General features: G+C 38.8%; 1 protein-coding gene and 1 pseudogene across 10 annotated transcripts; one reads left to right on the plus strand and one right to left on the minus strand.

Moving 5' to 3' along the window:
- The first annotated feature begins 1,014 nt into the window (after positions 1–1,014).
- NEBL (nebulette) lies at positions 1,015–242,654 on the plus strand. 10 transcript variants are annotated; one of them, XM_039331489.1, is made up of 27 exons: positions 138,051–138,692; positions 138,777–138,848; positions 141,739–141,843; positions 143,185–143,295; positions 162,785–162,895; positions 168,194–168,295; positions 169,521–169,622; positions 171,301–171,408; positions 171,743–171,850; positions 177,738–177,842; positions 187,004–187,111; positions 190,718–190,828; positions 195,431–195,541; positions 195,689–195,799; positions 205,642–205,752; positions 206,437–206,547; positions 206,810–206,920; positions 207,240–207,344; positions 210,740–210,832; positions 211,729–211,821; positions 212,235–212,339; positions 213,830–214,001; positions 218,394–218,486; positions 219,591–219,716; positions 230,519–230,634; positions 231,103–231,214; positions 238,717–242,654. In XM_039331489.1, exons 1-27 carry the CDS (start codon positions 138,615–138,617, stop codon positions 238,812–238,814), a joined length of 2,889 nt encoding a protein of 962 aa, XP_039187423.1. In that variant the 5' UTR covers positions 138,051–138,614; the 3' UTR covers positions 238,815–242,654. The 10 variants fall into 10 exon arrangements, with proteins under 10 accessions (XP_039187433.1, XP_039187432.1, XP_039187430.1 ...); XM_039331492.1 differs by lacking the exon at positions 195,431–195,541 and adding an exon at positions 207,739–207,783 and having other exon boundaries at positions 190,721–190,828; XM_039331490.1 differs by lacking the exon at positions 195,431–195,541 and adding an exon at positions 207,739–207,783 and having other exon boundaries at positions 138,052–138,692.
- A 38,311-nt stretch (positions 242,655–280,965) lies between these two features.
- LOC120302643 lies at positions 280,966–283,747 on the minus strand (annotated as a pseudogene).
- Positions 283,748–288,358: the final 4,611 nt, after the last annotated feature.

The following is a 288,358-nucleotide window of genomic DNA, read 5'->3' on the forward strand; positions in this document are numbered from 1 at the left end:
TGAAGCTGCACAGGAGCTACAGTAGTGCCTTAACAGGGAGTGGGTTGGACAAAGACCATAAATCCTAATCAGAATAGAATGGCAGAGGTATTGAAAATATAGCTGTTTCTCATGTCTATGAATTGGGTGAATATGAACTTTATGTAGAATTGCAGGCTACTTGAAAAAATACTTAGCTTTTGGAGATTAATCAATGCCATTTATTTCTTCCAATTCTGCCACAGATTGAACATCAGTTTAAGGCTTATGATTTATTTGCCCAGTCATTTTGAACTATTTGCTGGATTGCTCATTCTGATGCCTCTGTAGTTTTGGCTAGATTTATATCCAATCTTTCACTCATGAACTCAAGATGGCATTTGTAGTCCTCCCATTTTTCTTCACACCACTGCCCTCTGAAGTGGGTTGAGCTGAGAGAGAAGAACTTGCCCCAAATCATCATGAACTTCCATGGCTGAAGGAGCTCTTAAAGCTGATTTTTCTGGCCCAATCCAATCCCTTCACCACTACATATTTGTTTTTTTACTTCACTGTACTATACAATGCCTTATTTGGGACTTATTTCTATTGACTTATGATTATGTCCAATGTAAGCAATTATCCCAATACTTTTCATGCTTCTAGCATGAAGTGCGGACTGATGATCATATTTTTATAAAGAGTGAATGGCTTACTTTGCCTTTTGGAGACTTTCACAATCTAATTGTTTGGCCCCCTCCCCCCCAGAACAAAACTTTATTTAAAAAAGCATATGTTTCTCTTGCTGGCACCTCGGAAAGGTGGCCCTCCAGCGCCTTCTCCTCGCTTACCTGTCAGGTTAGGCCCCGTGACTCCTCACTTAGAGGCCTGGAGAAGGAAGGCGCCCGACTTCAACGCCCGACCCTTCAGTGCGGAACTCACTTTGCGGGGGAACCGAGCGCGCAGGCACAAGGCGGAGGCTGGCGCAGGCGGCTCCAGGCTGAAGTTCCCCTCCCACTCGCTAGCACATGCTGCCGAGGCACCACCACCGCCGCCGCCAGCTGGAAGAGCCGCGCATTCTCGGCGCTGACCTTCCACTTAGTCCGCAGGCTGCCCCCGGCAAGTCACCTTCGTTTGCGGCGGGCAAGGCATGCCCCTGACCTCCTTGGCGGCCCTTTCCGCCTGGACGCTTAGCGGGGAGGCTGACCATGAACCCTCAATGCGCCCGCTGTGGCAAAGTCGTCTACCCGACCGAGAAAGTCAACTGCCTGGATAAGGTGCGCGCGCGCCAGGTGGCCGAGCCAGCTGCTGCTTGGGGCGAGGGGCGGCCGGGAAAGGTAGAAGGGGATCCAGCGGGCATGCGGGGGGAGGGATGGGCGAGGAACTGCTTCGCGATGGCTTCATTCCTTTACCTCTGTCTCCGGCATCATCTCAGATTTTACCTGTGGAGAAGTAGAACGACTCCAAACTGGGACATTTTAGAGGCCCTCGTTTCCTTTTGCGGGGGAGCATTCGAGATTCTTTGGGGTGGGTGAGATTGAATTTAAAAGGAATGTCATTTGCTATTATGTGTGGAGGCTAGTTAGAGCCTTTCCTACCGGACACCTGTCACCTGTCTTGGATGGCAGCTCCCGCCCCTGCCATTTCATCTTTTCCCCTCCCTTCCCCCTCCCCTCTCTCCCGATCTTAGCCGTGCAATTTACACGCGGGCAAAAGTATTGGTTTTGAGCTTCATAAGAAAACCGTAGAGTGGGGAGGGAAGAGATGGTTCAGCCTCGTGCTTGCACGGCGGTTCCGGAAAGGGCGGATGGAAAGAAAGAAAAGCCTGCGCGCCTTTCGGTCCAGGCGGCTCGAGAGGATGTCCGTGCTGAACAGTACTGCGCGGGCTCGGTTTTTCTCTCTTGCTTTTGGGCACTGGGCTGCGGCGGGAGTGGGGATGAGCGGAAGCGCTGAAGGCGGCAAAGCAAGCCGACGAGCAAGTCGCCTGAGCAGCCCCTGCGCCTCCTCTCACCCCCCCCCCCAGTATCGCAGTGGCGCTGGTTTCAGTAATGAACTTGTCACCCTGCAGCTAATGCATTGCTCGCCCTGCCTGCGGGAGGAGGCGAAGGACTGTAGCGAGCTTGATCTTCTTTGTCAGGTTCCAAAGGGTCTCCTTCAGGCCCCTCATCCTCCAAACCTGCTCGTCTGGATAGGCTTCAGAAGGAGCGAAGAGACTAGGCCTCCTTCCTTTCTTCCATATGAAAGCTGAGGGACTGCTCCCTTCGACCTCCCCAAGTCCTAAAGGTGAGTCCCTTATCTGGGACTCGAACTGCCTTCTCGCCTCCAGCGCTGCAATGCAGAAGGGGCTTCTTCGGCAGCAGCTGTTACGTAACGCCGCCCGCCCGCCGGCTTCTGTGAGCAAAGCTTCGCGAGGGGACAAGGAGTACCTCACCGCCAGAGCCTGCCCTTCTCGGGGAAATGATTTCTGTCTAGCCAGCTGGGGATCACAAAAGGGCGATTGTATGAAGGAAACCGCAAATAGTGATGCTGTGACAAAAATGCCTCCGCCCCCCCCCCCCAAAAGAAGGAATAAACAAATTTTTGGTCGACATTAGGATAGTTTTCTATGAATAAGTGGGTGGTATTGATGTTTTCTGTTTGGGGATCTGCCTTGACAAATTATGTATTTTAATACCATGTCCTTCTATTACTCAAATAACAGGAACCATGTTTTCTGGAGTGAGGGAGAAAAACAACCCTATAAAGTCAAACTACATATAGTAATGATGTGGGATAGACTAGAAAAGAAGGATGTGATGTAGTAAAGGGCCTGATAATGTGATGTTTTTAAAATTCTTTAAAACATTATCACAACCTATATCAGTAACAGCATGAATGAAAATGCTCCAGGAGAATGAGTGGCATTTGTAAATTGTAAATCAGCAGCTTTTGATTTAAGCCAGTGGTTCTCAACCTGTGGGTCGGGACCCCACTTGGGGTCGAACAACCATTTCACGGGGGTCGCCAAACAACGCAGTCCGCCATTTTTTTCCCCTTTTCCTTAGCTGTGCTGCTCCCTTTTATTCTATTGGCTTTTCAAAGCCAATAGAATAGACTCTCTTGAATAGAGTCTAATTCTATTGGCTTTCAAAAGCCAATAGGAATTGTCCAGGCTGTCTCTGCCCTGCTGAGCCCGCCAAAAGTCCCATTCTGCAAATGCTGCAAGTTGTCTGCAGCGAAGGCGAGCTATCTGGAAGTTTCCACCCCTCCCTGCTGAGCAACTACTAAAAAAGTAAGTAAAAGAGGGCCAGGGGTGGGAGGCCGGCGGGCGCAGGGAGGGTTGCTGGCACGCGTGGGGCCCGGCGGGTGCCTTACCTCCCTTGGGCTGGGCCAGCTGGTGGCCCAGCCGGTGGTTAGCCTCTGCCGCTTGCCAGCTACGCCTCGGCCAGCGCAGGGGGTGGCACCACGCATGCGCGGTGCTCCCAGGCAGGGAAAGTCCTCGACTTACGACCGGTTGGGTAGTCCTCGACTTATGACCGGTTGGGGGTCATGGCATTAAAAAGGTTGAGAACCACTGATTTAAGCAATGAAGTAAATTCTCTATAGCAAGAATACTTTTAGAACCCTGTCCAAGCAGAATGAGTGGGTGACCCATTAAATGGAATAGAATGTTTGCCACTTTTTGAAATCATATACCTTTAAAGGCCCTACTTTGTAAGACCATTAAATCTAGAGTCCAAAATTACTCATAGCCCTGAAAGCTAATAGATCTTAAAAGGACCATCTCCACTCATTACATAAATACTATACGTTGGCAATGATACCACTTATAACCATACATATTTTTTTCAGTATTGGCACAAGGGATGTTTTCATTGTGAGGTCTGCAAAATGGCTCTTAATATGAACAACTATAAAGGATATGAAAAGAAGCCTTACTGCAATGCGTAAGTGTTAAAATGTTAACTTAAAGGAATGTATTCATACATTTGTATTCATAAATGTACTCATACATACTCATTAGCTCAGGTGGCAAAACCTAGATGATTTGGATGATCTTGGAAAAAAAGAGAAGCAAGGTGAAGCCTGATTATTTCTTGGATGAGATGTAATCAGAAATCTCAGGACTATAGGCTAGATGGGAAAGTAAAAACAATATTCCAGTAAATGGGCACGACAAACCACTTCCTTATTGTTGCCAAGATCTATGCATGTATTAATGAAGTCATCAGCAGTCAAACCTGACTCAATGAAGATTTTACTTTACATGTACTGACAAGATGGATATTGGCTTCGACAGATATATTACCAAAAGGTAACTTCTCAAATTAGTACATTCAATCTCTGTGAAGTTCTTTAGCGTGAAGTCTTTATAGCGTACAGAAAAGCCTATTTTTCATTTAAGCAGAAAAACTTTGTTTTACAATGATGATCTCCAAACTCAAGAAGGCTTGACTGTAGTTTGTACAAAAATTTATACAAGATCATTCTCAAGAGTTTTTATGGCTCTATTAGAATGAAATCGTATAAAATTTCTTAATCAGTGAAGAATACCAATATAGTTTCTACTCATGGTTTTGGAGCCAACACCATGAAAGGATTGGTAGATATGTTTTATGAAATATCTTTATCAAAATTGAGTATATACCAAATATATATACTGTATTTTCTGGCGTATAAGGCGACCCAACGTATAAGACAACCCCAGACTTTGGCGCCGATTTCCATGCCTAGAAAGTCGACTTATCCATCAGAAACTACCGTAATTTCCAGCGTATAAGACGACTCGGCGTATAAGACGACCCCCGACTTTGGTGCCGATTTCCACACTTTAGAAAGTCGTCTTATACGCCGGAAAATACGGTATGTGTATGTGTATATGTATGTGTATATATCTATCTATCTATATCTATATATCTATATCTATATCTATCTATCTATCTATCTATCTATCTATCTATCTATCTATCTATCTATCTATCTACCATATATATAAATATAGAGATTAAAACAAAATTTTGAAAAATTCTTTGCTTTCTATATTGCTATATTGTTAGTAATTCCAGGATGATCTTGTTTAAAGGTAATTTTTTTTGGGAAAACTAATTTTCCTTTCAGGTGGGTAAAAAAGGGAAAGGAGTCCTTGTAGAGTTTTATTCTGCTAGTCATAACTGACTATAGGGAGCGGGAGTGCTCATCTTCATTTCAAGGCCATTGAGCCAGTGCTGTAAGAAGACATTTCCATGATCATGTGGCTAGTATGATGTTACAGAGTGCTGTTACCTTCCCAACAAAGTGGCATCTATTTATCTACTCACATTTGCATGCTTTTGAATGCTAGGTGGCGGCAGTTAGGGCAAGGACAGGAACTCACCCCATTGTGTGGTGCTTGGGTCCTGAACATGGGCTGCCAACTTTCCAGCCAACAAGTCTAATAACTGGTGAGCCATTGTGCCCCCCCTTCTTAGGTAGACACACATATTTATTAGATTATATGTTACAGCATTAGTGTTATGAGGTGAATCTATTAATTCCATAAAATGGCACTGGGAAACACATATTAATATTTATCTTTATTTTCAGCCATTCATATCATATTTGTAGAGTCTGGATTTACCTATCTATATTTTCACTAGTGGAAATGCAGAAAGAATGGAAACTTTATTGGATTCTAATTATTCATTTGAAGAAATAAGTGAAATATTCTAGTTTTTGGAAAGGATATGAAAATGCAATAAGACATAATTCCTTTTGAAGGATTCATATCCCTATTTAAAATCAGCTTCAGTTATGTCGGTTTTTGTCATGTTCCTGTAATCATTTGGGGCTTGATAATTTGTGTGCAATAGTGATTATAGTTTTACAGAAAAATATTGTTTCATAGTATTTTCTTTTTCACAGAGGGTATTGGCTTCTATTTTCAATGTGATATTTCTTATTATGAAAATGATTTGGACTAAGATCAATAAAAAATTGAATCCCAATGAGCCCTACATGCAATGAATATTTGGTTTGTATGAGTGAAAAGAGTTAACAGCTCCTTTGGCTAGGATTATATCTTACATGAAGAAACAGGGACTTTGCTTGCAGATACCGATAGTTGTACTTCAGGCCACATAACTTCCACATACTTTTTACTAGCTATGGTAGATGTGCCAGCTGCAACTATCCTTAAACAAGACAGACAGACACACACAGAGAGTATATACCAGGGGTAGAGAACCTTAACTCTTTTATGACTTATGGACTTCAACTCCCAGAATTCCTAAGTCAGCATGGCTGTTCAAGAATTCTGGGTATTGAAGTCCACAAGTCATAAAAGAGCCAAGGTTCCCTACCCCTGGTATATACAGATAAACACACGTGCGCGCGTGCGCGCGCGCGCACACACACACACAGAGAGAGAGAGAGAGAGAGAGAGAGAGAGAGAGAGAGAGAGAGAGAGAGGTATACATATATTTGCATTTATATCCCACTTTTTTCTGAGTGTTTAAGTTTGTTTACTTGAAGATCTCTACTAATATTTATGCTGCCTGTTTTCTCCAGGAACAAAGGCAGTCATTTTCTTCTTAAGCAATAACCGTGTGAAGAATGTTAGGCAAAACTTCACTTAGGGAATTTTGAGTTTAAAGAAAGACTTAAACCTGAATCTCCTTTGTCCAAGTTCAACATCTTACTTACTAGGTTACTTTATATCCTAGTTAGCAGCCTCAAAGTTTAAAGAATTCACCCATTCACTGCTGTTGCTTTGATGCTTCATTTCAAAACAGAACTGCTAGCTAGACTGTTAGCTGGAAATAGTACTTGTTCTAGCTAAATATTTAGTGTTATTTTTCTCATTTTTGCCAAATCACTTTTGTGTGCTATTTATGCATTGTGAACTGCTGTAGTGTATATATTGTGAGCAGTTTTTGAAGGAAGCATCTATATGTACAAAAACACACAATTATTTTAACTTCTTGAATGTATGAGGTCTAGCTTAATCCAAAGGACCAATATGCTGAGGAACTGGAAACATCTGCCTAGAACAGTGATGGTGAACCTTTTAGAGACCGAGTGCCCAAACTGCAACCCCAAACCCACTTATGCATTGTCGGGTGCTGGGTGGGTATGACCCATTGGGTGGGTGTGGCCAAATGGGTGGGTGTAGCCCATTGGGTGGGCGTGGCTGCAGTGGTAACAGCAGACTGGGTGATACTAACAAGTTCAATCAATCAATTCCAACTTTGCAAGATCTTTTTTTTTCCGTGAGAAGTTGAAATTGACTCATTGATTGAACCTTTTTTTTTTTTTTGCACACGTCGGCAGAGGCCTAAAGTGAAAAGGTTTTATAAAATCCAGCTGAAGGCCTAGGACTGGGGCGACAGTGAGCGTGCCCACAGAGACGGCTCTGAGTGCCGCCTCTGGCACCCGTGCCATAGGTTCGCCACCACTGGCCTAGAAGATGGTAAGGAGCTTGGAGACTAAATATGAAGAGTAGTTAAAGAAGAAGTTAACATAAAGAAGAAGAGGGAGGAATGTCAGAATGGTATCACAGGGAAGAGGGAGTAGATTCATATACTTAGCATCTGAAAGTTACATAAGAACAGGGGTGCAAACTTTACAGTGAGAAGTCCAAATGTGAACTAAGGACAAATTTTCTGACTGTGAGAGCTGTTAAGCAATGGAACAGCTTATCTCCTGAAGTTGTGGCTGCTCATCATTGCTGGATTTCAAAAGAAAAAGAAAAAGAAAGAAAGAAAAAAGACTGGACAACCATTTGTCCAGAATGGTATAAGGATTCCTGCCCTAGGGTTTGACTTGAAGACATCTAAGGTACTTTAAACCCTATGATTCTATATGACTGTGTGAATTGCAATATTTTTTTAGGCATTGTATATACAATAAAATGTCCAATCATTAAGATAACTTAAATTCCAGAATAATTAATCATAATTGGATTCAATGCAATATATCTGTATTTAATGCAAAATATCTATGCAATCAAGTTAGGAGCAATTCTAATATACTGCCCACATAGATTAAAAATAAGTACTCTCCAGGAATAAATTGTGGATTTTTCCAGTGAACATTTTATTTCTTTCAGTATAACCTAAATGCTTTCAGTTTGATAATAGACTCCTTAATTGGATGTTGGATATTTTTTAAAATCCACTTTTGAATACTGGTAATGGAACACTTTCATTTAAATCTATTCCTTGTGGTTTCCCAAAGCTCCTTTTGGAACACATGGAATATTAAAATGTTTGACTTGGGATGTGTGCCCAATATGTCTAGTTTAGTATGCATAGTATTTGTTTGCCTTTCAGAAAACAGAGTTCTCTTTTGATTCCTGAGAAGGGCAAGTTGTCTTTTGCTGCTTGTAATTTATTTACTTGCTTTTGTTTTTCATCAAGTTGGTCAAACAAAAGTAGGTTGCTTTTCATAGTTTATTTTTTTTAAAAAAATATTCCTTTTAATGTTAGCAGGACACTAGAACTCCTATTGAGGCAAAAGGCAGCTGAGTTATTGGGAATGAATGTTGAATAGCAGAATAACAAAGTTAGAAGGAACCTTGCTGAAGCAGGAAACTACCCACCATTTCAGACAAATGGTTGCCAATCTCTTCTTAAAAACCTCCAGTGTTGGAGGACCCACAACTTCTGGAGACAGTGAATGCCTTTCCATATCTGGCCTGCTCTTTGGTAAAATAATATTAATAAAAATCTGCATGAAATTTCATTTGCCTGCAAGCAAGAACTGGTGGGACCATAAAATATAGAAAGCAAAGAATGAAAAAAACTAAATTGCTCTGGACTTTAGAATTCAAACAGACAGGCACCTGCCACATAATACCCCAGACTTAACAGTTGTCGATAAGACAAACAAGTCTAGATGTGGACAAGGCAGTATTTAGAGGCAGCAGAAAAGAAGATAAAGTTTGGGTGCAATCCCAAAACAACTGGAATAGCAGTTGAATACCATCAGCATTAATAACATCACCACCAGTCAATTGCAAAAGACAGCTTTACTTGGAACAGCTTGCATCCTGCAATCATACCTCTAATACCATCAATTATATACATCTGGCTATCCCAGGCCTTAGGGAAGAACTCAGTTAGTGGATAAAAATGCCAAATCCATTGTAAACATTCAAACCTGGCTCAAAAGCAGTAAATTGTGAGAGGGACCTTGGAGTCCTAGTGGAGGATCAATTAAACACGAGTCAGCAGTGTGTGGCAGCAGCCAAGAAAGGTAATACAATCCTTGGTTGTATAAACTGAGGCATAGAATCAAAATCACGTGAAGTATTAGTACTGCTTTATAAATCCTCAGTAAGACCATACCTGGAATACTGTATCTCGGGCTGCCACAAAGAAGGAGTCAAGCTATTTTCCAAAGCGCCTGAAGGCAGGACAAGAAGCAACGGATGGCAACTAATCAAGGATAGAAGCAACCTAGAACTAAGGAGAAACTTCCTGACAGAACAATTAGTCAGTGGAACAACCTGCCTCCAGAAGTGGTGAATGCTCCAACACTGGAAGATTTTAAGAAGAGACTGGACAGCCATTTGTCCGAAATGGTATAAGGTTTCCTGCCTGAGCCGGGGGTTGGACTAGATGACCTCCAAGGTCCCTTCCAACTTTATTATTACTATTACTATTATTATTATTATTATTATTATTATTAACATCTGCCTTGGGACAACATCAACATCTCAGATCCTTGGGAAGGACTCAATAGGTGGATAAAAATGCCAAATCCAGTCTGAACATTTGGCTGACTGTATGATGAACTATAATAACAACAGATGCATCTTTAGGCATTGAAATATTAACTACTATTTGAGAAAGTTTTACAATTGTTTACCAAAGCAAAGGCTAAATGATTAATTTTCACGTAGCAACTTGAATTTCTTATTCTTAATTGGACTTGATTTTAATATTCCTTATACTTTAAAATTTTAAGACTCTAATTATTGCAGAGAGCAAAGTATCCTCTAGCTTGAAGAGTGATTTTAATACATATGTTACTTACATATTTAATACTGAATGCTTTACTTATTCTTATGGCTGATATGAGCCTCTTAAAAAATTGCTGTTTCAAATACGAGCATTTTCAGAAATGTGTCTTTAGAATCTGAATTATCCAGGGGATGTTTGCTGTCCTGTTCCTGTGAGTAAATCAGACTGTAAAACTTGTATTGTTATTCACTGGTTGCTCTATTAAGGGTATCCTTAAGGCTCTTCTCCTGGTGTGTACGTGTGCATTGATATTAACCATGTTAGAAAAAGGTGAATGGTATTTCTGAATGCTTAAATACCACCACCTTGAACAGCATGATCATCAAATAGGAAACTAAAATTCAGTCAATATGTCTTCTGAACATAATCCTCATTAAAAATCAGTCCTTATCCTGCACTGAGGTGTGATTCAGGAAGAGGATCAATATGGAAAAGAATGTTTTCACCATTTTATTTCATCCCATGGAGTGCAGCTTTGTGAACTTCAATTTCTGCTAACTTTGTCAGATTTGTAAATACACCTTCGTAAGTTTAATTTCATTTTTGGCACTTACTCTAAGCTATTGTAAATCAATATTAGAGTTGTAGATTAAAATTTGAAATTGAGCATAAACAACAAATTTCTGCAAAGGCTTATGTAAAGAAGTCTCATATAGTTCAAAAGTAAGTAATTTAATAGTTCATGTACTTAATCTACATAACAAAAATAAGAGTTCAATTTAGTAGATTATTGTTTATCATTTTTTACTTGAGGACAGTCATTTCGTAGATTATTGTTTATCATTTTTTACTTGAGGACAGTCATTAGCTGAGGAATTCTGGGATTTGAAGTCCACAAGTCATAAAAGGGCCAAGTTTGAAGACCTCTGTTCAAGAGCTTAAATATTTCTGGTAAAAAACAAAAATGTACAGTATAAATCTGTAAAACTATGATTGGACCTAGAAATGTTTAGAGCAGATTTGTTGATACTCGTGGACTAAATTAAATCTTGTAGATGTTATAAAAATCTGATTCTATAGTACATTACATTAGCTTTTAAACTAATATATTGCTCAAAATATACCAGATAACAAGAGAGAAACAATTTACTGATTAAGATTGAATGAGGGAAACCAATCCCAAAACATCCTGAGCGTGACATAACCATTAAAATGAATTGTTATGGCAAGGCTGTTAACAATGATACGTATGTTATCCCAGCAATCTATGTTTGCTGCACTTTACCAAAACTATTTTCATTTCCCCTTTTGAATTCAATTTCTGTTATATTTTCATACCTTTATTATCCTTTATATGATTTTAATACTTTTAAATCAACTTTTAATACCTGGTTCAGATCTGATTTCTAGGTGCAAAACTCCAGTTTTGTTTTGTTTAAAATCTCTCTATGTGCTGGTCACTTGGAATTTTGCAGCCGGATATGGTGAGCCTAACTCAAGATTATTCTCCCATTTCTATTTGCGTAATAGGATAAAATGCTGCAAAAAGATGTAAGAATACAAACACATTAACATCTAGATATGGCTTTAAATTAAATGGAACTTAAGGTTGGAAAGATAAGATTATAAACAAAAGCCCTAAGTTAATTCTGAAAACTTTAAAGTAGCAGAAGTAAAATGATTTAATGAAGCATGGGAATAAGGACAGCTTTTTATGAACAAAATAGTGGTAACTATGAAGCCGCACAAAAATCCCAACCTGGTGTGATGTGGGGGAGATTTTTGTTGTGCTTGTTCTGTGAAGTAAAATAAAAAAAATTGTTCATTTCAAAAAGCCCCACAAATGTGTTTCTCAGTGGTTAGAGGATTCATGGGAGATGAAGTCCACACATCTTAAAATTGCTAAAGTTGAGGAACACTGAGCTAAATAACACTACAACAAAAATACATAATTTCTTCCTATAAGTTATGTGATGAGATGCAATTTGTTTTTGTGGATCTGTATATGTGAAGCCAAGGAAACATACTGGTGCACATGAAGGCTGCACCAGTTGCAATTACTGTAAAGAAAAAGAGGAGATATAATATAAACAACATAGGCTCACTAATTTCATACCTGCATACCCTCATTGCCAAGAGTGATGGTTTTTAATTCTGACTCTACAGACTTTTGTATAAGTTTTGTTATGTAAATATATTGAATAAATTATGAATATTAATAAAAATGTTTTTGTGAGGTGCTAGTAGAATTTGGCATAAGAGCTCCTTACTGTATATGCTGCAGCAGCCCAGAAGAAGAAAAATTCTAAATATATTTTAATCATACCAGAATTTTTAAGGATCAGATTGAATGTAATAAATTCTGCACCAGAAACAAACTTGTGTTGTTCATAGAGGACTGAGATTTGATGGTAAACTGATGTCTTTGCTTGTACTTCAGCCGGCAGGAATCTGTAATCATCCGAAGTTGGTTTTATATTTCATTACCAACTTCGATTTTTATTCTGATATGAATGAATTGTTAAGTGAGAATGAATGAACGAAAATATGAGTGTGTTTATGTATGTGTGTATTGTGTGCCGAGAAGAATCAGAAAATTGTTATAGTGTTAAAGTGTTATTTTGTGGTTAAGATGAGGTCACATATCCATATATTACCATTTTGGACAGAGGGAATAGAATCCCTATATATCTTAATAAGATTCCTAGTTAAGCCTTTTCCTAATATATAAACTAATCACAAGTATGTTAGTATATTTTTAGACTTCAGTTACCCACCTGAAAGATGGGGTTAGTTAATGCCTTGATCATAATCCAAGCTTCAATATGTTCATTAATGGATAGGCTTCCTGGACTTTCTAACGAGTGATTGAAAGTACATTTGTAATGCTACTATTAGAAGTCTGCCTTCCTTTTATTTGAATTATATTACCTTAAGATCTTCCTGCTTGACTTACGACCACAAATGAACCCAAACATTTTGTTGCTAATCTGGACAGTTGTTAAGTGAGTTTTGCCCCATTTTATGACCTTTCTGGCCACCGTTGTTAAGTAAATCACTGCAGTTGTTAAGTTAGTAACATGATTGTTAAATGAATTTAGCTTTACAATTGATTTTGCTTGTCAGAAGGTCACAAAAGATGATACCATGATCCCGGGACACTGCAATTGTCATAAACAAGAGCCAGTTGCCAAGCATCTGAATTTTGATCATGTGAGCATGGGGATGCTGCAACGGTCATCAGTCACTTTTTTCACTGCCATTGTAACTGAATAGTCACTAAACAAATGGTTGTAAGTCAAGGACTACCTCTGTATGTTTTCAATAAATACAATCTTAGCATTATTTGTGTAACTTTATTGTTTATTCTTATCAAAATCTATATAAGTGCATTGTTGACTGGCTTTTAATTTTGGGGTAAATGCTATGGATTTGGGGAATAAAAACATGTTAAGATTTATGCTAGGTCAAGATAGAATAAGCTAAAAATAGGCAAGATCTGAAAACATGATTCTTAAGTAAAAGTTTTCCTGAGAATATTTGACATTCTGAGTGAAGGGACTAAAAGATAAAAATGTATATTCTGTAATTTCTATGGTCTGCTCATAATCTTTGGAAAATCTTTGCTTGAATGGCATTAAACTTTTTTTAAAAGTATATGCCTGCTTGTGTACAAATAGTCTTGTAAGTTGGACTCTGGAGAGAATATCATAACTTTGATAATTGAGTGATTGATCATAAGTCAAGGACTAACTGTATCTACACAAAATAGGGTCTCAAATTGATTTTTGATTTGTAAGGATTATTAGTGACTGTCTTAGACCTTCAAGGTTATAGTTTTCTGGGCATCTGATAATTTTCTGAATGTTTTCTGTGTCACTAAGACACTAAGACAAAACAAAACAGCAGAGTAAACATTTTCTGTTAACAAGCAGTTTTACAAAATTATAGAGTCCAGTTTCTTTAAGCTTTCAGTTGTTTTTCATTTAATGTAGCAAAAAGTAGAATGGTCTATTCACTACATGTGCAAGCTGTGCTATTTTCTGTACATGCAAATAAAGTCTTTTTTGAGTTATGTGTTTATAAATAAAGTGTCCTTTGAGCTTGACTTTTGCTGACTTCATAGACACATTAGTTTAGTTTTCCGGACAACAGTATTGAAGTCATTTGCCACTGCTTTCTGCCAGAAAATTTTTTCAGCTTCCTGGTCCTATTTACAACTTGGCTGTTCCCTTACATGATCTCCCATCAAATTGTTAACCAAACCTTTCTTCCATATATACAACTAGGTATTGTGAACTGCTGAGTTGTATATAAGGTAACAGTATAACCCCCAGTTTCATTTGATTGCAGGAAGTTCCCCACTTAATGGCTCTCATTGGTATCAGCAATTCTGTTGCTAAGCAATGTCATGTGAAATGTCATGTGATTGCTCTGCCTCGTGATGGCAGCTTTGGCAATCCAAATTAGTGTTATTGTGCAAATCCCCCACTGTCATTATGTGAGGGCCCAGTTGGATCCAATTCATTCTTGGAAGAGGTAAGGGACTAAGTCACTTCAAATTTCCCTATCCTCCTATCTTCCTCCATCTTTTTTTTTTTTTTTTGCCCCCTGCCTACTTACCATCACCAGCTGTGCCTCCTGGCTTGGCCCAATCTCTCTTTTGACCATTGTACCATGCAGCACTATTGGCCAAGATTTTCTTTCATACTGGCCTTCTTTTGCATATTGGCTGGGGCATCCTTTTGCCCTGATACAGCCAATATCTTCTTTCTCATTGGTGTTCTTTCACCTGCTGGCTAGGTCCTTTTTTTGTGAAAGGAAGCTTCGGCTGGTGCATGAAACAATTCTCTGGCTGGTGCAAAAAAGAAGGATCTGGCCAAGAATGGTGCAGAGGGCAGTACACATCCACTTATCTGTAGCATTCATTTGCTACTTCCCTCACAAATGGTCAGGCTAGTGAATCCTGGGGAGAGTTGACAACAAAAATCAGTTGGGAGGGACAGCGTTGGGGTGTTTGTAAATGTTGATGGGCCAGAGGTTGCTCACATGATTGTGGGAGCACTTCAAGAGCCAGAACTTGAAGGACCAGTTGTAAATTTCTTTATTCAGTGCTATCATAATTTTGAACAGTCCCTGAATGAATGGTTATTAAGTAAGGATTACCTATATATATTTAATGTAAACAAATGAATAAATAAATATTTAACCCCACCTCCTCTTTCCAATGTAGTTACTCATTCTTTTTACTCCATTCTTTTCTTCTTGTTTTTGGCTCTTTCTGAAAGGGGATACTAGGTATACTTGTAAATACCTGTGTGTTTTTGTATGTACAGTATACAGGTTTTTATCTATGTTATGCAAAGCTCTTTTACATGACTTTCCCAACTTGTTCTGGCAAGCAAATCAATGGGGGAAGTTTTGCTTAACAATCACATGGTAAAAAGTTATAAAATCAGGTGCAACACACTTAGCAAATGCTTTGCTTAGCAACAGAAATTCTGATTCCAATTATGGTTGTAAGTTGAGGACTAACATAAAATATTTGTCAAAAGTTATGAAATGTTTGGGTTTTCATTCTATAAAAGTGCTTTGGAGCATGCAGAATGCGAGGAAAGCACTTGTTTGCCATTCTATAAAGAAGGCTCAGAAAGTAGGACAAGAAGAATTGATCTCTCTGCTGAAGTCAGTAACTTAGTAAATAGAATGCCTTGGGCTCCTGGAGCTCTGAAGGGACTGTTGTTCCTGGAAATGCATTCTAACTGACAAGTATTATTACCTTGAAAAGAATCTTCTGAATATTTCAAATACTGAAATGTAATAGAGTTCATTACTGCTACTGATGTACTTCTTTATTGAAGGCATGAAGCAAATGTTCCCTTTGCCCCGTTGGACATGGCCCGAGAGGCCTTGAACATCAGGACTATGAATTGAATCTGAGTCTCTTTGATTTAAGTTCATTTCTGTGTTTCATGAAGCTTTATATTCTCTCTGTCTCAATTGCTAGTCTGCCCATCTTTCAATACCCTTTTGTTCTTCAAAAGCTTGCAGATTCATAATTGCTTTGCTATGCTTGGTTGCTATGGGCCGTAACATTAAGTATGGATGTTGGTAGCTGTGTGTTGAAAGACTAAATCCTGGCTGCTAGCCTGGAAATTTCTTAGTATTTTCAATCAAGTGCTGTTTTGTTTTATAATTCAGAGACAGGAGGAGGAACAAAGTTACCACTAGTCTAATTTGTTGGATGATTGGTACTGGATAAGCACAGTATCTTGACCAATAAAACATTAGCCTGTTAATTCTGAGTCCTTTGTGCTCCATTGCAATGAGTCTTAGGCTAGCATTTCAAAGGAATGGAAGAGGGGTGTTTAATTTTCTGTTCTTTTTCCGAGTCCTTCAGAGAACCAGTGTCTGTGAGAATGGTAATGCTAGCGGTGGTCTAATTGATAGGTTATTTCAATAACTGTACTGTTGTATTATTGTGCCAATAGAACTTCCTATTTCTTATAAGCATTTTGACATTGCACATATTCCAAATAGAGTGGGCCTGTGGCATGATGTTTTTTTGTCATTTTGATAAAAAACAGCCAGAGGCTATAAATGACAATGCCTCAGACTAATAGGGAGTTCCACATTTTGGATTAGAAAGGAAGACATCAAATTGTCAAATAGAAACATATACAGTATTTCTATTCCCATGAATTAAAAAAAAAGTAGAGTGCCAGAGACAGATTTCAAAGTGTTTCATGGCAGCTTAAAACCTAACATATGTTTTATGACGTAAACCTTCATGGATAATTTCATTTTCAACAATAAGTTTATCTCTTAATATATTTGCTAGTGCACTGTTTTGTTCCAACAGGGTAACATAGCCAACCTGTGGAAAAAGATAAATTAATTATATATTCTTGAGAAATGTGTATGTTGTTGTTGTTGTTAATTGCGAAGTCGTGTCCGACCCATCGCAACCCCATGGACAACGTTCCTCTACCATTTTCTGGAGTCCATTTAAGATCACACCTACTGCTTCAGTGACTCCATCCAGCCATCTCATTCTCTGTCGTCCCCTTCTTCTATTGCTCTCAATCTTTCCCAGCATCAGGCTCTTCTCCAGTGAGTCCTTCCTTCTCATTAGGTGGCCAAAGTATTTGAGTTTCAACTTCAGGATCTGGCCTTCTAAAGAGCAATCGGGGTTGATCTCTTCTAGGACTGACCGGTTTGAACGCCTTGCAGTCCAAGGGACTCGTATGTTATGAGAAGGTAACTGTAATAAAGAATTAAGTCCATTTTTTATTTTCTAGTTGAAGCCACAAAATAAATAATTGATAAAAGACATCGATAGATGTCTGAACATTTTACTAATAGATTCATTTCCTCAGTCAGTCAATTACAGTTTTTTATGTGTTTAAATAAAAACACAAGAAAAAAATAGCTTTTTAAAATAATTGCCAAATTCTTATCTACTTTGCCTTAATGGAGATAATATCTGAGAACAGGGTGTTATACTTTTAAGCTTTCAGTGATTCCATTTTCCTCATAACTATGCTGGTTTGATACCAGTTCTGCAGAGTAGTTTTAATACTTGTCTGGATTAAATTGTAAAGTTACAGCTATCTGTTGTTTGAAAGCAGAAACATTAGTAGAAATAAAACTAATAAAACGAGAGTAAACTGGATGTGCATTGCCCTAACGGTGCCAATTATTGAAATATAAATAGAAACATTTGGAAGTAAGATTTTCTGCCTCTTTTTGTAAGCAGAAAACACTGTCAAACGTTTTCTCCTTCTCAAAATAAAATTTGGACAGTCCTCTGTAAACTTGGAAATACATGCTGCTACATGAATACTGGCCTTTATTACATTTAAAAGCAAGGTTAATAGAATAATTAAATGTTAGACCATGCCAAGGATATGTTTTAATGGAATTACTGCCAACAACATTTTGCAAGATACACAGATTTCTTTCATATCTGTATTATCTAGTATTCATGTGAAGCTCAGTGGGAAATAATTTTTTGTGAAGAAATAGTGTTTTTTCTTCTAAAGATTTTTTTCTTATTTTGTCCCTCTAAACATTTTCATACAGAATTACTGTCAGTTACTGAGAATTATTGCCTTAGAGCAGTGTTTCTCAGTATTAGCAACTTTGAGGTGTATGAACTTTAATATATGCAGTTGAAATCCATACATCTTAAAATTGCGAAGGTTGAAAAATACTTGGTTAGGGTATAAAGACTTTGGTTAGGATGGAAAAATGGTTGCTGATAAAATTTGTACATTAGTCTCTAGAGATTGCCAACTTTTTTTTTCTAATGGAAGACTTCCTTATTGGCTATTCCTTGGAAGTTTGCTTTTTGAGAATATGCTCAGGCCTCTCTAAAGAAGATTAAAACCTTTGCAGATATTATTGAGGGTAGAGATAATTCTTTTCCTTTTCAAATTGTAATCTGAGAATTCTTATATTGGAAAGTCTGAAAAAATCTATCTGCCCAGTTTTTAGATTCCCACAAATGTTATTGCTAATTATCATTTACAATTCCTAAGGAAATATATAAAACAAGGACATGGTAAAATACATTCAGAATATTTTTAATAACTTTTAACTCTAAGAAAACTACCACAGATTTTGGGGTTCGGGGATGCAGTATCTCTACTTTTGAAACTTTAACTGACAATGCTAAGAATTGGTGCTGGGAGTAAATATTATTCCTTTTTCTTACTTTTCTTTCCCTATGCCTGTTGGTTCTGAATTGCTTCAAAAACAGTTTCTCTTATTTAAAAATGGGGAACAATGATTTCATTCATATTTATTAAAATTTAAAATGTGCCCTAATAATGCCAGTATAGGGGCCTCTTAGATCTTCATGACTCTGCATAGAAAGTGATGACCATGTGTCATGAGATTTTTCCCTATCTAGAGATAACATACTAATTTCATTATACATTTGTGATGTCATTTAGGCTTATTATAACCAGCTAGTTATTATAATAATGGTTCAGTTATAATATTACAACTTAAATTCATATTTTGGGTAATATTGGTGTTTAAAGTTCAATGTAAATTATAATGGAAATAAGTAAACTTTGTTTATTGAACTTTGAACTCTGTTGACACAGTTTTAGTAATGAGCTGCAAATATTATTTTAGGATCAGGAGCCATCTATACCTACATGTAAGAAAAAATAATGAATATTCTGTGTCTAAAGATTTCCTGACATATACAGTATCTTCTTTTTTAAACTAACCTAATTGGATCAACAATAATCAGATATAATTTAGCTTTAAAATATGTTTCTGATCATTTTCATTAAAATCATTAAATCTCTAAAGTTTGGATAATATTATTTTGGGGTTTTAATTTCAGTTACAGGAGCTCTTGGAAACAGTTGCTTGGTAACTCATACACCTTTTTTTGAAGCAAGTTAATTTGTGATGATAAAGTATGTCACCAAAGCGTTAGTGTTAGAGCTCCGAGATAAGCAAATTTTTGAAAGGTAAACTGTAAATGGAGTCCATCACTTTTCCTTTTAAGATGGAGCTGTTGTAATGTTCCATGCTATCTTGGTGTAGGCATGTTGTACATGTAGCCATCAGGATGAAATTTAATCAAGGTGTCCATCTTTCTCCCTCTGCTTGATTTACATGCATATAGTGCTATATAATCAAATACAGCCTTTTCTTTGTCTCTGGGGAATTTAATTGAACCTGTGAACATCAATATGAATATTTTGCAGTAAATCTAAGGGGTATAGATGCTTTAGCTATCTACTAGAACAGTGTTTCTCAACCTTGACAATTTTAAGGCATGTGGACTTCAACTTCCACATGTTGAATGCTGGCTGTGGAATTCTGGAAGTTGAAGTCCACATGCCTTAAAATTGTCAAGGTTGAGAAACACTGTACTAGAACATGTAAAGAAAAGGGGCTGGGGCTTTCATCACATAATTGTTGCCTTCATCTTGATTTTTATGACTTTTCTGCAGACACTCCTCTTCCTCTTCCTCCTCCTCCTAAATTGTTTCCTGCCTTTTATCTGAGAGTTTAAAGCAGTTTATATGGCAATGCTACCAGGTAGATTAGATTAAAAGACAATGGCTGACCCAAGACCACTCAGTAAGCTTCTGTGGCTGTGAAGGGATTTCAACATGGATTTCCCTGCTGTTAATCTCTTAACCACCGTATTGCATAGGATCTTATTGCTTTTCTTGTTTCCAGCTACTCACAATGGTTTAACCTATAGTATTGCATATTCATATTGATATTTTGTTTTTTAGCTTGTTGTATCCTTCTTTGGGATTATCTATTAATAAAAAGCAATAGAGTGATGGATTTAATAAAAGAAAAAAAATATGGGAGTCCTATATATAGGTACTTCTTGGCTTACAACCATTCATTTAGCAATCATTCAAAGTTACCACAGCACTGAAAAAAGGTGACTTATGACCAGTCCCTGCACTTAAAACTGTCGCAGGATTCTTAGGATCATATGGTCAAAATTTGGCACTTGGCAACTGGCATATATTTACAATGGTTGCAGGATCCTAAAGTCATGTGGCTTTGCCAACTGGCTTCTAATGAGCAAAGTCAATGGGGGAGCCAGATATGCTTAATGATTGCATTATTTATTTAACAACTGCAGTGATTCACTTAATAGCGATAAAAAGGATGTAAAATCAGACACGACTTACTTTAAGAATCACCTTGTTTAGCAATGGAAATTCTAGTCCCAACTGTGGTAATACAGTAAGTCAAGGATTACTTGTAGACTTTCTAGTTCCCATTACAGTCAAGCATATTGTGCATGTACAGTACATTAAAGAGGGGGGAAAAAAATCATCCAACCAAATGATCTCAGTAGGATTCCTGAAATGCAGTCACCTTGTGTGAATGAAAAGAATTTATGATTGCAATTTGCATGGCTGTTTTTATTGTAGTAAAGTATATTAAAATAGATTTTGCCCACTTATTTAAACACACTTTTATTCAAGGGTTCAAGTAGACCCCCAACTGACTAAAAGGTTTGAGTATTGAAATTCTTTCAAAAACTTGCTGTGAAATTAAAATTTTAAAATTAAATGAGTTTGGATTATATCCTCCCTTCTAGTTTTAAGGCTCATAGTCTCTAGCAAGTTGCTCAGACTCAATGCAGCATTTAGTTAATTTGTTGGTAAGGAACCCATCCCACCTGTAAGTTAGAAATTGAAGGGGCAATGAAAGAAGTTATTTGAATCTCTAAGGTTTAGAAAATTCCTAACTTTTAGGTTTGCAGTGAAAATAATTTCACTTTCTCTTGGTTATCATCATCAATTGTCCAGGGTATTTTTCAAAACATTTTATACCCAAGATGTTATGTTCTGAGAACTTCCTGAAAACTACTGAAACACTCCTGAACAGCTCAATCAGTGTTGCCAGGAGGAAGAGGACAATGTTCTGGAATTTTCTAGGGAAGAGAGAGGCGGGAGAGCAAGCAACAATAATTTAAATTTATGTTTTTTTATTTTGTTTGTAAATTGTTTTGACAGGATTTTAATCCTGAAAGTGAGTTATACATAATTGCAATAAGTAAATAATAACTTGAAGAGTTTAAGAAAAAAAATCTAGTGATTCCTTCTATCCCACAGCTAGCTATCCTACTGAGGTATTTTTAATAATTTTAATTTTATCCCATGGGTAGTCCAATTCCATCTTTCATTTTTGTTTAAATCCTGCTTTCTTCTGTTAAGCTTACTTTTGCTTTGAAGTGAAAGATTGAATGCACCATGGGAAGTTGGCACTTACACTTTTGGAAAAGCAAGAAACACAAACAGTTATTGTCTGTTTAGAATTGCTCTTTGCTTGGGGCAACAATGAATAATAGCTTCAGAAAACTGGATAACTGCCATTTTTAGGTAGAATATATTTGATGCATTTATTTCATGTTTGGGAAATGAGGATCTTGAAGTTGTCTAAAGCAATGAAGGTTCCCTGTGGATTAGTCCCCCCACCCCCTTAAAAAAAAACTCTCTTAGGAAATGAATAACTTAACAAGAAAAAGGCAGGAGATCTGTGCATGTATTTTTGTTTCTGAGATTAATGTTCAGTTAATTACCTGCCAAACTCACCACTGGATTCAAAAGATTAAAAGACTGTTTCTACTAGAAGTAGGTAGGAAATGTAGGCGTTTTCAGGACTGCATGCTCTGTTGCTTCACTGCAGTTTTTTAAAAAATAAAATATTCAGAAATGCACTTTTCTAAAGAACAAACTCATCTTTATAGCACAGCCTACATTCTGTTTGATTTATAAATTTAGTATAAGGGGAGAAAAAAGATACAAAGTTCGAAGTTCAGATTTTGAGTATATTTCTCACATTGTGTGATTTTATATGCATTAGAAAAGAAACTAATCTCAGTAAAGAAGCATTTCCTATTTTTGTGTTTTCATGCATTTCATTATATTTTGTTTACCAGAACTTGCTCAAGGCAAGCCTAATTAATTTCCTTCAGATTTTGGATGGGAACGCTCTGTAATGACTACTGTTTAGTATTTATTGAAAAATATTCAGATTAAAATTATTTTTAATATGTAAATATAGACTATCCTAGTTGTGACAGAAGTATTTCAATCTTGGGCTGGACTCCTTTATTGTATTTTTCAATAACATTTTTAAATAGAACTACTGACTTTCCAGGTACTTTTATATATATTCTGTTTCTTAATATAATGCAGTGTTTATTTTAGAACTGCACTGAAGCTTTTGTTTACTTATAATATCCCAAACATGTTTTCAGTATAAACATTCCTAAATTAATTTACATTAAATTTTGAACCAGAATAAAATCCCACATTTTTCTCCACAACATCAGCTACATCCTTATAAATATTACGACATTTCTCTCTGAATTTGTTATGAATTGTTTAATACGTACCAAAAACTCAGAACACCTAACATTGAGTAGCCCAATGTCCAAGCTATTCAACTTTGGTGACTGATGACCCTCAGTGTGCAGTGTGAAAATGAGTCAGGAATGTCTTTTGCTCTTTCTGTCTGTTTAGAAATGTAAATACTGAGAGCAAGGAGTGATATTTACTACCCTGCTGTGAGCTGCCATGGATCCCTCAATCACTAAAATTATCTTGCTTTCTCTACACAAAAGTGAAGTGAAAGAAATATTTAAAGAATGAGTTGCATGAACTTAGTTTCCCTTCTCTTGAGCAGAAAATAAACAGAATGTTACCAGTTTCAATCCTGGCTTACTTACGATTTCTGAAAAAGATTGATGAGGCTTGATCTTTTTTCAATGGGAAAATGGCTTGCATCCAGACACCATAGGAGCTTAACAATGTGAACTGAAGCCTGCTTCAGAGTGTTTCCTGTTGCAAGGAGTTGTCTAGTCTGGAAAGGGGGGGATTCATTTGGTTGGGATGGAGGTTTGGGGCATAAAGATTGTTAGCTGCTCCCAGAAAGTGGGGGCTGAAAGTTTCATCTCTGGAGTATTAGGCCAGGGGAGATATGGCAGGGAGTGCTAGGTAAGTCATCCCAAGGGGAAAAAACCTCCAGTTTATTGGACATAGCCACTTCTGGCTGGCTAAGTCTATTCTAGGAGTTCATATTCTCCATGACCACTATAGGCTTGTCACAGTTATCTCAGATCCAGTGCAGATGAATGGTTATATTTTGGATGTTGTTTTGTCTCCGAGAAGTTGTTGAATGTTCTGGAGATGGAGGACATTTCCATCATCCTGTTGTCATGGTCAGATCATCCCCAGTCTAAATGCAGTTAGTAGAAAGTAGCCTGAGGTTGTCAATGTTATATTGCATGGGGAAGTGGGAAGGTGGAAAAATACTGATTGTCTAACTGATTGTCTAACAGAAATTGTGGGTGAAAGGGAGGTTTCCTGCCTCCCAGACATAAATTTAGAAGTGCCAGATCAGCCCAATATCCTGTTTTTAACTTTGCACATGATATATTGCAAACTGTCTAAATAGCTTTTCTATGTTAGAATAAGGAACTACAGAATATAACCATGTATGGAATATTCCATGATCAGGAAATAATTACGTATTAAGGAGTATAAGAATGTTCATCCATGCCCCTGTTCGGGGTTCAGACCATTTTTGCTGTGATTAGCTCTCTGAACCTGCGCAATAAACCTTCCCTTTCTCAAAAGAGCTGACTCAAATCTCTCACTTCTACAACAGTTTCTGGTGCATTGGCCGGGAAACTTGAGTGAGGTGATGTTTCGCTGAGGGCAGCTTGACCCTTCGGACCTGCTGGGAAGCCATCTCTGAACAATTCTCCAGGCACCACGGGGGTGTTTTCCTCCGGGAGACAGCTGTGGCTTGTCAGCAGAGCCGACAGTGCTGAGAGTCAGTCCAAGAACCCTTGGGGAAAGGAAAGGAGGTCTGAACCAGCTCCTGACCAGGACGAATATAACAACACTGCAGGCGAGTATGTGTTAAACTAATTGTACCTATCTCACTTGCAGATAGAAGAGGGGGCCTGATCAACCCCCTGGACTCGGGACGTTGCTCCTGAAGAAGTCTGTGTCAGGTTGTGTGGGTGGTTAAGCCATTGGATTTCCTATTGGTGACCATTGGAACGTCTGGCACCGTAGGTCAGTGGCAGTATTGTTAGGATGGGGGGGCATAGCAGTGTTCCCAGCACACCGCTGGAATGCATGTTAAAAAGGATTTGATAAGTATTTTAACCATACTGAGTATAAGGTGCCCTACCCAAAGGTAACTAGGGATAGGTTGCAGTTTTTATGTGAGCACCAATGGCCTCACATGGATGTTGGATGGCCCCCGGAGGGAATTTTTAAGAATCAAATCATTGATGATCTCACTTCTCTGATAGCAGCCAATGAGGAAAATTACCCTAACCAATGTCAATATATAGATCAGTGGGGGCATGCAGTAGCAGAGCAAGCAGATGAGTTATTGCAATGTCAGGCTGAAATGGTTCGCTTGTGTGTGGCTAGACCTAAAGGGAAAAAAGCTGCAGGTCGAGTCAAAGAGGTTCAAGGATGTGAAGATTTTAGAGACTAAGGTATCAGATGTAAAGAAAGAGATAAAGGTGGAAGTAGAGGAAGTAATCCTTAGACCCCCTCCCTATGTGCCGCGCCTTTCTCCCATGCCCCAAGTGCCGGCAGCGGCAGCAGCTGTGCCTGGAGATATGCTGTCAGCTGCCTCTGCTGTGCCCGGGGACATGCAACCAGCTGTGAGACAGAAACAAAGGGGGAAGCTGTCGGCTCCCAAGGAGGAAGGGGATTTGGAAGGTCTCTCTGTAAATGTTAGGGGAGAAGTAAGTGAAGAGGACGTGGCAGGATGTACAGCAATTGTTGAATACTTTGTTGACTTCCGAGGAAAGGGAAAAGTGGAAGGCTGCTGTTAGGCAGAGCTTGAGAGATAGATTGCCAGCTGTACAGGATATACAGCCAGAGGTGGATACAAGGGCACCAGAGAAGGATCCAGAATGAAATGCACAGGATCCACCACAGATGAGATTGCTGAAGGAATATCAGAATTTAGTAGTAGAGGCTCTTCGCAAGGCTGGAAAGCCTCCAGTGAACATGTCAAAGCCGTCTTTTGTGATGCAGGAAGCAGATTAAAGTCCGGAGAGTTTCCTGCAGAGATTGATTGAGGCTTATAAGCTCTATACTCAGGGTGATCCAAGGAGTGCTGATAACGTGAGGATGTTGAATGGGAGGTTCATAGCACAGAGCTATGATGACATAAGGAAGAAGTTGCAGAGGTTGGAGGGAGCATTAGGGAAAAATACTACTGAGTTGTTGGAAGTAGCAAGGAAAGTGTTTGTTAATAGGGATAAGGTGGAAAAGAAGGAGAGAGAAGCGAGGATGCATAAAAAGACAGAGTTGTTGGCCATGGCGTTGCAAGGAGGGACCGTGCTGGGACCTAATCAGTGTGCTAATTGCAGAGAGGATGGTCATTGGCAAAGGGAATGTCCTAAACAGCAGATGAGAGGAAGAGGTTGGAGAGGAAGAATAGGTAGAAGACGTGGGGGTGTTGAAGGTGGACCCACCACTAGGCTTCCCTTTAGGGGAAGGGGACAGAGAGGAACCCGAGGGTATAAAGGAGATTGGGATACAGAGAGGGAAGTTGAAGGGATTGGATTGGCAGGGACCGGATGGATGGATTGAGCAAGGACATAGGGCTTTAGGTTGGGAAAGGAAGCAAGCAGTATTAGCTATTGCTGAACCCCTAAATAGGCGACAGTTAAGGGATTTTTTAGGTTTGGCAGGATTTTGTCGAATATGGATACCAAATTATGTCTTATTAGCAGCACCTCTTTATTTGGCTACAAAAGGGGGTGATACAGAGCCCTTTAATTGGGAGGGAGAACAAAGGAGAGCTTTTAGGGAAGTGAAGCAAGCCCTCACATCGGCACCAGCCTTGGCTTTGCCTAACTTAGAAAAGCCTTTCAACCTATATGTAGACATTAAAAAGAATATTGCATTGGGGGTGTTGACACAACAATTGGGGCAGTGGCAGCGCCTGGTGGCATTCTTAACTAAGCAATTGGATGGGGTGGCCACATTGTTTGAAGATTCTTGCTGCTATAGCAGTCCTTTTACAGGATTGCAATAAATTGACCTTCTCATGTCCCATAAGTGTCCACACTCCTCATGCAGTCCATTCTATTTTGGACAGATAGTAAATATGCTTTTTTGACTTTACATGCTCATGGTGCTGTGTACAAAGAGAGAGGATTTAGGGATTCTGCGGGCAAATATGTGTTACATGGACACTTGATAAAGCATCTTCTCGATGCAGTACAAAAGCCAGCAAAGGTTTCAGTTATGCATCGTAAAGGGCATCAGCGGGGGGGTGGGGGGTGGATAAGGTGGCCTAGGGAAATTGGAAAGCCAATGGCCTGATTTGGGCCATCAGGGGGGAGTGTAGACTCTGGAAATGGTGCAGGAACTGAATAAACAGGTGGAAAAACTCAGAAACTACATTATTGAACAAACACCAACTAAGTTGATAACTAAATGTCATCCTTTTAAAGCTGGAGATAAAGTGTGGGTGAAACATTGGAAGCGTGAGCAACTGGAAGGGAGATGGAGAGGGCCTTATGAGGTAATAATGGCCTCTCCTTTAGCTATAAAAATTGCAGAATCTAAGTCCTGGATCCACTGGACCAGAGTCAAGGCAGCAGCAGTTCCCCTATGGACAGTGACCAGGGACCCAAAGGTCTCTACAAAGCTTAAACGTGTTTAATGAATGTTTTATTATTTGTATAACAAATAGTATAGTAGTGCAAGTATATCCTGCATATATATCTACGGCTGTTCGATTGGATTCAACACCCCTGCTAAGCCACTCTGGAAGCTGGCTTTCTACGCACGGGAGAAGAAAGGATGGAAGGATTATTATTGCTTTCATATAGTACTATTGTTGCATGTAATAATGTTTGTCTCTTTAATCTAGGCCAATGGAGCAAGCCAGAAGAGGCTCCTGGTATTGTTCAATCTTATGTTATAGGAACTGGTAATTGTGATGGTTACCCCCCATTGGTTTCTCACCGGCATGCTGGAATGGTATCTTGCCTCATCCTTGTCAATTCCCACTAGTGTTTGATAGGATAGTTAAAAAAACCTGCCTCACTAGACAATCTGTCAACCCTGAAGCCTGTCAATATGCTGGATATATCCTTAGGAAAGGCATATGTGTTAGGGCCCCTTATAAGAAGCCTCCTCCTCCTGTCACCTTGGAATGTGGGCCTCCTTTATTTTGGGGTTGGGAACAAGTCACCCTAGTCTCGCAGTTGAAAACGGGATGGAAGGGGACTTGCATTGTACGTGTAATTCCAGTGGAGTTTGGAACCACTATCCGGAAACCGCAAAGGAAGCGGCCTGAGAGAAAAAGAAGTAAAAGGTCCAATCAGAATAAGGATGTGCCCTATCCATTGGAGTCAAGGATGCAATATAATTTGTGGGTCCAGTTGGCTAAAATAGCCAACACAACAGATTTTTGCCTTTCTGAAGCATATGATATGGAGAATCTGCTGTCCACTTGTTTAATACCAGTGTGTGTTCCAGTCACAGTGGCCAGGGAATTTGAAAATGCAGTGGCAGACTAACTTCACAGCAGCCTAGAAAAGTGAATTATCTGGTCCCTTTTCAGTCAGAATTCAGGCCTAGTTTGGGAATAGAGGCAGCACTGGTTTTTCTCCTGGATGATCTGCATCATGGATAGGGAATCATGGTCCTTCTGATTAATTAAATCTCTTGATATCTTTTGATACCATCACCCTGTATTCTTTTGGATCACTGATGAAGATTGGGGGTTGGAAGTTTTATTTTGCAGTGGTTTTATATCTCTTTTTAGAGGATAGTTCTAATATATGTTGATGAGAGAGAATAAATTGGCATGATGGTCACTGACCTGTGGGTACTGCAGACATTAGTTTTGTCTCTCATCTAAATGAAGCCAGTGGGAGAGGTCATTAGATGTGGGGTCATCAATATGCTGATGATATCCAATTTTACATTGCCAGGATGCTATCAATTCCCTTTCTTGATGCCTGGAGCTTGCAGGGTCTGTTGGTAAGAGAGAGCAGACTGAAGTTGAATCCTGATGATTCAGAGTTGGTGATACATTGGAGTTCTTGGGCACCTCCTTATGAGCATAAACTACTCATCAGACAGCAGGTTCGCAGCATGGCGATCCTTCTGAATTTATGATTCCTGTTGGATAGCAAGTAGAAGCCATAGGAATTATGCCCTGCTCGAAAAGTTCAGTCAGATCTTCCAACTTTGTGAGATTTTTTTTTTTGCAAGAAGTTAGAACTTTTTTTAGTCCCACAAACTTCGTTTCTCTGCAGCAGGAGAGAAAAGCTTCAGAGCTGGAAAGCAGGTTAGTGAAGAAATGCTTTCGGGAAGAGAGAGGAGCTGGGCGGTGGTGTGCCAAACTCTACAGCAGCTCCGGGAGGCAGAAAACGGGGCTGCAATTTCCAGAACGGAGAAGGGAGATGTGGGGTGATACAGGGTGGCAAGCAAGTGCTTTGCTCTGTATCACTGTGCAGAGTTGCTCCCCTCCCCGTTCTCTGTTCTGTCCAGTGGAGGTGACGGAGGGTTGGCTGGGGAGGCTTGCGCCGCCCGGTCACAGTGCAAGCCACAGTAGAATTGGAGGAGAAGGAGACGGCAACTGCCGCTAGGCAGGTGATCTGTGGGACAAAGCTCAAAGAAAGCCCCTGCAGAGGCACACAATGGCAGTGGAGTCTTTCACCATCGTTCCCCCGGCTCTGAAACGGCAGAGAGGGACCAGGTCTACCCTGCCCATCTTCAGTAGCATGGCAGTCTAGCTTGGGAGGGGAATGAAAGGGAAGGTCGCCGAGCAAGGAATGGCCTGGCTGGCAGGGCCGTGAAGCTCCACCCCCTCTCCCACCTGCCTTGCCTCGTTGTGGCAGCAGCACTATGACATGCGCTCTCCTGCCCCATTGCGGCAGCAAGGTGGGACGGAGTGGGCAGGGTCTTAAGTAGAACTTATGTTTGAAGTAGGGTTTATATTAGGCCCACCTCCAAAAGGGTAGGTCTTATTTTCAGGATAGGTCTTAATTTTGGGGGAACACGGTATTAAGAAAAAGTAAAAAGTTGAGGTTTAATGTTAATGCTTCATTCTAATGCAACAGAGGAAGTTGAAAATCAATGCCTTTTCTTTTCTTTTTCCCTTCTCCCCCTCACTTTTCTTTCCCCTTTCCCTCCCCACCGTGTCCTATTATTTGCTTTTGTATTTTTGTATTTTATTCTATAATCTCATAAAATGTTACAAACCGTAAAAAAAGGAAAAAAAGTACCAGTTTTACTCCTCCTTTTATATCCTCTTTTCTTTCCCCCTCCTCCTTCTATATCTCCTCCTCTCTCCCCCTTCTTCCTTTTCCCTTCTGGGTGCACTGGAAGTGCCGATCAGCTGTAGCCACGCATGCGGATCCTGGGCTCTCAGCAGAGACCCAGCAACACTGCTGCTCCAGCTGACTGTCTGTCTGAAGACTGTGTGCGGCTGCCAGCCACCCCCCCCGGCCGCTGGAAGCGCTGATCAGCTGTAGCCGTGCCCGCTGATCCTCGGCTCTCAGCAGAGCCCCAGCAACACTGCAGCTCCAGCTGACTCTCTCCCAGGCCTTCTGGCACTGCCACTGCTTCACCTCATCTACTTTTACACTTTTTTTTTTAGAAAAGTTTTTATTTTTCAATTATCAATTACATAAACAAAAAAGAAGAAATTTCACATTTGACAAAGTAAAATAAATACACCTAGATGTCGCTTGCCCACCCCCCCAAACTGCATCCGCCCTCTCTTACACTCTCCCTTACTTCCCTCCTCCTTCTCCTTCTCCCTCCCCTCACCTCTCTCTCCCCTCCCCCTCTCCTCTCACCATCCTACTTCCTCCCTAACCTTTCTCCTCCTCTCTCATCCCTCTTTGGATACAGTACCGGGGAAATGCCCAAGCAACATCTCTCTCATAAGTTATCCCTTATTATCTTACTTTAATCCTATCATCTAACCTACTTAACCCCCCACCCCAACACCCCTCCCTCCCACTCCCAAAGACCCACCCACCCTCAACCTCCCCTCCTCCCCACTTCCCAGAGCTTGGCACAGGGTTTTCAAACATATTAAACAAAATCTGCTTAGCTTTAACTAATGCAAACTAAATCTAACTAAACCTATCCAACTATACAAATAATAAAATCAGTAAGTTACTTTAACTCAGATACAAAACAAATTTAAACAAATTAAAAAAAATCAACTATCAAAATCAAATAATTCCAAATTTAAAACAAAAATTATTCATGATCAGGACAATACTTTTAATCATATCTACTCTAATCATAATTTACCCATTAAATCCCATATTTATTTTAACTTTAACTAATACAAACTAAATCTCAATAAGTACTTTAACTCAAATACAAAACAATTTTTTTTAAAAAAAAAACAAATTTAAACAAATTAAAGAAAATCAACTATAAAAATCAAATAAACAATTCCAAATTTAAAACAAAAATTATTCATAATCCAAACAATACTTTTAATCATATCTGCTCTAATTATAATTTACCCGTTAAATCCTATATTTATTCTTCATATAATTTATCCACCTTCTCCACACCGAGATGTGTATTTCTTTTAAACAATATAAACTTGGCTCTTAACTCTTTCCCCCCCCAAATCCAAATAAATTTTGTTAATAACCTTTTCTCCCAAATCAAAACCTTACAGCTTCTTATCCACTTTTAATATATCATAATGTATCATAGGTACTCTCAAATATTAAATCACTAAATTAAAACCTATCAAGTCTTCTCCCAAGCAGAGATCATAATTTTAAACTTTCCCCTAAATAACAAAGATTTAACAAAACTCTTTATAACTAGCCGGCTGGTATTCCAACTTCTCCTTCTATTATCTATTGCTTAGAAAATGACGAAGAACCTTCTGCTGTTCCTTTATTTTACTTCTAAAAGCTGCACGAGTCATGCCCAATTTCTTTGATGAATCTTCTGTTAAGGAGGACTGCTGCAAAGGTTCAACCTGCATATTTTCTTCAATCAGCTGCTCTTCCAGCTTTTCTTCCACCTTTATTTTACTTCTAAAAGCTCCGCAAGTACTCAATTTCATTAATGAATCTTCTGTCAAGAGAGATTGTTGCAAAAGTTTAACCTCCATATCTTCTATCGGTTGCTCTTCCAACTTTTCTTCTAATATCTCAGCTGTAGGTAATAAAGAGCCCGCCTTCAAAACAGAAGTGTAAAAATCTTTCGCTTTTAAAATTGTATCAAGTCTATAACGTATCCCCGCATAATTCACCACTATTCCAGCCGGTATCTCCCATCTGAAACAAATCTGTCGCCTCTTAAGCTCATCAGCCAGAAAAGCAAAATGCTTTCTTACTTTGAGAATTCTTGAAGGTAGTTCTTTCAGAAGTATAACATCTTGGGCTGCAATTTGAAACCTCTGCTTGTAAAAGGCTTGTAAAATTTTATTACGAAGTGATCTACTAAAAAAAATAAATAATCACATCTTGTGGCAGATTTCTCTGTCTTGCAACCCTTGAATTAACCCTAAAAACTTTTTCTGTCTCTCTCAATATTTCTTCAGGCTTGGATTCCAAAATAAGAGCTATATCCTTTGCAACCACTTATCTCAAATCTTCTTGATTATTTTCCTGCATTCCCCTTATTCTTAAAGCAAACTCCATACTTCTGTATTGTAACATAGTAATTTCATCCTGAATTATTTCCACCTTATTTTCTATTTTATCTTCCAATTTTTCAGAATTTTCTACAGCAACATCAATACGCTGATCCAAACGATCTATGTGATCAGAAACTTCTGAAACACAGACGCTATATCTTCTCTCAATTTCCTAAATTTATTTTCAATAATTTCACTTATCTCTTTTTCAATCCGTCGTACACTATCTTCCAAAGCGTCCTGTAAGTCTTTAGGTAAAACTGCTGGTAAAGCTGAGAAAAATGGTGGAAATTTAGACTCAACTTGCTGAGCTGTCTGCATTACCGAAGGGAGATTGAGGCTTTAGAAACAAAAGCTCCAAAATACTTTGAAGCCATCTTAAAAAAGAAAAAGCTCTTAAATCTTATAAAACCTTTAACAAAGAGAGAGAGAGAAAAAGGAAACAAAAGGAGGGGAAAAAAGACAAAAGCCCCCTGTATATATGAAAAAAAAGAAAGCTGTTACATTGTTTCAAATTGAAGTTCCGGTCCTTTCACTCTTAAAAACAACATCTCAGCGCCATTTTTCACCCCTCTCAAATAAGAAAAGAGAGAAGATGAAATCTTTTCCAGAGTTAAAGTCTCAAAATAATCACAGATATAATCTCCCTGGTCAGCTCTGTCTGCTTTAAATTTTACTCACAAATTCATTTTAAAAGCAGATGTGTAAGCAGCGTCTAGCTTTGCCCCCCCAAAAAATTAAAGCAAAGGCATCCTGGAATGTGGACAACACCTCAGACTCCGTGGGAGCTCTCACCCTCCAACCACCAAAGAAAAAAAACTTTGGGGTCTCTCGGATAGAGCCCTGCCACTATCCGAGGGAAACTCATCTCCTCCCCTTCGCCCAGGGAGAGAGATTCCAAGCCGCGAGATGGCTGTTGCTCGCTGTCTCAGCTGGCTTTGACACATTCCAGGGCGGACGGCTGAAAACAGCCGCCATCGGCGCCGCCGTCACCGGAAGCTCTCTACTTTTACACTTTTTAAACACTTTTTTTTGCAGTGTTTTTCAACCTGTGGTATGCTGAAGTACCACCAGTGGTACGTATACTACAGGTTGAAAAGCCTGGTCTAGACTACTATAAGTTGCTTTATTTGGGGCTGCTCTTAAAGAATATTCAAAAACTTCAGTTAATTCGAAATGTAGTGGCCTGCATATTTTGGGGATCCCAGCCTTAGGAGCACATTATCCTGTTGACCTTTCCTTGGTAATTCCTTGATGATATTATCCTTATCCTTTGGGATTTTTATTGGAATGTGGGAAACAAGAGATGTTAGCAACTGCTAGAGAGCAATGGTTGTATTATAAAAAGACAAGGCTCTAATATACTTAAATGCAAGAAGCCCACAAACCATCATAAGAATACAGTAACGTTTTCTTCTCAGTTGATTATTTTCCCTCAAACACAATTTCTTTTCTATTAGTTTGAAAGTGAAGTAGATAAAAAAGTGAAGATATAAATGAACACACTTAAAGGCAGCTGAACCTGAGTGTATCTTGAATGGCAATAAGGTTATGGGGAAATCACTAAATACAAAGGAACCCTCTCTTTGGTTTGAAAATAGCTAAAATTTGAAGCAAGACTTTTGTTAGCCCTCATGCCATACACAACAATATATGTTGACTCTCTAGACACATAATTCTATATTCAGGAACTAGTTAATTGACTAAAATCTTGCAGATGTGGCAGGGCTACAATAGTTTCTTTATTACAGATAAGAATAAAACCATATGCACAGAAGATCTACTTATTTGAAGTACAGTACACTGATATATAATACAGCTTTAAAAAGTATAGTACAGTTTAAAAATGATTTTGCTTTAGAATGGATTGTGAATTTTCAACTTCCCTTATTCTGCTTAACATCAGGTATTGGTTTTATTTTTTCATAACTGTAGACCAGGGGTGTCAAAGTGCTGGCCCACAGACCGGATGCGTCACATGGAAGCCGCGCCCACCTCATTGCCGGCAATGGCAAAACTGTCCTGATACGTTGTGCGATGTCACGTGACGTCGCGAGTTTGTCATGTCTGCTGTAGATTTATTGGAAGCTCACCATTATTGAACATTTCATTTTCTGGTGGAAAAAATGGATTTTTATTTTTTATTCTGTTTTTAATGGTACATATTAAAGAGCTCTGGGATGTGCATCAGGCTATTTATTGTGTGTTCTGAGTCATAGTATAGTCAGTGGCATTTATAATAAAGCATAAGGGGATCAAAATAAAATGTGTATCATGTTATAATCAGACAAATGCCATCCATGCTTACTTGTAGCCTGACATCATCAGGGTCTTTGCATAAGATAACAACAAATCTTTTAAAATGTTATGATTCTGAAGAGAGAAATCAATGTGCTATAACAGTTGATCCTAAGGAGAACAAGTTAATAGGGCTAAATTTGGTCTGGAGGAATCCAGATTCTAGTTGATTCTTATCCATGGGATTTAATGACTTTGGGACTGCTTCTGTTTATCAGCTTGATCTATCTCACAAGTGCATTTGGGAAACATGAAAAAGGATTAGTACAGGTAGTACTTGATTTGGGATGCCAACTGAGCCCAAAATTTTCATTGTTAAGCAAGACAGTTGTGAATTTTACCCCATTTTACAATCTTTGTTAAGTGAATCACTACAGTTGTTAAGTTAGTAACATGGTTGTTAAGTGAATCTGGCTTATCCATCAACTTTGCTTGTCAGAAGATCACATGACCCCAAGACACTGCAGCTATTATTAGTACATGCCAGTTGCCAAGCATCTGAACTTTTGATCACATGACCAGGGTGTTATTACAACAGTCATAAGTATGAAAAACAGAAGTTACTTATTTCGGTGCTGTTATAACTTTGAACAGTCATTAAATGAATGTTTGTAAGTCGAACACTACCTGTATGTACAGTACACTCTCTTGATCTCCTGGAGGAAGGGCAGGATATAAACCTTCCCAACCTATAATAAAACGCCTAATCCCAGTCCCCCAGTTTACTTGTCACAACAATCACATTCTGAGCATTTACCAGATTTGAAGGCTTACAATTTTGTGGTTATTCATATTGTTTTAATGATTTCTGTCTTTGGACAATTTGGTTAGCTATTGGTTAATTCGGTTGATTGACTCTGAAACTATATAGGTTTGGGTCTAGTTTATACTTGAATGGAGTATCTCCAGGAAATCTAGAATGGGAGAAGCCTTCAAAAATTATAAAAAACCCAAATCTATCCAGACATCCAACATTTACCTCAAAAATTACCTCTGTACTACTGTACTACTGCCTCAAAAATTCCATGTTCATAAAATCTCCAAGGGTCTCCATGCTTGATTTTGTCTAGTACTGAAAGTATTTTTATATGCCTGTAACTAGGCACACTATAATATAATAAAATGTAACATTAGGAAATTAATACAGTAGCACACTATAATTCAATTTAAGATTACTCAGTAATTAAAATATAGAGCCTATGTAATCTGAATGGCCTATAACATTTATAACAGTAATTATTAGTTATATTCTGGTGGCAGTTGGATCTATATTGTTAAATGGAAAAAAGCTCTCAACTGTGTGATGGCTTCTTAAGGATAATGAAGTTCCATCAGCCCTGGCTAGACAATTGAGTCAAATACACAGACATGGACTACAAGCAGATTGTCCAAATATCCAGGTTTGTCCATGTGAGCTCAGTTCAATGAGCTTGCACAACATATTTAGAGTGAAAAATGGAGCACTTAAGCCACTCAATAAAAAATAAATGCATAAAAACATAGCTGATATAGTCCACATCTTCCTTTCACTTTATATTAATACTCAGATTCTGGATATCAACAAGATGAGCTTCAGATTTTTTGTTTAGAAGGGCAAAGATGATCTAGCATACATCTAATAGAATGACACTCAAGATTAAAACAGCAACTGAAGGATACCATTTATTCAAAAGAAAGAGGAGCAGTAGAAAGACAGGAGGAGTTGCATTGTATATAAAGAATAAACATTTCTGTTTGAAAATCCAAATTGGCAGTGCTGTGATGAGCAACTGGATTAAAATAAATAGAAGAGCTCTTAAAAGTAATACTGATATTGGTGTTTTTTATTACTTCTTCAGTCAAGGAGAAATGAGGATCGGGTTTTTTGAAACCAAGATACAGATCTATCAAATAAGCACATAGCTATAGTAATGGGATGTTTTAATTACATCACTGTTGGTTGAGAAATAGACTCTGCCAAGAATAGTCCTTCTTGATTTGTTTTGCTGATAGTTTATCTTTTTCACAATTGCTAAAGAAAGGGACGTTCAAGAAAATTGGCTATCCTTGACTAAACAATAGCAGTGTCAATTAATGGAAGATTTAGATGAGGAAGAAGTAGCATGAATTTTGAGGGAAAATGTATATATTAAGGAAAGCACTAAAGTCATATGCAATTGAATGTACATTTTTGGCTTGATTTTAATAAGAGAAGGAATAGAGGAGATGGAAATTCTTAAGAAATAGATATTAAAAATATAATCAGTTTACATATAGTGTATAGAGCAGTGATGGCGAACCTTTTAGAGACCGAGTGCCCAAACTGCAACCCAAAACCCACTTATGCATTGTCGAGTGCCGGGTGGGTGTGACCCATTGGCTGGATATGGCCCATTGGGTGGGTGTGGCCCACTGGGTGGGCATGGTTATGGTGGTAACGGCAGACTAGGTGGGATTAAAACTTTCAATCAATCAATTCCAACTTTACAAGACCTTTTCTTTTCCTGCGAGAAATTGAAATTGACTGATTGAACCTTTTTTTTTTTTTTTGCACACGGCGTCGGAGGCCTAAAGCAAAAAAGTTTTATAAAACCCAGCTGAAGGCCTAGGACTGGGGCGACAGTACGTGTGCCCACAGAGAGGGCTCTGAGTGCCGCCTGTGGCACCCGTGCCATAGGTTCGCCACCATTGGTATAGAGCATTTATAGCCAATAATTCCTTCAGTGTAGAATTAATTATCAAACTTTCCTGTAAAAATATAAGCATACATTGGATGACAGACTGGTATATAAATCTATCATCTCAAAGAATATGCAAAGATCAACATTTAGATGGGATGATCTGATCCTTGTAACTTCATAATGAGAAAAACACTGTGTGTAGCCTTCTACACACGCAAGTTGTGAGGAGATTGACAGAGTCACTGTTTGCTATAAAGATATCTCAAAGGATAAAGGCATTTCTCAGGTATGTTGATTGTATAGAATGCAGTAATTGATTGATGCAATTCAGTCAGCTTATAGATAGTGGCTTTGTATGATCAAAAGATATAAAAGTAAATTCCTGTATGACAGTTCCCTCAGGCCAAGGAGGAATTTCCATGCTGGCTGTTGCACTTAAGCCACCAGTCAAGCTATAAGTGATGGTGGGTGGGGGCAGCACTACAAGTTGAATTTTATCTGTGGCTCTTTGTGAACTATCTAAGAAGAAGGTGAAACTACAGTAACAAGCATGGTGTTATCCAAGGCAAAATTTACACGATATGATAAATGGAAGGCAGACAGGTTGTGCAGGTTTTTCTTTGAAAACTAAACAGAATAAATAGAAGCCCAATAGAAATCCTTTGCTTCTCTTGTCAATAGAACTTTTCTATGATGGCATAAGAAGGTTGGATGCTGCTTAATTCAATATGTAGGGTTGTTGTGTCAGAGAAGACATGTTCTTTTTTTCTGCATTAGATGCTAACTGATTGCTTAGCAACTAATTCTGCCTGCTTTAATTATTGCCTTAACTCTGTGAAACTGATAGAGAGAACTGACTTTTGAAGATAATTTTTTGAAGTGGCCTTTTCCTATAGTACTAAGAGTAAGAAACAGCACAAAGCTGTCTAGATTTGCTTCATAATAAGATAGCAGTGAAAATATTTCAAAATCCATGTTGGGCAATATCATTATTAAGCCATTCAAAATGAAATAATGGTATGCATGATTTTGAATTTTTTAGAAACTTTTGTCCATATTCCATGTTTGTTTCTTTATTTCAGCATCATCTGGATAAATGAAAATAAGTGTTTATGACATGAAATTCTTATTTTATCTTGTTGTTCTCAGAAATACAAATACAACTTTAGCTGGGGAGAGTAATGGAAATTGTTAAGATATGAGCATCCAATCCAAGTAATCTAGCCATGTGTTGCATATTTGTATTCTCCAGCATGAAGATGGAGAATCCACAAATGGGTTTACTCTGTTTTCCTGCCCAATTAGATTAAGTCTATCAAACTTGCTACACCTTCTCCTGGACTAGAGTACCACACAGTCATGACTTAGTCTCATGCCCAGAAGGACGTAAGATTTTGGCTCCAGTTTTTCAGGCTTATTCTGTATTATTTCAGGTTGTATGGTTCTTACTCATTCGTGGATCCTCTATCTCATTGCAGCGCTGGGATCAGCACTGCGACAAACCGCAAAACGATTTTCTTTCCCCTTCTCCCATTCGGCTTCAGTTGCTTTTAAGACCCTAAATTGGCAAACAAGCTAAATTCAGATCCTCCCTTTAGTCTAATTGCTGGGACCAGTGCAGCGCGCAGCCAGTTTGTCAGCCTGACGACTGAACTGCAGGCTCAGAAAAGCTCCTGGCAACCACCCCGTTCTTCAGCATGCTCGTCATGGCTGCCATTTTAAAAGCCGCGTGGGGAGCCGTTTCCACAGATAATTCTTCTATTGGCTCAATTACTGTTTTGAATACCCAGCGGACCAAATTGGTGCCCCCAACAGAAGCTAACTGGCCTCATTACTGCCTGGCTCCCCTGATTGGCGCTCCCTCTCCCCAAGCGATTTATACAGTGGCCGCCATTTTGGGCATCGCGAATATTGATTGGAATCCTCAGGGAGAGAAACGGTCCGGATCAAATCCCAATTTAGACAGGAGCTTATCACAGGGTCACCCAACGGCACAGACCCCACAACACGCGGAGGGGAGGGTCCTTCTATCTCTTCTCCTGCAACTGTCTTTCCGCAGGACTCATCCCATCACCTACATAGGGAATGGGGATCTGAGGCCTTTTTTCTGTGTTAACAATTCTCAGGCTACGCAGTACTCACAGCCTATTGAGATCAGGCCTCATACATACAAGGACATTCAATATCCTGGACAAAGAAAGCACAAATCCTCCAAGTTGGAGGCTGCGGGAAAACTCAAGGCCAAGGCCAAAGCCATTTCAGGCAAGAGGTCCTCTAAGGCAGCCGAGAAGGCGGCCAGCAAGAGGCACCAGGCCTTGGAAAAGCACTTTTCCAAAGCTCAGAAATTGAGAACAAGTGGGATGGGCATTCCTCCCCGGTTCCAGCTGAGGATTCAGTTTTTAGGCCACAACTCGCCCCCTCCAGTTCAATGGTACAATGGGCCTGGTCTCCGGAAAGGGAGGCTGGACAGGAGATGATTCCCCTCAGCCAGGGACCATGCTCTCGATGGGTCCCTCCCTCGCCCAGGGCTCAGTCGGGTCCAGAGACTACATTCACGCCCACAGCAGCTGGGCTTTGACCCACAGAACATCAAGGGGCATGGCCAGAACAATTTCATGTACTAATTGCCAGGTGTTTGCCCAGGGTATGGCCTCCTCATTCTACCAGAGGCCCAGGCCGAATCTGTGGCATCAATGACTCCATCTTACTCCCAGGCAGGAGACCCAGAATATCTGGGTTCTATTTCTTCCGACCGGTCCTCTCAAGACAGAGTCATGCTCCGAAGAATACAGGCCAAGGGGCATATAGTTATCGGAGAATGAGGGATCTTCTCCAAACCCTCCCCCCTTTGTAGGCCTATTTGACCCAGTGTTATTCAAATCGCTGCTCCACAAGGCAAGTACCTCTGCCAAGATTGGTCCTGATCAGGAGCCTCAACTGGATTCATCCACCAGCCAAGACACAAATCCGCTGTTCTCCGAGCCTATTGTTACACAAAGGCATATCCCCTGTCCTCCTTTCTTTCTTAATACTATTCAAAAGCAGTGGGGAACACCTGGCACCCTCCCCACATCAGGGGGAAACAGACAGGAGGCTATTCAATGTCACCCCTGCCTTGTCTGAATTGCTGGGGGTCCCGGTTATTGATGAACCTCTAACGCCACTCTTTTCCTCTTCCACGGTGTCAGGTGACTTGGCTGAAACCTTGAAGGCGGAGGACAGAAAATCTGAGCTCTCTTTCCACAGGACTCACCAGGCCTTGGTATGGGTGGTAAGAGCGGCTACATCCACCTCCTTCTTCGCCAGAACCTTTCTTATCTGGCTTCACGAGCTTCAGGCCATGATTCCTCCGGAAGAGGTACGTGCACACCAGAACTTGGATAAGTTAGTAGCTGCATCGGAGTACATGGTGGACTCGTCCCTACATGCTGCCAGATTCTCATACAGAGCCATAGCTTCAAATGTTACAGCTTGCAGCCTTCTGTGGCTCTAACAATGGCGGGCAGATGCAAAATCAAAGTGGTGTTTAGCTGCTGCTCCTTACCATGGTGGTCACCTATTCGGAGAGGCCCTCAATCCATACCTAGTGGAGAACAAAGACAAACGTAAGGTGTGTCCTGGTAAGGTGATGTCCCACCTTACTAGACGGGCAGACGGCCTAACCCATATACCCGCAGGCAGCCTTTTCGATCAGGATCAGGATCGGAGTTGGCTCAGCCTCCCCGCTCCTCCCAAAACTGATCGCCAATCTGAACGTTCTACTGCCAAGCCCAGACAGCAATTCCAGGCTAAGCGGCCCTTTCGGGGCACGGGAGGCCGTCCCTTCAGAAAAACGAAGTGACTTTAGGGAGGCCTCCCCCATGGGTGGCAAATTAACTGTTCACAAATGGGAGGTTACCACCACAGACACCTGGGTGCTCAACACCATCAGGTACGGCTGTCCCTGGAATTTGTATCCTGTCCTTGTTCAACGTCAAAAAATCCGGTCAAGACGAGCCTCATGAATGAGGCCATTCAACACCTATTGGCAATAAGGGCCATAGAACCAGTACCGGCTGAACAATGGGGAATGGGGTTCTACTCCATCCTCTTTATCGTTCCAAAGGCCTCGGGAGATGGAGAGCAATACTTGATCTAAAGGGATTGAACTCTCATCTTGCCTACAAAAAATTCAAAATGTAAACGCTCCAGTCTATTATGGCCAGCATCAGAAGGGACGACTTCCTGATGTCTATCGACCTCACGGAAGCATACCTACATATCCCCATCCTTCCCAGCCATCGGACGATCCTCAGGTTCTGTTACACAAACCACCATTATCAATACAGAGCCCTACCGTTCAGTCTCTCATCAGCTCCAAGAGTATTTACAAAGATCTTGGCAGCACTGGCCGCTCATCTGAGGCTAGTCCCGGTACGTATCCAATTTTACCTGGACGACATCCTCATCCAGTCCCCCTCGATTCAGTCGGCACAGTCGGACCTGGCCTTGTCCATCAGGACTCTCCAAGACTACGGGTTCTCAGTGAATTTCCAAAAGAGCCAGACAGCTCTTATTCCTAAAGTGAATACCTTGTTCCACAGGATGCAGGAGGTGATCCTACCAGATTTTTGTCCTCGTCCATCTCATGACTTAGAATGTAAGCGGCACACTTGGATGTTCACAGGGCATTACGCCATTACATCAAGCAGACTTCAGCTTTTCACAAGTTGAAAGCACTTTTTATCTCCTTTCAACCCTCTTCCATGGGGCAGAAGGTTTCATCATGAACTATAGGCAGGTGGATCAAAGCTTGCATTGCAAGAGCGTACTAGACGCATTCCCTGTCAGTTCCAAGCCATACCACTGCTCACTCCACCCACATTGTCACAACATCCACGGCGTGGGCAACACAAGCATCAATTGGGGATATCTGTAGGGTGGCGACTTGGTCCTTGCCTTCCCTGTTCATGAGGCATTACAAGCTAGATAGATTTGCCTCCGCAGATACCTCATTTGGCCGGAGAGTGCTCCCGCAAGTAGTGTCATCAAGTGGGATACAGGCCCAGACTGATTCCCTCCAATAGGACAGGGCAGCTTTGGTATGTCCCATTCGTGGATTCTCCATCTTCATGCTGGAGAAGAAGCGTTGTCTTACCTGAACACCTTTTCTCAGCATGATGATGGAGAATCCACACCCATCCCTTAGTGTCCATCAGGTCCTGTGTCAGGGGTAGGAGAGCCAACACATCGGACTGTCGTCAATAGCTTCGTCTTCGTCGTGACTGGGTGCTACTCTAGCCCAGGAGGAGGCGTGGCAAGTTTGACAGACTTAGTCTAATTGGGCAGTAAGACAGAGTAAACCCATTTGTGGATTCTCCATCATCATGCTGAGAAAAGGCGTTCAGGTAAGACATTGCCCCATTCAATCAGAATAGAGCTGGAAGGACCTTGGAGGTCTTCTAGTGCAGCCCTCTGCTCAAGCAGGACAAGTGGCTGTCCAGTCTCTTCTTAAAAACCTCGAGTGATGAAGCACCCACAACATCTGAAGGCAATCTGTTCCATTAATTAATTGTCCTCACTGTTAGGAAGTTTCTCTCCTTGATTAGTTTCAATCCATTGTTTCTTATCTTGCCTTCTAGTACTTTGGAAAATAAGTTGACCTGCTCTTCTTTGTGGCAGCCCCTCAAATACTGGAATACTGCTATCTTGTCACCTCTAGTCCTTTTCTTTAAACTGGCCATACCAATTCTTGCAACTGTTCTTCATATGTTTTTATCTCCAGCCCTTAATCATCTTAGTTGCTCTTCTTTGCACTTTTTCCAAAGTCTCAACATCTTTTTTTGTAATGTGATGATGAAAAGTGGATGCAGTATTTCAGGTGTGGTGTTACTAAGGATTTATAAAGCAGTACTAATACTTTATATGATTTTGATTCTATGCCTCTGTTTATATAACCAAGGATTGTATTAGCTTTTTTGGCTACCGTCGCACATTGCTGACTCGTGTTTAAGTGATTGTCCACTACGACTCCAAGGTCCCTCCCACAGTTATGTTTTTGAGCCAGTTTTTGCCTAATATGTACTTGTACCTTTGGTTTTTCCGGCCCAGGTATAAAACCTTGCTTTTCTCCACATTAAATATCATTTTGTTGAATAAGGCCCATTGTTCAAGTCTGTCAAGATTTTTGGGGATTCTGAGCTTGAGCTTATTTTCTGGGATGTTGGCTATTCCTGCCAGCTTAGTGTCACATGCAAATTTGATGAATTCTCTTCTATTCCCTCATCTAAGTCATTTATGAAGATATTGAAGAGTATTGGGCCTAAGACAGAACCTTACTGCTTACTTGACAAGATAGAAAAATGTGGGGTAGACAGCACTACCACCAGATGGCTGACTGGACGTACTCAGCGTGTGGTCCTCAATGGAACCACATCTACATGGAGGGAAGTGTATAGTGGGGTGCCCCAGGGCTCTGTTCTGGGCCCAGTGCTCTTCAACATCTTTATCAACGATTTGGACGAGGGGATAGATGGGGAACTCATCACATTTGCAGATGACACCAAGCTGGCAGGAATAGCCAACACTCCAGAAGATAAGCTTAAGATACAGAAGGATCTGGAAAGACTTGAACACCTCAAGGAAACGTGTAAGTAAATTTTGCTGTGGTCTACCCTCTGGCTCCCAGTGGCTTCTGAGGCAAACTTGCAAAATTTCAGTCTGGATTGCAATGGGTCGGTCATGTGGCTGGGCTGGTGCTCAATCTAAACTATGGAACTCCAGGATTGGTTGTCTTCATGCTTCTTGCCCATCCCAAACGTGCAGGGAACACAAGATCACTCACTGGCTCCAATGTGTTTTGGTCTATTTCCTTTGTTCCTTTTCAAGTCTTTTCCTTCATTCCTTTCTTTACTGGCCCAGAGGTTTGCGTATGTAGGAGTTCTCACCTCCCTTTCCCACATTATTCTATATCCTTTGTAGTAATCCAGACCTTTTTGTTCTGACTTCCTCAGTACATCTTTAGAAACTTTATAGAGGAAGACAGATAGTTCAGCTTCATTGAAGCAAAATAGAATATTCTTACACTGTAACTTAATGATGTTTAAAAAACACTTTTGTGAGCAGTGTGGGTGGGAAAGTAGTCTGGAAAGTCCATTGAGCTCTTGAAGCAATGCCCATTGTTGCAAGGAGTCAGTTTGGTCTAGTGGTTAATGTGTGGGCTAAACCATGAGTTCTAGTTCCCCCCCCTTAAGCACAGAAGCCAAATAGATAAATAATCTCTCTTCCTTCCTCCCTCCCTCCCTCCCTCCCTCCCCCCCTCTCTTTATATACTTAATACAATTCTATTCTGCTACAATCCAGAAAAGATTCTTTCTATCCAAGTCTAATTGACTTGTTTCCAAGTCCTCCAAGAAAAAGAGCTGTCAAGAAAGAATGGCTGAAAAAGCTGGCCTCCCCATTATAGAGCTCACTGTCAAGGCAGAACAGACCGCCCAAGCAGATGGACTCCAAACCACCCTTTCTGCAGTCGTCCTAACCAATAGGGAAATAGGGAAATAGTGAATTCTTTCCAGTAGTTTTCTAAGGGTTCATGGATTGTTAGACACTTTCTAGAGAAAGTGGGTAGGGAGTTTGTATTCTTGAAACCCTCATTTGTGTCTCAATAATGATCTCATTGATAAGGAGATTTAGTAGGATAGTATCTAAGTATCATAAGCCTGGTACATAAGCATGGATTTCATGTATTAATATCAGAAATAATAATATCAAAATATTTAAAATGGTATTTTCAGTTCAGAATGATATAAATTTGAAATTTAGTATACTACTTAAAATTGTTTATATAAATAGTATTAGGCAGCTAACCATAGACTGGTAATTGGAGAATCAGATCTTGTAGAGGGAGTCCTCAACCTTCTCCAGCATGATGAATGTTGAATCCACCGGTGGGTAATCTCAGCCTTCCTGCTCAGAAGAGACTAAGTCAGAACTTTAGCCACGCCTCCCTCTGGGAGTGTCCTCCAGTTTTTTGACTTAGTCTCGCTCAGTAGGACGCAATTACTTTGGCTCCTCAATTAGACTAGGTTAATTAATTTGGTTTATTCTTAATTGCATTTCAATTTATTCAAAAGATCACTAAATTTATTTGTTTTATTCTTACTTGATATTTGGACTCAAATTGGCAAGAATTTGGCAGTAATCCTCCTGGATATTACTCAGGCCTTTGGGCCTCAAGAGCCTAATAGGTTCCTACAGGGCAGGCTACAAGCTGATCGCTAGTGGAGTTTCTTGCTCCCATCGAACTGATCAGTGGGACTGCTGATCAGCCGGACAGCTGGTTTGCGGCTTTTTGGAGTTCCTCAGAGCTTACACAGACCGGAGGGCTTCCCTTTCCTTGCTGTTGCCAACGCAGGAGTTTTCTCCATTGGAAGTAGGTGACTTCGGATCGCAGCGGAGCTGCGTGACCAAACCGCAAGTGCCTTTTTCAGAGTGGGGGGAAGGGAGCCTATTTAGACTGCTGATTCTTAAGGCTTCTTTCCAAGCGGGCTTGTAGCTCCAATTTCTTCTGTTTTTTGGTGTGTTTGCCATTGTTCAGAGGCACGAAAAGATGCTGCCGCCATTTTGAGCGCATGCTCAGGGCACGGTTGCCATTTTGGAACAGATTTAGGCACAGACGCCATTTTGTAGGGACCTCGTGTTCCTTTATGATTTATTGGGGCCTGCTTGATTGATTGCACTGGGCTGCTGTGTCAGGCCTTCACCGGGGGGAAGCATTTGAGGATTTTTTTCTAGATAATTCGGTGCGTTATTAAGAGAATCACACCAGTGATCGCCTCGTTGCATCTGCATTATTATTCTGACTACTCATTGAAATTAAGGTTGTATACCTTCTTTACTAGTGTGTGTTGAGTGAAGGGGAATTTATTTTAGAATCTACCTTTTTCTGTTTAGTCTGTGGCTTTGTTCCACAAGGCCTTGACAGACAGTTCTAGTGACCTATCTGGCTGTTTTTGCCATTGCTGTGGTTCAGAGCGAGGGTTGGTTTCCCATCTCTGACTACTAGATCTGTGTGTTTGGGTTCCCCCCACTTCTAGATATCTCTTTCCTGGATTATCTAGATTGCAATGGCAGACAGTTCCTTGCCCCAGGCATCACAACGCTCTGGTATCCCCCCCCCGCACAGACAAAGCGCAGATCAACTGATTTGGACGCGGGGGGGGGGAGAAAAAGGCCAAGACAAAGCATTTATCTACCAAGGAGCCCTCCAAGGCAGCTGAGCGAGAGGCCACAAGGAGACACCAGGCGCTGGAGAGGGAATTCTCCAAAGCCCAGAGGCTCATGTCCAGTGAAGCTGAAGTGGTTCCCCCTGTTCCATTGGACACTTCTCCATTTGAGCCTTCCCATGATGCCCCTAGTTCATGGTCTCCTTAGGGGGAAGCTGAACAGGTTGATCCTCCTCACTCATTATCGTCACCTACACAACAGGGTCCTGAAGCCACGTATGCCTCAACTGAGGCTGGGGTCAGTTCTAGGAACCAACAGAAAGTGTGGTCGGCACAATTTCAGGCATTTAAGCAACATGCATTTACTCAGTTTATGTCCTCCTCTAGAAGTCAACTACCTTTGCAACCTCTATTGCCTCTATCCATACCACCTTCTCAAGTGGGACGTGCCACAGTCCCTGGTTCTGGCGTCTCTTGAGACTTCCTCCCAGTTGGGAGAAGAGGGGTCAGTGGACCTAGAGATAGCCGACATGCCTATGTCTGAGGATAAGGAGGCAGCACCTGAACAGGCGCCAACTTCGGGTCTTTTTGATCCATCTCTTTTCAGGTCTCTACTTATCAAGGCCTGTACCATGGCCAACCTCACTTCGGCACAGGAAGACAAACCTTCCACCTCCACTAGCCAAGAGTCTAACCCTTTGTTTGCAGAACAGGTTGTGGAAGAGAAACAGATTCCTTGTCCGCATGTCTTTCGTACTATGGTGGAGAAACAGTGGTCATCTCTGGCTACTTTGTCTTCTCCCAATAGTACAGAGAAGAAACTGTTCAATGTTTCTTCCTTATTCGCTTCCCTCTTAGACGTGCCTTCTGTGGATATTCCTTTAACTTCTTTGTTTTTCACCTCTGCTATTCCAGGGGATATGGCTGAGGCCCTGAAGGCGGAGGACAAGAAGTTTGAGTTCTCTCTTCATTGAGCTCACCAATCCTCGGCTTGGGCAATCAGACCTGTGACTTCATCTTCCTTTTTCGCAAGAGCATCAATCATGTGGCTCCGCAAACTTCAGGCACTCGTTCCCCCTGATCAGGTTAGGACACATCAGACACTAGGGAAACTAGTGGCGGTGTCAGAGTACTTGGCAGATGCTTTTCTTCATTCGGCCAGGTATTCTGCAAGATCCATTGCAGCTACTGTCGCTTCTCGCAGACTACTGTGGTGAAACAGTGGCAGACTGACTTAAGGTCAAAGTGGCGTCTGTCGACGTCCAAGTACAGTGGTACACACCTATTCGGTTCAATCCTCGAACCACACATAATTGAGGGCAAGGACAAACGTAAGATCCTGGCACACCCATCCAAAAGGTCGGATAGGCAGCCCCAGCAGGAGTTTCGTAGGCAGGCCTTCCGTCCCAGTGGTTCCTAGGAGTGGAGGCAGCTTTTTCGGCCGGGCAGTCCTGGGATTGGCCCAGAGGCTCGCGATCTTTTTCCCCTAGGCAGAATCGCCAACAGGACCACCAGAACATTGCAGCCAAGGGCCAGTTCCAGTCTAAGCATCCCTTCAGGGGCTCTTGGGGCCATCCCTGTAGGCGGTCCAAGTGACGCCAAGGAGGACTCTCCCATAGGGGGTCGCTTGGCACTGTTCAGCGACGTTTGGGAGGTCACCACCACTGACTCTTGGGTCAGAGAGACCATAAAACACAGACTCGCTCTAGAGTTTTATTCACCTCCTCCAAATCGTTTCATCCAGTGCCCAGTATCACAAAACACAACCAAGGCAAAGTTAGTAGCCACGGCCACCTACCATTTGGTAGAAATCAAGGCAATAGAGCCCGTAACATAGGAACAGGAAGGAGAGGGGTTTCTATCCTGTTTATGGTTCCCAAAGCCTCAGGAGGGTGATACTGGACTTAAAGGGTCTAAATTACTTCTTGACCTAGAGAAGGTTCAAGATGCAGTCCCTAAAGTCCATTCTGGCCAGCATCAGGAAAGGGGACTTTCTCTCCTGATGACAGAGGTATACTTACACATTCCGATACTTTCTCTCCTGATGACAGAGGTATACTTACACATTCCGATACTTCTGGACCATCGCAGATTCCTTCGGTTTTGTTACGCACACCGGCATTACCAATACACGGCCCTTCCCTTTGGTCTCTCTTCAGCTCCAAGGGTCTTCACGAAAGTTTTGGCAGTATTGGCGGCCCACCTCAGGATGATGTTGGTGCGCGTGCAATGCTACCTGGACAATATCTTAGTACAGTCCAGTTCCTTCCAATCGGCTCTGTCAGACCTGGAAATCACGATACATACCCTTCAGGTTCACATGTTCTCTGTGAACTTCAAAAAGAGCCACACGATCCCCACAAAGTGCCTCCTTCATCTAGGGGCAATTATAGATTCAGATCTTTGCAAGGTTTATCTTTCGCAGGAGCGTCGGATCAGCATCCGAAAGCTCGTGCACCAGGTTCGGAGAGAGAGAACAGTGCCTTTGGTCTAGCTGTCTCAGCTCCTGGGAAAGATGGTTTCTTGCATGGGGATCATTCCGTGGGCCAGACTTCACTCCAGAAGCCTTCAATGGTTCCTCCTTCCCTTCCAGAAAAGGAACCTCAGTTCATTCACACGAAAGGGCAAGGTCCATTGGTACCGCCTGCCCATTCACCCCAGGCTGCGTCCACCCTCTCTAATCCTTCCCTACTTCCCACCTCTTTCTCTCCTCCCCTCCTACTCTCTTCCCCTCCCCTTCTCCTCTAACCATCCTACTTCCTCCCTACTCCTTCCTCCCCTCTCATCCCTCTCACACACATGAACGCAGCATAGGGGAAGTGCCCAAGCATTTACCATGACTATATTATCATTACCTACCCACTCACCCACCCACCCACCCTCAACCCTCCCCCCCTCGCTTCCCAGAGCAGAATACAGGGTTATTAATAAGAAAGTTAACAATAATAAAAAAAGAAAAGAAGAAAGAAAAAAGAAAAAAAAGAAAAAAAGAAAAAAATCATACTTACCTTTAACTCCCCTTAAATTAAGTAATATAAACAAATCTCTACAACAGTTACTATAAAATTTACTCATAAAATAAATGAAACTTTGTAGTCCCATATTTTTTCTGAATATAATCTATCCATCTTCTCCATACAATAATATATCTTTCTTGTGTATGATCCTTCAAATAAGCAGAAATTTTTGCCATTTCTGCAAAGTTAGAAACTTTAAATATCCATTCTTCTAAAGTAGGCAACGAGTCCTTCTTCCAATACGAGCCTACTAATAACCTTGCTGCAGTTAATAAATTCAACATTAAAGTAGTTTCTTTGTCATTTAAATCCACAAAGATACCCAATAGGAATAATTGAGGGGTGAACTTTATCTTCCTTTTAAAAATCTTTTGAATGTTCCACCAAATCATAATCCAAAAAGCCTTTACCTTTTTACAATTCCACCAAACATGAAAATATGTCGCATCCATATTACCACATCTCCAACATTTGGGTTGTAAATTTGGATACATACAAGATAATTTTTTAGGATCTAAATGCCATCTGTAAAACATTTTATAAAAATTTTCCCTCAAATTTTGAGTTTGTGTAAATTTAACATTTCTAATCCAAATTGTCTCCCATAAGTCCAATTGAGATAGATGGAAAATTGCCATTAAGAGAAATGATAAAGTACTTTTGAATTATATTTTAATTAACAGAGGTGATGTTTTGAAAGCATTAACTAATACTATAAACTGGCTGAGTGTGATGACCTGTGTGCAATTCTATGAAGAAACATTTTTACAAGAAGTGCCAACCGAAAGTCACAAATGGTGTAAGATATTACACGTGTAGGGGAGTGTGATTTTCTGCACATTGGATAAACTTCCCTTTTTCCTATGTGTGTTGTCTCAAGATATGAACTTCTCTCTTTTAGTGTGTTAAAGGTAGATAAGAAGTCATCTATTAGGTTAAGAGTGGGTGGCAAGCTGTATAAAAATGACACCCTCAGAGTAACTCAGGGTTCAGAATCTGTCATGCGAATGTTCTGAACCATTGTGCACAAATAAAGCCTGTTTTCTCCAACCCTTCGTGGTCTTGTCTTCTGATGTAAGTCTCATGGTTTTTTCCACAACACAATGGGATCGGATCCTGGATATTCTGAGCCCGTTTAATCATACAGTCTTTAACCAATTCTGTTTCAGAGTCTAATTCTATTAAAGCATTGTAAATTCTTTTTATATGGGCCTGACTCTGATCTTTAATCTGAATAACCAGATTTCCATCTTCTAGTGTTATTCCTTCTTTCATATCTACAGTCCACCTGTCCACTATTTGTAAATATTTAAATCATGACTGTAGAATATTTTCTTGCCTTAATACATCTAGAGATTTTAAATGCCAATCCGAACCTGACCAAGTTAATAATTCTTTATACGAAATTTTATCAAAATTCATCCCCTTAGAAATCCCCTCAATTGCATGTCTAGGAATCCCCCAGATAGGTATTTTATAGTTTAACCTATAATAATACTTTTTCCAAACTCGAAGTAAGGCACTCCTCAAAATATGTGATTTGAAAACCCGGTCCACTTTCTTATTAAAAATTAAATATGCATGCCAACCATACATTAAATCCCACCCTTCAAGAACAAGAATATCCTTATTTGTTAAATTAAGCCAATCACTTATCCAAGTTAAGGCGGCTGCATCATAGTATAATTTCAAGTTAGATGCTTTAAGTCCTCCTCTTTCTCGGGCATCTTGCAAAATCTTAAACTTAACCCTTGGTTTTTTCCCAGCCCAAATGAATTTATTGATACCCTTCTGCCATTCCTCCAAATTTACATCTTTTTTTAAAATAGGTATCATCTGAAACAAGAAAAGAAACTTTGGTAGAACATTCATTTTTACAGCTGAAATTCTCCCCATCAGTGACACTTGCAGTTTTTTCCAGTCATTTAAATCCTTTTGCACTTTTGCCCATAGTAATTGATAATTATTTTTATACAATTTTCCATTTGAGGCAGTTAAATATACTCCCAGATATTTAACCTTTTTCACCATCTGAAAACCTGTGGCTTTAACCAAACTTTCCTTGTCATTGGTTAACATATTCTTAGATAATATCTTAGTCTTATGGTTATTGACATTAAAACCAGAAACTTTTCCATACTGTGTTATAAGTTCTAATAGACAATCAACCACTCTAATCGGTTGTTCCAAAATCAAAACCAAATCATCCGCAAAAGCCCGTAATTTATACTCATTTTTTCTTATCTTTATGCCCTTGATTACCGTTGATTCTCGAATCTGGATCAACAAAATCTCCAATGTTAAAACAAATAACAATGGAGATAATAGACATCCTTGTCTTGTCCCTTTTTCAATATTAAAAGTCTCAGCCCCCATTAACAACAATTTGAGCAGATTGTTGCTGCTATATAGCTTTAAGTGCATGCAAAAAATATCCCAAAATCCATTTTCTCTACCAGTGAGAATAAGAATTGCCAATCTAATTGATCAAAGGCTTTTTCAGCATCCAAAAATATAAAAGCCACAGGAATCTGATTGTTCTTATCCAAATACTCAATTAAGTTAATAATTTGTCTAACATTATATTTCATGTATCGCCCTGTTATGAATCCTGATTGATCACTGTGAATCAAATCCTTCATAACCTGCATTAATCTATTTGCCAAAATTTTTGTAAAAATCTTGTAATCTACATTTAATAATGATATCGGCCTATAATTCTTAGGCTCTGTAAGATCTTGATCCTCCTTTGGAATCAATGATATAAACGCTCTTTTCCAAGAAGGAGGAACTTGTGCTCCCAGCAAGATATTATTAAAAAGCTCCTTTAATGGCTCCAACATTTCTTCATATAAATTTTTATAATACGTCGACGTCAATCCATCTGTTCCTGGAGACTTTCCCACCTTTAACTGCTTGATAGCTAAGCCAATTTCCTCCACAGTAATTAAACAATTCATCCCATTTTGCTGTTCCTCAGAAAGTTTAGGAAAATGTACTGATTATAAATATTTATCTATATCCATTCCCTTTATATTATCACTTGAGTATAGTTTTGTGTAAAAATCTAAAAAACTCTTTTTAATCAAATTTTGCTGAAAAACCTCAGTACCTTTATATTTTATTTTCTCTATAATCCTAGCCTTCTGTTTCTTTTGTAACTGATAAGCCAACCACCTCCCAGGCTTATTTGCATTACAAAAAGTATTATGTCTCATATAACACAAATTGGTAGCCACCTGATCTGCCATCAACATATTAAATTGTTCCCTAAGCATCTTTATAGAAACCTTTAAGTTATTATCAGTTGGGTTAAGAGCAAGCGCTTCTTCTTTTATTTTAATCTCATCCTCTATTTCTCTACGTCTTTGTATCTTTTTATCCCTAGAAACTTTATTTAAATGAATTAAAATTCCCCTCATATATGCCTTACTTATTTATTTTATTTTGTATGAATAAATGGAAAATAAAAACTTTTTAATAAAAAAAAAGAAAGGTCAAGGTCCCTCATCACACTCTGTTGTCTCTCCTATGGTGGGCTTCATCCGCAACGTCCAAGGGGACCATTTTCAAGGAGCCTCTCAGGCTCACCTTGACTATAGACGCTAGTCTGTTCGGTTGGGGTGCCCATCTTCAGACTCATCTTGCTCAGGGTCAGTGGTCCCAATCGGATCTAGTCCACAACATAAATTGGCTCAAACTCAGAGCCATACACTTAGCTCTTCATTGGTTTTCCTCCCTAGTGAGGGGACAACACGTCCTGGTCCTGACAGACAATGTGGCGGCCAAGGCTCACGTCAACAAACAGGGAGGAACCCGATCCTGGTCTCTCATGCAGGAGGCCTTGGAGCTGGGTCTATGGGCAGAGTCCACTCTGGGTTCCATCAGGGCGGAACACATTTTGGGGGAAGCAAATTGGCAAGCAGATTCCCTGAGCAGGGTCACAGTAGACCACACAGAGTGGGGACGGGGGACAGGACCCAGCACTGTTCAGGGAAATCTCGGACAGGTTTGACCATCCGCATCTGGAACTTTTTGCCTCCCCAATGAATGCCCATCTTCCCAGGTTCTTCTCCAGGTTTCCAACAAGGGGGGCGGAGGGACTGGATGCCCTCCAGTGCAAGTGGCTGGGGGGGGGCCTGCTCTATGCCTTCCCCCCCGTTGTTACAGGCAACCATTCGCAAACTGATTCAGGAAGGGGCGGAGATAATATTAATTGCTCCTCATTGGCCAAGGCGTCCATGGTTTGCAGACCTTGTGGATCTATCGCTTTCGCCACCGTGGAGAATTCCCCCGGACCGAGTGTCTCTCAGCCAGGGGAATCTTTAGCATCCAGATCCACAGTGGCTCCAGTTGGCCGCCTGGCACTTGAGTGGGAAAGTTTAGCTAGGCAGTCCTATTCGTCTGGGGTGATCTCGATGATCCAAGCCTCAAGACGCTCCTCGACCAATAGAATTTATGACGCCATGTGGAAGAACTTCTGCACGTGGTGCACTAAACAGCAGCTCAGGCCATTATCAGTCACCATTCCTAACATATTGAGTATCTTTTGGAAGTTATGAATAAGGGGCTATCACCTAGTACCATCCGCAGATAGGTTGCGGCCTTGCAAACGGTCCTTATCTGTGACAACCTGGTCCCTTTGTCACAGCATCCAGCTGTAAGTGCCTTTCTGAAAGGAGCGGTTAACTCCAGACCACCTGTAGTCCATCGTTATCCTTCTTGGGACTTAACTAGGGTGTTACAAGCCCTGACTTCTCTGCCGTTCGAGCCCCTTAGGTCTTGTTCCCTTCATTTCCTTTCCTTAAAGGTAGCATTCTTGGTGGCTATCACATCGGCCAGACAGATTTCGGAATTGGCCGCACTCTCAGTTCGGAGTGACTTGTGTACCTTTTTTGAGGATAGGGTGGTCCTTCGTTTGGACTTTTCCTTTGTTCCAAAAGTTAACACTTGGTTTCATAGGTCACAGGACTAGTTCTTCCAGATTTTTGTCCTAATCCGTCACATCGTCTGGAGAGACAATGGCATAAGTTAGACGTGCACAAGGCTCTGCGTCATTATGTTAAGCGGACCTCGGCCTTCCGTAAATCAGAGGCCTTGTTCGTGTCTTTTCAGCCCTCTGCCATTGGTCAGAGGGTATCCTCTTTGACCATTGGTAGATGGATCAGGGGAAGTATTGCTTGGGCTTATCTTCTCAGTCACTTCCAGTTCCTACGCATATCACTGCTCACTCAACGTGCAGTGCAGCTGCGTCTGCGGCCTGGTCCACTCAGGCATCGGTCGAAGAGATTTGTAGAGCAGCGACCTGGTCTTCCCCTTCTTCCTTTGTGAAACATTACAAGATTGATAGGTTTGCTGCGGTGGATGCCTCATTTGGTAGGAGAGTTCTACAGCAAGTAGTTTCTTCTCAGGACACACAAGCCTAGGCTTTGGTATGTCCCACCGGTGGATTCTACATTCATCATGCTGGAGAAGGGACGTTGTCTTACCTGAACGCCTTTTCTTAGCATGATGATGTAGGATCCACACCCTCCCTTAAGGCAGTCTAGGCAGGTGTCATGTTAATTGGAGCCATTGCGTCAGACTTCGTCATGGATGCTTCGCCTTGTCAAAAACTGGAGGACACTCCCAGAGGGAGGCGTGGCTAAAGTTCTGACTTAGTCTCTTCTGAGTAGGAAGGCTGAGATTATCCACTGGTGGATTCTACATCATTATGCTGAGAAAAGGCGTTCAGTAAGACAATGCCCATTTGTTTAGTGACTGTTAAAAGTTACAATATCATTGAAAAACTGACTTATAACTGGTTCTTGCACTTACAACTACCAGCATTCCCACAGTTACATGATTGAAATTCAGATGATTGGCAACTGACATGAATTTGCAGCATTCCAGAGTCACGCGATCACCATTTATGATAGTCCCAGCTGACTTCCAGAGAATCCAGATTCACTTAACTGCAATGATTTCTTAACAGTTATGACAAAAATGATGAGTATTGAGGTACCCCTATATAAGTTGCATGTAAAGCACATTGCAGTAGTCCATTTGATCAAGGTGAGTTGATATGAGCAGATCCTTCCAATCCAAGAATAAGCACAACTGGCACAGAACATGAAGTTGTCTAATAGACAACCTCAAGAACAAGCTAAAGTAGCTAATCTGCCATCCGAATAACAGATAGCAATCAAATATTCCCAGTTTCTGCAATTTTGCATTTAGTACAGGAATCATCTGTTAAACAATGTGTTTAAATCTTTATTTGAATTATAATAGATAAGGGAGTCCAACAGTCTTTATTTGGGAAAGAATATGTTGCTACCTTTAAATAGAAATGGGAAGTTTTTGCAGGAAAACAAATACTTGTCAATATACTTTAATATCCTTTTTGATTATCTTAGCTATAAAATGCAAGTTATGTATTATAAATTCATCATACCTCAAATTGTAGTAGCTTTCATTCAAGCATTTTAATTTGTTTGGAAATAGACAAAATTATGTTTACCTATGACTAAGTAGTTGACTAGAGCCTGAAAACACTTTCTTTAAAAGCCATTGTTTTAATTTTCAAATATCCTGATAATCCTATCTTCGCCAAGTTTTTCAAAATTATAAACTCACCATTATCATTAAGATTAAACACCACAATGCTCAGAGTTGGAGAACAAAATCAAATTAAATTGTTTCCTGTTAATTGAGGAAAAGGATATCAATAACTCTTGTGTTCAATTAACAGATTATATAATTTTTTTTAACAACTGTACAATTCTAAATCATTATATGTAGTTGCCTCATATAATATGTACAAACACTTCATGGATTTCCAAAATTTGGATGTCATATCTCAGAAGTGACAGTGAAGGATAGATAGTAGAAGAAAGGAATGAGATATCTCAAATGGATTGGTTAGTCTTAGTTCAGAGCACCTTTTAATCAGAGGGTGCCAATTTTTTTTTTCCGGGAATAATCATCTTCAGACATGATAAATAATACACAACTCTATTCGTGTGCTTAGTTTGACTGGCTAATGAGATCTGTTCCAAACTTTTCTTTCTTGAGCATGACTTTTTCATATGAAACTGCTGGAATCTCTTTAATGCAGTAGTTGTCTCTTTTAAAATTATGTTTCCTGAAATGGCAGAGGCTCAGTGATATAAGGAAGGTATGTGTGAATCAGCATTGCACTCACAGCAAGAAATTCCATCTCAGGTCTGATAACAGGCTGTAAAGGGAGGGAGGAAAACCATCTGGTTCTCATGAAATTCTGAAAACCTCTGAAAAAGGAAGGTATTCTGTTCATTTCCCCACACTCCCAGTCCACCCCTCCCCAATATCCACAGCAGTCTTTGGCATTGCCAATTGACACTTGCAGAGAAACATAAAGCTTCATTTCCTAATCCAATGAGAAAATGGAGAAAATGACCTGGAGGTTAGGAAGAAAATGAGTCTCTCTAGTAGTTGCCCTTGCTGAAAATATGTCTTCTACTTAAAGAATTATAGCCCTAAAGAATTTTGAAGTAGAGAGTGCTGAAATTCTTAGCCTCCTTGCAATTCCTAGCAAGCCATTAAATTAGTACATTTATAACAATGAAGGTTCAAAGCTGTCCTGCTTAAAAGAAAAGCAGTAGGAATGTAAGTTTCATTCTCCTTAACTATAGGGAGGATCTTACAAAATAATGATTCAGTTTTATTTTAGAAGTAATTACATTTGGGAAGAACAAAAAGGAAAACTTTGTTTTTAAAATAAATACATTGAGTTAATGCCATTATTGCAATCTGTAACCTAAATTGTTTTGCTGAGGAAGAAACACCTTTCCAGCAGGAAAGATTACAGCTGCTTATCAAACTGCGCTTGACCATCTCCTTACAAAATAAGGAATCAATACGTCTTTTCAAAAGGGTTTAAGTGGAGAAAAAACAATGTTTTAGTATAGCATAGATTTTTTTTATATCCAGAATGTGGCAATATTTTATTAATAAGAATGATGATGATGGTAAAATTCAGGCATAAGTTTAGATATTCATTTAAGAAGATAGATTTGTCACTATCTTCTAAAGTAAATATTAGAAGAAAACTTTCTAGTGTTAAATAGATTGTAGTTCACAAATTTTTCTTGTGCAGTAGGAAGGTCTTTAAGTATCCATTACTGGTTTATACCACAAGTAGACAATTTTGGAAAACAACTCAATAGTTTTGGAGCTAAGAACATATTGTGTTTTCTATCTCAAAAAGACTGCGTCTGGGAGTGTGGCTAAAAACAATGCATAATTTATCAGGAAGCAAGCTATTTAGGAAATTCCCTGCAATCATGGGATATTTTACCATCCAGTTTTTGCCTTTCTTTCCTAAGCAGGTGGACTCCCTTCTAAACAAAACTTTGGTTTAAAACAGGGGTGTCAAACTCAATTTCATTGAAGGCCACATCAGCATTGCGGTTGCCCTCAGGGGGATGGGTGGGTGTGGCTAGGGTGGATGCGACCTACTGGGTGGGTGTGGGTGGAGTGGGTGTGGCCTACTGGGTGGGCATGGCCAGCTCTACATTGTTTGCGTCAAGGGGGCCTGTGGGGGCCTGGGCAGGAATGAAATAGATCTTAGGATCTCTGGCAGAAGGGGATGGGACCAGGACAAGTGCCAAGGCATGGTCCACTGGAGGAGCCTCACCGTTCCTCTCAGGCCATGCGGGGGGGGGGCTTATGGAGCTAAGACTGAATGTGTTTCAGCATAGATTGTACATTTGTTCCCAGCTGGCCTGGGCCAGAGCCAAGGCAGAGTGGGCCATTTCCCTCACTGTTTCCAGGATGGCTTCGCGGGCCACATGAAACCACTTCACGGGCCGCATCTGGCCCGCAGGTCTAGTGTTTGACATGTCTGGTCTAGAACCATACTTGAAGAATTTTTCCAAAGTCTACACAGGTATCCTTGTAATTAAAGCTAGAGCTGGCACAGTGCTTTATGTCACGCCAGTTTTGTGTGGAGGTTTTTTTAAAATAAAAAATTAATTAAAGTTAGATAAGGCAGAGGACCTCAGGTATCCTACAGGTGCTACATTCCTTGTTCCTAGTTTATAACATTTGTCCTTTTAGTATTCCTATGTAGAAGACAGGAATGGTTGAAATCAAGGAGTACTTATGAAATGCATGGTGAAATAGTCACCATATGGATGGCTTTTATGATTTTTTTCTGTTCCTTAATATCATGTTTTTGTTTGTTAACTGGTCAATTGAAGAAGGCATGATAAAAACAAATAAAAAAATTATGAGACAACAGATTAATATTAAGATCTTGAAAAATCTTAAAGATAGATTTGCAGTACTCCGAATAATTTTAGCACTTTGATATTGGGATTACTTTGGAAAGAACAGAGAGAATGAACAGGTAGAAGTGATTGATACTCTAGATAGAAGAAGACTCAGCCTATTAATTGGTTACTTATGGAGAGTAATGGCCTGGGTTGCCTATTTTTGGATTTATAGAGACCTTTCAACTGCCTGGAAGAAATTGACCAGATTTCTTCTTGACTGTTTATCAGAAGCATGAACTATTCTTAAGATTTGTAAAAGGCTTTCATGCAAAGTATTTTTTTTCCAGTATTTCTAGAACATTTAATTGCATAAATGCTATGTAGGCAGTAGGATCTTTTGGAACTCTACCTATTTGTCATAATCACTATCAAAGATTTTTACCTTACACTTCTATTAAAATCATTGAAATGTAATTACTGTGGAAACAAAATACTTATCAGAGCTGATGACATTTTTGAAGTGTATAGATTGGAACGTCTATGGATGATTTCTTAGTCATTTCTGTAGGATTTTTAATAGGCCAGAGTAAAGTGAAAGATATGGTATGTTTAGGTAATTATCAGCTTGGTAAAGGATTGGATCTCTAAAGCAGGGGTGTCAAACTGCCAGTCCGTAGACCAGTTGCATTATGTCAGAAGAGTCAAACTCAATTTCATTGAGGGCCGCATCAGCATTGCGGTTGCCCTTGGGGGGCTGGGTGGGTGTGGCCAGGGTGGATGCGGCCTACTGGGTGGGTGTGGATGGAATGGGTGTGGCCAACTTGGTGGGCATGGCCCGCTCTTCATCGTTTGCGTCAAGGGTGCCTCTGGGCGCCTGGGCAGGAATGGGACATATCTGAGGGTCTCTGGCAGAAGGGGGTGGGACTGGGGCAAGCGCCAAGGCATGGTGCATTTTTTCATTTCTCACAAAGGGTGGCATCTCCCAGCATGCACCCAGGGGGTGGGGCCAACGTGGCAGGGGTTGGTTGCTTACTGTTTCCAGACGGCCTTGTGGAGCTAAGACTGAATGCATTTCAGAATAGATGGCCACCACAAAATTGTACATTGGCTCCCGCCAGCATGGGCCAGGGCCAAGACAATGAGGGCTATTCCCTCACTGTTTCCAGGATGGCTTCGCAGGCCACATGAAACCACTTCACGGGCCGCATCTGGCCCCCGGGCCTTGTGTTTGATATGTCTGCATTGTGTGGAAGTTGCGCCCACCCCAGCTCCGGCAGTGTGAAAAAAGTCATGATATATCATGACACATCGTGTGATGTGGTGAGTTTGACACCTGTGCTGTGAAGCATATTTTAGCATATAGATTTAAATTATCAGTTAAACAACAACAACAATAATAATAGAGTTGGAAGGGACTTTGGAGGTCTTCTAGTCCAACCCCATGCTCATGCAGGAAACCCTATACCATTTCAAACAAATGGTTGTCCAGTCTTTCTTTATAATACATAGTAAAAATTGATTAGTTATCAAAATAAAATAGGATGCTATGTTATGACTGCATATGATTGTTTGTCAAAAAGTTTTACAAAATGGAATTATTCCAGGACAAATCTGATTACATTGGTTTCAATGTTCGATAACTAAACATAAAATGATCCAACATTTATCAAACAAATTCTTCTCTGCCCTCTCATATGTAAGGACCTCATTTTACAGAAAACCATATGTCTTTTTTAACCCTTGTTCATTAAATAAATTACAACTGGCTAGAGTAGATACAATATACTTAGGCATGGACATTGGTTTACAAACAGCATTGGGCTGACACACCATTAGGTTATGAGTCAGCACAATGGATCAATGGAGTCAGTGAAAAGAGATGCTATTGCTGAAAGCAGAATTCATTGATTAGATTTAGGTTATCCATATGTTGGACCACCTTGCATTTTATTGCCTGCTTAGATAAATTCTATTTTAAAAGCTTAACAAATTTTATTAGCATTGTGAAAAGTATTTCAGTTTTTGTCATTGTGAACTGGAATTTCCTTTACTAAAACAGCTAACAGCATTTTTAATAGTAAAACCAATGGTCATCTGTTCTGCTACATTCCTTGTGTTTTTAGAAAATTAAATATGATATTGTATTTTACATGATAAAGTTGCAAAGAAACTGCATGTCCACTTATTATTTATAATGCAGCTTTTGTTTTATAAATAGTAGCACATTCCATATAATGTAGCTTTCAATATAATTAAATTTTTAAAAAGATCTTCTCATTTAAATTACCAGTTTCTTTACTTTCTTTATAATCAAATAATGGTACATAGTTTAAATTTAGGAGAGTTAGCAGTAGAAGTAGTGTATACCTTTTTTTAATGAAAATTATCAGCATTTTTGATCAATGATGTCATCAAAGTAAACAAGCCCACGTGCTGATTACGTCAGCAGGGCACGGCCCTAAAAGGAAGTGACGTGCTCAGCCCCCCCACCCTCCGGATGTGACGTTTTGCCTAATCCCATCAAGATTGGCAGTCAATCCTCTGGGTACATGATTAGGTTAATCCTAGACTAATTCTATGGACGTTCAAAACAAAAAAAGAGCTATGTAAAAGTGAATAATTAGCAGAGGCCTGTGTTTTTGGGAAACAAGCCCTACTTTGGGGAGCAGTTAACCCTAGACTAATTCTATGGACATTCAAAACCAAAAAGAGCTAAGTGAATAATTAGCAGAGGCCTGTGTTTTTGGGAACCAAGCCCTACTTTGGGGAGCTGTTTGTGTTTTTGGGAAACAAGCCCTACTTTGGGGAGCTGTGAAATAAAAAATAAAAAAGGCTTTTTATTTCTAATCATTCTAGCCTAACGATGCTTTTAATTTTTGTGGAGTTTTAAAAATCAGTGCCTCAAAAGCTGGGGAAAAAGAATCCCCTGAAAGGCAGCCAGAGCCTGCATTTAACCCCCTTTTTCTAAAAGATATTTTTTCTGAAAGGTATTTATTTCTAGGTGGCTTTAAAAGCATTTCCTCGAACGCAGGGGGAAAAACAAACAAACACAGCCCCTTTTAAAACCCACAGCTGGTTTTTACCTTTGTAAAAAATCTAAAGACACATATTTTGCCATTTGCACCCTGAATAAAATTTATTCTGCCCCCCTCCCCACTATAGCAAAAGACAAGGAATATTAACAGGAATTAAAATGCTCACAAGAGGCAAGCAGCCAACCAGGCTCACAAGAAGCAAGCAGCAAGCAGCCATGCCTGTCTGTCTGCTAGTAAAAAAAGGGGGGTTAGGCCTTGTTTGGGACGTGCCCGGGCATGTCATGCTCCCCGTGATCTGGGCATGCGCAATGCTCAAGGGCGTGTCATTGCAAGGGGGCAGGGGAGTTTGTGTGGGCAGGGACATGCCCGGGCATGTCATGCTCCCCGTGATCTGGGCATGCGCAATGCTCAAGGGCGTGTCATTGCAAGGGGCAGGGGAGTTTGTGTGGGCAGGCCTGAACAGCTAGCGATTTAACCCCAGCAGTCTTTTGAAGATGGCAGCCTCTGATGGAGATTTGTTTGATGTAAATTTGACCCCCAAACCACCCAAGCGTGGGCGCAGAATAAGAAAAGGACCTGAGTTATACAGTTTCATTGAAGAGAACAAACTTATAAAACCTTGTTATTGCAGATTCTGCAAAACATCAAATGGTAAGTAAATATATATATATAAAATTAAGAAAACAGTATTTTGATTGGTTGAAACAGCTAGCCTAAATCTACTTTATTTCCTGCTTTAGAAACGGCGGAGCCTCAAAATGTCACCATGCCTCAGATTCTGAAAGCGTGTATTATTAAAATATTACACCACTGCTTAATGGTTTGTGTACAATCAGATGAAGACCACGTGGATGGTACCAGTGAAACAGAACATATTAAAAGCTTATGCTTTAGACTTTCTATGCCTCATGTTCTCTGGATCATCATCAGTATTTCTGACAAAATGAATAACTTATATTTTACCCAGGGTTCCCTTGATGAGGTCAAGACATTCATACAGCGTATCGAAAAGAGCCGTAAACCACTGTCATTAATGTCAAAGATTGAATCTGAATTGCCATTGTCTCTGAAGAGGCTCATATGCCAAAATGTAACAGAAATTAATTACAAGAATCTCTTAATGCTATGAAATTTATAATAAAATGGGTTTTACAAATCACATGAAATATGTATTATGTTTTTCTTTTGCTGACCCCTGTTTAACTTTGGCAGATGTTAAACACAATTTAATCAAAACTCAAGAGGTATTATTCAATTGGGTTTTCCTGATGAGGCAGGGCTGGCCAGATTTGCAAAAATTGTGAAAAACACACCTCCTCTGATGTGATTAAGTTGTGACATCACCAGCGTATACAAAAGCAGGGTCCATACTGGTCTAGTCACATTTGCTGGTTTCTGGCATATCTGTACTTCCGGAGCCATTTGATCTGCTAAGAAGACCCTTTTCAGAATGGAAGCCACTATTGTAAGTAGTTTTATGGCTAATTTTTGAAACACTTAGATGCAAAATGGAGTTTTAGAATATTCTTGTCTGCTTGCTTGTTTGACTGATTGATTGTTTTATTTCACTAGAATGAATTGACAGACTCAGAATGTTTGAGGGCTTATGAAGGTATTTGTCTTTCATACTTTCACACATTTAGATTCTGGTAAACATTTCTGCAACAAATCTGACCATAGGATTTCTCTTTTCCTTCAGAATGGGAGGATGACCAGCTATTTACTGGTGTAGCTATTGCTATTGAGAACCAATTGACAGACTCAGAATGTTTGAGGGCGTATGAAGGTATTTGTCTTTCATATTTTCATAACATTTTAGATTCTGGTAAACATTTCTGCAACAATTCTGAACATTGGGGGGCTTTTTTTCCTTCAGAATGGGAGAATGACCAGCCCTATGTAGACCTTACATTACCCCAGGAGCCCCAAGAGGCCCAGCCATGCACAAGCTACACAACACGAATGCTGTTAGGAGGTATAATATCTAGCATTTTATCCAACTACAAAATCATTAGTATTATTTTTTTAGAAACTAAAGGGAGGGGAGGGGTATTACATTATTAGGAATGTTGGTGATAGCCTTTTGTTTGTTTGTTTAACCAGAGCCGGCCTGCAAAAAAGCAAAAATGCATGGAGGTGGACTTCCCGCATCCTCAGCAGACAGTCATAAATGTGATTCCATGCCAGCATCTCAACCAGAAGGGGAGATATGTCATTCTACACCACAGCTACAAGCCCCTAACTTTGCAAACTCTCAGAATATGAACAATGTTTATTTGGATATGGTACAGGAATGGGAGAAGCCTATCAGGAATTTCAGGGCTGTGGAATATTATCAACTCTATAGATTTATTAATCTTGACCGAATCCGGTCTTTTGTAGATGCTATAGAGGCTGTTCATAATGTGATACAGCCTCTTTTGAATAATGTTGCTAGGGACATAGGTCCAAACGATTTTGTTCAACTCTGGCTGGATGCAGAGGGGTTAAATCATCCTCTCTTTTCTCTTAGGAGGAATATCAATGATTTAAATGCTGAGGATTTTCTGACCGGTATTGAAAATCTGCTGCAAAGTAAGGCCGAGATATTGTGTGGGGGGTAATTTGCAATTAGTGGTTACCGTCGTGAAGAACAAGGAGGGGGGAGGTCTTAGGAAGTTAAGCACTGTGCTGCTCACCAGAGTGCTGGAGAAAAAAAGACAGCACCTAGTAGATTTCAATGTGGGAGGTGAATTTCTATGTTTTGCTAGCTGTTTGCTCTGGCTGATTGGCGGGGATGTTAGAAATCAAGAAATTATTACCAGGGCCAGGGAACTTCACAATAGACTGGGTGTTTCCACAGAAAACAGAATTGACTTTTCTCAGATACACCTCTTTGAAGAAGCTTTAAGGGTCACTATAAAGATCTTGTTTTATATGCAGGACGGTTGGCGGTTTTTTTGTCACAGGTAGCCCCCAGCAAGAAAAAATAGTGTTTATATTGTTACACGACAAGCATTATTATGGCATCAAAAATATCAAGGGCTTCCTCGGTGAACGCTATTTCTGTAAATTCTGCCACACACCCTACCACCACAAATTTAGTCATGGCTGTCAACATATCTGCAGAGCCTGCCTCACCCAAGAATGCCAGCAGGTGGTGGAGGAGAAGGCGCGCTGCTGTAGGTGCAAAGAGTTTTGCCGGTCTAAGGTGTGTCTTGAAAGACACACACAGCTTGCTGTGGAGGGAAAAGTTGACTGTAAGAATAAAGAATATTGTGAAACGTTTGGGGTTTACATCTTTAGCCCCCACAAAAAGTGCAAGGAAACCAAGTGTGGACAGTGCTTTGAGAAGGTTGAAAGCTTGGAAGGGCATTTATGCTTTCTAAATTCGTTGGACCGGCCGCGAATTGGCAAAAGATACATCATTTATGATTTTGAATGCTGTCAAGAGACAGGCATCCATATACCTAATTATGCCTGCGCCAGGGATATGTTGAAGGATGAGGATGATAAAGATGTTGTGAGGTGGGATTGTTATGGTGTTAGATACCTGGAGCAGTTTGTAAAGAATTTTATAAATCATAAGTTTAAAGGATGTACTTTTATCGCTCACAACTCCAGAGGTTATGACGGGTACCTAGTACTGAAGCAGTTGATCCGGAAAAGGTTAGGGTTCAGCTTATAAGTCGGGGGAAACTTTTGTGTATCACCCTGCCAGATTATAAGATCCGGTTTATTTTTGCCCCTTAAATTAAGCAAATTACCCAAAGCTATGGGGTTTCAAGGCTGCAAAGGATATTTCCCCCACTTGTTCAATACAATGGCCAATCAAGACTACGTGGGGCCACTCCCTGAAACCAAGTATTACAGCCCTGAAACCATGATGCCCGGGGAGAGAAAAGAATTCATGAAATGGTACTCTGCTAATACAGGTACTGTGTTTAAACTAAAGAAGGCTCTGGCTTACTATTGCAGACAAGATGTAGATATATTAAGAGAGGCCTGTATTCGATTTAGGGAACAGGTGATGGAAATGACTGAGCGAGAGTGTTTCAGGGGGGTCGGGGGGGATATTGTTGAGGAGATAGCGATTCGATGCATTGACCCCTTCCAACATATCACACTGGCATCTGTCTGTATGGCCCAGTACCGGTTCATGTATTTGAAGAGCTATACCATTGCATTAGCTCCTTTGGACAATTATCACAAGACACAGAAAAGGTATTCAGCTCCGGCAATTCAATGGTTGTTGCATATAGAGCACACTGAGAATCTCAATATCCAGTATGCTCTGAAGGGGGGTGAAAAGCAAGTAGGCAAATATTTTTTGGATGGTTTTGCTGTCATAAATGGAACTCCCACAGCTTTTGAATTTCACAGTTGTTTTTTTCATGGGTGCCCTGTCTGCTACTCTGAAAAAGACTTCAACAAATTACTTGATTCAACATATGGAGGCCTGCACAACCGTACTAAGATTAAAGAAGAGTACCTCAGGGACCAGGGGTGTGCTGTGCGCTGCATCTGGGAACATGAATGGAGGGCCATGGTGGAGGATGACACCTCTTTGAAGCAGTTTCTAATTGAGAATAAGCTCCCAACTCCTTTGAATCCTCGAGATGCTTTTTTTGGTGGTAGAACAAATGCTACATGCCTGTACTACAAACCAAAACCCGGTGAACAAATCTTATACTATGATTTCACCAGTTTGTACCCGTTTGTGAATAAGACTAAGGAGTACCCAATTGGCCATCCGCAAATCATCTACCAAAATTTTGGGGACATAAAGCAATATTTTGGGTTGGCCAAAGTCAAAGTGTACCCACCAAGGAATCTCTATTTCCCAATCCTACCCCACAAATCAGGGGGCAAATTAATGTTTAGTTTGTGTGCAACCTGCACAGAAAAACTGCAAACCACCCCCTGTAAACATAGTGATGAGGAAAGAGCTCTGACTGGGACATGGTGTACCATTGAATTGAATGTAGCTTTAGAAAAAGGTTACAGAATTGTTGAAATCTATGAGATCTGGCATTTTGAAAGAACATCAAATGAGCTATATTCAGGTTATATGAACACGCATCTCAGACAGAAACAGGAGGCCAGTGGTTACCCTGACTGGTGCAAAACAGAACAGGATGAAGAGCAATATATTCAGGATTATGAAAAGATGGAAGGTGTCCGCTTACGATGTGATCACATTGAAGTAAATCCTGCTAAAAGACAGATTGCCAAGCTGTTTTTAAATTTGCTGTGGGGCAAGTTTGGTCAGAGCACCAATCACCTGACCACATCCGTGGTGACAAACGCTGAGGATTTATTCAAATACCTTTTTGTGCCCTATTATGATGTTTCCTCATGTGAGTTTGTGGATACAGAGACAGCTGTTGTGACATGGAAAACAGCCAAGAACCACCCCACCAAATCGACATGCACTAATGTATTTATCGCCAGCTTTACTACTGCTTATGCCCGGCTGGAATTATACAGACTACTGGATGGGCTGGGCGATAGGTGCCTGTACCATGACACCATTCAGTCATTTTTGTAAGTAGAGAGGGGGCGTGGACACCTCCTTTGGGTGATTATTTAGGACAGCTGACAAGTGAGATTCCGCCAAACACTACGATAACAGAGTTTGTTGCAGCTGGTCCCAAAACGTATGCTTATGCTTTGTCCAACGGGGAAAGGTGCTAAAAGTGAAGGGGATCACGCTAAACTGTGGTAATAGCAACAAGGTTAATTTTGACAGCTTGAAAGATTTGGTAGATGATTATTGTGTGTCTGGTGCAGAGAGAAAAAAGGAGATCGGGGTAGAGCAGTTGGGGATTGTTAGGGTTAAGAAAAATTGGACCCTAGAAACGCGGGTCCTCCGAAAAACTCTAAAAGTAGTGTATAATAAAAGGTTATTAAAGAGTGAGGATTACTGTACGCTGCCTTACGGTTATTAAGGATGGCGGAAAACATTGCACAATTTGTACATCCTTTCTCCTGTATTATAAGCAGCCCGTCCAATTCTGGCAAATCTTTTTTTATCAAACAAATGTTAGAACATGGTAATGTTGTGTTGTCTCAAATGCCTCAAAATATTGTATGGTTTTATAGTTGTTGGCAACCTCTGTATAAAGAACTGCTTAATAAAATTCCTTATATTAAGTTTATGGAGGGGCTTCCGTCTTCTTTTGAAGATGATGATTTGTTTCCACCAAAACAAATCACTCTAGCTGTGATAGATGATCTCATGGCATCGGCTGGTGACAGCGATCAAATAGAGAAGGCTTTTACACAGTACATCCATCACAGAAACCTGAGCATTATTCTCATACTACAAAACCTGTTCTTTCAAGGTAAGAAAATGAGAACAATAGCTCTGAATTCCAAATATTTGGTTTTGTTCAGCAGCCCCCGTGATCAGATGCAAATTGTCACACTGGCCAGGCAAATGTATCCCACTAACACAAAGTATTTTTTAGAAGTATTCCAAGATGCCACTCGCAAACCACATGGGTACCTTTTGGTAGATTTGGCAGCCACCACTCCAGAATCCTACAGGTTGAGAACAGGCCTCTTCCCGCCTGATTGGCCTACTGTTTACACAATGAAAAAGAAGTGTAAAAAGCAGTAGCTCAGTTACCCTAGCGCTAGTTCATTTAAGATGTCAGAGAGGGTACGTAGAAATTGGGGGCTTTTAAAAATCTTAGTAAAGGCTGGACCAAGACAGAGAAAAGCCATCTTATGCAATGCTAACAATGACCTGGTGGGGGCAATAGCAGAAATAGCTCTGAACACCCTAAAAGGAAACCTTCCTCTGAAACCTTCACAATTCCGGTCTCTAAAGAGAAAGAAAGGTGTCATTAAAAAGTTGAGTGATAGAAAGGTCTCACTCAAAAAGAAGAAGATCATACTTCAGTCCGGTGGTTTTATTGGGCCCTTACTAGGGACAGCTATTCTGCTGTTGACTAGCCTGTTAGCTGGTTAAACCATGGATCATGCCGAGAAAATGTACCTGGTGTCGCGTCATCAGATGGAGCAACTACAGGGTAGGCCACCTACTATGGGGGCTATAGCCACTAACCGGTTGGATGATGAGATGCGTACCATTCTTCAGAGAGCTGATTTGTCTGAGGATGACAAGATTAAGCTCTACAATTCTACACTGCAGAGGTATCTAAGACTGACCAGGCAAAATGAATCTGAAAAGGGCAGACTGAATCTCATTTATCCACCGGAAGAGCCTCGACCACTTCCAATTTTACCAGAACAGCCGCCACAGCCATCTCCGCAGGACACAGCAATGGATGAGATCCTAAGGGGTGTGAGCACCCGTTACAGGAAAAATGCAGAACTTTTACTGAACAAAATGAAGCAGCATCAGAACGTCTCAACCTGGGATGATCGTGGTACCTTTTTATACAAAGGGGTCCCTATTCCTGGTACTAATATTTTAGACTTGGTAAAAGGAGCCTCACAACACCGAGCTCCTACTGAGAAGCGGAAACCTAAAGGCTGGGATGACTTTATGAATGCTATGGCTGAGGTGAATGTTCCAACCTCTGTGTTGGGATCTACAACTGTTAAACAGCAAATAGAAAAGTTGAAAGATTCTCTGGTTGTTAAGGATGAAGCTGCTACTAACCCCGTCTCTGTTATGACACCCCCTTTTGGAACTCAGAAGCCTCTGATTGCCGGTACCCCCTCTAGCCCTTGGACATTAAATCCTAGAAGTTTGGTGACTGGCTCAATTTGTAAAATGAATAAAAACACAGTGAAACAAGTAAAAACGTTTAAGTCTTTTTCTTTATTTTACAATAAGGCATGCATGTCTGCATGCATTGGTGACGGTTACAGGTTCCAAGCCCCCTTCCCACCTTTATAGTTTTTACAAACAGCTTTACCATTTGATCATTTTTAATATCGGCATTGGAGTACATCTTTAAAATATTTTCATAGTCCACTCCTTTAGTCCGGTTCAGTAGAAAAAACGCACAGTGTTGCCCGCAGGTCACAGCGCTGGGGTGTTGCAGTTGATGTTGGTGAAATGTGTACTTCTCAGCTTGCTGCTCTAAAAACATCACTATAGAGCCAGGAAAGTCAGGGCTATCCGGCGGTCTTCCATAAGAATCAAAAAATTCACCATATCCAGGAGATGGGAAGTAGAGGGCCAGCCAGTGTTCACCAGGCAGAGTGTGAGGGTGAGTATTTACAATTAATCCAAAAGGTCTTTTGGAGATATGTCTCTGGGGTAGCAGATCACAAGGGTAGACCCCTAGAAAGGCAGTATTTCCAGAGAACAATTGGAGGAGCTGCAGTGTGTCCATACTCACATATAATCAAAAAGCACATTCCTTGTGTGACTTATTTCAATAAGGTTTTCAAAAATTGCATAGAGAATCATGTTGACGGTGTTGGGGAGGGGTTGTGCAAATCTAATTTCGGCTCTGAGGTTACCATTCTTGATCAAAGAATAGTGCTCAGAGCATCCCTGATCAGGACTCAAGTCAAAACAATACAAAGTATACCCTCGGTTAAACTCTTCCCGGCTGATTATCAGTGGCCTGTCTTTCATGCCTTTGCCTGTGGCTTGCACCATCTGCATGTACTCTCTCACAAAAAGACCGTGTTCATAATCAGGCTGAAGAGGCTTTGCAGGGATCTGCTCGCCATCACAATACAGGGCGCAAAAATTGACATTGCAGTGTTGAAAATTGAACGGGTTTCTTTCATAATCCCCACTAAAAGATGCATTGTCCACAAACCCAATCACTAATTGTTTAGGTAGCTGCCCCAGAAATAGATTTTCCTGATTACACACAAGGCTCCCTGCAGGAATGCTGTAAACCTTCATCCCCACTCGATCAATGGGGTATTTGGCATTGGAGGTGAGCAAAGCTTCTGCATGGCCAAGGCGCACTCCCGGGGCTATTTTTACACGTTTTACAAAGAGAGAAGCTGCCAGGAGTTGCACTTTATAATTCTCATTGCCGTCCTTCATCACACAAAATTCATTTCTGCTTCTTGTGAGTTTGACTTTCACATCAACGCCGTTAATCAGCAGTCTGTCTTGAAAAAACAGATCGCTATGCAGAGGCCCTAGCAAATCCCATTTACGACTACCGGCTGTGTGTCTTGCTCTCGCTTTGAAACCGGAGTTCCCAGCAGCTGTCAGTAGAGTACTCTCCATGAGTTCTGAGTCATCTTTGTAAAAAACCCCAGCTGTAAATTGGGTACCCAGTGCATCACTACCAAAGTTCAGAATCAGTTCAATCATGGCCCGATAAGAATAGCAATGATGGCTCTATGTAATGAGCCGATCTCCCAAAGTAACATCCAGCTGGTTAAATAGTGATGATATAGGGTAGTTGGTCAGGCCCACCCTTGCCCCATCATCAATATCCGTTCCATCCGCCTTTACAATCTTGCAACTCACATACAGCAGGGTGTTGTTTAAATCCGTGTAATGCTCACCATGCCCCGTGATAAAAAATTCCAGGGGAGCGTTGGGTGTTAGCGCTGATAAAGGAGGGATCTTGACACAGGTACTGTTTTCAATACTGGTCTGTGTAGGCGCCAGTTGAAAAAGATCCAGTTCTGATTTAACACATTCCTCTGAAGCAGAATGAATAAATGACATATTGTATTAGAATATGTCTTCCTTGTCACAGAGCTTCCTCTTCTGCGCACGTCTCCTCTTGGTATGACGGGCCTTTTTCACAAGTCTTCTCTTTTTAAGCGGAATAGGCGGGCCCGATGCATAATTCTTCCTGGCTATGAACAACCCTGATCCATCCTGCCCCCTTTCAACAACTTGGGATACAAGATTCCCCGCAACATCTCTGACAATGTTTTTGGCAGCAGATTTCACATGCGGCTTAATGATTTCTAATCCACGCCTCAAAAAAGGCATTGCTTTTCGAAAAAGCCCACGGAACAGACCCCCTAACCCTGTCCCGTACATAATGGGGGCTCCTCAGAAGCCTGGAAGGCCTCCACCGGCTTGTGCCCTGTAGTAAGCCACGTAGTCTTGAGGGTTCCCGTGCTCCTTGATTACAATCATCCTTCACTTTTCCGAGGCCTAAAATGAAGTTTGACAATCACCTTCCCGTTATAAAAACGCACGTTTTTGTCCTGGTCGGTTTTGATTTCTATAGTAACGGTATCGATGTGATGTTTGCTGACTGGTACATAATGTGGACGGTCATAGGTTATTGTGATGAAATCGTTGTCTTGCCCTTGCACAGGCACACAGCACAGTAATGGCACATAGTAGTCACCCACTATCTGGAGCTCTACAATGTCTGTGTAAACATATAAGGTGTTGAATCCAGGGAACGTACTTAACAGATGTCCAAGTTCTCCGCTAACTAGAATGGTATGCGGTTCATCACCTTTAAGGTTAATTTTTCGACCCACTGCATCATACTGTAGGGTTGTCTTAGGGCCGTCCTTGGCACTTGATATAAGCTTGTTCATATTTTCTAACAGTTGTCGGATGCTACTATAGTATCCGCTTCTCAAAGAAAAATGCCATCTCTTTCTCTCATTAGCAATTTCAAAATATCCAGGAGAAGTTAATGTGTGCCAACTATGCGGATACTGTATCTCTGCTAGCCCTACTTCCCATGACCCTGGAAGATCCAACGATCTTGCTAATTGTATAGTAAAATTAGAATTTCTGTTTTGGGGGAAAATTGCTGCTGACGCATTGCTGGGAAGGGTGATGTTAAACTCTGCCATATCAAAGATGTTGTACTTCAGTCTCCTTAACCCAACTGTTGAACTTCTCTGGCCATCCAGTCCATTTGACTAGAAATTCTCTGTGTCTCCCCCGCCCTCTTTTTTGGATAATTTTCTCTATTCTGTATATGCACTGTTGGTCAGCAGGAACCTTTTGGAGCTCCTCAAAGTAAAAAGTCCCCTTTACAGGGTCATCAGTGTAATCATTTAATCTATACACCGCTCTTTCCCCCCTTATCTGCAGTTCTTTGACGATGAATATCTCATCCGTATAGGTTTGCTGATAGCCCTTTTCAAACTTACCCTTCAGTCTGGATACCCTGACATGATCTCCCATCTTAAGGCATTTTTCCTTTCTTTTTCTTTTTAAAGTTGCCTCATAAAGTCTCATCCACACACCCCTTTCGTTAGACAAATTTACGGTGTTAGGAGCAGTACCGATGCTACGATGGTAAGAGCTATTGTACCCCTGAATAGTATCTGCTAAAATGTCCACATACCGGTGGGTATTTCTAGCTGTGAAATATCTCCAGAGTTTGTTTTTTAGGGTTCTATTAAAACTCTCTATAATGGCTGCTTTAGTTTCGCTATGAGTGACAAAATGATGAATGCTGTAACGTGCTAAAAGTTTCTTCAGTGGAATATTCAAGAACTCTTTACCTGCATCTGTCTGTAATTTTCAGGGTGCCCGTCCTGTTTGAAAGATATTCTGGAAGGCGGATGTAACTTCCCTCCCTGATTTATCAGATAAAGGGGAGGCCCAGGCATATTTAGATAACACATCGATAACTGCTAAGATGTACTTTTTTCCATGATTCTCCTTAGAAAATTTGGAGACATCTATGAGGTCAGCCTGCCATTGATGATCTAAGCCAGACACTACTGTTTTATTTCTAGGAAAATTAATTCTTGCAGGCTTATGAAGCGTATAAGCGTCTTCCCTGACAGCCACGTCTTGACTTGCTTCATGGTCAGGTTTTTATCATGTTTTCTAGCTTCCTGAAAAAGGGCATTCACACCTCCATAACTCCCTACACACCCCGGTGTATAATAAATACGACTTAAAAGCTTTTCATGCATCGTTATACTGAAAGACCACTGACAAATGTTCAAGTGTTGACATTAACACAGTCTTTTATTGGTTATACAGAATTCAGAGGGTGCACGGCTCCGCCATCAGAAAAATATCCCTCATCACCACTATCAGAATCAGAAGATAAAGGACTATAACATACTATTTTATAATACTCTGACCCGCCTGTGTCCCACAAATCACATCCGTAGTCACAAGCAAACCAGTCTTTACACAAATTGCAGCTCTTTAACTCACAAGGTAGATAGCGTGGTCTCTGGGATAGCTCATAATCCCTGTTATAGTCTGGATCAGAAAAATCTGCAGAAGCTTTCTGACCACGGCGATTACCACAGGAATCTAAAAGCGGGGTGTCTTGAAGTGTTTGCTGTCTAGGTATTATTAATTCAGAGTCTGCAAAATATAAAGCACATCCTGTTAGCGGTGTATCCGCTCCAGCATCATTTACATTATCATAAATAAAAACATATTTACTTACCATTGCTGGGAGATAATGTAGTATTATTCACCATTTCACAGGCTGTCCAGTAAGTACTCTGCATCTCATCGTTAAAGTTACAACACACCATGCTACAGTCATGCAACACAGGTCTGAATAAAAAATTTTCTTTATCATAACCCACGCAACAGATTTTGTTGCATTCTGTTGGCTGGGGCCTTGTATCAGAGTGTCCGACGCTATCTTTTGCTGTTGTTGTAAAAACAGCTTTGGAATCAGAGGTTGACATCTTCAAAAGACTGCTGGGGTTAAATCGCTAGCTGTTCAGGCCTGCCCACACAAACTCCCCTGCCCCTTGCAATGACACCCCCTTGAGCACTGCGCATGCCCAGATCACGGGGAGCATGACATGCCCGGGCATGTCCCTGCCCGCACAAACTCCCCTGTCCCCTTGCAATGACACGCCCTTGAGCATTGCGCATGCCCAGATCACGGGGAGCAAACTCCCCTGCCCCTTGCGATGACACGCCCTTGAGCATTGCGCATGCCCAGATCACAGGGAGCATGACATGCTCGGGCACATCCCAAACAAGGCCTACCCTCCCCCCTTTTTTACTAGCAGACAGACAGGCATGGCTGCTTGCTGCTTGCCTCTTGTGAGCCTGGTTGGCTGCTTGCCTCTTGTGAGCATTTTAATTCCTGTTAATATTCCTTGTCTTTTGCTATAGTGGGGAGGGGGGGGCAGAATAAATTTTATTCAGGGTGCAAATGGCAAAATATGTGTCTTTAGATTTTTTACAAAGGTAAAAAACCAGCTGTGGGTTTTAAAAGGGGCTGTGTTTGTTTGTTTTTCCCCCTGCGTTCGAGGAAATGCTTTTAAAGCCACCTAGAAATAAATACCTTTCAGAAAAAATATCTTTTAGAAAAAGGGGGTTAAATGCAGGCTCTGGCTGCCTTTCAGGGGATTCTTTTTCCCCAGCTTTTGAGGCACTGATTTTTAAAACTCCACAAAAATTAAAAGCATCGTTAGGCTAGAATGATTAGAAATAAAAAGCCTTTTTTATTTTTTATTTCACAGCTCCCCAAAGTAGGGCTTGTTTCCCAAAAATACAAACAGCTCCCCAAAGTAGGGCTTGGTTCCCAAAAACACAGACCTCTGCTAATTATTTACTTAGCTCTTTTTGGTTTTGAATGTCCATAGAATTAATCTAGGGTTAACAGCTCCCCAAAGTAGGGCTTGTTTCCCAAAAACACAGGCCTCTGTTAATTATTCACTTTTATATAGCTCTTTTTTGGTTTTGAACGTCCATAGAATTAGTCTAGGGTTAACCTAATCATGTACCCAGAGGATTGACTGCCAATCTTGATGGGATTAGGCCAAAACGTCACATCCGGAGGGTGGGGGGCTGAGCACGTCACTTCCTTTTAGGGCCGTGCCCTGCTGACGTAATCAGCACGTGGGCTTGTTTACTTTGATGACGTCACTGATCAAAAGTGCTGATAATTTTCATTAAAAAAAGGTATACACTACTTCAACTGTTAGCAAACAAATGTTATTGGCTTTCAGCAAGAAAGATAGCTAACAATACAGGTAGTCCTTGAGTTACAACAGTTCATTTAGTGTCCATTCAAAGTTACAATGGCAAAATTACTTATGACCATTTTTCATACTTAGAACTATTGCAGCATGATTATGATCACAGGATCATAAGAAAGATTGTAAAATGGGGCAAAACTCACTTAATAACTGTCTTGATTAGCAATGGAAATTTTGGGCTCAATTGTAGTCATAAATTTATTTTTATTTAGATTATCTGTAGTCACTGGAGCAAATTTATTTGGCTATACGAATTATCCATATATTTTTTGTGCATGTATCCATGTGGGAAGAGGAAATCAAATTAGGTTTTTAAGCATTGGCCTGCAGGATTATCAATACTCTCTTGATGCCAGGTACTATTTCCTATTTTCATTGAAATTTAAGTGGCAAAATGCAGTTATCATCTGCAAAAGATAGTGTTAGAGAAAAAAATAATTCCTTCAAGCTTATTAGTGCTAGTACTTTTTATCAACTGCCAGTTATATTGTTTAAAGCGGTGTCCTCAACAGTTTGTTAGTTGAAGTTTCTTATGTGACTTATAGTTGCAATGTTGTGACTTGCTGAAGTATGATATATCTAACTCTTTTCAATTCAGGTGAGAAGGTTTATAGATCTGTTTCTTTCATAAAGCACTATTCAAGAATTAGCTTCCTTTTTTTACCTCCTACTATCACGTATCCACCAGTCATTGCCAACTAGCACACTTTTAGTATTACATCTTACAGGTTTTCCACCTACCAGATTTTTTTTAAGTGAAGGTTTTTTGTGCAATCACCATGCCTTATTTATGAAATTTTATGAAATTTTTAATGCTATTTCCATCTGCTTTTTCTGTCTTTTTTTTTTACCATAGAAAATCTATCAATGGGGAAAGATGTTTGGTAGTCCAAGAAGCAATCATATTAAAAAAAAATCCTTGTTCCTAGGAGGTCTGTATCCTTTAGCATTAAGATAAACTCATTCATGTAAGTTCTTGGCCAAGCTAGATTGAGAATCTACTGTCAGAAAGATTATGCAGTAATGTGAATTTCTTTTGAATATAAAAAAATTAGTTCTTCTGAATGTCTTTCAGATAAATGCTTCCAGCAAGATTCTTTCCACTTGCCAATTTAGGATTTTCTAATACTGCATTTGAGTATGAGTTATGCTATACCCTCTTTCCAAAAGATTCCCCTGCTGAATCTTCCCCAACAGTACTGTAATTTACAATTGAGCTAGAGGACCTAGATTGTAATCCTTGAAACCTCTAAAAATAGTTACGAAATAATAATTGTTAATAAGATGAGGGAAATCATTAATTACTGATCAATCCATAATTAAACATAGGCATGTCAGCAGGCAGATGATACTGTCGGGTTTTGAAAAAAACATCAGATGGCTGTTGAATTTTGATGGAAAACTGGGAGATTGTGGTATTGCTAGAACTCTTTTGAAGGGCCTGATATTCACTGTCTCTCATTCAAATGCTTGAGAGTATCAGGTTGTTAATATCTGGTTCAGAAATACTAGTGTATCTAAAATATCATATTCTCCAGCACTGGAGATGGAGAATCCACCTATGGGTTTAGACTGTGTTCCTGTCTAATCAGATCAAGTCAGCCAAACTTGCCATGCCTATCCTGGGTTAGGAGTCCCAGTCTCGACTTGATCTTGCCCAAGACAGACATAACAAGTTGGCTCTTAGGTAGGTACAGTTTCCATTGGTGAATTCTTTATTCTTTATTCTCTTCAGTCCTCTGAGCAGTGCTGTATTCAGCACTGTTTTTCCCTTTCAGTTGGCTGAAGAACTATTTGCCTTTAACTAGGAATGGAGGCTTTCATTCCTCCCCCCCCACTCCCAACCCATAAAGGCTTGAGGGGACTTGCTTCTCCTCTGCAACACAGCCTACCTTCTCCTCTTGGGCAGCATTGGGTTCAGTGCTGCTCCTCAGCCCTCCATGGTTCCCCATTGCCTGGACAAGCCTCTGAACACGCGCAAAGGCTAAAAACGGCCATTTGCAGCTGGCGTGTGTTCGGAAGGCTGATTACCTTTATCCAGCCTTTCTTCGTGATTGGAGCTTGTGGCTGCAGCTGCGGGGGGGGGGCAGAATGCGCGCGCAGGCCCCAGATGGCTGTTTGGAGCCAGAGCGTGTTCAAAAGCTCCGTTTTTCATCTTGGAGGGCTGCTTTGTTCACCGGGGTTTGCGTCTGCTTCCCCGGCGTCCGGACGCGTGTGCTTCTAGCCTGCACGCATTCGCAGAGGGCTGTCTTCAGCGTTTTGGCCCTCTGTTCATTAATTGCTTCTCTCCTGAGTTGCGGCTGCAACTCGGTCAGACAGGTGCACGCATGCAAGCCACATTGGCTGGCGGAGGCCAGCGCGCGTCTAGGACATGCCCCAGCCTTCCCCGACCTACAAGATCGTCGGAGCTCAAAGGTGGAAGAGGGTGCCGTTAGCAATACCCCCAGACTTTGTGTGGCCACCATTTTGAGTGTGGTGGCCATTTTGAGTGTGGCAGCCATTTTTTAGTATGGCCGCCATTTTGAGCTGCCATTTTGAGTATGGCAGCCTTTTTGGGTGTGGCCACCTTTTTGTGTCCCTTATTGGGACTGGATCTTTCTTGAGGCCGCCATCTTGGGGCCTGCTCTGAGCCCTTTTCTCCCCTGCGGCCACCAGTTTGCACAGGGAACCTGTACAGCCGCTGTTCCCTCAGAACAGGCCTGCGAGACTCCACAGGCCTACTTCCTTCAACTGCTCTAAATACAACCTTATCTGGCTAATCAGTGGTGTCTCCACACCTGGTCACCTAAAGGCAGCGGCTGTGTATTACACAGGAGACTTTGCCGTCCCACAAGCACAGGCTCTGTGCTCATTGAATTGCCACTCCTCACAGCTGGCCGGCAACAGCACAATGCTGACCATGTGTCCGGTCTGTCAATTTACGGCCTGGTGACTGTGTACCTCCTGCCCTTCTCTTTTTCCTCCACAAGGTCTGGATACCAGGGGTACCCTATCGTGCACCTGAGTCTATCTATTCCTTCCTCCCGCATCCGTGGTGTCTGGATACCAGGGGTACCCTATCGTGCACCTGAGTTTATCCATGAGTATGGAAGATACAAGGAATCCCACAAGGAACATGTCACCGTCTTCGTTGGCTCCAAAACGGCGCAAATCCTCCAATCAGGAAGCCGCTGGCAAGATCTCAGCCAAGGCCAAGACTAGATCTGCGGCTAAAGTCTCTAAAAGTGTGGAGAAGCAGGCCAGCAGGAGACACCAGGCCCTAGAGAAGGAGTTCTCTAAGGCTCAAAAGCAAGCCAGAATCGAGGCTACTCAAGCCCAAGGGCCCCCCTTCGATTTGCCCCTGGGTTCCTCAACCTCTACCCAGGGAGTCTGGTCAACAGGGGAACTTATTTCATCTTCGATGCCTTGTGACCCAGTCTGTGCAATTCTGGTCCTCAGCCTTCCGCTTCTCGGTCCCAGCTCTTGGCCCCGGAAGCCACCTTCACTCCTACGGCGGCTGGGCTCAGGGAAGCTGAGCCTGTTGTAGGCAGTCTTCCCATGGAAGACTGCCTACTCAATTGATTGCACAGGCAGTAGAGTGGGCCCTTGGGGCCAGGGCACAAACACCCAGGGCGGATTCGCTCATTTCCCCCCGACCCATCAGTTGGATTCTGCGGCTTACCACGCGCCTTCCTCGCCATCTCAGTCATCATATTCAGATGCCTCATCTTTGCGTGAGTATGATGCTGAACTGGAGGTCCCTTGGTCGGATGAGGAGGAACCTTCCCCAGAAGTACTGTCGTCTGGCGGTCTGTTTAACCTTTCCTTTTTTGTTCCCCTGCTCTGCAAGGCGAGCTCTACAGCTCACATGGGACCTGATTGCTCAGCCCCGGCAACCACTCCCACACCTGACTCGGAGGCGGACCTGGTCTTCACCGAACCGGTAACGACCCAGCACTGTATACCCTGTCCGCCCATGTTCTTAAACGTGGTCTGGAAACAGTGGGCCTCCCCAGGCACATTCCCTCTCCCCAGCGCAATGAGAAAAGGCTATTCAACATAGTCCAGGATCTCTCTGATGCCCTGGAGGTGCCCGCGGTGGACGAGCCCTTAGGTCCCCTAGTATCCCCCACTGCCATTTCTGGCGATATATCTGAGGCTTTCAAGGCAGAGGATCGTAGATGGGAGCTCATGTTCCGCAGAACCCATCAAGCTGCGGCGTGGGCTATCAGAGCATGTACCTCTGCATCCTTCTTCAATAGGTCTGCTCTCCTCTGGCTTAGACAGCTTCAGACCAGGATTCCGGCGGAGGATATCTACACACATCAGGATTTGAGCAAGCTGGTGGCGGCTACGGAATATTCTTCCGATGCCACACTGTAGGCTGCCAGATTCTCCTCCAGGGCCATGGCATCCAACATCACTGCATGCCATATGCTTTGGTTGAAGCACTGGCAGGCTGATGCTAAATCCAAATGGCGCTTATCAGCAGCTCCTTATCAGGGAGGGAAGCTGTTCGGGAAAGCTCTTGATCCCTTTCTCATTGAGAACAAGGACAAGCGTAAGGTCCTTAACCATCTCATTAAGCGCCCTGACAGATGGGCCACCCCTTTCACTCGGAGACAGTCCTTTCAGACATGAGCTAGGTCCAACTATTCCAATCCCAACTGCCCCTTTGCCATCAGGCAGGACAGCCTGACAGACTGTTTTCTAGACCCAGGCAGCAATTTCAGAGCAAGCAGCCCTTTCGATGGAGCGGCCGCCCATTCCGGTGGTCCAAATGACTCTCGGGTGGATCCTCCCATCGGTGGCAGACTTTCCCTCTTTGCCAGCCAGTGAGAGACCACCACCCACGGATGCCTGGGTCCTGAACACCATTTGTTTGGGGCTGTCCCTGAAACTCATCTCCAATCCTCTGAATCATTTCATCTCTTGTCCTCATCTAAGAAATCCCACAAAGAAAAAACTGATGCAAGAGGCCATTTGTCATCTCTTAAGCATAAGGGCCATAGAACTGGTGCCATTAGATCAGAGAGGTCAGGGATTTTATTCTATTCTCTTCATCGTCCCCAAGAGTTCAGGGGTTATGGAGAGCTATACTAGATCTAAAAGAGTTAAACTATCATCTTGCATACCAAAGGTTCAAGATGCAAACGCTCCAGTCCATCTTGGGACGCGTAAGAAAGGGAGACTTCCTGACGTCCATCGACCTCATGGAAGCGTATCTCCGCATCCCCATCTCTCTCAGCCACCGCCGGTTTCTAAGGTTTGCCAACAAAGGCCACCATTTCCAATACCGGGCACTCCCGTTCAACCTGTCTTCGGCCCCAAGGGTCTTTACCAAGATCCTGGTGGTTCTAGCCCAGTGTTTCTCAACCTTGACAATTTTAAGGCATGTGGACTTCAACTCTCAGAATTCCACAGCCAGCAATGCTGGCTGTGGAATTCTGGGAGTTGAAGTCCACATGCCTTAAAATTGTCAAGGTTGAGAAACACTGTTCTAGCTGCTCACCTGAGACTGGTGCCTGTCAGAGTCCAGTGTTACCTGGACGACATCCTAATCCACTCATCATCGTTCCAGGCTGCTGAAGCGGACCTCGACTTGGTGACAGGACTACTCCAAAGTCATGGGTTCTCTCTAAACCTTTGAAAAAGCCATATGGTTCCCACAACCAGGCTACTACACCTAGGGGCCATTATCGACATGGTGGAATGCCAGGTCTATCTGTCCCAGGAATGCAGGGACAGCATATGGGACTTGATTCTTCAGACATGCAGAGGTTGAGCAGTAACGTTGGCCAGCCTCTCTTGTTTGCTAGGGAGGATGATTTCGGCCATAGCAATCGTACCCTGGGCCAGGCTCCACTCCGGGATCCTCCAGTGGTTCCTCCTCCCCTTCCAGAGACTGAACATCAGTTCATCCAATCGAAGAGTGAGAGTCCCGCTACAAGTCTTATGCTCCCTCCAGTGGTGGCTCTCTTCGGCCATGCTCAAGGGGTCCTACTTCAAGGAACCCGACTGCCACACCCTGATGACCAACGCCAGCCTGTTCGGCTGGGGAGTGCATCTTCGCTCACAGTGGGTTCAAGGCTGATGGTCCCGCTCCAACCTTCGGAACAATATCAACTGGCTAGAGTTCAGGGCCGTACACCTGGCTCTCCGCACTTCCGCAGCACGCTGACGAGATGTCATGTATTGATCCTCACAGACAACATTGCTGCAAAGGCCCATGTGAACCGGCAAGGGGGCACCCGATCCCATGCACTCTTGACCGAGGCCCTTCTGCTGGGCTCTTGGGCAGAGATCAACCTTGCCTCCCTCAAGGCCGACCACATTTCAGGGGAGGCAAACACACAAGTAGATCTCCTGAGCAGGTCGACTGTGGACCATTCGGAATGGCATCTACATCCGAGCATATTCAAGGAGATCTCCCAATGCTTCAGATTGCCAGTGCTGGACCTCTTTGTCTCCCCAACCAACACTCACTTACCGAGGTTCTTCTCCCGTTTCCCATCTCTGGGGGGCAGAACGGACAGATGCTCTTCAGAGCCTGTGGCTGGAGGGACTACTCTATGCCTTTCCCCCTCTCCCTCTGTTGCTGGTGGTCATCCGCAAGCTCCTGCGGGAGAGGACGGAGATTCTTCTAGTGGCCCCATACTGGCCACGAAGACCATTGTTCGCTGACCTGATGAACCTTTCCACAGTGGCTCCATGGAGAATTCCCACGGACCAGGTCTCACTCAGCCAGGGGACCCTGCTTCATCTGGATCCCCAATGACTCCAGTTAGCCGTCTGGCATTTGAGTGCAGAGTCCTTTCCTAGGAGTCCTGCTTGCTAGGCATCATTGCCGTGATCCAGGCCTCCTGTCAGCCCTCTACCAACCTTATTTACGAGGCCACGTGGAGGAATTTCTGTTTGTGGTGCGCATCCCATCACTTAGCTATTTCGGCCTTAACAGTTCCTAAGATACTAGATTATCTTCTGGAGGGTCTGCAGAAGGGCTTGGCTCTGAATACATTACGCAGGCAAGTGGTGGCTCTTTCCACTCTTCTTGCCTGTGACAATGTGGTATCCCTTAGTCAACATCCATTGATTTGCTTATTCATTAAGGGTGCCACAAACACCAAGCTTCCTGTAATGCATAGGTACCCCTCTTGGGAACTGCCGCAGGTTCTCCGGACTCTCACCAAACTGCCCTTTGAACCTCTCAGGACGTGTGATATGCGATATGTATCACACAAGGTCGCCTTTCGGTGGCAATTACTTCTGCATGGTGGATATTAGAATTAGCGGCACTTTCTACCAGGGATGACCTATGCATCTTTCACCGGGACCGTGTGGTCTTTCATCTAGAACCTTCCTTTCTTCCTAAAGTCAATTCTCTATTCCACAGGGCTGAGGAAATTGTGCTTCCAGATTTCTGCTCTAATCCATCGCATGCTCTGGAACAGCAATGGCACCTTCTGGACATGCGCAGATCACTCCGGTACTACTTTTCACGGACTGCAGTCTTTCGCAATTTGGAAGCCCTCTTCGTTTCTTTCCATCCTTCTTCCAAGGGTCAGAAGGTGTCCTCCTCCACAATCGGCAGGTGGATCAGGGCATGTATTACGGAGGTGTACCAGTTTGAGTCATTGCTGGTTCCATGACATGTCACGGCCCACTCAACCCGCAGTGCGGCTACTTCTGCGGCTTAGGCCACTCAGGCATCCATCGAGGACGTTTGTAGGATGGCCACGTGGTCTTCACCATCGTCCTTTATACGCCATTATAAGATTGACAGGTTTGCCTCGGCGGAGGCCTCCTTTGGCAGGAGGGTTCTCCAACAGTGTTCTCCAAGTATCACACTGGACCGGCCTGCTTCCCTCCCTCAGGGACAGTAGGCTTTAGTATGTCCCATTGGTGGATTCTCCATATCCAGTGCTGGAGAAGGGGCGTTGTCCTACCTGAATGCCTTTTCTCAGCATAGAGATGGAGAATCCACTCCCACCCTCGCAGGTCCTTTAGGCCTAGGGTTAGCTTCATGAGCCAACACCTCTTGCTGTCAGTCAATGGCTTCGGCTGTGTCGAGACTGGGACTCTTAACCCCGGGATAGGCGTGGCAAGTTTGGCTGACTTGATCTGATTGGGCAGAAACACAATCTAAACCCATTGGTAGATTCTCTATCTCCGTGCTGAGAAAAGGCATTCAGGTAAAACAACGCCCCTTCTCTTTCTTTTTAACAGTTTGCCTCTAAGAAGCCAGATTATTAGTTCATAACAACTGGAACATGAGAATATTTGTCCTGTTGTATCATCAGAAAGAGAAATGCTAGAATGAATTACCTGGCATTACATTAAAAAGAAATGTCTGATAAAATTGAGTTGTAACCCTATGTAAAAAGCTTAAGCACATATGCAAGCCAAATACTTAAATATCAAAAGATTAAGAAGCCTTAATCTGGGCTTCTTATGATGCATAAATTGATAAAAAGACTTATGTTTACTGTTGCCCATTTCTGAAATGGGTATTGTTATTATGTTATGTTATGTTATGTTATGTTATATCAAATTGTATTTGATGTAATTAACTGGTTTTTAGGCATAGCATACCAAATAATGGTTTTGTGCGGAATAGAGGTTGATGTTTCATTGTGTAGGAATTGACATTTAGAAGCAATTGCAACCTAACAAAATAATCTGCTCTTTTCTTCTTTACATAGCGAAAGATGTGTTTTTTAAAAAATGTGTCAGGTTACAGCATATCATTATATAATACCAGGTCTTCAGATAAAGAAGATACCATGCTGGTTTTTTTCATTGAATTAATATTTTGCCCTTTGATTATTTTATTATTTATAGCAGTTACACATGACAAATTTATCTTGTTTAACCAATTTGGAATACTGATCTTATCTCCAAATGTCTTCAATTCCTCCAAGTAGAATGAATGCAGTGAAAATATAAAAACAGCCTACTTTAGAAAAGGAATGGAGTCAGAGAGAGCCATGAATAGTAGAATGAGTTATAAGACTGCCAAGTTTGACAAGGTCACACTTCTTCACATTCCATCATTGTCAGATTTCCAAGCCCGTGGTGCTGAGAATAGCAACAAGCAAAACAGATATTTTTCTCTCCAGAGAATTACCCCAAACATCTAAATTAAGGAAACATGGTGGAAATTGGTGAAAACTGTGATCTACTTGATATTCAACTCTGTGTTGAAAGAAAAAGAGTTAACTTTTTATTTTCTAATAATCATCTATGCCTTGTTGATCCTAATTTTTGCAGTTTATTAAACAAAGCTTTTCTCTACCTAAAAAAACAGCTCCAAAATAACCAGCCAAGTAATTAGAGAAGATTTTAAATATAAGTAGATTGTTTATTAAATCCTAAGCAGTAATAAATGCTTCAAGAGCTCATCAAATTGACCTCATATAATAAACATTCTTCAGTTTTGGCTGCAACAAACTTGCTCTGCCGTTTTATACAAATGCTTTTGAAGTATCTTAATATTTGGAGCCCAGCAAGTGGCAACTATTGATCTGACTAATTTTGAGAAGCTAAACAGGGCGAGACAGTGTTAGTATTTAGATAGAAAACATCCTGGGAGAAGGCAGCAACAAATCGCTTACGAATTATGCCAAAAATATCTACAAGGAGGTGTCTATGTAGTCACTATGTGTTAAGCTTGACTCCAGGAGTCTTTATCTTAATATTTGGAATTTCAAGCTGGCTCTTCTTGATCTGCAAAGAGGCCTGTGAAGTTTCATGGTTAGGTGATTGATGGTCTGGGTGTTCCTGCCTCTCCCTCTCCTTTCATATTCCTTTTTTTTTTTTTTCATTTCATTTCCTCTGTGGGTGACTGCCTTTGTAGAATAAATAAAAGCTTCACTTAGTGAAATGTGAAGCAGTCAAGTTACTAACTGGTACACCAGGATTTTCTTATTCTATACTGCAAATTCTGAACTTTTTCCCAGTATATTTTCTGGGTTCTGTTCAGAACATTGTTTCTAACACAGAATGAGGGAACTATTTGGATCCATGAGACTATTTGGGCTTGAGAAGTCAAAAAAATCAGCCATGGAGTTGGATGATCTCATGAATCAGCCTTTCATAAAACATCTGCTTACTGGAAGACAAGATAGTGAGGCTGCTTTCAGCCTTGCCCATAAACCCCAGGGATGTTTTCTTCAATTAATCTTTCTTTTATCTTTTTCTTTTAAGCTGATGAATGTACTTTTAAGCAAAACTGTAGTCACTTATTATTTTTTATTTTTTGAGAGCACTTCCACACAGCATCTTCATACCAGATCAGAATCAGCTCTGAAATGGATAGATCTTGTAATGTCAGTTAAGTTTGAAACCTGACTTGCTGTTTTGCTATAGTGTGTTGAAGTCAAAACAATGCTGGTGTTCAACTATACAGTTCTGCAGGTACTGAGTACCCCATTCTGTCATTGGTAGAAACTTATCTCATTCAACTTCTTGGCTTATTTCTCTGCCATCTGTCCATGGAAGGTAAGCTGCCAGGGTTGGCAGTATTTTGAGGATGGTGAAAATAAAAATGACAGCAGATTTTTTTTTTAAAAAAAAGCCTTTTCCAGGAAGTGGAAATTGCAATGTGTAGAAATAGAATTCCTATGAATGCCTTTAGTTGAACTCTAAATTGGACCTAGAAGTACTCTTGAAAATAAAGATGATACTATAAGTTTATTACTTTGCAGGTTCCTATACTTCTAGGAATGGATCTCTGCAGATCTTAAGGGAAATGATTGCCTGCTATATTCTTCAAAGCTCTGCATGGTTGTTGTTTTGCTATAAGCATGTATTGATTCAACATCTGCAGGAAAAGATGCTGTGTGGATAGTTGTCTGTCTGCATTTTCAGCTTGAGCATTTGCTTGAGAGAATATATGAAATGCCAGTAAAATACAACCAATTGTCTACAACTGTGGTACTAGCTTTGGATATTGGGATGGGGCACAATACCACATTGGTCTGGTGCATTTATAATACTAAGCCATAAGTAGGTTTATTTATATTAGTTCAGCATTGTGGGGAAATCCATCCAAAATGGCTTAGAGTTATGTCTATCCAAATCAGTTATGACTTTTCAATCCCATGGTTTTTTAAAAATGTAATTTGGAAGAAAGGGGAATCAGGTGTCCATAAATCAGGAGCTGCATTGGAAAGTAGGAAATTCATTCTGTCTTTTTTGCCATTTCTCAGCACAATGCTTGGTTTACAGTTAGTGGTATGGAAAGTACAATAAATCATCTTTTCAAATCACCAGCTAATAAATCCACCCTATGCTATTTTGTGGGCACCACTCCTTTGATATATGTTCCCAATAAATTAATTTTTCACATTCCTTTGTCTGTAAATACACTTTTTATGATTGTAATAAAAACAAAGGAAAACAACTGTCTAGCTTGCCACAAATCCATATGTTCACAGTGTAATTTTTAATGTAATTCAATCTCTTATTTCTAAAAACATTTCATAACTTTATATTGTTACTCTCTTGGGAACTGAAGAGGTGCCATAGTAAGTGGGTGGGCTATTGTAAGCATTCTGAGACCACATGATGAAGTGGAATATAGGTAAAATAAACATCATTGCCGGAGTGTGCGAACTGTCCAAGAAACCACTATTGAAATGTAAAGGTTCTTAATATAAAAGAAAATCTATATTTTTCTGGCAGCCATGTCTTGAAAGTAGGAAGCTGTAAGATGACCTTTTGAAAGGTCTTATGAGAATAGAATAATGTTTAATGGAATGTTGATATTAATTCCATTCTGGGTTGTGAAGTTTCAAGAAATGTGATCCTTTTTTGAAAAGGCTATGGCTAGGCTAGAGTGTGAGTGTGTACCACTCTAATGTAACTGTGCTGCTATTTTTATAAACTCTTTCTGTGCCCGTGGGCAGGAAAACTGGTTCAGAACAACAGTGCTATTTTCAAAAACTAAGTCATAGTCTACAATAAATGTTGAGTGGAGGATGACTTTGTCTAAACTTTGAAATAATCTAATGGTTAACATGTGCTGCTTCTCTAAATCTAGGGTTTCACTCTCTTTTCTGTAAAGCCTTTGGCATAGCCCTTTAACTTTAACTCTTTCTTAAACCTTAGACCTATGTTACATGTGATGTCAAATTCTTTATTAGAAAGCACATCAGCATATTTGCCATTCGTAAAATTATTTTTAAGGCTAATTGCAATGAGGGAAAAGCAGATTTCATGAAGCCCATGACTGGGAAAAAAACAGTTAAGCTAATATTCCTGTAAGCCAGGGGTCCCCAACTTCTGGGCTGTGGCCCACTAGTGGGCCATGAGCTGTTTGCAACTGGGCCACGGAAATGGTGGACGCATGCACCTGTGTGAACGCGCATGTGCATCCCCACTTGCATAAGCAGCAGCCTGGCTAGCTGGCTGGATGGGTAGGTGCGTGTATAAGTATGTGTGTGAGTGTGTGTATGTCTATATACATATGTATATCCTAAATCTGATACTTTCCCGATGTGTCAGTTTGCAACACCTGGAAATTCCTTTTGATCAGCTCCACTTAATTTTTAACTCTTTGGATTGTGGATTTCTGTGAAGTTTATGGGATAACCTCATTCTATAATGGCTTTTAAAATCTTGTCTCCTTCAATTGACTGACATTGTTGCATCAATATAGAATTAAGTTCTGCAGTGCATGTTCCGGTTCTCAGAATGCATAAAGCAGACATTTTGGAAAAATTGTACCTAAGGTCACATGTTGCTGTCAGGCTTATTATGGGTTTATTTTGATTTTCCTTACAGTTTCTGTGTTAGAACAGTTATTAAATTTTTGAATCATGATTTATGGCTTACAAAGACATATTGCAACTACAAACTTAGACAATATTCAGAGCCAAATCTGCATTGTTCTGGTTTTATTCTGTAAACTATCATATTATTACTCTTTATTGTTATTTGCAGGCTAATAAATTAGATAGAACAAAGTCAGGAATTCTCCCCCCCCCCATTTTTGGGAGAGTAATCTGTTAGTGACTGCCTGCTAAGCAGGGTTCAAACAAGCCATATTGGTTGGCAGAGGGAGGAAGCAGAACACACTTCTTTCTCCCCCTCTTTCTGACACCCTTTTGTTTCTTTTCCACCAGCAGCCAGTAGGAATAATTTTCTTCTTATACTGCTGAAGATTGCATGAAATTAGCTGCAAGTCCATAGACTTCCTTCCCCTACATTAGAAGGAGATATTTTTTCTAGCATGCCATAAGAATATGGCAACAGTTACTTCTCCATTTTGTTGTGTGGCATAATGAACAGGATTAGGTCGTGCTTTCATGAAAAAAACTAATGCACATAAAAAAGCATTATCGGAAAGGTACGAAATATCTTTCATGAACCCTTACAAGTGCTGTTGATACCTTCCCTTCTGCGTTTTTGCATTTTTGTGTTTGTGTATAGCAGCAATGATATGAAACACTGATGCTTTTTATACTTAAGTTAGAACCTAGTTTTTGCTGGAAAATTATCCATTATGATTCTTAATTTGTGAATAAATCAATGATTCAAGATGTTGTCCCTAAAGTGAAGTAAAAGGGCTGCAAGACATAGGGGAGGGGGAATGAAAAGATTTTTCCCAGTCTCATCAATGGCAATTTTTCATATACATGGAACAGCAGCACAGATCATAATGTTTCAATGTTGGTTTATACTTGAAATAAAGTAGAAACTATCACTGAAATATTAGGATTTGTGTAGCTGTTCCATGTATATGAAAAGTTGCTATTTGATGAGATTGGGAAAAATCTTTTAATCTCCCCTCCCTCCAATGTTCTTGCAGCTCTCTTACTTCACTTTATATCAATTTTCCGTGCATTTTCTTTGCTTTTCTCTTTTTTATGAAGTTCTAAGTAATTATTTTCTTCCTTAGCCAGATCTCTTTTGTACTATAGCCAGTTCTTTCATCTTTTTCAGAGTTGAACTCACTCTTTTAATTAACTAAAGGGAAACTGCTATACTAGTGCAGTGTTTGAATTTTCAGTTTAGTTAAAAAGCCACATTTGCTTACTTAATTTTACAGAATTGTACCTTCCTCACTGGTTTTCTAGGATCTGAATTAAATATTTATTTTATGATCCATTGTTTTTACAGTGTTAGCATTATGCACAAAGCATCATATATATTTTTGTCCTGTTTCCAAACTAATTTTACAGATTTTCTATCTGATGTACTCTGATGATGAACTTCAAAGTACAGGAGAAAGGTAATCTCAAACTGGAACTTCAAAGTGAAATTCTGACTTTAAAACACTTTATGTCCAGTATAAATTTTCATCAAGCTTTTCTTTTTTTTAGGTTTATGTCTCATAAATGTTTAACATCCATGTCAGAATTGTATTATTCTCTCAAATGATCAGGAACCAAACATCTGTACTTCAGATTTTAGCTTCCATCCAAGTTTTGTTCTTTTTTTACTACCATATCAAAGCATTAGTGTTAATATAACATTAATTTCTAGAAGAAGACAAAGATTATTATGGATGCTCTTAGGCTGACATTTGAAATCTAAATCCTTACATTTTTTCCTGAATTGTATGACTATATTGAACATTAGAGATAAAATTGGCATTCTAAAAAGTAACAATTGTTGGCAGCTGTATTTCTATATTGCTTTATTTCTGTATTTCTTTATTATATATATATGTCACACAAAGGTCTTAAATACTGAAGAGGTGTAACTTTTGTTTATCTAAATGCCATAGGGTGAGATTGAGATTCTATTGAAAAAGATTTGGATTGCAAATGTTTATTTTAAACATTTAAACCTACAGTATACATCAAATTCAACAATATAAGATTTACAGAAGAATTCTGAATTGTCAATTATAAATCAATCAAATGTTCAGCAGAAGATACTGAAAAGTTCACTGAGTGCTCTATAACAAGGTCAGTTCCAGTTTTCTGACCTTATAGAGCAGCGGTTCTTAACCTGTGGGTCGAGAACCCATTTGGGGTCGAATGACCATTTCACGGGGTCATTCGACCCCAAAGCCAATAGAATAGACTCTCTTGAATAGAATCTAATTCTATTGGCTTTCAAAAGCCAATAGGAATTGTTCAGGCTGTCTCTGCCCTGCTGAGCCCGCCAAAAGTCCCATTCTGCAAACAGTGCTGCAAGTTGTCTGCAGCAAAGGCGAGTTGTCTGGAAGTTTCCACCCCTCCCTGCTGAGCAACTACTAAAAATGTAAGTAAAAGAGGGCCAGGGGTGGGAGGTGGGAGGCCGGCGGGCGTAGGGAGGGTCGCTGGTGCACATGGGGCCCAGTGGGTGCCTTACCTCCCTTGGGCTGGGCCAGCTGGTAGCCCAGCCGGTAGTCAGCCTGCGCTGTCTCTGCTGCTTGCCAGCTACGCCTCGGCTGGCGCAGGGGGCGGCACCACGCATGTGCGGCACTCCCGGGCAGGGAAAGTCCTCGACTTATGACCGGTTGGGTAGTCCTCAACTTACGACCGATTGAGTAGTCCTCGGCTTACGACCGGTTGGGGTCGCGGCATTAAAAAGGTTGAGAACCACTGTTATAGAGCAATTAGTGAATGCAACCCAGTCACATCATTTCTAAGTTTTGGTTGCGAAAATGCAGTTGCATATAATTTATTTAATAAATGTTAATTAGTCAAATTAAAGTTGGTTATTGTGTGAACATTACCAGAAAAATATTTCTCATCCTCTTCTAACCCATTCAATTCATGCTGGGTTGACACATTATATATAATAATCAACTTCTCAGTAGATTGTACCAAACTTTTCCCCCCTCCAAACTTCTCTTTTAACCATGAACCAGTAGTTCATAGGTATTTTAATGGCCCTACTTGTGGATATAATCATACCTAGCCACTGCTTGCTTGATACCACAGAAGAATTGCTTATGCCATAGAGTGCCTGTGAGTGAAAATCTTCCCCAAAATCTTCCCTCTTCCTCATGTCTACAGTATTTCTTCTCTTATTGCTACATCTTTCTCCTTGTTACTTTCGGGCCACTATAAAAATTGTTATGCCCTCCAGATTGAAATTATAGCTACATGAATGCCCATATTTATCCAAGTTGTGAGCTGCTAATTGGTTTGGTTCATAATTTACATAATTTACACAATTTAATCCCGAAAGTGTGAAAAAGAAGCTCCAAATAACACCATCTAAATTTTGCTTGGCACAAGAGGGAGAAATTTCAAATTTCAGTTATGATATATTATTACATTTTGGCTATTATAACCTACATAAATAACATTGTACTCCTGAAATCTCTGCTTAGCCTACTATTTTATCTCGCCTGCTTTAAAGGGCTTACAGAGGTAGTCTGTTGCTACTTGTTGAGAGAAAGCAAGATTTTGCGCTTTCCTAAATTGAGAACTAATCTTGGCATTGGCTGTTCTGAGTAGATGTATGGTGGTTATAAATGTAAATTAATCAACGCTTCAATTCAAATGCATTGTTTCACTATACAGGTACTGCTCAATTTAGAACCACAATTGAGTCCAAAATTTCTGTTGTTAATGAGACATTTAATAGGTGAGTTTCCCCCCATTTTACGATCTTTCTTGCCTCAATTGTTAAATGAATCACTGCAGTTGATAAGTTAATAACCCAGTTGTTAAGTGAACCTTGTTTCCCCATTGACTTTGTTTGTCAGAAGGACACAGCAGCGGTCATAAATATGAACCAGTTGCCAAGCCTCTGAATTTTGATCATCTGATCATGGGGATGCTTCAAAGGTCATAACTGAAAAATGCTCATAAATCACTTTTTTAGGTGCCATTGTAACTTTGAATGGTCATTAAATGAATTGTTTTAAGTCAAGGTCTCCCTGTATTATACCTAATACTTGGAATACATTAGGAAGAAGAAACCCTTTGGAATGTGGACTATTTATGTTTCTTAGATTTATTTTTGACACACATAGAAAACTCTCAGATCATACTATTAGAGTTATATACTATGATTTTTGTCACTAACATATCAAAATAATTTCATTAGGTCTCTGTGATAATTAACAAAATTTTGAATCTTAAAAATACTTAATGTTGCCCAGAAGTGCCTGACCGCAGAAAGAATGTCCAACCTTCTATTAAACAGAGTGATTTTTTGTGGTAAATAATTCTATTATTAGTCTGTATAGAGAGTGCATTTCTCTTGTGTTAATATGGTATAGATGGAGTTATTTGCTTGCAAGAAATATGTGATAATTAATTGAGAAAGCTTGGAGACAAAAATGAAAAAAAAGACTTAGCGTATACATGTCCCATAGAGTTACATCAGCAAATTGCAGTTGCTACAAGATATAAAACCCCGAGAAGATTTATTACATATCCTTTAGTCTTCTCGTCAGCAAACAGGCCTGACAACAGATAATGGTAATTCTGGATATTTTTAAGTAGAACAAATCATAGTATTTTGATTTCTATATAGCATTGAACTATTTAAAAGTGGAAGGAAACTTGTGTTCCATAAATTATATCTCAGCCTAGGGAACTTATCTCTCTGTCTCACTTTGAGTTAGCATTGCATATTAACCTGAGGATTGTTTAAGCATCTGGTATGAATATATTCTATAGCAGGGGTGTCAAACTCAATTTCATTGAGGGCTGCATCAGCATTGTGGTTGCCCTCAGGGGGGCCGGGTGCATTGGCCAGGGTGGGTGTGGCCTACTGGGTGGGTGTGGATGGAGTGGGTGTGGCCTATTGGGTGGGCAATAGGGTCTCTGGCAGAAGGGGATGGGACTGGGGCAAGTGCCAAGGCATGGTCCATTGTAGGAGCCTCACTGCCTGCTGAAACCCCTCCCCCAGAGCCCATCAAGCCAGATATGTGAAGTAGGCAAGGGCCATTTGCTGGCCACTTCCAGGAAAGGGTGCATTTCTTTACCTGGGTGAGGTGGGGAGGTGTCACCTGGGTGCATGCTGGGTGACACCTCCCCAGCATGCACCCAGGGGGCAGGGCTGACACGGCAGGGGCTGGTTCCTCGCTGTTTCCAGACGGCCTTGTAGAGCTAAGACTGAATGTGTTTCAGCATAGATGGTCACCACAAAATTTTACATTGGCTCCTGGCTGGCCTGGGCCAGGGCCAAGACAGTGGGGGCCGTTCTCCAGCACAGGAGATAGAGAATCCACCAATGGGTTTGCTCTGTCTTCCTGCCCTTCAGACCAAGTCAGCCAAACTTGCCACGCCCCTTGCTGGGCTAAGACCCAGTTTTGACTTGTTCTCAGCCCTTCAAGACATATCAGGTTTGGCTCTCTGATTTGACAGGTAGATTTACCCATTAGCGAATTCTCCCTCTCCCACTTTCCAGGAGAAACTTATTCCCTGGAAATTAATGAAACTTTCACTCTCCTTTCACCTCCACAGCCTTCTCAGCAGTGCTGGAGTCAGCACTGTTTTAGATCGGCTTCTGAAGGCTGGGGGGAGGGTGTAAACCTTTGAATCCGTTCGCCTTTCCCCAGGGCTCTGGGGAAATTCCCTTCCTAGCTGCCTCAGGGCTATGCTCCCTTCTTAGCTGACTTACCATGACAGCTTCATTGACTGATCTGCACAAGGGAGAGTCACAAGGCTTTTCTGGCCTCCAACGAATTTTGGAACGTCGGGCAGTTGCGGCCGCCATTTGGAGGCCGCAAATGCTGCAGCTCTTCAACACAGCTGCACAGGCAAAGCTTACGAGGCCCTTTGGCCTCCGACATTTTTTTGAGCTTCGGCAAATCGCGGCTGCCATTTTGGTTGCCGCAAACAAGCCGTGGCTTTCAGAAAAACTCTTGTTCGAGTGGGAGGGTTCCTCTTGGGCTGTCTTCCCCACTCGCTGCCTGTATTTCTCTCCTGAGTGAAGAGAAAGGCTCTAGTAATAACGCGGAGCCGTTTGTGAATGCCCTTTCGGCTGCGAAGTTCGGGGCAGCCACCATCTTGTTCGCGCCCACTTTGCCTCAGAGGACAGTTGGGCTTTCAGGCCCTCTAGCCGCATGGTGCCTAGGCCCCATTCTCAGTGCGGCAGCCATTTTGTGGTGACAGTTAGGCACATTTCGCTGTTCAGAAATCGGATTAGGCCCCTCTGCTCCCAATTTTGGGCCATACTGGTGCATTTGCCTGGCCACCTCAGGCCCACTGGGAGGCACCAGGTATCTGGTGCCAAACTGTGTTTAGGCCTCAATCACAACAGGAGAACATGAACGAACTACAGACTGAATTATTGGTCAGGTGGCCAGGGGAGCAGCGCATAGTCCCTGCTCCAATTTCTCTTCCCGCCAAATAATCACTGCCAGAACAGTGATGGCGAACCTTTTAGAGTCTAAGTGCCCAAACTGCAACCCAAAACCCACTTATGCATCGTCGGGTGCCGGGCGGGCGTGGCCCATTGGGTGGGTGTGGCCCAGTGGGTGGGCATGGCCCATTGGGTAGGCATGGCTGCAGTGGTAACAGCAGACTGGGTGGGACTAAAATGTTCAATCAATCAATTCCAACTTTGCAAGATCTTTTTTTTTCCCGCGAGAAGTTGAAATTGACTGACTGATTGATTTTTTTTTTTTTTGCACACGGCAGTGGAGGCCTAAAGTGAAAAGATTTTATAAAACCCAGCTGAAGGCCTAGGACTGGGGTGACGGTGCGCGTGTCCACAGAGAGGGCTCTGAGTGCCGCCTCTGGCACCCATGCCATAGGTTCGCTACCACTGTGCCAGAGCTTCCTCTCAGTATTCCTGAGTTAGCTCAACCCAGGATGGAGGATTCCACGGTGCCACAACACATGACCACCATCTCCCCATCCACAAGCCACGAAAGGGTCCACTCCTGCAACCAAGACACGGCAGGCATAATTAAGGATAAGGCCACTTACAAAAGCTTTCTATATTGGTGGAGAAGCAAGCCAGCAGGAGGCACCAAGCTCTGGAGAAGGAGTTCTCCAAAGCACAGAGGCAGGCCAGGACAGAGGCGGAACAGGCAGGGGCCCCAGACCTTGATTTCCCTCTGGGACCTTTGTCCTCTGCCCAGGGAGTGTGGTCAATGGAAGAGGCCTCCACCTCATTTCCTCCTCTTTCCGTGGTGGCCCAGGACGTAAGTACACATCCAACTGCACATTCCTCATGGGTATCATATTCAGGTCCAGAGGCCACCTTTACACCCTACAAATGCTGGACTCAGGGAGGCGGAATCCAATGAGCTTCCTTTTGAGAGCCGACTTGAGGCTCTGATTTCTCAGGCGGTGGACAGGGCACTCGCTGTTTGGTCCCACTGTACGCCCAGACCAGAAGCCATGCCACCGTACCGCCACCCTATTTTTCCCAGTCAGGTGCTTCCGGATATCGGGATCCCCCCTCGCCTTCTCATTCTTCACATAGTGGGGTCTCTTCCCCAATGGATTATGAACAGCCGGACTTCCCATTGTCAGAGGAAGACCAGCCCCCTCCAGATCCTTTTCTACCTGGGGGGTCTCTTCAATCTGGTCCTCTTTTTATCGCTGTTACGCAAGGCTAGTATGACGGCCAATATAGGGCCAGATCGGGTAGCTCAGCCAGAGCCCTCGCCCTGTTCAGGTACAAATCCGGTGTTCTTCAAAACAGTTGTGGCTCAGCATCATGTCCCTTGCCCATCTCTTTTCCTCAATGCTGTACGGAACCAGTGAGCTTCACCAGGTACCTTTCCTTCTCTGGGAGGAACAGACAAAAAGCTATACAGTACAGTACCACTCCAGATTTAACTGATGCACTGGAGATACCAAAGGTGGATGAAGCCTGGGCCCCCCTCCTGTCCTCGTCCACAGTGTCAGGTGATATGGCTGAGATGCTAATGACAGAAGACAGGAGATGGGAATTGGCCTTTCGTAGAACTCACCAGGCAGCAGCGTGGGCGATAAAACGCCCACTTGCGCCTCGTTCTTTGTCAGGACTTCTCTTCTATGGCTCCGCCAACTTCAGGCCGGGCTTCCCCTGGAGGACATACGTACTCATCAATTTGAGTAAACTGGTGGCAGCAACAAAATATGCCTCTGATGCAACCTTGCAGTCGGCCAGGTTCTCTTCCAAGTCCCTAGCATCCAATGTCACAACACGTCAGATGCTATGGTTGAAACATTGGCAAGCCGATGCCAAATCCAAGTGGCGTCTGGCCACGGCTCCTTATCAGGAAGGACGCTATTTGGACAGGCCCTGGATCCTTATTTGGTTGAGAATAAGGAGAAGCGAAAGGTCATGGCCCATCTTAACAGGCGGACGGACAAACATGTTAACCTGTACACCCGCAGGCAGTCCTTTCGTCCAGGAACAGGCTCGGGAGCTTCACAGCCTCCCCGCCCCTTCTTGGTCAGAGAGGACCGTCCATATGATAAATCAGGTTTTAGACCCAGACAACAATAACAGGGCCCTTTTGATGGGGAGGGCGCCCCTTTAGGAGATCTAAGTGACTCTCGGGCCGCCTCTCCCATAGGTGGAAGGCTATCCCTCTTCTTCCATCAGTGGGAGCTCACCACCACGGACTCCTGGGTCCTACAAACCATCCAATTCGGCCTGTTCCTGGAGTTTGTGTCCAGCCCTCCAGGACACTTTATCCCTTATCTGCAGTCACGGAACTTAGCCAAACGGGGTCTCATGCAAGAGGCCATTCACCATCTTCTAGACATCAGGGCCATAGAACAAGTGCCGACTGGTCAGCAGGGACAGGGATTCTACTCCATCTGCTTTGTGATCCCCAAAACCTCGGGAGGATGGAGAGCAATTCTAGACCTCAAAGGTCTGAATTCCCACATTGCATATCGGAAATTCAAAATGCAAATGCTCCGATCCATCTTAGGGAGCATCAGGAAAGGAAACTTCCTGATGTCAATAGATCTCACGGAGGCATATCTCCACATCCCCATCCTTCCCGACAACAGGCGGTTTCTCCAGTTCTGTTACATGGCCATCACTTTCAATACAGGGCCCTTCCGTTTGGCCTCTCCTGGCTCCCAGGGTGTTCACTAAGTTCCTGGCAGTGCTCGCTGCACACCTAAGACGGGTGCTGGTATGCATTCTATGCTACCTGGACGACATCCTTATCCAGTCGTCATCCCTTCGGGTGGCCCAGTCGGATCTGGAATTGTCCATCCAGGTCCTTCAACAGCACGTGTTCTCGGTGAACTTCCTAAAGAGTCAAACAACTCCCTCGACCCGGCTCTCACACTTGGGTGCCCTTATAGACACAAGTCGATTGCCTGGTCTATCTTTCCCAGGATTGTCGAGATAGTATCCGGGACCTGACACTCAAAGTGTGCAAGGACCACGTGGTGCCGCTGGCTCTACTTTCACAGCTCCTGGGGAAGATGATTTCTTGCATCGACATAATCCCTTGGGCCAGACTCCATTCAAGGAGTCTTCAATGGTTTCTCCTCTCCTTCCAGAAGTTGGGCATCAGCTCATCCAACCAAAGGGTAAGAGTTCCTATTCAAACCTGGAGATCCCTCCGTTGGTGGTTATCTCCAGCGGTAGCCAGAGGGTCACTACACAAGGAGCCCGTCCATCTTACGCTTACAACGGATGCCAGTATGTTCGGCTGGGGAGCCCACTTCAGGTCTCAGTTCGCGCAGGACCGTTGGTCCCACGTGGATCTGAGACACCACATCAATTGGTTGGAGCTCAGAGCCATACATCTGGCTTTCTGCCACTTGTGCAACGAGATTGCAGGGCAGCATGTGCTAGTCCTTACGGACAATGTGGCGGCAAAGACCCACGTGAACTGGCAAGGGGGTACCTGGTCCAGGTCCCTCATGGCCGAGGCCCAGTTACTGGGCTCCTGGGCAGAGACCAACCTTTCCTCCCTCAGGGCGGAACACATCTCGGGGAAGGCGAACCAGTAAGTGGACTTTCTCAGCAGGTCAACCATGGATCCCTCAAAATGGCACCTGCACCTGAATCTCTTTGCAGAGATAAGACAATGATTCAGGCAACCGGTCCTCGATTTGTTCACTTCTCCAGCGAACGCCCAGCTCCTGAGGTTCTTCTCCCGATTTCCATCCCCATGGGCAGAGGGAGCAGATCCCCTTCGAGTCCCATGGCCGGGGGGGTCTGCTCTACGCATTTCCCCCTCATCCTCTGATTCCAGCGGCCATTCGGAAGCTGCTGCAGGAACAAGTGGAGGTGATCTTCGTGGCCCTGTACTGGCCCCAGAGACCCTGGTTCGCTGACCTTGTGAACCTCTCCTGCTTTCCCCCATGGAAAATCCCACCGGATCGCGTGTCTCTCCACCAGGGGGTTCTATGACACCTGGAATCCCAGTGGCTACAGTTAGCCGCCTGGTACTTGAGTGCCAGATCATGACCCAGGAGTCGTTCTCGGCTAGAGCAATTTCCATGATTCAGGCATCTTGCCAGCCGGCAACCAATCACATCTATGACTCCACATGGAGGAATTTTTGCCATTGGTGCGAAAGGCAGCAACTGGATATCTTGGACTTAACAGTTCCACAGATCTTGGAATACTTCCTAGATGACCTTGATAGAGGCCTAGCCCCTAATACCATCCATAGGCAGTTGCGGCCTTGCTTACCTGTGCCAATTCGGTCCCTTTGACCCAGCATCCCAGGATACATGCCTTTCTCAAGGGCGCCACCAACACTAAGCCACCCGTGGTACACAGGTATCCCTTTTGGGAATTACCTCAGGTCTTACTGGCCCTCACCAGACCACCGTTTGAGCCTCTCACAACTTGTGCTCTGCGGTTCTTGTCCCACAAGGTCGCCTTCCTGGTCTCTATCATGTCGGCCAGGCGCATCTCTGAACTGGTGGCACTGTCAGTCGGGGATGACCTCTGTATCTTCCACTGGGACTGGGTGGTCCTTCGATTGGATCCCACATTCGTGCCCAAGGTCAGCTCTCTTTTTCATAGGGCCCAGGAAATTGTTTTGCCAAACTTTTGTCCTAATCCTTCCCATGTCTTGGAGCGGCAGTGGCACACACTGGACGTCCGCAGGGCTCTACGCTGATACATCAAGCGAACGGCATCCTTTCGCAAGTCCGAGGCCCTCTTCGTTTCCTTCCATCCTTCCTCTCTGGGCGAGAGGGTGTCTGCCTCCACTATAGGCAGGTGGATTAGGGTTTGCATTGCGGAGGCATACCAATCCCTTTCCCTGCCAGCTCCAAGTCGTATCACGGCTCATTTCACTCGCAGCGCTGCGACCTCTAGAGCATGGGCCACTCAGGTGTCCATCAAGGAGATTTGCAGGGCTGTGACAGGGTCTTCGCCTTCCCCATTTGTTCGTCATTATAAAATAGACCGCTTTGCTTCTGCGGATGCCTCCTTTGGTCGGAGGGTCCTTCAACAAGTGGTGTCTGGGGAGGTGGACACGGCCGTATCTGTTTCCCTTCCATTGGGACAGTGAGGCTTTGGTATGTCCCGTTGGTGGATTCTCCATCTCCTGTGCTGGAGAAGGGGCATTGTCTTACCTGAATGCCTTGTCTCAGCATGGAGATGGAGAATCCACTCCCACCCTTAGGTCCGCACAGCCAGGGTTAGGGCTATGAGAGCCAACACCTCTTCAGCTGCTTTCGCCCTTGTCAAGACTTGGTCCTAGCCCAGCAAGGGGCATGGCAAGTTTGGCTGACTTGGTCTGAAGGGCAGGAAGACAGAACAAACCCATTGGTGGATTCTCCATCTCCGTGCTGAGAAAAGGCGTTAAGGTAAGACAACGCCCCTTCCCTCACTGTTTCCAGGATGGCTTCACGGGCCGCATCCGGCCCCTGGGCCTTGTGTTTGACATGTGTGTTCTATAGCATTAATTTCCCATGTTTTTATCTCCTTTAAAATTAGGGAAATTGACTAACTGCACATTACTGCTCATTGTATGAACATATATATAGGACTAATAGAATTGTTGAATATTCATATAACTCCTAGAAAATAAGCAACAATAAATGTCAGAATAGAGTAGAAATAAGCAAACCACATTGTGGCTTAGCATTACAATGGACTTATACTATTACCTAAATGGTAACTCTTTCTAAACATATTTTTAATATAGATATAGATAACTCATAAAATAAAATTTGCTGGTTACAAACTTTGTAAAAATAAAGATCTGTGTGGCATCCCTGGGTTATTAAATTAAATGTAGTAATAAATAGTATTTGAGAGGAAATTAGTATTTCAAACTGAAGATAATATTCTAAAGGTGTGATTTACTTTATGGTGCATTATTGTTAAGCACATTTTTATTGATGTAAGGTAAAGGTGCTGACCTTATTAACATTAAAAGGATGACCTTTGAAAAGGTGAAATATGAACGAACCCTTTGTGCACAGCTCATAAAGGGGCTGAGTTGGCATTTAAAAGAAGACAGTTATCAAGATAGTAAAAGGCAGAACTGTATATACTCAACCAGACATTAAAAATCACTTGATGCAGACTTTTCCAGGCTGTACTACATATTCTATTTAGCAGCAGTACTGATTAGTGAAGGCAAATTGCTTCTTAGATTTTCATGTATATGGACATATAATTCTCTCTCTCTCTCTCTCTCTCTCTCTCTCTCTCTCTCTCTCTCTCTCTCTCTCTCTCTCTCTCTCTCTCTCTCTCTCTCTCTCTCTCTCTCGCTGTCTACCTACTTACCTATCTACCTTTTGGTTTCAGAGCTAGTTTGGTGAAATGGTTAAAGCATTAGTCTAGAGATCATGAGATCATGCATTCTAGACCTGCCTTAGGCACAAAGCCAGCTAAATAAACTTGGGAGAGTCACTTTTTCTAGGAAGGAAGCAATGGCAAACCATTTCTGAAAAAAACCTTGCCAGGAAAACTGCAGGGATTTGTCCAGGTAGTCTCGAAGAACTGGAAACAATTGAATGGGAAAAAACCCACTTTGGTTTTGTTTCTCATTAATTTTGCTTTTGATTATTTATTTTTCATTTTAATGATGTTTTTGTTTTCTTCTTCTTACACTGTCAAGTTTAATGTATATGTAATATTTTGCTGTGTGAGCCAATATTTTATTTATTTACTTTAATTCTTCTGCTTCTAAATGCCATAGGCTTGAAGTAGCTTACAGAATGTCACAGGAAAGATTGAAATAAAAATAAAATAAAAACAACCATAGACATAAACTTTCCACAAACTATGATTATATCATCCAGTGGGGATAAGCTAAACATCTTCTGAAAGCGCTAAAACTTTGCCTAGTAAGACACAGGATTGTGTCTTCTCTCTTGTTTAAAAAAGTCTAGAATAAGCACTGGGGGTCTACTGAACTGGTCTGTACTAAGGTTTCAGTTTGAGAGTGTAGAGGGACTTCAATCTAGGCTATGTTTGCAACACAGATCATGGCCACTATTTATTTACTCCCTAGGGACATATATATTTAGAAAAATGGGAGAATGGACGTTAGAGTGGGGGCCAAAGTGTCAAACTAATCCCTATCATTGTGACTGAGTTCCCTGCACTTACCTAAAAGTAAAAGCTTAATTTTAAAATAGTAAAATAAAAGCCATAATATCACCTGCTTTTTTGATGCAACATATAGGTTAGCCTTAACATTAGCAAATAAACTCCCAAAATAAAATAGTTTGAGTGCATATTACAGTGCAACTCTTATTTGATATTTTAAAGTGATTTAAGTGAATAATATCATAATTGTTTTCAAAAATTGCTCATTTATAAAACTGAGTGATGACGGTATCTTAAAAAATTATGGTGGGCTACCATGTGTAAGAGACTGAGAGTCCTTTGGATATTTATTCCTAAAAATTGATCGTTAATTGATTAGTCAAGAGTTTTTAGATATAGTGGTGCCTCAGTACTCATCATTATTTGGCTTTGGGAAATGTGCTGAGTACCAGAATTTTTTATCCCATAAGGAATAATGTAGTGAGTCAGAGTCACAATCCAGCTGACACGGACAAGTTCTAGCTTGTGCTTCAAGTACAAACAAAGGATGAGTACTGGGACAAAATTTTCACATCAAAATGCATTGAGTACCAAATTTGATGAGTTTCAAAGCAGTTATGTACCAAGGTATCACTGTAATTGGTAAAAATGCTATATATGAAATTATTACATCCACAAAAACCATGCAAGATACTTATACTTCAGGAAGCTCTTATGAACAGGTCAAACATATATGTTTTGGAATAATTTTGAGAAGAAAATGTACCTAAAAAGAATTTAAACAAAAATAGTGTGATAAGAGGAATTTAGAAATAAAGAAGAGAAACACTAATAGTATCACAAACGCTTTCTAACAAAGAAACACTATTCTCTGCTTTCATTTTTTATTTTTTGGTTTGAAAGAAGAATTTATTAAAGAAAAAGAATAATACAACTGTGAATAAATAAGGGTATTTTGGTTGTGAAGATGCTAGGCTTTAGAATTTGAAAATAAGTACAATCACTAATCTCGTTAAATTATTATAATGAGCCAGAACCAGGCTAGTAACAAATAAGTTATCAGTCAGTTATAAATTACTACTACTACTACTACTACTACTACTACTACTACTACTACTACTGTTGTTGTTATTATTATTATTATTGTTGTTGTTGTTATTATTATTTTGTTCCAGACACTACCCAAAACAGTCCTTTACTACAGTGGCAGATACACCTGAAAATATTCGACTAAAACAGCAAAGTGAATTACAAAGTCAGGTAATCTTTGCATTATTTTTTGTACATTAAGACTAATCAAAGATAATTTTTAAAATGATCCCTGATTACTTATTTAATTAATAATTAAATTATTACTGATTATTAATTTCCATTGGCATGAAGGGTTATTTGAAGATGATGGTTCTTTTTTAAAAAAAATCTCAAATACAAGCTTTAATTGTTCCTATTTTCTTATCTTAAAATGTCCCCTAACAACTCAAAGATATGATCACCTCTATATTTTGTTTGTTATATTTTGTTTATTATTTATTAATAAGAATACTTATTGAATTCCTGGTTCTCATTACTGATTGCAGATAGAACTCCCTTGACCAAGACTTAACAATTTAAATCAGCTGATAGCTAATTCCAAGAAACATTAATCTTCCTGATCAGTAAGGCTAATAACATCTTGAATTACTGAAATTACCATTTTTTTGTTTCCATGTGTTAACTAATGCTATTGGATCAAAGAAAAAAGAAACCTTCAATAACTTATCTAAATATTTAATTTTCTTCTCAGATGTTCTAGCTACGGTAATTGTGGGGATACTACACCATTCCAATCACTCATCAAACACAATTTTCATATGAAAGGTTTAGAATCCCAGAAATTATGGGAGACAATAACATATCCTTCAGATGCCCCAAAATATTTTTTCTTTCTTTCTTGGGGATTGCAAAACGTTGACCTTTTCATACATTGTTTGAAAAAAAATGGTTCAACAATCGTTAGCTATGTTGATGATTGCATAGTTTATATATGTAATATATATTACATTTGAATAGGTGGCCAAAATAATAATTTGCCACAGCTTATTTACACAATCAATTTAATAGATTGCAAGAATTGTGTCAACTGGTTACTCTGTTATTTACAAGCCATTTTAAAATGTATTGTTATCTTGGTATTAGTTATTCTACCAAATTTGTATGACCATCAGTTTTGAAAATCATTTCCTTCTTCTCTCCATCCATGTAATGAATGAAATTACTAAAGAGAGGAAGAATAGCTATATAATTCCCCCCCTACTTTATTCTATTAAGTTGTATGAGTATTTAAAGGCATTCACACAATATAGAATAAAGTAAGGTAAATGATTAAATGGTCAGCCTGGTTACATATATTCACTAAATACAACAAGAGAAGTTTGGACGAATATGTGAGTCAAATTTGCTTTGTTCTTTTTCTTATTCATAATGTATTTTTTTTAAATAGCTTATACTAAATAATCTTTTGCTCCTGTAAAAATACAAAGTATACATTTGTTTATTCAAAATCAAAGCTGAATGATTTTTTTGGTTTTTTAATCAGTGTTTAATTTCCCCTTCTTTAGAAGGGTTTTTTCTATATTTTGCAAAATTTCAGACAACTACTTAATAGCATAGAAAGGATATAGAAAGCTCCAACTCTTTGTTGCTGTTTATTGATCATCTGAGTTTTTGCAGCCCAAATAGAGTAGTCATAGTGTATTATGAAATTGATGCTTTCATGCACTTCTGATTTAGCATTTAGGTTTCAGGGTTGTAAATGATAAGTCACTCGTCCACTGAGAGTCAGATGATTAATGAAAAGACCACAGCATTTAATCCACACATTCACTGGTGTGAAAATATTCAGGTGTTATCTGAAATCCTGATATGAAAATAGAAATTTGAAAACAGTGAAGTGTGAATCAAGGTGGTGTTTTTGACATAAAAAACTCTAAGGAGACAAAATATATAAAAGGGTAGGAAAGATGATGTAATTGAACTGGAAAAATAAGAAAATTCACTATTAAAAAATAGGGATTACTTTTTCTAAATATTCTTTCGACATGTTCTATATATTTTATAGAAAATATTCATTTTTTAAATTTTGGTACCTGTGTATGATTATAATGACTAGCCACCTTATGAGGTAATCACTTATATGGTTCAGTGAACATATGTAGTTTTCCATATTCACAGCTGTATATGAGAACTCTATATTTAAAAACTTTTGATTGTAGAAATGTAGGCTAGAGTCTAGATTATATATTAATTCTTATAGATGTATATTATTCGGGACCCTCTCCTGATTATGAACTGGTGGAGATAATACTTACATTTCTCATATTTTCTTCATTCCAAGTGGTGTCCAATCTGTTTATGCATAACTTTTCATTAAGATAGTTGACATTTAGGTTTGAATATGGACAATATTATAAATTACCATTTTACCCAAGCTATTTCAGATAGCATTTGTTACAATACAGTAGTACCTACTACATCCTATAATTAAAAATCTGGTAATTTATTTTAAGCTAAACAGGAGAGAAAGTAATTTTCTATTTGGGTGTATTATAAGAATATTTACAAATAATTATTATATTTTAACATTCTAATGTAATAAAAATGTTGGATTTGGGTTTAGGGGGCATCTACACATATTTGTACTATTGTAATATAACTAGTATCATTAGTATCTGTTATAAAGGCCATTAAGACCTAACATGGATGTTAGGGAACGGGTGTCAGGGGACTTAATAATAATAATAATAATAATAATAATAATAATAATAACAACAACAACAACAACAACAACAACAACAACAAATTCGCTATTAGTCAATTGCAAAAGGCGGCCTTACTAGGAAATGCTTCCATCCTGCGACGATATCTGTAATACCATCAAACATCCACATCTGCCTATCCCAGGTCCTGGGTAAGCACTCAATAGGTAGACAAAATGCCAAATCCAGTCTGAACATCTGGCTGACTGTGCGATGATCCATAATAATAATAATAATAACAACAACAACAATAACAACAACAACTACAACAACAAGACCAAGCCTTAAGGACAAATGTTTCCTCTGTCAACAATACTGAATAACTCAGGACATGGCTATCAAACATCAAAAACATCTGCTAGACTATCCCACCTCCTTTACATGGATGATCTGAAGCTGTATGGAAAAACATCATCTGAAATAGAATCGCTACTCAACACTGTCCGTATATATAGCCAAGATATTGTAATGGAGTTTGGCTTGGACAAATGTGCCACACTTACTATCAAATAAGGAAAAATAATGAAAACTGAAGGAATCAAGATGCCCCATGAAAAGAACATTAAGAGTCTGGATGAGGAAGAGTACTACAAATACTTGGGTATCCTTCAAGCTGACAACATCAAGCACACTGAAGTCAAGAAAAAGATTAGAGGTGAATACATCAAGAGAGTGAAGAAGATCTTAAAATCCAAACTCAATGGAGGAAATACCAAAAAGGCAATCAACACCTGGGCAATCCCAGTCATTAGGTACACAGCTGGAATAGTGGACTGGACTCAAGCAGAACTAAAAGCAATGGATAGGCAGACCAGAAAAATAATGACAATGAATCATGCCCTTCATCCACGCAGTGACATTGATAGACTTTATCTACCAAGGCAAATAGGTGGGCGTGGAATGCTACAAGTACATCAGATGGTTGAAGAAGAAAAAATGGCTTTGGAAGAATATCTGAAGAACAATGATGAAGATGCACTGAAATTAGTATATCAGGAAGGCTTACTAACTACTGGAGAGACCAAACTGGCCTACAAGAAAGACCAAATGAAGAACAGAATAGAGGCATGGGAAGACAAAGCACTACATGGCCAATACATGAAAAAAATAGCTGGGAAAGCAGATAATAATAAAACCTGGCAATGGCTAAGAGCAGGAAAATTGAAGAAAGAGACCGAGGGACTAATTCTGGCTGCACAAGACCAAGCCTTAAGGACAAATGCATACAAAGTCAAAATTGAGAAGACAGCAACAGACAGTAAGTGCCGCCTATGCAAAGAAGCTGAAGAAACAGTGGACCACTTGGTAAGCTGTTGCAAGAAGATTGCACAGACTGATTACAAGCAGCGGCATGACAAAGTAGCAACAATGGTGCATTGGAAGATCTGCAAAAAATATCATTTGCCTGTAAGCAAAAACTGGTGGGATCATAAAATAGAGAAAGTCATAGAAAATGATAAAATTAAACTGCTCTGGGACTTCAGAATTCAAACAGACAAGCACCTGCAACATAACACCCCAGACTTAACAATTGTCGATAAGAAAGACAAAAAAGTCTGGATAGTGGACGTGGCAGTGCCTGGAGATAGCAGAATAGAAGAGAAAGAACTGGAGAAGATAACAAAATACAAAGACCTACAAATAGAATAGAAAGACTGTGGCAAAAGCAAGCAAGGGTAGTACCAATAGTAATAGGCTCCTTGGGTGCAATCCCAAAACAACTGGAGCACCACTTGAACACCATTGGCATTGACAAATTCGCTATTAGTCAATTGCAAAAGGTGGCCTTATTAGGAACTGCTTCCATCCTGCGACGATACCTGTAATACCATCAAACATCCACATCTGCCTATCCCAGGTCCTGGGTAAGGACTCGATAGGTAGACAAAATGCCAAATCCAGTCTGAACATCTGGCTGACTGTGCGATGATCCATATATAATAATAATAATAATAATAATAATAATAATAATAATAATAATAATAATAATTAATTTACCTTGACGTGGTTGTGGGGCTTGTGTACTCTGAGGAAGATGAGAGCTATGCCAGAGGTTCAACCATACTGGACAGGTCTCATCAGAGGAGTCAGACAAAGAGTGTCTCTCCCATAAAAAATATGGTGAGACGTAAATTTCAGAATGCCATACCGGCTCGGACGTCGCCCGGGTTAACAAGGTCCGCACTAGATATTGGAGTTCCTGGATATCTGGTGAAAAATGGGTTACAGGACTCAGGACTGTTGGCTGAGCAACCAGGGCCAGGAGCTGCAGAACTACTGGAAGAAAAGGTGTTTACCCGTCGCAGATACACAGTGATGGAAAACAAAGAAATAATGATCTGTTACTACAGATCAAGTCCAACAAGAAGAGGATATCTAAAACGAATGCACCAGTTCTGGAAAGAACAACATCCAGAATCAGAAATAACAGAACAGAGACTAGCAGATCAACGCCGATTTATAACACGAAATAAAGTATTCACAGAAACAGAATTGGACGAACTGCAAAGGTTTACCCAGGGCAAAGAAATCAAAGCCTTACCAGAAGTAATTCAGAATGTAGAGGCAAACCAGGGGGAGTTGGAAGTGAAGGAATCTAGCAGAGATATACAACTGTTCTCATTTGGAAACCAGGCACCTCTACCTCAGGAAGAACAAAACCCTCTAACTAAAGAAATAAAAGAATTGAAACAAAGAATAACTGAGCATCTAGAACAGCACAAAAACAACAGAATAAGGCTACCTGCATTGAAGCTTGTTCCAAAGAAACAGCTAGCACAAGCATTAAAAGATGCAAATATTGCAATATCAATTATAAGCAAAAACCAAATATGTACAGCACAGCTGCAGTTATAACAGAATACCTGGGATGCAAAATCAACAAAGAAGAAAAACAAACAAACAGTGCACCAGAAAAATGGAAGGTTAGACTAGAAAATAAGATCAGCAAGTTAAGATCACATGCAAGCAAGCTAGAACAGATGAAAGAAAAGAAGCTGAAGAACAAGAAGACCAAAGAATACCTAATCAAGAAATACCACTTAGAAACAAGGAAGATCAAGGAAGCACTGGAAATAATAAAGCAACAAATAACAGCTATAGCCAGGAAAATCAGTAGATATGAAGCTCGAATTGCAAACTATAGGCAGAACCTCCAATTTCAATCCAATCAGAAACGTTTCTACCAATCCATCAATGGAGAAACTGCAAGGAATCAGTCAGTACCTGACAAGGAAGAAACAGTGCAGTTCTGGAAGCAGATATGGGATAACCCAAAGAAATACAACAAGGATGCGGCTTGGTTAAAAGAGGTGGATGCAAATAAAACAGAAGTTGAAATGAAAGAACTAGTAATAACAACAAAAATGGTAGAAAAAAGAGCAAAGAAAATCAAAAATTGGTCAGCACCAGGTGAAGATGAACTGCATGGGTTTTGGTTGAAACATCTAACTGTTATACACCCACTCATTGCCAAACAGTTCAACAATATACTACAAGGAGGAGAAATTGAAAAGTGGCTAACAACTGGGAAAACCTACCTAATAATGAAAAATCCAGCAAAAGGGGCAACACCAGGTAACTACAGGCCAATTACCTGCTTACCAACAACTTTCAAATTACTAACTGGTGTAGTAGCTGATGCAGTGCAACAGCATCTAGTTGAAAACAATCTCTTTCCACCTGAGCAGAAAGGAAACCGCCCCAATAGCAGAGGAACAAAAGATCAACTCCTAATAGACAAAATGATCTTGGAAAACTGCAAGAGAAGGAAGACCAACCTGAATGTGGCATGGATTGACTACAAAAAGGCATTTGACTCTCTGCCACATGATTGGATAATAAAGTGCCTAGAAATAACAGGAGTCAGTAGAAACATCAGAAAATTTGTGCAAAGATCGATGGCACAATGGAAGACACAGTTGCAGATCAATGGTGAGAAAGCTGGGAGAGGTTAATATCAAGAGAGGAATATTTCAAGGAGATTCATTATCACCATTACTATTTGTTATTGCACTGTTTCCTCTGTCAACAATACTGAATAACTCAGGACATGGCTATCAAACATCAAAAACATCTGCCAGACTATCCCACCTCCTTTATATGGATGATCTGAAGCTGTATGGAAAAACATCATCTGAAATAGAATCGCTGCTCAACACTGTCCGTATATATAGCCAAGATATTGTAATGGAGTTTGGCTTGGACAAATGTGCCACACTTACTATCAAACAAGGAAAAATAGTGAAAACTGAAGGAATCAAGATGCCCCACGAAAATAACATTAAGAGTCTGGATGAGGAAGAGTACTACAAATACTTGGGTATCCTTCAAGCTGACAACATCAAGCACACTGAAGTCAAGAAAAAGATTAGAGGTGAATACATCAAGAGAGTGAAGAAGATCTTAAAATCCAAACTCAATGGAGGAAATACCATAAAGGCAATCAACACCTGGGCAATCCCAGTCATTAGGTACACAGCTGGAATAGTGGACTGGACTCAAGCAGAACTAAAAGCAATGGATAGGCAGACCAGAAAAATAATGACAATGAATCATGCCCTTCATCCACGCAGTGACATTGATAGACTTTATCTACCAAGGCAAATAGGTGGGCGTGGAATGCTACAAGTACATCAGATGGTTGAAGAAGAAAAAATGGCTTTGGAAGAATATCTGAAGAACAATGATGAAGATGCACTGAAATTAGTATATCAGGAAGGCTTACTAACTACTGGAGAGACCAAACTGGCCTACAAGAAAGACCAAATGAAGAACAGAATAGAGGCATGGGAAGACAAAGCACTACATGGCCAATACATGAAAAAAATAGCTGGGAAAGCAGATAATAATAAAACCTGGCAATGGCTAAGAGCAGGAAAATTGAAGAAAGAGACCGAGGGACTAATTCTGGCTGCAGAAGACCAAGCCTTAAGGACAAATGCATACAAAGTCAAAATTGAGAAGACAGCAACAGACAGTAAGTGCCGCCTATGCAAAGAAGCTGAAGAAACAGTGGACCACTTGGTAAGCTGTTGCAAGAAGATTGCACAGACTGATTACAAGCAGCGGCATGACAAAGTAGCAACAATGGTGCATTGGAAGATCTGCAAAAAATATCATTTGCCTGTAAGCAAAAACTGGTGGGATCATAAAATAGAGAAAGTCATAGAAAATGATAAAATTAAACTGCTCTGGGACTTCAGAATTCAAACAGACAAGCACCTGCAACATAACACCCCAGACTTAACAATTGTCGATAAGAAAGACAAAAAAGTCTGGATAGTGGATGTGGCAGTGCCTGGAGATAGCAGAATAGAAGAGAAAGAACGGGAGAAGATAACAAAATACAAAGACCTACAAATAGAAATAGAAAGACTGTGGCAAAAGCAAGCAAGGGTAGTACCAATAGTCATAGGCTCCTTGGGTACAATTCCAAAACAACTGGAGCACCACTTGAACACCATTGGCATTGACAAATTCGCTATTAGTCAATTGCAAAAGGCGGCCTTACTAGGAACTGCTTCCATCCTGCGACGATATCTGTAATACCTTCAAACATCCACATCTGCCTATCCCAGGTCCTGGGTAAGGACTCGATAGGTAGACAAAATGCCAAATCCAGTCTGAACATCTGGCTGACTGTGCAATGATCGATAATAGTAATAATAGTAATAATAATAATAATAATAATAATAATAATAATAATAATAATGGTAGTAGTAAAGTTGGAAGGGACCTTGGAGGTCATCTGCTCAGGCAGAAAACTCTATGCCATTTCGGACAAATGGCTGTCCAGTCTCTTCTTAAAAACTTCCAGTGTTGGAGCATTCACAGCTTCTAGAGGCAGGTTGTTCCACTGATTAATTGTTCTAACTGTCGGGAAGTTTCTCCTTAGTTCTAGGTTGCTTCTCTCTTTGCTTAGTTTCCACCTGTTGCTTCTTGTCCTGCCTTTAGGCGCTTTGGAAAATAGCTTGACTCCCTCTTCTTTGTGGCAGCCCCTGAGATATTGGAACACTGCTATCATGTCCCCCCTCGTCCTTCTCTTCATTAAACTAGACATACCCAATTCCAGCAGCCGTTCCTTACATGCTTTAGCCTCCAGTCCCCTAATCATCTTTGTTGCTCTTCTCTGTACTTTTTCCAGAGTCTCAACATCTTTTTTACATCGCAGTGATCAAAACTGGATGCAGTATTCCAAGTGTGGCCTTACCAAGGCATTGTAAAGTGGTATTAACACTTCACGTGATCTCGATTCTATCCCTCTGTTAATGCAGCCTAGCACTGTGTTGGCCTTTTTGGCAGCTGCAGCACATTGCTAGCTCATATTTAGATGATTGTCCACTAGCACTCCCTCTCACAGTTACAACTATTGAGCAAGGTATCCCCTATACTATACCTGTACATTTGTTTTTTCTTGCCTAAATGTAGAACCTTGCTTTTTTCACCATTGAATTTCATTTTGTTAGATAGTGCCCAGTATTCAAGTCTGTCCAGAGTCTTCTGTATCTTAAGCCTGTCTTCTGGAGGGTTAGCTATTCCTGCCAGCTTGGTGTCGTCTACAAATGTGATGAGTTCCCCATTTATCCCCTCGTCCAAATTATTGATGAAGATGTTGAAGAGCACTGGGCCCAGAATAGAGCTCTGGGGCACCCCATTACACACTTCCCTTCATGTAGATGTGGTTCCATTGAAAACCACAGACTGAGTACGGCTGGCCAGCCAGCTACGGATCCATCTGGTGATGATGCTGTCTACCTCACATTTTTCTATCTTGTCAAGTAGTAGGTTGTTATCTACTTTATCAAATGCCTTACTGAAGTCCAAGTAAATTATGTCCACAGCATTCCTCTGATCCACTAATTTTGTCACTTGCTCAAAGAATGCAATAAGATTTATCTGGCATGATCTATTTTTGACAAACTCATGTTGGCTTTTAGTAATGACTTTGTTTGCCTTTAGGTGTTCACTGATTTGTTGTTTGATTATCTTTTCCAGGATCTTCCCAGGTATTGAGGTCAGGCTGATAGGTCTGTAATTTCCTGGGTCCATTTGTTTTCCTTTTTTGAAGATGGGAACTACATCAGCTCTTTTCCAGTCCTCTGATAGTTCCCCTGTGCTCCAGGATCTTTGAAAAATATAGTTCAGTGGTTCTGAGATCACATCTGCCAGTTCCTTGTGAACCTTGGAGTGTAATCCATCTGGTCCTGGTGATTTGAATTCGTCTAGGCTGGACAGGTGCTCACTTACCATTTTCTTGCCTATCTTAATCTGCGTTTCTATTCTGTTTTTTGTGGCACTATTTTTGATAGGTTGGTCTGTCTTTGTGTAAAGACAGATGCAAAAAACTAGTTAAATAGTTCTGCTTTCTCCCTGTTGCTTGTCACCTTCTTGTCACTTTCACCCACTAATGGACCAATCATTTTCTTCACTTTTTTCTTGTTTTTTACAGCTTGAAAGAAACTTTTTTTGTTATTTTTGACTTTGGTTGCAAGCCTTACTTCATTTTGAGTCTTGGCTTTCCTCACTTTGTCTTTGCAGGCTCGGGCTATTTGCTGATATTCTGACTTAGTTATGTGCCCCTCTTTCCACTTTCTATACTTGTCCTTTTTATCTTTCAATTTGTCAGAGAGTTCTTTATGCAGCCATGCTGGTTTCTTTTGAGAGCTGTTATTTTTCCTCTTTGTTGGTATTGTGCTAGACTGTGCTTTTATTATCTCATTTTTCAAAATTTCCCAAGCTTCTTGAGTTGTTTTCCCCTTGAGGATTCTCATCCATGGAATCCTTCCCAAGCCCTCTCTAAGTTTATTGAAATTAGCTCTCTTGAAGTCCAAGACTCTAGTTCATGGGTGTCAAACTCAATTTCATTGAGGGCTGCATCAGCATTGCAGTTGCTCTCAGGGGGCTGGGTAGGTGTGGCCAGGGAGGGTGTGGCCTACTGGGTGGGTGTGGATGGAGTGGGTGTGGCTTACTGGGTGGGCATGGCCAACTCTATATCGTTCACGTCAAGGGTGCCTGTGGGGGCCTGGGCAGGAGTGGGATAGATCTGAAGGTCTCTGGCAGAAGGGGGTGGAACCAGGGCAAGTGCCAAGGCATAATCCACTGGAGGAGCCTCACTGTTCCTCTCAGGCCTGCGGGGAGGGGGGGCTTATGGAGCTAAGACTGAATGCTTTTCAGGATAGATGGCCACCACAAAATTGTACATTGGCTCCTGGCCAGGGCCAAGGCAAAGGGGGCCGTTCCTTCACTCTTTCCAGGATGGCTTCGCGGGCCACATGAAATCCGGGCCCCGGGCCTTGTGTTTGACATGTCTGCTCTAGTTTGACTGTGTTCTATTGCTTGTGCTTCCATAATGTTGAATTCCAATATTGCATGATCACTTCCTCTCAGGGTTCCTGTGGCTTCAAAACCTTAATAATAATAATAATAATGATGATGATGATGATGTTGGAAGGGACCTTGGAGGTCCAAAATGGCTAATACCCTAGTTCCCTTCTCTACTTTTTGGGAGACAAAGTTGTCTGCTAAGTTTGCCAGTAACCTGTTTGATCTTCCACTTGGTGCAGAGTTTGTCTGTGTGTGTTCTGTTAATTTGTTATGTGCTGTCTCACTTTTCTTTTTGGGGATTATTTTAACCATATTTATGGAGATCTATCTGTCTGTCTGTCTGTCTGTCTGTCTGTCTGTCTGTCTGTCTATCTATCTATCTATCAATTAAATAGATTGCTGGATGTCTAGAATTATATATTAATATTGGTGGCTACATAAAATCTTTAAATAAATAAATTGGATGCTTCATATATGGTGCATGATGTCACCATGGAAGTGATATGATTAGGTTGTGTCAATTGTGTCAAATACTAAATCATATCATTTCTTTTATTTTGGTATTACTATTTCTTTAAGAGAATGAATGTTTGATTTAAAATTGGTTATTTTTTCTTTTTAGTTGCAAATTTCTTTATATCTAAAATCTAAATTTTATTAAATCATGAACTAAAATTCTGTCATTTTAATCTCATAAATGTAAGAAACATCACCCCCTTTTCTGTCAATCTCTGTTGTTTCACGTTTCTTTTCATTTTGATGATTGCATTTTCTTTTGCCTTCTTTAAAACAAAATAATAGAATTTTGGTGTCTTTTAGTTTCAATGCTCCTCACCAGGGGTTCACTGACACCAGATGGTTGATAAAAAGCGATAGCACTTAGTGTAAATCTAACACCAAATGTGTTCTTCTTCTAACTATCAGTCTGTGAGAAGAGAGGAAGAACTGATAAAAAGTCAATCTGTTTGTAAATAGTATCCAAATAATATTGGAATGCAGAGAAAAAAAGAAGTCTAACTTACATTAGATTTCTCCAAAATTTCCTTTCTTCTCTTACCATGGATTATTTCATTTACTGAACTTGTTTATTCTTCCTCAGACAAGCATTGATATTAATATGGATGCATATATATATTATAGATCTCTTTTGATTTATTTCATTGACATCATTTTGCTCAACAACACAGTACTGTCAGTCATTTATTTCTTTTTGAATTTAGCTGGACAGTAATTGACAACCTTTTCTAGCCCGAGCATCATTGGGGAACAAGAGAGCAAGAGACTGTGCAAAAGTCCTATTTGAGGGGGGGGGGGAAGGACAGAATCAGCCTAGAGGCAAAACAATTTTCTTCAGTTGGGATTATTATGAGAAAAATATAAGAAAGTTTTCTTCGCAAGCGGAAGGCTTAAACTTTATTTTCCTTATTTCTAGAAATTCTCTAATTTCTATTTTTCTCTATCTTATATTATATTCAATCTAATTTATAATATTACTTTGTAGATCTCCATTCCATATACACACTTTTTACCCTATTGTATACAATATTTTGCTTTAGTTAGTTTTTGTTTAACCTTGTCCTTCTCCAGGTTTTCAGGCTAATGCCAACCCTCCTCCAACTCACCTTGCCTTACCATTGCTTGTCAGCCTAAGTCCATCTGAGTTGGTCACTTGACGCAGGCCTTCTTGGAAGGCTTTTACTAATATGAGGTACTTTAGAGGTACTTTCCATAAAGCTCTATTAGCACCCATGTTTTGGACTATTTTTTTCTTTCGCACCTAAGCCTTTGTTAATGTCCAATCTCTTTTGGAAAAGATTTAGCAGTGCTGCTGGACTTTTCTGAACTTGCCTGTCGTCTCTTGGTTGTTGATGACCAATTGTGCAAGTTCCTGAGACACACTTGGGATTTCCTTCTGCTGCCAGTGTCTGGGCCTCACTCAAGATGTTGGATGGTATTGGCTAGGCTGTTCTGGTCTGGCGGACATTTCAGTTGCTCCCCTTGTCATGTAAAGCCTTTGGTATTCAGGTTTTATACTTTTAGATCTTTTGGGACTTCTTCATTTTCTGTTTTCCTCTTCTCCATTACTGCCATTATACTTCCTCTTCAGTCAGTTCTCCAAAATTGTGAATATGGGATATTTAAAAAGGAATAAGAAGAGTGGAAAATATTGTCAGGAGTTATTTCCACTTATTTTATGCAATATAATCTCTTTGGCAGATTTTTTAAAAAATTGATGTCAATTTTTAGCAACCTGATAGATCAATTTTCTTGAAGATGAAGAAATGTGATCTTTCAGGTCTTCCATTGGTGTACTCATTGCAACTGTAATTGAAACCATCCACCTTGCTGTTGGTTATAATTTTGAAATAACTACCTCTGCATGATGAAAATTGAAGGTGTTTGTTGATTAAAACTCTTGCAATTCTTTCACTGTATTCATACTTAAAATTACCTTGAAGCAAAGAAGTCAGTTTATAATGTCTTGCCCTGTCTCTCTTTTTCTTATTTATAGGTCAAATACAAGCGAGATTTTGAAGAAAGCAAAGGAAGAGGTTTCAGCATTGTTACTGACACACCCGAATTGCAAAGACTGAAAAGAACTCAGGAGCAAATCAGTAATGTATGTGACAAGGATCACGCATAAAAAAAAATGTCATGGAAGTGACAGTGAGTTGAGTGATTGTTTCCAGAACTGAGTTTGTATGGCTTCAGAAATTGAATTATTTGATGCTTTGTGTGCTTGTGCTCTCAATTTTGTTTCACTTAGTAGCACATTGGTGGTGTGTGTTTTCCTCTCCAAGTTAATTACCAATCAAATTTATTTAAGAATGGCAGATTAGTATATTTATGATAAGCTTTAGTGCAATGCAGTCAAATATTTTTCTCTTGTGAATTAGATAAGCTAAACATTATAGAACTACTTTCCAAATAACTCTAGCTTGCAGAATTGCTTTATTTAATAGGAACACTGGCTTGGATGGAAAGGATTGTCACTGGGGAAGAAAAAGTTCTAAGAATTTGGCAGAGGAATTAATAGAAGACTTCTTACCATGGAATACCACAATGCATTGGGATTTATGATAGTATGAATACTTTTGTATAACGAAAATACTGTGTCTCTTAAAGAAGTTGTGTAACAGAACACAGCTTCTGATACTGCTGTCATGCAATGTTCTTTTGTTATAAATTGGAAAAAGTCTTACAATGAGTGGGAATGCTTTTTGATAGCAATATTAGCTTTAGTCCATTGTAAATAATATTTTTGAAAGAAGTTCACTGTAAGATATAATCTGCAAAATAAAAATGATATAAAACAAACAGATGAAAATCCAGAGGATTATAGAAATTTGGTAGTTTGAAATAAGAAAAATAGTATATTCAAATAGATGGTAGTTTCTTATTCACTCTGCTGGGGCTTCTTATATCAGAACAACTTTTGAGTAACCAAAGGCAGGAAGACATTTTGATTTACTTATTTAAGGATGTGATTGGAAGAGATAAATTTGTGCTGAAAGCCAGTACTGGATTATGAGGGACTGCTGAGATCCATAAAATGTTTAGAATGATATAAAAAAAAAATATAGAAGGATTGTTGATAGCCTTTAGTAACACCAAGAAATAGGAAAGACAAAAAGGGAGTGTATTATACATTATAAGCCTTAGAACAGCTGTGTGATAATCCCAACTGTTATTCAGGAGATATGAAATGTTTCTCTTCTCTCTTTTCTGAGGTAATGGAGGTAAGTTTTCAGAATACTTTGAGAGAATATTAAAAAGATATGTGAGGAACAGTGATGCTATTAGCAACATTTAAACTACACTGTTGGATTTAAGAACAGCTTCAGTTTCAAAAGTCCCAACTCTTTGCTTGTTGCAGTGTATAATGATTTACAGATACCGTATTAACAATGATTAATAATTGGATAATGTTAAATTTGCACTAATGTATTTTGCTATTTAAAAAAATACTGAGGAAATTTAAGAAAAGGCTACAGAATAATATATCAAGATGGAAATTTGTTATTAAATGATCAGCAAAATCTGAATATCAAATATATAATTTTATAACTAGGTAAAGTAGTGGCTCTGGAATTCAGTAGGACGATGGTCATTTGAAGAAGAAATTCTTAGCAGCAGGATCAGAGACTTGATAGAGTTATGTTGTCATAGTAGTAAAAAAATTCAATGTCTTGTATGGATTGCTCTAAGAGTATTAAATAAATTAACTGTTTTTACTAATGACCAGTTTTGGACATTTTCATGGTTGAATGAACATTTTAAATTGCCTATACATTTTCCAATTTGTGTAGTGTAGTTTGAAATGCTCATAAATTATTGTATTTTCAATATTTCAGGTCAAAATATTACTTTTTTCCTGGAGAGTACACTGCTTTGGCTTTCAAGGAGTCTGCCTATGATGTTCATTCAGAAATATAGCAAATTACATTTTTGTTTATAAGCAGAAACATTATTTTTTCCTTGTTACTTATAATTTTAGCTATGCTGGATATTTTCACCATAAAAATAATTCACTAGTTAGCTTTTTTTTAGTATTTCATACAATAGGTTATAATGAGCAGCAAAAGCGAAAAATAGTATGAGAAAATGAATATAATTATATTTTAAATACAGTATGAAATCAAATCCTGTGAAATACCGGTAATTCATTTTTGACCTCAGTAAGAGATTTTAAATTATATTTAAACAACATGTGATTAATATTTTCATATGTTTCCATGACTATTTCATAATTCTGTTGGTTTGATACCATGTAGTGCTATTAGCCAAGAATCTCTAAAGAAGCCAACGTTTTGCTTAAATTTTCTGATTGGAGGAAGTAGCTGAACTAAATGGAAAATATTGTCGTTCTGCACTTAGTGAGGTGAGTTTTCTCCTTGACAATCATAAAAGTTATCAATAAATGCAATTCAGAAACTTAATATATCTGCTTTCATTTTATGAATATTTTCAAGCCCAGTTGTTGGATAGTTTCTTAGAATTAATGCTCAGTAGATCGAGTGTTAGTGGATATTTTTTCTGGTCATTAATTATACCCAAATGTATTTGTATTAATGCTGTTCATTGCAGAAATGTATTTGTTCAAGGCTTTACATTAACGTAAGTTTATTATGAAATGCATACTGATAAGAAGATATATTGCTTTAAAAATAAGTTAAGTTTGATAAATGATAAAATATTGAGATAGCCATATTTATCTGTAGTAATAAAAATAACACATTTAAATGTATAGCTAAGTTATGATTAATGCTATAATATAGGAAAGAATTTAGCTTCATTCTGGGCTTGTAAACTTCTCCATACTTTTGCTTTTGCCATGTGGCTAGGAACATTTTGGAAATGTCTGATTTCATTTTGAGTTTACCACAATTTATTTTTGGCACTAATTGAGAATTAGTTTAGAGTAATACAAGCCAGTTACATAATTTATCATTTCATGTTGGCTTACTTTAAAGTAATAATAGTCACCAGTTTATGAAAAATAATGATCTGTAGTTAAATGTTTATGAATTCTTTATCCATATAACTGGTAGCAGTCTACGGGAAAAGGAAGAGCCAAATAATACAGTAATTTTATTGTGACTAAGTTAGCATACACTGACATTTTTACTGTATATTATACTCAGTGCTTTTTTTGTAAAAAAAAAAAAAGGTGCTGGAACTCACACACGTCATACAACTTGCCTTGCCTACCCTACAAGGTTCCATCCAAAAAAGGTGCCGGAACTCTGTTCTGGGCGTTCTATGAGAAAAAAAGCCCTGATTATACTACTTTTATTTGAACGACTTTTGAACAATTGTTGCAATGGGGTATTTTTTTACTTTAGCCTCTCACAGAGATTTCACCCCTCCTCCAATCTCTTTGGAGGTTTCTTTTTTTCCTAAGAAAAGTTTTAAAAGAATTTAAAAAATTCTCTGTGTATAGAGCTCAGAAAAAAATTGCAACACATTCAACTCTTAATTCCTATCATAATGGCTTGGATTATAGGATTTTTTTTTCTAAGATGTAGCAAAAGTGGTGGAGCTGGTCAGCTGACATTCAGAAATTCTATCCTCTTGATCAGGGATTCCAGGACTTTATTTTTAACAGAGCCTGAAAATTTGAAACCCCTGCTTTAGTAGATAATGAAAAACTGTATGTTAAAAACTGTAGAAAAATACTTTTTACGGATTGTGATTTAATTTTTGGCCTGCAGTTTTATTTTATGTGTGCATAGTTTATCTTTATATTTATTATATAAATATACACATATGCACTCGAGAAGATCGTAATTTCACTACCTCTCCCAGACTGAGCCTCCGAATTATAACGCGTGTGAAAGGAACACAGGAGGCTCAGGGAAGGGGGAGGAGGAGTAAGACGGCTGAATGTAATCACAGCCAGGGGACCGCCCCCCCAGTAGACAAACAATCCATCAACCTGCCCCAGATTACCGGCATATCGCAGCCAACTCAGAACGACTTACAGGATTGCCCGGATGACAGTTGGATGGGAGGAGAAAGTACTAAAGTCAAAAGAGAAGGCTATCGCAAAAAGAACAGCCGAGCGGACGATGATTGGGAAAGGAAGGGGAAGTGTACATTACCACTCAAACCTGATGGGGAGGATGGGTTGAGGAACAGAGATAATTTGAACGGTAGGGGAGTTATCCCACCCATCCCAGAATCGAAAGAAAGGAGGAGAGACGACAACACACACGTAACTAAGAGGAATAGGAAGAAACAAACCAATCAAGCGCAGTTGAATCAATTAGGCCCGGTGACGAGATCGAGGAGCCGGGCGCAGACTCTGACTTGCCTATAAAAAACTCTCACACTTTCTGGCGTTCTAGCCCTGATGATGCCGGCAGGGACGGCGAAAGCTTGGCGCTTTTTAATTAAACTTTTATAGTTTTACTACCCTGGTGTTCATTTTATTTCTTGATATGAATACTCCCAGGGTTCATATTTTTAGCATTATTATCTATATATATATATATATATATATATATATATATATATATATATATATATATATATATATATATATCTATATATATATCATATATATATATATGGAAAATTTGCATAAAAATACGACTCCTGGGCATGTCTATGGTACAAATAAAATACGAACACCAGGAGAGTATAAATATAAAAATATACTTTACTAAAAGCTGCCAAGCTTTCGTTTGGAAACTCCAAACATCATCAGGGCTAAGGAGCCAGTAAACAATGATGACTTAAATGGGTTTTGCCGGCATCTGCACCCGGCTCATGGACCGCGTCACCGGTCCCGGCCGGTTAATTAGTGTTCCAGATGTTTCTTTATTACTCTCCTTACGCTTCCTTCTATGGTTCTTCCGGATCATTCCTTCCACTATCTCATTACTGGTATTCATCTCCTCCACCACCCCTTTATCCTTATTTCCTTCCATAGCACTGACCCTCCTCCCCTTTTTGTTTTCATTCTCCACCCTGGGGGCATCTGTTTCTCCTCTATCAGTGTTACAAGCTTCCCTGGGCTCACAGACGCTCCCCCCCACACACGCTTTTCCCAATCCCTGCTCCACACCCTTTCTTCTCACTCTTCCACTGTCATGAGTAACTTTCATACGGGTGTTACATATTTGGGGGTCTATGCCCTCCTCCTCTGTCCTGGCAATCTTCGTGTCGACAGTTCTCCACCGTTCCATTTGTTTGCTGCGTGATCGTGATCGGGTGCTTACCCCGTCTCTCAATTCATCCCTCCTCCCTATCGCACGCTCTTCCCCATTGCTGATAGGAACGGTATTCAGGCGGACACCAGGTCTCCAGATCTCTGCATTCTGATTCCCTGCGTTCTCACTCCCCTCTTCTGTGCTCGTCTTTGGGGGGACTTCAAAGTGTTCGTGCCGGGAGGGGGCTGTATTGTTGGTGGGGGTATTCCTTGTCTGCAGGGAATCCAGGCAGAATTCCGTGTCTCTCCCTTTCACCGTATGCCTAGGCAATCGAGCCATGCTTTCGTTCTTCTTCTCCCCTCTACCCACAGCGTCAGGCTGTTCAGGATGGAGGCCAGGTATCCCGTCACGTTTACAGCTGTGCAAGCATTGTTCAGGCCGCTTATAATAATTGGCATGGTGTTTAAAATCCCATTTCCTCAATGCTTGTTGAGCTGGATGTGAGTCAATGTGACGATTAACCGCATCTTTGTTGGAATGCCACCCCTCTTTCAATAGCCGGCCTCCCTTAGTGGCCTCCATCCTGAACAGATAGATGGAACTTTGGCCAACCCTCTACACTCCAGGGACACCCCCGTTTCGCCCAATCAACACCAATACCACTCTAATGAACGTCTGAGGAGGCTACCACTGTCAAACACACGTAATCATCCATCGATGGAAGACCTCCCCCTCCCCCAATATCATCATGATAGACCCCCACCCCCAGAACTTAACAACAACTGTGGAGAGTGTGGAAGATCCAGCATGAGGAGCCTGCAGCCTGACTCTGTGGGTAGAGGGGAGAAGAAGAACGAAAGCATGGCTCGATTGCCTAGGCATACGGTGAAAGGGAGAGACACGGAATTCTGCCTGGATTCCCTGCAGACAAGAAATAACCCCACCAACAATACAGCCCCCTCCCGGGACGAACACTTTGAAGTCCCCCCAAAGACGAGCACAGAAGAGGGGAGTGAGAATGCGGGGAATCAGAATGCAGAGATCTGGAGACCTGGTGTCCGCCTGAATACCGTTCTTATCAGCAATGGGGAAGAGCGTGCGATAGGGAGGAGGGATGAATTGAGAGACGGGGTAAGCACCCGATCACGCAGCAAACAAATGGAACGGTGGAGAACTGTCGACACGAAGATTGCCAGGACAGAGGAGGAGGGCATAGACCCCCAAATATGTAACACCCATATGAAAGTTACTCATGACAGTGGAAGAGTGAGAAGAAAGGGTGTGGAGCAGGGATTGGGAAAAGCGTGTGTGTGGGGGAGCGTCGGTGAGCCCAGGGAAGCTTGTAACACTGATAGAGGAGAAACAGATGCCCCCAGGGTGGAGAATGAAAACAAAAAGGGGAGGAGGGTCAGTGCTATGGAAGGAAATAAGGATAAAGGGGTGGTGGAGGAGATGAATACCAGTAATGAGATAGTGGAAGGAATGATCCGGAAGAACCATAGAAGGAAGCGTAAGGAGAGTAATAAAGAAACATCTGGAACACTAATTAACCGGCCGGGACCGGTGACGCGGTCCATGAGCCGGGTGCAGATGCCGGCAAAACCCATTTAAGTCATCATTGTTTACTGGCTCCTTAGCCCTGATGATGTTTGGAGTTTCCAAACGAAAGCTTGGCAGCTTTTAGTAAAGTATATTTTTATATTTATACTCTCCTGGTGTTCGTATTTTATTTGTACCATAGACATGCCCAGGAGTCGTATTTTTATGCAAATTTTCCAGCACATTTTATTTAGTATGAATCAGGCCATTTTTGTTCAAGTAAATACTTAACGCAGCTAGCGATTATTAAAATATAAGACAAAAAAGGTTAACAAACCAAACCAATTTATTTATTAATTAGATTTCTTACTAGCCACCCCTCCAAAGCATTTGGCAGTTTATTCTAGGAAATAAAATTATTATTTCCCTTCATCTGCTCTTCTCTGCCAGGTGCAGGAATTCAATCCAGAACCTTCTTCCAAGCAGCAATTAGTTGAATCTCTGACAATGGGTGCAACTTTAGAAAGGCCTTATCTAAGGTTACTAGGTATCTGAATAGAAAAGAACTACACAGATAAGTTGAAAAGAGGACAAATGGGGGGAAAGGAGAACATGCAATTAAGAAAAATAAGAATTTGAAAATCTTATGTAGTCATGTTAAGAATTCTGTTAATCTCTGGACAACAGTTCAGGAATAATTCAGAAAAGCTGCTTTGTTGCATAAGTGGAAGCAAACATATTACTGTCTACAACTCTTTGAAGTAGCTACATTTTTCTCCAAAGCTACATGGCTGCAGGCAAGTACTATATTTCTGCCCTCTGAATGCTCCAAGCCCCTAAATATTCTCCTAATTTCATCAAATAAAATTTCAGGTCTGCTAGTTTTGCATTAGAACAAAGTTTCATATTGGATGTGTAAAATTGAAAACTATTTTTAACTTGGAATAAAATATAGCTTTCTGAAAGTTCTAAATTATTTTATTTTTTCTTTCTTCCTTGCTTTCTGTTGCCGCAGTGCATAATGTATGCCCCTCTTCTTTACTGCAATGAAATCAGCACTAAGAATCAGATTTCCGGTGCAACATATCCTACCAATATTGAACCTCCCATCCCTAATATATCTTTCCAGCCTGTCATCCCTCAATTTTCTTAATGCCTTCCTAGTCTTGACTTCTTTCTGCCTCTCCCTCACAATAAATTATTCCAGATCAGTCACATTTTAGCCCACCTGGTACAAAGTAGTCATGTTTCATTCTGTATATGGATCAAAAGATCTGCAATATTTTGCATTGGGCATGGACTAGCTCAGCACCCTTTTTTTATGTTTCTCATTCAATGTTTTAAGTGGCAAATTAATGAAGTCTAGCCTCTGTTTCTCCCTCTGATACAGTATTTCCCAACCTTTCCCAGTTGGCAGTCCAGCGTGAGAGGGGGAAAGGGGGAAAGAGGGGATGGTTTTATGTGAGGGGCAGGTACATATGCGTGTTCACCACTCATGCAAGTGGGGCTGTGAGCATTGGCGCCTGCTGCCTGTGTCAGTGGAGTTGCAAGCTCCGGCACATGCTGGCCTGCCACTCACATCACCCGGTTGTGAAGAGGCCACAGCCTGGTAGTGAGCCTCACCTCACAGATTGGAGACTTCTGCTCTAATAGAATTCTGTAAAATATTAACTAAAGGATTATTATTATAAAATGTAAGTGATAGGCCTGTTCACTGGGTTACCTCTGTAGGAATGTTTTCAGCCATTTTTAAATTTATAATTATTGAAGTATTTTCTTTATCTAACAATGCTAACCAAATAACATTATACAGTCTGCTTTGAAAGAAAAGGAAAATGTCTGCACCTGAACAGGGAATGAAGTAGAAATGGATTGCTTTCTCTGCCACTTGAAAAGGTAGTCATAGTGAAAAAAGATTAGTGTGTATTACCTGCTTAAAATTTCTGAGGTCATTGATCTATCAGAATTCTTGCTGAAATCAATTTTAAAATGAAAAGAAAAGAGGTGACTTTTTAAAATATTGCTCTGCTTAAGAATTCTTCATTTGCAGACTGAATTGTCTCCGACCTACTTGTTAGTTATTATTATCCCCCTTTTTTTTCCTCTCCAAGGTCAGAAACGTAATGGATCAAGGAGAAATGAGGATAAAGAGGGTAAAATTATTTTTCATCGGCTGCTGACTAGTTAAGTTTGCCTTGAACTTGGAGTTATTTATTTCATTTTTATGATTCATCATCTGCTTAGTGACTAGAAAAGCATATCTGTTTTGTTAAAACATTGAAATAGAGATGAGTAATATTTGATATCTTGTCATTCTACTTCAAATAGAATTTGACTGTGCTGTTTTTGTTTGTTCATTTATTTATTTACCCAGTGCTATTCTTGATTCCTGACACGTTTTTGAAGCAGGACTGAATTATTTTATCATTGTAACAGTAGTGAGATTTAAGGCTGGTGCAAGATGTAATATAATACTGTGTCATGTACATTAATCGATGAGAATGTAGTTAAAGAGAAAAGAGAGTTTCTTTAAAGGAGAATTGCTCCTAATATATACCTATTACATCAAAATACCTTAAAATGGAGAGGTTCTGTTTTCTTGTGAAGAAATTGTATTTTCTGCAGTCTTGGTATTCAAATATTAGTTTCAGAGATAAGTTGAATGAGGCATATCTATACTAACAACAAAGTTGCAATCAATCTACTCTTACCCTATTTTCATCTGTGAAACAGAGCTATCAAAAAGGCCTCCTTAGTCTCTCTGTTGGGCACTCTCTAGCCAGATTAACACCCTCTTTTGTGGATTTTATGTACTCAGCTATATTCCTGTTGAAGCCAAAGATGAAGTGAAACCAAGAAAAATGATTATTTTCTTTTGAAAACCTCCCTCATTTCCTCCCTCCCTAAGTTCATTTGATAGTGTAGTAAGTTAATTTTTGACTTACAGTCAAATTCAGTTCTATTTGTAGAGGCCCTGTCCCTCTCTTTTTTTGAGAGCTCTATATTTCTGTTAACTGGATTTCTTGAAAAATTGAACCAGGTGTGTCAACAATTCTGTATTCTTAAGATTAGGGATTAACTGCAAATCTTATTCTTAATTTTTAAAATAAAAACTGATTAAAATACAAAGAGCTGCCTTAAATTGTCCTTACTCCTAATATAGCCCAGCTTCCTTCATTTATTGCCTTCCACATTTGTTGACTGTACTTCCCGTCCAGCCAATATGAAATTCACTTTTTGAACAAATTATGCTTAGGAAATGCTGATATAGACAGTATTTTGCTCAGCTAAAGCTTCTCATGGATTTGTGGCTAATATTTAGCTCTTAGCCTTGTCAATATTGTTTAAGTTTAAGATTCAAGAACTTGAATTTTGGAAATAAAGTATGAATTCTGTCATGAAATCAAAAGTTACTTTTTAAAAACATTTAGAAAAATAGAGAATTTAATAAACAAATGCTTTGTGTATTGAGTCAGTCTTGACTCCTAGATGCCATATGAAAAATCCCTGTGGTTTTCTACCCAACATCTTTAGAATGCTCTGCCTTTGTTTTCACCTTAGGACTAAGACTGGCCCAAAGATATCCAATGGCTTTGTGCATAAAGTAATAATAGAACACTGTTCCAATTTCTACTTTAAAAGGTTTTCCTATTATGGTTGGTTTTTTGCCCCGAATTTTAATTTCTTATGGAACAACATGGCTGTGTAAACATTTAATCTGTATTAAAAAAAACTTTTTTTCACTTTTGAAAGTCTGCCTTATAGCTGAGACTTTATTTTGCATAAATGGATGATTTTCCATTGATGTATATATTTGGATTTATATGTTCATTAATTTTTGCCAAAGTGGCTTAGAAATCTATAGTCATTATACAAGGAACAACAACTTGCTGAATTAGCACAATATATGATTGCAATCTGAATGTCCTTGTAGTCTAGACCAGGGCTTTTCAACCAGTGGTATGCATACTACCGGTGGTAATTTGGCACTTGGCAGGTGGTACGTGACCATCCTAGAGAAATAGCGGGGTAGAGAGGAATGAGCTGAAGTGGTGGCAGTGCTGCACAAGCCTAAGGAAGAGACAGCTGGAACTTCAGGGCTGTTGGGGTTCAGCAGAAGCACCAGGATCAGCATTGGGTTCCAGCTGATTGGCGCTTCCGGAAGGTGGAGATGTCCAGAAGAGAAAAGGAGGAGGAGGGGGCAAGAGAGGAGAGGATATAAAAGGTTTTGGCGGGAAAGAGCCAAAGAGGAAGCAGCAAGCACCTGCCATCCCTGCTGACCACTGAGGAAGAAAAAAGCTAAGAGATGTGCTTTCCTTTCCCCCAGAATGCCAGTGTGCATGCGTGCCTGCCGCCTTCTCCATGTACCCCCAGGGAGCGGGGAAGAGATGGCAGGGGGCCCTTTCTGGCTCCAGGGTTACCTCGTGGATCTAAGGCTGAGCGCGTTCTGGCTTTTATGGCCCCCATCGGTAGATCAGCACCACGCCTGCTTGCTGACCTAGCCTCACAGCCATCAGACTTCCCTTTCACCAGGACCACCCTGCCTGTGTGGGATAGCTACAGGCCACGGCAGTGCTGGCAATCTCTCCCCCTTCCATCATCCTTTCCTGATCGTGGAGGAAGGAAAGAGAAGCAAGGAGGAAGGAAGGAACAGAGGAAGGATGGAAGGAGCTGGGAAAGGGACTGCCTTCTGAGTACTTCTCAGATTCATTTTTTTAAGCTGCCTGAAGCTCTGGGCAAAGGCTTTCCATTTGAACCTTCCCCTCCCCCCTTCCCCTTTGTGTGGCTCTCAGCTCGCCTCTCCCAGATCTGCACATGTGTTTGTGTGTGTGTGTGTGTGTTTGCGCACCCATGCATGCATGCGTGGGGGGGTCTCACTCCTTGCAGCCTCACGCTGTAAAATGCTGTGACATTGGGGAGGAAAAGAATGGGAGAGATGAGAGAATCTGCGATGGGAGCTTCTTGTGGCCTTCCACAGGGCTGGGAATGGGAGCTGTGAGTGAGGGGCAGAGCGCGATGCGATCAGCAGCATGTTGAGAAAAAGAAACAAGAACTTCAAAAAAACAGCTTTCCTTAGTTTGCAGCCTGCCATCGCAGAATGTCTCTGTTGAGGGCGTGGGGCTGCAAGGGGTGAGACCCCTGCCCATGCCCGCATGCACGCGCCCTCACACACACAAACACACACATAGAGACACAAACACGTGCAGGTCTGGGAGAGGTGAGTGCAGAGGCAACGATGGGGCAGGGTTCAAAATGTGAAGCTTCTGCCTACCGTTGTCTGCCTGCTGCCACCTCTGGCAGCTTAAAACAAAAAAGCAAGGGAGGAAGGAAAGAAGGAAGGAAAGGAAGGAAGGAAGGAAGGAAGGAAGTAAGTAAGTAGAGGCAACTTAGTTGGAAATACTCCAGTTCAAAGGAGAAAGCAATTGTCTGTTCTGTTTTGTCACAGATAGAATTTTGTTAGCAACCCAGGTTAACATTGGTATTCTTGAATTGTGAGCTCTTAGGAAAGTATCTGCAGCAGCAGCCTCAGGGAGGAGATAAGCACAGCCGAGCACCCCCTTGGGGGAATGGGGCTGGACTGGGTTAGGCTGCAGGTCCTGGTGCCCCAGGAGCTCAGGAGCCGGGCTGGCCATTTGCTCTCCACTGCCCAGGGCTCTGGGCAGCCTGCACCACTGTCTGGGAGTCCCCCGTGGACCCAAGAGGGATGGTGAGGCTCCTCTGGTGAACCATGCCCTGGTGCCCACCGCAGTCCCACCCCTCCAGTGGAGACTCCTGGATTCCCCCACACCCCTGCCTGCCCTCCCATACGTGCCCCCGACCTGTGCGACATTGAGCTGGCCACGCCCCCAGCATTGACTTTGCTTGTCAAAAGTTTGCAAAAGGGGATCACATGACCTTGGGACACTGAATTAGTTGCCAAGCATCTGAATTTAAATCATGTGACCCTGGGAATGCTGCAATGGTTGTAAGTGTGAAAAATGGTCATAAGTCACATTTTTCAGTGCTGCTGTAACTTTGAACAATCACTAAGTGAACTGTTGTAAGTTGAGAACTATCTGTACTTTATCAATTTTTTCCTTTTTTTTTTTTGGTCATCAAGTTTTTGATACCTTGCTAGGTGACTGATGGTACTCGAATATTGCTGTATACTAAAAGTGGGACAATCGGTAAAAAGATTGAAAAGCCCTGGTCTAGACTAATGTCTTCCTGGCTTGAGTTGGCATTAGTGCTTGGCAAACATCTTGTTTTATGGCCTCATGACATAGCAACCAAAATCACAACCATTTGTGATTGTACGTTAAGGAATATTTGCACCCAAAGATATTTTTCTTATGCACGAATTTTGGCTTAATTTGTTGTGATAATTATTTTTAAGTTATTTTAATTGATACCTGGGAGATACTTCATATTAGTTAAAAGAAAAGAAATTAATTAGTGACATGGAACAAACAGCCACAGCAGGAGGGGAAAAAATAAATTATTCTAGGATGAGTAGGACATCTGTTGCCCAGTTACTTATCTATTCAATAGAACAGTAGTGTTCAAAAATATTATATTCAGCTGAAGTAACAGAATTAGTTCTTTTATCCCTTCTTTTTTTAAAAAAACACAAATATTTTTATTGTTGATGGAGTGAAAATCAAAAGAGAAAAAGAAAAATAGCCAAAAGCAAAATAGTTACTGAATATAGATTAAAAATATTATGAAAAGATTTTATGGTCATACTATCTTCTTTTCCCTTTCATTTGTATATCTATACCTTTTATTGAACATTAAAGGTTGTTGCTTCTTTTTATTTAAATCCTAGAAGTCATATTCCAGGTGTCTAAATTTGTCTTGTTGTGTAATGTGGTGCTTGAATTTTATTTTAAAATTCTATTACAGATGTCAATTTTGATTGTAGCATATTCATCAATTCTAGTTTCCCAATTTAATGTTGTCTGCAAGGTTTTTCTTTTCCAGCATTGTTGCCAGTATAATCAATAGTATTATGTTCCATTTATTAATTTCCTAATTGAATTATACCTAATAAAATATCTGTGATTTCAGTTTCAGTTTTATATTTAGGGTTTTTTTTAAAAAAATATTTTGAGTAGTTTGTTTCCAGTATTTTTGAGTTTTTTTTACATTATCAGTACATATGTTATTCCAACTTGTTTTGGCATTTCCAATATTTGTTCTTATATGCTTTTTCTATCTTGGCAATTATTGAAAGGATTATGAACCATCTGTAAAATATATTATTCATTATTTAAAAAATTCACATGACTGTCCATCTCACTGCATGTGATTCTGGGTAGTGTACATTAACTCTTAAAAAATAAATAAAAGCAAGATTGAGGGACTAAAATGTTCAACTAAACACAGTTCAGTCATCACACAGATTCCCAGCTGGAGTGCCAAGTTTGCCGGAAGAATCACATTTTCAGGCTCTTTTATAAATGTTTAATATTATATATGTATATAATATATAAATATTATATTTATATATTTATTTAAGTATATAATTTTTTAAATAACAATTTTCCTTTAATATTATAGCCTAGCTTAAATTTTATTGTTTCTTTTTCATACTTTTTCCCCATTTGAAAATTAAGTTAAAAGCTTGACAAAAAGAAGTGAATAATTCCTGAATCCTAAATAAATCTGACTTTCCAGATTTTAATACAGCCATTGTATATTTCACTTAATATATAACATATGATAAATATCAGTGATACAAATGTGTTTTCTGATTGATCACATTTTTGTAACATTGTAAACAGTATATTATGCTGTACATTATAACTGGAAATTTTTTTTACATCCCTCCCAGAAATTGTAACAAAATAAGAACTGCTGCTGTGTGAGTCTAATTTTAGGATCATAAATCTAATTTTAGTTCATAAGGTGCTCCAAAGGTACAGCAAAGATAGGAATTGCCAAAGAGCTGCAAAAAAATGGAAAGTATTTTGTTTTTTAAGAACAGTAACTTCCTAGTAAAGCAAATGATCTTCATTTAATCTAATGAGAACTATAATATATCTTCAACTCAAACACATTTCTCTGTTACAAGATAGGCAGAGTCAAGAAGTGAGTGGAAAGGTGAGCATGAATCATCAAACAGTACTGAATCAGCTATTACCCTATTGTTACCCTGATGATATATTTCATGATATCATACATTGAGATTGTATATTGCTTTAACTAGGTTATGAAGCAAAGTTATCTTCAGTTTTGTGTGCTTACAGGAAGATCTCATAATTATGCTTTCCAGAAAATACAGGTTAGGGTCTGTAATTGGGGTCTTGTGGGTGTTATGAAAATAATACAGAATTACTCTACTTTGAAATTGTGCAGTGTGTTACATAAAGCTTTCTAACATGTTCATAATCATTTTGAATTATTATAAGATCTTAATAAAACCTTTTACATGGAAGACATGATTTCTATGTGAGATATAATCACTGATGTTTCTCATTAAAAAAGCAGGTAGTTGTCAATGGAAAGCTATATCTGAGATTCACAGAGTCATTGCTAAAGCAGATAATATCATGACAAATGTATAAGGTAACTTCATATGCATAGTTGTCCTTGCATATGTAGTATGCCCCACATCTAATTACAGAAACATTTTGGTTTCACAGTAGGACTTCTTTCAACACTGGCAATGCAATAGTTCTCTTCTACTGTACTGAAGAAGTGGTACAGAATAGCTGAGGACATACACTCTTTTCTGCTGCTTATTATCCTCATGCATCTGTTTACCTGGCTAGTGGAAATCCAGCCTAGTTCTTTATATATTACATAAATTTGATTTAGATTGTAAATTGGAACTTGGCTCTTTTCTTGTTTCCTCCTTCACTACTCCCAAATATTTTAATACAACTATATCATAAAATAAGTATATATCTAAAAGTGCTGGTTCTAAAGAATGTAGAATCATAATAAGTGCCACAAGATTATATTATTGATTATTGATTTTTGCTTCTGCACACCCATATTGGAACAGTGAATGGAGAATAGAATTTTTTAAAACACAAGTTAATCCAAAGTTCTAAAGAACCTTATATAAAAGTATATAAAAGTATACATGCAGATAAGCCCAGGTTCGAATCTCAGAAGAGTAAGTCTGGCTGAAGAGAGTTAACGGAACTCGAAATAGCTATACCAGTTCTCTCTTTATTCTTTGTTAGCAACCTAAATATATATATATGTGTGTGTGTGTGTGTGTGTGTGTGTGTGTGTGTGTGTGTGTGTGTATGTATGTGTATGTATATGTATATGTATATGTAAATGTATATGTATATATATATAAAAGTATTCTTGAGCAACATCTTGGGTATACATATTTATAACAACAACAACAACAACCTTGGAGGTCTTCTAGTCCAATCCCCTGCTCAGGCAGGAAACCCTATACCATTTCAGACAAATAGCTGTCCAGTCTTTTCTTAAAAACTTCCAGTGTTGGAGCATTCACAGCTTCTGGAGGCAGGTTGTTCCACGGATTAATTGTTCTAACTGTCAGGAAATTTCTCCTTAGTTCTAAGTTGCTTTTCTCTTTGATTAGTTTCCTCTGTTGCTTCTAGTCCTGCCTTCAGGTGCTTTGGAGAATAGCTTGACTCCCTCTTCTTTATGGCAGCCCCTTAGATATTGGAACACTGGTATCATGTCACCCCTACTCCTTCTCTTCATTAAACTAGACCTACCCAATTCCAGCAACCGTTCCTTATATGTTTTAGCCTCCAGTCCCTTGATCATCTTTGTTGCTCTTCTCTGTACTCTTTCTAGAGTCTCAACATCTTTTTTACATCATGGTGACCAAAACTGGATGCAGTATTCCAAGTATGGTCTTACCAAGGCGTTGTAAAGCAGTTTTAATACTTCACATGATCTTGATTCTATTAATGCAGCCTAGCACTGTGTTGGCTTTTTTGGCTGCTGCAGTACACTGCTGGCTCATATTTAAGTGATTGTCCACTAGGACTCTCAGATCCCTATCACAGTTACTACTATTGAGCAAGGTACCACCTATACTATAACTGTGCATTTGGTTTTTCTTGTCTAAATGTGGAACCTTACTTTTTTCACCATTGAATTTCATTTTGTTAGAAAGAACCCATTGTTCAAGTCTGTCAAAATCCTTCTGTATCATAAGCCTATCTTCTGGAGTGTTGGCTATTCTTGCCAGCTTGGCGTCGTCTGCAAATTTTATGAGTTCCCGATCTATCCCTCATCCAAATTATTGATGAAGATGTTGAAGAGTACTGGGCCCAGGACAGAGGCCTAGAGTACCTCACTACACACTTCCCTCCATGTAGATGCAGTTCCATTGAGGACCACACACTGAGTGTGGCCAGTCAGCCAGCTACAAATTTATCTGGTGGTGTTGCTGTCTAACCCACATTTTTCTATCTTATCAAGTAGTAGATCGTGTTCTACTTTATCAAATGCCTTACTGAAGTCCAAGTAAATTATATCCACAGCATTCCTTTGGTCCACTAATTTTGTCACCTGGTCAAAAAATGCAAAATGATTTGTCTGGCATGATTTTGACAAACCCATGTTAGGTTTGTTTTTGTTTGCCTCTAAGTGTTCGCTGATTCGTTGCTTGATTATCTTTTCAGAATCTTCCCAGGCATTGAGGTCAGGCTGATACATCTGTAGTTACATTTTTTCCCTTTTTTGAAGATGGGAACTACTTCAGCTCTATTCCAATCCTCTAGTAGTTCCCCAGTGCTCCAGGTTCTTTGAAAAATATAGTTCAGTGGTTCTAAGATTACATTTGGCAGTTCCTTCAGAACCTTGGGGTGTAATCCATCTGGTCCTGGTGATTTGAACTCATCTAAGGTAGATAGGTGCTCACTTACCATTTTCTTGCCTATCTTGGGTTTCTAATCTGTTTTTTACAATACTGTTTTTGATAGATTGGACTGTTTTTTCCCTTTGTGTAAAGACGGATTTTTTTACGGTACTGTTTTTGATAGGTTGGACTGTTTTTTCCCTTTGTGTAAAGACAGATGCAAAAAATAAGTAGTTCTGTTTTCTCTCTCTTGCTTGTCATCTTCTTGCCACTTTCTCTTACTAATGGACCAATCATTTCCTTAACTTTTTTCTTGTTTTTTACATGTTGAAAGAAGCTTTTTTTTTGTTATTTTTGACTTTTGTCTCAAGCCTTAGTTTTGACCCTTAGCTTTCCTCCATCTTTGTAGGCTCAGGCTATTTGCTGATATTCTGCCTTAGCTATGTGCCCCTCTTTCCACTTTTTATACTTGTCCTATTTGTCTTTCAATTTATTAGAGAGTTCTTTATGCAGCCATGCTGGTTTCTTTTGAGAGCTGTTATTTTTCTTCTTCATTGGTATTATGCTAGGCTGGAATCCTTCCCAAGCTCTCTCGAAGTTTATTGAAATTAGCTCTCTAAAAGTCTAGTTTGACTATGTTCTATTGCTTGTGCTTGCATAATGTTGAATTCCAATATTGCATGATCACTCCCTCCCCCAAGATTCCTGTGGCTTCAACACCTTCTATCATTTCGTCTCTTTTAGTGAGAATTAAGCCCAATGTGGCTGATTCCCTAGTTTCCGTCTCTACTCTCCTGGCAAGGCCCATGCCATTTTGATTTACAGATTATTAACTTCAGGCTTGTGCTGAGATTTAAAACTCTCTTTTTGCTTTAGAAAAATACACAAAGTTTGCTGTTACAGATTCAAGCAGTCATTGCATTAGTTTTTTTTTTTTAAAAAAAAATATCTTAAAGGCAAGCTATGAGATCATCATAGTGATAAAAGCCTAAAAGCTCATCCCGGTTATGCCCTTAGCTTTCCTGGAAATTAACTTTCTGGTGACAGTCTGAATATGTTAACATTAATAAATAAACTTCTGGTTTGAAAAAAAAATCTATTCTATTATCTTTTTAGTTTGTAGCTTATTTTGGATTGTATTTTATATCTTTTTATCTGTTCTCCCTTATTTTTAATTTTACCGTAATAACTTTATATTCATGCTAGGCTTTTGTTCTCCTAGTCATACAATTTTTAGTAATCAGAAAAGCCTGCTACTAAGGTTAGTTAGTTTTTTTTCTCTTCTGAACTTTTCATCTACCTCATGAAAGCTTCTCCCAGTCTACTATGATTAAACCAATTTTGTTTTTCATATTTTGAAATATAAATGTAATATTTATCTTTTTTGACAAATTTTTGGGAATATTTTTGCTTTTGCTTTTCTAGCTTAGAGTATCTTATACATCTTGATACTAAATAATGCATTTCTAGCACCACAATTATAGTTCTTTAAGAATTTAAATAATTACAATGCTATACTTTAAAAATGATGCTGCCTTCTAAGTAATTGCTTTGTAAAAATGTTTTTCTTTTGCTTTTAGCATTGTGTTCTGTAGCCCAAATATGATTCATTATACCTTGTATCCATGGCATAAACAATTATGCCAATTCCCTTTTCTTTTTGATATTATAGTACTAGAAAATTCCCTAATTTTTATTTTCAGCCTAAAGATAGTCAACCGGATACAGCTGTGAAATCTTTTATAATCTTTAATTTCAGATTTTGTTGTTAAATTTAAAAGCATTAGAAACACTATGACAGTCCAAATTCTATTTATGTTTTTTATTCTATCTTGTTTAGTTGGCTGGACCAAAATATCAAGCACAATTTCAGCACAAAGGAGTGTAGGGAAAAAGAAAGAAAACCATTAGTTTCCAACTCTTTTTAGCAAAATAGAATAAAATTGTAACATTACAGTCTCAACTTTTTTCTTTTACATACTTAATATGTGCTAGCTATTTCTATAACAACAAACTATCTAATCAGCAAAATCCAAAGTCAAAATTTCTTTTTTTTTTCAACTGAAGTACAAAAACCAGCAATGGTTTCCAAATAGAAACAAAATTCAAAAGCTCTTTTTTCTGATTAAAGCAGTTAATTTAGCCCTCTGTGCTAGTTCCATCAGTTTTTCCAGCCATTCATTGTGGGTATTAAAATATCTTTCCATCTTTGTGCAGAAACCATTCTTGCTTCAATCAGCATATATAACAGCAACGTTCCAGATTTTTTTCAAGTTCTTTGTCCATTAACACTGAAATGAAAGTCTCTGGTTTGATTTTTATATTCACTTTAAGAATCTTCTGTATAAAAACATGAATCCTACCCCATAATTGCTTTATTACAACTCCACCAAAGATGGTAAAAAGTTCTTTCTTTACATTTACATTTCCAGTATACATTTGAAATTTATGTATCTTTGATAATTTATCAGATGTTAAATACCAACAGTACATGATTTTCAGTTACAATATAAATTTTAAACCTTTTGTCCACAAGTTCGTTACCACACAATATAATTTCAAGAGTCAAAGTAAACCCATACATTTTAAAATCTAATTTAAACCTTTCTTTCAATTTTAATTATGTAAACAAGTGACAGACATACTCTTATGATTTTAACTCTTTGGATTTCAGGCTGGGTGCCCACCATTTTGAACCCCTTGCCCCCTCATTGAAAATGCCTCTTCTACACATCCCTGCTATAAAGTTTCATGAGACGTTGGAATAGAAGTTTGAAAGGAAAATGGTTCATTAAAGAAGGGGGGGTTTAAATTCCCTTCAGCTTTAATCTTTTTAGGAATTTTGGAGCACCATTTTGAGAAAAAAATCTGGTCAGTTAGAATACTTTTGGTGTTTATAATATCTTAAGCTAATGCCAAATATATTCCTGAACAGATGTTTGTCAGCTGTGAAATCTAATATTTCATGCACTTTGATTAAGGACTTTCAAAACAAAACATGCTAAGTGGGAGATGAAAAACAAAAATTACACAAATAGTTTTTAGGCTGTACATTTTTTGTCAACATCTAATAACAGTTTAAACCATTTAATATCTTAACTGTATGGTAGAGTTGCAGCAATGTTGTCTTTTGGAATGTCATGTGGACATTATAAAATAGATATTTGACAAGGCATAGATAGGGTTATGTTTTTCAGGAGACTGAAGAAAAGAGCCATATTTATCATCTTGTCCCAGTTGTCAAGGTAACCATGTTTCCTTATTGAAAATTATTCTTAGTAGGGAACCTAACTTTTTGCCTAATTATTGCTAGTTATTACATTTTTCAGTTCATTGTATATCACATTACTTCAACAAGATCCAGTGCTTCCATGAATTAATGAACAACTATCTTATGAACATGCAAACTGCTGAATTTATCATGAGGCGAAATGAAGAATGTATAAGATGGATAAAAAAAAGTTACTGCACTGTTAACATTAACATATACTGAATTTTTTCTAGAATAATATTTTCATTCTGAAGGCCAATCTCAAAAAAATAAAAATAAAATAAATATAAGCAGACTTAGCAGTTTCATCTGAATGAGAGAGAGCAGCGGAGCTGATATTTTAATTATGATAACAATGCAAGATATTCTAGCATTTTTAACAGGTGTCCCAGTTGCAGAACCAAAGTTATTCTGAAAAACTTGCATTCTATGAATTGCTTATGTAAATAAGCTTTTGTTACAATAATCTTTGATACTGAACAATTCAAGTACACTTTTAGAAATATTTGTAAAGTAATGTTTGTTTATAGGTTTGCAACTCTTCTCTGTAATGGAGAAAAAAAATTGCAGATCATTAATAAACTCAGTGCTTTTTTTCTAAAAAAAAAAAAAAGGTGCCAGAACTCACACACGTCATACAACCCGCCTTGCCTACCCTACAAGGTTCCATCCAAAAAAGGTGCCGGAACTCCGTTCTGGGTGTTCTATGAGAAAAAAAGGCCTGAAGAAGCTTATCTAATGATTTAGCTCTGATTACAGGTAGTTCTTGACTTACAGCAGTTCATTTAGTGACAGTTTGAAGTTACAACATCACTGAAAAAAGTAACTTATGAACTTTTTTCACATTTACAACCATTGTAGTATCCCCATGGTCATGTGATCAAAATTCAGATGTTTGGCAACTGATTCATATTTATGATGGTTGCAGTGTCCCAGGGTTATCACCTTTTATGACCTTCTGACAATCAAAGTCAATGGGGAACCCAGATTCATTAACAACTGTATTACAAACATAACAACTGCAGTGATTTACTTAACAACTGTGGCAAAATTCACTTGTTTTGCTTAGCAACAGACATTTTGGGCTAAATTATGGTTGCAACTTGTGGACCACCTGTCCCAACTTTAGCAAATTGCTAATGATTTGTTAACCATCTTATTTTAATAATTTATAAACAGATCTTCAGACATTTAAACTAATTGCAAAACAATATTTTTTGTTTTTAAAGAGGTCACTTCCTATGTCATGCCAAACATAATCTTTGGCTCTACTTATTTGGAATTATAGGAAGCTCAAGAGTCAATAAATTTCAAGGGCATCAAGCTAGGGAAGGCTGTTTTTCAAGAATGTTTACCCGAAGGACATCTGATGCTTTTCACTTCATGCTACATTGTTCAGATAAGACTTTCAAGTATTGCCTAAATAAGGAAGAAACCTCAGTGAGATGAAGTTAGCCATGAGACCAGACTGACACAAGGAATTCAAAGGGTACAGGGCATAAGCTGCTTCATTACCGAACCTTGCCATCTTTCTAAAAGAACAAAAAATGAGAATGATTTTTCAGGAATCTTCAAAGAATGAAGATGAGGAAGAGGTGGAGGATGAAGAAGAGGAGGATGTAAGAGTAGGTGGATGTGATCTATTCTTTAAAGTGTGAAAAGATTTATTTTCTGATTTGTACTTACTTTTGCAAATACTTTCCCCCTAGGTATTCTTTAAACCTGTCATTGAGGATAAAAACATGGAACTTGCAAGAAAATGCACAGAGATAATAAGTAATGTAAGTAAGATTTTTAGTGCTAGTTTAATTCATTAGATAACACTTCTCCCTTTCTGAGATTTAGATATGTAAATATTGCTTCAGATATATTTGTTGCTCTAAGAAGAAATGAACAAAATTGATACTAAAATGTTTTTTGTATTTTATTTTATTTATTCGTCAATGAAAATTACAAATTCAGACAAGCAAAATGAAAAAAAAAATTAAAATGTGATAGGGACGATAGGCATGTTAGTATACTTACAAATGCCTATTTAGGAACCCCTTAAATATGGGGTAAGATATGTATACTTTGAATGTATTATTCAAAGTATCTGTATTTTTCCCTAATATTTTGTAATTGGGCTTATACCCTTTCCCTTTATCCTATCCTATCCTATCCTATCCTATCCTATCCTGGATTATTCAGAACATATTGGCATATTGGAATCCTTTTGGCTAAAGAGAAAGATATTTAAAATACTCCTAGGTGTTTTAAGAATTCTGACTTTCAGATCTTTGCAATATTATCTCCTTCTGGCCAGTTGTATTTCTAATTTAATTGTTTATTCTGATTATAGCATTAAAAAAATCTAAAATTTTAAATCGTGATTTAAATTGATATACTTAATTTAGACATAGTTAAGAGAACGGTTGTTCATGTCAGTTTTAAAAGTTTTAGTAAACTATTTAGATTAATTTTAAAATAATTCACATTCTTTCATAATTTTCCACAAATGAATATTGCAGAATCAAGACATTAATGCATTCCTCTCATTTTTTTGTCTAACCTTTTTAATTTAAATTTAATTTTATTATGTTTTATTGAGTAATTGTTACTTGATTAATTGGGAATGCTTTAGCAAATGGAAACCACGATTGTCAATTATCCTTGTTTGGTTTACGCAATGTTGCTTTGGCTTTTTGCTATTTTGAGTTGTTTGTAATTTATCTTTGTAAGAAAGAGAATAGTTTTGTATCGACTCCAGCTTTATGTAGCCAGAGTTTCACAAGTAATTCTTGATTTATGATCATTCGTTTAATGTTGATTTGAAAGTATGACTATTACACAATCCTTATGGTTATGAGATTACAATTTGAGTGCTTAGCAGTTAGCTCACATTTACAATGTTCTTGTGGTCATGTGAATCTGTGGCCTTCCTAACTGGCTTCCAATAAACAAAGTCGATTGGGGAAACTGGATTCACTTAATAACCAGGGTGATTCACTTAGCAACCATGGTAAAAGTGGTCATAACATTGGGTTTGGTCCATTATGATTGTACCAACATGGCAGAAATTCCAGTCCATTTGTGATCATAAATTGAAGACTACTTGTAGGCATATGCAAGAGGAGAGTGAGGTTGACAAGTGATAAAATATGCATATAATGTCGTATCACAACTATGAAAAGACAGAGCTTGCAAGTGTGACATTGTAATACATCAATGTAGCATCACTGTGGATAGGAAGACATACCTTTGACCTTAGTCTGAATTGCAGAGCTGTTAATAGTTATAGAGGAACAATAATGCTAACTTCTTGATAAGCAACTTAAAGTAGCATTTACTTTCTTCCTTCCCTTTTTTCATGTTCCATTAATTTCAATGGCAATTGCTTCACATAATTCTGTACTTTAGTGAGCCTGGTAGGATAGTGATTGTTGTTCTTGTGTTTATTGCTTATAAAGAATTGGAAGCTTGTCAGGACTAGTATGAATAATATGAAACAAATAATCACCTTTCATGAAGAGCTTTCTGCCCATAGGCCATTGATTTTTTCCAAAGCTCTTTGCTCTGGCTTAATGGAACTCTGTTGGATTTCAGCCAGCACAATCTTGGTGGCAATCACAAAAATGTTAATATGTCCTTGCTTACCCTCTCTTTTCCTAGCATTGACTCAAGCGTTGCATCTTATTCTCTGAAGGGGGTAGATTTTAGCTACAGGGCAAAATATGTTTCTTTAAAGTTCACCACTAATCTAGAGGTGAATTTAAAATATGCCTTGATTTTCTCCCCCCCACTGTGAGAGCACTGCAATTAATACATTGTCATTGAATAGTAATACTAATGCATTGTACCTCAAGGACAAATGTCACATTTGCAGCATTTTGTTACTTATGTCAAAATGATGAAATCGGTGTGGTAGCACAAGCTTCGCCTCTTTTGTATGTATAAACAACATGCTAATGAATATACTGAACGGGTGGGGCTTGAGCTGTGGTGTTGCAATATTGTCTTCCAGTTTGAACCCTCCTGTCATCTGCTGCAGGCAGTGCTGCAGAGGAAACAGAAAGTTTGAGTGAGGATTTATTTCTTACATTGAAAAAAGAGAAATGCTCATCAGTCCATACCCAGTTATCATTGCAGTAGCAAGCATCTAATGGCTTTAAAGACATGTCAGTTGCAATGGAAGATTAATTCCTTCAATAATTATTCCATCTGTTAGTGCACCACTCTATTTGATACAAATCATATTTTTATTCAAGATTTGTGATTTGTGCTAATAGAATGGTAAACAAAGAAAGAGAATCCCATGAAGTTAGGTTTCCTTCTTTCAAGGGACACATTATATGCATGATTTAATATTAGGGTAATCCCCTTACAGCTATTCCACTGCAGCAAAATGCTTCAGTGACACAGATAAAATGGCCATAATTATGAATACTTCATGGCTTGTATCTATATGAGTTTTCCTGTCATTTAAAATCTGTTAGCTGTCCTAAACTTGGGTGGTCTTGTAGTTATGGAAAAAAAATGTTAAAATTAAATTATATTAAACATCCATCTCTTTCATTTTAATAAGGAATTATTAATCAAGGTTATATTCCTTTTTTCTTCTTTGGTCCTGTCATAATAAAATTCCTTTTATTCTCTATTCCCTCTTTTAACCCATTTTTTTATCCTCTTTAGGTCCATTATAAAGAAGAATATGAAAAATCAAAAGGCAGGTGCACACTTGTGCCTGATACTCCACAGCTGACACATGTGAAAAATATATCTGCTATTATTTCTGATGTAAGGCAGAACATTTGCAATCTTCATTTGTTATATTGATGGTTCTATGATTTACAAAGTAGCACTTATCACAAGAACACAGTCCTTTTTTCTCTTTTCTCATATTTTTTTCATTATGCCTCCTCTTGATTAAGTCCCAGTTTGTCAGGAGTCACACAGTTCATGGAATTATATTATGATACTATTTAGTCAATTTACTTTTATGACATGATGCCATCATTGAGACCAAAGTTAATGTGGAATTAAAAAATTGTGTTCAGGGCATGACCTGATAAGGATTGAAAGAATGACAGTATTAGAATATTTAGTCATTTGTGATTTTTTTCCCTTATATTTAATTTAACTGTGGCATAGTGTTTTTTTTAAATTTAAAGTATTTTCATTTCTGTTTAACAACCAAAGTTCCCTAGCTGGATTGCATCATTGTTTAATACATTTAAAGAATAAAAAGAATAAAAATGTAATTCATTTACTCTGAATTTTTTTTGAAAAAGCTTTTCAAAGAAATGGGGCAGGTAATTAATATTATTTTGTTTTTAAGTGCATTAAAATGTTAAGCTTAAAGATCTGCTAATCTAAAAATTAGCTGCGGTGCAACACAATTATAGTACATTCAGTTGAAACTCAAACAACTTAGATGCACCTTATAGAGCTGAGGTTTTAATATATGGTATTGATTGATTAGATAGGCAATTGGATTTAAGAAAAGCTCATGTTGTGAGGACTGGTTGGAATGATTAAATTGTTCTCAAAGGTAGTTTTAGAAATTAGAAGACAAATTAGTTTCATTTTATTTATTATTATTATGAAAATGGTAGCTTTTAAAAACAGAAACAGACCCAATTTGGCCTGCCCAAAATCTAGGAAAGTCTATTTTTCTAAATCAGGGCTGTCAAACTGCTGGCCCATGGGCCGGTTGCATCATACTGAAACTGGGCCCACCCCATTGCCAGCAATGCAAAAAGAGTTGCGATAAATCACGATACGTCACATGACATGGTGAGTTTGACACTCATATTCTAAACCATTATCTTGTAGCCTTGGCAACTTTAAGATGTCTGAACTCAACTCTCAGAATTCCCCAGTCGGCATGGTTAGCTAGACAACTCTTGTAACTGAAATCCAGAATCTTAACAAGGCTGAAAAATACATCTAAACAGATAATTCCTTTAATAGTGGAATGGAAACTGCAGAATCAAATCTGCATTTAGTCTAGGTCCCAGCTAGGTAAACATCTATTCTATATCTAATTGTTGAAAAATTTAATATGAAACTTTCTTAATGAATATCATCTTAATCTATAAAAAATAATTGTTACTTTATTTTTCTCTTGCCCTCCAGGCAAAGTACAAAGCAAAGGCTAAGAAAGAACTTTCTAACTCATTCTACCAGCAAATGCCTGCTACAATTGATAGTGTGTTTGCAAAAGAAATCATGAATCTTCAGAGCAAGGTAATTTCATAAAAATGCACCATAATATATTTCTTGGTGAGATATGTTACCTTTTTAATCTTTTTCTAAAAAAATACTAACCACAGCATTAATTGATGAGCCCCAATTCCATTTTAATAATGGAAGCTGTCTTGGTGATTTCCACAAGGAGAAATTAGAAAATTGGAGAAATTAAGAAGTGCTATGTATACCATCTTGAATGCTTGGAGGAAAAGGAGAATATATCTCTAAAATAAATAAATGTGACCTAAAAATAAAAATAAATGTATAGTGATTTTTGTTTCTGTGTTTGCAGCAACATTAGTACTAGGTAGAATTCTACTTAGAGTTTGCAAACATGTTACAATTGTAGCAGGCATTTGCTGGTAGACATATTTGAGCAATGTCCTGACATCTAAGGAACAATTAAACAAGTCTATGAACAACCCTGAAATTGAATAGTTTAACATAGATATTAGTAAACCCATATAATTAGTATAATTAGTAAAATGATCCAACACCAGCTATTGCCAGTACTTACCTTGTTTTTGAATTGAACTTGAGTCATGATTGACTCCATCATAAATCTCAGCATCTATATAGCATGGTAATCTAAATAATAACTTGGAATTGTTGGATAACTGAGAATATTGACAAGAGACTGAATCTGAGTGCTTTTAAACACAAGTCATGTGCTATGGCACTAAGCTTTAGAATATTGACGACTATACTTGGAATAAATAAGAAGGGCAAATATGCTTAGTAACTTAATTGTCCTAGAGCAGGGATAGGGAACTTTGGCTCTTTTATGACTTGTGGAGTTCAATTCCAAGAATTCCTGAGTCAGCATTGCTGGTTCAGGAAATTTGGGTATTGAAGTCCACAAGTCATAAAAGAGCAAGGTTCCCTACCTCCTGTCCTAGAGCATATGATTTCCAGAATGCTTTTCTGTAATATTTTAATTTCATTAGAACAACAGTTTAAAAAACTGTTCTTCTAAATCCCAACCCAAACAGGAGCTCTTGAAGTTTTTGAAGCTGAAAGCACTGAGAAGAATAAGAAAGTTACATTTTATTAAGTCTAAGGCAGGGAATACAAAAGATTTCTATCCTACGCCTGTTTTCAGAGGTCAAATAAATAATTAGCATTGTCAAAAACAATCTCTGTATCTCTGATTTTATTTGGGCATTTTGCCCAGAGTTGAAAGATTTGGACAAAATAGGAGGAAAGAATATTATATATCTTCACTGCTTTTATTTATTTATAAAAACAATAAAGGTAGGATATAAGAACAAACAAACAAATTTAGATTGGTAGGTAGTCATATACTATAGTACGGATGAAGAATTTTATAAATAACATTGCAAAAAAAGTTCCGTTTATGACAGATTGCTTTAAATGATTAGCTTAGGAAGCAAATTGCTTAGTTAAGAGTTAAGCTCTTTATTGAGAAAATGACACAATATTTTAAAAGAATTCTGTTAGGTAAATTTTACCTTGTATACTTTCTCTTCTGAGCCAGTGTGGACATTTTGAGACATGCCTTTAGTATGGTGTAGAAACTGAACTGGCCTTTCCTTTCCCATAACCAATCAGCTATTCCTTGAGAGGATTTAAAACCTTGCCTGGAATATTCATTGAATAGAGTTTTTTTTGCAGCTATTAAACCATATTTTTCTCTCTCCATCTGTGATACCACAGATATGGTAGCACAGGACAGAGCTGGCTGTGATATTCAGTTTTCAGACATTCTAATCTCATATATATTTTGCTCTCTTTATAAAAATATTAATACAAAACTGTACTATTTAAGATTTACTCTGGAACACACATCTGCTTTAAGAGGACATACACAATATATTCTAAATGTAGCATAAAATGTAAAAAGTGCAGACACATTTATTTCCCATCTGTAGCATAAATCATGGCATTCTGTTTCAGATGGTAGGAAAGTGGAATAATTTCTACTCACTGAGTTTTCCAAACGTTATGCCTGTAAGGAAAATGAAAGAGGAGATGTTGGCTTTTACAACAGAGTTGGGACTTGCCCTTTCCCCCAAAAAACTGTTGTCTAGACCTTCATATTCCAAATGCACAACATTCACGTACAGACAGATTTTGACATATGCTGGAGGGAGGAAAATGATAATATTTATTTTTTGCTCCCCCTTGTTTTTTTGTCCTGTTCTTCAGTATTTATAGAGGTTCTAATGCTGTTTTGATTTATGGTAAAGCCACGGAAAATGCAAATAAACTTGTAATTCTCAACGCTTAATTTGCTTTAGTAATTGTTGAAAATGAAGGTAATTTGTGACAAATTGATTGTAATAATAGTATAAACAATACATATTTATACTATATTGTTATTGGGATAAGAAACAAGCTGGTCAAAAATATTTTACTAAAACAATTGAATTAGAATCCACATTTTCTGCTGATTATGTTTGAGATGCTTAAAGAGTTTATGATTTATATCTTGCTATCCCATAGTGGACATATTGGGTTGGTTGTTTATAGTGAGAGTAATTTTTTAATGAAATAATGAATGGCAGTGCTTCATATACTAAGAAGCTGTCTTGCATCCCTCTTCCTTAGTCTATGTTCTGCCTTCAGGAACAGATAAGGGTAATATCATATTTGCAACACTGAAGCATTTAGTTGTCAACCCAAATGCTATTTGTAGACAGGAGCACCTCTTTTGTAAGAGTAGCATTTTGTGCTACTCTTAAGAAAATAAAAGTTATATCAGCCAACTCTGATGCTGAGGAATGGTCTAATGCAGTGATGGCGAACCTTTTAGAGACTGAGTGCCCAAAACCCAGCTCCACTGTTATGGTTCCGACTAATGAAACATTTCAAAGAACTTCCAGGCATTATTTTCCTAAAAGTCTTTTATTGTTACAAAATGTCGGCACAGGAACTACAGACTTATATCTCTTTTGAATGTAGACCAGCGGTTCTCAACCTATGGGTCGCGACCCCATTTGGGGTCGATCGACCATTTCATGGGGGTCGCCAAACCCCGCTGTCCGCCATATTTTTTTCCTTTTCTAACTGTTCTACTTCCTTATTTGGCTATATAGAAAGTGCCGTTCCTGCCTCCCTCCTCCTTGCGCATGCGCAGCTTTTTTCTATTTAAAGTTAGGAAGTTTCGGTTTCGGAGCACGTGGAGGAAAGCAATACAAAGGACAAGCGAGAGAGAGCAAGCAGCGGAAAGCAAGAGAGAAAACAACTAAAAACAGTAAGTTTCCTCTCTGGCCTGCCGCTGAGCTTCCTCTGCTTGGCAGAGGAATATATGTACTGTATTTTCCGGCGTATACAGGTACTCTCTAATTATTTCAGTGGAGTTTAAGTTTGTAGTTCGTTTTGTTAAAGTTAAATAAATGAATCAAAAATTCTTTCATACTTATCTCTCTAAGCGTCAAGGATCGCAAAGCAACATGAGCCCCAAATTACTTTTGTGCATCAATTTGTCACTATTTCCCATTGTGCCAAGGCAAGGTTTTTTTTTTTTGCATCGTATCGTAGAAATCCCCTCGTTTTCCCTGCTGCCCAGCTGCTTCTCTCTTTGTTCCGGCCTCTCCCCTCGTCGCCTGCTGTGCTCTCCAGACTACTGTTTTGGGCTCGTCTCGCCACCACCCCCTCCCTCACTTCTGAGTGCCACCTCCGCCTCCGGAGCCGACCCTCCCCTCTGCCCGCTGCCCTGGTCAAGTCCCTTCCCGCGCTCCACTCACCACTCGCTTCTGTCCATTCAGGGCTGTTTGCACTCTGCTCCTCGTAGCCACCGATGCCGCCTCCTTGCCATGTCCCAGCGCAGCGCTCCTGCTGGTGCACGCTCCACTCCCCGCTCGGCTTTAGGCGCCCTCCATCCCCGAGGCGCACGCCAAACGCACCACAAGGATCGAGTCTCTCTCGGGGATGAAGGACGCTTAAAGCCGAGTGGGGAGTGGAGCGTGGGCCAGCAGGAGCGCCGCGCTGGGACATGGCGAGGAGGTGGCGGCGGTGGCCACGAGGAGCAGAGCGCAAACAGTGCTGAATGGAGAGAAGTGTTTCTCTCCATTCAGCGCTGTTTGCGCTCTGCTCCTCGTAGCCGCCACTGCCTCCTCGCCATGTCCCAGCACGGCGCTCCTGCTGGCGCACGCTCCACTCCCCACTCGGCTTTAGGCGCCCTTCATCCCCGAGGCGCACGCCAAACGCACCACAAGAATCGAGTCTCTCGAGCTCGACGTACCAGCAGGAGCGCCGCGCTGGGACATGGTGAGGCGGCGGCTATGAGGAGCAGAGCGCAAACAGCGCTGAATGGAGAGAAACACTTCTCTCCATTCAGCGCTGTTTGTGCTCTGCTCCTAGCTGCCGACGCCGCCTCCTCGCCATGTCCCAGCGCGACGCTCCTGCTGGTAGGTCGAGCTCGGGAGACTCGATCCTTGTGGTGCGTTTGGCATGCGCCTCGGGGATGGAGGGTGCCTAAAGCCGGCCACGGAGTGAGGAAAGTGGGGTCGGGATGATCTGGAAGCTGAGGCAGGCTGAAGCCATGGAAGTGCGGTCGGTATCTGAGCCGTCGGTGGCAGCGGCGGCGGGGGCAGTGGCCCCCGGCACCAGTACTCTCCCTTTGGAACTGGCAAAGGATACGGACCGCCAGCAGGATTACGTGGGCACCCTGCGCTTCCTGCAGTCGGTAAACACCGGGGTTCCGGAGGGTATGCCTGGACCCCAGAAAGGGGAGGGAGTCACTGGGGCGGGCGAAAGATTGCGTCAAGGAAGAGGAAGGGCAGCTGTGCATCTGCTGCGGCGATGGGACCCGCGGCGGCCACTTGGCGGCCACGCCCACTCGGTAGCCACGCCCACTCAGTGGCCATGCTCACTTGGTGACCACACCCACTCGGTAGCCATGCCCACTCAGTGGGCACACCCACTCAGTGGTCACACCCACTCGGTGGCCACGCCCCTGGGGTCACCACAACATGGGAAGCTGTATTATGGGGTCACGGCATTAGAAAGGTTGAGAACCACTGATGTAGACTATAAGATTTTTGCGAAAATTTTAGCCAATAGGCTTATGAGGGTTTTACATCATGTTATACACACAGACCAAACAGGTTTTATAACTGGAAGGTATATGAAGAATAATGTTAGACAAATCATTAATTTATTAGAATATTTAGATAAAAATAATCAAGTTTCCGCAGGATTGATATTTTTAGATGCTGAAAAAGCTTTTGATCAATTGAATTGGCAATTTATGTTAAGATTAATTGAGAAAATGAACTTTGGAGGAAAAATTTTACAAGCTCTTGGTCTTATTTATCAAAAACAAACGGCAAAACTTATAGTTAATGGGGGTTTGTCAGAGGTTTTTACAATAGAAAAAGGGACTAGACAGGGATGTCCATTGTCACCATTGCTGTTTGTTTTAACCTTGGAAAAATTGTTGATTAAAATTCGAGAATCACAGCAAATAAAAGGAATAGAAGTTAATAAAAAAGAATATAAATTAAGAGCCTTTGCAGATGACTTGGTGGTTACCTTATCACAACCTATTTATTGTGTAGTAGAGTTATTACAATTGATACATCAATATGGATGGGTCTCAGGTTTTAAAATTAATAATAATAAGACTAAAATATTACCCAAAAATATGACTAATCTGGATAAGCAGACTTTGGTTAATTTGACAGATTTTGAGGTTGTTGACAAGGTAAAATATTTGGGGGTTACTTTATCTGTCTCTAATGCAAAATTGTATAAAAATAATTATGAAAAGCTGTGGGTCAAGATACAAAGAGATTTGAAAAATTGGGAGAAGTTGCAATTATCTCTTCTGGGAAGAATTGCGGTGATTAAAATGAATGTTCTGCCAAAGTTTCTTTTTTTATTTCAAATGATACCTATTTTAAAGAATGAGGTTAATTTAAATGAATGGCAGAAAGGTATCAATAAATTTATCTGGGCAGGGAAAAAGCCAAGAGTAAAACTTAAAATCATACAAGATACTCATGAGAGAGGTGGACTCAAGGTACCGAATTTGAAATTGTATTATGATGCTGTGGTTTTAACATTAATTAGTGATTGGGTTAATTTAACAAATGTAGAAATACTCCTCTTGGAGGGTTGGGACTTACTTTTTGGATGGCATGCCTATTTAATTTTTAATAAAAAGGTTGATAGGGTTTTTAAATCTCATATTATAAGGATTTCTTTACTTCGGGTTTGGAGGAAATATTATAGAACTGATTCTAAAATTCCATTATGGGCCATACCATGGCATGCGATAGAGGAGATAAGGAAAGGAGTTAAGATGGATAGTGTTTCTTATGCACAATTACTTAGATGGGATGGTAAAAATTGGCAGTTAAAATCTTTGGAAGATTTAGCACAAGAAAATATTATATATTCATGGTTTCAGTATAGACAAATTGTGGATAGATGGAAGGTAGATTGTAATGTGGGTTTGCTTAGAGAAGATGAGAATTTTTTTAAACAAGTAAAAGATCAAAGACGAACTCACATTAAGAGAATTTATGGGGTGTTAATAGAATTGGATTCAGAAGCAGAATTAGTTAAAGAATGTATGATTAAATGGGCACAAAATTTTGGTGAACCAGTTTTATTAGATACTTGGGAAACTATTTGGGTGAGAAATGTTAAATTTACACAAGCCCAGAATTTAAGGGAAAATTTTTATAAAATGTTTTACAGATGGCACCTTGATCCACAAAAAATGTCTCGTATGTATCCTGACTTACAGCCTAAATGTTGGAGATGTGGATGCTTCGATGCTACTTATTATCATATTTGGTGGTCGTGTAAAAACATAAAAGCCTTTTGAATTAAGATATGGTGGAATATTCAAAGAATTTTTAGAAGGAGGGTAAAATTTACCCCACAATTGTTTTTGTTAGGTATCGTTATTGATTGTGATACTAAGGAGACTACACTGATGTTAAATTTAATTATAGCCGCAAGGTTGTTAGTAGGGCAATGTTGGAAAAAGGAATCTTTGCCTACTTTGCAAGAGTGGTTTCTTAATTTTTCTTATTTGGCAGAAATGGCAAAGATTTCGGCTTTCTTGAAGGATCAATTGCAAGAGAAGTATATTGCGGTATGGAAAAAATGGATAGATTTTATACAACATAAGTTAGATATAAAAATATTATTTAGTTTTTTAACAATTTATATTTAAAATGGAATATTTTGGTTTTTTCTTTCTTTCTTTGTTCTTCTTTTTTCCTTTTTTTCCTTTTTCTCTTTTCTAAACATTTATTTTTTGTATTCATGTTTTCTTTATATATATACTATTGTTAATTATTTTATAATTTTTCTAATTAATGTATTTAGATTTTTAACTAATGTTAGATTTATTTATGGTTTATATCTTTTTTTAAGATTTTTTGATGAAATTTTAATTAAGCCTATATCCAGCTCTGGGAAGTTCGGGGGAGGGAATGGGAGGGTTGGGGAGGTTGGGGGGAAGATTGTTTTGTTTTTTGTAAAATGTCAAAATTTAATAAAAATTATCTTTGAAAAAAAAAATGTCGGCACAGGCACAACGGAGGGATGCTAGGATCTAAGTTCTCTTCCTCTGAGCAGTTAAATTATCAGCATGTTCCCTCCATAAATTAGCCGTCATATATCACATTATCCAATTAGTGTGAAGGTCAAAGGTTTTCTTCCTCTTTCTTTCCTAGGCTTTACCCCCACCCCTCTTCTGCTCTGTATTAACCCCATAAATACCAGACAGTTCTGCATATTGTCAAAAGCAAGAATATACAATATTTGCAGCATTGACATCCGGCCCCCCTTACAAGAAGGAAAGATCCTGTAAAGTAAACAAAAGCATATGTTAAGGGTTATCTTTCGGTTTGTTGGGGTGTTTCACATGAAACCTTTTGACCAATCTGTCAGCTTTCACTTCACTCGATTTCACCCAGGTGGCTTCAGACAACGGGTATCCCTTCCATTGCACTAGGTACTGCAATTTCCCTCTGAAGATTCTAGAGTCAAGAATATGTTTCACTTCATAGTGGGTCTGTCCCGCGACTACGAGGGGCCCAGGTGCCTTCTTCGGAGGAGGTCTTAAAGTGGAGCCCCGATAAGGCTTCAACAAGCTACAATGGAGGACTGGGTGAATTTTCCCTAAAAGTCTAGGGAGTTTTAGTTCTACTGTGACAGGGTTGATGATCCTTACTATGGGGAAAGGCCCCAAGAATTTAGGTCCCAATTTCTTGCTGGGTAATTTGAGTCGTAAATACTTAGTTGACAAGTAAATCATCTCCCCAACTTGGAGTGTTCTTTGGGGAGCCCTCTTTCTATCAGCCTGCTTTTTATAGGTTTCAAAAGTCTTTTTTAAAGCAGTTTTTGTGTTTTTCCAAACTTCTTCCCATCCCCTCACCCACTGATCAAGTGTCTGGGAAGCGGAGGACAACTGAGGATATTCAGGTATTGGGCTGAACTATTTTCCTGTGGCCACTCTGAAAGGCATGTAGCTGGTGCTGTGCACAGAATTATTGTATGCCACCTCCGCAAAAGGGAGGAGATCAGTCCAGTTCGTCTGTTGGTAAGAAACGTAGCATCTAAAATATTGCTCAACCATTTTGTTAGCGGCTTCTGCGGCCCCATTGGTGGCTGGATGAAAAGCAGATGATAAACCTTGAGATGATCCAATTAATTAAAGAAAACTTCTCCAAAACTTTGCTGTGAACTGCACCCCCCTGTCAAAAATTATTCGCTTAGGGGCGCCATGCAGCCGGTAGATATGTTTCAGGAACAATTTGGTTAGTCATTGGGCAGATGAGAGTCCTTTGCAGGCAATGAAATGAGCCTGCTTTGAGAACAGGTCTATTACAGTCCAGATGACAGTATTTCCACTATTTTTAGGTAGGTCTACGATAAAGTCCATAGCTATTTCTTCCCATGGTTGAGAAGGGTCTGCCATGGGTTGCAGTAACCCAGGGGTTTTCCCTGGGATTCTTTTCATTTTGGCACATACAGTACAACTTTTTACATAGTTTTCCACATCCTTTTTCAGCCCCAGCCACCAAAATTGCCGGCGGGTGAGGTGTAGGGTTTTCAAATATCCAAAGTGTCCAGCCTGTTTTGCATCGTGGCTGTGTTCGAGAGCAGTAAGATGGAGCGCTTCTGGTAAATATAGCTTTCCCCCTTTGTAAGCCAAGCCATCCCTGCATGTTAGGGAGGCTTGATTATCATTGGTTAGTGAGGAGCTCTCATTTTATTATCTTCGCCCCAGGGTCATCAGGATTGGGGACCCTGCGAGGTGTAAATTGAGCAGCCGTTTATGGATTGGGAATAATTGCCTCGTTAACCTCCTCTCGTTCACTTTTGTACTGGGGTAACTGGGATAACGCATCAGCTAGGAAGTTCTTTCCTCCTGGTATGTACTTTAGAGTGAAGTTGAAGCAGTTAAAATACTGTGCCCACTGAACTTGGTTTGGGGACAATTTGTGGGGAGTTTTCAGTGCTTCTAGATTTTTGTGATCTGTCCATACTTCAAATGGCACCTTGCTACCTTCTAGATAGTGTCGCCTGTTTAATAGCGTCCATCTAATCGCGAAGGCCTCTTTCTCCCAGATTGCCCATCTCTGCTCACTCTCGGTAAATTTCTTAGAGGTATAGGCGCAGGGTTGCAGGATCCCATTTTTGTTCTTTTGCAATAACACAGCTCCAACTGCCATATCGCTGGCATTGGCTTGAATCACAAAGGGTTCCCCTGGGCAGGGGTGCTTTAGAACCGTTTCAGCAGCAAATAGTCTCTTTAAATTCTCAAAACTGTTTGACAGCCCATTGTCCATGCTAGTGGTTGACCTGGTCGTGGTTTCCCTCCTCCTTTGCCTGTTTTGAGTAGTTCTGTGAGAGGTAGGGCAATCTTGGCAAAAGAGGGGATGAATTGACAATAAAAGTTGGCAAAAACCAGAAAGCTCTGGAGCTGTTTGGGGGCTGCCATTCAATTATAGTTTTCACCTTGGCTGGATCCATTTCAATACCCTCGTTGGAAATTCGGTAGCCAAGATAGTCTAATTGGGTTTGGTGAAATTCACACTTCGACAATTTGGCATAAAGCTTGGCGTTCAATAGTTTCTTTAATACTTTTCTCACCAGCTTTAAGTGATCAGTCATATTCGTGCTGTATATCAGGATATCATCAAGATACATCAAAACCTCTTTGTACAAGTGATCATGTAGGACCTCATTAATCAACTGCCTAAATACCGCTGGGGCCCCCTGTAGTCCAAATGTCATGACTTTGAACTGATAGCTCCCCATAGGACAATTGAAGGCAGTTTTCTACTCGTCCCCCTCTTTTATCCTCACTCGGTAATATGCCTCTCTCAGGTCTAATTTAGTGAAGACCTCCCCTTAGCCAGATGGGCTAATAAATCCTTTAGGAGGGGGAGGGGGTATTTATTTTCTACACTCACAGCATTGAGGCCCTTATACTCTCCGCAGAGACTCTTTGAACAACACAGGGGCTCCCATGGAAGATTTGACCCGTTCGATAAACCCCTCGCTAGGTTTTTGTTCGCGTATCACTGCATCTCCTCCATTTCGAGGGGGAGACATGGCATACATTCTTGGTCGTGGGAGTTTAACTTCGGGCACCAGTTCAATGGAGCAGTCATTGGGTCTGTGAGGGGGTAGGGCGTCACATTCCTTTTCACTAAATGCCTCCGCCAGGTCTCAGTATTCCTTGGGGATGACTGGTTTGCCTGGAAACAGTGAGGCAGCATGTGCGCTCGCTCATTGGGTGGCCTAAGATGTCCAGCAACATCTGTTGAATCAATAGGGGGATCAGGCCCTATAGGTAGTCTCACAGTTCTCATTCCTTTCTCCCACCAGATAAACGGCTTCCATTTGTCTAACCGGGCTAGTCCTAGGATCACTGCCTCAGTCATTTTCGGAGCCACCAGGAAGCGAATAAACTCCCAGTGTGCACCTATTTCTAGGTGTAAAGGCTCGATTAATTATGTGACAAGAGTCCCTCCCATCAGGGAGCCATTGGCTTCTCAAACCTCACTGGTTTGGAAAGCTGTTTTGCCCGTATGCCCATTTTCATGGCAAATGCCAGACTAATAATGCAGGGGTGCATCCCGAATCAATTAGTACATTTAAGTCCATTTGTGCCCCAGACTTAGGGATTATAAATTTGGCGGCCAGTGAAAAAGGCAGGATTTGTTGACTCACCATCGGGTCGTTTTCTCCTTCATCATTGCTGGCAAAGAAGGGTAGAGGAGGGGTGGGTCCACCTGGAGTCCCGGCGTCCTCCTGGGTGGGGGGTGTAACCCGGGTGACAGATTCCTGCGTGAGTCGGTTGGACTTTTCTCTCGTTAGCCGCTGAGCAGATTTCTTTCGCATTGCTGGTTCTGGTCTGCTCTGCAGTCGGGGGTAGGGGACTGGACAGGTGGCCGCTCGATGTCCTCCTTGTCCACACCGGAAACACTCGAAGGAAGGGCGTGTAGGTGGCCTGGGTCTCTCAGCCCTTGCAGTAGTTGAAGGCTTTCGTGGGGGTGATTGCTGTCTGGGTAGCTCTGATTGCTGCTCGGGTTCGTGTGGGGGAGGCTTCTTATAGCGAGAGAGCTTAACATCTAGCTTCACAGCTGTCTGGTACCACTTCACAGCTGTCTGGTACTTCTCTATAGATGCAGGCCTGAGAGAGGTGATGGTCTAATCCCTCGATGAAGTAATGGGTGAGGGACTGCTCAGGCCACCCCTCTATTCGACCTGCTATCTTGCGGAATTCTCGCACGTACTCCAGGGCAGGCCTCCCGGCTTGTTTTATTTTGTGAATTTGTCCTGCTGCTTTGAGGCCAATGGATGGGTCCTCCAATCGTTCTCTCAGTCTTAAGAGAAAGACGTGGGGATCTTTCAATTTGGGGGCTTGCTCGCTATATAGATTGTTCAGCTATTCAGATGCTTCTCCCTCCAGATTGGACGCAATGAGATCAACCATGGCCTCTGGTTCCAGATAGAGATAGGCCCAGCGATTCAAGTGAGAATGCACTTGGTTGAGGAAAAAAATCAGCTTCTCTGGGTCCCCTGCTTTGAAGGGTGGTGTGAACACAGGCTGCTGTGGCCCCCACTGGGGATGTTGCAGCTGGCCCCAACCTGGTTGCTGGTCCCACGGCTGCTGGGCCCTCTGCAGTTGATGTGGTGCCCCCAATTGCTGTTGGCCCCATCCTGCCTGCTGATTTATGGCCAGGGGTTGCACATTTGGGGGCTGTGGGCAATCTCCTTGCTGTGGCTGTTCTCCCACCAGCTGCTGATCTCCTGGTTTCTGTACCACCCCAAGGCATTGCAAGGCCTCTATTAGTTGTGGCAAGTTCAGAGGACATGGATCAGCCACCTGCTGGGAAACCCAATCTCCCCATTGCTGCAGAGGACTCAGACTGGGATTCTCTCTCTCTTCAGGGCTGGAGTCCCTGGCAGGCACATCTGCAATGGAAGAGCTATAGGTTTCACTTTGTAGGAATTAATTTCTGGTTTTCATTTCTGAGTTTTGAAATCTTTCCATTGACTCACCCACAACTGTGTTATCTGTCCATTCTGCTTTTGAAGTCTTTGCTCTCAGCTGGGAAATCTGCCAAATTCCTCTGTCCTCCGGCTTGCTGGCTGTCGCTTCCCCCCCCCCCGGGGAAACTGTTGCAGCCATGGGGCTGGCCTCAGGCAATCTTTCTCCATAATGAGATCTCCCCCGAATCTTTACCAGCTCCTCTCAACCTAGAGGCAGTGGATGGAGTTTGGGACCCCAGGTCGTTTGAAAAAAATGTGGGATCCTAGTATGTTGTTATGGTTCTGGCTAATGAAACATTTCAAAGAACTTCCAGGCATTATTTTTCTAAAAGTCTTTTATTGTTACAAAATGTTGGCACAGGCACAACGGAGGGATGCTAGGATCTAAGTTCTCTTCCTCTGAGCAGTTAAATTATCAGCATGTTCCCTCCCTAAATTAGCCGTCATATATCACATTATCCAATTAGTGTGAAGGTCAAAGGTTTTCTTCTTTCTTTCCCGGGCTTTACCCCCACCCCCCTTCTGCTCTGTATTAACCCCATAGATACCAGAGAGTTCTGCATATTGTCAAAAGCAGGAATATACTATATTTGCAGCATTGACACCCACCCCATCCTGCCTGCTCTACCCCTCCCTGCCTGTCCCACCCCCGCTCTGCCTCTCCCTCATCCTGCCTGCCCACAGGGCCACTCATCGCCTCCATGGCCCATCCCAGATCACCCAGGCGGCCCAGCAGTGCCATGGGAGCTATGCCTCCACCCGGGCCCACAGCATCAGCTGCGCATGACAGGGCATGAGGGCGGAGTCTTGTCCCTGCTGCCTGGCTGCCATGTCCTTGGCTGCGCTGCTCCGCCTGGGCTGTGCCCTGCAGTGACTCTCCTCTGGGGCGGCTGCTGGTGAAGGGGCAACAAGGGAAGGCGGGGATGGGTGACAGTGCGTGTTCCCACAGAGAGAGCTCTGAGTACTGCCTCTGGCATGCGTGCCATAGGTTCGCCACCACTGGTCTAATGCGTAGTCTAAAATTAATTACATAGCACATGTTGGCACAAAGAAGACGATAGATAGAGTCAATGGAAAACATGTATTGGCAATAGAGAGATAAAAAATCATTCTGTGCTAACATTTTGTGGTCATCTGGAATTTTTCAACCCAGGTATAGGAAAAGTCCATCATGAGAAGCAACCAAGAAAAATATTTAATGATAGTAGAAAATCTTTCTATGGTTAAGATTAGTTAAGCAAACCTAGCAAACAGCTATGTTAGGCTATAAGAATATAGAAATAGGAGGGAGAGAGTCTTGAATATATGGATAATGAGTCTGTGTTAGTTATAGCAGAGGTCAGAAAAGCCATTCTAGAGTTATAGAACAGAGAATCAACACTAATGGGAAATTTCTACCTTCAAAAATCAGCAACCAAGAAGTGATACTATTCATTATGGAAGTAGAGGGGAACGTATTTAAATCCTGCCTCTTGAAAATTACAAGTTCTTAATGGCTGGTATTTACATTTAAATACTCTTAGATTTTTTTAAAATGTTAGTTGCTAATGGATGTTTCAAGTCTTTACTAAGAAAAAACTTAACTAAAAGTGCATTCTGATTATGTGTTGTTTTTAATTATCATGTTTTGTATTGTCAACATGTTTTGTTTTTCTTTTTTTTTTATTGAATTTTTTTTAAAAGTTTTACAAAAAACAAAAAAACAACAAAAAATAAAACAACCCTCACCCAAACCCTCCCAAACCACCCCCCTCCATCCCCCCGAGCTTCCCAGAGCTGAATATAGGCTTAATTAAAATTTAAAAAATTCTAAAAAAAATTAATCAACTTATAAGGTAATTAACAATAAAATATATATAACAATAAAAACATATGCATTAAAAAAATACTTAGAAAAGAAAGAAAAAAAGAAAAAAAGAAATAAAGGAAAAGAAAAGAAAGAAAGAATACAATCTATAAAATATCAAATTTAAATACAAGTTATGAAAAAGCTAAATGGTATTTTTTTATAGCCAATTTATATTGTATGAAATTTATCCATTTTTCCCATACGGCAAAAAATTTCTCTTGTGATTGCTCCTTTTAAAAAGCCGAAATCTTTGCCATTTCCGCCAGATAAGAAACTTTAAAAAACCACTCTTGCAAGGTAGGCAAAGATTCCTTCTTCCAATATTGCCCTACTAACAGCCTTGCGGCTGTAATTAAATTTAACATCAATATAATCTCTTTAGTATCACAATCAGTAACAATACCTAACAAAAATAATTGTGGGGTAAATTTTACCCTCCTTCTAAAAATTCTTTGAATATTCCACCATATCTTAATCCAAAAAGCTTTTATGTTTTTACACGACCACCAGATATGATAGTAAGTAGCATCCAAACATCCACATCTCCAACATTTAGGCTGTAAGTCAGGATACATACGAGACATTTTTTGTGGATCAAGTTGCCATCTATAAAACATTTTATAAAAATTCTCCCTTAAGTTCTGGGCTTGCGTAAATTTAACATTTCTCACCCAGATAATTTCCCAGGTATCCAATAGAACTGGTTCACCAAAATTTTGTGCCCATTTAATCATACAATCTTTGATTAATTCTGATTCTGAATCCAGTTCCACTAGAACCCCGTAAATTCTCTTAATATGAGTTCGCCTTTGATCTTTTACTTGTTTAAAGAGATTCTCATCTTCTCTAAGCAAGCCTGTATTGCTATCCATCTTCCATCTATCCACTATTTGTCTATATTGAAACCATGAATATATAATATTTTTTTGTACTAAATCTTCCAAAGATTTTAACTGCCAATTTTGACCATCCCATTTAAGTAATTGTGTATAAGAGACCCTATCCATTTTAACTCCTCTCCTTATCCCCTCTATCGCATGCCCGGGTATAGCCCATAATGGTATTTTAAAATCACTTTTATAATATTTCCTCCAAACCCGAAGTAGAGGAGTCCTTATAATATGAGATTTAAAAACCTGATCCACATTTTTATTAAAAATTAGATAGGCATGCCATCCAAAAAGTAAATCCCAACCCTCCAAATGGAGTATTTCTACATTTGTTAAGTTTACCCAATCACTAATTAATGTTAAAACCACAGCATCATAATATAATTTCAAATTCGGTACCTTGAGTCCACCTCTCTCACGGAAGTCCTGCAAAATTTTGAGCTTTACCTTTCTTCCCTGCCCAAATAAATTTATTAATACCTTTCTGCCATTCATTTAAATTAACCTCATTCTTTAAAATGGGTAGCATTTGAAATAAGAAAAGAAATTTTGGTAAAACATTCATTTTAATCACTGCAATTCTTCCCATAAGAGATAACTGTAACTTCTCCCAATTCTTCAAGTCTTTCTGTACCCTGACCCACAGCCTTTCATAATTATATTTATACAATTTTGCATTAGAAACAGACAGAGTGACCCCCAAATATTTTATCTTATCAATAACCTCAAAATCAGTCAAATTAACCAAAATCTGCTTATCCAGATTAGTCATATTTTTAGGTAATATTTTAGTCTTATTATTATTAATTTTAAAACCTGAAACCCGTCCATATTGATAAATCAATTGTAATAACTTTACTGCAGAATAGGTAGGTTGAGACAAAGTAACCACCAAGTCATCTGCAAAAGCTCTTAACTTATATTCTTTTTTGTTTACTTCTATTCCTTTTATTTCCTGCGACTCTCGAATTTTAATCAGCAAAATTTCCAATGTTAAAACAAACAATAACGGTGACAATGGACATCCCTGTCTTGTACCTTTTTCTATTGCAAAAACCTCTGACAAGCCCCCATTAACAATAATTTATGCTCTTTGTTTTTGATATATAGAACCAAAAGCTTGTATTATTTTTTCTCCAAAGTTCATCTCCTCAATTACTCTTAGCATAAACTGCCAATTCAATTGGTCAAAAGCTTTTTCAGCATCTAAAAATATCAGCCCAGCAGAAATTTGGTTATTTTTTCTAAATATTCTAATAAATTAATAACTTGTCTAACATTATTTTTCATATACCTACCAGTTATAAAACCCGATTGATCCTTATGTATAAGCTGATGCAAAACCCTCATAAGCCTATTCGCTAAAATTTTTGTAAAAATCTTATAATCTACATTTAAGAGGGATATAATTCTTTGGTAAGGTAAGATCTTGATCCTCTTTTGGAATCAAAGATATAAAAGCGCTGCGCCATGACGGAGGAATCTCTGAACCCTGTAATATGTTATTAAAAAGCTCACATAAAGGTTGGGTCATCTCTTCTACTAGTTTTTCTTGAAATTTAATTATCCAGAAAAAATTCTTGATAGATTGTCATAACCACTGCAATAAATCAATACAAATCAAGGATGCATGTTACATGTAAAAGATAATTATTTTGCATCTTTTCTGATTTGGAGCTAAAAGGAATATTATAGAAAGAGTATATATATAATAAAGCCAAAAATAATTCTAGAAACAAACATAATATCTTCCTGCAGAAACAGTGGATGCATTATTATATTGGCAGAAATTAAATCAGCTGAAAGGCAGTCTTGTAGGCAGCAGAAAGTAATCTACTACCAAAGCAAAAAGAAAAATCAAGGAAACTGTAGATGAGATGTTTGAATTTCAAAATGAAGAAATTAATTTATGATCAGGATAACTATGATTATTTATTCTAAATCACCAGACAACTAATACATTTTTGTTGGAAATTATATGTAGGATAATTCTATGCCGTTTCATGAAATAAAATCTTATGTTTTGGGATTGTTATGATGTTAAACAAAGTAACCTTTCTTTAACTGACTTACTGATTGGTAGCAAAATCCTAAAGGTTTTATGCAATAACACCAGGATACAGTTTTTATCCTTATGGCACTCTCAGATTGTGGGAATTTTGGGTACTGTAGGCTCAGTACAATTGGAGACAACAGGCTGCAGGAAGCAGCAAACCATTGCCACAATCATTACCTTCTCTTTGCTTCATTTTGCTTTGCTTTCCCCTTCCCTTCCCTTCCCTTCCCTCCCTCCCTCCTCCTCCTCCGCCTTTCCCGAGGATGAACTTTTCTGCTATTTAAAAAACTAAATAAACAAGTTTCTTGCTTCCCTGAAAACATTCTAAAAATATCATAGGCGAGGCGAAGCTTTTTTTTTTTTTAAATGAAGAAACGAATGGACAGTGTGGTAAAAGACTTAGCTTATACATCATTTTGGCAGAAAATTCCAGTGGTTGTTTCTTACTGAACACAATGACCCAAGAAAAATAGAAAAAAAATGGCCTGCTCAGTGGGTTCTTTAAAAAAAAAAAATCTTTAGGCACTTGGCAGATGTGCTTGAAGCAATTTTTTTTTGTTTATGAAGTTGATGAATCTTAAGTTACAAACTCAGTATCCAAGATAATAGTGATACCCCATCTCTGATACTTATCTTTATAGTAGATTTTCTTTTCTCAGACACAGTTTATATGTCAAAGCAATAATATCCTATATTAGTTAGTCATGGTTCCGACTAATGAAATTATACTTTTGTTTTTGCATTTTGCATTTGTATTACCTTGTACAAGTTCCTTGAAAGTTGCATATAATTACCCTGGATTTAAGCTGGGATAACCTTGAGTTATTGCACATCATTTTGCAGTTATGTCTCCAAATAGATCGGAGATGGGCAAATTATACTCCAAGAGTGCATTTCAAATGGTGATTAAATCCCTCTTCAACTAATCAGTTGAGAACTTTTCCCCATTGGTGGGAAGGAAGGGAGAAACCCAAAGTTAATATCTATAGATTCTTTATATATATGTGTAAGTTAAACAATAAATGAATAAATAAGTTGAGAATCAATTAAATTTAAATTAACCAATTGAGTGCAGAGCAGATTCACCCACATATTTGATTGTATTGAAGTTTTAGGCTATAATTCTTTTTTAATGTACTTAAATATTTATTTTCTTTAATAAAAAACAAAATAATAATAAACTATAAGTAAAAAATCCAAAACATGAGAAAAAGGAAAGGGAAAACCCCAAGATATATTATCTTATAAAAATGGCTCACTTTAAATAAAGTATTAAATATTTACCATACAAGTAATATTTTTCAGTTCTTCCATTATATTGAAGATAACAGCTGGTAGGTAAGTTAGCTGAGTTGAAGGATGTAGGCTGGGAAGGTTTTTCAGAAGCCTGAGTGGGTAGGAAGGTAGCTTCCTGGGAGATATAGGATGATAGAATACCTACTAAAATTCATGATGCTGGAAAGATTAATTAGGTGAGTAAACACTTCTTGAATATATTGTGACACCTTCTCCCACGCAGATTCTTGCCTCAGTCAGCGCTTCCCAATTGATAGAACAATTTGAAAAAAAGATCCTTCAGTAGTCTTATGATGACTGTTATAGGGCTGTCTTATAATTAGCCTCTGGAAAGGGACCGAACAATAGAAAGGATTTTTAGATTTAACAGAGACTTCTTTTATCCAAATGGTCCATTAAAATTCAGATTTTCTTATAATTCAATATCACATTGACATAACATCTTTACATTCCATTGCTTTTCCCAAAACCGTGTTAATAAATGTATATAGCTTAAACCAAAATGAGATAATAGTGGCGAATCCCATATAATAGGTATAATAGGTGTTCTCCCTACATTTTAAATTTCTAGCATAGCATGCTTACTTTAGTGTAGGCTACAGCAGAATTTGTTTCTAACAAGCATGCATAGCTCAGTTACATGGGCCTCTCAGTTTTGATCATCATAGATTGTCAGGATTAAAGTTTAAAACTATTATTTATATAAGTTTATATAAAGTAATTTGTATTCTGAGTTTATGAAATTTATAAAGTAGCTTGGGTTTGAAAGAAAAATCCTAGAGATTTATAAAATGAATGTATGAAAGTTTTTCCCCTTATCTCAGTAATAAAGAGAAAACTTGGTCTGTAATTTATCTTGATTTTTGCATGCATATTAATAATATTTATCATTTTTAGGTTCTTTACAAGAAAAAATATGATGCTGAGAAAGGAACATCGAATTATGCACATATGAAGGAACTTCCAGATGTTAAGCATGCCATGGAAGTTAATAAACACCAGAGTAATGTGAGTATTTTCTCAGCTTAAATAATTAGTTTCTTGTGTGTATTTTAAATGAAATATTTTAGTATTTGACAGATTGGTGAGTAAATAATTGTCTTTTGTGTGATTATTTACATTGTGATTTAGCAGTGTCTTTACATTGGAAAAACATGTGGATGACTTAAACACTAATAATTAACAACTTGTACATAGATGTGGAAGATATGATAAAATACATTCAAGATAATGTATATTTTATCTATTTGAAACGTTTACAAACATTTATTTGGTGTGAGTTCTTGTACCAGCTTTACCTATCATAAAGTTACCAGATTTATAATCTGCAAAGTTATGTGAGAAAGAAAGAAAGAAAGAAAGAAAGAAAGATCAGCAAGACACCTCTTTTTAACTAGCCATAGTTAGCCATAGAATTGGAACTGGCTGTAGAAATCCCTCTCTGTCAAACTTTTTTACTCTTAGGATGGTTTTCCTACTATTGTGTCACAATTTGTTTTGCTGTAATTTAAGAGCAGCGTATTTTATGCTCTGGCATAACAGATAGGTCTTGACTTTCTGTTCAATATCTGATCAGGGTTTGAAAATTGCTGTCATATTTTTCTCTCAGTCATCTTTTCTCAACATACTTCGTTTCTATAATTTTCAAATTTTCAGTCCCTTGATCATACTCATTTCCCTTCTTTGCATCTATTCTGAACTTTCTCTGAATCTCTTTTTAATGCAAGCAAGGATTAGATGTATCACACTTAGGCTGAGTATGGCAAATATAGATTATACGATATTTTCTATGATAATCTGAAACTATGTTTTGATAATCCAGGTGCAGGACTGGATGCCATAGCACACCAGTTGATACTTCAGTCTACTTTGAAGATGACCTTTTAAAAAAGGCTTTCCAATATGAGAAGACAAAATTATGGTGTTGTTGGATATGTTGCAATTCTAATCAACATTCCAAATTCAGAGTTATATAAAAAAGTAAAATTTAACAGATAAGAATTTTATTGATTTTTTTTTAAAATGGCCATATCTAAACCTGCATCATAATTTTTTTAAAAAAAATTCATGATGTCAGTCATTTTGTCATGTATCACAGAAATAGTTCAAAATTATTGTATATTGGAATGTAAGTAAGTTCTAGTGAACTTCATGAGACTTTTTTTTATTAATGTAGTTAATTATACTGAATATGTTTAGTCTGAAAGACTCCTGGAGTAGTTTACAAATCATTAATAAAAAATTAGCATTTATTCCCCAGGATCTCAATTTAAAAAATAGTACGCAAGATGAAAAATAATTGGTGGGAAAACAAAAAGAAAAACCTTCAGATATCAATTTTAATTGTATGTACATTGTACAATGATAAAATAAAATTAAAATACAATGCTATATAATACAATGAATTGAATCAGACTACTGAAAACAAAAGGACAAGTTAAATACAGAAGAAGTTAAGTCATATTGATTCCAGTGGACTTATTCTGTGAAGATTGGATTTAACACATTTAGTAAAAATGCATTGGGTTGGGGAAGTAGGATAACTTTGTGTCTTATTCATCAGTAGAACAGGATGGCTACATAATGTGAATCATAACATAATGTGAATCATCTAATATCCTGCTAAATCAATTCAGCATAAGTCACTGCAGAAGCTACATGTAAATGAGATTATTGAACTATTTCTTCATTATTAAAATAAGAATTATATTTTATAATCTAATATTTGGAGTTGAAAAATTCTTTCCCCCCCAAAGGATGTCTGTCATTTTATGAAAATATTTTTGTATTCCTGCTTTTTATTTCTGAAGTACATCATGATTTATTGTTAGATTTATGAGGAATACCACACGATATAAAAATTTGTTACAAATAAATAGTGTATAATGTCTAAGTGTTATAACTTAATGATGAACTATAACAGAGATCTCAAATTAGTCAAATATAGTTTTGACTGCTAGGAATAGATTATTTTAGTCAATATACTATATTTACCGAAAAGCCATTTGTCACTATTAAATTAATATTCTCAAATCTATATTAGCAATAGCAATAGCACTTAGACTTATATATGGCTTCATAGTGCTTTACAGCCCTCTCTAAGCGGTTTACAGAATCAGCATATTGTTTCCAACAATATGGGTTTTCATTTTACCAATCTCAGAAGGATGGAAATCTGAATCAACCTTGAACTGGTGAGGAATAAACTCCTGGCAGTGATTTGAATTAGCCTGCGATACTGCATTCTGATCACTGTGCTACCACGGCTCCTAAATTATACCATGTTTCCCCGAAAATAAGACCCACCCCAAAAATATACTGATTTTGTGGAGTGATTTTGTCCGGTAGGCCTACCCCAAAAATAAGCCAAGGGTGGTTGGGCATGGCCAGCACAAGAGGCGGCAAGTGTGCAGAAGCCGATGGTGTCCAGCAGCAGCTGCATCCCACCAGCCCATTGGCACAGTGCAGGTAAATCCGAGTCCAGAGGCAGGGGGAGGCAGGCGATCTGGACATGCTGTATGGCTGCTTGGCTCACGGGAGGCTCGTGGGGGGCTTGCATGGTGGCACTGACAGCAGACAGAGGCATAGGGAGGAGGCAGGTAATTTTGGTGCATCTGCAGGCAAGCTAAGAGGCAGTGGGACTGAATGGGTGGTGTGTTGGGATAGCCTGCCTCCCCCATGCCTCTGCTTTCGCCTGCTGCTGATGCTGCCATGCAAGCCTCCCATGAGCCAGGCGGCCACACAGCATGTCCAGATTGCCTATTTCCCCCTGTGCCTCCGGCCCTACCACACACTTTTTGCCCAGAGGGAGACTAGAAACTTCATCTGCTTGCAAATGGAGCGATTTGTCTGGGCACCTATGGGGCACCTGGAAATGGAGCAATTAGTTTCAAAGAGCCCATTTGCAAGCAGATGAACCTTCCAGTCTACATCTGGGCAAAAAGTGTTTGGGCACCTACGGAGCGCTTGGGAATGGAGCAAGTCGTTCCGTTTCCAAGTGCCCCATAGACTCCCAAACAGTTTTTGTGCGGATGGAGAAATCACAAGAGACTGGAAGCTTTGTCTGCTGGCAAATGAGGCTCTTTGAAATGGAGCTAATTGCTCCGTTTCAAAGTGCCCCCTTTGCAAGTAGACGAGGCTTCAATTCTCCATCATTTCTCCATCTGGGCGAAAAGTGCGTCTGCCCTGGGAAGCCCTGTAAGCCATTGCGGCTGCAGGCAAGAAGATGGTGGGAGGAAGTGGGGTGGTGGATGCAAAATAAGACATCCCCGAAAATACAATATGCAAACATTTTTGTACCATGTTTTAAGTGATCAAGAGGATGGCACTTTTCACAGTGGGCCAAAATATTTGATAACAGCATGTTGTTGTTCTGATCTGAACCTTGTGATATTTACTGAAGGACTGAAAATCCATACTCTTTGTCAATCTTTATTTTGTTCCATGTTTTCCTTATTTTCAATGAGGTATAGCAATGTGCAAACTATGTATGAAAGACATTTTAAAAAATAAATGTTTTTCTCCAACATAAATATATCTTCACCCAAGGGCCAGAAGAGTAATAATTCACAGGTAGAAAATATTGAAATAAACTGTACATTAAATCTGATGAAATAACAACTGTATGATTTTTTTTACCATCTCATCTCTATTAAATTAACCACACCATCTTATTTCAATTACTTAATTTATAATAAATAAATAGTAATCTTACTATTTTATTTTATTTACATTACAGATAAATAGTAATCTGTCACGGGAGTACCATAAGATAAATATTTGCTGTAGATTTCACTATAAGATTGGCATTTTTCTCTGGGTTTGCACCTGATTACTTCAATCTTAATTGAAGTCCAGATATTAAGTTTTAATTTACAATTTATATGGAAGATGAGTACCCTTCAAGAACTCTGTTTCTGCTTCCCTTATAATACTGATTTCATCTCATCAAATTTTATGCACTATTACTAATTTCCAGGGCCTTAGACCTACTTTTGGATTCATTCTAGGAAATTACTTCAGTAGTTTGTACCCCTGTAGTGAATGGGACACTTTTTAATACATAATACGTGTCATTTTAATCTTATTTCATCTTAATTTTTTAAAAAATATTAGAAATTCATGAACATAGCAGTTGCTTCCCCCATTAAAATCTACACTGGACACTGTAATACTCTACTTTACTTTGGAAAAAGCTTTATTTATGAGATTTTCTTAACAGAGATGATACATTATTGTTAATATTTAATTTTACACTGAGTTAATTCATTAAAGTAGTCACATTTTTTTTCCAGAACTTGTGCAGAAGTGGAACAAATAGTAAAAAAATTCTGTCCTGGTGGTTTCATGAAATCTAAGTAATTTCCTCAAAATCATTTATTGAAATATGCACAGCCCTAATACAAATTAATATAGTTCAGAAAAAAATGATATCCTTGTTGAAGCAGCTGCCTTTGCATCTAATAACACAGTTGTTTCTATGTGTGAGTGCAGATGAAAGAAAACCGAAAAAATAGAAAATGCATTCAACATGGTTATCAAATTAATTAAATAAAACTAACAGAAATATAGACTGAACAAGAAGAGGGAGAATCTGTTTTTCCTGAAAATGTTGGGAAGCACCCAGCCAAGTAGAGAAGGAGGATGAAGCACGGAGTTAGTCTAGAGTTACTGTGTAGGCCAGAACTGGTCCTCCCTGAATTCATTGGAGCCTTATTTAATTGTTGCCAAGAGAGAGCTGGTAGACTGGGGAGATTCCTGTATTATAGATGGAACATAATAAAGTAGTTCCACACTACTACAGACATATGGGTCTGGTTATTTGCACTTGACTGAAAAGTATCCATCTTTTTCTAGTGCTGAAATGGCAGTGGTAATGAAGTGGCAGGTAATTCTAGAGTCTTGTTCTTACTAAGGGCTTGATTAATTACTAAGCTATTACAGAATGAAGAGGTTTGAAACAGAATATTTTAAAACTCTTACATACAACATACGCACAGTATTAAGATAGCACTCTCACCTTGAACTATGCCTAGAAACCTGAAGCTAAGCCAATTTAGCTGTTTCAGAATTATCAACAAATGATATTTGCTATCATCTCAAACAATGCATTCTAATGTTTTTAATATACAGCAATTTCATCTTGTTTTTAACATAGATGTATTATTTTATAATATAAATCAACATTTATTTGTCCTACCAGTGCATAATAAAATAATGTTAATAAACAGCATTTTATGTTAGTATATTATTATGTTTCTAACAGAGCTGGTTATAATAAGGCATTCATAATATTTTATTTTACAGGTGTCATATAAAAAAGATCTCCAGGATATTCACAAATATACTGAAGTTTCCAATAGACCAGATATAATGATGGCAACAAAGCTAACAAAGCTAATAAGCAATGTATGACATTTCTTACAATTTTTTTTTGAAAAGACACAGTTATCATATTAACATTTTGGTACAGATTAACAACGATAATTAAACTTAGTAACTGAAACTCTAGACTTGCATTCAGATTAATGATAATAATGTGAAAGTGGACTAATATCAGTAATGTATTCCATTTTAAACACTCTAAATATTGTTCCAACATATCTTACTTCTTGCTAGTACTTTTAAAATATTTGTATAATCTTTTGAACAGTTATATGTCTGAGAATAAAACATTTATTAATACAGAACATTGAATATTGCATCCTAACTTCCTTTAATACATTTGTTTAATTGGCCCTTTTTAAAAAAATGTGTTAATAATTTCCTAAATTTTCTTACAGTTTCATTCATTGACTCACCTAATCTTAGGTTTTAAAGATATATGTGTACATAAATATACAGCTGATTAACATAGCATTAAACAGTCATTAATTCTGCTAGATCTTGTTTGTGTTTTTAATATTGTACTAGAATTTGTAATGCAATTTATTAGAAATGTTTTTCTTCCATAAAAGATATTTCTTTTTATCTTACTTTACTCTTAAATTTGAGAATTGCTTTTCAGTTGGTGGTATTACTTTATTCTTGAAGGTGCCACTGGGGTTGCTATTTTCTGTTACACATTTTCCTTTCATAATAGAGTCTCTTTGACTATCTGCTGTTCTCATTCTGAAAAAGCTCCATAGAACATCTTTTACATTGCCTTCTGCTGGCTCGTTTTTGATATTACTTTCTCCAAAGAGTGAGTAGTCTAGTGGAGAGGGAATTATATAGTTAAAAGATCATTCACATCCATCGCTTAGCTCTTTTCATAACTTTTCATGACAAAATAGAAGAATGTGGGATATTCTGCATGTGGATTGCACTGTTTCATTTATTCTGAAAGAAATTTCAAAAGCAATTTTTTATTTTTATCAGATTGAGTGAAAATTGATAAGAAATTGTTCATGAAGATTTTTTTTAGCAAGGCAATAGAGTTTTGCCAATATATAAATTATATGTAAAAAATAGAAGGTGACAACATTTGAGGAGAGATTTATTTTGTTGCTATGGTTAAACAAGATAAAAAATCTTTTTTTTTTCTTGTCTATCTTTTACTATCCATATACAATTCTATGTCAATCCTGTTTTGTCTTTTTCCCAGCAAGTTAAATGATGACTAGTATTAATATATCTACATTTTATTTTGAAGGCTGAATATACAAAAGGAAAACAAGAAATGAGCAAAGAGCCAACTGTACTTGGAAGACTAGACTTTAACCATGCTCAGAAAGTATCCAAGTTGTTAAGTCAAGTAAGGTTTTGATGGATTTTTTGTTCAGCAGAAATATATTTTTCTCAACCATAAAATCAATGTTTTCTTTTTAAGTTGTAATTTTTTTAAAAAATGCATGAAAAATAAGGCCTCAGTAACTTTTTAAAATTTTGTTGTGAAAAAAATGCATTCAACTGACACTATTGAGAAACAATAGCAGCAGCTCACAAACAGATAATAAATCTCAGTTTTGTTATAGAAAGTGATCTGTTTACAATATTTTCATGTGCTCCACATAGTATGTGGTATGCTGGGTTGTGTTTGGTGCTGAATTTTGTTATTGCAAATGTTTTTAAAAAATTGTATTGAAAACAGGGAATAATTTTAGTAGAGATGAATTCTCAATACAGCCATTAACCTAAAAAGAATGACTTGACTTTATATCATGATATATGACACCAAATAATACTAATCCAATATGAAGGATTCTTCAAATCAGAAAATTGGAATAAAATGATATTTTATAATTAAGCTCAAGACAGTTTTTTGGAAAGGCAAACTAAATTCATTAAGTCAAAACATCTCAGGGAAATCAGGTTGCTTGTAGCTGATATAATTCTCTAGATCTCTAGATATTTTTTTTTCTCAGAGAAAAAGCAGTGTGATGGGGGGGGGTTTGAAAAAATATAATTAAAAGTGGTGACTATGGGACAGATATTTGATTGCTTAAATGTTATGCACAATTACTATTTTTTACTGAATCTTGATCAGCCAGAAATCTTGGCCCAAATTTAGTAAAATGACAAACTGATTATATCCTGTAGTACAGGGGTGTCAAACTGGTGGCCCGTGGGCCAGGTACGTTATGCGCAGGCCACGGCCACCTGGCTCTGCAAATGCTTCATGATACATCATGTGATGCAATCAAATTTGACACCCATGCTGTAGTAGATAGATTATACTTAGGACAGTTAGCTCAGTTCTCATCTTGTAAATTGACAATTAAACAAATTAAACAGATAGTTTCAATTTGAAAACTGCAGATAATTATTTATTTTGAATTCAATAAATATTAATACATATAATATGCTTATTGCCAATCAAGTTTTTAAACAATCTGAATTACTGCAACAGCAACAATATATTCAATTAAAACATAATTTGATTTCATAGTTCAGACCAGACACTTTAGCAGCTTCTGAACCTTGCAAATTATTATCAGCACTGAAGTATATTTCTGATTCAACAACAGTTTCTTTCATAGACATCTTGGGTAACATATAAAAATGGTTCATTGTCAATGTCATTATACTGAAAGTGAAAAATAATGGAGGCGACATTTAAAAATCCACATCTGTTTGTTTTAGGCTTAAATATGTGAAAGTGATTTGAATTCTATACTAGGAATTTGGAATTTATCATTATATGAAGAACTACATATTTATCATGAATGGGACATTTTAAAAATGTTATTCTTTTATAGTGTCACCCCTGATATACATGTCCCCTTTCTTTGTAAGTAGAACAAGTTTTTTAGTGATATAACCAAAAAAAAATGATCAGTATTATTCTATGTAATCAAAGTTTAACACCACTAATTTTTCCTTTTGATACCCTTTTATTCTTTTCAGTATGCTAAAGTAATATAAATAAAATAATAATAAATATCTGAATTCTTCAGAAATATATTATTTATAGTGATATATTTATTTCCTAGGTTAAATATAAAGAACAGCTTATTAAAGAAATGAAGAATAATTGCTTCAATCCTCTTGAAAGTGCTTTTTTCAAGCAAGCTCAACTGGCTTCTGTATTGGCAAGTGATGTAAGTGGATTTTTTTGGAAGGGGGGGGAACATTTCACTACATTTCTTGTAGTGAATACTGTAGGGAGTTCCTCGGTTTGCATTTAAAATTCCCTAGAATAATTTCCTTAAATTTTAATTGGAAATGTCTAGTCCCTGTTAAATGTTTTATTTTGCTCCTAGATGGAATGTTTTCTGATTACATTTTGGCACTCTACAGTAAAGGAGTGCCACCTTATGGCCATTATAAATATGAAATAAATACATTCTGATTTTTTGCAAAGAAATTGGAAATGTCTTATTTCTGTTCTGCCTTTTGGTACTTTCACCAAAGAAACTTGTTTCCTTTTTAAAGGTAAAATACAAAAAAGAAAGTCTGGACAGTCTTCATGAACCAGCATCTGCATTTCCAAACCTATTGCAATTAGAGCATGCATTGAATGCCAGCAAGATCCATAGTAATGTAAGCTGAACTTTTTGTAGTTATTTTGGTAAATGGCAGGATAGCTAAATTTTCAAGAAAGTTATTATTTCAAGCTACTTCTTCCTCCCAAGAAATACATTTGTTCTGCTCATTGGATTTTTATTTCTATAGCTTGAATCAGAATCAGCTGTTGGAAGATTTTTTTTTGTGAGCAATACATGTTTCTTTCAAACATTTTGTCAGTGTTGGAATATTGTAAACTAGCCTTCTTAATGCAGACATTTTCCAGAAGGAAAAATTCTTAGATGTAAGAATATTCAATTAGGATGCCATTTATAAGAATTCTGGGAGTTGAAATCCACATTTTGAGGGAGTACCAGTTTGGGGAAGGCTGTTGTAAGCACTGGTTGAGAAGCTACCTCTAATGAACATCTGGTGGCATTTCCACACCACTACAATTTCTACTTGATTTCTCCATATTAAAAGGAAACTAAAGCAGCTTAAAGAACCTTGTCTGTTTTCTTCAGAGGTGTTGAAGTTGACTTCAGAGATGCTGGTCTTGAAAAGCTGATTGAATACAGTAATGAGTCAATCAATGTTCATGCTAATTGAACAGTGTCTTGTCTTTAGATATAACTAATATTAAAACAAGAACAACATAGATTCCCACATCCCATCAAGACAAAAGAAATAAATTACCAGGCCTAATTTCCCCTACACAATGCATACATTTGTGTGGTGATCTGTAATAAATAAATGCAGGTCTCACCAGTGGAGAAGCTTCCTTGCCTCAAGGCCATCATTTCTTTTGCATTTCAAAGCATTTTGTAAGTGCTTTTGCAGTAGCTGTAACTGTGATTGCATTAACTGAGGTGGCCGGAGTGAGGAAGAGACAGAGCTACATTCCATACAATGAATATAAATGCTAGAAATAAGATAATGAAATTTATATTATAATGAAGGGGGAGACTAAATTATTGTTTTGAATTCAGGAAAGAGGATGCGACAAAGTTTCCCTAAGAAGGAAGACAATCTATGCAATTTTTTTGCCATAGTAATTCAAATTCTGATAATTCAATTTCAAATAAACCAGCATAAATTTAATAATAAACTCACTCAGTTCCCCAATATAACCAGCTACATGATATCAAACAGAAGCTACCACTAATGTAAAGATTTTAGTCTAAACAATTGAAAAATCATCAGTGATATGTTCATATGTGCATTTATATGTGCTAGGGCTCTACGAACTTCAAAAAGACTGGCTTTCTCATTTTAAATGTTCATAATTATTGGTTGAGGACATTGCAGCAGCAGAGTCATTTGTTGGAATTGTTTGAAGTATTTTGAAGATCTAGCAAAACAGAAATGGGCAAATTTTAGGCCAGTGATGGTGAACCTTTTGGAGACCGAGTGCCCAAACTACAACCCAAAATCCACTTATGTATCATTGGGTGCTGGGTGGGCATGGCCCATTGGGTGGGTGTTGCCCTTTGGGTGGGCATGGCCCATTGGGTGGGCATGGCTTCAGTGGAAATGGCAGACTGGCCGGGACTAAAAAGTTCAATCAATTAATTCCAACTTTGCGAGATCTTTTTTTTCCTGTGAGAAGTTGAAATTGATTGATTGATTGAACCTTTTTTTTTTTTGCATACAGTGGCGGAGGCCTAAAGCGAAAAAGTTTTATAAAACCCAGCTGAAGGCCTAGGACTGGGCCGACAGTGTGCATGCTCACAGAGAGGGCTCTGTGCCATAGGTTCGCCACCACAGTCTTAGGCTATGATCAGTCTGTGAAATATTTTTTTTCTTGGTTCCATAGCTCCCCAATATTGTGTTATGTAAGAGCAGTGATAAGTTGCCAAATTTATAATTGCTTGCCAATTTTCAGTTGGGAGAGGTGATAAGGAAAGTTAAGGTAGCTGAATAAATTTAATATTAAAAAAGTTGTAAGCTATATCTATACCTCCAAGAGAGGGGAAAACTACAAAAATATCAATCTTGCCCTCTTTAATGCTGTGATCACATCCTTGTCTAGTAATAGTAATAGTAGTAAAGTTGGAAGGGACCTTGGAGGTCATCTAGTCCAACCCCCTGCTCGGGCAGGAAACCCTACACCATTTCGGACAAATGGCTGTCCAGTCTCTTCTTAAAAACTTCCAGTGTTGGAGCATTTACTGCTTCTGGAGGCAAGCTGTTCCACTGATTAATTGTTCTCACTGTCAGGAAGTTTCTCCTTAGTTCTAGGTTGCTTCTCTCCTTGATGAGTTTCCACCCGTTGCTTCTTGTCCTGCCTTCAGGTGCTTTGGAAAATAGCTTAATTCCCTCTTCTTTATGGCAGCCCCTGAGATATTGGAATACTGCTATCATGTCCCCCCTTGTCCTTCTCTTCGTTAAACTAGACATACCCAATTCTCGCAACCGTTCCTTATATGTTTTAGCCTCCAGTCCCCTAATCATCTTTGTTGCTCTTCTCTGTACTCTTTCTAGAGTCTCAACATCTTTTTTACATCGTGGTGACCAAAACTGGATGCAGTATTCCAAGTGTGGCCTTACCAAGGCATTGAAGAGTGGTATTAATACTTCACGTGATCTTGATTCTATCCCTCTGTTAATGCAGCCTAGCACTGTGTTGGCCTTTTTGGCAGCTGCAGCACACTGCTGGCTCATATTTAAGTGATTGTCTACTAGGACTCCGAGGTCCCTCTCACAGTTACTACTATTGAGCATGGTGCCACCTATGCTGTACTTGTGCATTTGGTTTTTCTTGCCTAAATGTAGAACCTTGCTTTTTTCACCATTGAATTTCATTTTGTTAGTTAGTGCCCAGTGTTCAAGTCTGTCCAGATCCTTCTGTATCTGAAGCCTGTCTTCTGGAGTGTTGGCTATTCCTGCCAGCTTGGTGTCATCTGCAAATTTGATGAGTTCCCCATCTATCCCTTCATCCAAATCGTTGATGAAGATGTTGAAGAGTACTGGGCCCAGAACAGAGCCCTGGGGCACCCCACTACACACTTCCCTCCATATAGATGCAGTTCCATTGAGGACCACTCGCTGAGTACGGCCGGTCAGCCAGCTACGGATCCATCTGGTGGTGGTTCTGTCTACCCCACATTTTTCTATCTTGTCAAGTAGTAGGTTGTGATCTACTTTATCAAATGCCTTACTGAAGTCCAAGTAAATTATGTCCACAGCATTCCTCTGATCCACTAATTTTGTCACTTGGTCAAAGAATGCAATAAGATTTGTCTGGCATGATCTATTTTTGACAAACCCATGTTGGCTTTTAGTAATGACTTTGTTTGCCTCTAGGTGTTCGTTGATTCGTTGTTTGATTATCTTTTCCAGGATCTTCCCAGGTATTGAGGTCAGGCTGATAGGTCTGTAATTTCCTGGATCCATTTTTTTTCCTTTTTTGAGGATGGGAACTACATCAGCTCTTTTCCAGTCCTCTGGTAGTTCCCCTGTGTTCCAGGATCTTTGAAAAATATAGTTCAGTGGCTCCGATATCACATCTGCCAGTTCCTTGAGAACTCTGGGGTGTAATCCGTCTGGTCCTGGCGATTTGAACTCATCTAGGCTGGACAGGTGCTCACTAACGATTTTCTTGCCTATCTTAACTTGTGTTTCTGTTTTGTTTTTTGTGGCACTATTTTTGATAGGTTGGTCTGTTTTTTCCCTTTGTGTAAAGACAGATGCAAAAAATGAGTTAAATAGTTCTGCTTTCTCCCTGTTGCTTGTCACCTTCTTGCCACTTCCACCCACTAATGGACCAATCATTTCCTTCACTTTTTTCTTGTTTTTTACATGTTGAAAGAAGCTTTTTTTGTTATTTTTGACTTTGGTCGCAAGCCTCAGTTCGTTTTGAGCCTTGGCTTTCTTCACTTCATCTTTGCAGGCTCGGGCTATTTGCTGATATTCTGACTTAGTTATGTTCCCCTCTTTCCACTTTCTATACTTGTCCTTTTTATTTTTCAATTTGTCAGAGAGTTCTTTATGCAGCCATGCTGGTTTCTTTTGAGAGCTGTTATTTTTCCTCTTTGGTGGTATTGTGCTAGACTGTGCTTTTATTATCTCATTTTTCAAAATTTCCCAAGCTTCTTGAGTTGTTTTCCCCTTGAGGATTCTCATCCATGGAATCCTTCCCAAGCCCTCTCTAAGTTTATTGAAATTAGCTCTCTTGAAGTCCAAGACTCTAGTTTGACTGTGTTCTATTGGTTGTGCTTCTATAATGTTGAATTCTAATATTGCATGATCACTTCCTCCCAGGGTTCCTATGGCTCCAACACCGTCTATCATTTCATCTCTGTTAGTGAGAATTAGATCCAAAATGGCTAATCCCCTAGTTCCATTCTCTACTTTTTGGGAGACAAAGTTGTCTGCTAGGTTTGCCAGGAACCTGTTTGATCTTCCACTTGGTGCGGAGTTTGTCTCCCAGTTGATGTCAGGGTAGTTAAAGTCCCCCATTACTATTGTGATGTGCTTCCTACATACCTTAGTTAGCTGACTAGCAAAAAGTTCATCTATCTCCTCTGTTTGGTTGGGTGGTCTGTAGTATACACCTATGGCAATGTCATTTCCCCCCCCTTTTATATTGACCCAAATGCATTCAAGACAGTTTTTATCATTGTTGTACTCTATTTCTGTGAAGATGTAGTTATTTCTTATATAGAGAGCAACTCCACCTCCTCTTTTATTTGGTCTGTTTCTTTTAAATAATTTAAATCCCTCTAGCTGTGTGTTCCATGTGTGAGTTTCATTCCACCATGTTTCCGTAATGGCCCTCAGCCACTCAAAAATTACTTTTTAATGTCCTAAAACACAGTTCTTTATTATTTATTTATTTACATGCATGCATGCATGCATACATACATACATACATCCCACTTTTATTACTTTTGCAAATAACTCAATGTGGCAAACATATTCCCTCCTTTTTTTCTCCACAATAACAACTTTGTGAGCTTTGGTTGGGCTGAGAGAGTGATTCACCCAAATCACCCAGCTGGTTTTCATGGCTAAGGTGGGACTCTCCTGCTTTCTAGCCTTAATCGCTAGACCAAACTAGCGTCTTGTATCTTGCAAAATGTAATTCTTCAATTTAATAGAGATCTGTCAATGGAGATATTTGGGGCGATATTTTGATTCTGTTTTGTTGAATGATATGGGCTTCAGAATGCTTAGCAAGTCTCAACATCTGCTTTGTTTTTCCAGACTTGTTATATCCATTATGAAGGTGCTAAATTTCTGACTGACAGAAGAGACAGATACTTCTAAAAGTTACTTTCTTCCCATCTTTCTGAATTATCATAGCAAAAGTACTCTTTTTCACTTTTAAAACAGATAGAAATGAAATAATATTTAATTGATTCTAATAGGTCACTGAAGACAGATATTGGTTCCTACAGTTCAGAAAACACTAATATTTAAATAGATAGAAGTTGCTACTGACATAGAGTGGGTCTTGAAGGATTACATGTGACCTTCCATATTGACGGGCTTTTCAGGCTTCTACCTTGCCCAATAGTCAAAAGATATTTTGGAGCTCTGTTGTCTCAAATGGGAAAGAATACCCTTGGATCACACCTGATGTTCAGTGTATTCAGTATCAATATCAGTATTCAATATCAGTTTTCAGAATACTGATATTGAGTAATTGAAACACCAATTTTCAGTGACACAGTTCTCACAGAACTGCCTCAAAGATCCCTCCCCCTATAGTTCTCATATGCATTTAAGTAATCATTGTACAAACAACTGACAGTTGCAGACTCCCCCTTTGTCAAAAAAGAGATCTCTCTCCTTTCTAGGGCATCATAACTTGGTGAAATATATACGTATAAAGTCCCTACCCTAATGTACCCAAAGATATACTGGCTCTAAATTCAAAATATAGTTCGAAATTTAAAGATATATTTACTTTTTTCAGTATGAATATAAGAAAGTATTTGAAAAAACTAAGGGACTCTATCATTTTGAAGTGGATACTGCTGAACAGCTGCACCACAAAGAAAACGCAGTCCTGCAAAGTCAGGTATGCCCACGTACTCTATAAACTTAGAAGTGCATACTTAATATATTAACACTTATATTGCTGGATTGTATAAAATGAAGGGTGAAAGATATTGAACACATATAAAGAAAGGAAATATATTTCCTCCTTTTTTCCCTTGTTTGGCGCTTTTGTAGTCCAAAGTTCCATCTGTTATTGCATTAAAGTCTCCCATTATACAAAGATTTTGATAGTTTAAATCTAATATTTTTATATTGTTTTTGGTAAAATTGTTTTAGTTTATCATTTGGTGCATATATTACTAACATCAGTATCTGTTTTTGATCCATCATTATTTCCACCATTAATATTCTCCCCTCTTCATCTGCATAGATTTGTTTGGGGTTCAATATTTCTTTAATGTATAAAGCTATTCCTCTTTTCTTTTGAAGTGCTAATGCAAAATAAAGTTTACCAATTTTTGCTTGTTCTAACAACTTATAATGTTGTCTCTTAATGTGTGTTTCTTGAAGACAAATTATATCCATTTTTAATTTTTGTAATTGTGTAAAGATTTTTCTCCTTTTTGAAGGATAATTTAGTCCATTTATATTCATTGACAAAATCCCACTCTCCTCCATCTCTTTCAATTATATCTAGTCTTAATCTTCTAGTTGATCTTATCTGTCTCTGATCTCTTGGTCTTGCTCCTTCTTCTGTATGTGTGTTTTTAATTTCTTTCTCCTCTCTTGGTTTGACTGCTCCTTCTACTGCCATTTCTTCCTGTTTCTTTGTTTCTCTCTTTGTACCAGATTCAGGGTCACCTCTTTCCAAAAATGCTCTATGGTTGTCGAAGAATTCCATTGCTTTAAGTGGATATATCTTTTTGTATCCCAGTAAATTAAAATCTCTTTTGGAATCAGCTATCTGAAATTCACTCCTTTTTCAATTAATTTCCTAGTTAGAAACTGGTATTCTCTTCGGGATTCTCTTATTTTTCTAGGAATTTGTTTGAGGACTACAATTTTTTTCCCTTTGTATTTCAAAGGTTTGTCTCTTATGCATCTCAAAATCTCGTCTCTTGTAGATCTTTTAAGAAATCTAACATGTACTTCCCTGGGGACTTTATTTCTTCTAGCTCGAAGACTCGATAGATCTGATCTAATTCTCCTTCCATTTGCTGTTTCCCAGTTCCTAATGCGTCTGCCAATAATTCAGTTATCAAACCTAGGAGATCCTCTTCTTTATCTTCCATTATATTTTTAAATCTTAAAAAGTATGAGGCTCTTTCCATCTCCATCCCAGCTATCGAGTCTTCTAGTTCTTCATTTATTTGGATCAACTTCTGATTTTCATCTTTTAAAACTTCTACTTTCTGGTCAGTTGATTTATCTTCTATTTTTTGAATTCTTTGTTGATTATCTGTGATCATCTGTTTAAAATTTTCAAATTGAGAATCCATATTGTTAATTTTTTTATTCATTTTATCAAAATCACTTTTCAAATCCTCATGGTTTCTCGATGTGACCGCCATGTGAGTAGCGATTGCTTCTTGAATTGCTTGTAGAATCGGTTGAATGGCCTTTTGGAAGGTATTAGCCTTTTCTTTCCTTTCAGGAAAGGAAAGTCCGATGCTGTAAAGATTTTTTCTCCATAGGAACCTGGAATGTAAGATCCATGAATCAAGGCAAGCTAGATGTAGTCAAAAAAGAGATGACAAGACTGAACATCGACATCTTAGGAATCAGCGAACTAAAATGGACAGGAATGGGTGAATTTAACTCAGATGACCATCAGGTATACTACTGTGGGCAAGAATCCCTCAGAAGAAATGGAGTAGCCTTCATAGTCAATAAAAGAATAGGAAAAGCAATACTGGGATACAATCCCCAAAATGACAGAATGATCTCAATTCGAATCCAAGGCAAACCATTCAATATCACAATAGTCCAAATCTATGCCCCAACCACTGGTGCTGAAGAGGATGAAATTGACCAGTTTTATGAAGCCCTACAGCACCTTATAGAATTAACACCAAAAAATGATGTCCTTATCATCATGGGGGATTGGAATGCTAAGGTAGGAAGCCAAAAGATAACCGGAATAACAGGCAAGTTTGGCCTTGGAATACAAAATGAAGCAGGGCACAGGCTAATAGAATTTTGTCAAGAGAATACGATGGTCATAACAAACACTCTTTTCCAACAACCCAAGAGACGGCTCTACACATGGACATCACCAGACGGTCAACATAGAAATCAGATTGACTATGTGCTCTGCAGCCAAAGATGGAGAAGCTGTATACAGTCAGGAGCTGACTGTGGCTCAGATCATGAGCTTCTTGCTGCAAAATTTAGGCTTAAATTGAAAAAAGTAGGGAAAAGCACTAGGCCACTCAGGTATGAACTAAATAATATTCCTGATGAATATACAGTAGAGGTGACAAATAGATTTAAGGAATTAGATCTGATAGACAGAGTGCCTGAAGAACTATGGATGGAAGTTCGCAACATTGTACAAGAGGTAGCAACTAAAACCATCCCAAAGAAAAAGAAATGCAAGAAAGCAAAATGGCTGTCTGAGGAAGCTTTGCAAATAGCTGAGGAAAGAAGGGAAGCGAAAGGCAAAGGAGAAAGAGAAAGATACACCCAATTGAATGCAGAATTCCAGAGAATAGCTAGAAGAGATAAGAATGCCTTCTTAAATGAACAGTGCAAAGAAATAGAAGAAAACAACAGAATAGGGAGGACCAGAGATCTCTTCAAGAAAATTGGAGATATGAAGGGAACGTTTCATGCAAAGATGGGCATGATAAAGGACCAAAATGGCAGAGACCTAACAGAGGCAGAAGAGATTAAGAAGAGATGGCAAAACTACACAGAAGAACTATACAAGAATGAGCTTAACATCCCAGATAACCACAATGAGATGGTCACTGACCTCGAACCAGACATCCTAGAATGTGAAGTGAAATGGGCCTTAGAAAATCTGAGCAACAACAAAGCTAGTGGAGGTGACAGTATTCCAGCTGAGCTATTCAAAATCTTAAAAGACGATGCAGTAAAAGTGCTACACTCAATTTGCCAGCAAATTTGGAAAACTCAACAGTGGCCACAGGATTGGAAAAGGTCAGTTTACATTCCAATTCCAAAGAAAGGCAATGCCAAAGAATGTTCAAACTATCGCACCATTGCACTCATTTCACATGCTAGTAAAGTTATGCTTAAAATCCTACAAGCTAGACTCCAGCAGTATGTAGATCGAGAACTACCAGAAGTACAGGCAGGATTTCGAAGAGGCAGAGGAACTAGAGATCAAATTGCCAACATACGCTGGATCATGGAGAAAGCTAGGGAGTTCCAGAAAAACATCTACTTCTGCTTCATTGACTATGCAAAAGCCTTTGATTGTGTGGATCACAACAAATTGTGACAAGTTCTTAAAGAGATGGGAGTACCAGACCATCTCATTTGTCTCTTGAGAAACTTATATGCGGGTCAAGAAACAACAGTGAGAACTGGACACGGAACCACTGATTGGTTCAAAATTGGAAAAGGAGTCCGGCAAGGCTGTATACTGTCGCCCTGCCTATTTAACTTATATGCAGAGCACATCATGAGAAAGGCAGGGCTAGATGAATCAAAAGTTGGAATTAAGATTGCCGGGAGAAATATCAACAACCTAAGATATGCAGATGATACCACTCTAATGGCAGAAAGTGAAGAGGAACTAAAGAGCCTCTTGATGCGGGTGAAGGAGAGTGCAAAAGTTGGCTTGAAACTCAACATTAAGAAAACCAAAATCATGGCATCCGGCCCTCTCAATTCCTGGCAAATAGATGGGGAAGAAATGGAGGTAGTGACAGATTTTATTTTTCTGGGCTCCAAGATCACCTCAGATGGGGACTGCAGCCAAGAAATTAAAAGACGCTTGCTCCTGGGGAGGAAAGCTATGGCAAATCTAGACAGCATACTAAAAAGCAGAGACATCACCCTGCCAACAAAAGTGCGTATAGTCCAGGCCATGGTTTTCCCAGTTGCAATGTATGGCTGTGAAAGTTGGACCATAAGAAAGGCTGAGCGCAAAAGAATTGAGGCCTTTGAACTATGGTGCTGGAGAAGACTCCTGCGAGTCCCTTGGACTGCAAGGCGTTCAAACCAGTCAGTCCTAGAAGAGATCAACCCCGACTGCTCTTTAGAAGGCCAGATCCTGAAGTTGAAACTCAAATACTTTGGCCACCTAATGAGAAGGAAGGACTCACTGGAGAAGGGCCTAATGCTGGGAAAGATTGAGGGCAATAGAAGAAGGGGACGACAGAGAATGAGATGGCTGGATGGAGTCACTGAAGCAGTAGGTGTGAACTTAAATGGACTCCAGAAGATGGTAGAGGACAGGAAGACCTGGAGGAACGTTGTCCATGGGGTCGCGATGGGTCGGACATGACTTCGCAATTAACAACAACAACAACAAGCCTTTTCTTGTTGAAGCATTGTATCGATTGCTTTCTGATAGACTGGACTTGAAGAAGCCAAAGAGGGAGCAGAAGATCCTTTTTTTCTAACTTTAAATAAGTTAGGAGCACTCATCTTTATCTTTAAATGATATGTTGTAATCCACCAAATAAGTCAAAATTTATAATCCAATAGGGGCCTAACAAATAGGAGAGGTAAACAATAAAAATAGTAAATGGTAAAAAAGAGCAAAAGGGAAAAAAGAAAAAATAGAAAAAAAGAAAAAAAATACCAAAATTTGTAATCCAAAGTATTCTGTTCGGAGGGATTTCTTGTTATTCACTCTTTCAAAACAGCTTGTAAAGATTCCAGGTCAAGCTGTATTTGTAATCCAGGGCAGTTCGATGACTTCAAACACAGTTTTTATTTATAATTGTAATTCATCCTGTAAGACAGGGCAATCCAAAAAGAGTCTTTCTTTTCCAGCCACAATCTTCAGGACTTTAAATTCAAAAGACACCAAAATGTTTAAACTATACAGCCAAGTTTTACTCCAATCAGAGCAACTCAGGAAAATAAAGACAAAAAGAAAAGCAAGGCTGCATGTAGTTCTCAGTTTTGCCACTAGATGTCATTAGATGTCCATTCCCACCATACTTTAAAAAAGTTTAAGAACTTAAAAACCCAATGGTTTCCAAACAAGAAATAAACAAAAAAAGATTTATAAAACCAAAAGTTTTCCCAGTTATCCTTCTTTTATGCCTCAGTCATCTTCATAATATTGTTATAAGTAAGTTTTAATTTCCCCAAAGCTTGGGGATTTCTTGCTTTTGAATACTGTTTCCCAAAATCGGTATTTCCACTTGTAGAGAGATAAGGAAAGTAATCAGTTGTTTTGCCTTCCGCTTTAAAATTCGTTGTCTCTGATGATCAGCTGCGTCTGGCAAACTGCATGGGTGTGGTCAGCCTTTCTTCCTGCCAGTCCTGAGGGCTCCTTTGGATCAAGCGGGCCAGCTACCGCTGGCCTTCAATCTGCAATTTTTCACTCTTTGGCCACTCGCCTCTACGGGACTCACCAGCTGGTAGAAATTGGGCTTGAGGAAGGGGGATTCATTCCCCAGCGCCCATCTTGCAGCGACGTCACCAGAAACTCTAAAGCATTTTTAAAAATGACAGAACTCCAAGATATATGGAGAGAAAAAAATCCAAAGAAATTACAATATACATTTTACTCAAATAGACATAAATCATGGTCTAGAATTGATATGATATAGACATCTTTGGAACTTAATATGATGATACAAGAAATTGAGATAGAAACTAATGTTTGGGCAGATCATAACTCAATAAAGATGACTTGGAGAGGAACTAAGAAAAAGTGGTCCTTGAATAAATCTATATTGGAAGAAAAAGAATTTTTACAACTAGCGACAAAGGAAATGGATTTTTTTCTTCAAAATAAACAAGAAAGAAGAAACATCATTTTAAAATGTGTAGGATATGGCCAAAGCATATTTCAGAGGGTTGGCTTTAACTTATATCACTAAAAAGAATAAAGAAAAGAAACAACAACAGTTAAAGTTGAAGGAAGAATTCAGAAAGTTAGAATCAGAATTACAAATAGATCCACAAAAGAAAATACTTAAGAAACAAATGGAGATAATAAAACATAAATTAAATGGAAATAATGGCTCAACAGATTAAAATGGCTAAACAGAATTTCTTTGAAAATGGCAACAAGCCGGGGAGATGGTTAGCATATAGACTGAAAAAAAGAAAAAGAGACAAAATTGATAAACAAGCTGCAAGATCCAAAAGGTGAATTACAGTTTCAAAATGATACAATTAAAAAAATATTAAAGATTATTATGAGATACTTTATAAGAGAGAGGAAATTCCAAAAGAAAAAATATAGCAATACTTAAAAAAAGCAGACTTACCAAAAATTCCAGAGAACATTCGAAACATATTAAATGGAAAAATATCAGTGATGGAGATTATAGAAGCTATAAAAAGGAAAAAAAAGGATAAGACTCCTGGCCCATATGGATTACCTGCAGAGTTTTATAAATCACTACAAGATGTATTACGTCCGATCCTGAAAGAACTGTAATGAAATTCTCCTGGAGGCTAAAATACCAAATACATGGACTGAAGCCAACATTACTTTAATACCCAAAGAAGACTCTGATTTAATGCAAATAAAAAATTATAGACTAATATCACTATTAAATGTAGATTACAAAATCTTTGCCTCAATAATGACACAAAGATTAAAGAAATTTTTGATCGAATTTATTCATACAGTCCAAAATGGTTTCCTACCTAAAAGACAGATAAAAAATAATTTAAGAATGATTTTTCATGTGTTAGAGTACTGTGAAATTCATTCAGGGAAACAGATGGCTTTAATATTTCTTGATATGCAGAAAGCATTTGACAATATAAACTGGCAATTTATGTTTCAGCAATTTGCAGAAATGGACTTTGGAAAAAACTTTATAAATGTAATCAAAACAATTTACTGTAAACAAACAGCCAAAATAATTGTAAATGGAGATCTTACAGAAAACTTCAATATTAAAAAGGGCACAAGACAGGGATGCCCACTATCTCCATTACTATTTGTACTAACATTGAAAGTACTGAATAGAAACATTAGACAAGATATAGAAATTAAAGGACTGGAGATAAAAGATGAAAAATATAAACTACAAGCATTTGCAGATGATTTGGTTTTCATATTGGAAGATCCATTGGAAACAAGCACCAAACCTCTGGAGAAAATAGAAAAATTTGAGAAGTGGCAGGGTTGACAATAAAAGAGAAAAGACTAACGTGCTAACAAAGAATCTAACAGAAAAACAAAAAAAAAATCAACAAAAAACAAATCTTCAAATAATTAAAAAAGTTAAATATTTGGGAATTTATCTAACAGCAAGATATGTAACAATAAAAGAAGATAACTATGTAAGACTGCTAAAACAAATAAAATTGGATTTGGAAAAGTGGAAAAACTTTCAATTTTCAATGTTGGGGAGAATAGCAACAGTGAAAATGAATATACTCTTTTCATTTCAAAAGATTCCTGTAAGGCTGGGAAAAGCCTTTTTTGATGAACTGAATACAATAAAATTGAAATTTATCTGGCAAGTAAAAAAAGCTGGAATTAGAGTGAAAATGCTACAAGAAGCGAAAGAAAGTAGAAGATTTGGACCGCCGGACTGGAGATTATACTACCAAGCAACTATTTTAACATGGCTTAAAGAATGGATAATGCTTAGAGACAAAAGTCTATTGTACCTAGAGGGGCATGACCTTCAAATTGGTTGGCATGCCTTTCTGTGGTATAGGAAGAATAAAATACATAGATACCTTCAAAATCATTTTATAAGGAATGCACTTCTTTCAGAATGGGAAAAAAATAAAATAAAACATTTATATTAAGATACCTGAATGGCTTTCAACAATGGAAGCTTTTGCTTATCCAAATTTAATTGACTACAATAAAGTTGTGACTTATAAAGATATTTTGGACAATGAAGGAAAATTGAAAGACAGACAAGATTTACAAGGTATTAATCTAGCATGGTGACCATATCTGCAAATTCAAACGAGATATGAAAAAGATGTTAAAACATGGGATTTTATAAAGAACAGACAGAATTTGATCAGATAACTGCTAAAAACAGATGAAAAATGTTTAAGAAACTATAGGTTTCTGTTAAACTTAAAGATGGAGAAAGAATAAGTAAAAGAAACAATGATAACATGGGCAAAGAACTTTGGATATAGAATTAGAAGATTGGCAAAAGTTATGGGAAAGAAATATTAAATTAACTAAAGCAGTGGCATATAAAGAAAACTTATATAAAATGTTTTACATATGGCATATGACACCAGTGATATTAGCAAAAATGTTTAAAAATACTTCAAACAACTGTTGGAAATGCAAACAAAGACCAGGTACTTATTATCATATCTGGTGGACATGCCCTAAAGCAAAAAGATTTTGGGTTAAAATACATTTATGGCTGGAGAAAATGACTAAAAAACAAATAGACTTTAAACCAGAATTATTTTTGTTAGGAATAATAGGAGCTAATTATGAGAAAGATTACAAATATTTAATACTACACATACTAACTGCAGCAAGAATTGTATTTGCCCAACATTGGAAAAATGAAAATTTACCAGCTGAAGAAGTACTAATTAAGAAAATTCTAGAGTCTGCAGAAATGGGTAGACTGACTTTAAAGATAAAAGAGAAAAAAGACTCAGTGTACTTTAGAACATGGGATAATTTCTATCAATGGCTAGAAAAACGAGTTAGAGAGAAAGGAATGTAATTTTGAATATATATTAGCAAGAAGAAGGCTATTAAGTGATTAATTAACATATTGTTTATGATAATTAATTATTATCTATTATTGTTTGTTAAACACATGAATCCAGACATTATGTTAAATATTGAGAATGTTATTTGGAAAAACCTCAACCCCAACCCTAATCCTAACCCTAACCCAAATCCCAACCCCAACCCTGACCCCACTTTATTCCTAACCCTATAAAAACTAATAAAATCTATACAAAGAAAAGAAAAGAAAGGAAATATACATGTAAATGATTCACTTTCCTAGAGATAAAAAGAGAATTACTTTTCATGTGAAAGCTTTGATTCTAATTAGTTTATAGATGAAATAAGGTGCTATTGAGTTTTAATTTGATATTGATGTCTGATGTTTTTATTAGGTTAAGTATAAGGAGAGATATGAAAAATCAAAAGGCAAGTCTATGCTAGAATTTATGGACACACCAACATACCAAGTTTCAAAGGAAGCTCAAAAGTTTCAAAGTGAGGTAAGTGAAATCTTTTTAGAAGTTATTATTATAGGTAGTCCTCGACTTACAACCACAATTGAACCCAAAATTTCTGTGGCTAAGTGAGACATTTGTTGCGAGTTTGTCCACATTTAATGGCCTTTCTTGCCATAACGGTTAAGTGAATCACTGCAGTTGTTAAGTTAGTAACACAGTTATTATGTGAATCTGGCTTCCCCGTTCACTTTGCTTGTCAGAAGGTCGCAAAAGGTGATCACATGACCCTGGGACACTGCAACTGTCATACAGTAAATATGAATCAGTTGCCAATTGTCTAAATTTTGATCACATTACCATGCGGATGCTGCAGTGGTCATAAATGTGAATAACTGTTATAAGTAATTTTTTCAGTGCCATTGTAATTTTGAGTGGTCACTAAATGAATGGTTGTAAGTCAAGGACTACCTGTATAGTGTAGTAACCAAAGTGTTGTGCTGAAGCAGCATCTAAATGAGAGGTTTGTATATCTGTGTGATTTATTGTGAAATAGAGTAACTGATAATAGTCCAATATTTGAATCCAATTCTTGGTTCAGGTTCACTCAGTAGAAGATTGGACTTGTTGAGCAGCAAATCAGCTTGATGTAGTATAAACTACTTTTTTTCAAATATCTTCACATTTTTGCAATACTGTGAGATATCTTTCAGGAAACAGAAATTCAAAGCATTCTTAGACATGTGGAATGAGTAAAGCAATATTTTGGATCTTTTGCTTCCTCACATTACAGTAATTATTGTAGAGCCACACTTTGATATTTTGCACATGTTTAAATTATACTTTGTAAAGTATAATATAATAATAATAATAATAATATAATAAAAAAGTTGGAAGGGACCTTGGAGGTCATTGAGTCCAACCCCCTGCTCAGGCAGGAACCCTACACCATTTCGGACAAATGGTTGTCCAGTCTCTTCTTAAAAACTTCCAGTGTTGGAGCATTCACTGCTTCTGGAGGCAGGTTGTTCTATTGGTTAATTGTTCTAACTGTCAGGAAGTTTTTCCTTAGTTCTAAGTTGCTTCTCTCCTTGATCAGTTTCCATCCGTTGCTTCTTGTCCTGCCTTCAGGCGCCTTGGAGAATAGCTTGACTCCCTCTTCTTTGTGGCAGCCCCTTAGATATTGGAACACTGCTATCATGTCCCCTCTCGTCCTTCTCTTTGTTAAACTAGACATACCCAATTCCAGCAATCGTTCCTTATATGTTTTAGCCTCCAGTCCCCTAATCATCTTGTTGCTCTTCTCTGTACTCTTTCTAGAGTCTCAGCATCTTTTTTACATCGTGTTGACCAAAACTGGATGCAGTATTCCAAGTGTGGTCTTACCAAGGCATTGTAAAGTGGTATTAATACTTCATGAGATCTTGATTCTATTCCTCTGTTAATGAAGACCAGCACTGTGTTGGCTTTTTTGGCAGCTGCAGCACACTGCTGGCTCATATTTAAATGATTGTCCACTAGGACTCCGAGATCCCTCTCACAGTTACTACTATTGAGCAAGGTACCCCCTATACTATCCCTGTACATTTGGTTTTTCTTGCCTAAATGTAGAACCTGACTTTTTTCACCATTGAATTTCATTTTGTTAGATAGCGCCCAGTGTTCAAGTCTATCCAGGTCCTCCTGTATCTTAAGCCTGTTTTCTGGAGGGTTGGCTATTCCTGCCAGCTTGGTGTCATCCACAAATTTGATGAGTTCCCCATCTATCCCCTCGTCCAAATCATTTTTGAAGATGTTGAAGAGCACTGGGCCTAGAACAGAGCCCTGGGGCACCCCACTACACACTTCCCTCCATGTAGATGCAGTTCCATTGAGGACCACATGCTGAGTATGACTGGTCAGCCAGCTACGAATCCATCTGGTGGCGATGCTGTCTAACCCACATTATTGAGTAGCAGGTTGTGATCTATTTTATCAAATGCCTTACTGAAGTCCAAGTAAATTATATCAACAGCATTCCTCTGATCCACTAATTTTGTCACATGGTCAAAGAATGCAATAAGGTTTGTCTGGTATGATCTGTTTTTGATAAACCCATGTTGGCTTTTAGTAATGACTTTGTTTGCCTCTAGGTGTTTGCTGATTCGTTGTTTGATTATCTTTTCCAGAATCTTCCTAGGTATTGAGGTCAGGCTGATAGGTCTGTAATTTCCTGGATCCATTTTTTCCCCTTTTTTGAAGATGGGAACTACATCAGCTCTTTTCCAGACCTCTGGTAGTTCCCCAGTGCTCCAAGATCTTTGAAAAATATAGTTCAGTGGTTCTGAGATCACATCTGCCAGTTTCTTGAGAACCTTGGGGTGTAATCCATCTGGTCCTGGTGATTTGAACTCATCTAGGCTGGACAGGTGCTCAATTACCATTTTCTTGCTTATCTTAACTTGTGTTTCTATTCTGTTTTTTATGGCACTATTTTTGATAGGTTGGTCTGTTTTTTCCCTTGTGTAAAGACAGATGCAAAAAACAAGTTAAATAGTTCTGCTTTCTCCCTGTTGCTTATCACCTTCTTGCACCTTCTTTCACCCACTAATGGACCAATCGTTTCCTTCACTTTTTTCTTGTTTTTTACATGTTGAAAGAAGCTTTTTTTTTTTTTTTTTTGTTATTTTTGACTTTGGTTGCAAGCCTTAGTTCATTTTGAGCCTTGGCTTTCCTCACTTCATCTTTGCAGGTTCGGGCTATTTGTTGATATTCTGATTTAATTATGTGCCCCTCTTTCCACTTTCTATACTTGTCCTTTTTATCTTTCAGTTTGTCAGAGAGTTCTTTATGCAGCCATGCTGGATTCTTTTGAGAGCTGTTATTTTTCCTCTTTGTTGGTATTGAGCTAGACTGGGCTTCTATTATCTCGCTTTTCAAAATTTCCCAAGCTTCTTGTGTTTTCCCCTGGAAGATTCTCATCGATGGAATCCTTTCCAAGCCCTTTCTTAGTTTATTGAAATTAGCTCTCTTGAAGTCCAAGACTCTAGTTTGACTATGTTCAATTGCTTGTGCTTCCATAATGTTGAATTCCAATATTGCATGATCACTACCTCCCAAGTTTCCAGTGGCTTCAACATCTTCTATCATTTCATCTCTGTTAGTGAGAATTAGATCCAAAATGGCTAATCCCCTAGTTCCCTTCTCTACTTTTTGGGAGACAAAGTTGTCTGTTAGGTTTGTCAGGAATCTGTTTGATCTTCCACTTGGTGCAGAGTTTGTCTCCCAGTTGATGTTTGAGATAATTCTATAAAATGTTCTGGCTCTAAATTAGGAATGCATACATAAACCTGCTGAACTGGCGTTATAAAATCTTGCTCATATGGGTATTTAATCTGAATGTTTTTGGTGTTTTTATTGTTTTAATATGTTTTTAGTATCTTTAATTATAATATATTTTTTTGAATTGTAAGCCACTCAGAGTCATTGATTGAGATGGGCAGTTGTAGAAATTGAATGAATGAATAAATGAATGAATGAATGAATGAAATGTTATAGCAGCATTAATATCTGAAAGCATCAGAGAAATATAGAATTGTCCTGTGAGCCCTGAGTATTTATGCAATAATATCAGATATATATATTTGATAATCAACAATGTTTTGGACACAGAAGATGTATAAAAAAGAATTTGAAGAAAAAGTCAGAGGGAAAGCAGCCTTGGACTTAGACAAGACTCTAGAATTTTTGCATGTGAAACACGTAACAGATCTACTAAAAGAGGTAACATTTACAAACAGAAGATAAATAGTCTTTTTATATCATAATATTGTTTAAATTCTATCATGTTTCTCTTCCTTTTTCTCTCAGTTTTTTTCTTTTGTTGTAGCAATACATAGCAGATAATTGAAAAATGAGATTGCTGAATCATTATTTAAAAATGATAGTTGCAGTTTTTGTCACATATTAAATATCAGTTCAGATATTTCCTCACATCACAATTTGTGTATGGTATACATCAGTTTGAATTTACAAACAAGCCCTATGGAAACAAATGTTTATGGTAACTTGTCAAATTTTATTGTTTATCTAGATTTAAATATATAAATTGACTCCAATTTCGATTGTGTTAACAGCTTTTATAGGGTTATGATTCTTTATTCAATTTATCTATACCTCTTTATCATAGTAAAATTCCATTAACTGTGATTTATGTGATTGACTGAATGGAATTTCTGCTTAGAATTTGAAGATGCCCAATGATAAAAGTGAAATGGTACCACTTGGTTTTACAATTAGAGAGAAAGTATAAGTTGTCTATTTCCTCTTCTGGATAAAGTGTGACAAGACTGAAATAATTAAGGCCTGCCTTTTCTGCCAAGTTTAGTATAATATCCATCTGTGTGCTCATTTCAATCACAAGAGCTCATTGTGCTACGTAACTCTGATTTATGGATAAGTGCCTTTTGTGTTGCATTTAGTGATCCTTTGTGAATAATGATAGCATTAACAGAATTTGAGTGACAGGGTCATTTACTTGTCTGTAATCCTGAAAGCCATCCAGAATAGAAGCTCTTACGATTTTATAAAATAACCATGTAATGGTACCACTGGTGTATAAGTAAAATAATGTTTTCTTTTTTCAGGAACAAGATAAAGATTATCTTATAGTATTAGTGCTTTTTTGATTTCTCAGTTCTGTTTTAACTATGATAAATATACACTCCCTAACACACATTTTATAGAACATTTCAGGTATGCCTTAAAATATTTACTATAAACTATTTTTTTCTTTTAAAGATCTTGCTCACTATTTAAAGCTGACTTTTTTTATTACCGTATATTCCGGCGTATAAGACGACTTTCTAAACACTTAAAATCTTCGCAAAAGTGGGGGGTCGTCTTATACGCCGGAAAAATATTACTCAGCAAGTTTTCTCTTCCCCCCCCCCTCTCTCTCACTCAAAAAGAGTCCTAGGGTTATTATTAAAACCAGCCGATCAACTAAAGATATCTCTGAGAGTACGATAGGCATTATCTGGCTGTTGTGACGGTAAGATTTCCTGGAGGTTTAATCCCCATTCTATAATGCTACATTGCAAACCGTCTCCTCTCTTCTTCCCTCCCTTTTGCATCCCAATTCCTTGCCCACCCCTCCAGAACTGCGGATTGGTAGTGGCCATCCCCTGATTAATTCATTCAAAGGAAGTAGAAAGGGATGGCCCATGTAATGGGGAAGGGGGGAAAAGAATTGTAGGGTGGTTTTTTTATATAATGAAAACAAACCTAAGCATCTGCGTCCATTCGAGGCACTTTTCAGTGCTTCTTCATGCAAGCTTTTCAGCGTTTACCTCTCACTGCCGGTGAGAGTAGCTTGGGGGAGGCGGAGCTTATGGGTCTGGAAGGGGAGGGGTGTCAGCTAAATTCCTCTCGGAGTTAAGAAGCAGGAATGGAGTGGGGACAGAAAACAGCTACACAATCCTTTTGCCCGAGCTTATGCAAGCAGTTTCTCCCCCCCCCTGCCTAAATAAACTTGCATGGTGCATTTGTGGTGTTATTTATGACAGATCCTGGCTGGTCAATCTGGCTCCCATCTATAAGTACTGTAGTGCACTGAGTTTTAATAACAAATTAAAAGGAAAGCATTTACTCCCCCCCCCATTACCTGAAAAGGGGGCAACTTATCACATTTATGGAAATGCAAGTTTTCGAAGGGCGAATGCCTTTCTTACTTAGCTTATTAACTGCTTCCTTTCCTTCTTCCCTAAACATTCTGGCTGTCTCCAATTTCATTCTTGGTAGTGTTGCTTTAAAAAACTGCTGAGAAGTCCTTTTGCAGGCAGGGCAATTTTCATCAAGGTGTGTGTGCGATTGACAAGGCAGAGCCTTTGAAAAACAGGCAGGCTTTCTGCTCACTCAGCTTGGAGAGGCTGTGGAGTATTCGCAGGGTGGAAGACTGAGAGGAGGAGATCCCTGTGTGCAGCCTGTTTGCTCCAAGCCAAAGCTTGCTACTGGGGGGAGGGCAATGGAAGGGACCCAGGGAGTCACACGCATGCCTACATGTGCACGCACACACCCTGAGCTACTCATTTGGACTTACAGGTGGCCAATGAGAACTCAGAAACTGTGCTCCCTTTCCCCCTCCCTCATGGAATTAGCTTGTCCATTTTTTCCCTAGGGCCTATACAGGAGTAGGCAACCTTGGCTCTTTTATGACTCATGGACTTCAACTCCCAGAATTCCTGAGCCAGCATAGCTGGCTCAGGAATTCTGGAAGTTGAAGTCCATGAGTCATAAAAGAGCCAAGGTTGCCTACCCCTGGCCTATAAGATGACAGGAAGGGTTGGGCAGGCAGGGAGAGCTGATCCACCCAATCCAAGCAGGCTTTGTATACAACAACCAGCTAAGGTTCATCGCTTGCTGTGATTGGCTGGTTGTTGTATACTGGGTACATACAGTACAGCACCAGTATCTGTACCAGTTCATACAGTACAGCACCAATACATACAGTACAGTATACAAATGTCCAATAGTCAAGACCCTATCATGGCTCCACCAGCAAGAAGAAGGAAATATGAAGCCAGTTTCAAACTTAAAGTTGTAAACTTTGCCATGGAACATAATAACTGCGCTGCTGCAAGACAATATGGAGTAACAGAAAAGATGGTTCGGGACTGGAAGGCAAATGAAAAAGCATTAAAGAGTATGCCAAGGGGTAAGTGTGCATTAAGAAGAGGCACCCCACATTGGCCAGAACTTGAAAAACATGTAGCAGACATGGTGAATGAGCATCGCCAAAACGGTTATGTAGTGACACGAAATAAAATACGTTTGTTTGCACTTCAGTGGGCCAAATCTAACCCAGATCACAGCAACAGATTTAAGGCCACTGCATCCTGGTGTACTAGATTCTTGGAAAGGCATAATATGGTACTGAGGCAAAAGACGAAAATTGCACAAAAATTACCTGCAGATCTTGATAGCAAAGTAATTAGTTTCCATCAATACATAATACAACAGCGCATTAAACATGGCTATGCATTAAGTAGTATTGGAAATATGGATGAAACTCCAATGAATTTTGATATGGTTGGAAATAAAACTGTCCATCAGAAAGGTGAAAAAACAATTTTAATTAAAACAACAGGACATGAGAAGTCCAGTTTTACAGTGGTACTAGCATGCACAGCTGATGGTGCCAAACTGAGACCAATGATTATTTTTAAAAGAAAAACAATGCCAAAACTCAAGTTCCCTGTTGGTTGTTTTGTACATGTGAATGAAAAAGGCTGGATGGATGAAGAAGGGGTAAAGCTATGGCTTGATAATGTATGGAGCAGGCGACCAGGTGGACTTATTCAAAAACGTAGTCTACTGGTGTGGGATATGTTCAGGGCTCATTTAACTCCCAGCACCAAGCAAAAGCTTGCAAGACTAAACACAGATGTGGCAGTTATTCCTGCAGGATTAACATCGTTAGTACAGCCACTGGATGTATGCCTAAACAAGCCATTTAAAGATCGCATTCGAGAACAGTGGAATGAATGGATGGTTAGTGGCGAAAAGTCATTCACAAAAGGAGGAAACATGCGTGCTCCACAATTGGATGTTTTGTGCAAGTTTGTCATAAAAGCCTGGAATGATATTGATGCAGAAACAATAATCAAGTCTTTCAAGAAGTGTGGCATATCAAATTCATTAGATGGTATGGAGGACGACTACTTGTGGCAAGATGAAGAGGAAGCCGAAGCTGAGACCACACCATCTGATACGGAATTCGATCCATACGATGACTGCCTTGCAAATGTATCACAAGATGTCATTGATATTTTTATGATATCAGATGATGAACAGGATGATTTTAAAGGCTTTTAAAGGGAAAGTATTATGCCAGCAAAACCTATAAAAATAGCTTGCAGTTATGATGGGCGTTGCTGACTCGCCAGGGACTTGCCCGGCACTTGCTCTCTCTATTGTTTGTTATCTTCCTCCTATCATCATCAGTTCCAGTTTGGTTGACAGCTTAGAAAACAAATAGCATGGCAGCTCCCATGGGTTTATTGTCTTATCCTTCCTTTCAGCTTTAGAGTGAATTAGGAAAAGTTTAATCACTTGCACTGTTTTATGTTTACATGTTTGATGACAAACAGCCTTATGTTTATAAGTGACAGTTTTCCTGCTAAGTACCTTTATGCCATAAGCATTTGAATTAAAATTACCATATTGAAATCAAATCTGATGTTTTTTAATTTTTATTTGGTGTGCGTTGAAAGAGGGGTAGTCTTATACGGCGAGTATAGCCCAAACTCTATATTTTAACTGGAAAAGTTGGGGGTCGTCTTATACGCCCAGTCGTCTTATACGCCGGAATATACGGTACTTCAGAAAGAGTATAGAAAAGATTTGGAAGAAGGGATAAAAGGAAAAGGACTGGCAGTACTTGAAGATACTCCAGATTTGATCAGAGTGAAAAATGCAACTCAGATACTAAATGAGGTAGGTACTGTTTGCAAAGCTTAGTAAATGCCATGGAAAGTTTGTCCACACAAAGTATCCAAGTGAAATAAATTCTTAATTTTGTAGTAAGTGGAAAATTTGTGTTACAGTATTTGAATATGCTTGTATCTTGTGTTTAAATAACAGAAAGAATACAGAAAAGATCTGGAACAGGAAATAAAGGGAAAAGGAGTGAAACTTATTTCAGAAACCCCTGACATCCAAAGAGCAAAGAGAGCATCTGAAATTGTTAGTGAGGTCAGTAAAAGAGGACGTCTCTTTTTAATTGTAGAAATGAAATGCATGCAACTGTTTTTCCCACATCCTAGCAATATGCTTCATTCAGATTCTATGCCACCACGAATCAATTTATTCTGTGAAGTGACTTAAGGTAAGTTGGGACTGACCCAAGGCTTGGTGCAAAGTTCTGCACTTCTGAGCACTGCAGAAAGATACATATTGTATTTCTGCTCTGTTTCTCCATAAAAAGTCAGGGTGAGAAGAAGGCAAGCAGAGGAGCTGATTTGATCAAACCATTCAAATCAAATTTTTATTTGATTTGATGCTGAAACCAGCTTCCTATATAAAACAGGAAAAGGTATCTAAAGGGAGGGGTAGGAGCATTTGATGGGTGTAGGGAACATAAATGCAAGTGGTGGGCAGACTAAATCTACCACAGTACTCTATAATAATGACTTAGATGCTCATTAAGAGCGTTTCATTATGTCACTGATCATCATTTAAAGGATTTTCAGCATTACTGTGTTGAACCTGGCGTTATAAAATCTTGCTCATATGGGTATTTAATCTGGATGTTTTTGGTGTTTTTATTGTTTTAATATGTTTTTAGTATCTTTAATTATACTAAAATATATATTTTTTGAATTGTAAGCCACCCAGAGTCATTGTCTGAGATGGGCAGTTGTAGAAATTAAATTAAATGAATGAATGAATGAATGAATGAATGAATGAATGAATGAAATGTTATAGTAGCATTAATATCTGAAAGCAGCAGGGAAATATAGAATTGTCCTGTGATCCCTGGGTATTTATGCAATAAGATGAGGTCCTGTGCAAATGTATGTGTAATAGAGGCCCCCCAAAAGTATATACTCTATCCAGAGCCACAAGGGCATTGTTTCTCCTGTATTGACCTTGAAGGACAGCTTGACGGGAGGGGCATGACATCATGCTAGAATAAAGGCGGATGGTTAGGTACTTTAAGATTACTTAGTTATGTCATAGGAGAGGCAACATGTCTGTTGGAGTCACTAGCAATAACATTTAGAGGCCTGGCTAGATCAATGTGTCTGCAACACATTGCTTAATGGGTGTTTTGGCCCATCATATCCTTTGCTGAGTAGAAGATCTGGAGAGAAGCCCAAGGATTATATTTTAATTGCTACTGCCTTTTTCCATGCAATCTGAAAATCATTCCTCTCATGGTTAGTGGGACAAGGCCAAGAAGAGAAAGGGAATGTCTGAGACAATAGTTGAATAACAGTTACCCACATTTTAGCCTCCACTTTAATAAGGTCTGTCCCTAGGCAATCACGGCGTTGGCGGACGTGTAGGGCAATCGCTTTCTCCACCGTCCGGTTTTCTCCCATCGGGGACCTTGAAGAGGTCAGAAGTCGCCCTGTAGGGACAACGAGTGAGAAGAGGACCCCTGAGTGATCACGGAAGGGCAGCAGCCCTCCTGTTTGATCCAGGGCAGCTCTTCAAACTGATAGGGAAAAGATCGGATATCAACATGACCTCATCACTAAGCTGCTGACAGCCGAGGCTAAATTTACCAACAAGCACTTTGAAAGCAAAGTGGAGGAATTGGGTGAGACCTGCTCTGTACCCCAAGTACTTTCCTATAAAAAGCTTCTTGAAATGTCTTCCCCCTGTGAGGAGAGAGGGAAGGAAACCTTTTCCTCCCACCCTCTAAAATGGTGGCATCTGACTTTCCGGGGGAAACAAAGCATTGAACAGAACAACTTAATATAATTGGATTTACATCTTTTTGGAATTTGGTGAACCAAAAAGCTCCTACTCTATTGTGACCATTTGCAAAAAAGAATTTAAATTGGATAAGAACCTAGCCTGGGATCTGAAAAAGACTTTAAATGCTATCAGGGACATCTTGTGGCGAAGCTTGGTACAACAATTATTTCTGACAAAGAGACTTGCTCAAAGCCCAGACCTGAGCTTGGTATTATCTAGATTTAATGCTGAAAGAGCAGCTGGGCAGTGAAATTGGTCTCTAGGAAATGTGGAGGTGAACATTTACTGACTCTTGTTTAATAAACGGTCTTCACTAGAAAGACCATCTACAACAGACATGTCAAACTTGTGACATCACGTGATGTTGCGCAACGTATTGGAGCTTTTTTGCCATTGCCGGCAGTGGAGTGGGTGCGGTCTGATATGATGAAACCAGCCCCTGGGCCGGCAGTTTGACACCCCGATCTACAACTACACCAGAAATGGAGGAGGGTCAGCAAAAAATCTTGGCTATGCTAAAATCTATACTTGAAACTATTCTTACAGCCAATGAGACAATGAGATCTAATCTGAAAGACCAAGGTGCCAGTCCAGATGTACAAAGCAAAACCTTGATTGCAATTAAAGAACCAACAATCCAAAAAACAACAGAAGTGGAAGAAGTGAATACCAAGACAGAGGGCTGTAAAGATCAACAAGTATAGTTCACTGAAAATCCAGACAATGAAACAACAACTTTAAAAATGGAAATGACTTTCTATACAAACCTGAAGAAATCTGAGAAAGAAGAAGACCAGATCAAATTGAACACAACTATACCAGAGCAAATATGAGGATCTGGGCCACCAGGACGACAACTTAATGATTATAAATGGGCCAGTTCTTCTAGAAAATTGGCAATTAGATGGTCTCCTTTAATTCAAGTAACATACACAAGAATGTAGGGAGATCAATTTGATGATTTAAAAGCATTGGTATGGAAGCCTAATACACAGCATTGATTGACACCTTTTTCAGTTTCAATGGCACTGGTGAGATGAGCCTGGGTGTTGCACATTGAATGTGATCTCTTCATGAAGCACATATATTAGGAGAAGTAAACATTACTGAATCTGACTTTCAGTTTTGTGCGGTAGTGACCGGTTGTGGGCTTGCAGATTCTCTGCACCCCCACAGCTAATTTTGCCCTGCCTGGGGACCCTAAATGAGTCTAAGTCACCCTGGAGAGGCGACGAAGAAAGAAGGGTGCTCCAGCAATTCTGGAATGGCTGCAGCCATTCCATTCGACTTGGGGAGAGCCTTCTATCCCTACAGAAGAAAGGCTGGCCATATTGCATCGACCAGCCCAAACTACTAGCAACTGAAGTCCAAAAGCACTAACAAGCACAACTGTGAACAGCATGTTTGAAACTGGGTGAGGAATTCAATCTTATCTTCTCTATTCTATATTTAATTTCCTGGAAAAGTTCCCCAAGAAGCAAAATACTTCCAAAAGGAAAGGAGTGGGATTTCTGCCCCACCCTTATACTATCGGAAGCGGCAAATTAATCTTTTTATGGAGGCTCAAAATATATGGAAGTGAAAAACAAATAATTGCTGACACCTAGTGGTGGATGAAGACTATGACAGCTATGGATTTTAATATAAGACTTGGCAAAACCTGGGAAAAGCTAATCTGTGTTTGTGATCTTCAAAGTTTTAACAACAAAGAACGGCTGTGACAAAAAAAGACAATAATCTGGGCTGTAGACAAAGAGAGAATTATAAATTTCAGAAAAAAAAATCTTTTTTGAACTATTTGAATTACAAATATCTATTTAATTGGGATTCTAAAGCTATTTGTAGAGAAAAGAAAGGAAGAGAAAGACTCAAATTTTTGGCCATCATGGATCAGAGACTGTAGAAAGAAAATATCAAGAAAACATAAATATTTCACAGGAGGAGATATATATTTCAAACAACAATGACTTTAAACTACAAAGAAATCCAAAATAACTTTGAAAATATAAATCAATCTATTTCTAAATTAACTCTACAACAAAAAAACCCCCAGAAAACCACAAGAGAGAAGAAGCAGATAAAACAGATAAATGGATATAGAATTGAGAATAGAGACTTAAAGATGGAACTTAACAAAACAAGGAAACATGATTTAATACTAGTGGAAAAAAATTCACAAGAATTGGAAAGAAACAACATCCCTTAAGACAGGGTAGGCAACCTTGGCTCTTTTATGACTCGTGGACTTCGGCTCCCAGAATTCCTGAGCCAGCATTCTGAGGGGAAAGGGAGAGTTTTCCAAGCTGAGCCATGCTGGCTCAGGAATTCTGAGAGCTGAAATCCACGAGTCATAAAAGAGCCAAGGTTGCCTATCCTTGCCTTAAGACTACAAAATAAATCTGAGGACAAGAAAACAGATTGGATAAAATGGACTGTAGAGATGTCAGGAACATCAGAGAGAAAGGAAATGATAAGAGAAGTGGAGAGAAAGAAAAAGATTTTCAACAAACGTGAAAAGACAGAAGTCTCATACAAAGACACTTCACCTGATTTACCGTATATTCCGGTGTATAAGACGACTTTCTAAACACTTAAAATCTTCGTAAAAGTCGGGGGTCATCTTATACGCTGGAAAAATATTACTCAACAAGTTTTCTCTCCCCCCCCCCCTCACTCAAAAAGAGTCCTAGGGTTATTATTAAAACCAGCCGATCAACTAAAGATATCTCTTTCCAGCCTCTATACTGGGAGTACGATAGGCATTATCTGGCTGTCGTGACAGTAAGTTTTCCTAGCGGTTTAATCCCCATTCTATAATGCTAACCGTCTCCTCTCTTCTTCTCTCCCTTTTGCATTCCAATTCCTTGCTCACCCCTCCAGGACTGCGGATTGGTAGTGGCCATCCCCTGATTAATTCATTCAAAGGAAGTAGAAAGGGATGGCCCATGTAATGGGGAAGGGGGGGAAAGAGTTGTAGGGTGGTTTTTTTTTATATAATGAAAACAAACCTAAGCATCTGCGTCCATTTGAGGCACTTCTCAGTGCTTCTTCATGTAGGCTTTTCAGCGTTTATCTCTCACTGCCAGTGAGAGTAGCTTGGGGGAGGCGGAGCTTATGGGTCTGGAAGGGGAGGGGTGTCAGCTAAATTCCTCTCGGATTTACGAAGCAGGAATGGAGTGGGGACAGAAAACAGCTACACAATCCTTTCGCCTGTCGACTTCCACCGAGTTTATACAAGCAGTTCCCCTCCCCCCGCCTAAATAAACTTGCATGGTGCATTTGTGGTGTTATTTATGGCAGATCCTGGCTGGTCAATCTGGCTCCCATCTATAAGTACTGTAGTGCACTGAGTTTTAATAACAAATTAAAAGGAAAGCATTTACTCCCCCCCCATTACCTGAAAAGGGGGCAACTTATCACATTTGTGGAAATGCAAGTTTTCGAACGGCGAATGCCTTTCTTACTTGGTTTATTAACTGCTTCCTTCCCTAAACATTCTGAGCATAGCTGGCTCAGGAATTCTGGAAGTTGAAGTCCATGAGTCATAAAAGAGCCAAGGTTGCCTACCCCTGGCCTATAAGATGACAGGAAGGGTTGGGCAGGCAGGGAGAGCTGACCCACCCAATCCAAGCAGGCTTTGTATACAACAACCAGCCAAGGTTCATCGCTTGCTGTGATTGGCTGGTTGTTGTATACTGGGTACATACAGTACAGCACCAGTATCTGTACCAGTTCATACAGTACAGCACCAATACATACAGTACAGTATACAAATGTCCAATAGTCAAGACCCCATCATGGCTCCACCAGCCAGAAGAAAGAAATATGAAGCCAGTTTCAAACTTAAAGTTGTAAACTTTGCCATGGAACATAATAACTGCGCTGCTGCAAGACAATATGGAGTAACAGAAAAGATGGTTCGGGACTGGAAAGCAAATGAAAAAGCATTAAAGAGTATGCCAAGGGGTAAGTGTGCATTAAGAAGAGGCACCCCACATTGGCCAGAACTCGAAAAACATGTAGCAGACATGGTGAATGAGCATCACCAAAACGGTTATGTAGTGACAAGAAATAAAATACGTTTGTTTGCACTTCAGTGGGCCAAATCTAACCCAGATCACAGCAACAGATTTAAGGCCACTTCATCCTGGTGTACTAGATTCTTGGAAAGGCATAATATGGTACTGAGGCAAAAGACGAAAATTGCACAAAAATTACCTGCAGATCTTGATAGCAAAGTAATTAGTTTCCATCAATACGTAATATAACAGCGCATTAAACATGGCTATGCATTAAGTAGTATTGGAAATATGGATGAAACTCCAATGAATTTTGATATGGTTGGAAATAAAACTGTCCATCAAAAAGGTGAAAAAACAATTTTAATTAAAACAACAGGACATGAGAAATCCAGTTTTACAGTGGTACTAGGATGCACAGCTGATGGTGCCAAACTGAGACCAATGATTATTTTTAAAAGAAAAACAATGCCGAAACTCAAGTTCCCTGTTGGTTGTTTTGTACATGTGAATGAAAAAGGCTGGCTGGATGAAGAAGGGGTAGAGCTATGGCTTGATAATGTATGGAGCAGGCGACCAGGTGGACTTATTCAAAAACGTAGTCTACTGGTGTGGGATATGTTCAGGGCTCATTTAACTCCCAGCACCAAGCAAAAGCTTGCAAGACTAAACACAGATGCGGCAGTTATTCCTGCAGGATTAACATCGTTAGTACAGCCACTGGATGTGTGCCTAAACAAGCCATTTAAAGATCGCATTCGAGAACAGTGGAATGAATGGATGGTTAGTGGCGAAAAGTCATTCACAAAAGGAGGAAACATGCGTGCTCCACAGTTGGATGTTTTGTGCAAGTTTGTCATAAAAGCCTGGAATGATATTGATGCAGAAACAATAATCAAGTCTTTCAAGAAGTGTGGCATATCAAATTCATTAGATGGTATGGAGGACGACTACTTGTGGCAAGATGAAGAGGAAGCCGAAGCTGAGACCACACCATCTCATACGGAATTTGATCCATACGATGACTGCCTTGCAAATGTATCACAAGATGTCATTGATATTTTTATGATATCAGATGATGAACAGGATGATTTTAAAGGCTTTTAAAGGGAAAGTATCATGCCAGCAAAACCTATAAAAATAGCTTGCAGTTATGATGGGCGTTGCTGACTCGCCAGGGACTTGCCCGGCACTTGCTCTCTCTATTGTTTGTTATCTTCCTCCTATCATCATCAGTTCCAGTTTGGTTGACAGCTTAGAAAACAAATAGCATGGCAGCTCCAATGGGTTTATTGTCTTATCCTTCCTTTCAGCTTTAGAGTGAATTAGGAAAAGTTTAATCACTTGCACTGTTTTATGTTTACATGTTTGATGACAAACAGCCTTATGTTTATAAGTGACAGTTTTCCTGCTAAGTACCTGTATGTCATAAGCATTTGAATTAAAATTATCATATTGAAATCAAATCTGATGTTTTTTAATTTTTATTTGGTGTGCGTTGGAAGGGGGGTAGTCTTATACAGCGAGTATAGCCCAAACTCTATATTTTAACTGGAAAAGTTGGGGGTCGTCTTATACGCCGGAATATACGGTACTTTTTATATCTACAGCAACATTTACGAAAACATGTAAAAACTTTTTGATTCAGCAAAATACATTGATTAAGAAAGATACTGGGCAAAGAAAAAAGACTAAAGTGGAAATCAAGAAAATAAATGATGGGACTTACCAGAGAGAATACTTAAAAAAGAAACATTTGCTTGAATATGGTTAAAGAAACAGAAAAGTTTTGGAATATATATGTCATTCTAAGAGTGATGAATTCCCTAAATAATATAGTATGCTTTTTCCCCGTTTTTGTTCTCTTTCTTGATATGAGTAATATAAACAAGTTGAAATGACTTAGATAAAGGAAATGTTTTAGATACTTAAATGTGATTGAATTTAAGAAAATTATAATGGATAAAAATGTTTTCAATAAGAGTTAAAGGACTAGATGACTAGATGTATTAAATGGAATGTTTAAAGATTAAACATATTTCTAATTATGATTAAAAAGAATAAGAAATTTAGGAAACAAATATATATTAGCTTAGGAGGGATATATATTTTAAGTAGAATATTATTTTTTATGTTTCTTTACTCTTGCTCTCCTTTCTTTTTTTTCATTGTTCTATCTTTTCCTTAAGAAATGTAAAAGTGTGAGATGGTTCATATGGAAAAATAGAGTCAAATTTTTAAATGTAATTAATTTTTGAGAAAATCTTAACCAGTGAGAATACTTAGAACCTGGTGGGAAAAACAAATTAAAATAAGAACTGTAACAAGATCTATGATAACGCAACCAGAATGATTGGATAGAAAAGAAATATTATATTGATATGACTATTATTTTCAGGAATATTGGGAAAAATATATATTTAATTGTTATCCATCAAAACAATAAGAATTGTATTAACTCAATGTTTGCAAAAGAGGATATTTTGGGAAAAGAGGAAATCAATTAAAACCATTATGTGGATTATGGATTATAGAAATCAATTGTTAATGATTGTTTTACCAATGTAACCCAGACAACACACTGTTCACCAATTATTGTGTATGTTTGAAGGGATTTTATGTTGTGGGAAGAGTATCAATGGTGGCTCAGCCTTTCTTAAATCTGGCTTGTTCTTCTATAAGTATTTTTCTTGTACTGACCAGTCCTGAAATTTCCATTGTAGATATTGCGTACAGTTTGCTAATTGTGCTGAAAAGGATGATCAATCTAAAATTAGTAGGGTTAGAGCCATCCTTTTTCTCCTTTTTATATATAGGAATAATGATTGAACTTGGGAATTCAGCAGTAGGTGTAAAAAGGGAAGCCAGAATGAAGCCCAGAAGCCTAAGTTGTTTTTAAAAGATCTCTGGAGGGATTAGAATTTCCTGGTTTTAATTAAGCAACAAGATTCTTAATTATGTTATTGTCACAAGTGCCCTCGTTGGCAGATTTTCTATACTTTTGGTAAGGCATCCACTTCCAATAGACGTGCCTATGTAGAGTTCCTGAAAGTATATCTCCCAGGTACATGAGGGGATATAACAGTCTATCATGAGTGAGCTATTGCTGTGGGAGCTTGATGTGATGTACCAGAAAAGGGGTGTTTTTCCTTTAGATAAATGAATTATAATTTTGACCATGTGTCTTTTAAGAGAAATGCATTCTCATATTACCTGGTTGTCAAAGTGGATTTGCTTTCATCATTGCCTGGGGGTTGGTAAATGCCTAGGGAGGAGGGAGGGATAAGGAATGATGAGAGCCTTCTATCGCTGGAGAGGCGATATCCACCAAGGCCAAGTTCTCGGAGCTACTAGCCAGTGCAGACTATTTTCCCAAAACAAAAGTACTGAGTCTAATTGGTAGACAAAAAATGTGGGTGGCCCAGGGGTCAAAAGGCATTTTAACTATGTGGGTTTTCGCGGGAAAATTTCAGAGTCGAATTTGCTTCTGCTGTGCCTAAATGGATCTGTCAATAAAGTTTTACTCTTGGTAATTCATACGTGCCAGTAGTTTCTTTTTTTGGGGGGGGGGAAGATGTGCCAAATGGGATGGTTGACACTAGTGTGTGTTGTAAGGAGGTACCTGCAGTAAGAACAGATATGTATATGAGAATATTATTTCATGCATTCATCTTGTATTAATTATTTATATTTAAACAAGTAAATAATACTTGAGGTAATATAAAGTCTCATTCAAAGTAATGAAGCATTCCTTATTTGTTTAAAAATATTGGTAGACAAATATACCAAAATTGAGTATCTTATTAGAAATTAATAGTATTACAATCCAAAGTTACAAGCATGTGTTTGTGTGTGTGTGTATGAGGGGGGGGGAAATCACACAATAACTTTTTAAATAGACAATTCTCAAACATGTTTATTGTAGACTCATGTACATTTTACAATTTTGAAACAGCCTATTTCAGAGAATAAACCCTCAATTCTGCTTGTACAAGTCATAAGACTACACAATATACTGTATGTATACTTTATACTCCCATCCCTAAACTGATGCTTGTGAGTTTATAGTATATATTCTTATATTCACAGAAAGAATATAGAAAAGATCTGGAAACCAAAATTAAAGGAAAAGGAATGCAAGTTGGCACTGATACTCTTGAAATACAGCGAGCAAAGAGAGCATCTGAAATTGCAAGCCAGGTTTGCTTAAGATATTTTCAAAGCATAATTCTATACATTATAACTTAGCATATGATATTACTACATTATGTTGCTATTAGTTAACTAATTGGGGAGCCTTTCATACAGTCATTCAGGCCCTGGCCAACTCATAGCTTGACTACATGGGGCTGTGCTTGAAGACTGTCCAGAAGCCTCAGCTGGTCCAGAATACAGCAATGCAGGAAATGATGGGCCTGCTTCATTATGCCTTGTTATGACCATGTAACAACTCAGCTAGTAAGCTATACTGGTTGCTAGTTTGCTTTCGAATGCAATTCAGGGTGCTAGTTACCTGGCAAATTTAATAAATTATTGTTATTGTAATTATTATTACTATTTAATCATAATAATATGAAATCACAGCTGCTAGTTCTTTATCTAGTGTTCGCCTTCATATACTTCAAGAACTAGGATGGCAAATCAAGTCCAAGATGGAATAGAATAGTAAAAGTAAAAAATGAACCTATGCACCTATGATTTGTAAAAATAGAAAATCAATAAAATTATATATATATAAAATGTTACAGTCCATTTGTTCTGAATGTATAAAACATTTTGATCTTCTAGCGTATCACTTAACAAAAGCACCATAGATTAAGAAAAGTTCTGAATAAAAGCTGAAGCTGCTATAAATCTGATTATTTCCTTTTCTGCTCTTTATAGAAAGAATACAAAAAACATCTAGAAATGGAAATTAAAGGAAAGGGAATGCAAGTGGGCATGGATACTCCTGATATACAACGAGCAAAGAAAGCTTATGAACTCGCAAGCCAGGTTAGTCCAGAACAGAGGTTTCAGTGGCATCCATAATAAAGTATAATAGTCCTTTAAAATGTGTTTTGGTAAAATTCTTCTTTTTTTTTTTGAGAATAGAAAACATACAAAAATAATAAAATTAAATCCCATGGAAGTGTAGCCAGACATCAGAAATCTAGTTTGTGTAACAATAAAATATTTGAAATCCCATACAAGTTTGGATACAAATAATTAAAGGTTGCATATATTTCAGAATTCTTTACTGTGCTATGACTTGCAGAAAGAATATATGAAAGACTTGGAGACTGAAATCACAGGGAAAGGAATGCTAATAGGCCCAGATATTCCAGACATACAGCGAGCAAGGAAGGCATCTGAAATAGCTAGTCAAGTGAGTAAAGAATGAGCAATAATTAAGAAACATTCATAGAACAGGGATATTTTCCTGGGTGTAATGGTGCCTATTCTGATAGCAGTCTTATTTTTAAGAACTGCAACTTCGTTTTGGAACTTGGGGTAACTGAACCATCTGGAATTAATTATTTAGATTTTAATGCCCAGTTTACAATGGCCCAGTTTATTTAAAACTGACAGCGGGAATGAACTTTTTAATGGTAATCAAATTTATGTAAATAAATTTAATCCAATTTCAACTGCCAATTAATGTTGGTATATTAAGTGTGTATATAAATGATGGGATATTTTTTCAGAAGAAGTATAAAGATGAAGCAGTGAAGATGCTATGTACTTATTCTGCAGTGCCAAATACTCCTGAAATTGAGAGGATTAAAAATGCACAAAGAAATATCAGTGATGTAAGTAGTAGTAATTATAATAGACATATTTCGCAATATGTAGTATTGAATTAACTCTCTTGTATTTCAGAAAATGGTAAAAATGTGCATATTATTTCCAAATGCATTGTATAAACTTTCTGGTACAGAGTGTATCTTAGGAATTAATATTTTGATCTGGGAACTAGTTTTATACTGTTTCCATGAAAAAAAATTGGATGTGTCTATATGTGACAAAAATATATTTAATTCAGGTAGATCTTACCTTTATCTTAAACTTTTCATCTACATAACTGCAAATAACTTAGATTCAGTAAACATAATTCACAATCAAGATGTAAATGCAAATCAATATTTCTCTCTCTCTCTCCCTCCCTCTCTCTCTCTCTCTCTCTCTCCTGCATCCCTCTCTCAGACCTGTTTTCTATTATTCAGCTGCATTTTTGTATCTGGAAAGCCTGTATGTACCGATATACTTCTAAACATATTCACTATAGTTGATTTTCAATATTTAAAGTAGAGTTGGTAGGATTTTGCCCAAGCAGACTAAGTGTATTAAGGTCCGACAACTTTTTAATAGGAGGTCTGCTTTAAAATCATTTAAATTTGACCAGAGAGGCAAGAACTAAAGAATGCATGAATGACATATCATAGTATTTATTTATTTAAAAACTTAATAAGGAAGGAAATAGTATTTTTAGTTACTAATTAATTCTTTTTAGTACTTTTAGTTACTAATAATTAAATCCAGTACATTTTTGCTTCATCAATGATTTGGATGAGGGGATAGATGGGGAACTCATCAGATATGCATACGATACCAAACTGACAGGAATAGCCAACACTCCAGAACAGGGGTCCCCAAGCTGCGGAAATGGCTGGCCAGTGCACATGTGCGCACACACTGCCTGCCACTCTCACTAATGCCTGCGGCCCCATTTGCACATGTGCGCGGGTGCAAACGGGGCCACTAGTGCTGGATGGGTGTGCACAGCCCATCTGTGCATGTGCAAATAAGGCCGCTAGTGCCACACCAATGCGCGCAGTACAGTTTTCATGCATCCGTGCATGTGCTCCAATTTGGAACCTGCTCTCCTTCCCTTTGGGCCACGAGCCCAGAAAGTTTGGAGACTTCTGCTCCAGAAGATAGGCTTAAGATACAGAAGGATTTTCAGATTTGAACATTGGGCGCTATCTAAAACAATGAAATTCAGTGGTGAAAAAAGTAAGGTCTTACATTTAGGCAAGAAAAAACAAATGCATAGGTATGGTGTAGGTGGTACTTGGCTTAATAGTAGTAACTGTTAGAAGGACCTAGTTAATATCAGCCAGCAATGTGCTGTCACTGCCAAAAAAGCCAACACAGTTCCAGGCTACATTAACAGAGTTCACGTGAAGTGTTAGTAACTCCTTTATAATGACTTGGTAAGACTACACCTGGAATACTACATCTAGTTTTGATCGCTATAATGTAAAAAAGATGTTGAGACTCTAGAATGCAGAGTAGAGCAACAAAGATGATTAGGGACTGGAGGCTAAAACACATAAAGAATGGTTGCTGGAATTGGGTATGATTAGTTTAATGAAAAGAGTACAGGTGACATGATAGCAGTGTTTCAATATCTAAGGGGCTGCCACAAAGAAGAGGGAGTCAACTTATTTTCCAAAGTACCTGAAGGCAGGACAAGAAGCAATGGATGGAAATAAATCAAGCAGAGAAACAACCTAGAACTAAGGACAAATTTCTTTACAGTTAGAACAATTAATCAGTGGAACAACCTGCCTCCAGAAGTTGTGGATGCTCCAACACTAGAAGTTTTTAAAAAGAGATTGGACAACCATTTGTCTGAAATGGTATAGGGTTGCCTGCCTGAGCAGGGGGATGGACTAGAAGACCTCTAAGTTTCCTTCGAACTCTGTAATTCTGTCATTTTGATTTAAGGTTCTGTATCCAAATTTGTCAGGTAGCTTAAATATTATAAGCTACTATAAACTCAAAAGTTTATAGTACCACTGAGCGAATGGAGTTAGTTACAGTTTCACGAATCAAATGAGGACTGTAAAAACTACTAGACTGAAATGAATCATAAGAATTTTATGAGATTTTCAATTACTTATTTAATAAATTATTTAGTATTTCTCCTACTAGTATTTTCTATAACCTAAAGTGAGAAACATTTTATTCAATAGGATATAATTACTACCTGGTTGCTTTCCTGACTCAAGCAAAGAGAGATTGCTGGAGTTCACTTGAAACAGGCAGAATTAACTCAACGGACGAATCATACAAAATTAGTTTTATTCCAGGCATCCTCAAGACATTAACTCACAGTTATTGTAGAAGTTCCTCTGAAACGTAGATTGTAATCTAGACCCACTGCGTAGGTAAAAGGATAATAGATTTCCCCATTCTAATGGAGCTCCTAACCTCATGGCTAGGATTCATGGAGACAAATAGACTGGCACGTAAACAGGATATCCCATAATAAAACACAAGACCCTGCCAGTGGCCAATTAGAACACAGATATAACCAGGTAACAACTAAAACTACATTTCCCAGAAGGCCATTCTTAAGGGGACAGCATTTTAACCCTTAAAATGCTACTTGCTCTACACACAATTCTTAATTCTCAAGCTAGCTATATATTCTGGCCAGATGGCTATATACTGGATCAGCACAATTGCTGATTAGGAGCCCCATATGCATTTTTTCCTCTCTGTGCCTTCTACCACATACTCCACATTATCACATTATACAAAGTGTCTTTATGTTCACCATGATGGCATCACTCATCAGAGAGATTATACAATGATGGGTATATGCAACATATAACACAAAGCAATGACAGCAATAGCATAATCTGTGCCATTTTGCAACAACAAAGTGAAATCTAAAATACTTTAAAGTTTCTTTGAAGTGCTCTGATTGCATCTGGATGAAGATGAAGAAATGTTTCAGGAAATGTAAGACAGTTATTCTGTTTGCTCAAGACTGATATAAATAAAGACTTTTACAGTTTCTTATCTAAGGGCAGATAATGAGATATGGTGCCTACCTACTAAATTCAATATTGAATTCAGGTTCATTGCAAATTTATCTATCTGTGGGAACATTAGAAGCCAAATCTCAATGAATGATTAGTTTTAGTCTTCAGCTTGGATGGTTCTTCCAGTCATTTCCTGGCTCTGTTTTAAAAAGAGTTGTATTGGACTCACATGTACCCTATGAAGTAAGCATTTTAATTAGTGCTGTACCCTAAGGAATGTTCTTTTAATGCAAGATTTTATCTACTATGAATTCCAGTGGATAAGAGTTGAAAAACAAAAATTTTAAATAATAGAATAGTTCCTTCCCCGCTCATCCAAAAGTTTCTTAGAAATGTTGTATTTATTTTATTTTATTTGTTTAATGAAGGTACTATACAAGAAAAGATTAGGTGCTGGCATAACAGTAGCAGAGACCCCTGTGATTGAACATGTAAAGAAAAATCAGAAAAATATTAGCACAGTAAGTTTAACTGGACTTATACATTGTGCTTTATATAAATAGTAAAAATTGTAGTAGTGATGTTATTATTGTTCTATGCTGTGAAATAAAATAGTGTAATAGAATCAGATATTCAAAATACAGGTATTTTGGTATACCCATATTTGAAATCCTGTAATCTTGCAGATAAATCTTTCTTCTCAACACTGTTATTCTGAAACTACTTTTCTAAATGTTCTAAAATCCTTATAAGCAGTGCTTTTTTTGTAAAAAAAAAAAAAAAAAAAAGGTGCCGGAACTCACACATGTCATACAATCCACCTTGCCTACCCTACAAGGTTCCATCCAAAAAAGATGCCGGAACTCCGTTCTGGGCATTCTATGACAAAAAAAAGCCCTGCTTATAAGTATGAGCAGCACTACTTTCTTATAATTGCTTTTATTACCTTCCTCCTGATTTTGAAGAACTTTTGATCATTTTGCAACTTCTAATAATGTTCTGATTTTTACATGTTAGCCTTTGTCATGAATGCTGAAATTATTCAATCATTATGCACTCACCATATTCTAAATACTTTAGAAAGAAATTATTTTTGTATATATATATTTTTCTAGGAACTTTTACTTTGAATAGTGTAAACTCCCACTGAGTTGGAGTTACTTGAAGTTTCATTACAATGCTTTCGCCTTTAAGTAAATTAGATTTATGTTAGCAATATTTATGTATATTCATATTTTCATTCCCTCCCAAAGAGTGAACCAGAGAGAAAGCAATCTTTTTATCCTTTTATATGCAGTATTAATAATGTTGAAACAAACCGGTAAAGGGGAATTTAACTATCAAATGTTGTTTAATGCAATGCACTACTTAATATGGTTCAATCACAGGTTGTATGTGTTTAATTATTAATTATCAGGTTTGCTATAAAGAGCAGCTTGGTAAAGGTATTTCAGTGAGTGTCACTCCTGAAATGGAAAGAGTGAAGAAGAATCAAGAAATTATCAGCTCGGCAAGTCCTTTATCTCTTTTTTTCTTTTAGTTGTTTTGCATTAATAAATTTATGTTTTTGGTCAAGAATGGATCTTCCTCTTTGAAATTTTAAAATGACTATAGAAAGGTGTGCTCATTCATATGGCCTAATGACTGTCATTAATTAGGTGGAAATAAGTGTGCATTTTTTTGAAGCTCTGTATCATTTTTGTGTAATACTACCATTAGTTCTTTGAAGTTTAAATAATCTTTCTTTGTTACATCCATTAGCCATTCAAATATTATAAACTGTAACTTATTGGGTCACTGATATTCAAGTTTGAATGGACATATTATTGCAGTACTGCTGATGATAATAACAATATTGTTAGTATTTTCAAAGGTTAACTGTGGTCAAATATTTCTGTGTAATGATGATGATGTATTTTACAGGTCAAGTACAGCAGAGATCATCAGCAAATGAAAGGTAGACCTAGCGTGATTCTAGACACACCCGAGTTAAGGCATGTCAAAGAAACACAAAACATCATCTCAATGGTAGGGTAGATTTTTCACATAGGTAGTATGTTCTAAGGAGCAATATTGTGTTGTACACTGAATTAACAGACAAGACTTTGCACACACAACTGAAGTGAGAATTGATTTCTTCTTATAGCATGGTTGATGGAGTGGAGTTGCTAACAATGTAATTTCCCCCTGCAATACTAATTAACCAATTTATCTAATAATTCACTGAGTGGCTTTTTAAACACATGCCACATGGTGCTTTTCTTTTCACATGCCAAAACTTAATAGGAGAGGATGACACACACTGCCTTGTGCCTGTGCATGTTAGAGTTTCATGTGTGCAAGTGAATTCTGAATGTGGTTGTTGAGATCATTTTGCAAAGTTATGTATATGGATTGTGCAGGATACATTATGATTTTGGAGAAGGGTTAAAAAGGTAGAGGGGGTCTCCTTATTTGTGGGTTCTATTCCAGTATATAAAACCAGTAAATACAAAGTCATAAGAAATAAGGTCTTCACTCTACAGGAATTGGGGATTGGGTTTCGGAGACTATGATCATTCTCTTTTCCTTTTACAAGCTTTATCACTTTTCCTCCCCTATTATTCTATGACAATGCACCTACATGTGCTCCTCTTTTTGCTCACTTGGTTGTGGCAAATCTTGTTGGATCACTACTGTTGTAAAATTTCACACTGACTGGTCTGTGTTAGCATCCTACAATATTGTGAAGGAGACAGATTTTGCTGGTGCAAAGAAGCCATATGAATACTTGTGACTGTACTGCCTATGTACTGTAGGATCCAGGAAGAACAAACATAGGAATGCTGAATAGATCATCTAACTCTTATAAATATTTTTTATGTACAAAAACTTTTTTGTCATGTTTTTCCATCTGCAAAGTAATAAAAAATAAGGTCCAAATTGCAATATGCTGAAACTTTTTCCATCAGTTTTATCAAAAACTGATCTCAATGGTTCAGTCATAGATATGCATAACTGCAGATATCAGTATAGAGACTTTGCAATAACTGGGTTAGCTTTAGTAAATTTGTGGATTAATATAACACACTATTTGAAATTAAGCCAGTTTAATATCAACACTTGCATAAGAATGTAATTGGTTGTGACTAATTATGCAATTACTTAAAATATTCTTAAAGATCATCACGGAAACTGACATATGCTATAGACATAAAGGCATATACTGGCAATGAAAAATTGCATGTTGATGATTAAGCATTTATGCAATAGACACACAAAATGGGATATTATCTTTGCCTGATGGAATAATATCTGCCAGGTGAATCAGTTATCCCTTACTTTTGTACTCTCTGTAGCCTCCATTAGTGACCTGCTGGAGCCAATTTGAGGAAAATTCAGGGAAGAAAAACAAAAGAACATACTTCTGCGTGATAGTAATTCTGTGTATTGTTGAATACAAGCCAATGCCAATGCCCAATAATTTTTTACTGTTCTTAATACTTGAATCTCAGAAAAATATACATATTTTTCTCCAGGTCAAATATCATGAAGATTTTGAGAAGACAAAAGGCAGAGGATTCACTCCAGTAGTGGATGACCCTGTAACTGAACGGGTGAGAAGGAATACCCAAGTAGTTAGTGATGCTGCATACAAAGGTGTTCACCCACATATAGTTGAAATGGACAGGAGACCTGGAATAATTGTAGGTAAGTCAATTCTGTAAATTTACTGAATCAGAAACACTTGTGTCGCCATCTCAGATTATATACATATACATGCACATGCACATGTGTGTATACACACACACACACACACACACACACACACACATATATCTTGAGTGTTTTTTTGATGCACCCTGTCGGCCCAAAAATGATCTCAACAACCACATTCAGAATTCACTTGCACACATGAACACAGCCCAAGTTCGAATCTCAGAAGGGTATGTCTGGCTATATATATATAGTGATCAGATATGACAGAATGTAGTTTGAAGTGGAAGGACTACATTCTAGAAGAGCAAAAAATAGTGAAGTTTAGGCAGATTGAGTGGGAGGAAAATTGCCAAAACAGCCCCTCCTTAGGAGTTATATGAGTCTATGTTTAATGGTGTAAGTAGTTTGCTTTAGCTTGCAAAGGTTTCTATCTATGGATGAGGAACAATAAAAGGAAATTACTTAGAAGAATCTTTATGTCTGTTTTGATTTTTTGAGCCTGACATTAGATAATTATTAGTATAACTGAAACTCTAATGACATTTGAAGTTATGCACTTTTGTGTCATATCAAATTTCTTTATCATATTAGAATGCTAGGTCATTTAGGATTATCAGACAATAATTGTTTCCCAGCAAAAATGCTAATTGCAGTGCCCTCTAAAGTAATGAGAATATTATTTAACCCAATAATTAAATAAATTTTAATCTATCATTAAATTACTTGACAATAGCTTAATTTTTTTAAAAAAAGACATAATACAAGAAGTATTTAAATTGTTAATATGAAAACCCAATATTAACACTTTTAACTATTTTAATAATAAAAGTAATCACAGAACAAATTGCCATTTGACATTTTTATAGATCAGTACAAAAGGAATTAAGTTCTACCATTTCAGTGTCATGTAAGACAAACATTTTATTGTTATAAAATATTATTTTACTTGGTAAGTATAATAGTTCATCTGTATACTAAGATGAAAATAAAATGTATTCATTCTTTTGCATGTAACTAGTTTAAAACTCTCCTCAGAATATTTGAACAGTGTCAGATTCTGTTTAACTAACACTGAATTGGCAAGTAGTGAATGGCTAAAGTTAGTAGTCCAATCTTTCTATAAGATACTGGATTAAGAAAAACTGCTTTAAAAACTAGTGAATTAGATGCAAACTTTTTTCAATATATATATTGTCATATTCAATATCTCTTTATGCTTTTACTATATGAAATTTCCATACTCATATGAAAAAATTATGTGATCCCTGCTGATTTTGTACTGACAAAGAAATGATCACTCTATAATTTTAATGGTAGGCTTATTTTAACAATAAGAGATGGAATAACAACAAAAAAATCCAGAAAAATGCATTTCAAAAGAGTTATACATTGATTTACGTTTTAATGAGTGAAATAAGAATTTGATCCCCAATCAATCAGCAATCAGGTGTCTTTTATATAGGTAATGAGCTGAGATTAGGAGCTCTCTCTTAAAGGGAGTGCTCTTAATCTCAGGTTGTTACCTGTATAAAAGACACCTGTACGCAGAAGCAATCAATCAGATTCCAAACTGTCCACTATGGCCAAGACCAAAGAGCTATCTAAGGATGTCAGTGACAAGATTATAGACCTACACAAGGCTGCAAAAGGCTACATGATCATCACTAAGCAGCTTGGTGAGAAGGTGACAACAGTTGGTGTGATTATTTGCAAATGGAAGAAACACAAAATAACTATTTATTTACTTATGAGACTTATATACCGCTTTAAGTGCAAGCACTCTCTAAGCGGTGTACACCAGTAAGCAATGTATATATATATTTACATTGCCCCCAACAATCTGGGTCCTCATTTTACCTACCTCGGAAGGATGGAAGGCTGAGTCAACCTTGAGCCGGTGAGATTTGAACCGCTGACCTGCTGAACACAGTCAGCTAAAGTGGCCTGCAGTACTGCACTCTAACTGCTGTCCACCTATCAATCTCTCTCAGTCTGGAGCTCCGTGCAAGAGCTCACTTCATAGAGTTTCAGTGATCATGAGAACGGTGAGGATTCAGCCCAGAACTACATGGGAGGATCTTGTGAATGATCTCAAGGAAGCTGGGACTGTAGTCACCAAAAAAAACAATTGGTAACACACTACACCGTGAAGGACTGAAATCCTGCAGCACCTGTAAGATCTCCCTGCTCAAGAAAGCACATGTACAGGCCCAACTGAAGTTTGCCAATGAACATCTGAATAACTCAGAGGAGAACTGGGTGAAAATGTTGTGGTCAGATGAAAGCAAAATCAAGCTTTTTGGCATCAACTCAACTCCCTGTGTTTGGAGGAGGAGGAATGCTGCCTAGAACCCCAAGAACACCATCCCCACCATCAAACATGGAGGTGGAAACATTATGTTTTGGGGGTGTTTTTTGCTAAGAGGGCAGGACAATTTCATTGCATCAAAGGGACAATGGACGGGGCCATGTACCATCAGATCCTAAGTGAGAACCTCTTTCCCTCAGCCAGGGCATTGAAAATGGGTCATGGATGGGTATGACAATGGCCCAAAACACATGGCCAAGGCAACAAAGGAGTGGCTCAAGAAGAAGCACATTAAGGTCCTGGAGTGGCCTAGTCAGTCTCCAGACCTTAATCCCATAGAAAATCTGTGGAGGGAGCTGAAGGTTCAAGCTGCCAACATCAGCCTTGAAACCTTAATGACTTGGAATGGATCTGCAAAGAGGAGTGGGAAAAATCCCTCCTGAGATGTGTGCAAAATGGTGGCCAACTAGAAGAAATGTCTGACCTCTGTGATTGCCAACAAGGGTTTTGCCAACAAATACTAAGACATGTTTTGCAAAGGGGTCAAATACCTATTTCACTTATTAAAAGGCAAATCAATTTATAACTTTTTTGAAATGCATTTTTTCTGGATTTTTTTTGTTATTATTCTGTCTCTCACTGTTAAAATAAACCTACCATTAAAATTATAGACTGATCATTTCTTTGTCAGTGGGCAAATATACAAAATCAGGAGGGGATCAAATATTTTTTCCCTCACTGTAAGCATCTTAAGGTTTTATTTTTGAGGCCATGTCTCATTTGCTAGTGAAAATCAGTGTGACATAGTGTTTTGTGAAACATTAAAAACCATTTGTAACAAACTCTTACAAAACAGCAAATTAAATTGATAAATTGCAATAAAACCCTTCTTATAGATTAGAGGCTCCCAACCTTTTGGGCACCAGGGACCAGTTCTGTGGAGAAAGATTTTTCTGTGGACCAGAGGGGGCAAGGTTTCGTGTGCTGCCTGCATCCAGTGGATGGGGCTTCACTTGTTTGCGTGGCCCATTTGCTGGTATGCTGCGGCCTTGTGCTGATCCATGGACTGGGGGTTGGGGATCCCTGTTATAGATAAAATGTGAAATAATGGTTTGCATCATATCTTTTATGACTGGGGTACCATCATGGAGACAACACTATTCTCAGATACCCTTGTCAACTGGCATTTAGGAAAAGATAGGTTTGGGGCTTGCAAGCTATTATTGCAACTTGGCAGTCAACAGAGACGGCTTCATATTATCATACCACTCATTAGAATAATGCTTCATTGAGTACCATTGACAAAGTAAAAAAATGAAGACCTGGACGTACTTATGTTTTACATTGTAGTTTCTGAATATGAATTGCAGAACATAAACAAAGCTTTTTATAAGAATTTGGAAGTTTCATAATAATTTTTTCCACACAATATGAATTAATTCTCAAAAAGAGTAGAGGTAGATATTTGTACACTTTACATATATTTGGTTATCATTTCCATACAATATACTTTTGTAGATATAGGACACACACACACACACACACACACACACACACACACACACACACACATATATATATATATATATATATATATATATATATATATATATATTATAAGTTTAGATACACTTTTATGTTTTTATGTTACAGAATTATACCAACATGGCTAAAATTCTGAATTATTATAGGGAGCAAATTATTTTGAAAAAGATGGTTGCTTATGAAACAGCTTCTAGACTGTTCTAGAAAACTTGCTACTATTTTGACTACAAACAAAATATGAATCTACTCTTATGGCTGGACTAATGTAAATAAACCAGTGTTTCATACAACCAAGTAGATAAAATCAATATAAACAGAAAATTTGATACCATAGATTGTTTCCCAGCTCTATTTGAAAATAACTTCACAAATTCAGACGGTGTTGACTGCTATAATAATGTCTTTTAATAATTAGAAAGTGTATGTTTCAGCTACAGCAGGATAGCCTCTGTCTTGCTAATAATAGAGCAGCTGAATTTTCTCCTTGATTTTTTTCACCTACTGTCCTGTTGTTTCTTTTTGGGGGAAAGATCTCAAAGTTTGGCGCACAGATCCTGGCTCCATCTTCGACCTTGATCCTTTGGAAGATAATATTCAGTCTAAGAGTCTACATGTGCTTTTGGGTATTGTTTGATTATGATTTTCTGCATTGATTTGTTATGGTCCTGGAAGTAAAATGGATCTAGTAAATTGCACTTGTGTGAAAATAACAGCATACTATTATTTTGTTTACTAGGACTGCATGAATACGTATATGATTATTGTAAATGAAAATTCACTTTGTGAGGACTACGGTATTTCACTTAAATTCACTTAGTGAGACTGATTGGAGATGATGTCAGATATAGAGCAACTCATTAAGTAGGCACCAGGTTGTAAAAAAATGACCTTTTGGGATTTTAATCAGCTGCCTAGCTTCTGTAGCAATATGAAACTATTTACAAAATGTATGATTCCAGATCACTCTGCTTGATTCACAAAGTTTTATTGAGATTGATATGGATGATGTTTTCTGTTTACTATATGTTTTCTATTTTCATGTTTCCCATTGCTACTTTCATCTTATTTCTGGCCAGAGAAAAACCATCTGAGAGAAAAAGGAGAGCTGTAGTATTTTTTGATTAATAACACTAAGTGACAAAGTTTCACTCTAATCTTTAAGTATTTGTGTTCAAATAATATGTTTTGTTCCTAAGTGAATGGAAGCTAACAAACCTCTTGTTGCCACAGAGTTAAACCCTACTTTCTGTAAGTTTGAATTCATATTTATTTTTACCAGCAGTTGTTTATAATGTAACAGTAAGTGAATATGGCATATTAAATACTGTAAAATTATTAATAAGGCCACAAAAGATAACAAAAGGAGCAGCCCCCCCCATTTGTACAGCTCCCACCTTACTTGATTGAAATGAACTTGGATAGCATGTGGTTAGATGGCTTTAACTTAGAGGATTTTTTCTTTTTTTCTTTCTTTTTTAAATTGCTCTTCCTGGTGACTGCTGTCCCTTATAATCAACTGTACAAGGCCACAATACCTGCTTTTCTACTTAAAGCATTAGTGTATGTGTGTTTGTGTGTGTGTGTGTGTGTGAGAGAGAGAGAAAATATGGTTAATGATGCTTGATTATGTTTATTTATATTTTAATATTTTTAACATAAAAAGTTCCCTTTAATTTTATTTAAAAATTTGCAATACTATTTATTGCAGTATTGTATTTTTCTTATAGAAAAAGCAAGACGTAGCCAATACCACTTGCGTTCTACCAGTACTTCTGGTGTTGGAGATGACAAATCAGATGATTCTATATTTTCTTACTCCAGTGAGGCAACAAGGCTATCTAATGAAGGAGGAGGTATACAGAAGTATCCACCATTAACTTTCACTGTGTGCTCATTCTTTGCACATCTTAAGAATTAACTCAGCAATCTTCACTTACCTAATGAATCAACAACTGCATTAGATGAAGTCTTTTTTGTTAATCTTAGACATGAGTCAACAAGGATGATATCTATGTACTGTATTTACACATACTTCTTAAATCTTGGTGGCTTTCAAGTATAGTTATAAATTGTTCACTACTGATTTGGATTCTCTACCTTATGTTATTTAACTGCCTATGTCAATAAGCAGAATTATCAATTGAATTTGAAATTGTTCACAGAATAATGAAGTTTGCCATGTGACATTTTTACCATTACCAAGTTTACCAAGTTAATTTATGATACAAACACACTTACTTGAACATGCTTACTTAAATATTTCTGCATATTTTCAAGCAAACTTTTGCAGCCATGAAATCTAGAAAGGAAAGAGATAAGAACCCAAGTAAATTACTTTCTTCATGTACTACAATATTCTATGTTTGTATGTAACTTTGAGATAAAACATTATCACATTTCTACATATGCAGGTAGCCCTTGACTTATGACAGCCATTAAAGCCAGAATTTCCATTGTTAAGCAAGATGGTTTTTAAGTGAGTCATTCTTGATTTGATGACCTTTTTTGCTCTGGTTGTTAGTAAGTCATTGTACTTGTTAAGAGAATCACACAATTGTTAAGAGAATTGTCAGATGTTGATTGGAAGGTCACAAAGTGTGATCACAGAGTTATCCTATAGCAAGGTGGGCAGCCAATAAATTTTATAAATAATAAATAAATAAATCTCTGTGACAGAGATTTTGCTTTTTAAATATGCTCCTCTGCATCAATAGGTTATAAGCGCATGCTGAGAAAGCATGCACAGAGCAAAATTCAACAAAGCAACCAAAATAACCAAGTAACCTGTACATTTAACTATTTTATCAATATATCTTATTTCTATAGAAAGCACAATATTGCAGGAAAACACACCCTTTATTTGTCAGGAGTGCAAAGCACACAGTTTAACTTGCATGCAACATACATAAGAACTCTTAGTAAAGAATTTTTTAAAAAGCAATAACTAAATGGGTAATCTGGAAGCACTCTTTGTATTTTATTGCTGATTTCTTCTCATCTCTCCTTTCCCATATCATCCCATCTAGTCTAAACTAGCAGCAGCGAGTTCCTATACTGGCTAGGCTGGGGAAAGTAAAACAAAAACAAGCCAACACAAACCATTAAAAAGCAAATAAAAAATGCTGTACTTGAAACAGTCAGAAACAGTGAAGTAACTATTCCAAGGTCCTACTTTATTCAGATCTCAAGGATAGGGGTTCTTCAAGATCAGAACAAATTGAGATTAAAATACAGGCAGTCCTTGAGTTTCAAATGAAATTTTGTTATTGTTAGTTGCAAGTCATGTCCGACTCATTGTGACCCCATGGACAATGTTCCTCCAGGTCTTCCTGTTCTCTACCATCTTCTGGAGTCCATTTAAGCTTACGCCTACTGCTTCAGTGACTCCGTCCATCCACCTCATTCTCTGTCGTCCCATTCTTCTATTGCCCTCAATCTTTCTCAGCATTAGGCTCTTCTCCAGTGAGTCCTTCCTTCTCATTAGGTGGCCAAAGTACTTGAGTTTCAATTTCAGGATCTGGCCTTCTAAAGAACAATCAGGGTTGATCTCCTCTAGGACTGACCAGTTTGATCGCCATGCAGTCCAGGGGACTCGCAGAAGTCTTCTCCAGCACCCTATTTCAAAGGCCTCAATTCTTTTGCACTCAGCCTTTCTTATGGTCCAACTTTCAGAGCCATACATTGCAAATGGGAAAACCATGGCCTTGACTATACGTACTTTTGTTGGCAGGGTGATGTCTCTGCTTTTTAGTATGCTGTCTAGATTTGCCATAACTTTCCTCCCCAGGAGCAAGGGTCTTTTAATTTCTTGGCTGCAGTCCCCACCTGTGGTGATCTTGGAGTCCAGGAAGATAAAATCTGTCACTACCTCCATTTCTTCCCCATCTATTTGCCAGGCAATTACATTCGTAACATGAGGATTCAAAGGAGTGAATTAGGTAACTTGAACGAGATCACTCCCAGCTTTTGCCCACACATTCGCTAATTGAATGTGCAGATCGTTAAGTGCACAAGGTATCTCAGGGTGGGGAAGGCCGTGGAGGGCTAATACTTCTGATCATCCAAGGCATCTCCTGATCCACTGAGATATCTCATATTTCCCCCTCTTCCCTATCCTGCTCGACCAGGTCACTTACCTTACATAGATCTCAATGATCAAGGGAGCTGTCTCCTCTCCAGCCTCTCTGCCATAGTTTTGCTTTGAGCAAAGGCTTACCAAGGCCTGCCAGGACGAGAGATTGCATCCCTATAGGCTCCGGTCATCTTTGCAAAAAGGCTTTGCCACCAAGAACAAAGACCGGGAGGGGTGTGCACATCTCTGTGGCCTACATTTACAGAGGCAAAGGCCTTGAGGAAAGCCTTTGCCGAGTATGGAGCCCAAGAGACCAAGAAAATGAAGACTCCTAGATTTTTGCAAGGTTAGTATCCACAGGCCCAGGCCCACGGCATGGGAAATAGGCAGGGCAAATGTTGCAGTGCCTCTGCGATCGTTTGTAAGGGTGAATGCTGACCTGGTGCTGCAACATTTGTAATTTCGGGACTGTGTCATAACTACCTGGAGTATGTTGTAATTTCAAACAGTTGCCAAGTAAACTGTCGTACTCGAGGATTACCTGTACTTTGCACATTCCTCCTTACAGCATTTTGGTTGGATTGTATTCATTTGGAGTTCTTGTGATTTGACCATAGTGGGTGAAATGATATTATTGTATCCCACAGCTAGAGGGATTTAAATTATTTTAAAAAATACACCAAACAAAAGAGGAGGTGGAGTTGCTCTTTATATAAGAAATAACTATATCTCTATAGAAATAGAGCACAACAATGATGAAAACTCTCGAATGCATGTGGGTCAATATAAAAGGGGAAAAAAATGACATTGCAATAGGTGTATACTATAGGCCACCCAACCAAATAGAGGAAATAGATGAACTTTTTTCTAGTCAGCTAACTAAGGTATGTAGGAAGCACATCACAATAGTAATGGGGGACTTTAATTACCCTAACATCAACTGGGAGACAAACTCTGCACCAAGTGGAAGATCAAACAGATTCCTAACAAACCTAGCAGACAACTTTGTCTGCCAAAAAGTAGAGAAGGGAACTAGAGGATCAAACATATTGGACCTAATTCTCACTAACAGAGATGAAATGATAGAAGGTGTTGAAGCCTTAGGAACCTTGGGGGGAAGTGATCATGCAATATTGGAATTCAACATTATGCAAGCACAAGCAATAGAACATAGTCAAACTAGACTTTTAAGAGAGCTAATTTCAATAAACTTCGAGAAAACTTGGGAAGGATTCCAGCCTAGCACAATACCAATGAAGAAGAAAAATAACAGCTCTCAAAAGAAACCAGCATGGCTGAATAAAGAACTCTCTAATAAATTGAAAGAAAAAAAGGACAAGTATAAAAAGTGGAAAGAAGGGCACATAACTAAGGCAGAATATCAGCAAATAGCCTGAGCCTACAAAGATGGAGGATAGCTAAGGTTCAAAATGAACTAAGGCTTGGGACAACTCAAGAATAACCAAAAAAAAAGCTTATTTCAACATGTAAAAAACAAGAAAAAAGGAAATGATTGGTCCATTAGTGAGAGAAAGTAGCAAGAAGGTGACAAGCAAGAGGGAGAAAGCACAACTATTTAGCTCATTTTTTGCAGTCCAACCTATCAAAAACAGTACTGTAAAAAACAGATTAGAAACATAAGATAGGCAAGAAAATGGTGAGCATCTTCCCAGCCTAGACGAGTTCAAATCACCAGGATCAGATGGATTACACCCCAAGACCTTGGACCTCAGTAAGGCATTTGATACAGAAGGATCTGACAGACTTGAACATTGGGCGCTATCTAACAAAATGAAATTCAGTGGTGAAAAAAGTAAGGTTCTACATTTAGACAAGAAAAAACAAATGCACAGGTACAGTATAGATAGTTCCTTGCTCAATAGTAACTGTGAGAGGGATCTCGGAGTCCTAGTGGACAATCACCTAAATATGAGCCAGCAGTGTGCTGCAGCTGCCAAAAAAGCCAACACAGTTCTGGTTGCATTAACAGAGGGATAGAATCAAGATCACGTGAAATGTTAATACTACTTTATAACGCTTGGTAAGGCCACACCTGGAATACTGCATCCAGTTTTGATCACCATGATGTAAAAAAGATATTGAGACTCTCGAAAGAGTACAGAGAAGAGCAACAAATGATTAGGGGACTGGAGGCTAAAACATAAGGAACGGTTGCTGGAATTGGGGATGTCTAGTTTAACGAAGAGAAGGAAGAGGGGTAACATGATAGCAGTGTTCCAATATCTCAGGGGTTGCCACAAAGAAGAGGGAGTCAAGCTATTCTCCAAAGCATCTGAAGGCAGGACAGAAAGCAATGGATGGAAACTAACCAAAGAGAGAAGCAACCTAGAACTAAGGAGAAATTTCCTGACAGAACGATTAATCAGTGGAACAACCTGCCTCCAGAAGCTGTGAAGAAGAGACTGAACAGCCATTTGTCTGAAATGGTATAGGGTCTCCTGCCTGAGCAAGGGATTGGACTAGATGACTTCCAAGGTTGCCTCCAACTTTATTATTATTATTATTATTATTGTTGTTGTTGTCTTAGAATGATAGAGCTCTTAGATTTTTATTTTTACATTTCTGTGTCACTGAAGAACCATTATCCTCAGTGCTCTGCCCAATCAGATTTTTGAATACTTTTCCATGGGCAAAGCTGCTCCCTCAGGCCTGATTTTAATTCTTTGTATAGCCTTAAGCACAGAGATATTATAAAGTTTCTGTTTTGAAAGAAGCCTATTGCAAAAGTGAAGCAAGTTTTTCAAACACGAAGCTGTTGTTTGAAGTCAGAGTAGGGCATGTCAAATTCTAAATTCCTCTCCTTGAAACCTGAGATATTATTTAATTATATTTATCTCCTGTCTTTCCTTCAGGAGATAATGGTATTAGCCATAATGCTTCCTCTTTTTTTCCTCCCTGAATAACTCTATAAAATAGAGAAAGTGACTGATCCATGGTCACCCAATGAAATTCTTTGACTGAGGGAGGATCAAAAGCCTTTTTCCTTGATTCAAGTATGGCATTTTAACCAATACATAACACTATATCTCTAAGTCTGGCCCACATACATCACATGGTTCCTCCCAAGATAGGTAGCCCTCATAAGTCCTGATGTTCATAAAATGATCATGTGAATGCCACCTTTTTGTGGCAGTCATTAAGTGAGTCTGTGGTCATTAAATGAACCACACAGTTGTTAAGTGAACCAGTGGTTTGCTATGGACAGCATTTTGCTGAAAATCTGGGATGGACTCACTGGCTAAAGGACAGGAATGGGTAAAAAGGCATTCCATAATGGAGTCGATCTGTGAGAGGAAATTAGAAACTAGACTATGGTTGCATTTATCTGATCAACTGCTTTATGATGGTCCTATGACCATGGGACAGTGCAAATGACCATAAATGCATCTGTATTGCTGAACCCTTGAACTTTATTCATGTGATTATGGGGTGGGGAACTTGACTGCCAGAACTTTGAATCCAGATCATAAGTAGCCCCAAAGTAGGTAGGTTGTAATTTCACTAAGCAACCAGTCATAAGTCAAGGATTACCCATATGCTTGTCTATGCTGTCAACTACAGTTCTAGTCTTCCCAGTTCTGCCTTGAAGAGGCAACTGAGATATTTCAACCCATTAACCAAGATAATAAAAATAAAAGATTGATAATAGTAAAGTCATCTTCAAGTTGACTTGTCTTGACATCAAAATGGCTTATTCTTGCTTTCTTCTGCTATGTTCTTTTGGAGATTTCTGAGATTTTTCTGGTCTTCCATCCAGGTAGTAGATCTGGCCCTGCTTCTTTTCCTAGATGCTGCCATCTGTTTGTCAGCTGATTATTACCCCAACTTAGATTGAAAAGTGGAATAAAAACTCTCAGATAGATCTTATGAGACTATATATTTATATATTGTGTACTTATAGTTTAAATTTCTCTTTTCTGTTAATGTGTTTTTGGGATTAGTGATATGTGTGAACAGAAAAGTGAGAAGCCAACTCAGTGAATCAAGCCCTCCAGTGTTCAAAATGAAGCTATATTTCCATAAATGAATATACATGGAACACTAATAAGTATGCATATTGTTGTTTGCCTGAGCTTTAAAGTGGGTTTTGCATTATGTTTAAATATGTCTATGAAATATTCATTACAATGTTCTGTTCTGCTTGATTATATTTCCAGATCATTTAAACGATGCTTTGCCATCTCCATTTTCAGATTTAGAATGGAATAACTTTAATGCTCCTATTAGTAGCAGACAACTGGTTTTTTATTTGTAATGTATTTTTTTTTGTTTGGGTTTCTGAGTTTTTTCCTATAATATTTTTCTTTGTAAAAAAATGTAAGTGTTAAAATAAATGTGTTGGGCTGAAAAGAACTTTTCTTGCTTAGTAAATTTCCTTTTATACTGCAGTTGGCAAGAATAGTCAAATCGCCGCAATTCTAAAGTATTAAATCAGATGTTAGATTAATTTACCATATTTCCTAACATAGATTTCCCCAATTTTTCCAATGTATAGTCCAAGCATACACATTATTTCCATTCAGAATTGCTTTTTATAAAACACCCAGTTATCTACATTGTAAATAAAAAGCACATGAAAGCAAGGTTTTTGAGAAGTATCTCTTATTACAAACAAATACAAAAAAAGCAGAAGAACTATTATATGAGAAGAACTGAACTGGGCAAAAGAAAAACTGTGTTTACCTAAAATATTTTATCCCATGTTTTGGCTACCTAGCAGGTAATGTGGTTAACAGTAAAACAGTATTCATCTCAAAGATACTGTCTGTATCAATCTATCAATCAACCAATCGATCGATTGATCGATCAATCAATCCTCAGTAAAAAATCGATCAATCAATCAATAAAAAAATTAAATAAAACTAGTATGAAAAAAAATCTAGTAACAAGGATGGCAAGATTTAGTCTGAGAACTGAAAATAATATAAAACTGATTGCACAAAATGGGAGTAGCTCAAAAGTTTCTTCTGAGTGGACACTAATTGGGTTTCAAAGAGTGGAGCAGTGGTGAATTTGAATGGGTGGGGGGTCATAACTTTCCTTATTGTTCATCTTGATTCAGGCAGAATCAGGCTGTGTCAAATTATTTTGGGCTTTACAGTCCATAATTGCATTTGGAAGTAAACTGATAATTTCAGAATTTACCAATTATTATGTGGGGCAAAAGTAAGTCTTTAGGTCTTTAGCTAATAGAAGGGGGCATAGATTTGTTAATCAATGAATTGATCCAAAAATGCTTTTAAATTGTCTTTGTATTACACAAATATTTAAACATTAAATTATTATGTCTGAAGAGGTCCTCTCAATGATTAAGGAAAGGTTACACTATAATATCTTTCAGTCTGCAGCAATATATATTATATGCCATCAAATCAATGTTGAATCTTAGTAGGTGCATAATTTGCTCCTTGACAATTTGTCCTAAACTGTTTTTCAGGTCTTCCAATGGTGGACTCATTGCTACTATAACTTTGCTGCTGGTTGTCTTTTTCATCTCTTTCCTTCTGCCTTTCCCAGGATTAGAGTCTGCTATAGGAAGCCAGGTCTTTGCATAATGTGCCTGGTCATTTGTCCTTTGTGTGAGAACTCTAGGTTGATTTGTTCATTGTTCCATTTGCTTGTTTTCTTGGCTATCCATGGTATGTGCAGGAATCTTCTCCAAGAGCAAAAATATCAATACTCTTCCTATCTGCTTCTTCAAAGTCCAACTGCTATAATTTGTATGATTCTGATCTTTATGGGTTTAAATACTGTACATCATGACATTTGACTATCTTTTCCAAGACTTTCATGGTTGCTCTACCATGTTTTAATTTTTATTTATTTATATATGTATGTATGTATGTATGTATGTATGTATGTATGTATATATAACAAGACAATTCTATACACATTACCATACTGATATGTGTAGGTATGTGATAAACAGTGATACCAAAAATTGAGTAAGAAGGACACAAAATAATTTTTTAATCTGCTTCTAGCTTTACATTAAAAAATGAGCACTGATCTCATAAAGGAAATTCTAATATATATATATATATATATATATATATATATATATATATATATATATATATATAGAAATATATATTATATATATATATATATATATATATATATATATATATATATATATGTAGGTCTTTGGTTGTTCGGGTTTTCTCCCACGTAAAAATTGGAAGTGTCTTGGCGACGTTTCGACGAAGTCCCATTCGTCATCTTCAGGCTGGTGTTTTCAGCTTCGTGCTTTGAGCAGCAATGTGTGGTCTTAGCTGTTTCTTCCTTTTAACTGCCAGTGGGGGTATGAACTGATTGGGTGGGAGCTTGGCTGTGTTCTGATTGGGTGGAGGTGTGTTCTGAATGGTTAGGGGCTTGGCTGTGCTCTGATTGGCTGGGGGAGTGTTCTGTTTGGTTGTGCTCAGGTTAGTCTGAGTTGCAGAGGGGTTTGAGATTTTGGGCTGCCTTCTTATTTTTTGGCTTCCAACTCTGCAGCCACCAAACGGATCCGCCGGGGCCCAAGAGAACAGGGCCATATGGAGGGAATCCCCTCTCGTCAGCTCGCTGCTATGGCTACCGGGAGACCGGCAAAAAATAAGAAGGCAGCCCAAAATCTCAAACCCCTCTGCAACTCAAACTAACCTGAGCACAACCAAACAGAACACTCCCCCAGCCAATCAGAGCACAGCCAAGCCCCTAACCATTCAGAACACACCTCCACCCAATCAGAACACAGCCAAGCTCCCATCCAATCAGTTCATACCCTCACTGGCAGTTAAAAGGAAGAAACAGCTAAAACCACACATTGCTGCTCAAAGCAAGAAGCTAAAAACACCAGCCTGAAGATGACGAATGTGACTTCGTCGAAACGTTGCCAAGACACTTCCAATTTTACGCGGGAGAAAACCCGAACAACCAAAGACCTATATATATATATATATATATATATATATATATATATATATATATATATATATATATTAGAATTTCCTTTATATATATATTATTCTAACTTCAGAAGAAAGTAAATTTTAATTCTTTTCCACTGCAAGAAATATTTCACTGCCAGGCAAATGTGGTTCATGATTTAAAATATTAATTATTGTTTATATGCTATCACAAACACTTAGTGACCCCATTGACAGAATTTCTCCAGAATTAGCAGCTTCATATCTTCCAATGGTGCACCCCTCACTGCTCTGAGTCAATCCATTTTGTTGCTTCTTTCTTTATTTTCCAATAACGTGGATTTATTAAGGGAGCTACATCTTTATTTTTGTATAATGTGTGAGAATTTTAGTTTCTTATATTATACTTCTTTCTCTTGGTCTGAAGTGCCATGACATAGCAGCACATACAAACTAGTGCCTGGATGACAATCTATATGTAGCTCCTTAATTACCATGTTAGAAGACTGGTGGAATGCTAATGAAATAAATAATTTAAAATGTTATTTTCTTTCTTGCTTTCCATGCTTTAAAAAAATAAACTCAGACACTACTTTCATTTCAAGATAAATCAGGATATTGGAAGGAAGAAAATGACATAGGATTCTTAATTTACCTAATTTGCAACCTGTCATTGTTTAAAATTAATGGATTAGACCAGTATTTCTCAACTCTGACAACTTTAAGATCTATTCACTTCCAATTTCAGAATTCCCCAACCAGATACTTGAGGAATTCTGGGAATTGAAGATTACTCACCTTAGAGTTGTCAGTGTTGAGAAGATTAGATAGTATATAGGCTATGGATGTTGGACTAAAAGTAGCTCCACAGCTTTATACAAGCAGTATGTATTATATGACAGAGCAGTTAAGTTTATTGCTGGGATATATAATCTAATCCCAGTAAAATACTATTTATGCTAATCTTATAGTCTCCATTATGCATCAACAATTCTTTAAAAAACATCTCAGCAATTTTCTTTTTTTGTTTTAGATATTTTTTTTGTCTCTCAGGCATCTAGTCAATAACTAGGTTATTTATTTTAAAAATTTTGTTGGAAGTATGATATTTACATTTTAATTTTATTGGTGACCCAAAGTGAGGAGGAGTAATATGTTCCCACTGAGTGGGAAGTGAGCAATGCTGAAGTAACCTACATGTATGAATAGAGTAATATGAATGACTTACCAATGTAACTGAGCTCAGAATTACAATCATAACTTGTGGTGGTTGTTAAGTAGGTCATCATGTGATTGAGATCTTTTTTTCAATTCCTGAATATTACTTTAAAACATGTGCCATTGTATCTATTTCCTTTGTCAGCTGTAAAATCAGAGTATAGGGATATAATCCGGGAAATTTGTTCTGCATTTGCACTGTTCTTTGAATCTAGATTTGTGCCTGGTTGTTTATGCATGTAAGCATGGATAATACTGTTTCTAAAGCATCTGTTTTTATTGTTTAAGATAAATATTTATAACACAAAAATTCAAGCAACTTATTTCAGCTCCTACTAAAAAGGCAGTTCCTGTGATATTCTAATCAGGCGAACTAATTGTCATACAATTATCTTGGTATGAAGTAGTAATATAGTTTTATTTATTTCCCATTCAGCCCCTGTGCTTCCTGGGGCCTATCAACAAAATCAACCCCAAGGATATGGTTACATGCACCAGACTAGTGTGTCATCTATGAGATCAATGCATTCGCAGCCACATTCAGCTAGCTTGGTGAGTATTAAATTGAAAGATATTTAAAGATAATTTTGCTATATTTAATACTTTAAAAAGTTGCCAGGATGCAAATTTCAAATTAATTATGAAGAGATAGTATAAATGAATGTATTTTCTTTTTAGATGAATGTCTGTAGGAATAAAATAAAAAAAGTCAAGATGGGCAAATGCAACCCTGTGATTGGAGCCCTGCTATTTGATCACATGATTGTTCCTACCATCTTAACATTTTTGATTACAATTATGGACATTCCTGAATGACTACAGATTTCTTCTTTGAAAAATGTTATACACAAAAGGAAGACTTGCAGAGTCCTTCAGCCAGCAATTTTAGTCACATAAAAGTTTTATGGATGGTGTGTAGATAGATGGATATATGCTTATAGAAATTGTTGTATTAATTGGTCAGTAGCTGCCTTTCAATGGAATAGGTTTAATGGACTTTCCTCTATTTTCTGTTAACAGAGAACTTATAGAGCTATGTATGACTATAGTGCCCAAGATGAAGATGAAGTTTCCTTCAGAGATGGTGACTACATCATCAATGTACAACCTATCGATGATGGTTGGATGTATGGTACAGTTCAGAGAACTGGGAAAACTGGAATGCTTCCAGCAAATTACATTGAGTTTGTTAATTAGTTCAGCATTAATTCTTATGAGCATTTTGATTTACCTATAATCTTTTTAAACAAAGTATTTTTAAAACCACAACTTTATGATTTCCCTGTTAGTGTAACAATCTGTGATCATATGCTAAAGTCAACATATAGTCCAATAAGGAATCTAGGAATACTGAGCTCTGGAAGCATGATATTTAAAGTGATTTATAAAAACATATTGATGGTGGAAACTGGATTAATTTCATTTAACTCCCAAATAGAATCCTGCTTTTACAGTAGGTTGTTTCTCATTTGAATTATAAGTATAAAGCAACCGATATTTTTTTATTGTGTGACTTTGAAATTGTAAGAGATATAGCTTGCTGTTGAGGTTTGAGTTATTAAAAATTCAAGTGCATTGAGTCAATGTTTTTGTTGTAACAAATGACATGATCAAGAGTTGCTTACTACTGCTTTGCATACTATGTTCTTAATGATGAAAGGTTCCTACTACCTATAGTTATCTAATCTATTGTCTTTACTCTAAAGTTCTCATTTGCTCTCTTTCTGCTTATATTACACTTCCCAAAGCACTAGTTGACATGACTGCTGAATCATTAAATGTATGAGTCTTTTGGGTCAGTTAGTGACAAATTCACAATGCTCTTGTTAAATTCTGTATTTTCTGTTGTGTTAATACCAATTTTTTATTTGCCACTGTATTAACAGTCTTTATATAGAAGTCATTATCATTTAAAACATCTTTCAAATTATACCAATCTCTAATTTTTCCTTTTATCACGATGGGAGTTTTCAATGAAAGTGACTACAGGTAGTCTTCTACTTATGACTTCATTTAATGATAGTTCATAGTTAATGATGGCCTTAGATAAAGTGATTTACAATTCCTTCTTGAAATTATGACCACTGTACACTCAGTCAAATGATGGCAAATTAGATGCTTGGCAACTGGCAATGACTCTCATTTATGACAGTTGCAGTATCTTGCAGTCATGTGATTGCAATTTGTGACCTTTCCAGCTGGCTTCTGATTAGCAAAGTCAATTGGGGGAAGCTGGATTGATCCAGGTCACATAATGGCTCACTTAATGTCTATATTGTTAGCAACAAAAATTCTGGTCCCAATTGTCATAAGTTGAGGACAACCTGTATATTTTACTTGCAACAGTATAATGGATTGGTGATGTATTTTAGTTATAACATGAATGTAAGCTTAGATTTGAATTTAGTGAATCAGCAGGATTCTTCCCATCAATTTAATTTTAAAACAGGTAGATTTTCACTAGACTTCCATTCTTCCTTGCCAATATAACTTATCAATATCTTCAATAACTGAATTATGACATCAGAAAATTTCCTTTGCAGAAAGATTTTAAAATTTTAAAATACTACTTTCAAAAAACTTTTAAGAACCTAGAGATTGACATCTGCTTAAATATACTGGATAATATAAACCTAACAAAATACCTTGTAGATATATCTAAAAGTTGTTTGGAGTTCATGAGATCCATTGGAGCTAGCTAGTAAGAAACTGGCAGACTGAGGACAAGGAAAGAACATATGAAGCCCTATAAGGTCATAAACAATGAAGGCAAAGTGTATTATATAAGACAGCATTTTAAGTTCCCACACTGTCTGCAGACTTCTTACTGCTTTTTTAGGCCTGTGCTAACTTGGTTAAACCTAAGCTAACTAAATTTTCTTGGTTTCATTTTGACTGTTGGAGTTGATATGATCATCAAAAATGAAGTATTAGAGGTACATGCACAACCGAAGAGCTATAGCTAAGGTTGTAACAAAGAGCACAGCCCTATTCTTTTATTTTTCCTTTCATTAATCTTAAAGGAATGAAAATATGATGTATCCATTTCTGGCTGGTATAGGTGGACGTCTGATAAAAATGAATGAAGTTTTATCTGGTTGGAGATTTCTCTGAGCAAAGCCTGGGAGCACATGGCATATAATGTGAAAAAAAAACACCAGTTTTTTGAGTAATGAATTAAACATTTTAAAACTCAAATCATATTTCTTCCACAAATTCAGTCTGAGACAATCCATTCTTACCCATTTTCTGCATAGCAACAAACTATGTTTCAAGGTTAAAGCAAAGTATAAGTGAGGCTCTTTATATAGATAAGTGACTGGCAGCATTCAGTATCCTATTTGTAGTTTCCAAAAAGAGAATAGATGGGATGAACTTTAAAAAGCAACATGAGTATTTAAACTCTGCAGAGATATAAGCCACCCATAATACTACTTAAAAAGAACATGAGACTTCTCAATTTGGCCCAATTTTTTCAGGTGGGAGGGTTAGGAGCTAAATTTTGAGAAACTCATTTTTTAAAAAGTCCTGTTCTGATGAAGTTTCAAAAATTATTAGCTTGCCTCCTACAAATTTGGAACAGAACAGAAACTAAAAATGTTTTTCTAATGCAAGCTGTGGCTACTGAGTATTAGTATATTGGATTGAATCAGAGGTTTCTTTCTTCCCCTTTGAGGAGCAATCTTTGTAAAAGATGAAGGAAAACTTGGGATCCACTCTACTATTATTACTATTCCAAATGTTATAGTTGGGGGATGGGTGGGAAGCAAAATAAATATGGCCCAAAACATGGGAAGAAATGCTACTTTTATTTATTGGAATGTGTTCCCCGATTGTTGCTTCTCACCAATCTCTGCCAGTGTAGTCCTGAAACAAATATTTAGATACATTCTTGCAAAAGATATCACTATGAATTCTGTTACTTCTATTGTATTTTTATAATATTCAAAGTATTATATAAAAGGGAGATTTGGAAAGATTCTATTTTTCTATTTCCTTGGCTTAACTATTAGATGGCATGGATATTAGATTAAATAATTATGCAACTCATATTTTTTCTGGTCTGAATGAAATGTACATTATTATTATTATTATTATTATTATTATTATTACTACTACTACTACTATTATTATTAATCTAGGTGAGGTTAGGGGAGAGAAAATTCCAGGAAAAACTCTTTTATTAATTTTATACCTATTTGTATCTAAAGGATAAAATATATTTTGCTAAAGTTATAAATCGTAGAAATGAAAGGTATGTTGCTCTTTCACAGAGACATGGCTCCACTGTGTTTATTTTATTTTTGCATTGTCTAAAGAAGCAGATTTAAATTGCCTTTAACAAGATGTCATAACATTTTTGCCAAAAAGTAAAAGATCACTATTCTTTCAGCTATTAGCCAGGAAGCTTTGAAGATATAAAATCATTATTTAAAAGAGGTTATTTTTTTTTAATTAGAGGGAGAGAGAGAGAAAGAAAGAAAAAGAAAGAGAGATAAAAACAAAGGCCCAGAAGATGAATAAATGTTATGCCTTTAGGAACTTTTTCTGTGATATTGATATCAAGCCTTTCTCAAAGTGTGTGAATACAATCCCAGAATAGTTGATAATACAGTGTTATCCCTCTTGAGGGCAACAAAATGAATCAGACTATTATTGGTTTTAAAAGTGCTACAATTTGATAGAAAGTATGGGGCAGTTTGCTATGTAAGGCACAGAAAAGAAATCTTGTTTTAATAAAAGAATATAATTTTTGATTTACATATTTATAACATTGTGATAGGGATACCACTTTTCCCTATCTCAGGGATACCAATACTTCTCTGTGTGGAATTGTTTGTTTTGAAGGTGGCTCTCAACCTCAAATCTACCATAGAAAGAATCAAAATGTAAACTTTAGTTATTAGTGTCAGTAAAAACTATTATTTGTGCATTTGCAAGTACAGAAATGTAGGATCTCATCTGGGTGCACATTTTTGTTAAGTAAATAGTATTAAGGAATATAGGATAGAGACATTAAAAGTTTAATTTCTGATCTCTGTAAAAAAAATCTTATCTCCTTACTGAGGGAATACCTTTGATTGATATTATTGGCCACCATCATTTTTAAAAGCAACAAGATTTTCTTTCTATCTTTAAATCTTAAGATTCAGATTCAGGAATTTTTGAAATGATTAGTTTTAGATAATCTACTAGTGGGTTTTACTCTGCAGTGAAAAGTAAAGCTGACAAATCACATTTGTGCAAGGAAAACCGTAAACAAAAGTAATATTGATTTCTTTTCCCACATCCTATATTACAGTACATGAATTTCCAAAAACTATAAAAGATTTTTTTCCCCAACTTGGAAATCTGCTGTCTATATTCTGTACACAGGATACAAAGAAAACTAAGGATGAAAATAGAGGACTTTCCTTAATTTTAGCACACAGACTAAGCATTGTCATGAAATATATTACTATACCTTAAATATTTTTTGAGAAATATAAGTATCTTAAATTTTCATGGCATAACTGTATCTGCATTTTAAAAAAAGAATCATGTAATATTTTGATGCAATAACGCTGTTCAGTCATTTAGTCATTCTCATTTATTTTGTCAAGATTGTTTGCTGATATCCTTTTCCTGAAGTTATTGTAAATTCATGTGTTTCATCCACACTATCTAGCTGCTTGTCTTCTGCTAGTCTAGTTTTCTATTGCCTACATTTTTCCAATCTCCATAATGCATAAACTTTAGCTCCCTTATGAGCGCTTCCAGTGAGCAATCTGGTTTTATTTCATTGTGTTGTATAATTTGTTATCTTGTAATGCAAGATATTCTCAACAATTTCTCCCATCTTTTCAATTCAAGGCAGCAATTTTTCTTTGTTGGATCTTTCTGATAATATCATTCCCTCTTAAAATTGGGGAAATCATGCTCTTAACAATACGTACATTTGTTTTCAGTGTGTTATGTTAATGGTCTTTGGCTCACTTTAATATCTTGCCCTCCACAATACTGAAGAACTGTATAGCAACATTCCTTCTGCAAAAAAACCCTGCCACTATAGGAACCTGGGACTCAATCCATGTGTTTCTTTAGTATCTTTGTTTAGCTATTTGTGCCCTACCCACATAACTCATTTGCTAACAGAAAGATGGCTTAGTTTTATATTATTGGATTAAAATTTAACATCTCCAAAAGTGTTGCAAAATTTCATGCAGTTGCTATTTGCTTTATGTGTCGAAATATTATCTTAATTTTAAGATTTTATAACTATATAAACATTATAATTTTAATTTATTTTGGACCACAATGAAATTATACTAGAAATGTCAGTCTATCTATACCAGTGGTTCTCAACCTTTTTAATGCCGCAACCCCCAACCGGTCGTAAGTCGAGGACTACTCAACCTGTCGTAAGTCGAGGACTACTCAACTGGTGCAGCACCGTTTGCAGAATGGAACTTTTGGTGGGCTCAGCAGGGCAGAGACAGCCTGGACAATTCCTATTGGCTTTTGAAAGCCAATAGAAGTAGACTCTATTCAAGAGAGTCTATTCTATTGGCTTTTAAAAGCCAATAGAATAAAAGGGAGTAGCACAGCTAAGGAAAAGGTGGAAAAAAATGGCGGACTGCGTTGTTTGACGACCCCCGTGAAATGGTCGTTCGACCCCAAATGGGGTCCCGACCCACAGGTTGAGAACCACTGATCTATACAGCAGATATCTCTATTTCATGGCTTCAGCCACAATGCCTGTGAACTTTTTTTTAACTCTAGAAGGATAAGATCTATTACTGTTTGCCTGCCTATTTGCAATGACCTGGCATTGCTTGATTAGTATTCTTTATCCCTTCTTAAGAAGTGATCCCTTAAGTCATCTTTATTTTTAGCCTTCGGTACTTCGGTATTGAGGTTAGTGATGTTTTCCCCAGCAATTCTGATTCCAGTTCTGTTCTTCTAGTCCAAAATTTCTTGATATACTTACATATAAGTTAAATAAGTAAGGTAACAGTATACAATCTTGGCACATACCTTTTCTAACTGTATATAGTTTGGTTGTTCCATGTTTGCATTGATTCTGTTTGCATTGATTATGTAGAATTACTGTATATCTGTTTCTCTTATCTGGAAATCGATATTTAGTTGGGCAGATTTTCCTCTGTTGCTTTTGATTTTTCTATTTCCATGACTATTTATAAGATATTATCAGATACCCATTTTCTTTTGCCTTGTATTTTAATTTCAGAAAATTTTTGTTTACTTTTTTAAAGAAATCATAAATTTCAATCTAGACTGCTTCAGACAGTCTAGATTAGTGATGGCGAACCTTTTAAAGACCGAGTGCCCAAACTGCAATCCAAAACCCACTTATTTATCACAAAGTGCCAGGGGCCCATCAGCATTGTGGTGCCCTTGGGGGGACATGCAAAAACCAGGGGCACAAAAACAGCCACCGCCATGCCACGGGATGCAGATACAAGGCGCTGCACCAAGCAAAAATGGGGCAGGGCTAGTGAGTATCATGCAGGCACTAGCCCCACCTCATTTGCAGTTTGTGCATACTTGTGGCCCTGTGCGCACATGTGCACATGTAAAATACTTCCTCCTCCATTTTCTTTCATTCCGCTAATCAACAGTGGTTGGTGACCTCTGCTCTACCATCTCTACTGGACCTTGCTAGTCAGCCGCTTTGCTTCCTTTGTGCTGGGCGGGGCTCCTGCTCCGGGCGGTGGTGGCAGCCTGATGGACCTGCTGCTGGCGACAGCACGCATGCCAACAGAGAGGGTTCTGAATGCCACCTCTGGCAAGTGTGTCATAGGTTCTCACCACTGGTCTAGATTATTTGTTTTCTCAAAGCAAATAAAACTCCTTTGCAAGAAGGAGTTCATGATCTGAATGCCAGTCATAACCATGTATTGTTTTTGCTGAATGTCTGGAGTAGATTTTGATGTTGTTCACCTGGAGAACTGCACACATAGAATCATATTGGAAGGAAGTATTTGCTGCAGACGTGGAATTTTTATGCAAAATTCTTATTAATACCTTACCTATTAGGTATGCTAAGGCTAAATTTTTGCATTATGCCATTTGCTGTTTTACTTCTAGCATTCAAACCTCCCATAATTAATATTTCATAATTAATTTTTTGGAAGTGCATTGTACATTGTTGTACTTGTTAGCAAACTATGGCAAATTTTCATTGTACAGTTCAACTTCTGTGTCTGAAGGATAGATTTGGATTACCATAATACTGATTGGTGCGCTTGGATCCACGTGGAGATTATTCTATCATTTGGGAGATTGTATCTGAGCTCTCATTTTTCACCTTTTTTCTTAATAATGGTGACTATTATATTTCTTCTGTGATTTCCTTGTCAATAGTAGATGATTTTATGATTCTCTGACACGAGGTGCAATCAGTTTTAGTTGATTCCTACTTTTTACTCTAAAAACATGAGATTTGTTTTGGTTCATGGTTCTTACATGTATCAGTGTGAGGATATCTTTGCAGCATCAAACTTTCCTTTTGCTTCCGGTTATAATAGCAGCTGGACATCATTTCAGTTTTAATCTAGCCACATCATAAACACCAGTGCTACTCATAACATTGTCCTGATTGTGGATGTTCATTTGGGGTTTTTTTGACAGAATACTGGAGTGGATTGCTGTTTCTTCTGGGCCACATTGAGACTAACCTTGTCTATAATCTGTTGATCATGAGTGACCCTTATGGGAGTCCGCCCTGATATAGGATAGCTCATAGCATTACTGGACTGTGCAAATCCCATTACAAGGTAACTGTACATGAAGAGTAATATGTTGTATATTTAAAAAGCAGGGTGATAACCAATCCATCAAGTATTTTTAAAGCATATGTTACTATAAGTACTGATTTCCCAGATCTGAAGTTGACTTTTTGCTGCTAATGGAGAACCAGGGCAAGCTATATTCAATCTTTCCACTCTCCCACCTTCAAATATTACCCATTGCTATTAAAATTGGTGATTTCTTTGCCATTACTGAAGTAGTTTACAAATGAACGAAAGGAACAATTTTCACAGTTCTGATTTGTCCATGTGCAATGCAGCAATATTATTAAATAGGATACTGAATTGCAAGGGGAAAATGCCAACAATGGCCACCAGGTCCATGATCTCTGCAGCCTAGGCAGCTCCAAGATGCCCAGCATATCACTTTCATAGTCCTCAATTTGGGAATTCTGTGGAAAGAAAGAAAATAATGAATAGATGGATGGATGTTGTATTGCTGTTGTTGTTGCTGCTTACCTATCTAAGAAGTTGGGGTAGAAGGGAGAAAAAGGGGAGGCTTATAAGAGAGCGGCACATATGAAATGGTAGTTGTCCTATTTATTTTTTATGTAAAGAAATCAAGCATAAAAGCACTGTCTGCATGAGAAAGAGAAAGAAATGGAGAAACAGATGAAACTGGATGGCTAAAAGCATCTTAAGCTTTTAAGATCATTCAATACCTCTATATTAGTTTAAAATGAATTGTACTTATCCAAGATTATTGATCAATTATGGACATATTTAAATAAATGTTAGCAAAGCATTTTCATATTAAGTGCTACCTGTACATAAGGTTGCTTCATGCATCATGCAGGCAATGTAGTTGCCACCAGAAATTTCATTCTTACCTATTAGACCTCTATGCCCACAATGCTAACAAAATCATGCAAGGGTATTTTTCTATCCAAGGTTTGTTGATGAAGTCAAAGCTGGTTGGATTTGCACATATTAAGTCAAAACCTGTAATTTATAAATCACAAGTGGCTGAGTTTGCACAATTAGTTTTACCAAATCTAAGCAAACGATAACATGGTTTAGTGTGATGCATGGGATATGAGCTCATCCTCTTTTGATCAGTCATTATATAGAAATCTAGTCATCCCCTCACAGAGCTTGCTTTCAGTGCTGCAGTACTCATCTAGAGCATTGCTATGCCAAAGTTGCTTTCAGTGACAATTGTATCATTTTGTAATAACTGAAATAGCCTTTGGAGTGAATATTTATAAGTCTGGATAACTGGAAAAACATTTTGATACCTTCTTGAGAATCAAAGGCATATAGGCAGTCTCCAGGTTACACAAAGGTTTCATTATAGGAATCCAAGTATAAGATCATAATAGCAGTAATAATTTTTCACATGTACAAATACGTTGCCTGTCATTTTTCAGATTTGCAAAATGCGGGCTGTCACTCTTTTGTCCCTTTCCAGTCAAAGCTTATTTGACTGGGTCAAAATATCTTGATCTTTATTTTCTATGAAAGAATAACAGCAATATACTCTTCATTTTAAATTATTTCCAGGAATAAGTAGTGATAATCATACAGGGAAACAGTAATTTGACTATATGTTATGTGTTTTGAATAATATGTAATTTAAAACTATTGGATAAATGTTAGCTAGTGTTTAATTAGTTTAGCATTTGGTGTATTGAAACCCAGTTGGTGATACAGAACTATTCAAATCTTCTAGACACATCCTGCTAGCAAACATAGGCTTATATACGTTACAAATCACAAAAAATTAATCTTTTATCAACATTTCTGAATGTCCTGACTTTATTTATTAATTTTTTGTCACACTTGGATTTTATTTCTACTTTTTCCTGAAAGAAAAAAGCACATTTATTAAAAATATCTTTTTATTCCATAAAAATCTCTTACGCTGTCAACAGTTTTTGATGACACGTGTGATTCCTAAGGCTCCATATCTAGTCCTTGGGCTTGTGGTTAAAAGGATCTAGAATACATCCTGGCTTGCTACCATCATCAAGGGCAACACCTGTAATAACAATTCACTTTTTGGTTCATCCCAAATATCCTTGAATTAAGAATGTGACAGAGAGAGGGGTATCAAGGCAAACTTATATCCATCTACCCCTTATTTAACTCCTCTGAAGATCTTTGTAGATTGATCCAAAGGCCTTCACAGATATTGGAGACATATTTACCCGAGCTTGTTTTAACACTCTCTCAATTTTAATCCAGACAAAGCAATGTTTCACATAGACTGAACTGGAGGCATTTCTATTACTGTCTCCTGAAATTTGATAAATAATGTGCAAAGATCTGCAGAGGTAATCCGAAGTGCCCACTCTTGCTTCTACTGTTCTTTTTACCTTTACATGGGGATGTTATCTCATTGTAATAGAGTACACTTTTATATTCTGCCAGGTTGCTTCCTACTGCAGGCTTTGTTCTTATTGGATAGTTGGCCGAGGGAAGAGAAAATATTTAATATCTACCCATCTACAAAGAATCGAACATAAAAGAAAGAAGCAAGTTGGAGCAGAGTGCATCATGATTAATATTGCATCAGTAGAATGACTGTGATAACTCAGCTTTCATTAACAAAAATGACTTAATTCTCAGGTTTTCTGCTCTGCCTTCCTATGTCTCTTTAAAATTCAGGCTGAAATCTGCTTCAAACTTTCTTTCTGTCTGTTTCCCAATTTTTTCTGATAATATTCCAATAGTTGTTTTGTCATTAAAAAAAATTCTAGTCCTCCCCCCATGTTGCTATAAAAGCAAAAAAGAATTCTCCTCCCTGATGCTCTACTGAAGGTTATATTTAATTGAGCATCTTACAGACCAGCCACCTGTTTAGATGGTATTGCCAATCCAAAGGATTTGGTTCCTAGGTTTTTCTGAAAAGCAGTGCTTTTTCTTTTTTAATGTCAAGAGTTGGTATTCCTGTTTCAATAGGTTTTCCTAAACCATTGAATACTTTTTCAATTAAGTTTCTGGTCTCCCTTTACTTAAAATAAAAGTATCATGAAAGATAATATCATTTAGATACAACCAAGGTGATTAAATTCTGAAAATAATTTTAAAAGGAAAATAAAAAGAAGTAAAACTTTCTGTTTCTGAGTCTCAAAATACCCATTTCTTCTCTGAAGTGAAACATCAGTCTTTTAGAATAGTCAAATTTGCATTTTTCTTGCTAAATATTTGGAGCTAATTTTTCATTCTGTCTATACAATTATTGGACACTCAGAGGAACTTTATATTAGAAAATATTGTATCTATCATGCAATCACATTGAAACTGAAAATATGTTATTTTGAAGCAATCATTAAGTTATCTACTGTACCACAGCAAATATGTGTACTTAAACATTGCAAAGTATGAATTGATTAAAACACCAGAAATAATTTTATTGATTGTATTTGATTAGCATGATATGAAGCTCAATCTACTATTTTTGAAGTTTATAAAGAGCAAAAAACAAATTACTGTTGTAGTATAATGTACTGTTCCTTCAAATGTAAATTCTTTGTTATTTTTCACAATTGTATGTTATTTGGTTATAAGAAATTATGAAAAACCATTGATGCTTAATGGAATGAGGACTTTCAATGGATCAGATAATATATTTTATCAGATAAATATATTTTACTTGAAATGCTTTAAATTCTGTTTTCCCCAGCTCACTGTGAATAAAGCAACATTTTGTTACCTGAAGTTTGAGCCTATGCAACCTAATATCTATTTGGTTCTGGTCAAATAATTGCAGTTAACATACAATGGCATTGAAATAAAATACACTATTAAAGCTTCTACCATGTATGCATTATGTCAATTAAAGACATTTCAAAAACAATTGGATTCTGTGACATGGAACAGGGTTGGGCAACTTGCATCCTTCTTGATACACCTGCTTTCCAGCTTTTAGAGCCATCTAAATATACTTATGCAATTGCTGAAATAGTGTTTGATGATGACATTTCCCAGTGTACAGGGCAATAAGATGTATATCCTATTTACACAGATAAAGTTAAGTTTTAATTAAATACTATTTAGAATGGTAATTTTCACAATTTTTGTTCTTGCCCCCACTCAGTTTTTGAGTGTAGTCAACAGCAAACTATACAAATATGGTGACCTTTGGCCCCGAAATGGTTACCCAGACCTGATATAGATATTTACATTATAGTTGTGTTATATGAGATATGTGTCATTTTGGGATGAGTGTCAGAAACTTTATCTTATACTAGGATATGGTATTATCATTCTTGGTTATTTGGAAGCAGTGAAAACAAATTACAGGAATGAAGAGTCATAGTTGAATGATTCAGCACATTGTTCTGCAGAGGAAGTAATGATTAAAATGTTGAACTATGACTGGGGAGACCTGTATTCAAGTCCATCTCTGCCATTGACGTTCTCTTAGTTACTTGGGTTATAATTATCACTTTATACTACACAATAACAATTTGAGAATATATGTATGTTGCCTGAGCTTCTGAAGGAGTGACAGGATGAAAATCTATGAACTACATATAGATTTGGTTGTACTGTTTTGAGTTAAAATAATTGAAGAGAATAAGATGAGATGTAACTTGGCATAAGGCAATTTATTCCACTGCACTTTGCTTCTCTTATTCTTCATATGATCCCAATACAATATTGCTGCTTGTACGAGAAGGACTGATGAAGTAGCAGCAACTCTTTAGCTGGGGTCCTTCTTCTGACCTAGGAAATTATTATAGTAGATGAGTGCAGGGCCAGTATTGCATTACAAATTATGCTTATAATTTTTAATGTGGCAGAACAAGAACTCCCATTTATTTTTTTTTCTTATGCCAAGACTGCAGGACCCATCGGATTCATAATACAAGTGTTAGAAAGACAGCTCTAATTTCAGTGTCTGTGGTTTGTGGTTGAAAGTCACATTATGTGATTCCAAGTTTCTGGAACTGGCAATATGAACTAATATCCCCACAATCTCAAATTTGTGAAGATTAGTAGTCCTCAAAATAGCTTCTTTTAATGCAGAAACCTCAAATCCATCATATTTCTATAAAACTTCATTATAATTTCAGATTATAATAATTCTATAGAAGGATTTTTGTGGTTTCCCCCCCCTCCATTAGAAAAAAAATAAACCATTGTTTTCATCTGACATGGAAGCATATAATTATTCCCCTGTTCTTTCTAAAATGATTTTAAAACCATCTGAACCATTAGTTGTCATTTTTTCCCAATACTTTCTTTTCAATTTTTTTTGTTCTGGCCATCACATCTGTTAAACAAATTATCAATATAGCAAGATATCATGTAATATCCAATTTTTTTTACAAGAAGGGCTGTTTGTTTATTGTATTAAATTAGATGCTACTAATAACAAGAATAATTTCTATTATAGAGCAGAAAGAATTTTATCTACTTACTCTGAATAACATTGAGGTGTTGGGTTTTTTTTATAATTCATTGTAAAAGGAAAGGTCAAAACATGCTCAGAAATCACTATAGTGCGAAACACAGCTTACATTTGTCATGGATATTATTAGCCTGGAATTGTTTGGCCCTTCCACTATGAAACAAATATCTCCAGCTTTATTTTGGATGATATTTTGAGATATATGTTGGTGGCAGGAGTTTGTATAATGTGCTCTGTAATTCTCTCCTTTGGCATTTCTAAAGCTTTGCAATGTTTGCAGTAAATATTCATGTTGCAAAAATATCCTCAAAAGTTGCATTCTTGTGAAAAGGTTTTAGCTTCATTTGTCTGATTACAAATGTGCTCTTTTTGTTAATCACACGAGATCATGGAATTTCATTTGTAACCTTTGCTTCCTAAATATATTATTGTGTATTCACACATCTTGACTACAAAAGATGATTTTGTTCATGATTGAGCTATTACAGATCGTTTACACTGATAGCATTTGTCTATATCTGTGTGCACGTGTGTATGCATTTATGTATACTAGAGGTTCTACACACTTACATTAAAATGGTTTTTCTGTGCACAGGAATAATATATTCAATAGCATAGAAAACTACTAAAAGCTGCTTGTAATGCAGATAAATATGAATGATGATGAAGAAGAAGAAAAAGAAAAAGAAGAAAAAGATTACACAGAGGTTATGGGAAGAAAGAAAGATGACAAAGTGGTTGCAATCTTTGAAACAAGTTTTATTAAAATCTTCTCATACTACCTTTCATTTTATTTTAGTGCCTTTCATAGAGGTTATGTTCATACATAATAACTCAACTAAGTTTTTTTTACATTTAATTATTAAACAGTCATAGTCTATTTCACACCTAATGTGAACAGATTGCTTTTCATGTTAGGCTAAATCATAAACAAACTATATCAAGGATTAACATTATATATGAGCCAAACTCAGAACTTACCGAAAAACTTACTTCCTGAATACTTAAAATTTTTAAGGTATTATTTTTGTCAATGGTATTCAAAATAAAATATAGATCAGTCCTTTTTACATGGTAAAACATGTAGTATCACTTTAAAAACAAGCTATGTTAGGAGCATAAATGTTATTGGTTAGTATTTATTTATGACATTGGAATTGGGAAGAACATTAAAAAATACAAAACCAAAATAATTACATTATAAGTACTTTGCAATAGTTCCCTTTTTAATGTCTCACAGTTCTTTAATACTTCTGTCCCATCTATGTTATTTATGGTCAGTATCTGTTGAAAATTTCTTTTTTCCACATGAGAGAATAAGTATCAGAATAAGGGAAATAATATAATAAGATTAATTAAAAAGTTTCCATCTTTCTTGTTCAGCTGTAACTATTTCTAAATATCTTTTGGCATAGTTTCATTTATTTGACTTAAAACTAGTGTTTCTGTTCAAATTCACATGCAAGTACAAAGGAAACAAAAAAAAAAATCCATTCAACATTATTCAAACATTTTAACATTTAAAAGCCCAAATTTGAATGCTAATCTTATTCATGACTCTTAATAGCAAAGAATTCAAAATTAATTCCAGAGGGAACTGAAATGTCAGTTGTAGAAAGGGAGAAAAAAACTCTGATGGTTTAAATTGAGTCTGGCTTTGTAATATGAGACAGACAAGGAAGAAAAGTGGTTGTATTATCTGGCTTCTAGAAAAAAACATTATTCCTCCAAACAAAGGATTCAGAAGAATGCTACAAAATGGAAGAAAAGTTAGAGGCCAAATAAAACAGAACATATTTTTTGGGGTGGGAATTGGTCATTAAAAAAACCATTAAAGTCAAACCAAGGAGAATTTTAGACACAATTATAAATGCATGTGATAGAACTGCTGATTGTGAAAATTTTCATCATTTCTACGCATGGATAGAAATGTTCTATGGATGAAACAAATATGCACCTTTTGAATAAAAAAATGTTTATATTTCTATATTGTGTGCTAGCTATAGTTCAAGAAAATCAACTGTACATACAAGTCTCCAATTTTTCATAGTAATAAAAAAAATTCAATAGAAATTCCTTTGCTCTATTTCTCTAGCACCAGATTGAAGTAACCTCTTCAGATAAATAACTTTTATAGTCATGCAAGGATAGACAGTGGTTAATTATATATTTACTGTTAAGAGAACATGGAGTAATATCATAAAGGTTGTGCACTTCTGCGTCAAATTGACCTGAATCATGATGGAAGCCTTATATCAAGGACAATAAATCTGAATTCATCTGGAAACTAGAATGATCAATTCTAAATTAATTATATGGAATTTTCCTGCTCAATTTGGGAAGAATTGTGTGTTGCAGCCTGCAGGTAGCTATAATCCAGGTGATCTTGTTAGAAGGAGAGCACAATGCAATATCTCACTTTTGGAAGGGTCTCCATTCAAAATATAATTCTATATTTAAAATAATTAACTGATCAATATTTTTCATTTATGTCAGTGAGGCTAATATTAAAATATATGCATAAAATTACTTCAGTTATTGTGTTTATTTTCCTAGGCCATTGACTTGAAACATTTTAAAAAAGATTTGGGGAGGGGGGAAAATTACATAAAGTGTTGAGAAGGAAGCACTGGAAGAAGACGTTAAATGAAAATTTTGCTTCAAGTTCTTTCCTGCTCAAAGCTTCTCAGTAAATGTTTGATAAATTCAAATTTATTTATAATAGGAGAAGGAAAGAAGGAAGGAAACACCTAGCTAATTAAGGAATTAAAAAGAACACATTAGGATTAGATTTCTCAAAATCTTTTTTCCCTTAGGTCAGTGGTGGTGAACCTATGGCACGCGTGCCAGAGGCAACACTCAGAGCCCTCTCTGTGGGCATGCGCACTGTCGCCCCAGCCCTGCCTCCTCCCACAGCCCTCCCTCACCAGCAGCTCCCCGGAGGAGAGTCGTCCCCAAGCGTGGCCTGCACGGAGCAGTGCAGTCAAGGACATGGCGGCCAGGCAGCGGGGACAAGGCTCTGCCCTCATGCTCCATCACATGCAGATGATGATGTGGGGTGCGGATGGAGGGCATGCTTGCCATGGTACTGCTGGGCTGCCTGGGCGATCTTCGGCAGGCCATGGAGGTGATGGGTGGCTGGGTGGGTGGGGTGCATGATGGGGCTGGGGCAGGCAGGGTGGGGGCAGAGCCAGTTATGAGGCACTCAGTCTCTAAAAGGTTCGCCATCACTGCCCTAGGTTGACTCTACTGTTGGAGAAAAGTTGAATTGTTCCCTTGCTATTCTCCAGCAAAGATCTATTCATCCTGCTTTATGGATGAATAGCATACACTAAAAGCCTGTTACAGGCAACACAATCAGACCTGTTTTCTGCTTATATGAAAGGTAGGACATTGGTTGAAATAAAAAAGAAGGGATCCAGGCTATATATTAAGAAGTATTTCCCAGTAGTGGGAGAAAGTCTATTTAGAGAAGAGAGAGGGTTTCTTGGATGAGAAGAACTGAAGAAACTCCTTGGATGAGAAGAAAAACATCTTCAGGGAAAAATAAAGTCCAGTTGCCTTTTGAAAAAGCACTCAGGATAACCATGACCTGGATTATTAAGAATCTCCATGGACAAGTCTAAGATTGGAAGAGGATAGGAGGGGGCTACCTGTGAAGGATATCTTAATGGAAGATAGGAATGGGTGTCCTCATATTTTTAAGGTACTTTCTTGCTCACTATTTTTCTTTGAACTTTGAAGAACTGAATTTACTAATCCCAAAAAACTACTACTCATCCACTTGTGTAATATTCTTTACATATTACATAAATCTGCATGTGTGATTGCATTTGTCCCACTGTAAAATGCTTAAAAGAATGGAAAATGTTCAGTTGTTGCATTCTGTTCACCTAGTGGGCTAAACAGAGTGGAACACAATAACTCACAATCAAGTTATTCAGGAACTGTTTCCAAAACTAGAAATCATACATAGCCAACATAAACAGCAGCCACTGATAATCTTGTTCATGACGTTAGCGAATGCAGCTATGCTCAAAAAGCTATGCAGAGTTAGATATGGTTAGAACTTAGGAGGTGGTGAGACATTCCAGCATACAGGCTAGATTGGGAAATTTGAAAACATCCCAGAGGAATGCCCTTCCTGAAAACTGCCTGAAAGTTCAGTATAACTTTATGTTTTTTTTAAAAAAGCATTACTATTAACAAAACACTTTAAAACTATCATCAGAACTAAAATTTGATTGTCAGGGGCCACACCTGATGTTGAGGGAGACAACCATTACAAAGGGCAAGTCAACAATGCAAATCAGAAGGAAGCAGGATATGCATATAGAACAGACATGTCAAACACAAGGGCCGGGGGCTGGATGTGGCCCACAAAGTGGTTTCATGTGGCCCGCAAAGCCATCCTGGAAACAGTGAGGGAACGGCCCCCATTGCCTTGGCCCTGGCCCAGGCTGGCCGGGAGCCAATGTGCAATTTTATGGTGGCCATCTATGCTGAAACGTATTCAGTCTTAGCTCCACAAGGCTGTCTGGAAACAGTGAGGAACCAGCCCTGCTGCGTCGGCCCCGCCCCTTGGATGCATGCTGGGGAGGTGTCACCTTTGTGAGGAATGAAGAAATGCACCATTGCGCTGGCCACTTCCAGGCAATGGTGCATTTCTTCATTCCTCACAAAGAGTGACACCTCTCCAGCTGTGTTTCTTGCCTGTTTTTCTCCCTCCCTCATCTCAAATATTTTCCCACCACTCTGTACTTAGGAAGGAAGAAAGGAAAGAAGGAAAGAAGGAGAGAGAGGGTCCAAGGGAAGTCTTGCTTTAGTCTTGTCCTGCTGTCCTTTCACCATCCCCTTGCCTCCTCCTCCTGGCCTATTCTGGAGGTCTCCCATCCTATTGCTAAGGAAGTTTTGGATACAAAGCCGGGTCTCCTCCCATGGAGAGGGAATGGATCTCCCTCTGACTTTGCCCTTGTACCCATCATGAGCAACCTGGCTAAGGAGAGCAAGCACAGCAGCAGCAGCCTTGAGGAGAAGGTAAGTGCAGCTGGGTGCCCCCTTGGGGAAGTGGGGTTGGGCTTGGTGCCATGGGTGCTCGAGGGCCAGGCTGGGCATTTGACCTCTGCTGCCCAGGGCTCTGGGCAACCCACACCACCATCCAGCCCCCCCCATGGCCTGAGAGAAACATGAAGCTCCTCCAGTGGACCATGCCTTGGCACTTGTCCTGGTCCCACCCCCTTCAGCCAGAGACCCTCATATCTGTCCCATTCCTATCTAGGTCCCCACATACACACTTGATGCGAACGATGTAGAGCTGGCCATGCCCACCCAATAGATCACACCCACTCCATCCATGCCTACCCAGTAGGCCACACCCACCCTGGCCACACCCACCTGGCCCTCTGAGGGTAACCGCAATGCTGATGCGGCCCTCAATGAAATCGAGTTTGACACCCCTGATATAGAATAGAATGTAATTTCCAGATATCCTTCCTTCCTTCCTTCCTTCCTTCCTTCCTTCCTTCCTTCCTTCCTTCCTTCCTTCCTTCCTTCCTTCCTTCCTTCCTTCCTTCCCTGTCAGCATCTAAACATCTAGAACATTGTTTTTCAACCTTGGTAACATGAAGATGTATGGACAGCATGCTGGTAGAGGAATTCTAGAAGATGAATTCCACACATCTTAAAGTTGTCAAATTGAAAAATACTGATCTGGATTAACTTTTGGGATTTGAATGGGACACCACCAGAAAATTCTAAGGCTATAAGCTAATTTGGGAGGGAAATACCAATACTAACACAGGAGAATGCAACAACAAAAAACTTGCTTTTGCCACTTAGAAAACTACAGTATAGATTATAGTCCGCAAAATTATAGAGATTAAGCATGATTTAAGAACATTTAATAAAATTTCATCAACTTTTTATAAAGTTGTCAAAATTGAGGGCAATCATAGCATCTTCCTTTTCCATGTGTAAAAGATTGGCATGTAAAATTCAGATTTGGTTCTGTCATTGTAACACCTTGAAGGTGTGTTACAGCAATGTATGTGGAAAACAGAGTTCTGATATCATACATTGACTGGGCTCTTAATCTTACGTCTAAAAATTAAGCAATGACATGGTTGCCTTTTTCTGCTTAGCATGTTGCAATTCACCTATTTTGATTTGTAAACTGGAAAGTATGGCTTTGCATATTGCACAAAGTCAACAAATTGTATTTTATTATGTTGAAAAGCAACTCGTTTTCCATTATGGATTAAGGCTAACTTGTATTTTTATATTAACTTTGGCATTTTATACATCTTTATACGTTGGATTGTATCTGTAGAGTTATTTCTCCTACCAAAATCCTGTGACAGGCATATGTTGACAGAGCATATAAGAATTTTAGGGAGGAAAATATATATTTGTTTTTTTTCTTTCTCTCTTGCATAGTATTGCATTATGAAAATATCCTTGTTTATTAATTAATTAAATTTATATAAGTGCCTGTCTCTCAGGTGTGACTTTATACAGTTCACCATAATTAAATAGGAATACGGATGTTAAAAATATAAACACATAGCATAAAAGTGCCCTTGTTGTTGTTAATTGCGAAGTCATGTCCGACCCATCGCGACCCCATGGACAATGTTCCTCCAGGTCTTCCTGTCCTCTATCATCTTCTGGAGTCCATTTAAGTTCACACCTACTGCTTCAGTGACTCCATCCAGCCATCTCATTCTCTGTCATCCCCTTCTTCTATTGCCCTCAATCTTTCCCAGCATTAGGCTCTTCTCCAGTGAGTCCTTCCTTCTCATTAGGTGGCCAAAGTATTTGAGTTTCAACTTCAACTTCAAGTGCCCTAGAACCATGATTAAAAATTATCCAAACATAGATGTAATTGCATAAAAGTGACACAAGGAGGCAGATGCATACTATTTAATAAAATCTATGAAAGAGTGGGAAGACGAAACTTTATATAAGTAGTAAATTGTTGATTCATTCAGGCAGCAAAATAACCTGAACAGATAACATCTTTAGCAAGGATATAGTTAACTATTTTTTAATTAGAATGCTATTGCATGCATAATTTTATTATTCACATTTTAAAAATAAACTATTAGCAATTCCAAAGGTGCTTTTTCAAAAGATGATTGGACTTTTTGTTTTTCCTTGAAGATGTTTCACTTCTCATCCAAGAAGCTTCTTCAGTTCTGGCTTCAGTCCTGGATGATCTGAATGACTGAGACATTCAATATTAGCATTTTTTTTTTCAAATATATTGAAAAAAGTTTCCAGGTTTCCCCTGAACGATAAAATTGAAGTTAAATTGTTTTAAGAGGATAATTTCACAAATTCATTGCTGAAAGATAAACCAACAGAAATTAGTATTGCATAATTTATTTTGTCTATTACAGATGGTTTCAAATATATAATCTTGTTCAATGGTTGGTCTGGAATCTTAAGGCTTAGATATATTATTATTATTATTATTATTATTATTAATAATAATAATAATAATAATAATAATAATAATAATGAAAGTTGGAAGGGACCTTGGAAGTCATCTAGTCCAACCCCCTGCTCAGGGAGGAAATCTTATACCATTTCAGACAAATGAGTGTCGAGTCTCTTCTTAAAAACTTCCAGTATTGGAGTATTCATCGCTTCTGGAGGCAGGTTGTTCCACTGATTAATTGTTCTAACTGTCAGGAAGTTTCTCCTTAGTTCTAGGTTGCTTCTCTCTTTGGTTGGTTTCCATCCAATGCTTCTTGTCCTGCCTTCAGGTGCTTTGGAGAATAGCTTGACTCCCTCTTCTTAGTGGCAGCCCCTGAGATATTGGAACACTGCTATCATGTCCCCCTCGTCCTTCTCTTCATTAAACTAGACATTCCCAATTCCAGCAACCATTCCTTAGATGTTTTAGCCTCCAGTCCCCTAATCATATTTGTTGCTAAGATAGATAACCTTTATTGTCATTTTCTACTGTGGGCACATTGGCACACATTAAAAATGAAATTTTGTTGCTTGCTCTCAAAAGTATACACATACATAACACACATTTGAACATGTTATATACAACATATGTATAAACCTATACCTTAACATATAAGTAACATACATCTTGAATACATAAAGGAAGCTTTAGTATTCACAAGGTTAATACTGTATGGAACAAAACTGTGACTGAATCTGGATGTTCTGCTTTGAATACCATGGAGCCTCCTCCCAGAAGGTAACAATGAAAACAGGTTGTGAAGAGGATGTGTAGTGTCTCAGACAATCTTGTAGACCCTGCTCAAGCAATGCTTGTATGCTATGTCCTGGATGGAAGGGAGGGAACTGCCAATAATCTTTTCTGCCATCCTCACCATTCTCTGCACCGCTTTCCTGTCTGAAGCGGTGATGCTCTCTATCGTCTCTCTGTAGAAAGTGGTAAGGACAAGGGAAGATAAATGTGCTTTTCTCATATGATGCAGAAAATATAGGCGCTGCTGTGCTCACTTTATCAGTGTCTCACTGTTGAGCGACCAAGCCAGCCTACTCGTTAGCTGCACACCCAGAAATTTGATGCTGGTAACCATCTCTGCAGGTAAATCATTAAAACACAGAGGAGTGTGGCTGTGCCTGGCTTTTCTGAAATCGACAATGATATCTTTGGTTTTTCCAATGTTTAAAGCCAGGCTGTTTTTCTTACACCAGTTCACCAAATCCTCAACCTCCTTGCGGTAAGCATCCTCATTGTCATCTTGAATAAGGCCCTCTACTGTTGTATTGTCCGCATACTTCACAATATGGTTGGTGGCAAACCTAGCACAACAATTGTGGGTCAGCAGTGGACTATGCTCAAGAAAATGGAGTTAGAAATATTTGTTCCAGCTCACACATACTGGGGCCTGTCAGTGAGAAAATCAAGTAAAGTGGGAAAGAAATAGAATAACATAGAATAAAGAAGAATAAAGTAAAATAATAATAATAATAATGAAAAATCACTAAAAGCAAAAATCATGTGTCTGCATAATCTCTGAAAGAAAGCTGTGTTAACAAAAGCTGTATTAACAGTACGTGAATGACCTAGTGCATATTTAGAAACATTGTATAAAAGTAAAAACTGCCTTCATTGTATTCCCATGAGAAATGGACCTAAGGTGTGAGAAACTATTTGAATGTTACACAAAGTAGATTCCATATACAATGTAAGATTCCATCTATGCTTCCTTTGTTCCTGAGAGAAAGAAACCTATAAAGCTTTAGTTTAGACCCTCCTCCTTGTTCAGAAATTTGTTGATTGTTAAATCACTTCTGAACCTTTTGCGCAAAAATAAAGATCTCTCTTTCACCCATGGAATTTCGTAAAAGCCCTTTATTTTTTTAAGGCTTTATTTTTCCACAAGATTTATGGCGACTCCTCTGCCGGGACATTTTTAAGGGCTTTTAAGAAAAAGGATTTAACCTTCCAAGACGGATTGCCCTGGTGGCCCCCCCCTCTCCTAAACGACGACAGCTCCAAAGCCGGCTTCGTAGCTCTTTACTACGAGGAGACTTCGACGGGAGGAAAGGGAATTAACCCATCAGGAAGCATTCCAGTCTGAGGATCCAAGAGGGTGACAGACAGATCTTAAATCAACAAAGGAGTCTGGAAAACGCCTGCAGGCAAGAATTGTAAAACAGGGGAAACCTGATCCCTTTTGGATCGGAAGAGGGGACTGATCACCCCCTAGAAGGCAAAGGTGGTGTCCTTAAGCCTTCAATAGGCAGGATTGTGTGGGAGGTTAAACCATTGTAGCTCATGCTGAGTGATCGATGGTAGTGTATTAGAGAGATGGGTGGAAAAAAAGTCAAAGGAGAGCGTTGACCAGACGCCACTCCAGTGCATGTTAAAGAATTTCAAAAAGGGTTTTTCTAGGGATTATGGAGATCCAAAACCAAATCCAGCCATGTTAAAAAGATTCTGTGAATCTGAGTGGACTGCCCTGGGCGTAGGGTGGCCAAAAATGGGATCGGCGAATCCCGAACTCGTTGCACGGGTTCATCAAATTGTGACTGGAAATGGTTATTGGGACCAATATTCCTATATTGACCAATGGAAAATCAACATTGCAGAAAAACCGAGATGGTTAGCAAAATGTCAGATAGAGTGTGCAAAGATATATTTGGCAAGCCAAAAAGCCAAGCCTCAAACAAAAGCTAAGATTTTCAGCCAGGAAGATAGGGAGGAAATTGCCAGACCACCCCCTACGTTCCTAGAAGAGAAGAAGGGAGAATAAATCAGCAAATTCCACTCCCTCTGCCTGAAAGAGAAGCCCAATTTCAGCCAGAAGACATCCAGAAGGAGGAGTTAATTATGAGACACACAGAAATACAGACGCTGTGGAACAGAGACCAGACTGGAATTCCAATAATGCCCAACATCAGACTTTGTTAAAAGCTTATCAGATGTTATGTTTAGAAGCTTTAAGGGAAGCAGCCATCCGCCCAGTTAATTATTCTGCCATAACCAATGTTTGGCAGGAGAAAAATGAATCCCCAACTGCTTTCCTTAGCAGATTAATAGAAGCTTACAAAGTAAATACAGGTCTTGATATGGAGACAGCTGAAAACCGCCCGCTCCTAATTGAAAGATTTATTACCCAGAGTGTCCCAGATATATGAAGGAAACTACAGCGGACAGAAGGGGCCTTAGGGAAAAATATTGCAGAGATTATGGAAATTGCAAGGAAAGTGTTCCGTAACCGTGACAGGGAGGAGGAACGTAAATCAGATCAAAAAGAAAAAAAGAAAGTTGAAATGTTAGCCGTGGCATTGGGAGGAACATGCCTAGGACCCAATCAGTGTGCCATCTGTAAACAAGAAGGACACTGGCAAAGGGAGTGCCCCCAGAGGAATGGCCAACCCAGGGGACAATCTCGCCAGTATGGAAGAGGAAGAGGATTTAGAGGGACTTTCCAGAGAGGCTTCAGAAAGAGCTTCAAAGGAAGAGGGTATCCAGTTTATCCCAATCAGACAGAGGAAAGAGAAGAAAACATGATCGGCTTAGCTGACATGGAATGGGAAGACTGAAGAGGACAGGGTTCTATTGCCCCACCCCCAGAGCCCATTGTTAAAATAAGGGTGGGAGGACAGGTTGTCCCGATGCTAGTTGACACGGGAGCCACCAGATCTGCCCTAAATAAATCTATTGGCAAGCAATCAAATCCTTGTGGTAGCCGTATATTTAAAAATTCGCCAACGTGCTTTAGTCAAGCCCTAGCCCAAGATCTTGCTTATCTGAAGTTAGTCAGACAAGAGGATTGTTGCCTTCAATATGTCGATGATGTCTTAGTAACTGGCCAAAGCAGGGAGGATTGCTTTGAAAACACATCCAGACTGCTCCAATTGTTACAAGACTGTGGTTATAGAGCATCCAAAAAGAAAGCACAATTAATTCAAGAGACTGTAATGTATTTAGGCTATGAACTTTCACAAGGACAAAGAACTTTGGGCCCCCAGATTAAGCAAGCTGTGTTACAGATTCCCATCCCACAAACAAAACAGGAAGTTAGAGCCTTTTTGGGAATTACAGGCTTCTGTAGAATTTGGATTCCTAACTTCGCTCTCACAGCTAAACCATTGTACCAAGCTTTAAGGGGACCAGAAAAAGAACCTCTTTTGTGGCAAGAGGAACAAACCCAAGCAATGAGACAATTGCAACAGGCTCTCACCACAGCCCCTGCCCTAGGACTACCTCATATATCTAAGCCTTTTTCACTTTACGTGGATGTAAGACAAAATGTAGCTTTAGGGGTCCTTACACAAAAACAGGGAAGTTGGAACCGCCCTGTTGCTTATCTGTCAAAACACCTGGACATTTCTTCACAGGGCTGGCCCCAGTGTTTAAAAATTCTAGCAGCAGTTATGCTATTACTGCAGGAGGCAAACAAGTTAACCTTTTCAGCTCCAGTGACTGTTTATACTAGTCATGCTTTGCAGACAATCATTGATAATAAAGGACATTTATGGATAAGTAATCAACGAATGCATAAAATACACGCTCTTTTATTAGAAAATCCACAAGTTACACTGCAACAATGCTCAACTTTAAACCCAGCAACTCTAATGCCAATTCCTGATTCAACCAAACCTGTTCATGACTGCATGCAAACAATAGAACTACAATATTCTCGCAGACCTGACCTTACAGACCAACCCTTGCATAATCCAGACTATCAATGGTTTACTGATGGTTCTAGCTTTATAGATAAAGGATGTAGATACTCTGGTTACGCAATAGTTTCTCAAAATTCTACTGTTGAGTCAGCACAGTTGCCTAGTTAAGTCAGGAGATAGAGTGTGGGTAAAGAACTGGAAATCAGATCCCTTGAGCCCAAGATGGAAAGGACCGTATACTGTTGTCATGTGTTCTCCTTTGGCAGTGAAAACTCTGGAAGGAAAATCTTGGATCCATTGGAGTAGAGTGAAAGCAGCTGCACCTGCAGATCCAGTGACCTATAAGGTGGACAAGACTGACAAGCCTTTGGTGTTGAAATTTACAAGAAATACAGCAATGGGTTCCCAAGACACGGTGTGAGCAACAACCTTGCTGAGACACCCCAGGAAGCTGTCTCTCTACGCACGGTGGAAGATATGAGGATTCTACAGCTCGTAATATTTGTTAATTATTTAATATGCACACACATTCCTACACAAATCAGTACCATGGCTACACGAGAGGTCATAATGCAGAAACCCTCTAATAAAGAATTATTGAGTAGCACACACCAAGAAAGAGCAGAAACACAGGGAAGCCAAGGTTGTCAAAACTGTATCAAAACTACAAAACAAGGAAACCAGATAACCAAGACTTTGATTTACCATACAGTTAAACCAGAAAGGTGTCAAGATAGTTCTCCTGACTCTTGTACATACAATAGAACTACATATAAAGTTTGTAGAAAAGGTGTCCAATATCAGTGTTATAACCCGAAGTCTGATCCTGATCGTTGGGCCTTACAAATCAAAACACATAGAACAAGAACTAGCTATAAGGACCAGGCACTCTTAGGGATCTCCCAATGGAAATCCAATCCACACTCCAGTTTTAGCGTCACCTTTGATGTTTGCAAAGCAGCTAATTATTGGACTCCAACATATGGTTGTGGAGGGATCGGTAATATTCACAACTTTATCCCAAAACATAAGTACTTGTGCCCACCAGATGGATGTGCGGTCAAATGTAAGTGGTGATCATGTATTAAGTGGCATACCCAAGACCCAAAAGAGATAGACCACATCTTGTTTGAAAAGAATGAAACAAAAGCAAATTCCTGTGGAGCGGATAACTGTAATTTGGTGACTCTCACAGTCAAGAATGGCAGTCGGTTCCTAGAACAAAATAGGTGGGAAAGTAAGAAATGGATGTTTGGGATAGGAATAGATACAAATGGCTATGACCCAATGTCAGAAATAGAAGTCAAAATTATAACTGCAACCAAAAGACCAGAACAAAAATCATTATTTTGGTCATATTATGAGGAAATGGAGAACCTACATATTCCTGAAGTATCTAGACATGTAACCAATACCTTTGTTAAGTTAGCAGAAGACATTGCCCATACTTTAGGTGTGTCTAACTGTTTTGTGTGTGGTGGAACAAACATGGGAGAAAGGTGGCCATGGGAGGCACAAGAGTTAAATTATACCAAGGTACTAGAAATGTCTAAAAATAATAATTTAACCTATACAAGTGGGAAAGATGGTGATTGGGGTCTCACTTCCAACTTGGTAGGACATGTATGTTACTCAAGAAACAAAACAGAATCTTGTGTAGCAGTAGGTAACCTCCTATGCACAGGGACATGGGAAAATGATAAATGGTGGTCTGGAACCAATGAGACCACTGCTATGGATCCTGGAATTAACAAGGCTGCTATGACTATGAAGGTTTATAGGCCTGAAAGTTTTGTTAATTCTAGGATGTATTTTAATTCCTTGCTTGATCCCCTGTCTTATAGCCATGATTCGGAGGATCTCAGAAAGTACAGCCCAATTAACAGCAAAACATGAAACAATGTTAGCCTTATGGGAATATAAAATGGTACCTTCAGGAGATCCGGAATCAGAGGTAGAATAATGGAAGTTTAAGCTGGAAAACTTCCAAAAGGGGGGAGTAAAGTGGGAAAGAAATAGAATAACATAGAATGAAGAAGAATAAAGTAAAATAATAATAATAATGAAAAATCACTAAAAGCAAAAATCATGTGTCTGCATAATCTCTGAAAGAAAGCTGTGTTAACAAAAGCTGTATTAACAGTACGTGAATGACCTAGTGCATATTTAGAAACATTGTATAAAAGTAAAAACTGCCTTCATTGTATTCCCATGAGAAATGGACCTAAGGTGTGAGAAACTATTTGAATGTCACACAAAGTAGATTCCATATACAATGTAAGATTCCATCTATGCTTCCTTTGTTCCTGAGAGAAAGAAACCTATAAAGCTTTAGTTTAGACCCTCCCCCTTGTTCAGAAATTTGTTGATTGTTAAATCACTTCTGAACCTTTTGCGCAAAAATAAAGATCTCTCTTTCACCCATGGAATTTCGTAAAAGCCCTTTATTTTTTTAAGGCTTTATTTTTCCACAAGACAAGAATCCAGTTGCACGAAGAGGTGTTTAAGCCTAAAAGACCCAGTTTGTCTACTAGATGCCAGAGAATGATTGTTTTAAATGCTGAACTGAAGTCAACAAACAGCATATGCACATGAGTTTTCCTCTAAGTGCTCCAGGCTTAGATGGAGAACAGAAGAAATAGTATTCTCTGTAGAGCAATTTGGTCGGTAAGCAAACTGAAGCGAGTCAAATGCTGGCAGAAGGCTATAATGTCCTTTATCAGCCTCTCAAAGTATTTCATAACGATGGATGTCAGTACAATCGGACCATAATCATTGAGACCTGTAATTGTGGAGCATTGGCATATGACATATTAATTTCCCCCTTCAAAGCAGAAAGATTTCTAATCTTAGAGAAATCCAGCATGAGATCCAAGCTCTAATAATTCTCAGTAATCTTCAAGGCCAGCTGCTCCTAACTTCTGAAGTTCTGATCTGGGAAGATTTATAAAGGACTGTAATGTTTGAAGGGGAGAACATTTTCTGTCTCTCCAGAATATGTTAGTGATCAGGCTACTAACTGTAACACTTAGTTCTAATATAGCCTGCAGAATAAGACAATGCAAAGAGATGATGTCATAAGAACAGATGGATGAAGTCATGGGCTGTCATGATACAACACACCCCATCCTGATTGGTTAGTCAAATGATTATTCAAACAGAAGCAAGTTCCCTGTTAGGTATCAAGACTGGCTTCCTTATGTTGATGTTGTTCATCTAAGCAGCGTTCTTTTTTTTTTTTTTACATTTTTATCATGACATTTTAGAGATGTTTATAAATGGCTATAGATTTTCAAGCTACTTTTTGTTCACTTTTAAGTGTCTGTCTCTATAACAAAATGTGCTTTTTTCCCAGTAATAGTGTCTGTAATCAGAAAAGAAAAAAAAAATCTGCATATTATGCAAACCACTAGATGGTAGCAAAGAACTAGCCTTATATTCAGATGCTTATATGTTATTTTCTAACTTTTACAAGAATATGCTTTAGCCCAGGGCAGTTGTGGAATTCAGACGGTTTGCACCACTTCGGCAGAACCTATAGCTAATTTTTTGTTGCTCAGGTCCAGAATGGACTTCCAGAAGTGGTATCCATACAGAGAACTGGATGTTCACATATTTGAATCCCACCACTGGCCCAGGGGTCCCCAACCCCCAGTCCGTGGACCAGTACTGGACCGTGGCATGCCAGCAACCAGTCCGCACAAACAAGCAAAGCCCTGTTTGCAGGATGCAGATAGCACACAAAACCATGCACTTTCCGCTCCGTGGAAACACCTCTTTCCACGGAACCAGTCCCTGGTGCTCAAAAGGTTGGGGACCTCTGCTTTAGGCTATTCCCTCACAATTTGAATGCCAGAATGCTATTTAAGCTCTCTGTGTTTCTGTCTCTGTCTCTATGTCTGTACACTTGTACACACACACACACACACACACACACACACAGACAAGTTCTCTAAGATCCAAAGGAATGAGGATTGGGGTTCCTGATTTGAAACTGTATTTTGCAGTAGGATCTGAAGTTTTGATGAAATAATTTTTTATGATACAATAAAGTTAAGATTAATACAGATTTTGTAAATCATATAATAGAGTATGAAGAATGAAACCAAAAGAGCAAATGGCTGCAAAGGAATTTAGTTTCCAATGGTTTTCATATGCATAGTTAAGGGAAAGATTTAAAATAGGCAATTGAACATTTGGAATTGAGCAGCAGAAGTCAGAAGTTAACTTATGTAAAATTGATATACATTTAACTGCTAAAATTCTTGTTAGAATTTGAAATGGAGGAAGAACAAACAAAATAGTGCATTATAAAATGGGCTAAGAATTTTGGTTATAATACATTGTTGGATAGCAGGAGAGCATGGTTGAAAGGATTGAAATTCACACATTGTTATAATTTAAAAGAAATGTTTTATAAAATAATGTGCCATTGGTATATAACCTCAGAAAAATTATCTAAAATGTATAAAGGTACTTCATATTTATGTTGGAAATGTGGAAATATGAAGAGATATTTTATCATGCTTAGTAAATTTGTAAAAAAGGCAGAAAATCCTTCCTTGAAAGAATAGAAGGCCAAGTCAATCTTGAGTCAATCAGGATCAAATTCCTGACAGTAGGCATAGTTAGCCTGCAATACTGCATTCTAACCACTGCGCCACCAGAAGCTTTTTTCCTGGGACAAATGGGGCAGACAATTAGAAAACAGCCACAAAAAATTATTTGATATATATGATCATTACCATGAAACTCCTACAGGTGCAAAAATGGAGATCCAAAACAATGGTTGGTGATGATGCCTTAACTAGCAGAAATAGCAAAATTAATGTTTCCTTAGAGAAAAATCAATAACAGCATTAGCGATTGGAGACCATTATGAGCTTTTTGCTGAAAAAAGAAAAAAGTAAATTGGTGATTTATGGTTTTGATTAGAAAGGATAGATTATGAAAAGAAGGAAACTTTGATGTAGCCTTAGAGAGAAGGTGAAATATAAATGTACTTATAACCGCTCTTAAAAACGTTGGAAGTAGCTTCTTTGTTTCTTGCTTATTTTTATTTTCTAGTTTTTTTGCTTTATTTTTTCACTTTCTTACAACTGTTTTTGTTCTTACTTATTTCCTTTTCAGTTCAAAATTGTGTTGTGCTTAATGAAAATTATAAACAACTCCAATATTTTTTTAAAATTTCCCCTAGTCTCCCTCAATGAAGCTTACATACCTATAAATTAAAAAATCCTTGTTCAACAAACTTTTGTTAAATGATAATGCAAATATATCAATGGTGATTCTAATACATAGATTATAGACCAGGCATGTCAAACTCACGATATCACGTGACGTCGTGCAATGTATTGGGCTGGTTTTGCCATTGCCGGCAATGGGGTGGGCGTGGCTTCCATGTGATGTCTCTGACACCCCTGTTATAGACTGTATTACCTTTGATTATCCAGCCTCCAGTTTTATAAAAGGTGGCTATGCATCTAATAATATTAGCTTATTAATTGATATTCTGCATGTATAACAAATAGACATCAGCATTGGTTTTCGGATGAACAAAAGGGTTTTGATATGGTGCAATAGAAATTTTGGAAACATGTTTTGCCTAAATATGGGTTTTCTCCATTTTTAAAAAATAATCTGATTAGTATGTTATTATTTATATAAGCATACAAATATTACCTGTTGAATTATTGCTATAGTTCTCAAACTGCTCTGTAGAATTTATCAAAGATAAATTGTTTTTAATTTAAGATTGGAAAATGTTTTATTAGACAAGTGGACATTGTTTGGGTATAATATGCCTGGAATTCAATTCAGTATGTCAATGATGTATAATGTCTTTTATTTTTCTATATAAATTAATTGAAATTGTAGAATAGTTTAATAATTTAAGTTTATTCAGTTAATTGGAATATATCTGGCATATATTTATGTACCTTCTACTGAACTGAAAATAAATGATTTTATGGTTTTGCTTGGAGATGGAATATGGGATTAATAGATAACGCTGTAATCTTAGAGGGCTTGTTGTGATGAAAGTTGGAGGTTGCTTTATATATTTCTTTTCTCTTTATTATATTCTTAGTTTTCTTTCTCTCATCTCTCTCTTTTTCTTGCATTATTACTCCTTTTTTCTGTTCTTTTCTTTACATTTTAAAATGTCCTTTGTATTAGATTTTTATATATATCTCCCTTTTCTGAATATAAATATTATATTATAATATTTATATTATATAAATATTTATATTATAAAAATATAAATAAAATAAATAATACACGATCACCGGGAGAATTATAAGTAAAAATACTTTACTAAAAATACTTTACTAAAAAGGTTGCCAAGCTTTCATTGGGAAAACTCGCCAACATCATCAGGGCTAAAAGGCCGTTCTAGGAAAGATGGTTTAAATGGGTTTGGTCGACGTTTGCACAAAGCTCTTTGACCGGGTAACTGGCCCCAGCTGATCAGCCGGTGTTCGGAATACATCTCTGACATTATGTTCTTTCTTATTGTTCCTTCGGGTTCCCTTATCTATCCTTCTGTTGTTGATTTTGGATTCATTAGTAATCTTATATCTCCCTCTCCTTTGATGGTGTTCATTCCTGTCATATCGGGGGGGTTTAGTCCAATGTTTCCCTGTATCCTGTTAAGGAGGTGGATCTTTCTTGGCTGAGGGCCAATGTTCCCTTTTTGTTGTGTGCTCTCCTCCTCCTTAATCTTATGAGTAGCTTCTATCTGGATATTATATGTTTCAACGTTCATATTTCCATCCTACACTATGACGTTTCCTATGTCCGTCTCCTTTCGTTGTTTGGTATCCAAACTAAATCCTTCCCGTTCCTGCCAAGAAGAGTTTGGTAGTACTTGGGCATGTTTTTTGCCCATGTTGCTTTCTCTTCTGCTGAGCGAATGGGTTGTCATTCTGTGCCCCCTCCCCCCTTCCTGTATTAGATGTTTCTCTTCGTCATTGTGGACGGTATCGGATTTAGGGATTTTACTATTAAACCCTTCAGGCATCTCAGAACTATTGTTGTTACTTCCTCTCCCTTCAAAGGGTGTGAGTTTGTCTCAATGTTGTTGGGGGGTGCCTGGATCATCTATCCGGTGAGTTTTCCCTTCTTCTGTCGGTGGGGGGTTCGCTGTCAGTGTGCTTGCATCCACGTGCTGTGGTGGAGAATTCCTCCGCTGTGTGGGCTGGCGCTGGTCACGTGGTGGAGAGATGTCAATGGGATGTCGGTGGTCAGTCACGATCCCGTGCAGTCGTTCCTGCCAGGAGGAAGTGCGGTTCTTCGTCTGTATTGCTGTGGATGTTGATTCAATCGCTTGTAACATATGGGATCGTGATTTACTGTAGAGGAGGAAAAACAAAATTCCCTTGCTTTCTTAGATGTATCCATCCATCGCCATCCAGATGGATCCCTACATATGAAAGTATTCCGTAAATCGACTCACACGGACAGGATCCTCCATTATCAGAGCAACCACCCAGTTTCCCATAAAATCAGCTGCATTAAAACATTATTTAACCGCGTTGACTCCCACTGCAGCACGGATGAGTACAAGAATGAAGAAAGGAAGCACCTCTTTCGTATATGCCGGTATAACGGTTATCCAATAAGATTTATCAGATAGTATAGCGCGACATCCCACCTCCAGGATACCCAATGAAGAGAAGAACCCCCTTTACAAAAAACACGTGTCTCCCTCCTGTACATTAATAACATCTTGGAGGCCACGACCAGATGGCTGGCCCCCCATGGAATAGAAGTGGCTCACAAATCCAATCAAACCCTACGATCCAAGGTCATGTGCCCAAAAGACCCCCTACCCATTATGGAAAAATCAGCAGTTGTCTATAAAATTAACTGTAAGAACTTAAGAACTGCCAGGACAACTATGTGGGGGAAACGGCCAAACGATTGAAGACTCATCTTCACGAACACAAACTGGCCATAAAATGTGATGAGCAGCATTCACAACTCTGGATGCATATGGCACAGCAGGGTCACCAGTTTGACTTTGCTGACACCCGCATTGTAGCTAGTGATGCCACGAAGGGAGGCCGGCTATTGAAGGAGGCTTGGTTCTTGAACAATAATTCAATTAATCGCCATATTGACCTGCATCCGGCGCAACAAGCGCTGTGGAAATGGGACTCAAATCACTATCCCATAAGTTACAAGCGATTGAATCAACATCCACAGCAATATAGACAAAGAACCGCAACTCCTCCTGGCCAGGAACAACTGCACGGGATTGTGACTGACCACCACATCCCATTGACATCTCTCCACTGTGTGACCAGCGCCAGCCCACGCAGCGGAGGAATTCTTCACCACAGCACGTGGATGCAAGCGCACTGACAGCGACCCCCCCACCGACAGAAGAAGGGAAAACTCACCAGATAGATGATCCAGGCACCCTCCAACAACATCGAGACAAACTCACACCCTTTGAAGGGAGAGGAAGTAACAACAATAGTTCTGAGATGCCTGAAGGGTTTAATAATAAAATCCCTAAATCCGATACCGTCCACAATGACGAAGAGAAACATCTAATACAGGAAGGGGGGAGGGGGCACAGAATGACAACCCATTCACTCAGCAGAAGAGAAAGCAACATGGGCAAAAAACATGCCGAAGTACTACCAAACTCTTCTTGGCAGGAACGGGAAGGATTTAGTTCGGATACCAGACAACGAAAGGAGACGGACATAGGAAACGTCATAGTGGAGGATGGAAATATGAACGTTGAAACATATAATATCCAGATAGAAGCTACTCATAAGATTAAGGAGGAGGAGAGCACACAACAAAAAGGGAACATTGGCCCTCAGCCAAGAAAGATCCACCTCTTTAACAGGATACAGGGAAACATTGGACTAAACCCCCCCGATACGACAGGAATGAACACCATCAAAGGAGAGGGAGATATAAGATTATTAATGAATCCAAAAATCAACAACAGAAGGATAGATAAGGGAACCCGAAGGAACGATAAGAAAGAACATAACGTCAGAGATGTATTCCGAACACCGGCTGATCAGCTGGGGCCAGTTACCCGGTCAAAGAGCTTTGTGCAAACGTCGACCAAACCCATTTAAACCATCTTTCCTAGAACAGCCTTTTAGCCCTGATGATGTTGGGGAGTTTCCCCAATGAAAGCTTGGCAACCTTTTTAGTAAAGTATTTTTAGTAAAGTATTTTTACTTATAATTCTCCCGGTGATCGTGTATTATTTATTTTATTTATAACTATGTCGCATTTTTACTTACATTATTGAATATATATATATATATATATATATATATATATATATATATATATATATATATATATATATGTAGGTCTTTGGTTATTCAGGTTTTCTCCCGCGTAAAATTGGAAGTGTCTTGGCAAGACACTTCCAATTTTACGCGGGAGAAAACCCGAATAACCAAAGACCTACATACAAGCATCCACAAAAACCTCAGAAAACAAATATATACATATATGTGTGTGTGTGTGTGTGTGTGTGTGTATTTATGGAAAAAAATGAATAATAAAAATGAGTATACCTCCTAATTTCATATTTTGGTCCAAATGTATTACTCTGCAACTAGTAATCCTCCTGGATCATTACTAATATTGGAATATGTTTTTAATTATTTTAATTCTACAATTTTTTTAAAAAAAACAGCTGTAGCACTGCTAAGATATATTTAATTATTTGCAAAATTCTGAAATATTACATAAGGATTACATAATATGAAAATCTTAATATTAAAATTACTCTTATAATCTTAACTTAAAACTAATTCAACAAAAGAATCTTTTTATTTATTGAATATTCCAGAAAATCTTCTAAAAGAGCTTGGTGACATAGTGGTTAGAATGCAGTACTGCAGGCTACTTCTGCTGACTGCCAGCTGCCAGCAGTTCAGCAGTTTGATTCTCACCAGCTCAAGGTTGACTCCACCTTCCATCCTTCTGAGGTCAGTAAAATGAGGACCCAGATTCTTGGGGCAATATGCTAACTCTGTAAACCACTTAGAGAAGGCTGTAAAGCACTGTGAAGTAGTATATAAGTCTAAGTGCTTTTGCTATTGCTATTGTTGTCAACCTAATTAAATAAAAGCATAAAATTGGTGAGGAATATTTATTGATACATGCGTTTGTCCACCATTGCTTTACTTTGCTTTAATAGCCATTGGTTTGTGAATATGATGTTACAAAGATCAATATATTGTAAAGATATGAACGTAATCAAAAACTTGGAAGTTATTACTCTATGAAAAATTCTAAACATTGTCTAACCTTATAAGGTAGCTTAAATTTATATAAGCTTAATACAAAATGTCATACTGTGTTTTTAAATTATTGTACATCATGAGAGCGCCAGTTTGGTGTGGCAATTAAGGTATCTGGCTAGAAACCAGGAGACTAGGAATTCTAGTCCCACCTGAGGCACAAAACTGGGTCACTTTGGAATGGTCCTTTTCTCTTAGCCCTGTGAAAAAGGATTGCAAACCACTTCTGAAAATCTTGCCTAGAAAATTTCAGGGATTATCCAAAATGTCAGGAATAAAGAAAATAAATAAAGAAAAGATTGAAAAAATTGCTTGCTAACAATGAATACAGATATTTATTTATGTAAAACATTTATATAGTCTCCATCATAAACCAAATTCTGGTTTATAAGGAAGCTTACAACTATCTAAATCCCTCTCTCCCATAAAGCTATTTAAAACTGTCTGGTTAAACTTTAGAATGGTACTGGAGTCCCTACCAAATTTAAACATAGTCAATCAACATCTCCTTAGTATACGTTATAGATAGGAAACAAGAGATGGACTGATTTTCCACAAAACCAAACAAAACCGACCAACTCCCAGCACATGAACCTGCAAAAGATGCTGCTATGAAATTCAAAAATGTAACAGTTCCACCAGTAGTGTGAAATGCTATACTGTAGGGAAAGTTTCAGAACTACACAACTACTTTGATCTTCCATTATAATCTTCAATAACTTTGCTATAATTTAGCAGGCTAATCTTTTCAGAAATCCACTAACTTGGGGAAATATATGGTTACACATATTGTTATCTTTGAAATAGAACTCTTACTTTTATTTGGTTGCCACATCTGCTAAAGCCATTCAGATATAAGCATAGCAATAAGCATTACCATCCTGATAAGTTTCTAGTTAGTTTAATATTTCCCACTTGTCCAATTTGAGATAATCCAGGAACTTTAATTAGTACAACATTTTGCAGTGGGCATTTAGTGGGCAAGAGCTATTTTTCCAATGTTAACATATAATTTAACCCATAAAACTATGTCTTGCTTCACTGCTGGATACCCTAAGGCAGTGTTTCTCAATTTGGGCAACTTTAAGATGTGTGGACTTCAACTCCTAGAACAGGGGTGTCAAACTCAATTTCAGTGAAGGCCGCATTAGCATTGCAGTTGCCCTCAGGGGGCTGGGTGGATGTGGCCAGGGTGGGTGCAGGCTATTGGGTGGGCGTGGATGGAGTGGGTGTGGCCTACTGGGTGGGCATGGCCAGCTCTACATCGTTCACATCAATGGTGCCTATGGGGGCCTGGGCAGGAGTGGGACAGATCCAAGGGTCTCTGGCAGAAGGGGATGGGACCAGGGCAAGTGCCAAGGCATGGTCAACTGGAGGAGCCTCTCTGTTCCTCTCAGGCCATGCAAAGGGGGGCTTATGGAGCTAAGACCGAATGTGTTTCAGCATAGAGGGCCACCCACAAAATTGTACATTGGCTTCCCGCTGGCATGGGCCAGGGCCAAGGGAGAGGGGGCCGATCCCTCACTGTTTCCAGGATGACTTTGCGGGCCACAAGAAACCACTTTGCGGGCTGCATCCGGCCCCCAGGCCTTGTGTTTGACACGTCTGTCCTAGAAGTTGAATTCTGGGAATTGAAGTCCACACATCTTAAAGTTTTCAATTTCTTAACCTACCCAATGGTATTCCTCACATCATAAGGCTAACTATATCTAACCCTACCTAGTCCTGAAGCCAGAAAAATTCCTGACAGGCAGATATTTATGAAGGAAATATCATGGTTGTTTATGATGATGATGGTGGTGGTGGTGGTGGTTCATTCTTTGAACTCGTGAGTTGGTTTCGGAATGTTTCATTACCAGGTTAGGTAAGATATTATCCTACATCCGAGCTACAGATCTTCTTCTTCTTCTTCTTCTTCTTCTTCTTCTTCTTCTTCTTCTTCTTCTTCTTCTTCTTCTTCTTCTTCTTCTTCTTCTTCTTCTTATTCTTCTTCTTCTTCTTCTTCTTCTTCTTCTTCTTCTTCTTCTTCTTCTTCTTCTTCTTCTTCTTCTTCTTCTTCTTCTTCTTCTTCTTCTTCTTCTTCTTCTTCTTCTTCTTCTTCTTCTTCTTCTTCTTCTTCTTCATCATCATTCCAGATAAAATTCTGGAAGAAGCCAGAAACATTGCTTTTTTTCATTTCTCAGAAATAATAATGTTGTCTGCTAAGTCTGTTACTTTCCGTCCTTATTTCTGGAATGAGATAATTTCAGATTGATTGGGTTACTTTTGAAGTTGCTAAATGCAATGAATTTTTGAAAAGAAATACCTGGTGCCCCACATATCAATATTGTGGGGCACCAGAACTGACAGTCTAAAAAAATAGATGGATGGCTGCTAACAACAAAATAACTATTTTTATTTTGGAATAATTTGTTAAGATTCATGCCATCTGAAGAATGAGATGGAGATAAGCATGGATAAGGCCAAAAACAAAGTGGAATTGGACTATCCATGCCATTTGTTAATTATGGCACATTTTTCTTGCTTTATTTCTCTTTCTCTGTTTCTACTCTCCGCTCTTCTCTTCCTCTTTTTTCTTTTTTTTCTCCCATCTAGCTTAAAGCCAGACAACCAACAGATTGCTTTTCCTAAAGCACTGTATTGATTGCTTACAGAGAGCTTTTGAAATTATGCCAAGTATTGTATAATGTATCCATCACATTCTGGCTCCTTTTGGAGACATGAAAGGTAGATGCTTGTCAGATCTACTGACACGTATTCCACTCTCCATTTGCAGCTGCTAGCTTATTGAATATTTTTGTAACTATCAGGCTTGCTGTTTCCTCTAGCATGTCAAGTAGAGGATGGGTGGGCTGATGAAAAATGTCACAGATGAAGGAATCAAAACAAAATACTATAAAATGTCAATCTGGACAACAGTCTACTCTTTAATGCCATACTCTGCCTGAAACCTACCCTACTGCTAATGAAAGAGAGAAATCAACAAGAAGCAAAAGAACATAGAAAATCATGTATTGGTACCATATTTAGCCTTTAAATCACTTGTTGAAAATGCAAATATTAAATATATTTCTATTTATTCATGAACATATATTGTGCAAATCTTTAATTCTCAATCAAAACATTGCAGATTAAGAATAATTCAAAACATATCTCAATACTGATAGTAATCTAGGAATTTTAGATGCTGCTGATGCAACTGGAAGAAACAGAAGTTTTAATTGAATATCTTGCCATTTTGCAATTTTAAGCAATCCAATTTTTTTTGCATGTCAAATAGTTTAAAAACCTGACTGGCAAACTGATTTATATTATTAATATTGCTACTTGAGTCCTTCCTTCAAATTAATCTACAAACTAAACTAAAATTATTCCAGGATTGTTTATCATGTAAAGAAACCTGCTTTAAATTTTCAAAGGAAGAAGATTGCCCATATGTTTGAGAATGCTTCATGCCCCAAAATTATGATATCTGGGCTAAATAAAGGTTCTACTTTGTTGTAGCACATTAATTTGCTTTGCACCACTAAAGAATAATTTCATATGAATTATTTTACCTTCTTAGCTAATAGACACACACACACGTTCAAAGGATTTGCTTCCCATAAGGGGATATACTTTCCTATCAAATTATTATAGAGAGAAAGGAAAATGACTTTGATAGAGATATACAATCTCTGTTGCCAAGTTGATAAGGAGTAAAACAAATTTTGGCTTTCCAGATAACATTTGGAAATGACTCAACACATTATAAATGGGAGAATGAGGGACAGCATAAATTTACAAGACTAATGTCAACATCATTAGGTAGATCAGATCAAGAAATGAACTCCACAAGAAAAACTAAAACTAGTTTTATTGTGATTGGCTCTTATAACAGAATCCAGCAAGTTGTAAAAGAAAAGTGTCACATATGAAAATGTCCATTTTATGATAAGCTTCATGTTTAATTTTTAAAGATTAAGAATCATGGTGTAGAGGTCCTGAAATTATCCCCATTGGTGTGATTTTAGAAGTAGATTTAGTGATCAGCCACACTGGTTACCAGATGATAATATTCTAATAAGATATCTGTTGATATAATGGATCGTAATCCCTCAAAATTGCATAATAAGCAATTCATTAATTTTTAAGTGTTACAAAATGTTGTCATTTTTACTTCAGTGGTTCTTCTCTTGAGGGTACAAATAAACATCTGAAATAATTTATGCAGATTTTGTGCAAATCTGGGCACTTTCTGTTTTCTATTTATGACTAATGCTTTGCCCTAGCATAAAAATGTACATACAAACAAAAATACCCTTGAAATATTCCTTACTGCACTCTTTCTTCTCTTGTGTGCAATCTTCCATGTCTGAATATTTCTCAGCTTGACAACATTTCTAGATACTGTGGCTTGTTCAACATAGTAGCTTAGTCCAAATTAGATCTCGTGTACTGTCATATTTGGAATCTTGGAAGCAATAACTCTATTAACAGCTATATTGGAATTATCCATATTGTTATATTTTTAAACCATCCATTCTGTGTTTGGCATCCTCCAGTTGTATTGGGATTGTAGCTTCCATATTTTTTGCCAGCATGACCAAGAGAGAAAATTTTGGATACCACAGTCTAACACATCTCAGTTGTAGCAAATAAGGGAAGGCTGTTTTAAATTGGTATCTTCATTAGATATTTAACTGTAGCATTGCACATATAGTTATCCACATTTTTATATATCTGTTTCAATAGCTTTGCAATATTAGAAATGCTTACTATTGCCTCTTCCTGTTGACAATACACTCTACCAAACTTTGTTGACCCTTTTGATTTTTTGTTGCTGTGATCAGTTACAACAATTGTATGGAAGAAAGTGCAAAAAATCAGCTTCAAATATTTATATCCTTACAGAAATTGTCATATTTCCCCCAACTCCAATAAAATAAATGCCATGGGCTCATGAATGATGGATTTTTCTCTTCCAGTGAAGCAGAGACAACCAACATCTATAAAATGCATACATTTAAATGCATTAGAGGAAATAAAAAGTTATTAGCATAACATATGTCATGTCCTTCTCTTCTAACATCCAGCAGAGACAGAATATAGAAGATATAAGAATATAGTATAGATTTCTACCATCTTTAACACAATTTATTTTTATTGGACATTTTTAGAAATCACCCAGGCCCTCATCAGAGATGAGCAAGAAGTGGGATATTAATGCAAACTTAATTAGAAATCCAACTTGCAAACTATTCTAAAAATTATTATTTGATGCAAATTCTTCAATAGCACACAAGAAAAACCAAGACCACACAAATAGTGGAAATTATTTTCAGCCTGTGCCTTGTCAACTGAATTGTTTTTGCATGTTTAAACACATTAAAATTAGTGAAATTAAATAATATTATAGGACAGCATGTAAACCTTGATAAAAAAGAGCAGATAGTACCTTGAATGGCTGCTTCAGGAACTCTCTCTCTCTCTCTCTCTCTCTCTCTCTCTCTCTCTCTCTCTCTCTCTCTCTCTCTCTCTCTCTCTGTGTGTGTGTGTGTGTATGTAATCACATTTATTTATTTATATCTTTATACTAAACAACTGAAATGGTTATGATACTGGAAAATATATAACAGCTGTTATGTGATATTTTGTGACAGCAAATCAGAAGCTTAGCTAGATGGTTAGTCAGAATATGACAGTGGAGACAGCAATAAATATACTGAACTGAATTTGAATATTTCAAGTAGAATCTTATCTTAGATTTCAAAGAATGATATTTTTTAATATAAGCCAGTCTTGATATAGTGGAGCGCATGGCAGCTTGACTCTGTCAAAACATAGTATATTCCTCATATTTGGTCAAGTTATTCTGGCACATCAGCATGAGCCAATCAATGTTGTGTTCAGCTGATCAATAGGAAAATACAGAAAAGTAGCATTTAATCAGTGCTCCATCTCAAGTGACTGTTTTGCCAGTGCCATAAAAATGACAAACACAAAAGAAAGAAAATATTGATATTCTTTCCCTGCTGCATTTTTAGAGATGGGAAAATGGTGTGATAGCAAACTTTGTAGAACTGCAGAGATTTTAAAAAAAAACAACTGTCAACTGCAGAGATTAAAAATATCTGTCAACTCCACAAATAATGAAAAAGCTAACCCTGCATGTCCAAATGTTATATAGATTGTGGTGGGTGTGCATGAAAAAAACAACATAGCTGCATGTTTTTTCAGTAAATTAGGAACGAATGGACTTATTTCCTGCCTTTTATTTCATTGTTTATACTTTTAAAATATTTTGCATAATGTTTCTTACCTGAAAAGGAATAGTGTGATAGGTACTTTAATAAACAAAGATCTGACATGTTTGTAGGCGATTTGGCCATGCGGAGATGTCCTTCTTCTCCCTGATAACAGGGATATAATGATAACAAATTAGACAAGTCCATTGTCTTTTAATTGTCCTGACAAAGCTACTTGCCATATATGTTATAGAAGAAAAATACCTTTGGCAGAAGTCAGCTAAGATGTTTACAATTTAGGGATAATGAATGCTGAAGAATATAGGGAACAAGCTATACCATGGGGCTATGGAAAAGAGACAGAGGAAACGGATAAGAATAAAATGCCCTGCATGATACAGTTCTGCTCCAGAACTGAATTCAGAAGCATAGACCAAATTCAAGTTTTTGAAACAGCTGGTAAATGAGTCAATATGATCAAGCAGACATTGCTCTGCCATTCTTGTTGAAGAAAAAATTTGATTTCACAATATATAACTAAGGGCAGTCTATTTTTTTGAATCATGAAATTCTCTGGACACTCTTTAGCAGGGAAGACTGATAGCTGCTCATGTCTGTTTCTGTTTGAGAATGTATGTGCCTTTCAAATGTAGGACCCAAATGATTATGTAGTTGCCCAAAGGAGTAGAATTTAACTTTTCACACTAATCCTTAAACAAAACCAATTTCTACATTTCCATTACCACTTTGGCATTCAGAATATTTACATTTAATTGTAAACTTGTTTATAAAGTTGTTCCTTTTTTGTGTATTTGTAAATAAATGTACTGATCTTAGAGTTTAGTCATCCATTTGTAACAGAGTCATTCAGTGAAGGATAAGAAAAGTGAGTTACTTGCCATGTGTGCACTCATGTCAACAAATACATATGAATATTGATTACATATAAAAGAATCAAAATAAAATATGTAGAATGGTACATCTTCCTTTTGATTTTGTTTCTTGGAGAAACCAGACCCCTAACCAGCTGGCAAACCATATCATTGTATAGTCCTTAATGGAATTAAATCCACATGGAGCAAGGTAGGCAGTAGAGTACCACAGTGTTCTGTTTCAGGCCCAGTACTCTTCAATTTTTTCATAAATAATTTAGATGAGGGAATAGAAGGGGAACTCCTCAAATTTTCAGTTACCACTAAGCTAGTAGGAATTGCCAATAACCCAGAATATAGGGTCAAGATCCAGAAGGATCTCAACAGACTTGAACACTTGGCCCTATCTAACAAAACAAAATTCAATGTGGATAAAAGTAAGATTTTACACTTAGGCAAGAAAAACCATTTGTACAGGTACAGACTGTGTGAAACGTGGCTTAATAGTAGAGGGATCATAGAGACTTAGTGGACAATCATTTAATATAAGCCAATAGTGTGAGGCAGCAGCCAAAAAAACTAATGTGATACTAGGCTGCATTAATAGGATAGAATCAAGATCACCTGAAGTGTCAGTACCACTTTACAAAGCCTTAGTAAGATCAACTTGGAATACTGTATCCAATTTTGGTAATAATAATAATAATAATAATAATAATAATAATAATAATAATAATAATGTTGAAAGGGACCTTGGACGTCATTGAATCCAACCCCCTGCTCAGGCAGGAACCCTACACCATTTCGGACAAATGGCTGTCCAGTCTCTTCTAAAAACTTCCAGTGTTGGAGCATTGGCCGCTTCTGGAGAAAGATTGTTCCACTGGTTAATTGTTCTAACTGTCAGGAAGTTTCTAAGTTGCTTCCCTCAACATTGGAAAGAATTAATACAAAAACAACAAAAGATGATTAGGGGTCTGGAGTGTAAAACTTATGAAAAACGATTGCAGGAATTGGTTATGTCTAGTGTAGTGGAAAGAAAGATTAGGGGAGATATAATAGCAGTGTTTGAGGGGCTATCACAAAGAAGAGGAGATAATTTATTCTCCAAAGCACCTGAAGGCAGGACAAGACACAACGGATGGAAACTAACCAAGGAGAGAAACAACCTAAAACTAAGAAGAAAATTCCTAACAGTGAGAGCTGTTCAATCAACCAATAGCTTGCCTTCAGAAGTTGTGCCCCATTGCTGGAGGCTTTTGAAAAGAGACTGGACAGTCATTTGTCTGAAATGATATAGCGTCTCCTGCTTGAGCAGGGGGTTGGACTAGAACAGGGCTTTTCAACTGGTGATACGCGTACCACTTGTGGTACATTAATGAGTGGCAGGTGATACACAGCCCTACCTAGCCAAGTGTAGTGGGGGAGGGAAAGAGCCAGCACGGGCAAGGACTTACTGTTAGAGGGTCCTCTGGAGTTGCAGAGTGGCTGGGGCAAGGCAAAAGCCCCAGACTCACTTATGGCTCACCCTCCCCCATGAGAAAGGAGGAGTAAAGGGTGGAGATAGGAGAGATTATGAAAGGAAGCAGTTTGGGCAGGAGAGGGAGAAAGAGAAAAAGCAGCAGCCTTGGGAGGAGGCGGAGTCAGCTCTAGCTGCACTGAAGAAAAATGAGAAGAAGGAGGAGGGTGGGGGGAGAGGAGATCAAGCAGGCCGGCCATGAGCTGATCTACAACTGCTGTGGCAGCCACCTGTGCTGACAGCAGCAAACAGGCAAGAACTTCAGTGGGGGAAGGGTCGCCCTCCAAGAGGAATGAAAAAAGACAGCAATGGTTGGAGGTAAGGCATAGAGGAGGGAGGGAGGGAGGGAGGGAGGGAGATGGAGAGTGGAAGGATTCTTATGTGCTTTTGTGACTTTGAAGTTCTGGGATTTGTGCAATGTCGGCTTTGTGTTCTCAAGGAATATTTGGCAATTTTATTTGGCTGATGGCTGATGTCTCGTGTTAGCTTCTATTGCTCTGCTATTGTTAGTTGTAAGTTTGGCTGCAAGAGATTTTGAAGTATTTTTCTCCTGAATGGATTTTGCCTCTCTCATTCCTTTACTTATGAATGGAGCCATTTGGGGAGGCTGCCTTAGCCGGCTGCCAGCTGTGCTCCTTAACTTTCCTTTCTAGCCAGTAGCTAATTCTTAAAAGGGAATGTGCCTTTTTAAGCTAGTTCAGTTTGTCTTTTCTGTCTCTGGAGGCTTTTCCTTGTTTGATGAATATATGGAAGAGAGAAAATATGGGGGGAGGGAGGGAAGTCCCGCCTTAGCACTTGGCCACCTGCAGCCTGCCATTGACTTTGCTTGTCAAAAAGTTGCAAAAGAGGATCATATGACCCTGGGACACTGTGACCATCATAAATATGAATCAGTTGCCAAGCATCCAAATATAAATCACATGACCCTGGGCATGCTGCAATGGTCATAAGTGTGAAAAATAGTCATAAGTCATTTCAGTGCAATTGCAACTTTGAATAGGGTTTTTTTTTGATCATCAAGTTTTTGACACCTTGCTAGGTGGTACTCGAATATTGCCATATCCTAAAAGTGGTACAATTGGTAAAAAGTTGAAAAGCCCTGGACTAGAAGACCTCCAAGATCTCTTCCAACTCTGTTATTCTATGTTCTGTGTTCCTGTGTCAGCGATTTCCAGCTCCCGGCTTCCACCACAGATTCCTAAGGAAATTAGTTTTATTCTGGAATAGCTGCCTGTCTCGGTTGTCTTTTTTAAATATATTTAATCATTACAAGAATGATTCATTTTCAGCATAGAAGCCTTGAAGTATAACCCAGAAACTGCAGTATTGGAACAGGGATTGCATTGCAATGTATGCAGTGGTGGGATTCAAATATGTGAACAACCGGTTCTGTGTGGATGCCGCTTCCGGAAGTCCATTCTGGGCCTGGGCAGCAAAAAATTAGCTACTGGTTCTGCTGAACTGGTGCAAACTGGCTGAATCCCATCATTGGATGTATGTTGTAATTTTAGACTCTATCTGGAGAAAGTTACCGATATGGAGGTCTCAGTATTATTTAAAATAATACTTCATTCAATAATTCAGACACAATATCCAGCTATCACATTGCAGAGACAGGAATGACCTAATCTCAGGCAGAAATTTCATTATCCCACAGGATATTAAAATCTTAATATTAATATTGTCAACATTCCAATAACAAATAAAACTTGAAGAATAATTACTTACTAGAAAATATCTTTAAATAAAATTTTGAGATGACAATATTTTATCTACTGTGGATGGTAATATTGATTAGTGCAGTAGGAAAAGAACGAACGTTAATTATCAGCAGGGGTGAAAATGTTTTAGTGTTATAAATAATTATAGCATTTGTAACCATTTAACAAATGCTGAAAGACAGGACAAGTTCCTCAGAACCTTTAAAATGCTGTGTGCTTTCATATTTTCTAGTTACTGAATGTTGCATTTTAAGGTGAATGATATAAGGATGTTTTGCTTTGCATCAGGCCAGGTTTTCATATCAAAAAAAGCAAACCCCAAAACACAGTCTTTTGAAAACTACTTCCCCACTCCTCAATGAATTCTGGTTTAAAAATTCAGTTGCAAAAACTAACACAGTGTGTACAATATACTTTAACAAGTTTACTTCACTATTGTTCAGTCTTTTGTAGTTCTCCAATGCAAAGAACTAAAGCTATAACTGCCTAGTAAATACCATTAAAGTTTCCAAATTTTGTTACAAGGACAAACAAAATATTTGTCTTAAAAGTTTCTTAAGATATGCTCATGATATTATAATCCCTGAGAATCTTTGTGTCCTGGAGGTTAATATTCAATTCCCCTGACTGGAAATAAGATGAGAGGTAAGGAGACTAAAAGTATTTATATTCATATTAGACCCACAGCCTAATACAGTGATGGCGAACCTTTTAGAGACCGAGTGCCTCAAAACTGGCCCAACCCCCTGCCCCACCTCACCCCATTCCATTCCCCACCCCACCTGCCCGCAGGGCCACTCACTGCCTCCAGAGCCCACTGCAGATTGCCCAGGCAGCCCAGTAGCACCATGGCAGCCACCTCCTCTACCCACACCCCGCAGCATCAACTGTGCAGGATGGGGCATGAGGGCAGAGTCTTGTCTACGCTGCCTGGCTGACATGTCCTTGGCACGCTCAGGGGTGACTCTCCTCCAGGGGGCTGCTGGTAAGGAGAGGGACATTGGGGGAGGCAAGGTTGGGGCAACGGCACGTGTGCCCACAGAGAGGACTCTGAGTGCCGCCTCTGGAACGCGTGCTATAGGTTCGCCATCACTGGCCTAATATGTGGTCTTTTTTGGTCTTTCACGTGTGTAATCTTTTTTTAAAAAAAATAAACCAGTTAAGATGAATATTTGTAGTTTAGGATTGAAATGAGGGTCCTTGGTGCTCTCGGAGCACGGATGATGTTATCTAGTTTGGGTAATTAAATGTCTGCAAGAAAACAAACAAGCTCAGAGAGCACCAAGAACCCCTCAATAAACCAGTTGGACCAGGTTGGTGATAGGAAGTTAGGATGGAGAAGATTTCTTTAAGGTCAAAAGTCTTTTCCAATTATGGAGGAGAAAATCCAACTATTTATCACAGAACAGCAGCCTAAATTTAGGCGTAGAATACAATATTTGCTATACATTTTATATTTTTATATTTTAAACTTCTAAATCTGCTCACCAATGATTATTGGCAAGTTTCAATCTTAATAGGAGAATAATATATTAAACCGCTAAGAAAAAGACAGAGAAAAAAAACTGTGGGCCATTACATGCACAAGCACAATGCATAAAGGAATCTTCAAATCTCCCTGGGGGGAAATGCCATTTTAACTTTCTTAAAAGCATAATCTGTGGGAATTAGGCACTGAAACTCAATGAAGGTTGCAAATGGACACTAGAGGGAACCAAAGGATTAGGCAGAAAAGAGTTAATCTGGTAAGGTTGGTTATACCTATTTCTTATCTTAAATACTTTTTTTTTTACATGAGCTGAAATGTTAATTACTGATATCTCAGGAAAAATAACAGATTTCAATGGGTAAACCTTTTGAAGATGATGAGAACAATTAAAAGAAAATTATTTGGCAAAGACTTTATACAGTTTGTAGGCATGGAATACGGAAAAATTAAGAATGCAAAAATGGGAATACGGAAGACAAATCAAGAAAAAGGATCTGGAGAAGGATTAGTTGTAACAAGAAATCCTGGATGCCTCTTTATGGGATTTACAAAATAGGCTGGTGAAAACTTTGAAGACTCCTTTTAAATGCCAGGACATCGAATCCTGTGATGCCAAGGGAAGGATTTAAAGATCAAGATTGTGCAGAGCAAAAAAGAGGAACATAAAGTTGGACTATTTGACCAGAGATAAACTATTTATTGATATTTCCAGTAACTCTGAATGGCCTTTTTCTGAATCAGAATTGAAAAGACAATAGCATGTTCTGTAGATAAAAGGGTAGGCTTTGGGGAGAGTAGTATTTTTTTTTTATTGGTATCTTTGAAAGAATGAAAAGTTAAAACATTAGCTTATGCTCATGAAATGAAAATAGGATGCCACTTCTTTATTATCATCTTTCGTATCTTTTTCTTTTTGAAATTTAATCCCCCCATTTTTTTCTGTACTTTTTTCGTTTATTTTTTCTTCTAATTCAATTTGTATTTGTTTTTACTACGTTTATTATAAACTTTAATACAATTATTTTTTAAGAAAAGAACCTAACTTGCAAGAGAATTCATTGAGAATAAGCTCTTCAACTGTCCTAAATGTTATTAGTATTTTGGCACTTGTTACAGGGCTGTGAGAGCTCAGCTGTTAATGGTTCCATCTATCCTCTCCTTTTTTATAGGCTTTGTAAGAATTGACCTTTCCTCAGCTGGCCTTAGAGATCAAGCAGGAATTGATTGTTCCAAGGTTAGCACTTCACCTCCAATACATATTGTTGAGTCCGTGGCGGGAAACAGACACGAGAAGCAGCTGGAGTTCTCAGTTTCTTTTATTCAGCGTTCAGCTTACAGGAAGATGGCTTCAGCCTCGCCCAAACGCCTCGCAGCCTCTTATATAGGCAACTCCCGGGTAAATGGGTTACTTTTCCCGCGCCAGCACCCGCGCATGCGCACGGCGCTGGCGACAGCCTGTCTGGTCCCGGGCAGCTTTGCACCTGCCCGGGACTGCCTGCAAACGCCCGAGCCGTTTGCAAGGCTCGGGACATAACACCCCTTTCCCCCGGGCTAAAACTACTACCAACATACAACATTTATTTTATACGACAATTTGCTCCCCAGTGCTCCCACTGTTTACTGGCTTTTGCCTTGCCAGCAATGTTATGTAATCTTCTAGGTACTTAGGAGATTTCTTTGCTCTCTGTGACCTTCTTAGCTCTGGGTTACTGGCATAAGTCCCCTGACTGGAGGGAGGCGTGAGCCTGTTCTCTCTATTGTGCCCTGGTGTCTTCCAAGGACTGTGCCCCGATGCCTGGCCTGCTTGCTTGCCCACCGGGCTCGTCAGGCCAGGGCTTCTGTTGCTTTGTGACCTGGTTGTCCTACCTAGCTGTAGACCCTCAGGCCCCTTGAAGTGATAGCCACTGCTGGGCGTCTCTGTAGAACCTCCTAGGTCAGTCCAAGACCTGTCAGGAGGCTGTCCATTCCCTGAACCCCATTCTGTGCTCGGGCTCGTGTGGGTTTCTGTACTTTCCCAAAACTCAGGTGTTCCCTGATTTGTGCTAGGGGTGTTGTAGTCGGGACTTGGCTCCTCGACTAGCTCTGTGTATGTTTGACCCCCTGTAGGATTTGGGGTAAGGTCAGGCCAACCTTGGGAATTTTGTGCCAGCTCTCTTGCGGGGAATGATTTGTTGGGATGCCCCCGGGTATCCTCCGTTACTGGAGTGCTGTGTGATGTGTGTGGAAAGTGAGTATGCCCCCGGGGTGACTCCCTGGCTGGAGTAGGCGTGAGTGCCTGTTGTGTGGGTAAGCTCCATGACTTCCTTTTCGGAGCAATTGCGGAATTGGGATGGGCCGTTTGTGGCTCCCTCAGTGGAGATGGGCAGTAGCTCTTGCCCTTCCCTTTGCTCCAAAGGGTCCCCCTCCCCCCCTGGAAAAGACCCAGGAGTCTCATCAGAAAAGTCCCGCCTAGAGCGGAGTTGGTCGATGTGCCGACGCAGGACACGACCGTTGTCCAGGGCTACCTCGTAGGAGAGAGGACCTGTGACCCTGGAAACAGAAGCGGGGACCCATGTATGACCAGGCCCGTAATTGCGAGCCCAAACCGGGGCACCCACAAGTAGTTGTCTAGGTGCCCTAGGATGTGAGGTAGATGAAGGCAGTCTGTCCGGATGCAACCGGTCAAGTCTAGTAGTAAGTTGGCGCCCCCAACGAAGTTCAGCTGGACTTCTCCCTGTAGAAGTGGACGGTGTGGTGCGATAAGAAAGGAGAAAGTCAGCCAACCTGTGATGCCAGTCCCCGTAGGTGAGTCTCTTCAAGGCGTCCTTTGCGATGCGCACCATGCGTTCAGCCATACCGTTGGTGGACGGGTGAAAAGGCGCAGACGTGGCATGACGAATCAGGTTTGCCTGTAAGAAAGCTTGGAATTCGGAGGAGGTGAATTGAGGGCCGTTGTCGGACACAATGACATCTGGCAGCCCGTGTGCAGCAAAAATCCCCCTCAGTACCTGAATAGTCTTTGCAGTGGTGGTGGATGAGACAGGCACAACCTCAAGCCATTTTGAATGGCTGTCAACAAGGACCAAGAAGAACTGGCCCTGAAAGGGCCCAGCGTAGTCAATGTGCACCCTAGACCATGGGGACTGTGTTTCCTCCCATCTATGCACAGGAGCTTGGGGCATCTCTGGGCGAGATCGTTGGCACAGGTGGCATGCGTGTACCTTAGCCTCAATACTTTATCTAAACCAGGCCACCACAAGTGGCTTCGTGCAAGAGCCTTCATACGAACAATGCCAGGATGACCCTCGTGGAGGGATTCTAAGACCCTAGTCCTCATTGAGGTGGGAATGACAACTCTGTTTCCCCAAAGCAGACAACCCTGAGAAAGGGACAATTCGTTCCTTTTGGACCAGAAACTCTGAAACTCAGGACTAGGGCAGTGCTCAGGCCACCCGGACAGGACCCAGGAGCGGACACGTGAAAGTGTGTGATCTGTACCTGTTTCAGCGGTAACATCCCTGGCACTAAGAGGAAGCTCGGGCAAGGCTTGGATTGATAGAATGTTGACAGCTGGCGCGGGGTCAGCTTCTACTACTGGCAGAGGCAACCTACTGAGGCCATCAGCATGGCCCATTTCTTTCCCAGGCTTGTGGATTAATGAAAAATCATATGCAGACAAAAAAATAGACCACCTAAGCATTCTAGGGGAAATGATGTGGGGAGTCTGCTTACGTGTGGTAAACAGTCCCAGCAGAGGCTTATGGTCAGTGAAGACCGTGAAATGCCTGCCATATAGAAAATCGTGGAATTTTTTAATTCCAGCAACAACAGCCAGAGCCTCCCTGTCTATCTGAGCGTAGTTGCGCTCGGCAGAAGACAGTGTTCTGGAGTAGTATGCAATAGGAACCTGAGTTCCATCAGACCTGAGGTGACTCAGGACAGCTCCAACCCCGTAGGGGGACGCATCACAAGCGATGCACACAGGAAGAGACTCGTTGAAATGTGCAAGAACACTGTTAGAAGTGAGCAAGGCCTTGACTTCTTTAAAGCAAGCCTCATGTGCTTGTGACCACAGCCACACAGCTTGTTGTCTAGTAGCCTGTGAAGAGGCTCAGCTACACTAGCTTTATGTGGAAGAAAAGAATTGTAGAAATTCAGGAGGCCTAAGAAGGCCTGAAGTTCGGCCTTAGACTTTGGCCTGGGTGCTTCTAAAATAGCAGTTAGTTTGGATTCAGCAGGATGAATCCCAGCAGCATCAATTTTGAATCCCAGAAATTCAGTAGAAGGCACCCCAATCTTGCATTTGTCTTTTCTGAGCTTGAGGCCTGATTTCCTGAATCTTAACAGGACAGCCCTAAGCCTTTCAGCTAGAATGTGTGTGGAGTCTCCTGCAATCAAGACATCGTCAAAGTAGGGGCAGACCCCTGGTATACCTCGTAGTGTGTTTTCCATTACGCTTTGGAAAATCCCAGGAGCGACATTCACTCCAAACTGTAGCCTTTTTACCTTAAAGGCTCCCCTGTGGGTCACAATAGTCTGAGCTATAGCAGCAGCATCATCAACAGGCAGCTGTTGATATGCTTGAGCTAGGTCAAGCTTTGCAAAAACACGCCCCCCCCCCTTGAGAGAGGCCAGGATGTGACTGACCACAGGAACAGGATAGGCATGTTGCTGCAATGCCTTATTGAGTGTGCATTTGTAATCAGCACAAATGCGAATGTCCCCATTTGCCTTTAGAGGCGTGACAATGGGGGTCTCCCACGGGCTGGAATCAACAGGTTCTAGGATTCCCTGTTGGATTAGTTTGTCTAGTTCAGTGTCAATCTTACTTTTTAAAGCAAAAGGGACCCTTCTTGCTTTAATCCTAATGGGAGTGACAGTGGGGTCTAGCTTTAAGGACACAGGTGGTCCTTTGAATGTGCCCAGCTGGGGGCTGAAAACATCTGCAAATTCTTTGCAGACTTCCTGTAGGTCGAGTGTTTGTAAGCTGTTGAGTCCTGTGACGTGTATCCCCAGGGCCTCAAACCAATCGAGTCCTATGAGACTCGTTCGTTCACCCCCTACTACTAATAAGTCTAGTGGACCTTCAAAACTCTTGTATTGCACGTTAAGGGTGGCCTCCCCCTTAACACACACTCTTGAGTTCTGAAAATCTGTTAATACAATATCAGAAGGCCTTAACTTGGCCTTAGTCCCACTACTGGAACAAATCTTCCTAAATGTATGCAATGAAATGATGGAAAGGGCAGACCCTGTGTCTAGTTCCATAGATAATGGAACCCCTTGTAGCTTCACGTTGAGTGACAGCTTTTTCTTCATGGGCTTGTGTGTGCCTGTCCTACAGATGCTTCTTCGCGAAGCGCAAAAACCTACCCTATTCTGGCTGGGGAATCTGGTACCCTTCAGGCGTTCTTCTTGGGGTTGTGCCTTTCGTCGGCCCAGACACACAGCTGCAATGTGCCCTTGTTTGCCGCATGCCCGGCAGGTAGCGGAGCGGAACTTGCAGTCGGTTCTCCTGTGGCGACCTCCACAGCCGATGCACTTGAGCGGAGCCGAAGAGCTTCCCTTCTGGTTCTCTTCCTTCGCGGGGTGTAGACGGTCGACTTCTTCGTCCGGATCCTCCTCGGAGTTTCGTCGGACGTCTTCCTGGTGCACGGACGCACCCTCTGCACTGCTTCTGATCGGCCGCATGTTCTTGACGGCGCCGCTTGCTGCTTCTTCTGCGGTGACTTCCCTTAAGGCGTCTTGGAAGGATAATTCTTCCTTAGCGAAAAGTCTCTGTTGTAACTCTCGATGCCTTAACCCGCACACGAATCGGTCCCTCAGTCGTTCCTCGAGGTCCTTGAACTCGCAGGGCTTGGCGGCCTTCCGTAACGCGGCGATGTATTCCTTGGCTGACTCACCGGACCGTTGATCCCTCTGTTCGAAGGTGTGGCGCCATGAGATAACGGACACCTTGGGGTGGAAGTGCTCCTTCAGCAGCTTCTTCAGGTCTGCGTAGCTTACAGACTCTACTGGATCAGGTGCTGCAAGGTTTTCTGCAATTTCGAAGGCGTCTTGGCCGCAAACGCAAAGCAGGGTGGCAGCCTTCAAGCTATCTTCCCTCACTTGGTTTGCCTTGAAGTAGTTCTCCATTCTGGATACGTAGGACTCCCACCGCTCTGGATGTGAGACGTCGAATTCCGAAAGCCTTCCGATTTTCGCCATCTTCGGATCTTCAGGAGACGGGTCTATCAGCCAGCCTACCCCCGAATGCGCACCGGATTGGCGGGCAGCTGCCGAGTCGACGCCGTTCCTCTTTCGCCGCTCAGGACTCCTTGGGTAAGCTTACACTTCTTCCTTTCCAGGTAGTGCAAGGCATCCCACCCTCGTCGCCAGTGTTGAGTCCGTGGCGGGAAACAGACACGAGAAGCAGCTGGAGTTCTCAGTTTCTTTTATTCAGCGTTCAGCTTACAGGAAGATGGCTTCAGCCTCGCCCAAACGCCTCGCAGCCTCTTATATAGGCAACTCCCGGATAAATGGGTTACTTTTCCCGCGCCAGCACCCGCGCATGCGCACGGCGCTGGCGACAGCCTGTCTGGTCCCGGGCAGCTTTGCACCTGCCCGGGACTGCCTGCAAACGCCCGAGCCGTTTGCAAGGCTCGGGACATAACACATATCATATAGCTTCTGGGATTATATCTTTATATTTCTATCTTTAGCTTCATTTTTTTCCTGATATTTTATGTTTTCCCTAGGGCAGTGATGGCGAACCTTTTAGAGACCGGGTGCCCAAAATGCAACCCCAAACCCACTTATGCATTGCCGAGTGCCGAGTGCTGAGTGGGCGTGGCCACCGAGTGGGCGTGGTCACCGAGCTGTCGGCTCGTGCTTGCTCACTCGCTGTCCATTCTGACTTGTGCTCGCTCTCAAGCTGTCTGCAGCAAATGCTACTTCCGCAGAATTTTGCTCCTTTTATAGTCTGTCGCCTATTCCCAGACTGCACATGCGTGGAGAGGAGGAGGGAGCAGCTTGGCCCAGCAATGGCTCGCATGCCACCAGAGACGGCTCCGCGTGCCACCTGTGGCACCCGTGCCATAGGTTCGCCACCACGGCCCTAGGGTTTCTATCCAAAGCCTCCAAACAATTATGTATTTCCAGGATTTATTTCCTAAAAAAATACCAATGATATTGCCACAATCTTAGGCAAATTTCAGCTGATAAGCTGATAAGGCAACTGTTTATGAACAAGGGATTCACTTTTTTAAAAATTTTCTCTAAGAGAATGAAAAATGGAAGTGATTCTTGGTAGACCTGTATACAGACATAGTGTAGTCTGAATTAAGGATTTCTTTCTGAATATTTTTATAATGAAATCATCCTGCCACACAATATATTTTTGCAATGTAAGATATATATCATCCCAGTAGCAATGCTTGCAATCAATGTTTTACCAATAAATTCTAAACCTTTCATAAATATAATAAAAGCAGAAGGAATAAGGGCCAATTACATCCTTTGGGCTTTTAAAAAAAAATTATTGGCTCCATGGTCATTCAATAAGTCATTGCTAGAAGTTTTCATTTTATTCAAAAATTTGTATGTATCCATGTTATTCTAAAGGCAGAATTGTGAATTTCTTTGCAAAAAACCTATCATGTTGTATTAAAACATATTACCCCTCAAAAGTGGTATACTATTTTTCTATTTACTATTGTGCCATTAAAGAACTTTTCTATTTTGATTTAGCATGTGAAGATTTGTCAAATGTCAAGTCTCCAAAATTTTCACCAGACATAAATATTGTATAATCACCGGAAAATTTACAAAAAGAATACAATATCTCAAACATCAGTTCTGTTTCTTTGTCTGTATAACTGCCAAGCTTCTGTAATTGGTGGTAAGGATAGATAGGATAGTTCATGAAAATAAATGGAGACTGATGGTTAAAAAAAAGATTTGGAAAGTCTAATGATAGTGGACAATTAATCTGCTCTTTCAAGGAATATAAAGGGTACAAAGGCAGTCAGTTCCATTATTAAATAGTTTTCACTGTTGATAAGATTTTCTCCATAATCAACCAAAATCTACTTCTAAACCCATTGTTTGTTCTTATGTATTTTGGAATCACTTATATATTTTTTGCTTTGGGTTCTATATGATAGCCCTTTAGATATTTGAGAACAATTATAATGATCTCCTCTCCAGGATAAGTATGTCTTTCCTTCCATTGTGATGGTTCACCAGTTTGTCAAGAGAATGTAGTGTACAAAACTGGATGCAATGTTGTATGTATCATGTTTTCCTGAAAATAAGACCTGGTCTTATTTTTATTGCCTCCAAAAGAAGCACCAGGTCTTATTTTCGGGGAGGGGGAGATGTGTCTTTTCTACTCACCTTGCAACCGTGGCACTGAAAGCCCTGCCCAGCTGGCCCACTTATTCTGTGAATCCATAGTTCGGTTCTCGGCTGCACAGGCCTCTGACTGCAAAATGCAGGCTAGAGCTCCATTCTCAGCTGCAGAATGAAGCTGCTCCTTTGGCCGCAGAAGAAGTGGGCTGGCGAGGCAAGTGTTGATCCATAGGAGGCCTGGCTGCAATGGTAAGCTCCACCCCAGCCCTAGCCGGATTTTTAGGCATGTGCTTTACCCCAAAATTAGAGCTTATTTTGGGGGTAAGGCTCATATTAGACCCACCCCCCAAAATCAAACTAGGGCTTATTTTCGGGGTAGGTCTTACTTTCAGGAAAACATGGTATATTTAAACTAATACAGAATAGAGAAAATAATAATGATAATGATGATGATGATGATGATGATGATAATAATAATAATAATAATAATAATAATAATAATAATAATAATAATAATAATAATAATACAACCTTGGAGATCTTTTAGTCCAACCTCCTGTTCAGGCAGGAAACCCTATACCATTTCAGACAAATGGTTGTCCAGTCTCTTCTTAAAAAATTCCAGTGTTGGAGCATTCACTTGTAAATTTGCATTTGTAAAAAAAATGCTGTTGAATTTAATCTTGTTGAATTTTCTTCATTGCTTCTGCTTGTCAACTTGTGAGATTCCTCCTGAGTCTTTATACTATCTTCTAAGTTGCTCATGATTTGTCCTTTGTCATATGCAAATTTGATAATAACAATTCATAACTCCTCATCCTTATCATTCATAAGTATACTGAGCATCATAAAGCCTAAAATGGAGTCCTACGGTAAGTCTACCTGATACTGCTATCCAGTTGAAAATGGAGTCATTAATGCACATTTGTTGAATAGTTTGTTTAATTAGCTATATATCCATCTAATGGACGTGTATTCAGTCCAAAAGTGAGATGGCATGTCAAACCCATGTTGGCTCCTTTCATAACAATAAATTATTTTCTAAATGCTCAGAAACTGCTCAAGAATCTATTCTAGACTTTTGCATGATATTGACACTGAACTGATTAGCCTATATTTACCCAGATCTGACTTTTTCCCTTTTACGAAGATAGGAACAATAATTACAAGCTCTTGAAGGACTTCGGATAAAGTTCATCTGATCCTAAAGACCTAAATATGGGGTGGTAATAAGGAACTACCTAATCTTTTCATTTGTTGCCATTTCTTACTTTTGTCATCGTACAATTTGATCCATTTGATCCATTTTTCCACTGGGTAGGAAATTAAAGCAAAAGAAAATTTGCTTGTCCGTGTTGCCATTACTGTCCTACCATCTTCTCCTAAAGATAGCCCAAACTTTACTGTTTCTTTTATTTTTCAGTGGGATAATCTCAAAAGATACCATATTCTTTTAGCTTTCCTTATGAAGTTAGCCTCTCTAACTTCTTTCTGCATATTGTCAGTTTTTATCAAAAAAGAATCTCATGGGCCCTTGCTTTC

The sequence above is a fragment of the Crotalus tigris genome, unplaced genomic scaffold, assembly GCF_016545835.1.
Source record: "Crotalus tigris isolate CLP2741 ecotype Arizona unplaced genomic scaffold, ASM1654583v1 scf7180000024437.13266115, whole genome shotgun sequence".
In the NCBI taxonomy this organism is placed as follows: domain Eukaryota; kingdom Metazoa; phylum Chordata; class Lepidosauria; order Squamata; family Viperidae; genus Crotalus; species Crotalus tigris.

Coding starts and splice junctions, on each gene's coding strand:
- NEBL (XM_039331489.1), top strand. CDS start 138,615: ATGAGAATGATTTTTCAGGAATCTTCAAAGAATGAAGATGAGGAAGAG. Junction 195,542..195,688: donor CAACTCAGATACTAAATGAG/GTAGGTACTGTT, acceptor TTTAAATAACAG/AAAGAATACAGAAAAGATCT. Junction 230,635..231,102: donor AGCCACATTCAGCTAGCTTG/GTGAGTATTAAA, acceptor TTCTGTTAACAG/AGAACTTATAGAGCTATGTA.